At 35.7% G+C, this 254,370-nt stretch overlaps 2 protein-coding genes across 2 annotated transcripts; both read left to right on the top strand.

Moving 5' to 3' along the window:
* Positions 1–8,528: 8,528 nt before the first annotated feature.
* On the top strand, positions 8,529–20,228 carry LOC125178189 (luciferin sulfotransferase-like). The gene is made up of 9 exons (XM_047881368.1): positions 8,529–8,578; positions 10,403–10,593; positions 11,145–11,241; positions 11,847–11,916; positions 12,049–12,117; positions 13,079–13,199; positions 15,763–15,789; positions 16,179–16,330; positions 19,822–20,228. The coding sequence occupies exons 2-9, from the start codon at positions 10,503–10,505 to the stop codon at positions 19,930–19,932; spliced, it is 738 nt and encodes a 245-aa protein (XP_047737324.1). The 5' UTR covers positions 8,529–8,578; positions 10,403–10,502; the 3' UTR covers positions 19,933–20,228.
* A 117,785-nt stretch (positions 20,229–138,013) lies between these two features.
* On the top strand, positions 138,014–245,235 carry LOC108677033. Its single transcript, XM_047881377.1, has 18 exons — positions 138,014–138,607; positions 176,743–177,735; positions 195,813–195,836; positions 203,935–204,067; positions 218,693–218,895; positions 219,428–219,538; positions 224,147–224,350; positions 225,691–225,842; positions 227,973–228,117; positions 230,449–230,579; positions 233,917–234,076; positions 236,456–236,564; positions 239,821–240,008; positions 240,704–241,051; positions 241,440–241,691; positions 242,400–242,699; positions 242,974–243,116; positions 243,395–245,235. Exons 2-18 carry the CDS (start codon positions 177,063–177,065, stop codon positions 243,899–243,901), a joined length of 3,783 nt encoding a protein of 1,260 aa, XP_047737333.1. The 5' UTR covers positions 138,014–138,607; positions 176,743–177,062; the 3' UTR covers positions 243,902–245,235.
* Positions 245,236–254,370: the final 9,135 nt, after the last annotated feature.

The raw sequence follows: 254,370 nt of genomic DNA, 5'->3' as shown, positions 1-254,370 counted from the left end.
ATTTCTTCTATTACCTGAAATTTCTTCTATTACCTTGAATTTCTTCTATTACCTGGAATTTCTTCTATTACCTCGAATTTCTTCTATTACCTGGAACTTCTTCTATTACCTGAAATTTCTTCTGTTACCTGGAATTTCTTCTATTACCCGGAATTTCTTCTATTACCTGGAACTTCTTCTATTACTTGAAATTTCTTCTATTACCTGGAATTTCTTCTATTACCTGGAATTTCTTCTATTACCTGGAATTTCTTCTGTTACCCGGAATTTTTTCTATTACCTGGAATTTCATCTATTACCTTGAATTTCTTCTATTACCTGGAATTTCTTCTGTTACCTGGAATTTCTTATATTACCCGGAATTTCTTTTATTACCTGGAATTTCTTCTGTTACCTGGAATTTCATCTATTACATGGAATTTCTTCTATTACCTGGAATTTCTTCTGTTACCTGGAATTTTTTATATTACCTGGAATTTCTTCTATTACCTGGAATTTCTTCTCTTACCTGGAAATTCTTCTTATACCTGGAATTTCTTCTATTACCTGGAATTTCTTCCGTTACCTGGAATTTCATCTATTACATGGAATTTCTTCTATTACCTGGAATTTCTTCTATTACCTGGAATTTCTTCCGTTACCTGGAATTTCATCTATTACATGGAATTTCTTCTATTACCTGGAATTTCTTCTATTACCTGGAATTTCTTCTGTTACCTGGAATTTCATCTATTACATGGAATTTCTTCTATTACCTGGAATTTCTTCTGTTACCTGGAATTTCTTCTATTACCCGGAATTTCTTCTATTACCTGGAATGTCTTCTATTACCTTGAATTTCATCTATTACCTGGAATTTCTTCTTTTACCTGGAATTTCTTCCATTACCCGGAATTTCTTCTATTACCTGGAATTTCTTCGTTTACCCGGAATTTCTTCTATTACCTGGAATTTCTTCTATTACCTGGAATTTCTTCTATTACCAAATTTTCTTCTATAACCTAGAATTTCTTCTATTACCTGGAATTTCTTCTCGGAAAATAGGAGAGGATTCTATAACTGGGAGGAAAGGTTCGGATTATGTATTAAATTTTGCATCTCAAATTGTCATGTATACCTACGTAAATTTGATTATGAACACTCCAAAATTTTCTTCATATTTGGGAGCGAGAGTCAAGTTCTACTCGTATGTTGAACAGGTCTTTGAACAGGTCTTCTTTAATTATTCGTATGTTGAACAGGTCTTCTTTAATTAATCGTATGTTGAAAAAGGTCTTCTTCAATTAATCGTATGTAGAACAGGTCTTCTTTAATTAATCGTATGTTGAACAGGTCTTCTTTAATTAATCGTATGTCGAACAGGTCTTATTCAATTAATCGTATGTCGAACAGGTCTTCTTTAACTAATCGTATGTTGGACAGGTCTTCTTTAATTAATCGTATGTTGAACAGGTCTTCTTTAATTAATAGTATGCTGAACAGGCCTTCTTTAATTAATCGTTTATATTATATTATATTATACTATATTATATTGTATTAAGTTATATTATATGATATTATGCTTCTACATACTAACTGAGAGTGCTGTAGCGTGACGATAACAGTGACTCCGGGTGATATAACATCTTATATTTTCTTTCTTAGAGTGGGATTGTTTTAATTCTAACTCCTGACTTCTGGCTTCTAACTGGCTTGTTTTTATACAATTATAGCAAGATAACTTAGTAAATTCATTACATGATTAATACATTACTCGTTACAATTATTGGTAATATTTAAATATTATTATTATTTCATTGCTACGTTAAACTTGACAAATCACTTCACTGCATTACACTGCACCACACCTGCCTACACTTCACTACACTTCACCACACTTCACTACACTTCAATACACCTCACTATACTGCACTACGATGTATTGAGACCTCGTATTTAAAATGTCGGTGTGCACTGTAGCATATGGAGACGTGGTTGATCACACTTCAATACACCTCCTAACACTTCAATACACTTCACTATACTGCACTACGATGTATTAAGTATTTAAAATACTGCACTACCTCGTATTTAAAATGTTGTTGTGTACTGTAGGGTATGAAGACATGGTTGATCGGGATCATCGCTGCGATGTCTGCGCTGGTGATTATGATGGTCGGAGGGTTAGCTTTTTTCTTGGTCTGCAAGAGCTGTCAGGTTAGTCCCTAGCTATAAATTTGCTAGAAATTCTGTTTACTTACCTGAAAAATAATTTTATTTCTGATATTGAGTCCGCGTTTATAATATTAATCCTTTTCATTTTGTAAATAATGTCAGATACGAGTGGTGAATAATTATTTTCTGACAAGCCCGCTTAATATTTATTGGATTTTTCGCATTCAAATGCTAAATTACGACTGGTGGAGATAAAGGCTTGGACACGTGTCATTTCCTGCACACTACGCATTATGTTATTCCAAACCGAAATGGCATTACATAATATACAGGGTATATATAATATATATATAATGATAATAAATGATATGTATAATATATATATCATTTTCTTGTGAAGTTGTAGTGATATATTAATATCCATCACCCATGTAGTGTCACCCAATATTATGCGTAAAATTCAGTATAAGATTTTGTCCAGCGTGTCATACAATATTGCACACAGATTTTTGTACAATATGACTGGCAATGTGTTGTACACCATTGTACGTGATGTACAATGCCGTAGATGCATTCTTAGGGCCGTAGATTCAAAACTCGCTTTAGTACACGTATACCTGCCTAAGTACACATAGCGGCCAATTCATTGTTAATGATTGACGGCTTTAGCATGAACTAAGTATGAACTTCCAACTATTTTTAATATTACGGCTTCACTGGTTCGTCGAATGTATCGTATTTTCCTACAAAGAAGAAAGATGAGGCAGACGGCGCAGCTTCGGGAGAGAATAAAGAGCTGAGGAACACGAGATGCAGGAAGACGAACGCCAAGATGACGAACCGCAACCTTCGAAACCATTAAAGCCTCAGAGCAACGGGCCTTGCAGTCCATAATCATGGACAGCTTCCTTGAAGTCTACAATCCAGGGCCTATACTTTAAAAAAATTTAAGAGATCGTAAGTTCAGCAGCCAATCGTTGACGGCCTTTCAAGCAAAATCCACCAATCATAGACGAGAAAATAGAGCGTAAGTACTTACGTTCGCTTAGCGAGTTTTGAAAGTATGGCTTCTGGACAGCTTGGGGTCTTGAGGTCTTTGAATGCCGTGGCTCTTAATCCTAGGGCTTTAGCTCATGTGGACTTGAAGTCTTGGCTACAAGTGCCTGAGATCGCGAGGACTTTTGAGACTTTGACCTTGATGGATTTATTTTGGAATTGGACTCAAGATTACAGGCCTTAAAAGTCAAAGACTTCGGGCCCTTCAATTTAGGCTTTTGGTAATCAAAACTTCAGTTTATCAGCTTTTGGGAATTGTTTTTGTTGTCTTTCAAGTCCGGCTATTGCTGAAATTTCTCGTGATCTAAAATTGATTTCTGATAAGCTTATTTGCAGTCGTGTTCCTGATTTGATCTATTATATACAAATCTCTACTTTATTTCTAACGAGCTGTCCAAAAAGAGCCGTAAATGTGTTCCTAGTCATTATTAAATGAGTCGCATCGTAAGCTTAGGATTCATTATTGTCCAAGACCAAATTTTACTATTAATTTCATAAACTTAATTTCCTAAAGTAATTGTTTCTATAGAAAGAAAACACTTCAAAATGGTACGATCACAGTTTATTGAACAAATCATAGCTTTCAATTTCAGTTTAGTTTTAACGAATTGAACCCGCATTGAATATCGATAAAGCACAATGAAAACTATAACTAAATATCATTGACTTATCATCCCACATAAAAGTTTTACGTTTTTATATAAATATAAAAATAGTTATGCGAAGTTACGGCATGATTTGAAATTATGATTTAATTTCGTTCTTGTTCCTGTTAATACATTTTTAACAGACAAAAGCCCGTGTGTTTCATTAATCAATATCATTGACCTGAGCAATCTAGACTGGCGGATTGACAATCGCGACCAATCGCGATTCGCGACCGAATCGCATTGGATGCCATTCGGTCCATAAATGCGCGGGGAACATTTTTTAGAATAAAGCACAAGAAAATTTCCCGGAAAAAATGTTATTTCCCTAAAATTTCCTATCAACGATTTCATTATATTTGTTTATCACACACGTATATAGCTGCTTCCCAAGGCTTATCAGAAATTTGGATTTAGTCAACCAAGAGACCAAGTGAGATAACCGAGTGTTATCTCAGAGATAATCTATCTGCTGAAATTCTCAGTGCTGATCCGGGGAGTTGATGTTGTGCAACTTAATAGTTCATAATCTGGGGAATTCCTGTAAACTTGGAAAAATTTATGGGTTATGTTTTCCAAATTGTGACATACTTCCAGCACGTAGCACAGATAGGGTAACATGGGGCAGCGAGCCCACTGCGGGTCACGGGCCCATAGCGGGTTTACCACTAAGTATGGCAGATGTTGGTCCGTGTTCTCTACCGCCGGTCGACAGTTTCACTGGGATGAAGTGTACGGATTTACGTTTTGCTAAGTGTTTGCGTTATTAAGTTATTTGTGAATAACTGTTTTAGCCCAGATAAATTTTTTTTGCTGCTAAACAAAACTGTTTTTGATTACTGTAGATGAAGCTTTTGAAATTACTGTGAATTATATTTTGAAAGTAATATTAATAGGGATAATTTTGAGATCAAGTTTAGACTATTAGCTTTTAAAATAAAATGTTGACACGATATAAATTGAAATGATACCTAGTGGTGCAACGGGCCCACGCGTGTCACGGGGCAAAGCGCCCATGGTGAAGTCGTGTGTTATATATCATTAGATTTGTCTCAATGACCTTTTCAAAACTATGACTAGCTTTTGAATTACAAATTACACTTCATATTGCATGATTTTTTTATTTGCTGCCTCAAGGCAGCAGGTTTAGTTTCTTGTTATGCGTATTTATGACCCCTTATCGAGTTATTGACTCTTGCCTTGCCAAAAGTTGATTTCAGTCAACACCAATGAGCCAAAAGTTAATGAGTTTTTATGGTGTTGGCTGAAATCACGATTAGATACGAATTCTTTGCACATAATATCTGGATTATGGACGAAACTGGAACGAAGTTCTTTTCTGATCAACTATATATAATTTTTCTAGTCAAGGATACATTTTTTCATGTCAAGGACGAATTTTTTATCGCGAGGATATATTTTTCAAGTCAAGGATATATATTTTTATGTCAATGAAATATTTTTCTTCATGTCAGTGCAGATAGATTTTTTAAGCCAAGAGTATATTTTTTCAAGTTAAGGATAAGATTTTTTAAGTTGTTAATAAATGAATGAATGTCATATTTATATTAATTTTTTTATTTTTAACTTTAAAGTGTTGTTTATCATTTTTAAACGAAAAATATGCAATTGTGGTAAAGGGACTAAGGGTGGGCGCCTTGCCCCAAGCCCATGGGCCCATTGCCCCAGGGGTGGGGCAATGGGCCCATTTTGACATTTTTTACAAAATAGTGTTTCATTAAACATTGAATAACTCTATAGGCGTCCAATTTATATCATACATTCCTCATTAGTTGTACCTTTAAACAAAACAACGAACCACCTCGTATCAATTAAAACTTCATCAAAAATTTGGTTTAAAAAAAGGGGGGGGGGGCGCGCTGCCCCATGTTGCCCTACGCATTTTTGTGGTTCAGGATGATTCACAAAAGGAAAATATACAACGATATTTTGACAAAGTCTCACCCATTTTTCTAACATCCTTAAGTGTTAAGGAATTAAATTTACGGATAGTTGATTAATAGATTTAAGGTTTTAATAAGGCCTACGGCCATATTTAAGGCTCTTCGATGTTCAATGGCTTAAGCATGTTGAATTAAGCATTTAATTTTGGTAGTCATTTAAATTTATAGTGATTTGCTGCTTGAAATTATTTACAAATCACTTGTGGCGCGGGAAGTGTTTAGGAATTAAATTCACGGACAGCTGTTCATTTATAGATTATTTGCATAATTTTATGCAGAATCTTTTTTACGATCTCCACTTTGGCAAAAACCTCAACTTTAAATGCGTTAAATATCAGTTAACAGCATCTATATCAGTGTTTATATACACTGATTATATACATTTATATACACTGTTTATATACACGCCGTTTATACACTTTATGTCACTGTAAGGACTCTTGAAATTATCGTTTAGCGTTTTAATTCCCCTTTGACGTGACCTCGTTTAGATGCGCTCTATATTTCGTCATTATATGGGAATCCCACCACAGAGGTGCGTGTAGGTATTATGTCTAGTGATTCTTGTGATAGTCATGTATACATATATCCAGTGGTTTATATATAGGTGACTATGAATATCAATACTTGTATTATTCTGTTACTTATTTTCGCCAAGTATGCAATATATTCTGATTCGTTAGTGTCTGTAATTTGTTTATTTATGCATTTTCAGAAAGGCTCCGAAACGTGAGGCCGGAGTTAGAAGTGCTAAGGAAATGCACGGTTTATTCATTTGTATTCGCGTATCCGTCATTTCTTTATTATTATTATAGTTATTTATTAAAAGTTTGGGGAAACCGAAAGTTGGTTTGCTTATTTATCGAATAGTCCCCAACACCATATCTACCTTCCAACCACAACTTCACCTGGAGAATTAAGTATTCCAGGGCACAACTGAATACAGCAGAAACTATCTTCGGCCTCGTATCGTTAAGATTCGCCAGTCTTTAGAGTTCCTTCACTTGTGCTAGACGTCGCATCTGCCGTCACTTGTGGTAGACGTCGCATCTGCCGTCACTTGTGCTAGACGTCGCATCTGCCGTCACTTGTGCTTGCATCAGATGCAGCTGTACCCCGCATCAGATGCAGCTGTACCCCGCATCAGATGCCTATAGGCATTTATAATTTAGCCATTTAATTCATGCATGGTTTTACCATCTTTGATTTTACATCAAGTTTACCTATTTGTGTAGGTTTTTTTTCGTAGCCAGGCATATAACCTGGCCATGAAAACTTATTCTTAAAGAGATCAAGGGATCACATCAAAAATTCAAATTCGATTTTTAATTCCGTGTGTACATATTTACTTTAAAAATTTTTAAAGATTTTTTTATTCTTTATAAACATTTGTGAAATGATAGTGTTTCACTTTATATGTGTGAGGTAGTCTTAAACTGTCCTTCTTAATTATTATTTATTATTATTTGTTTTGTTTATTTACATATTTTCATTCATTTACTAACTGGTACATGATCACGGGATTTTAATTTTGCACGGATTATCGATCACGAGCTAACCTGCTATTAATTAATGAATACAATCATGTTGATTATTATGAAAGCCATGAAATGAACATTCTCAATATTCATAACTCTTTATTTAAACTTTTACGAGTAGTTGAACCGCATTGCTTGCTGCTGTCATCAAAATTAATTAAGTAATGAATTAATAAATCAAAATTAATTGTCATCATTAAACTGATGTCACCCTATCCTTCATTCCAGTCTTGGCACATCAGTACGATTCTCTAGCAAAAGACGTAGCTTTCTTATCATCATTGTTATCGTCGTTTGTTCCTTATCGTCCTTGTTATCGTCGTTTGTTCCTTATCGTCATTGTTTTCGTCGTTTGTTCCTTATCGTCATTGTTTTCGTCGTTTGTTCCTTATCGTCATTGTTTTCGTCGTTTGTTCCTTATCGTTATTGTTATCGTCGTTTGTTCCTTATCGTCATTGTTATCGTCGTTTGTTCCTTATCGTCATTGTTATCGTCGTTTTTCCTTATCGTCATTGTTATCAACGAGCGATGCCCCCACGATAAGATATCTATCATTAATAAGACCACGCGTTATTCGTTATTTATATACAGATTCGTTATTTTTGAATTTTGTAAATTCTTGCCGGTTAAGACACTTTAAACGAAATGCAATATTTCACATTCATTGTTAAAACGTCATGGTAAAATTTACGCTAGCTTTTAATTGATATATATGACGTGTTTGAGCTTCTTTATACTAGGTATGGTAGAAGAATAGGTAGTTAGATGGTGGTTGTGGCTGAAAAATTTACCAACATACTTGATAACGTATTCATATTGCTGCAAGTCTAATTAAATGTGACATTAATACAACAATGGGGCAGAGAATATGCAAATGGAGTTTGGGAATAGAAAATTGCAAGTGCGTGTTTTTCTTATTTGATGCTGGAATCAGTTGAAAATTAAAGCAAGTAATTACAGTGATGCTATAGTATGATTATAAAAGTATTTTGTATGTGTTACCGCGAGAGAAGAAAGTATTTGTACTTTTGAGGAGGACCTTCATACCGTATCTTGAGGCTGGCAATTCTCTATTCGTGTCTGAAAATCTTACTTCTCATTATAGTTGAACAACAGATTTTTTTAATTAACTAAATCATTTATAAGAAAAACAAACTTATTATTTCTCTTTCGACAAGATGGCTGAAACTGAGGATGAGAACTCGACTCCTGTTACCAAGTGAGTGCGTGGAAAGAAACATATTTCAAGAGTTTTTGTTATATTTTGAGTTTTAAATTTTAACTTTTGAATTTTGATTTGTCTCTTGAAATTTGTCGGTTGCTTTCGACGTTAAAATATTAAGTTGTGTGCTTCTTGAACAGCTAGCTTTGTATCGCCTGGCCCATTAACAAGTCAAATTGTTGTTGCTGTCCATGGTTATGAAGATGTCGTGAGGGATTATGTTGATTGTGGGTCTAGATAATTTATAAGTTTGTCGTGTCTCAAATAGTTAATTATATTTTAGAGGAGTCAAAATCTTTCATCGAAAGTTTCCGTCCGTGGTCTTTCTTTCTCAGCTTGTCTAAATGTACCATATGTTATATATGGGATGTCGGAGACTGGGTTGTTGTCTTTATAGCTTTTTAAAATCTAGTGGTATGGATTCGTCGTATCCTGGTATTGAAATAAGCGATTCTTTGTAATGTTTGTCCCCTATGTTCCTTTTTCTTGGGTCGCGGTCATCGTCATGGGTCTTGGTAGTTAAAGCTGAAGGATCGTTTTGTGGGTTTTCGTCGTCGATCTGCAGTTCCGCAGGTTCAGCAAGGACGGTCTTTTGTCATCGTCATCAATTAATTCAGTTTTTAGGTTGAATTCATTATAGTCTGTGTATGTTTCGTTGTGGTTGTAGAAATAATTGAATTTTTTTCGAGTTATGGTCAGGAAAGGTATAGCGTCGATATCATAATTGTCTTTCAGTAATTTGGTTAGCTATTTAGGCTTCCAATAATATTGCTGTCAGTTTGATTTGTGTGTGGTGTTGGTGAGAGCGAGGCTGTGTTGTGGGACGTTGATTTGTTGTTACATATTTTGTTATTTCAGCGAATCTTTGGTGTGTCGTCTGCGTTTCTTTGCCTAGTGTTTTTTTATGATTTATTGTTTCCTGTATGGGGAGTTAGCGGCAAATTTCCATTGATTTTGATGCCAGTTGTGGTATACTGTGCGTGTGTTGATGCACTGAGTGTACGTGTGGTCGTGGGATGCGCATTCAGAGCAGGAACGTGTAGTGGCGGTGCATAAAGGAAGTGGGGTGGTCTCTGAATTTGCAGCACTTATAGCAGTTAAGGATATGAGTTAAGTTTTCATGTTCGCACAGTCTGGGTCGATTATATTGTTGATTACGGAGAAGCCGTCTTTAGGGGTGCGTGGTGAAGTTGCCGTGTTCGTCGTTATGATTTTGTTATCGTGAGAATAGTTTTCGATCTTCATTGCGTCTTGAATATGGGTCAAGTTTTGAGTCTTGTTATTTCGTCTTTAATTTCTGTCGGGGTCTTCCTGACTATACAGTGGGGGGAAATAAATATTCGTACACTTGAAAAATCGTATTTTAATGTATGTAAGTACACAAACTTAACAGGAAAAGTGATTTAAATTATGTATAGAGACGCATAGTATTCAAAAATACTATCAAAAGAAATTAAATCTCAATGCAACAAAAATAATTTAAATCACTTTTCCTGTTAAGTTTGTGTACTTACATACATTAAAATACGATTTTTCAAGTGTACGAATATTTATTTCCCCCCACTGTATGTCTTTTTCAGGTACCTGAAAGAAAATGATGCATTTTGAGCGTAAGTTAGGTGGAATAATTGGTTGTGAGTTAATTTTGATGAATAATTCAGTAGCTTTTTTGATGTCAATTTGTCAAGTGCGCAGGCGTTGTCTGTTACTACCCAATATGGACAACAAGTCAAACCCTATTAAAGCATTGCAAACAATTTAACACTTAACAGTTTGAGTCTTTTGAGAATCACTCACATGGCTTCTCTGATTGCCTCCTAGAATGGAGTTTAAGGAGTACTCAGGACCGGAGTAGGAGTCTCTCCAGAAGTACCTACCCGTGTACCAGCAGCTGGTGGAGGTGGTACCAAGCAGTACCCTCATGCCAGCCACCTACAAGAAGTACCATGATCAGTACCAGAGATTCCAGTCGCGACCTACCGACGTTTGGATCGCATCATATCCTAAAGCAGGTTCCTCATCTACCGCATATTTAGGACGCTGTCTTGAATACCTTAATAACATCAGGATTCTCATGTTGTTTACTAGAATACCTAAAATGCCAAGATGCGACTGCATTATATTAAATAGAGCCATGCATTTATTGTAAACAAATAAGTACAATGAAATTGATATTCTATGCTAAATGTCGTTGTGCAATGAAGCCTGCATACAAAATCAAATTTCTAAACCTTGATGACCATGGAGCGTTTGGTCAATACTTAACAGATCAAGTGCTGCGAAGCCAATTTTATGGCATTAAGTAGAGATTTCCTGGTTTACTATAAACGTGCACTTTTAACCACATAACTGCGCATCACGTTTTTAGCGCATTTTCTCATTCATGGAAAAATGCACTATTATGCTCGCCATGTCCGTCCGTCTGTCCGTCTGTCTGTCCGTCCGTGACTTGGCGTTTTCGTCGACGAGAAAATGCGCTCTCTAGCTGTTACTCACTGCAGTGAGTACTGAGTTATATTTTTTAATATATTTTATTTCGATTGTAATTCATCATTATTACTAGGTACGACATGGACACAGGAGATGGTGTGGTGCTTGCTCTTCACTCTGCAGTCGCCTCGTCTTACAGAACTCCTGCCTGCCCGCTCACCGTTCTTCGAGTAGGTCCCTCTAGGTGCCTATAATAACATGGTTAACGTATTTTATAACATGGTATTATATTCCGGGTTTCAAAAAGGTTAAGAGATCGTAAGTTCATCAGCCAATCATTGACGATCTTTCAAGCAAAATCCACCAATCACAGACAAGAAAATAGAGCGTAAGTACTTACGTTAACTTAGCGAATTTAGAAAGTATGGCCCCTGCCTAGCGACGACTCGGAGACGGAGGACGACGAAGGCGAAGCATCAGCTTGACCGTGGACTACGGAGTCCTAAACTCATCACAAGATCACAAGATATATGTATTTTTAATACTTCACTTATGAATTAATGCCTGTAATCTGCATGGGAGAAATGAAATTTTTTTCGCATGTAATAACAATCCTAAAATATAATTTCTTATGTGAAATAATTTTATTTCACTAATGAAATTTGTACATTTGAACTTCTAATTTCTGTACGTATGAACTTCTTTTGAACGGACATGAGACTGTGGTATCATTAATTGAAACCATTTAAACGCAATTGAATCAATTTTTTTATCATCAATTGAATTGAAATTGAAACCATTTAAATGATATTCTAATTGTTATATTTCCAATAAGGTGGGACTCGCTCTTCCCGGACTGGCACTCCATGGAGCACCTGCCTGATGGTGACGTCAACAAGAAGGGCGTCATTAAATTAATTAAATTAATTTTTAATTTAATAAATTTAAATTAAAAATTATTAATTAATATTAATAATTTTTAACGACGACGACGTCATTAAATTAATTAATTAAATTAATTAATTAAATTAACATTCCCACGCAACATTAAGACTCACGTCCACTGGGCCCTGCTACCGCCCTCTGTACACGCCTCGAATGCCAAGGTAACTTGTTTTATTTTGTTGAAAAAAGTTTGTTTGACAAAAGTTATCACTTGATCATGATCATGCTTCTTGACAAAAGCTCGCACTCATGATCATGGTTTTATGACAAAAGTTCCAACTCATGATCATGGTTTTATGATAAAGGTTCTAACTCGTTATTATGGTTTTACGATAAAAGATCTAACTCATGATCATGGTTTTATGATAAAAGTTCTAACTCATGATCATGGTTTTTGAGAAAAGTTCTAACTCATGATCATGGTTTTACGAGAAAAATTCTAACTCGTCATCATGGTTTTATGACAAAGTTTTCACTCACGATCATGGTTTTTATGAGAAAAGTTCTAACTCGTGATCATGCTTTTATGATAAAAGTTCTAACTCATGATCATGGTTTGTGATAAAAGTTCTCACTCGTGGTCATGGTTTTATGACTTATGTTTTCACTTATGATCATAATTTAATGATAAAATTTCTCACTCATGATCATTCTTTCATGACAAAAGTTTACATGCACTAATGAAAAAGGCTTTCATGTCCTCTTGTCAGAAAAACCCATTCTCCCTTGCCAAAGAGTCATTTAAATGCTCTAATGAAAAAATACCAATGCCCCAAAATCCAAAGTACCGATCTGTTACCACAACAGATATTGTACGTATGTTGTGACTCCCGTGATCTTTTTCCTTCTCCCATGACAGATCGTGTACGTATTTTGTGACTTCCGTGACTTTTACTCTTCTTCCACGACAGATCGTGTACGTATGTTGTGAACTCCCGTGACTTTTGCTCTTCTCCCACGACAGATCGTGTACGTGTGTCGTGACCCCCGTGACTTTTGCTCTTCTCCCACGACAGATCGTGTACGTGTGTCGTGACCCCCGTGATCTTTTGCTCTTCTCCCACGAAAGATCGTGTACGTGTGTCGTGACCCCCGTGATCTTTTGCTCTTCTCCCACGACAGATCGTGTACATGTGTCGTGACCCCCGTGACCTCTGTGTCTCGTATTACTACCACCATATAAAACTCGAGGGCTACACCGGCGACTTCAACACCTTCGTCAAGATATTCCTTGCCGACGCACGTAAGTTTCTGCTCTATTATTTTCGTTGTTACTTTGACTTATCCCACACCGGGGAACTTATTATGTGAGTATATTTTTCTTTAATTTTATTGTCAAGATTCCGAATAATATCTTAAATGAAATGAACTTATTTGCCGGTTTGTTTTTGTATCTGACATCGCTTGTCACACGAAGGACATTTCAATGATATTTTTCATTTATTGTGTGCATATTTATTCCATCCTGCTATCCAAATAATGCAAGTTCAATAAGAACATTTCGAATTTTCTCCAAATCATTTGTAACTACAAAGTAAAACGTGCAAGATATAATCCTCTGATTGCTTTAATCCCCATAGAGTGAGCTACTTGGTTTATGTCACATAAAGAGGAATTTGGGGTCCAGTGGGCCATGGGATAGAGTGGAAATTGGGGTCCAGTGGGCCATGGGATAGAGTGGGATATTGGGGTCCAGTGGGCCATGGGATACAGTGGGAAATTGGGTTCCAGTGGGCCATGAGATAGAGTGGGTAATTGGGGTCCAGTGGGCCATGGGATAGAGTGGGATATTGGGTTCCAGTGGGCCATGAGATACAGTGGGATATTGGGGTCCAGTGGGCCATGGGATACAGTGGGAAATTGGGTTCCAGTGGGCCATGAGATACAGTGGAAAATTGGGTTCCAGTGGGCCATGAGATACAGTGAAAAATTGGGGTCTAGTGGGCCGTGGGATACAGTGGGAAATTGGGTTCCAGTGCGCCATGAGATACAGCGGGAAATTGGGGTCCAGTGGGCCATGAGATACTGTGGGAAATTGGGGTCCAGTGGGCCATGAGATACAGTGGGAAATTGGGGTCCAGTGGGCCATGAGATACAGTGGGAAATTGGGGTCCAGTGGGCCATGAGATACAGTGGGAAATTGGGCTCCAGTGGGCCATGAGATAGAGTGGGTAATTGGGGTCCACAGTGGGCCATGGGATACAGTGGGAAATTGGGTTCCAGTGGGCCATGAGATACAGTGGGAAATTGGGGTCCAGTGGGCCATGGGATGGTGTGGGAAATTGGGGTCCAGTGGGCCATGGGATACAGTGGGAAATTGGGTTCCAGTGGGCCATGGGATACAGTGGGAAATTGGGTTCCAGTGGTCCATGGGATGCAGTGGGAAATTGGGTTCCAGTGGGCCATGGGATACAGTGGAAAGTGTCATTTTTTTTAAATGAAACACCTCTCAGTGCTGCGCAGTAAATGACTTGCTTCTGTGACATCACTACCATTTAATATACAAAAAAATTGATGCACACAAAATAATTAATTAATGTAATATTAATACAATTAATTAATATAATTAATATACAAAATAATTGATATACAAAATAAATAGTATAGCACTTTCCCCTCAGTTTTTTTTATATTCAGTGCCCTGGGGTCCGTTCTGGGGCAACGTGCTGAGCTAATAAAATATTACAGTTCTACAACTTCCTCTCCACCAATTAGTTCAGTAATAGGAATTGCCATTTGTATGTTTAAATTGATTTTTTTTGTGTTTAATTCTTTACTAGGGTACGTTGTTGCTACGCAATCACAAAGCTCATACACTCAGAAAATTCAGTTAAACTTTGACCAAATAGCGATCCACTTTTTGCCATTAATTGTGCGGGTCATCCGAACCACATTTAGCCAGGCAAAAAGGCGCATCAGTGTTACCTGTTGAAAATGTGTCACTATTTAGACAGTATTTTACCCATTGATTTCTTCAGTGATATAGGATCCAAACGTTTGTCTCGGTTGTGTGATTTAGTGTTATGTTGGTATGGTTCCTATGCCAACCTATACATCTTTTTCGGTTCTCTAGAAAGCCTGTGGCTAGACTTACTCGAAAATATATATCTTTAATAAATGAGTTCGCTTCTGTTAATGTTGCACTGATTTTCGGCTTCTTGTCTCCTGCCGTGTACCTATCCTGATTTTTTTAAAACTGGTTGTTCAACTTTTATCTTCCTTCTTCACACATCCACAACTCTAATACTGCCTTATTCTGCCAACTTCTGACCTCTGGTAATTTAATAAAGTCGTTTTAATTTTTGAATCTTTATGAATTTCTGAAGCTGTAGTGAAATTTATGGCGACTCTGCTGTGACTCTCCACAGGAAATGATGATTGAGTTTTTAACTTGTAAAATTTCCTTTCCTTCAAACTTCAGTTGATTTTTTTCTAATAAATCCATAGCCCACCTTTTTTCACTATCGGTGAATTTGTAAAATATAGCAGTATATAAAGTTGGCCAAATGCTACTATAATAATTGAAAAAAAACACAATCTTTCGTCTAGTAAAAGAAATGTCAATTTTCCATTGTATTTAGCAGTGGAACGCAATATTGAGTGGATAGGGTAAATTTAACAAGTTGCAAATAAAATATTCTGTTTGCTTATATATAAAATTATTTAATATAATTTTTCAATTCATTTTATATATTATTTCATCTTATTTCATATTTTACCATGTATTTTATTTTCTTTTATTTCAATATATTATTCATTATTACTTTACTTCATCATTTTTGATTGTAAATAACCCCACGCTCTAGGACTTGCCCGGGACTCTGCTCCGACTTGCTGAGTTTCTGGGGCCATACTTTCAAAACTCGCTAAGTGACCGTAAGTACTTACGCTCTATTTTCTTGTCTATGATTGGTGGATTTTGCTTGAAAGGCCATCAATGATTGGCTGATGAACTTACGATCTCTTAACTTTTTGATCTTAACTTTTTTTCTAAAAATAAACTTGACTACGATCTCTTACCTTTTTTAATCTTAACTTTTTTATAAAAATAAACTTAACTACGATCTCTTAACTTTTTTTGAAAGTATGTGCCCTGGGCATCAAGCGAGGAGGGTCAGAGGGCGCCATAGGGCTTCAGAGCTGGCGGAGCTGACTGAGCACCTCTCCTGAGTGCACGATTATTTTTGAACATGTATCGGAAAAATGTATAAAATGTGTACAGATTGGAGCGGACATAAATCTAACTTACAATGCGATTGTTTTATCTCCTTCAGCAGCATGAGCACCAACCCGGCCACCAACAACGAGGTGCTCGCTGCGGGAGCCATCAACCCAACCATGGCAGGACAGGTCAAGTTTATGAGACAAGGCAAGGTAAGATGTTCTTAGAAGGCTTTGAAAACTTAAATTAGTAATTACGTTATTAATGAATAAAGAAGTTAGAAGTTAGGTAGGATATTACATGATGTTGCTCTATAGACTAAATCCATTTCAATATCGATGATGTAACAGTTCAACCTAGAACCTGGACATTGGACAGCCTTCTCTGCAGGCTTTTTGAGGAGAGTAATTTAGACATGGTTTGGGATCAGTTCCTTCTCGTTTAGCCTCAGCGTGAGAAAAATAGTCAATACTTCTGAAGTAATGAAGGTCAGGAGACACCATATCTTAGAGAAAAAGCCGATAGAATTTTCAAGTAAAATTTTATAGAATTTTTGCGGTAGAATTCCGTAGATAGATTCATTCATGTTGACCATCTGGATGCCTAGAATCTATTTTTCGGTGACCCTTGAATGGAGCTACACCTGGTAACGTAGCCCACGAATTTTCTGGAATTCATGAATGATCTATAGCTAGAGGTTTGAATACTATTCTGAGCGATGTGTAAATCGGCGGCGGGTTAGATTTGTCATATTCAACACAAATATTGCTATATAATTGAGAAACCAATAATATATTTCCTTAGGTACGGTATCTTGTGAGCTTGGTTTCCTCTTGATTTGATTGCTCCTTTGCCGAATCAAAATGGCAATTTGGGTACCTATAGTTTTTCTTGCCTCAAAATTTCTATGATAATTTTGTCTGGCCAGAAATGAGTTATGCAACTCTTTTTGGAACGCGTGGCTAAAAAATGTACCATTTAATTTACATTTAAGAAAATAATACTATTAATATTTTCCTGTCAGTGAATTGAAAGAATGGGCAAATCATCGAATTTATATTATTTAATTTCACTTTTTAATTATGAAAACAAATTTTACCATCCGTCGACATTTTATTCACAACAATCCGTGTTATTTTTTACATAAATATTGCTGACTCGAATTCACGTTGAATAAATTTTGAAGTAAACTCGATGAAAATTCAACTTGAGTATGAATTGCTTTCATTTTTACCGGTTGCAAATTTAAATAATATAAGAAATGCAGTTTTAAATTTTTAACAAACATAAATTTGTATTTCTAACAAGTGTATATTTACATTTTAAGGAAATGCGGATTTACATACTAAAATAAATTGATTGATTGATTGATTTTTATTTACAAAGGAGCTCTAGTTACAATTCAAAAGAAAAAAAGAAAAACATTTAGAAAATACTAGAGACATCCAAGTGAATGCCCATAAGCAGATAAGCTTCGCAGGCAACAGAGGTGATTTAAACCCTGTTCCAATGATAAGGCAAAGAAGTTGAGAGCAACGGAAAGTTTCTAAATTAAACACATACAAGGAAAAAAGCCTCAAGAAAACTAATAACGGGATGTCACTAAAATTAAGCGTAATAATGAAATGTCAATATAACAATGATTAAAGACGGGTAAAAACTTGATATATTGAGTCAAAAATATTCAGAATCTGCACGGCAAACGAAGTCAAATTAATACTGGTTAAGAATAAATTTATGGAATTTCATTTTAAAAAGTAATTTGGAACAATCTTTTTTAAAATTTTCATGCAATTCTTTAAAATAGTTGACGCAGTTAAAAACAGTACCGCTTTTTTTCTATTTCTAGACGATCAGTTGGCAAGTTAAATCTTACGCCCCTGGTATTATGGGAATGTTGAGGGACGAGAGAGGCGAAGGCAGACTCAAAAAGACGATCATCATGGAAAAGGGCCCAATGCATGAATTTTAAAAGCTCAAATTTATACATATCGTCAAGTTTCAAGATTTTAGACTGCTTATATAATACGCTAGTGCGAGTCAGAGGAATATTATTGACATCATACTTAACCCTAAGCATGGAACGCTATGTTTTATTAGCTAGCGTAATGACCCTCTTCTTTGTATTAAAAGGTACACCCCCCAGATTACCAAAGTGTTTGATAGTTTGGAAACAGACAATGCGTAGAAAAGCGTTTTTAACGAAGTAAAAGGTAGGACGCTCGATAATGCACGCAAAACTCCGTGGGCTTTACTCAGCCCCTGCATGACAGACGTAGTTGATGTGCTTATTGAAGGAAATCTTGTTGTCGAGGATTAAACCAAGATATCTAAATTTGTAGACCCATTGTAAAATTGTGCCATTAAAGGTTATATCACGTAGGACGGAAACGGGTCTAGGAGTAAGAAGCATCAACTTAATTTTGTCAGCGTGAGCTACTAGCTTGTTATCTAAAAGCCATCTGGACAAATGCACAGTCAGTTCCGATAAGTTATCGCACACTACGTCGAAGGAACTTCTCGAGACATAAAACACTGCGTCTTCGGCAAAAAGTTTGCAGTTCACATTAAGAGATGAAGCAATGTCATTAATAAAAATAGTAAAGAAAAGATGCCCCAGTACAGAGGCTTGTGGCACGCCTATATTGATTGGTTTTATGGGTGAATTGAACTCGTTTAACGCGAACTGTTCTCTATTAGAGAGGTAAGACTGAATAAGTGAGAGGAAGGTCCCTCTAATACCATAACGGTGTAGCTTCCCTAAAAGAATTCGGGGATTCACACAATCAAAAGCCTTCTGTAGGTCCAGAAAAAGAGCGACACAGTAATCTTTTGAATGATACGTCCTAAGAAGGTCTTGAACTAGATAAAATATAGCCATGGTTGTGTTGCTACCCTTACGGAAACCAAACTGGTTATCAGATATAATTGAAAGTTTATCGAAAAAAGAATTTTTTAAAAAAATCTTATTAAGATAAGACAGGGTTGATATAGGACGGTAATTAGAGACTTTGTAAGGGTCACCCGATTTAAAAATAGCTAAAACTCGAGCTCGTTCCAATGAATTAGGATACACTCCTGTGGACATACAGAGGTTAAAAATATGCGCTAAGACTGGCGCTACAGTGTCAGCTACAAGATACAATATTCTTGGCTGAAATTCATCGACCTGAAGTTTTTTGCCCTTGCACAGTCGTAAAATTTGCTTTATCTCAAATTCAGAAGTAGGAAAAAGGAAGCAGGAGGCCTCACAGGAGGGAATTTCATTAATCAAATTATCGTTCACTGGACCTGAATTTTTTGTGATATCGTTAGCAACAGAGATGAAATAATTGTTAAATTCAGTTGCTGCATCGGTACCAGAAATTATCTCATTATTTTTTAACAATTCAATTCTTTTTTTTACCAACATTTTTTACAAGCAAGTTGTTGGCAATTTTCCAAAGAACCTTTGAGTCATTCGACGCCTGCTCGATATTGGCTGCGTAGAATTGCTTCTTGACCGTCTTGATTAACGCATTTAGGACATTTCGATAAGTGGCATATGATCGACGAAGAATTACACCAGAGCGGGAGAGCTTCAGAAGCTTATGTTTCTTCTTGATAGCAGACTTAATTTCAGCTGTCACCCAAGGAGGCTTATGTTTTTTTATTGATACAAACTTTAAGGGAAATGATTCATAATGTATGTATTGTGCTCCAGGTTGACGACCACGCCAGTCACTTGAGCGCCCAACAACTCCAGCAGTTCAAGAAGTGGACGGAGGAGGCGTTGAAAGATTCAGACTTCCCATACTATCGCAATTACGAGTAACGTTTACTGAATAATTCTATTTTAACCATTTAATGTTAATGAGCAACCTTGTAGGCCGTATTGTCGTGTGTGGGTTGTGAGTAACTTTGCGACGTTTTCTCTTACTCATACAGCATTTGTAGGGTTCGTTGCTACTGTAAAGGTATATTTAAATTAATTGTTGATAAGGTAAAAGTATATTTGAATTCATGACTTATTATCAGCATGATAGAAAATGTAACTAAATTGCTATAAATATTATTTATTTAATTACTGCTATAATAAAGGTATATTTGAATTCATGACTTATTACTAGCATAACAGAAAATGTAACTAAAGATCTAAAAATATTATTTATATAATTACTGTGATAATAAAAGTATATTTGAATTCATGATTTATTAATAACTTGACACAAAATGTGACTCAGGGCTCATCTATTATGGTTGTTGATATTTCTTATAATGGAAACTATCAGCAAGTTTATCTTCGTTTCGAAATCTATCCATGTATTAATATAGAGATAGCAATGTGAAAAGGCAGAACTCGACACAGATTTGTAACCTTTGACACAAATTCTGGCTGTTTCTAAATGCAAATTTGGTACTTATTCACTCAGTGGGAAAATTTCGTACTAATTTATAACAATAGGAGCATTTCTATAATTAACAAAAATATCGAATGATTCTTTGTCTCAGAATTGCCGCTCTTATTCATTTTTTGCATTAATATGCTAACCCTGCTATTATTATATTATATAGTCTTATTATTACGTTATAAATCATTAAAATATAACGTATTACATTATAACGTGATGCCCTTAATATGTTATGCATAGTATTATTTAGTGTCATTATTACGTTATAAATCATTATGATATAACTTATAACATTATAACGCGCTGCCCTGAATCGTTTATGCGCTGATATCATATAGTGTTACTATTGCGTTATAAATCATTACAATACAACGTATTAAATTATAACGTGCTGCCCTTAATATGTTCTACGCTGATATCAGTTCAGCTGCACCACATTTCAGTCTCTGTAGTACGGGAAGCCGGAGTCTTTGAGACAAGTCTGCGTCCACACTTGGAACCTTTTGAGCTGGTCTACGGACAACACGTTCTTGTGATCCCCTACCTGTTAAAACCATCAATTATTCATCATTATCGAAGATTTGATTATGAGGGAATTGCTTAAATGAAAACTCATGCACGACAGAATGTTACAAATAGGATCAATGAAGCGTGTCTTTTTCTTTTAATACCTATACATTATAAAATGTTACGACTGTAAACAATAAGGTTGGGTTTTCCTGTGAAACACAATTCGTAGTGGTCAATAATGAGGTGTTGCAGTAGCAACTGCTTGCACCTCTCAGAAATGTGTTAAACAATGGTCAATGCATCACTACGATGAAAATAGCGTGATATACACTATTTTACGAAAAGTTTGATGAGGATACACTAACTATATAGTAAGGATATTCTCATCGTCGTTGTCAGCAAAATGTGGATGCAGTGTAAGCTTCAGAGTACCGCTCTGCGAGATCGCAATACTGATTGTTTTCCGGTAAAGTAGGGAGGTGGAATAGCGATTAGAGACTTTGAAATTCGAAATGGTTGATCCAATTTTTTAATTAAGAGATAAAAAATAATGTTTACATATGGTTAAATGTCATGTCCTGAAGTTATTTACATGTTTTCTGTAACGAGATTTTTTCGCGTTATGTGTTTTTATTTTCCGCAGTTCAATTTTAAAGTAAAAGGGAATAATTTTGACCCTCATGTACTCATTAGTCGCGATCAATATTTCTAGAAAGCCTTTAGCAAAATTGTCCTCATTAATCAATGATACGATACCGAATAAACAATTGATCTAACGCACCAGAAGTGTACATAAAATTCCGGTTACCAATAAATATAAAATTATAACAAATAACAACGCTTCTATACAGGGAAGCGTTGACCTATCCAACAGTACCAAAACCATCTCTGTACGTTGATTTATGCGTTCACTACAGATTCCGCAAGGGAGGGAGGCGGAGGAGTTCTTTCACATTTAACATAGGAAATAATTCCCGAATTGCACTATATATAGCTAGTCTACAGACACTCAGCTCCAGTAACCTTGCAGCAGTCGTACGGGGTGGTTCCCGCACCGTCGCTCTCACCATCCTTGACAGAAATTGAGCTTCAGTATCGTCTAGTCGCATTCCTTACAGACTTGAATGCCGATTTCGAGGAGCCCGTGACTTTGTCGGGCTCTACTGAGCATTCACACTTATTGTCACTGGAAACCTATCTCCTCCTAGAGTTTTGAAGCTACATCAATGAGACATATACCGTTCGATTCGAAAATAAAAGATCTACGAACGTAACTAGGGCTTTTTCAAGTTCATTGAAATTCGGATTTTATTTTGCAAAAAGGGGGGAGGGCGGAGGTAAATCGAAAAATTTCGGAAAAAATGCTCCCACACCCACAAAAATGAGAAATTAAAAAAAAGCCGAAGTTTCGTTTTTAGATTTGGTCTTCACGCATCGAATGATATGTGTCTCGATGTTGTAGCTTGAAAATCATAGTGTTGCGGGAGAGCTTACAACATATATATGCTACCCGTCAATATTGTGTACGTGATAGTGAAAATGAGAAACTTCAATTACTAAAGCTACATAGCTTTATTGAAAACTTACAAAAAACCTAAACCTCAGCTGGCCTAGAGTATCATACATTAGTCCCTATATACAAGACATGCTAAAAAGTGTACGACAAAAAAAGACCTAACTCAAAAAATACATAGATGCTAGGATGACGCACTGCGAAATAATTACACGACAAGCAAAAATTGGTTTGTACGTCAACTCGCGGCAAGCGGGAACTCCCGACTACACGAACTATAGGGTTCCTCCTCCAGTGAAGTTTATTCGTTTCAGGTTTTCCATTACAGTGGGAATTCCAAGGAACTTTACTCAAGTTCTCTGAACCTCGAGCCAGAAGGTAAATCCGGTGCCCACGTCCACCTGGAACATCCATCAAATACACACAAAATAGGTTTAATATAATAGTCAAACTAAGCTGTTCCACAAAATTACAATCGATCAGGGGATGTTTGCCAGTATTTATCCTGTGCATCGCCACATGTTAGAAATGTGCAAATAAACAGTGTAGAACTTTAACCCAAGGTAATCGTTAGGTCGTGTACCATATATTCACAAGATGCATAGGATTACCCGCCACTTAAAGAGATCATGAATGTCACCTCTGCTGTATTCTATTAACAATAGGAACAATTTTCGGTATTGAATCTTAATAAAATTACGGAATAATTGCCAAAGATTCACGCGACACGAGGTTGCAGTCACCACCCCACGCTGATCATTAAAAAGAGACAGGGCGAATGCAACGCATCCTACTCGTTGCCAGCGTGAACCTGGACAAACAAAAGACAGACGTATAGCGCAGCTACAATAGGACTGATTAACTTTCTACAGTATCCCCTTTTTGACCGTTTTCTAAGAATTTCACGTTTTCTGTCAATTTTTCGAAAAATTCACACGAAAAAAACAGAATTATGTTTTACATACGTGTACCAAATTTCGAATCGATCCGTCTAATGATATCCGAGATATTTTTTTACCCCAGACGCTCCCCTTAATTAAATTAATCGAGAGATGCCGTAATATAATATAATATTATATAAATTGTAATAATTGTAATAAAATATCAATTGATCAACGTATAGCTACGAGGAAGCAACTGTTATTTTGTCAACTAAGAGATTCTCAACTCTTCTTATAGACAGCAAAACGCGACAAATTTTTATGTTTCTGGAGAACTTATTGAAGTAAACGAAGTAACTTAGTGTGAAGAATTTTGGAATTTGGTTATTGAGATGATGGCAGTGAGAATTATTCATGAGGATAAAGATTTTAAATATATTAAATTGATAATGTCACATTCAGAAAAGAACAAAAATGTCTCGTTTCTTGAGATTTATTAAGCTCATAGAAAACAACTGAGAAACCGGCTGAAATTTTTCTGCGGGATGCCTCTACACGCACCCATATTTTGCAAACCAAATATGCAGGAAATTTTCTATATGCTTTCAACACCCTCTACTCTACTCCACATTATTCAACATTAACCATACGCACCGCATGCATGTCTTCGTATTTCAACACAAGGATGTTGTCGCTTTTTCTTCTATTCCAGAAGCTCAACACGTTGCTCCAGTACGGGCCGAATTCATCTACAATAAAAGGTTGTTATTCCATCGTAAAACATTTTCAGTTACTCGTTGTACGTTAAATACTTCTCACGTCCTGTCACCAGTCTGCTAGTTAGTTATTATTTTCTCTACATGGTTCGAGTAAATCATATTAGTACGATTACATTATAGGAAATATTTGTCATAAAAATTACGTTGACGCATTTTAATAATAATGTGCACTCTCACCTTTGCAAATAATTTTAGTGCTTAATCAAATGTACCACTTTTTTACAACACTTCTCTTTAACTTCACTTCTTGTTTGTCTGTCTGTCTGCTACAAATCTTGTAATCAAAATTTAACACACTTCTACTTATCCTATCGATCTGAAATTTTGCACACTTGTTTAAAGTTGGAGACAATGCATGAATCAAATGTCAAAATAAATGATTTTTAAAATTTTTTTTTCAATATTAAAAAATTGAAAAAATAATTTTGTCAGCTACAAATCTTATAACTGATATTTGACACACTTTTACCTGTCTAATTGATCTGAAATTTTGCACACTTGTGTGAAGTCAGAGGCAATGCATGAATCAATTAACAGAATAAATAATTTTGAAAAAAATCATATATTAAAAAAATTTATATATATTAAAAAAATTGAAAAATAACTTTTTTTAATTTTCGAAAATTAGATGAGAAATTCATTGTACATCTGTAAGATTGGAGATACTGGATTCTTTGGAAGTGTTGTCTTTAAAAAGTAATTTTTAAACGTATATTATTTATTTATTTGTTGCCGATTGATAATTATAACAATTCAAAAATGATCTGTTCTAAGACACTAAGCAATGATGCTCGCGTGCGGTAGTTTTCTTATATTCGCAGCAAAACATAACCTGATTATAGTTTGACTTTATGGCCTAATGATGTGTTTAGGACGTCGTAGTCCCCGGTCATGCTGATGCGCCGCCTTCGTCGTCCTCCGTCTCCGAGTCTTCGTCGGATGTAACGTTGGACGTGTTCCGTCTATTTGCCCTCCTTTGGGCCACCTGATGCAAGATGCTGTTGCTTGTCACTTGCTGATGGTAGTTTGTTATGCTCACGTTAAACAAAACGAAACACATTGATAAATAAGCCTTGTTATTGTAATAATTTCATTGATCCAGACCCACATTGGGCGCTAAGAAACATGTCGACGAAATGATCGAAGTCTCCTGTATAGCCAAGGAATTTGATGGTGTGGTGAAAGAGCGACACGCATATGTACGTACCACGTATATTATCGCGTACCACGTATATCGCGTATATTATCTACGATCGCGTACCACGTATATTATCTACGTAGAGTAATCAGCGTTTTAATTTTAGGTGACGTAAAAAAACTTAGGTGTTGAAGAAATGGTTCGTGGTGCCAAAAAACTCCTTATAATGGCATGGAGTTCTTTTTGCTTGGCTCATTATAAATGTGCAATGTTTTTATGTCTGCATTGAACTGGAGCGACGTTTTCATGAACTTGGCTGTTTATTTCTACAGCATCACATGCTAAAGGTATTCTCATTCCACCAAAGTTGGAATTGAAGAAGCGTGTCTCAATGAAGTGCTGCATGAATTATAAAGAGCAGAAGTCCGGGGGTTTAGACTTGCTCATCAAATATTGATTGAGTGATCTTTGCCTGACGTCTGCGAGACGATGAGAAAGTTGTCCGGCTGAAATTCTTCCCTGGATCTGAATGAAATAAAATTAATGATGACGTTATTCAGGGAAGTTAGGAAAGTAATAGACTTTAGGTAGTTTCGTAAGTGAACGCGATGCAATATATTGTTTTATTACATGTTAGGATGAAAGTACTTTATTATTTGAGGTCTAAGTCACCTCTGACATGACATAGTCCTCCTCATAGTCCTCCAATGACTCCTGCATAGGAGTCTTATGACTATGTCATAGGAGACTTAGTCCTCCTCCTGACATGACATAGTCCTAAGTCACCTCATAGTTTCATAGTCCTCCACGGAGGTGCGAGTTAGTTTGTTAGCATTTGGTCTGCTTTGTGATGATCGGTGTCGAAGCAGTGGTAATTTTTATAGGTGATCGCGGATATTATTATTACTATTATTTATATTATCTTGTTATTTAACTATGAAGTATTTCGTGTAATCTCCTATTTTGTTAGTTACAGGTCATTAATTTTTTTCTGTGTAATTTTAGTAAGGCTCCGCAGTTCAAAGCTTAGACAAGTCATGTTAATAAGTTTGCGTGGAAGGTATAGGCTATTAAAGATCGTTTTATTATACAGGTTTTCATTTATGATTTTAATCATGTTTTCATTTATGATTTTAATCATATTTTCCTTCATAATTTGAATTTTTCGTCATACGATCACTGGTTTAGAGTTCGGAGGGCAGTGACAACTTTTTTCTTATATTTATTTGTTGAATTGGCATCAAAAATACGAATTTGAGAGAGAGAAAAAATGGTGTTTTTGTCAGCCATTGCAGGAATGATGTTATATGACTCAATCCAATGATATGATATACCAAATAATTTTAAAGATATTCACAGAAGAGATATTAGTTCAAAGCATTTAAGAGACTAATAGAGTTTATGTAATTCATATTTTGGCTTACGAGTCGTTTAAAAAGTTGTTGAAATATATTTGAAAAATGTTGATTAACATATTAGGTTTCGGAAAATTTCTGTGGAGATGCTTTGTCTAGAAAGTTTCGAAATTATTTGATCTGCAGCGCCATTACATTCAAGACAAGCCTGAAGAAGATGTACGGAAGGAGAGAATGGGTCAACTTTAAAAGAGCATTGACCATACAATAAAGTGAAGAGATAGAAGCATCAAGTCGATTCTAGTTGTTTGAAACATAATATTTATGCAACAATAGAGATGAAAAACGTTTCGGATTGAGATGAAATGAAATATTTCTGAATAATTTAATTCTGTAGTCATTTTGATAATTGTTCGAGACTAACGAGTAGAGAGAATAAAATTTCAGAAATAGGCAGAATAATAAATGTTCCGTTTATCAACCTCCGCTAAAAAATTAGTTGCAAAATAATAAATGTTTTCTTCCAGACTTTAATAGTTTATAAAATAAAATAAAATTATTGAACGCAAAGAAGATGCCTACAAGTCTGAGTGCTGCACAAATGGTCAATGACAAGCAAAAGTATAGACGATCTCAATTCTGCTTCCTGGAAGTGACTTTTCTTCTCTCATGAGTTCAAATCCCTCATTGGACTCGCGGGCAATCGAGTTGTGGGAAGTTTTCTGAGGCGGAGAGTGCGCTTTGATAAGAGCATAGCAGACTTGCAGATGACTTCAGGGCGCTTCAGAGGACTTCAGAAAATTTTAAGGGACTTTATCAGCCGTCAAAAGTTGTCCGGAGTCTTCGTGAGAACCCCAAAAATCTAATAATTCACGTACGATTATATAAAGGGATCTGTAAATCAGGAAGCTGAAGGCTTTGAAAGAAGCTCCATGTGCTTTGAATTGTTTATATATTCTCAAAGTTCAGTAAACTTCGAGAGTTTTTGAAAGGCTATATTTATACAGTTTCGATTTAATTCCTTGAGGCTTCATAGTCTTTAATGAGATTTTAGAAGACTTAATGTTCTTGCAAAACACTTTTCTGATATTTTGCAAACGACTTCATGACAGCAAAGAGACTTTAATGAAAGCCTTTCATTATAGAGGCCTCTGATGAGACCTCGATACGAGGATTGCTTGAGGTCTGTTAGAAGACACAATTCCTTTGGGATTTTTTCTTTCATTGAAAAGTTTGCGCAATAAGAGGCAAATATTTCACTTATACGATGCCAATTATGAATGTGCAAACTACTCAAAGGTAATCAGTTTCTCCGATCTGAAAACTGCAAAAATTTCCCGGTATTAAATGCTTCGTCTCTCTTTCCGAAAATGGGTTGGAATTTCATCAATATTCTGACGAGACGAATTGCTTTCAGCAAGGTCAGACCGAATTGAATTCTATTCCCTTCTGTGAATTGTTTTCTGGATGTCTGCAGGCCATACGAAGTTTTAATTGGATGCAATACTCGCTATAGTTTCAAATGAAGAGCTGCTAGATTATACACGTAAAAGTCCCAGTTCGTCTTTGGCCGTTGAGTGGCCAGAAATCAAACAGCCATAAGACGGCTTTAATTTTAATCATGGAATTGGTCTGTAGTTGACAGGAGCAGAGTTTCTCCTGAAATTCTCCGCTGACTCCACAGACTTTGATGAACTTAAATAGAACCTTGGATCCCGAGTTGATATTTCGCAGCTTTCAAATATCATGAAAGCAAACAAACTTTCGCGAAATTGTATTGCGATCCGCAATTTGTCGAATATTTGTGAAAATAATGCACAATACACGTTGCTGATATGTGATTGAATTATGACGTAATCTTTGAACAATTTATGTACTCGAAGGTTGCATAACACAACACCGACTGCAAAATCACACCTTGAAGGCGGTGATCAAGGCGATTGCATTACGATTGAGCGACGCCATAGCAGAAAATAATGACACATCATCGAGTAATGCAGCCCTTGAAGAGGTGATGCCACATTTGATCGAAGGACTTATTGAGTCTTGTGGTGCTACGCTGGTGCGAAGTGCTGCATCAGCCGACTTTGACGATGCTTGAGATGTCGCACTCTCCGAACAATAAGTGCGTCATCTTGACCCACTTATTGTGTGGGTCATGTTAGCCTAGTTTCATGAGTCATCAGTGCTGCTGAGCGAACGTGTTACACTTTATGAACAATATGATCCAGTCGTTTTTTGAGTGCCGTTGACTAGACGATGCCACCCTCGACAACTTGACGCCACACTCGACAACCTGACGTCACCTGAAGCCACACTCGACAACCTGACGCCACCTGAAGCCACACTCGACAGCCTGACGCCACCTGAAGCCACACTCGACAGCCTGACGCCACCTGAAGCCACACTAACTCGACAGCCTGACGCCATCTGAAGCAACACTCGACAGCCTGACGCCACCTGAAGCCACACTCGACAGCCTGACGCCACCTGATGCCACACTCGACAGCCTGACGCCATCTGAAGCCACACTCGACAGCCTGACGCCACACATGACGCGGAGGCCGCGTACGTAGATCGGAGGCGCGTCAGGCCGTCAGGAAGCGTGCGGCCAAGAAGAGATCAGCCCGCCGGTCCTCCTTTGAATCGAGGCCTAAGCTCATTACTTCAGAAACACAGGATTAGGGACGCGCGAGGCCTCAACGTCCTTATGGCGTCCCTACAGTCCCTGCGGCATTAGGGACGCGCGAGGCCTCAACGTCCTTACGGCGTCCCCACAGTCCCTGCAGCATTAGGGACGCGCGGGGCCTCAGTGTCCTCATGTCGTCGAATTTTTTATCTCAATTCAAAATACACAAAATACAAATACACATAAACAAATTAATGCCTGCAGCATGAAGGGCGAGCGGGGTGTCCCTAATGACACCTCGACGTCCTTACGTCGTCCCCAAAGTCCCCGAGTTTTGCAAGGCGGGTCTGGTCCCGAGATTTGCGTAGGATTTACTGAGGATTTGAGACGCACGTTTGCAGCGCGTTAGACTGAGCTGCTGTTATTACATATCAGAGTTGGGATCATGTCCTCAGGGTTAGATTAGTTCCCGAGTTGAAGGAAGTTTGTTACTCGATTTTGGTGAAGTTTTTATGTAGGTGTAAAAATTAGTTAGCCATAAATTTATTTATGATGAATTAATTTAAATTAAACTTACTTATATATATTTAATTATATATATTATATAATTAAAATTATAGTAATTTTGCTATATTTTGTATAATTAAGGCTTTTACAATTTAGGTAGACCACCACTTCACACCTTGAGATCGATTTACTGAAGGGGTTGGAAAATAAACGAGGGCTTCGAGAAAAACATTTAAATACATTTAGATACATTAGATAGATGATAGATGATAGATAGATTAAATAGATACATTTTTATTTTTTTAATAAATAACAACAGCAAAAAAATTCATCGCATCATCTGTGACTATAAAAATTTCAGTAAAACTTTGATCACACAAAAGTAAAATTAAATGTGTTGAATTAAAGTGGGGATAAATAAACAGTTGATATGGCCGGAACATTTCAGGAGAGCATCCTGTATAGTGAATAGTTTATAGTTTATTATTCTTTATATATGTACACTTCCAGCTTTCTATTGTTAAGTCCTAGGCTAATCGGAAAGTTCAACAGTCTTCTAAAAAATGGTTGGACTTATTCGACTTATTCATTACTAAGGACTACGGACTTATTTCCTTGCAATAATACAATGAGAATTTATCACATGTTATAACATGAAATAAAGATGATTTTATCACGTTCAAATAAGAATTATTAGGTAGTAATGGAAAAAAGTTCCTTTATAGAAAATAGCAAAGTGACACAAATTTCAATACAGCATAATGGAGACTTACTCACATTAAAATTAAACCAAAAAACTCGGTTTCGCACAGACACAGATTGAATTGAGATCTCTTTACAATGAATTGATTATGTGAATAAATTGAGGAAGTGAATAAACGATCATGCAGTAAATAAAATAACACCGGTTGACGTCAGAGAAGCTGCGTGACCGTGCTAGGAGACTATCTCTGTTGCAACTCCAGCGCTGTCTTGCGGGTTAGTACTTAAAAAATATAACTCAGTACTCACTGCAGTGAGTGACAGAGAGTGCATTTTCTCGTCGATGAAAACGTGGTCACGGACGGACGGACGGACAGACAGACAGACAGAGGAAACTTACACAAAACTTTGTGAGAAATTAGCACAGGTATGGGTGCGTCATACCCCAAGAAAAACGGGTCCCAGAGTCCGCAGCATTCCGGGAGACCGACGAATCCTTATGAGAAAACGCACACGTTTGAATAAAAAAATAGCTGAGTCCACTAGTGATCTGAGGAGACAGAGACTAGTAGATTTGCACAATGAAATTGAACTCAGGTCGCAGGAATCGCATAGGGTAGAAGACCAAGCTGCCGAGGAACGAGTAGTGGAAGTAATCAGAGAAAACCCGAAGTACTTTTTCAAATACGCCCAGTCCAAGGCTAAAATAAAGACGCCAGTGGGTCCGCTGAAGGATAACGATGTCCTTGTAGGAGATGACAAGGGTATGTGTGAGTTACTGGGATTACAGTTTGAATCAGTCTTCAGTAACCCTCGCTACACAAGGGAGGAGAACGAAATCGAAGNACAGACAGACAGACAGACAGACAGACAGACAGACAGACAGACAGACAGACAGACAGACAGACAGACAGACAGACAGACAGACGCACAGACAGACGGACAGACATGACGAGCACAATAGCGCCTTTTTTCCATAAATGAGAAAATGCGCTAAAAAGACAGAGTTTTCACACATGTACTTCAAATACCGGTTATTCACAATAGCGTTGTGCCGTACAATCCACTCCAGCTAAAGTCTAAAAAATGAATGAATTGTATTCAGGAAATATTAAAACCTGAGTATGGAAAGCTCAAAACCAGAATGGAAAGATATTGTTGCGACAAAAAATGATAATTACCGATTTTTTACATCATTGCTATTCCATAAAAACAGCTTTTCAGCTGTTGGCTGAGGTTGGTCCGACATCATCAATTGTTGATTTGTTGCAAACAATTGATGCCCTCGAGATTGATGTTTCGTTCATCAAAAATACTGATATGAAATGAACCTAACGTTTATATTATTTAACACTCAACCAAGAAAGGCAGTATATTTCAATAAATTAATTTAACCCTACGGCAAGCTTGGTATCCATGATTTGATTAATTTAATAAGATTGGACAAAGGTATTATTATGTTGCACCGAAATATTACGTGAATATTATCTAAGTAATAAAAAGCATTTCATAAAAAGAAGTTGTTGAAATAATTAGCTTTCAGTGAACATAATTATTTGAATTTATTAGGACTCTTAATTTACCTTACTCATTGAAAGTGGAACAATTTTATTCATTACAAATATATCATTAAATCGCACATTCTTCTAGGAAAAAAATACATTTGTTAATGTCTAATTAAGATTGGTTAATGGCACTCAATTGGAACAGCAGTTGTGGACCTAATATTTACAGTATAATACAGTATATCACCTAATGACCTAATGACCTTATGATAAGTTTAGGACTTCTCAGTCCACGGTTACGCTGATGCGCCGCCTTCGTCGTCCTCCGTCTCCAAGTCGTCGCTAGGCAGGTCACCCCGCCCTCGGGTCCCGGATGTAACGTTGGCCGTGTTCCGTCTATTTGCCCTCCTTTGGGCCAGCTGATGCAAGATGCTGTTGCTTGTCACTTGCTGCGGGTGGTTTCCCATATATAGCTGGACGATTCGGGATTTTCTTCAGAAACTTATCCAGCTGTCTCTTGAATGTCACAAGGGTAAACTCCCCTCCTCTCAGCACCTTTGACAAGGCATTAAGCAGCCTCGGTCCCACCACGGACAGTGATCCCTCTCGAAGAGTCTGTACTCTGGCCGTGGCTCGGTTATTAAATGTGGGAATCCTGTAGAGTTTCCCCCCCTCCTTTCGTTTTAATATGTCATTACCTTGGAAGTCTCACTTTCAAAATTGAGAGCCAGTCCGGTTATCATCTTTCAAGTGTAAAGTATGATAATTGTCGTAGCCACCATCACCGGCGTTGGTCGGGCAGTCAGGTCACTTCGATCAATTTCACCTTTCACCTTTCATCCTATATTCTTTCACCTTCAGTATATCGTTGGCTGAATCCTCATAAGCCGGTAGCGGGTCTTTGAGAGGGATGTCATAGATTATATTCTAAAGAACTTATTTTCTGATGCAATATCGGATTTATTATGGAGTTAAACATCTTGTGGAAGCCCAGCACTGCAGATTGAGGCTATATAAGTGCGAGCTCAAGCACATACTGAATTTTGTGTCAGCTGCGTTGCTCTGGACCACTAGACATATTTTTCACCGAAATAGCTTTGATTTACCGTTGCGTCGACTTCCTTAATATGAGTTTAAAAATATTTTCCAGTTTTAGATTCTGAAATGCAAAAACAAATCAAACGACAGTGTAAGACGCCTCAATCAAACGACGCCTATGAAACTTTTTAGCTTATATGGGCATTCACATGGAAGCATTTTGTATTTTTTTCTCAAAATTTTCGATATTTTCTTGTTATGAATTATTTTGTATGCTCCTGCGTGAATAAAGAATAAAGAGTAGTGCAAACAGAGGACAACAATATTGTACACGTCTGGACGATTAGAAACAAACAAATGAACATATTTACGGTCATTCAGTAAGTCCAAAGCCACAAAAAGCGTCTATTGAAGAGGAAAAATGAAGAAAGGACAATTGAGGTGTTTATATCAAGCAACACAAGATAAATTCAGTGATGTTTAACATAAAATTCAGTTGCAAATACTGAAATTAAAAGATTGTTTAAAGGGAGACAAACGAGCTAGCGCATCAAATTCCATCCTTTAGCACTGTTCTGCACCATGACTAATATTTTTATTCGGTTGTTTGTTATACAATCTCATTAGCACTATAACCCCAATCCACGTCTTGGATGCTGCATTGTTTATCTAGAAATTCAGCTGTAAATTGTGAACAAATTAGATTTTTGAGAAATGAAAAATAATTTAAAAAACAGCAACACCTGAGCTTCAATTTCAAGTAAGCTATAGTATGAGCAAAATTAAGCTCTAGATGATGTCGCTGATTGAGTCCCTCCGCAATTATAAAAGAGGTAAAAGAGTTCACTGTTGAAAGAAATCAAGTGATGTAAACACACGTGTAATTCCATTCAGACGTAAATTGCAGTCATTTCCGCAGCGAGGCTTATAATGACTTGAGCTCTTTACTAGAAAATTACAAAGGAAATCTCATAAGATTTTGAGTTTAAAGAATCGAGAGATTGCTTGAATGTCAATAGAAAATTTATATTAAAAATAACGTTAAATCTTCGTTTGAAATGCACCTGCATTTTATCCATGTCTTTTCACTACATGTTTCTTGTCCGTTGAAAGACATAAATGACAAGAGATGCACCGGCTGGAAAACTATGGTCGCAGTTTCGTCGGCCTTCCTCCTGTTTTCTAAACGGATAATTGATGCACGTTGATTCTTCGTTAAAACAAACAAGCTAATAACCCAGGCCTCTTTCTTGTTTTTGTATTGGAAGAATTTACAAAGCTGCCTCGTGATGATTGATACTCGTAAATTTTTCCACCGTTCTTTTGGTATAAATAAAAAAATTATACCAAAATAATTTTTTGGTATAATTATTACATTTTGGTGTTTGAGATAAATTACATATGCTTCCGGAAAAATATGAGATTAACCTCAGTGAACGTCTATATTTGGCCACAAATAATCCAGCTAAGATTTTTGTTCGTGATACCGAGTGAAAATTCCTCGTAGCCGTAGAGGTTCACCGAGCGTTTCCTGTCACTGGAGTTTAAGCAGGACTGAGACTCGCTAGAATTTCAAAAGCAACTGAAAATTTAAAGGCCTACGGGGATCCCGCCAAAAGATTCACTTTTCAGCAAGTTTTCGGGACCCTACAGTATTTTCCAGCAAGCCGAGTGGCAGAATTGAGTCATTTAGAAACATGAGATCGATAATGAAGACATAAGGTCTGGCCCGTAGCGCTGGGCGAGCTCCTGCCCTGCAGTTACGAATGCCCGAATAAAGACGCCTTAGAGAACCTGACCAGTTTACTCCGTATTTATTAATCGTAAAGAGTAGCGCTTTAGAAACGTTTTACTAAACCTGACCTCTTTACCCTGTATTTATTAATCGTAAAGAGTAGCGCGTTATAAACGTTTTAATAATCCTGACCAGTTTACTCCGTATTTATTAATCGTAAAGAGTAGCGATTTAGAAACGTTTTACTAAACTTGACTTCTTTACCCGTATTTATTAATCGTAAAGAGTAGCGCTTTAGAAACGTTTTACTATACCTGAACTGTTTACCCCGCATTTATTGATCGTAAAGAGTAGCGCGTTAGAAACGTTTTACTAAACCTGACCTGTTTAACTCGTAATTATTAATCGTAAAGAGTAGCGCGTTAGAAACGTTTTAGATCGGGTTCCAAAGGCCGGATCCCTTGTGAATCAAGTCACGAAAAGTTCAAGAATCGGCAACAGGCCATGGGCCTATTTCTTCAACGCAGACACTTCTATTCTATTCTACTAAACCTGACCTGTTTACTCTGTATTTATTAATCGTAAAGATAAGCGCTTTAAACGTTTTACTAAACCTGACCTGTTTGGCCGCATTTAACAATCGTACAGAGTAGCGCGTAAATCGTAAAGAGTAGTAAACGTTTTACTAACCTGACCTGTTTACTCCGTATGTATTTATTAATCGATAAGACGAGCGCTTTAGAAGCGTTTTACTAAACCTGATCTGTTTAACTCGTATTTATTAATCGTTAAGAGTAGCGCTTTAGCAACGTTTTTACCAAACCTGACCAGTTTACTTCGTATTTATTAATCGTAAAGAGTAGCGCTTTAGAAACGTTTTACTCATGTATACTCATGTATACTCATGACTTATACAAGGTCCCAGAAGGATTACTAGAATTTGAAACAAGAACCAACACCAGGGGCCACGGCTATAAACTAAAAAAAAAGTATTTATTAATCGATAAGACGAGCGCTTTAGAAGCGTTTTACTAAACCTGATCTGTTTAACTCGTATTTATTAATCGTAAAGAGTAGCGCTTTAAAACGTTTTACTAAACCTGACCCGCTTACCTAGTATTTATTAATCATAAAGAGTAGCGCTTTAAAACGTTTCACTAATCCTGACCTGTTTACCCCGTATTTATTAATCATATTGGCGCTGCATTAGCGTTTTATTAAACGTGACTTGCTCACTCCCGTATTTATGTACATATAGTAAAAAGTGGCTCTCCAAAGTGCGTTTTAGTCAAACTGTCATTTACATCCCACATTTATTGATCGCAAAATATTGCATCTAGAGCCCATTTAGTTAACCTTACTTTTTTTATTCGTATATTGCGTGAAGAGTGTCGCTCAAAAAGCGTTTTAGTGGAACTTTACCTCCGTAAAGATTATATTAAGTGACCTTATATGCCGACCTGACCAGTTTAGCTACTTATATTTATAAATCAAATAAGTAGAGTGACGGTTTATATGAGCATTTTAGGAGGCATGACATATATAACCCTCTATTTATTAATCATACAGAGTGATGATTAGGATGCATTTTTGGAGTTCTAACCTGTTTAGCCCATATTAATTGATCGTATAGAGTGGCAACTTAGAAGCGTTTAAAGAGACCATTACGGTTAACCCTTCATTTTTATAAATTGTTAAGACTGGCGCTTTGGAAGAGTTTAAGTGTAGCTTAAAATCTACCTGCGTCTTTTTAACTACACGAAAATGACTTTTTTACCTTTATCCTGAGTTGCATTTTGGAGTTATCCTTCCTTTTAAACATCCTCCTTACTAAAAATAATTGCCGTGTCAGCTACAATTTAAAACTTCCCATTTATTGGATCACTATAAGTCGGCTGTTGTTCTTTACAACGTGATTTTTTTTCATAGTTTGTATGAAGCTTTCGTGGTGCTGCAATAAACCTGCTTTAATAAATACATTTGAATTTATTTCATCTGTATTATAGATAAATACCGAAACGAGGCCTAACTACTCAATTTCTTTATTGGTCCTCATAAATGATTTACTCATTATTTTCTCTTATTTTTCTAGCAATAGGCTTCCTTCCTGTTCGATAAATTCTGCACTGCCATCCACAGTAATATTTTTCAACCGGAAAAAACAAATGATTTTAAACGGGCGCAACATAAAATGAAAACAGCAAAAAAGCATAAAATACTCGACTGCTTAATTTCGGTTTAATTATCAGAGATCAGTGAAAATGAGAAACGTGCATTTTTACTTTTGTTCCTTATTTAATTGTAAGAATAAACGATCGATGACCTAATTCACATCGACGACAAAATGTAAAAAATGTGATATATGAACTAGTTTCGTTTTGATTTTAAGAAAAGTAGAAGGGATACGATCATGTTTTGTCTAGAAAACTATTTTCACTGGAAGATTGCCTGAAAATTCGAAATTTAAATTCTGAAATTGTATTAAACGAATGCAATTAAACAGCGCATTAAAAATATTACAATATGAAATTATTATTATGTCGTAGGCATGTACCCAGAAAATATTTCAGTTTCCTATAATCATACGAAGTCAAGTAATTATCGAGTGATTATTGAAGTAATTAATACCTCAATTAAACAATATTAACTTAATAAATAAATTCCACATGATATTTACGCTCCCCCTAGTCTCAAGTTTTGAACATACTATTAAATCTTCAACAAGTCAAGGTGTTAGTGAAATACATGATTTGGTATTTTTAATAATTACGAATTCTTTGTATTTGTTGTTTTAGTTTAGAAATGCGGTAATATAAATGCGATTTTTCCTCCGATAATTCATAATTCATTACTGTTCGTTAGAAAACATTACCAGATCCATTTTAATTCGGTTTGTTCCCTTGGTTTGTTGTGAAATAAAAATAATTACTTTAGTTGAATTCGCACGTGTTATATTCCCTTAAGTTAGGCTGGATTATCGGAGAAAAGTGTTTATTAAGTTCGATGATAGGTTGTTAGAGGATGTTTATTCCATTTTTTGTAGAGTTTGGAGCAGTGAATACAAGAGGTGAGATATGACTGGAGAACCTGGGAGATCTCAACAACGGTTGGTCTACAAGCGGCACTTGATTAGACCACGAATCACGGTTGGTCTGCTAGCAGCTCTTGATTAGACCTCAACAACGGTTGGTCTGCTAGCGTCTCCTGATTGGACAACAACACAATTCACCAATAATCCAGCACCAGGCCACGAGTCAACTGGGTTCCACAAGAAGCAGCTCTTTCATTGACATTCAGGAGGGACTATCCTTGTAATATTTATCGAATATTTTAAATAATTTGTTTCATGTCCCTTTATCTTTTGCTTATATTATTATCCGATTGTGTTTTCACATTATTTTTCCATTTATACATTCAATATTCTATTGAGTTTGCTTGAGAGTCACTCCAATATCGAGTGCTTGCCTCCGATCTGGTCTAACGAGCGACAGTCATGGTAAGCGCATTAGCATCGAACATCACAAATTCCCTATTAGTGTCACGGTGTAAGTCAGTGAAAAGCTTGAGAGTTTTGAATCATTTTAACAAATTTATGGCGAATAGGTAAATCCGGCTGTTTCGCAGTTTTTCTGTACTTTTAATTCAAAAGTACAGAATTAAGTACTTTTAATTCATAAGAAATCGCCTTCAAAATTGAAAGAAGTTAAGTAACCTTATTACTAATTAATGTAAGAAAATTCGAAATTTTCCTTATCATTGAAAAGTTAAAACATATTAAAGTTTGTAGATGCTTCAAAAAAAAGAATGAAAAATATTGTGTTTACTGCCTCACAGTCCAAATTTAGGATAGTTGTAATAGTTGCTGCAAATCATTGAGTAGAATTCATAGTTGATATCTTGAATGAAACTGTAGCAGACGTTGGATCAATAGTCGTGCTTGGCATTGTCAGTGCCAGCAACACGCACTTGATAGAAGGATGGAGGTGATGAAGCTATAACGTCTTACTATTTCTTCTGTACAATTATTTTAATATCTGGGCATGAAGATGTCACGTTGCCCGTACCTTATAATCAGATATTCAAAAAGTACAATCAGTGCTCCCACAAGAGTCTGAAATATATGTTCACTAATAGATTAGTTTTTCTTAAGTATTTCTGCGAGTCAAACAATCAAACAATAGTGTCCGTATTATATTAAGAGACTAAGATGTGATAAAGTGGACAAGCATCCTATAGTACTAATAGTATGAACTAAAGTATCGTTATTTGTCATGATGAGTTAGTTGAGAATCTACCTGTCATATTTATTCCGTTTATCATCCAGACACAAGTCTCGACATTCCTTTTCCTGTCTCCACCTCCACACTTGCTTCTAATATCTCTTTAAAATATCAATCATTAAATTCTCAATCTCTGTGCTCCCAATCTTTGCGTTCTCAATCACAACCACAGTTGCTCCCTCACTTGAACCTACGATCAATGCAATCTAATCCTTTACATTGGTTCTCACAACCCTTTCAATTGCTATCAATACCTCCAACAACCCGTCTATATACTGTAAGGCTACATACTGTAAGGCTACATACTGTAAGGCTACATACTGTAAGGCTACATACTGTAAGGCTACATACTGTAAGGCTACATACTGTAAGGCTACATGCTGTAAGGCTACATACTGTAAGGCTACATGCTGTAAGGCTACATGCTGTAAGGCTACATGCTGTTAGGCTACATGCTGTAAGGCTACATGCTGTAAGTCTAAATACTGTAAGGCTACATACTGTAAGACTACATACTGTAAGGCTACATACCGTAAGGCTACATACTGTAAGGCTACATGCTGTAAGGCTACATACTTTAATCTCATATTCAAAGCATGTATGTAGCGTCATTGATGCAAAAAGTTGTCTGCCTCTTACCGTGCCAATAAGTAACAAGTGAAAGATGCCAAGAAAGTTTAAATAAACTTGGCGCTCCTCCTGAAGTCGTAAACTTTGCCAAGAGTTCCTTAATATCTTCCGTTTAACTTAAAAGTCGGGCATGAAAGCTCCAGGCAGGCGCCCTCCTTTACCCTCGCGCGATAAGAACTAGAGGGGAGGGACTGCGCATCGTCGTGTATATACAAGTTAATATGTGCTTGAAAAATATACATATACTTAATATACATTTATACATACATATACATATATTTAATATTTAAATATAAAATATACATATATATACATACATATTAATACATAATATACAAAACTAAGATAGTATTGTGGACATTCCAGTGCAATGATTATTTATTTACTTTGAGCACGGAACAACTCATCTTGGTTCTACCAATCTTCGCTTATAAAGTTAAAGGGGAATTTCTTAACGTTTTTCTAATCAATACGAAAGTAAAATCAATTGCATACAATACTCAAAATTTAGATATTGAACCTTCAATAATCACGCTTCAATGTGACGGTAATTAAAATCAATCATGAAACTGAAACAAAAACTGTACCTTACTTTTCACTACCCACAGGAGCTGATATGTACGTGGTAAGTAATTACTAAGTGGTATCAATGTGGTTTAAAAAGGTTGTCTAACGTGAAAAGTACTTGCAAAAATATGTCACCTCCGCCGTATCATGTCAATATTATAGAAATCAGCTAAGAAATCACGTATAAGCACTTTACTATGAGATTTTTATACATAGTAATGGAAATCTGATTGCTTTGGTACTATTATTAATATTATAATATATAAAAATAAATAAATAAAATAATATGCTACTATTATCATGTAACAGATGTTCACCACTTTGTTCAGACACGACATTTGCCATGAGACATTTACCATAAAATTTATCGTTCAGTAAAATTTTTTGTTCATTTTCATCTATTCTTTAAAACATCGATTGTATTTTTGTAAAAAGTATTTAAAAAATCTTTACTATACCGGGGAAAGCAGTTTTGTAAGCCTTTACTATAGCTAAGAAATGAGCGTCTTTTAATAAAGAATATCTATCAAAAAATCGTCGATACTCATATAGCTGACGATTACGGATAAAACCTTCAAATCTATTGTTTTTAACATTATTGCAATAACATTATTTTTACATTATTGAGCTAATATTATTTTAGCATTATTGCGCTAACATTATTTTAACATTATTGCAATAACATTATTTTAACATTATTGAGCTAACATTATTTTAGCATTATTGCGCTAACATTATTTCAACATTATTGCAATAACATTATTTTAGCATTATTGCGCTAACATTATTTCAACATTATTGCTCTAAAATTATTTTAACATTATTGCGCTAAATTTTTTTTAAAATCATTGCGCTAACATTATTTTAACATTATTGCGCCAATATTATTTTAACATTATTGCGCTAACATTATTTTAGCATTATTGCACTAATATTATTTTAACATTATTGCGCTAACATTATTTCAACATTATTGCATTAATGGCGAAAGGCAACTAGTCCCTCAAAACTTGACTGTCAGGCATGCTTACATACTCGGAAGTTGAGATCTCCCTTGAGCACAAAATTCACCTTGAATTTTCTGGGAGACAATTAATTTTAGTACTGAACTTATATTATTTTAAAGCATTTTTTCTGGGGGTATTGGCAGTATGAAGTCTATCACTGAAAAATTGAAAGGATTTTTGTCAATTAAATAATTTAATTTTAGTCTTGAAGGTCCTGAAGTGTCCGGTATATTTCAACGAGGTGCTCGTTGAAGTCATTTAGTAGCAGTCCGAAAAAATTTCAGTCGTTCAGGGCCCAAAAGTTGTGATTAAATATCGGCTGCTTCTCGTGGGTATTGGATTATTGATTGAGAGCTTCGGGTCATAAGAGCCAAGTTGAAAATTTGCGTAATAGATTAGAAGCCCGGGCTAAAAAGTTATGGAATTTATTCAGAGAGAAAGTAGGTCACATTCAATAGGTGCGAATCCATGATAGTGATATTTATTGTGTTGATATTATGTGACATAAATAATTATTGATTGAAAGTTTGAAGAACGGACAGGAAACTCATCAAATAGTTTAACAACAAATGCGTTGAATTTGAAAAATTATATATTTCTTCATTATGAACATACACAGGTACGTCTATTTTCGTGGTAAGTTGAAAAAATAGAAAAACTTAGCTATGTTATTGAATGAAAAAATATAACTCAGTATACTCACTGCAGTGAGTGACAGAGAGCGCATTTTCTCGTCAAAGAAAACTTGAGGTCACGAACAGACGGACGGACAGACGGACAGACAGACGGACGGACGGACATGGCGAGCACAATAGTGCATTTTTTCCATAAATGAGAAAATGCGATAAAAATGACAATTTTGTTGTGCACATGGGCATCAGATTGGAAAGGTATAACCAGCATTGTTGTGTTCAAAAATCTACGCTGAACTGAAACGTGATTTTAAATATGAAAAAGACTGTTTTTGTTGTTTGAGTGCTTTTAAAATATTCTGAAGATTGTACAATCGTGTGTTTCTAAAATTAATCAAACAATGTTTGCGAAAATATTTAAAACCTGTAAATTTTTAGCTAGATATTATTTACGCTAAAAATTTTACGCAGGGCCCAACTGCATATACAAGCTGGAGTATATAATATAATTACATGAATATAAATGAATTACAAGACCTAAAGTCTTATCATAAGTGAAAAATATGTCAAAAAGGACTACAACCTCTACGCCGAAAAAACAAAGAAGTTTCCTAAGTAAACATTTTACTCTTTGCTATATAATTTTAAAGGCTCACTTACTCGGGTCTCGCTTTGTCGGATTGCGTTCTCCTTGTCGAATCTCGCGTTGTCGGGTCTCGCGTTGTCGAGTCTCGCGTTGTCGTGTCGCGCGTTGTCGGGTCTCGCGTTGTCGAGTCTCGCGTTGTCAAGTCTCGCTTTGTCGGGTCTCGCGTTGTCGAGTCTCGCGTTGTCGAGTCTCGCGTTGTCGAGTCTCGCGTTGTCAGTTGTTGAGTCTCGCGTTGTCGGGTCTCGCGTTGTCGGGTCTCGCGTTGTCGAGTCTCGCGTTGTCGAGTCTCGCGTTGTCGAGTCTCGCGTTGTCGAGTCTCGCGTTGTCGAGTCTCGCTTTTTGGTTCACAGGTTATCAGGTCATTTGGACGTTCACTGCAAATCGTTCTTTACTGGGGAATAGACAAATACATTTTCTAACCACTTATTAATGCAGTAGTACATAACAAAACAAACATAAAAGAAGTTTAAATAAATAGCCTAATAATGTAATTTGAGTAAGAAAAATTATCTTCAAGTCCTCAACAAAACATTTTAGTGTTCCTGTTTTTTTGTACGAGGCTGTCCTTGTGCGAATAAAATTAAATGTTTCATTACAATTTATCACAATTAATAATTAAAAATAATTTTTATTTAACAACTCATTGCAAGGCATATTTATTACATGTAATATTAAATGTAATGAATAAATATTACAAAGTACATGTAATAAAAACTCACATTGTAGCCTGGCACTAACAATTTCTTCACTCCGGCCTTAGAATTCGCTAAGACTTATCTTGCTTCCGCTCTTGTTTAGTTGGCATGAGCTCTGGGCTAATTATATTTGCTAAAAAATGAAAAGCAAAAAAATCTTAACCTAGTATACTGTACACTGTTTTATTCCATAACATAAAAACGTGCGTTAGATTTTTATCTCTTCAATCGAGAAAATGTAAACAAGTTTTTATAATTAACGTTTAAAAAGTAAATTACTTTTTAAAACATGCCAAGTGCTTTCTTATGCATTTTTAAATTTCCGGCTGAGTGCAAAATGTAAATTAACTGTGCTTTAAATGGAAAAAAACCTCGCTCACAATTCTGGAATTACCGACTGCAGACATTACAGGATTAAATATTTAAAGTTTACATTTTTAAAATTGAGAAATATAGTGTTATTTTTTACAAGAAACATAAACAACTATGCTGGTTTAGAAATAATATATAACCCGAGTTAATTTCCGTTATGATGTAACATATGCGAAGCCCCATGAAACGATATTTAGTGAGCCATAAAGGTTGGTGGTTTGTACCTAATTAAAAAAGATTTTGGATTTGGAAAATCTACGGAATTTTTTTACACAAATATGATAATTTTACGGTATTATTATTTTTAATTATAATACTTTAATATGATATTAATTTGATATAAAAACTTCTATATGAAGGTGAAGGAAACTTGTTTTTAGCTATTCTCCAGGAACTATAGATCCGCCTTTAAAAATGAAATTTCATAAGGTAATCGTGGCAGCTAGTGAAAGATAACAAGTGAACATATCAGTATGGGTAAATAAACTCTTACAAAATCTATATGAAATTCATTTGTAAGTAATCATCATTGAAAAAAAATAAAATAAGGGATAAATAACGCTCCTTCAATGAGTGCAAAATAAAAAGGTAATAATAGCATTCCGGAAATGCCAAGATGACCACGGAATAACCTTCATTCGAAGTCGCATTTCTCATCTATGATAAGACCCCAAGACCTATGATAAGACCCGAAGACTTATGATAAGATTTCGAAGTCTACGATAACACCGAGAAGTTCTGATGGATAACTTTTGCATTTTGAAGTCAGCGGCTTTCTTCTTGCGGCACTGATGGAGTTTTCCAGAAGCGATTGTGTTCAGAGAATTGAAAAAATATATTACATTATATGTATATTTATAAATTAGAATATACGATAATAATCACAAGTTAGTGGATAAAACTTTTTACATCTATAAAGCATATGTTTCTAATTAACTTTTTCATTCTAAGATCTAATTTCAAACTACCAAATCAATTTGACTTAATTTAATTGTATATAATATTGTCAACATGTCTTAATTGAGAATATAATAACTGGAATAGATCGCTTTGATATAACTTGCATTCGAAGCAAAGGTCGAGACTGTTTACAACAGCCATAATTATAACTCACGTACACTTTATAAAAATAAAGTGGATAAATAATAAGATGAATAATAATAAAATATTGTGACACAAAGACGTTAGCGATGAAGAATACGCCAATTCTGCCTGTCGCAGATTCGGAATGTCGCATAATTTTCACGGCTAGCTGGGCTTGAACCCGCAGCACAGTTCGAATCTTGGCGATCTCAACCACTCAAGCGAATAAGAGAAGCAACAATTTAAATTTACAGGCAAAAGTGTCCAAGTTATTTCCGTCACAATTCAATTTTTTCCTCATTCTAAGATGTAATATAGATTTCAAAGTTCGAACTTTTTATTTAGTTCTCGACAATAACTACGTTCTAACAAACAACGAAACGCATTGCGATGCTAGGCCTCCTCCAGACGTTGGCCAATAAAGTTTTTTTCGAGAAGGTTTCTATTGGAGTCTAAGAAAGTTCTCAAGAACTTTAAAACTCAAACACCAGTTTCTTAGCGGCTGGATTCGTTTCGGCGAAAAATTCATGGAGTGTCGTCTTTCAGCCGACGTGTTCTTTTGAAACCGCGGATATTGCTTCAAATTTAGTAAAAACTCAAAGAAATTAGTGGAATTTGTCCAGAATAGCGATGCACTTTTTAACATTGTATGGGTCATCCTGACTCAGTTAGGTACGGCATAAGGGCGTATGGTTACGTTCAGAAAGTGAGTCACTATTTGGACACTATAACCCATTCATTTTTATAAGTGAACGCTGATCTGATGCTTCATGAAGACTAATGAAAATATCTGCGCTGGTAACTCGAATAAGAGATACTTGATCGTCTAAAGTGTAATAAAGAGTTCAAAATGTTACTTTAGTGAAACTTGAACTCTGCATGCTTTATATTCTGATTTTTAAACATAATATATCTTAAGATTAACGATTGAGACTTGTCCAACAGCAAAGATTATTGAAAAGAAATATGAAAATATTGTTAATATCATGTCATCGTAATCATTGAAAAATACAAATTTCATCTCCCGTCTCAAATTTTAAAATCTTCTTGGCCACATTCTCTAAACGATTATTCTAGAATAACATCACGCTCAATTTTCGAAACAAATCACCATCGTCTTGCTTCAAAACTGTGCTTTGAATTTTCTTTATTCAAACATCAAGCTCAATTTTCGAAGCAAATCACCATCGTCTTGCTTCAGGTTACAAAAAACTATGCTCTGTATTTTAATTTTTTCAAATTCCGCTAAAGCATCGTATGGTTTTCCGGGCAAAGAACAAGTGGTCGTTTATCCCGGGAACATTCGTATAGCATCAGTTTGCCCGAGCACGAACAGTTCTCGGGATTTCCCTTTCGGGATATTCCAGAGTATGTCGCTCATAAAAGATTGCAAGGGCCAGTCGTAATGATGCAACCCACGACTTGGATGTCGAGCAAAGGTGATCTCGACATTCGTTTCCAAGAAATTCCATAACAGCTTTGAGAAGATTGCGTGCTTGCTGCTTGGTCTGGGGTCATTTAATCCGTGAAATACTCGGGTAACAACACTGAAATCGCGCTGATTTGGTCGTGTTTATCAGGGAAAGATGGGTTACTGAGGGCTTATTACAGGGTTTTGGATATGAAATTTGAGGAAATATGTTCACAATGCATTTAGCAATTGCTTCAAAGCATGGAATATGAGTGAATAGAAAATGAAACAATCAAAATGAAACTGAGCGGAATATATACGTTAAATGCCAAAAATAATCAGTATAGTACTAAAATAAAATCATTATCCAAGCTGCTGCATATCAATAGATGATCAACCCGAAGAAAGTTAAAACGATGGACTAACAATTCGATAACAATTTCGTTGCTGCCGAGGACAATAATTGAAATAAATGCACTGTAAAAAATTAACGATTAGAATATTAAAAAAATTAAAAATAAAATAAAATTAAATTAAATAAATTTAAATATATATTTGAATATTAAAAAAACCAGACGTTGAAATAAATGTATTTTTTCGACTTTTCCTGAGGTGTGGCGAGTTGGATTCAGCTATATAACATTTGTAATTTAATGATAACATTGATGCACCGATGCACCGTTCCATCGTCAGACGCACAAGTTCGAGCGACAGCCTGATATAAAACATAATTAATATATATTTACTAATTTAACTATTGTATAACCTTAGGTGGATATCATATTCCTTGACTGAAAAAGAGAACTCTAACGGAAAAATTGAGAAGAAATAAAAAATAAAAAGTAATACAAACAGACTTGCCGACAGCCTCGACTGAGTGGCAAACAAACGGCAGCCGACTGGCTTTGAGGCTCAGAAGCTTCAAGTGGAAAGTAAAGCGAAAGTTTTATATTACATTTATGGAGCTTCAATAAACTGCCATAGAAACAGCATCAACAGACCGACATATTTCTAACAGTCGAATATACAGCATTAATAAACTGACATAGTCTAGCAGACGAATATACAGCATTAATAAACTGACATAGTTCTAAATAGTTCTAACAGTCGAATATACAGCATTAATAAACTGACATAGTTCGAACAGACGAATAGACAGTATTAATAGTCTATCATGCAGTTTCAACAGACTAACAGACAGAGTAAACAGACAGTTGTCTGCAAGTTCCTTGAAGAGACAGTCACACCGAGAGTTAGGTGCGAGCTTCATCTCAGGGGGCCTCTGCTGTAGCCTTAAGAACCTTCGCGTGATGTGCAGAACTGCCACCGTTTGCAGAGCCCTAGCCGTGTGCAGAGCTCTCACCGTGCGTGGGGCTCTCGACAGGTACAGAGCTCTCACCGTGTGCAGAGCCCTCGCCGTGTGCAAAGCTTTCACCGTGTGCAGAGCACTTGTCGTGTGCTGAGCTCCTGATATGAGCAGACCATTCGCCGTGTGCAAAGCACTCGCTGTGTGCAGAGCACTCGCCGTGTGCAGAGCACTCGCCGTGTGCAGAGCACTTGCCGTGTGCAGAGCTCTCGTCATGTGCAGAGCACTCGCCGTGTGCAGAGCACTTGCCGTGTGCAGAGCACTCGCCGTGTGCAGAGCACTCGCCGTGTGCAGAGCACTTGCCGTGTGCAGAGCTCTCGTCACGTGCAGAGCACTCGCCGTGTGCAGAGCACTCGCCGTGTGCAGAGCACTCGCCGTATGCAGAGCACTCGCCGTGTGCAGAGCACTCGCCGTGTGCAGAGCACTCGCCGTGTGCAAATCGCTTGGCGTGTGCAGAGCTCGCGTCGAGTGCAGAAGAGCGATGCTCAGTTTATTCTATCGCCGCTCAGCAGTTGAGCGCTCACGCTTGAAGTTGCGAACTTCGTTGCCCCAAAAGTTGGCACTCGAGGGTTCTTGAGATGCAGTTTAGGGCAGGACTTTTGACAAGAACAGTATTTTTGACGCTTGCAGAAGAGAACGCGGGGCATCGTTGGTTTGTTTCCTAGCAGATATTGCAGCTTGGGAAAATCTTGCAAGGAAAATTCTGTAAGTTTGAGCGCATGGGGAAAATTCGTAAAGTTTCCATGCTACGTAGATCGTGGTCGTAACGCCGTGGCCATAACAACACTTTACCATAAACATCAGGTACCCTATTGAAAATAACAGCCGTGTTATAGCAAGCAGGCCAGACACGGGTGATTTATTGGCTACCACCTCAAATTAATACTTAGATGAGATATACAAACTCCCAAAGTCTGTGGTACTTGAATTGAGGCTGAAGAATGAAGCATCCAATTTGCCAGGACAATTATGCATTAGATAATATTTTTTGAGCATTTATATTAAAAAAACAGAGAGCATCCAGAATTAATGCCTATGTTTAGAATAAAGACTACTCAATATAAGGTGCGAAAAATTCTGTTTATTTTTGAAAAAAACATTCATTTATTAACTTCCATATTCCTTACCTTATCAAGCCACTTAAAAATTTCGTTCATCCACAGAACGAAGCTCGAGTAATAAGCTTTGAATTAATTAATAAATTGATTGATTTTCCAGTCGCTGTATCCTGATTCTAATGCAGAATCGATACGTAGCTCCGCTGATGATCGCAGCGATCGAACGCAGGTTTTTGTTCGCGATCTGCACGCCATTTATTGCCATGAAATGAAGATATGCGAGATATCATATCATTTATGCATGTAATGTCATTAATATAACATCACATGCATATAATAGCATTTATTGCCATGAAATGAAGATGAAATACGCCTCCGCCTCGCGATGACACGTTGCATCGCTTGTGACAGCGAGCGGGCGAAATTGAGTCTAAAAAATGACAAGTTTGCATATTTTAAGAATTGTTCTATCATCTTTTTATTAAAAAAAATAAGTCTAAGACACGGCCAATTTGTTTCTTTTCAGTTCTATGTATCTTGTTTCTAGCCCGAAATTAAATTAACACTCGAAAAAATTGCATCTTAATATTTCTTTTTATAACATTTTTAATTTGAAATTAATTAAAATCAATTTTCGCCCGAATAGTTTCCATCTTCCCAATTCTTTTAATCGTAATTTTGACCCAAAATAAATCAAAATCGAAGCACTAGGACGACACAGCTGTTGCACTTCATTAAATTCATTTTGTAAGTATTAACAATATTAAATAAAAAGAAATGAATGTGATTTGATTAGTAGACGGCGAAGTGTAAATACCCCATCCTGTAATGTTATTATGGATAATCTTTATAAGATTATAATATTATAGACACAATTCTAAAGATATCGTGGTTCTGTTGAATATTATTCTGAATTTGAATCCCGGAACATTCCATGTCCGATTCAAGAAAAATTTATCAAACAATTGTGAATTATTATTCAATCACGAGTATTGAATTAATAATTAGTAAATTATTCTCCCTGACTTCACATTCAAGGAATTTTCCGTGGGAATATTTGCTAAATAAGAAAAAATTGCAATCCATAAATTTACCCTGCGCGTTTTTTAACTTCTGAACTCGAGGTTACGTTTCGGGGAATTAACCGTAAGTAATTCGTGCATTGAGAATACCCTAAACAAGAGTTCATGCTTAGGGAATTCCCCTACAGAAGTTGCTAGGGTAACTTTTGTTCGCAGTCCCTGGCGTTTGCGATGTAGTTACGCAGCGCCTAAACTTTTGTCTCGCTTGTTTTGGCGTCGTGAACCTTGCCGACATTTTGTTAGCTTTCAGAGCAAGCATTTTTTCAGATCCGACCCTAATCTGATGATCGGCGGATTTGCACGGAACTGCCAATTCCGTAGAGCCATTCGTTCTTTTAACAACGCTGGGGCATGGATGCTTGAAATGCACTTGAATCCATCCATGTATATTGGAGGGCAAAGTGAATAGCGTACTGGTCTGCACAGAAAAAATTTTTAAGAAAAGTTTTTGGATTATTGCCTTCATGACAGGTATCTAAAAGATAAAAAAAATGTATAAAATAGGGGCGTCAACGAATGGCGTTTTCTTCTGTTTGCGTTTATTAAAAATGGTGCAAGAATATGCGTGTACAACGCAATAAGAGAGGTAAAATGATAAAACACATGCCATCTGTTAATTTTACTTTTTTTACCTAAAGAGTTCAATTTTTGTATTTACTTTCAGCCATTTATTTTATATCCAATTTTTGTCGAGACTTGGCAGTCTCGAAAAATTAAGCTACGACGAAACATTTCTCTTGACAATATTGCCCAACGTCTTGTTTCACTAGTCACTGGCGATACTCCTTCTGCCGAGCATTCTTTCTTTATTGGAACGTGACACGAGTATATTTTTAATGTTCGCTGTGGCATTGAAAAAGCGACCTGTAAAGCAGAAGTCATTTTTCTCTCAGGTAATCAAGACGCGATGGAGATGGACGTTGGCAACCGCCCGCAGCATAGCAATGCGGGGTTGCCAAACCGCAATTTTTATGTCTGTCGTGACTTGTATTGACACACCGAAAGACTATTAACCCCTAACTGCTGATCAAATAGTTTTTCGGTCCACGAAGTTATGGTCGACGAGGCTTAATAATAAAATGAGCATATCAGAAAACGAAATGTTAAAGCACGAACGACGTCAGGGCAGTGGTCAAGAAAAAGAACAGCAGTTAAAAAAAATTTTCTTCGAGAAAAATATTTTTTTGTTACAGTTTTAAGTATTTCACAAAATGGGCTATAAATTAAAAATATATTAATATAAATGGCATTACCTTTCTCTTGTGTATGAATACACAGGAAAAAGGTAATGTCAGGCTATGTTAATGGTAAAAAATTATCAGGGTAAATTATTACAACAAACGAATCTTTATTGATAATAATATTCCCAAACCTTGTTAAACATGTTATTTGTAAACGAAGAAATAAATTTTTTATTGAGCAAGATATTTGTGAGACCATTTATTTATATATTAATTTAACGGCTGTGATAACAATATTAAAATAAAATATCGTCTTTACTCTCTACGGTCAAGCAGCATTTGCCCAATTAGTGAGAACAGAACTAAGAAGACCAAAACATTAAATTCGGTTGGTTGACAATCAATACCCTAAGCTTACAAGCATTCGACACAAAAAAAAGTTGAAAAATCAAAGCAAACCGAAAGATGTCAAAGCCCTTGGAATAAAAACCCTAATATTTTCCTCCTGGATGAGAGTGATAAATGAATAAAATTCTAAATGTATAGATCAGGTCGGAAATCTGAAGTAAGTAATAATAACCATTTAATTAGATAATAAACGAGAGTAGAATAAGAAATATTATTAATATCCTTAATGTTCCTTAGATGCAAGAACGTTTAAGAACGTGAGGCTGCAAATACGGAATGCGGTAGTTTAGCCTGTGCCATCAGATTCCGACGCAAAGATCTTTGTGAGCAACAACACTCATTAGAAACTTTTTCTTGCCGACTTCTGTGAGGAAAACAAAAGGAGGCCAGATCGTCTGAGTCGTAAGCCGTAACTACGCATCCGGAAGAATTATTTTCGGGCCACCGTTGTAAATAAAAAGGCTATACAGTTTGATGTAGAACACTATGCAGTATTAAATATTAAAAGTACACCCCATGCCGTATTAAATATTAAAAAATTAATGTGTCACATTAGTGACTGAATATACATGGAACAGTTCATATTTTGTGCAATTTAGATCATCCAAAAACATGCCAATTATTCTAATTTTTCCGAGAATTTATCTCAAGACAACCAGGAAAAACCTAGTGTCGGAATATACACGGAACAGTTTAATTCTATACAATCCTAAAACATGCCAATCCTTTTAATACTTTTTAGATTTTATCTCAAGAGAACCTTTAGAAACCCTGACCAAATGTGACCCAAAATGACCAGAAGAAAACTCAGCTCAGTTCAATACAGACATGCTCGGCAACGTCGGCTGTAATAAATGATCCCTAACAAAATTTAGAGTCGCCCCAGCGTCTGGTAATCCAAATCAGAAGCTGCCGCGTCTGTAAATTTTCTCTGGGATAAAGCCAGGGCTGTGCGTGTAGCAACTGTGGGTATTTTGACCGGCGGCGTCGGCAAGTCTCCTTCATATTAGGTAATCTGTTGGCTAAATCTGCCCTGTCAGCACCGAGCTCAACGAAAGAATCACCAAAAAATATCAGGAATGGGAAAAATAACACTGTGATGGAGTTTTTAATAAAAAATGCTGCGTGATGGAGTAAAACTACTGTGTATTGTGGGAGCGATTACCATTAAAAACATGGAAAATGGAACAAATTGTACTACATAACAATATTTATTCATAATTAGTGAAGTATTGATAAACACATTGTCCTGATTGAGTTTTAAATTTATTTGTAATCTTACATCAATCAATAAGGGCGAATTTAACCATACTTAAAACTAATTAGCACGCAAGTTTCAGGTATGAAGGATATCAATCTATGAATTATTATTGATTGGCGTTCATGAATTTATGTAGCCAATTTCAGATCCTGTAGCGGAAATATTGGACGTTAAATATTTTCTATTTGGCACAGAACTTATGTCGACGGGTCAGGGCAGGAGGCCAGAGAGCGACCGGGTTTCAAATATCAAGGCTGGAGGAAAATTTAAGGCTTCATAAGGATCTGAAATACCTTGAATGTGGCCTACTTTTCTGTTATATCTTTTAATCTTGAATATCGAGAAGCCTGAAAATCACATGGCTTTAAACAATTTAGGGAATGTAATTTAATTTCACTGCAATGATGATGGGAAATATGATTCTAAAATAAATCTTATTCCATCTACATGTAATTCAAAGTGAAATTAGATTGTAAGATTCTTCGCAATTTTTAAATATGTTGACCCCGCAAATATGAGGCAAAAATAAATGAATTAATATTTAATGGCTGCCATTAAAGAAAGAAAAAATAACATGTATTCTTAGCTATTGTAAGGAACGCATTAGCCACTGTATGTACAACAAATTGTATTTGTCACTCAGATAATAATATGCGTTTAAAAATTTTTATTGAAGACGACACTTCTAAAGAATCCAGTGTCTCCCATGTTACATATGTAAATTAATCTATAATTGTATTTTCAAATATAAAAAATAAAATAATTTTTTAATTATAAAACATAGGTGTTTAAAATTATTTATTCTGTCAATTGATTAATGCATTGTCTCCGATTTTAAGCAGGTGTGCAAAATTTCAGATTGATTGGACAGGTAGAAGTGTGTTAAACATCGATTATAAGATTTGTAGCAAACACACAAACAAACAACATGGAGTGAAGTTAAAGAGAAGTCTTGTAATAATGATATGTGTCAAATCGTCCAGGGGCCATACTTTCAAAACTCGCTAAGTGAACGTAAGTACTTACGCTCTATTTTATTGTCTAATATTGGTGGATTTTGTTGAAAGGCCGTCAATGATTGGCTGATGAACTTACGATCTCTTAACTTTTTTTGAAAGTATAGGCCCTGATGCATAACTCACTTGTTTTATGCAGCACTGCAACGTCCTAGCCAGAACCAAAATGATTTCTAAACAAAGCAAAAGAGCATCGCTATTTGTACAATGTCACATTAACATCTCTGAGTGTGAAATGGGCGAGAGGAAAGAAGTAAGCGAGGACAAGTTTTACGATGGGGGACGAAGAGGAATAAATTATGAGTGGTTATAAAAAAATGAGAGAAAGAGAAATTATTCTTTGAGAATGGAACGGGGAAAGCGAGTGAAGGTGGGGTTAAAGAGAAGTAGCAGAGAAGACTGAAGGCGGAAGGGACGACAGAGGAAGGGAAAAGGACTTGCAGAAAGTGAGAGATTGAGTGGGAGTGGGAGAGACTGCGTGAGAGTGGGAGAGACTGCGTGGGAGTGGGAGAGACTGCGTGGGACTAGGAGAGACTGCGTTGGAGTGGGAAAGACTGAGTGGGAGTGGGAGAGACTGCGTGGGAGTGGGAGAGACTGCGTGGGAGTGAGAGAGATTGCGTGAGAGTGGGAGAGACTGCGTGGGAGTGAGAGAGACTGCGTTGGAGTGGGAGAGACTGCGTGGGAGTGAGAGAGACTGCGTGGGAGTGGGAAAGACTGAGTGGGAGTGAGAGAGACTGCGTTGGAGTGAGAGAGACTGCGTTGGAGTGGGAGAGATTGCGTGGGAGTGGGAGAGACTGCGTGGGAGTGGGAGAGAATGAGAAGAAGCGGCAGGGATTAAGTGGGATTTGTTAAGAAGTTATGCCGTGATAAAGATGGCCGCGCTAGCGCAACAGCAGCGTCGACCGCGTCGCCAACTTTGCTCATTGCTTCTGAGAAGTTAATTGAACTTTCGCGTGGGGTAATTTCGCTAGGGTAATTTGCCTCGCGCGCAACTTTAGGGCAAAATTGAAAAAGGCTCGAGTGACTTGCACAGCTGCGATATTATCCTCTCTTGCGCACTTGCATGCAAACTTTCCGGATTAAAAGCAGACTCGGAGATTCCACCTCGCTACACTTGTGACTCGGGGACAGCAATTTTTTTTAAAATATGAAGAGTGATTTGCTTGAAGGTTTGCTACACTTATTAAATAATTCAATGTAGTAATGCATCGAAACTGGTAAAAAAATCATGAGTAAAAAGATTTTTCCTTTTGCTTTTTAGCGCATTTTCTCATTTATGGAAAAAAGGCGCTATTGTACTCGTCATGTCCGTCCATCCCTGACTGTCCGTCCGTGACTTCACGTCACGGACGGACGAGAAAATACGCTCTCTGTCACTCACTGCAGTGAGTAGGTACTGATCTAATTTTTTAGCTTTAAACTCCATTTTTGTAGGCAATCCAGATTTGTATGCTTACAAAAATTGTATATTAAAGTCTTCTAACAGAAAATTTAAAATCAGTCGTATTGAGTAATTACACCAGGGGACGCTCATGGTGGCATCCTATAACGACCCTGTGCCCAACTACCCTTCCTATTCGCCTTGTTTACGTCTTTACATTATCTTGCAATGGCCCATCAAGTCTTGATGCCGGGCATAAACCAGCCCGCAAAATTCAACCTGCATAAGAAGGTGTGCAATCACCTGTGGCCGTTCGATGGAATCATGGCAATACTAAACAGCCAGGGAGAGTGCGAAGTGGTCGTCGAAATTGAACTGTAACTGGAAATGATCAATCTGAGGTGAACTCTTTTCGACTGTGCATTTCTCGATAGATCATTGGAATTGATTTGTGTTGGAGCTTTGAAAATTTTTATTTTTTACATTATTTTAGATATTTGTGTCCTTTGGCGTCAACAAACATATAGAACGCATGCAAATTGCGCCATTTCGGAGATGTTATTGCATGTGGCCTCACCAAGGTATTAAAACCTATAAGGGTCTGAAGAATGAAGGTAAAATTGATTACATATATAAAATAATGATGGTGCAGGCATTTGAGATTTCATTGTATTACATAAATAATTTGATTCACTAATTAAATCACGACTGATTGAAGTCTTGATTTGAAAATTTCATCAATAGTTGACGATTGGTCGAATGCAAATGTCAGGTATGAAGTGAACACATCGGCTTTCTGCCATGTTTGGGATGATCAATTAATTTACTTCATTTTTAAAATTAATCTTTGTTAAAAATACGCAAGCACACAATCGCACTTGTGAGATTATAAACAGGCGAGAAAAAATTTAGTCATTTAAATTAAATTGTTATCAAAATTTGCTAATTTTTTCTATCAGTTGAATGCAATTGAAAATAGAAGAGGTATTATAAGTGGCTTTTTGCCAAATAAATTATCAATACATCTGAGTATCATCAGCTATTTATATTTTGCGCGGCTAACAAACTTTTTGTCAGTCGTTTATTGGCCAAAATTTCAATACCCACGCTTCATGAATGATATTTAACCATTAAACGTGCGTAGTTCTGGTTCTTCAGTGCACGACTCAAAATTTCCACACATTTTTTTAACTTGTTTGCAAATAAAACGCATTAAACGCAAGGTGTCATCTATAAGTTCATACAATAAAGGTTCCATATAAATAAATGTAATTATATTATAAATGAATAATTACTAATTAGCTTGCCTCGTGTTGGTACTGGCGTGTAAACTGAAGAAAATTCGTGACCGTTTTGATGATGATAGTGTCACATATATCGTCTCGATATTAAACATAGAGTTAATTTTTGATATTAATTATTGGGCCCGTATAATCAGTAAAAGTTTTAATTATATATGAATAATTGAGGCCGCACAAATCCTGTGATAACTTTTACTCGATTTATTTAATGTTCTTCTGAATGGAACAGAGCAACAATAGCACGGCGGATAGCTTTTGAATTGCCGAAAATATGAGAATAACATAGGCTAGTATTAAAAAAATCAATGGACACTACCTAATAGGTTCGAATCAAGTTACATTTGTTCCCCCTGAAATATGGCGATTCAAACACATAGTATATCACCAAGTTGATGTCGATGTAACTCAAGGTCGTAAAAACGATAAATTCTTTCAGTTCAATTAACTCGATAAATTGATATGTGGCGTTAACAGCTGGCAATCAACAACAGTAATGTCGTTTTAGACCAACAAAAGCAGTTGTCTGAAAAACAGTCAATAGCCAAAAAAGTGTTTATACCGAAGCTATTAACGTCATATAAGCTATCATTCTCTATGTGTTTTGGTTCAAATGGCCATCTAAGAATAGGAGAAGAAAGGATAATATTTATAATTTAAATAAATATGTTCATTCGGGTCTCTCCATTGCAGTTGCCTTTTCACTGAACTTTGTCCGCTTTGATTACATGAGGCTAAATGGCTGACTTGAATATGTTCTCGCTGTAAAAAGGATTTCATTTTGATTGAAGTTGGCTTACAAAAAACAGAGTTTCTTTTGTTTATAAAGTATTTGCGCGCTAAGTTGCGAGGCGCGTGTTAAAGCGTTATTAGACAAAAGCCTGTAAAAGAAGGAAGTTCTGAGTCTTTAGGCCCATTTCAATTTGTTAAGACAAACTTTTTAGGCTCATTTCACAAAAGCACAAACAATTTTTATCATTAGTCGCGGATAAATTAATCTTATTTCACGGGCAGCTAAGAATCGTGACTGGAATCTGTGCCAAATTTTTTTCTGAAAATTTCCAGAGTTTGCAGAAATACAATAAAAAGTTTCAGTGATAATTATTATTTTTGTATCAATCAATTATAAAAATCTAGCAATAAAATTAAATTTATGTTTTTCAGTATCAGTATATGTTTTTTAGTAAATTTTTATTGTGATTCAGGGTAAATTATTTCAACTTTTAGGGTTAATTTAAGCACGTGTCACGCAAAATTCACGATTTCATTCCTTCACGCCCGTGTCACGATTTTCGTACAAAGCCTACTCACTTTGTCCTTTCATGGTCGTAACATTTAAGGCGAGTGCGTCCCTTATTGCTAAATTAAAATAATATTTTTGACCATCAATGACAATCACACGGGAGCCTCGATCGTAATATTTGGCGATGCCGGCAAGTTTTTAAAGCCCAATATGAAAGTGAGTGCAACGATTGGAACAAAGCATGTTCGGAGCCATTGATGCTTCTCATAAAACCATAAAGATCACGATAAAAGGGCCTTGTAAAAGCTTTTATTAAACTGCAAAATATGACGATACCGGAGAGTTTTGAAGGCGAGGCTATAGCTTTGTTCTCAGCGGGTCAAATATTTGAGGGCATTTCTGGAGTGTTTTCCTCTTGGCTTTTCAATTTAACAGTTTACGTTTCAGTGGCGAGCTGAGTTGGTAATTTCAAGGGAAGATGTTTACAGAAGTTGATGTTTAATAAAAGATAAGAGAGTCTTTGCCACTCTATATGTTTGCATAATTAGCCCCTGCATACATAAGTTGCCCTGAAAATAAAAATTTAATTTATAATTAGCCTTCTACCCCAATTCTAGGTTCTTTTCAAAAATTTTTGTAATAATTCCATTCCGCTTCCCTAGATACTTAGACCATACGAAAGGCCTATAAATTGGCTCAGCTCTATTTAATTGGAGAGAACAACATAAAAATATAATAAATAAACTCAAAACATCATTAGATGCTCTAAAAGTAACGCTTTCTTATTCTAATGCAAACGGAGAAATATATAGCTTAAATGTCGAGTAAAATTTGGACCTAGTTTCAGCGATTAAAATTATGAACCACTAAGTTTCATGTTATCTCCAGCAGAAAAAAAATGTTATCTTTCAATCTTAATCAAAACTTGTTAACTTTTACAGCACCGAAAAAGCTGAAAAATATTTTTTTAAATCTCTCACGTTGAACGAGGTTATAGCTTCCACGTGTGGGTTTAATAACGATTTTTTAGTGCATTTTCTAATTTATAGAAAAAGGCGCTATTGTGCTCGTCATGTCCGTCCGTCTGTCTGTCCGTCCGTCCGTGACCACGTTTTCGCCGACGAGAAAAGGCGCTCCCTGTCACTTACTGCAGTGAGTACTGAGTTTTGTTTTTTACTATTTCACTGAACACTAATCAGAGAGATATATCTTATTAAAAAGTGTGAGTAGCTTCACGGACTGCATCGTCAAAGCTGTGATTGCTGATACCGAGTCTCATTAGCCAATCATGGGAGTAATGAATCATAAATGAGCTAATCCTCCTCTCCAGTCTTCATTTAACTTCATTACCCAAATCACGTTAGGTTCTTGATCACCAATTCGGAAGCATCTGCGGCTAAAGTAGCTCGTTAAAACCACACGCGTGTTCTTTGAAATAATTTCGGTTTTAATTTTTTCGACTGATGAAGAAAAAGACGTTCAAGCATTCATGATTACGGAAATTTATTTACTAATGATGTTGAGACAAGTTTAGGAAAAATATAGTAAAATAATGGCACCGAAACGATTTTCTGAAGAAATACGTCTCATTTATAGAAGCGATTGCTTTTGTTGGTTATTGAGGTCGAATATAGAAGAATAATTTTCAGTTATTCTATGAAGTACCCAGTAAAATTATTATTAATGTTGCTCTCTTAATTAACTTAATTTGTGAAAGAGGATGTAATTTTTCGATTGGATGATAAACGGAAATAGATTTATTGAGTAAACAATTAATGCATTAAAATTAAAGGCGGATGTCATTTAAATGGTTGAAAGGCAATAAAAAGTTTTTATTGGGCAATTGGGCAATAAAAAGTTTTTTACAATTTATTATTATCCAATGTATTAATATAAATAAATATTTCGAGAAAACACTTTGGAAATCGATTAATTTTTGGTACATAATGAGAAAACATATATACCACTAATGAAACGAAAACTTACGATTGTGTGCTGAAAAATATGGAACTGATTATTGTAACTGAAATATTGGCTTTCTAATGATAATAGTATTAGATAACTGGAGCTTATTGAATTACCTCAATATATGGATGTAATAATCAAACTATTAAATTTTTTTCTCATTTATTTTCTTCAGCTTTAATACAGACATGTAGACTTATCACACATTTTTAATTACCCAGTTAAAATATTTTTTTCCGAATTTTTTTGGAAAAAATTAGTGGTGGGTCTCGAACCCCTAATTAGCTAATCCAATTATCTTATAATCACTCGGCTTATAATCACTTATAATCACTAGACTGCTCAATAAATAACTTGTGAAACTAACATTTTAATGAAAACTTTTCAATACAGGGAATTGTCGACCTTGTGAATGAAAGAATTTCAATATGCAATGAAATAAATGTCAGTACTACTCTGCACCAAATCATACTTCAAATGAAATAAATGTCAGTATTACTCTGCAGTAAATTTCTCCAGTGCACTTGTCGGTAAACATACAGAAATTTTGGGAGTTATTTCCGGAAGACTAAATTTCATTCGTGTGCTGTGAACGTCAAGCGTACCTATATCACATTTATCCATTTTTGCGGTGTGATATATGTGCATTGGTACATATATCAGCATTTTAATTATTATTTATCACTTTCAGTACTGTAATTATTATTTAATGAATGTTTTTGTAACATGTAGCAGCTCTCTGAAAAAGGATATTTTGGAGAATATGTACACAGTACTACATCATTACCGAACTCATTTAGTCTAATAATTACCATCTAATTCACATGGTACTAAAAACGGAAAACCATGCGTTTTTCACGACCAAAATTAAGTTTATCTTCAAGTGGAAAACAAGCAGGTCTTTTTTAGCCCACATCCATTTAAGGCATGGCTGGCTGGTTCAAAGTTACTAAGAGGTTAAACCTGCTTTCAGAAAGTGCTCACAGCCAAGTAAACGTAAGTTTTCTCAGTTTAATTTTAAAAGCCGTAATTCAGCGAAAAGTTTACCAGGGAAACAAGATGAGAGCATCGTGTTGGAAAACTTGCTGACTCTGCCCCATCCAGACAGGCAGCTTGGCTATTGAAAACCACCCTGAGAAACGACCGCGCACTGATAGATTCTTGCGAACAGTAGCCTGGGCACTCAGCCAAATGAATGGGTCATTCTGACGCACTTTTGGAGCGTAGCACTGATACGCCCTTTTGCAGAGTCAAACAAGATAAGGAATTCCATCTTTATTTGGAAAAAGTCTTAACAAATTGTTACAGTGCGAGGTTGTCTGTCTGACAACACAGTAGTAGCAGGATGAAGCGCGTGGTATGTGAAATTAATTGTTGTTAATTGTTAATTAATTAATGTTAATTAACTAATGTCAATTGTTTGTGAGAAAATTTATATGGCAGTTTGAATACACAACTTTCAATGCATAGATATCTGAAAGGCAACAGCAGTTTTAACTGCAGTAGAAAAAATGTGGCTACAGTTTTATAATAAGTAGTTTTATCTTCAATAAAGTCATAATTAATTTTTTATGAAACTAAGTAAGTTTAGATTACAATTCATTCCACATCAAAATCAATTCATTTTCTCATTTATAACAATTATATTTCCTGCCTTTACACGTGCCGAGTGTCATAAGAGCGTAAAATTCAGTCCAGAATTAAACTAAATGTAGAAAAGCATTGCGATTAGGCACGTCGTTTTTATACACCAACAATTACTTCCACGGGTAGAGCAAGTTATCCATTAAGAAAAATGAATAATTTCATGCTTGAAGACTTTGATAACTACTCTTCCAATTAGAAATAATAAATTAATTAATAAATGATAATTGCATGCATGAATACTATAATAACAACTCACAAAATAAGAATTAATTAATTGATAATTTCTTCTCACGCTTAAAGACTATGATATCAACTCACAAAACTAGAAATACTTAATTAACTAACAAATAATAATTTCACGATTGATGACGATGATAACATCTCAAAAATCAGAAAATATCATGCGAATCGAGTACCTAATCTAGAATATTTAATGATCCAGACGCTAAATATTCATCGACCGCATTAAGAGTTGTGAAGGCAATAGACCAGTGACTTTCATATCATATTTTAAAACTGGGAAAAATGCAACTGGAGCTGTGATTTGAATAATGTATAAACAGTTTTAAAAATGCTATGAATAATCTTATGAATTCACTGTGGGTTTCAGCAATGGTTTTAAAAACACTGACAGTCGCAAATAAAAGTTTACCTCCAAGACAGCTTGATTTAACTCGTAAAAACTACTGTTGCAAAACTCGGGCAAGATATTACCGAGCTGAATCCCTGTAGGCAAATCTTTGATGCTCGAGCAACCTTCTGTATTAGTAAAATAAATTCATGTAAACATTTATTATTCTGTTTATTTTACGCGTCTTTCTTGTGTGCTTTTAACTACAAAACTGCTGAGCGGGAGCGTTTTGTTAATATTGATTTTTTTTGTGTTATTCATAACTAATGTTTTAAATAAACGAAACTTTTCCGCAGCGAGTTGCAGTCTAGGTTGGAAAAATTTCCAATCCGGCTTCTTGACAAACGACCATTAAGAAGCAGTGCTTGCTCGTCTATATAAGACCGAGCCGCAGTTATCTTCGGCATTACATTACATTACATTACTTCACATTACATTACATTACATTACATTGCATTACATTACATAACATTACATTACATTGCAATACATTGCATTACATTCCATTACTTGAGAACTTAAGTCGCAGTACCTGCACTAGATTAAGCCTTAAAACTCGCGCCAGCTTAACAGTCTCTACTCCTGTTGTCCCATAGCTTCCATATTTTTTTTCTACTCTAATAACCTTGGTATTTTATTTGCTGTGCACAACCCTTGATAATTTATACTTTAATTTTGGGGGGCTTGCGTTATGCACCTCATTTGAACGCTTTGGCTCGCCCGCCAAACGTGAATGTTCGTTGCCCTAAACGAATTACAAATTAAAATTAATTCTCTTTAATATCTACTATGTTAAAAATTCTCACTATTTAAACGGTACATCTCTCCAGTATCTTTTGGAAACTTAATTCGTTTTGTGGGTCACACCTTATTCCTTAACTTTAACTTCTCTTATCCTAATTTCCAAAGTCTTCAAGCCTATATTTATTGTGACATTTAAATTGCGGAACTGTGGCGATTTTTAAACTATTAAACTATCGCGGGTTTCAAATGACTGAAATGTGGCCGCAATTGTTTACTGTTTATTATTTTTACTTGCAATCTCGCAGGTATGTCTTGCCTCTGAAAGCACTCCTTGATGATGTGCACTTATTTGTGGTTATATAAGGTGAGCAGCTTTCTAGAACTTAATTTGTTACATTTCCACAATTGAATGCTTGAGCAAAGATCGACCTGAAAGCGTTATTAATTAAGTAAATTTTTCGCTCAGTATATCTTCTTCTGGTCGGCTTCCGTCATGAGTGCCCGCCTGGACTTTCCAAGCGTTCTAATTTTCGATGACATGCGTGAAAATCTGGGATCTTCAATGTTGAAAAACTCCATGCAACGATTAAATCTGATTAAATCACTTGAATCATCTTTAATTTGTTTTGAACATTTTGAAAGTTTAGCAATTATTAATATCTAGAGAACGTTTACCTCTTGCGTTGAGAATAATTCCTAACCTAACAATGTATAGCTTTTTCTCGAGTCATCGGGGTAACCACTTTTCTTCAATAAAACCTCATTGTCATTGAACGAGATTTAAGCCACTATCATCATCAATATTATTTTAATTGTTCGGCATGTAAAATAACTATAGTTATGACTTACCTTGTTTTCCAATACGGTAAATAGAAACATAAATAATTATCTCTCACTTAGTTCATTCATACGGTAAGATCAAAGTATCGTCACTTATTACTTCCCTAGTTTGCTCAATGGTGAACAAAATCAACATTAATAATAACTAATGACCTTTTAATTTGTTTGAGTGCTAAATAAAAATGAAAACGATTTTGTCCTTATAGGTCCAAAAGAAAAAATATAGTTAATAATGAGCATTAACTGCGTTAATGGTCTAAACGTAAACTAGAGGAACCAATTATAAGCCAAATAATTGCTTGGCGAGGCGGTTATTAACATTGTTGATCACGCGAGACGAACGCATGGTATTTCACGTTAATTTTGAGAGCTTATAAAAAAGGTTAAGAACTTGAACGAGTTTTTGAGCACGCTTCAAATGAGAAGCGAAGGCGTCTATGTTTCTCTGGCGTTGAAAAAGTTCTTCAAAGAACAAGCAAGATGTGTATCTTTACCCTTCGGAGTGTGGATCGAGTGCTGGGATGGTGGGGGTAATTAGCGAAACTGGAAAGGGGGAAAGGTAAAGGAGGAAAGTAAGAGAGCAGAGAAAGGGATGAAAGGGCGGTGAGGGTACATGAAGCGCAAGAAGAGGGCGTCTCCGAAAGGGCGCTTCAAAGCCTTCATCAAAGCGGGAAGATTAAAAGGAATTTTCATTTGCACGGCGCAGCGCATCAGCTGAGTTGGTACTCAGCAGCAGTAGCGGCGGTGGCAGTCAGCAGCAGCACCAGCAGCAGCAGTAGTGGACTAGTGGTGGTGGCAATCAGCAGCAACAGCAGCAGTAGCGGTGGTGGTGGCAGGCAGCAGCAGCACCACCACCAGCAGCAGCAATAGTGGTGGTGGCAGACAGCGGCAGCGGCAGTGGTAGTGGCATTCAGCAGCAGCAGCAGCAGCAAACAGTATTATCGCAGCAGCAGATCCACCGGAAGCAACTGAAGTGTTCGCAGTAATACAATCTTATTGTTGAGCGACGAAAATATAGAATAAGTGCGAGGTTGGTGTGTGCGAGAAGTGAGGGAGGAGGGTCAGAAGTCAGGCAGAAGAGAGGCAGAAGAAAGGCAGAAGAGAGGCAGAAGAGAGGCAGATGAAAGGCAGCAAAGAGGCAGAAGAGAGGCAGAAGAGAGGCAGAAGAGAGGCAGAAGAGAGGCAGAAGAGAGGCAGAAGAAAGGCAGAAGAGAGGCAGAAGAGAGGCGCAGAAGAGAGGCAGAATTGAGGTAGGACTCTAACAATATTTTGATGAGTGCCCGACTCTGAAATAAGTGCCGCCTAAGACTCGGGGAGCACGTAAATCAGCTTCTCCAGCCCCGCGTCGGCTCTGGGTTTCGGGAGTAGCCTCAGTGCAGCTTGAAAGCTCGGTAAGACTCGGCTCGTCCAACTCTTCTCATACTCTCAGGCGATTATAAAGTTGAAAAGGATATTCTGACCAGAAATTGATTTCGATCGGTTGGTCAGGCAGACCCAGAATAATTTTGCGCTGAGTGTGGTGTAGCCGAAGTCTTGACGGTCATCAAATTTTGATAGGGGAGAGTGACAGAAGTGCAGAAAGCATAGACAGAATTGCTTGATCCTGAACGAGGTGATTCGGAAATCAGGCAAAGGGGAAACCAAAATGTGGTCGTAGTGAGATGAAAGTGTGACAGAAGTGAGGCGGAAATGAAAATAAATGAGGAAGAATTGAGGTAGAAATGAGACGGAATTCAGGCTCAGTAACCATGAGCGGCCTAAGAGGCGGCCGAGAGTGGCACTTGAACGGCCTAAGAGGTGGACGCTTAAGAGAAGGTCGTTAAGTCGCTAATTAATTAGGCATTCCTTACGCCGCGACAAAATTAGAGAAAACCTCTTCGGTCAATATCTTGGAAATCCAAGGCAATGCCGTTCAAAAGCTTCAAGTTTCTTAAATGTTATACGTTTCTGTTTGCTTCATTAACGGGAAACTTAAGCTTTCTGTAGAACAGCTGCGTTAACGAAATTTTACATCCGGACAATTTCCTAATTAAAAGAAGTTAACGAAATGGAAAAATTCAAATGTAATAATTCTGCTAATAAGATCTTGTAGCATATGGATTTGTAAAAACTAAGAATTCTTCATAACTCGCCGATAATTTCGACTTTTTCCAACTCCTTTCAGACGCATAAAATGTGTTCGCTTTTGGTGCGCATGGCTGTCTTCTTTTGTTGAGTAATTGGTTGAAGCTTAAGAAATAAATATAAATGCCCAGAGGCGTCAAAGCAAACATCTTTGAAGCGATGTTCTGATGCAGTCGACATCTACACATACTTGTTATAGATGTAAATTCTAAGTCAATAATAATAATAATAATATTTAAAATCATTGCATCATACCCATTCCAAACCCAAGTTAAAAATAATTTTATCATATTTCATGTTTAATTTACATTCGGATATACGTTTTTAAACATCTTCAAAAAATCCAACCATTTTACCATATCCGGTTTTGCTGTTGTGCTTTATGAAGAGGTCGTTTATGTCATTCTCACTTGAATAAATGTATAAAGCCTATATCGTTTATTTACTTCGCAAGATATATTGTTTGCTTTTGATGGCAGAATTTTTTAAATTGAATGCTTCATTCAAATACATATTAAAATGGACTTTTTAATGCATTATTGATTTAATCATCATCAAAGAGGAAAAATCACGTGGCGATGCGAATGAAGTTTCCATATGCAAACAATGCCATATACATCATTTTATCAGCAGAATTATTCGATTTGCATATTTTCATTTTGCTACGAGCACATCGTATGCTAGTGTAGAATTTTCACGAGGTAGAGTCATAAAATTATTCGTCGTCTGTCATTGTGCAGAATATGAGGTCCGGTATTGAGAGGCTGTTGAAAGAAGGGCTGTTGGTCAAAAAAATAATTTCGAAATTTGAGTGACATATTTTTTATGTAAAATAATATTGAAATCATTCTTAACATTTTAAAAATTTTGAATATTTCAATCTCAAAACCTACCCTCTCTCTATTTTCCATCGCATCGTCTTCCCTCTGCGCCTCACTCTTCTCGAGGGGCGTTAGCAAGACGAGCAATTCCCGCCATTAGAGGGTAGCTGTCCTCTTGAATTTCACGTGTCGTCATTTAATCTGAGGGAAATGTAGGCCACGATTTAAGGGAAATGTAGGCCATGATTTAAAGGGAAATGTAGGCCATGATTTAAAGGGAATGTAGGCCGAGATTTGAGGGAAATGTAGGCCATGATTTAAGGGAAATGTAGGCTACGATTTAAGGGAAATGTAGGCCACGATTTAAGGGAAATGTAGGCCATGATTTAAGGGAAATGTAGGCCACGATTTAAGGGAAATGTAGGCCATGATTTAAAGGAAATGTAGGCCATGATTTAAAGGAAATGTAGGCCGTGATTTGAGGAATATGGTGACCATTATTTATGGGAAATGTAGGCCACGATTTAAGAGAAATGTAGGCTACGATTTAAGGGAAATGTGGGCCATGATTTTAAGGGAAATGTAGGCCAAGATTTAAGGGAAATTTAGGCCACGATTAAAGGGAAATATAGGCCAAGATTTATGGCAAATTTAGGCCAAGATTTAAGGGAAATGTAGGCCACGATTTAAGGGAAATGTAGGCCATGATTTAAAGGAAATATAGGCCATGATTTAAGGGAAATGTATGCCACAATTTAGGGGAGATGTGTGGCCACGATTTAAGGGAAATGTATGGTGATGATATGGTGACAGGGGGAACAGATATTGTTATGGTGACTAGAGGGTGACGGGGATGCTTCATTTCTAAAGCGTTATGCATTGAGTAATAATACTCGAAGGAAAGATATTAACATAACTAATAATAAAGCAACATTTATGTCCAGAAATACCACAAAAAGTTATAAAATTTGGGTGATGGTATTTCTTGAGGAATGATTAGACTGGAATTTGATTTATTTTTTTTTAAATTGAGAAAGTTCCCATTTAAATTATAAAGATAGCATTATTAGTGATATATCACTAATTATTATATATGTCGTGCTCTCTGCTAATTATATATTGACACTTTCTTGCCCAAGAAGTCATGGGGTAGGCATTTCATAATTCAAATATTTTATCTGTATATATTTATATAATATATGTATCATAATATATGTTTTAAAAAGCTACTGCAACCAAGAGTCAGCAAAATTCATAGTTTGCAGCAAATTCGACCCTCCGATACGATGTAACTTAATTCTAATTTTCTCATCTGTGTATTAATATCTTCATTCGTTTGAGTGTGTAAACGTGACATAAATTTCGTGTGTTGCCTGAACGAATGAAGCGAATGATGAACATTTAAATATTATGATTTTATGATACATTATTATTTATTGCTATATTTGCAATGAATATAATTGAGTAAAGTATGAGGATGAAGCATACATATGTCAATGATGATCATGGCTATAGTTACTCTAACATTGGAGTGAAATACTTCTTATATATACTGACTTATTTTGCACTATATCAGTATTATTATGTTTTTTTGCACTATGAATAATTATTATAGGAAAAAGGATTAAATATGTAATGATTGTTGATAAAATAACGGAATAGAAACTGGATAAGAACACACCAACATTTTACTGTAACATATTCTCATGATGGAAAATCATTTATGAAGATTAATTGTCGCTAAATCCCGATCAAAATTGACAAAGTTTCGCAATCCTGGCCTTCGGCTAATTGGTGAATTTGAATTCAATTTAGAGTTGTGCAGCTCAATTAATAACGATTAAGGATACAAATTAAAGTTTACGAGCGAACGCCTAGCGCGAGCAGTTGAATTACTTAAATTTTACTGAGCAGGAAAATTGTAAGCTGTCTAATTTATCTCATTAATTTATCTAATTATTTAGTTTTCTAATCTCGTATTCAATCACTGAACGAAATTATTGAAATATGCATAATTTTTCGCTAGTGGATCAAATATTTGGCAAGGAAGAAAATTGTTGAATAGAAGATTACTTATACTTATGTTGAATAGAAGATAAGTTATTTAAACGATCATTCGGCAATAAATCGTAAGGAATTATCCCCTATCGTGGTTAGAAAAGTAAATACTTTTCATTATATTGAAATGAACAGTTTCATAGAAATCGTGATTTGCTTCACAATTTTTGTTCTTTAAAATATATTGCTATTCAACTCAAGTCTGCATTTGGATAATGAAACTATAATAATATAGTTATTATAATTATTATAATATATAATATAATATAGTTATTATAATATATTATATAACTATAATAATAATATAATAAATAAACTTTAAAATAATAACTATAATGAAAGTTTCTTGATAGTTATTTACCTCAATCTCAATTTCCGTCGATTCTAACTCTTCAATATTCGTGATGAGTATTATACTTCTGAATAACTCAAACAGTAATTCAACAGATATATACTTAGATATCAATTGTCTTTGATTAAAATTTAGCGATATTAATTGTTGGCGAATTTCGCCTTAACGATAACCTGTACAAATATTCTATCGATATTCACTAAATTCTGAATTATCTTCTATTGAAATGTTATGTGATTCCTGAAGAGTCTATTTGTACTGAGCACATGTAAACCTTGTTTAACTGATATTTACTTTAATTTCACTAGGGTATATGTGACTAATATTAACTGTTATCCCATTTCCATCGATTAAATTCCTCGGAAATTCATGCCAAGCCTAGAACAAGCAAAAGGTTCTAGGTGGCACCAGCAGACTGACAAAGATAATTTAATTGATATTTACTTTACTTTCACTAGGAAATATATGACTAATATTAACTGTTATCCCAGTTCCATCGATTAAATCCCTTGGAAATTCATGCCAAGCCTAGAACAAGCAAAAGGTTCTTGGCGGCACCAGCAGACTGACGTCTCGATATTTCAGACCACCACTCGCACGGGAATCTTCGATATTGGAGCCTCCAGTGTCTATACGATACCAATAATTGATTCCGTACATTTTCTGGGTTTAACAGCCAATGGCCAACGATGGTCAGCCATCGAGTTTATGCGAGAGTTTTTTGGTAGGATTTCTCCTGAAGGTTTTTCGCATTTCTTGTTTATACGACCATTTATTATTTAAATTTATTTGGCGATATTTATTTTTTTCTTCTGGTTTGCAGACGGAGGTTTTTGTCAGCACAAAAGTGGTGCTCAAGATGACTATAAGCATTGACAGTTTTTCTGCCTCTTGCAAAGTGCGATGACGGAGAAAAAATTCACTGATGTCCAAATGATCGATGACTTCCAAATGTTGCAATGACTTCCATGAAGTGCAATGATGTCTAAGAAGATGATGCTTTACAAAAAGTGTGATGACTGCCAAAAAGTTAGATGACATTAAAAAAAGCGTGAAGACGGCGAAAAAAGGAGATGATTACATTTTTTACCCGGTCAATATTCAACGTATTTTATTTTGACAGAAAACGTATGTGCAAGTTTTATCGCTGTTCCATATGAAAAAAACTGGCTAATGACAAGTTTCTATAGGTTTTATGGTGCTGTGCTGCCTAGTTTTGATAAAGATTTGCCTTAGAATTGTGTCGCGTTGTAATAGAACAATAAATTATGCCGCCTGCAAATCATCATAAGGACTAATTGCACCCGAGGGAAGTTTCCTCGGTGACTAATAGTTGTCAGAAGAAAATTAACTCGTTGAGCGAGCACAAAATCTGTCCAAGTTTTCTAAAGCCTTGATAAGTTAATAACGTCTTGGAGTCACAAAAGGCCCTGTAAATCTAAACGAATTTGATTCTAGAGTTCATCTGTGATGGACGTTTTAATCAACCTTGCCTCCAACTCGGATGAACAATAGACCAGTGAGCCTTCAATTTAAAGTTGAAGGCACCCGCCATGCCTTCAAGAAGAACAATCATACACGGCCGTAGAATGGCCGCCAGTCAGCAGGTGCAGATTCTTCGAGTATTCCGTCAACAATCCTGAACCTGCAAAAGATGTCCAGAATCAAGGCAATCTCTCTCAGCACTCCGTGTAAAATCCCTCTCTTAAGAGCGAAGTCCATCCCCTCTTCTGAATCTTATCTCTGAAAACTCCAAACTTCGTTCAGGATAACTTGAACTCTGCGCAAGACACACTAAATTAAATCCCAATGGAAGTTTTTGTTCACACAGAACGACGATAACCGTAAATTCACGATAATCACTCCTACATTGTACAAGAATTTTCGTTCATCGTTCTTAAAAAAATGTGACAATATCATAAATCTCGGAAAATAATTTATATAATATGTATATCCTCAGTGATGATTTGACGAATTGAGAAGTCCATAGGGAAAACTTCAATGCCTCTGATGTTGTTAAAATAAAATTTGCCGCTGCAGGCCTTCGATAAAAAATATAATTTATCAATTAAATGCTCGAGACAATAAAACAAAAATGCTGATTTGATGTGTTGAGATCTATAAATGTGATGGCTTCGTGTGTTGAATCGTGTCTTGAGTAAACAAAATTATAATTTACAATGATTATCAAATATTTGAGGAATTGTTACATTTCTGGAACGAGTGCAGGTGATGTTTAAAATTTTTACCAAAAGGGGTTTTGATTTCGGGGCCTGATTACAAGGTAGAAGGTAAGTTCAATCATAAAGATATGCTATATCGTACGATTTGATGAGATATTCTACACAAATTTTCTGCTCAATTTAATCCTGAAGTTTTAAATAATAGATTAGATTTTAGGATTGCGTGGATAATTTTTTCGAATTGAAGATCGGGTGGCGAGTTTCAAGGTTTAAATGTTCTGTAGTACGCACGAGTCAAAATTTTGTTGGTTGGTACTTAAATTAAAGGGATCATCGATTTCGAAATTGTAAATAAACGTTCGCTCATGCTTCCGTACAGCATAAAGCCTTGACCAAAGCGTCGGGTGGAGGGAGAGAAGTTTTGGGCTGCGCTAAAGTTGGGCTTCAATTAGGGCTTCAGAATTTTTAGAGAAGCCTATGGGTTGAGATTTCCGATAAGCTTTGCATTTTTTTTTGGCATTAGAAGTTCCGGATTGATGTATGTTGAAAATTGTGCGACACAGTTGCGGAAAATTCGGAGAATAGCGGAAAATTTTACAGTAATTGCTTTTGTTTTTCATCGATTTTACACAAAATAATTAATTATTCAATACCAGCAATAATTCTGCTAGATTTTAAAATTTTCTTGTATTTTCCGTTCATTGTTATTACCTCCAGGAAAATTTGACTGGAATTTAAAATGAAAAATGTAATATTAAAATAAAATTTATTGCCGCATAGATGCACGAAGTCCTATTTTTCTTTGATTTTTAAAAGTCTTAAAGTCCCCACACGTGGAAGACCACGAGAAGACCCCGTGGGGCTTGTCCGGTCCGACGAAGCGTGAGTCTGGGGAGGACAGCTGTCAGGACGATGCTTCTGGCCCCATGCCGGGGCTACTGATGAATCGGAGTGCTGGTCGCTTCCCCGGCCAATCATCGACCTTATAGAGGTATTTCTCTTCATAGAATCGCCTGAATTAATATATTAAACTGAAGTAGAAATATTGAATATTATTGAACTTGCTCGAAAGTTCAATAATAGTCAATGAGAAATATTGACTATTATTGAAATTGCTCGAAAAAAGTTTATGTTCAAATGCAATTCATTGGCCAAGTAAAGTAGAAAATACTCATTGAAGTAGAAATATGCATATGAAATGCCTTTTTATCTACCATGGTAACATCCTTAGTCCTAGTGCACTATGCAACACCTAAAGATTACGGCAGAACGTATTTGGAATACAAGAACGAATTGAAACAGAGACGATTTTTCGCTCAGCACAAAATTACATCATGAATAATACTAAATTTTTCTTTCGTAAACCCACGGACATCAAATTCTTAATTTTTTTTAAACGGAATATTTTGATTCAAGCGCCTCTTAAATTTTGCACATATTTATCTTAGTTCTAAATAATTGTGATTGCACGCTAACATAACCATATGTTTTCAATCGACTTAAAATTTGACATTGTCTATTATATAATTTATCCATTTTCTGCAGGTAGAAAATTTGGCCCCTACGGAGTTTGAGTTCCCAGACGCCACTTTCCACTCCCTTCTCCGCTAAGTTGTTTCGGAGATTAGCGGTGATTGCCACCCGGTCTTGGACGAGAATCCGAACTTTGTTGGGTTCGTTAAGCCCTCGGGCGCTGATTTTTTTTTTACTTTTTCGGGATTGGAATCGTTGCTGTTCATCTTCCTTGGAGCTCGAAGTCTTCGCAGCTATCTTGATTGTACAATGGTCATTTACTGTTCATGCTGTTCACAGTCGAGTCTGTTTTTTTTGTGTGCTGGTTAAAAGCTTTTCGCGCCACAGAACAGCTTCCGTATTTAATCTTTTCCCGTTAAATATTTAGACTTTGTCTCCTCTTGCATTTGTCCGTATAGAACTTTAGCGTACTTTGATAATCCTTCTCAATTTTCGCTTCTTCGTCGTTTTCTCATTTGTTCGGAAGTGCTGGGAGCTCGTAGCATCTACGCGGTTGAGTACTCCTCCACAGAGGGCCATAGCCACAGCTTTTTATGAAGACATCAATGGACTATTGTGCCGGGGAAGGGATTTGGGGCGATACTCCGAGGACTAGCCTGTGATGTTTGCCGCAACGAAATGCTTGTCAAAGCCTTCTTCTTCTTCCCGAGACTGCACGAAAATTCTCTCCGCCATCTTGATGAGATTAGTAATGAGGGAATCTCAGTCGCTCTTCCTTACAGGACCTGAGTGCGCCTACGGATTATTGTGACGATGAAACCGAAAGAGAATTGCAGTTTACGAACCTAAGGATACATTTTAGCAACTTGGAACATGCATCGTATATAATGAAGGATCAGTGGGATGAACAAGCAGCTTATTTTAATTAGGCAGTTTTTTTTATAAAACAAACAAAGAAGATTACAGTTTAAGTTTGAAACAAATTTCATGAGTGGTTTCTGAATGAATATAAGAACTAAAATTTTACGGAAAATGGATTGCATGTACACAGCCTAACAAATTTTCCGTCAGGAATACTTCAGACGGTGAAAAAATTTCATGGAATTTTTTATCTTTCTGTATTTCACTGTTCCAAAGTCACGTTTATACATTTAAAATTCTGGTATTCATAGAAAATGGAGACGATATGAGACATTCCTAGGAGCGAGGGTACACACAAAATATTATTCGAAAGAATGCGCCGTGCAAGTTCAGCAGTTTGAGCAGTTCTGAGGTCATTTCTGAGCGTTTGAACTTGAGCAGGAGCTTTCAAAATACAGAATTCAAAGTAAAGAGAGACTTGTTCACGAATGAAAATACTTGACTTTTGACGGCGAGTCTCTTTTTTTTTGTAGTAAGTCCGCAAAATGGAAAGACTACATCAGAATTTTGCGTGCCCCGGTGCTGCTTCCACTCGAAAAAGTCTTGCATCTTTTCTATTATTAATCCCGTTGTCCAACTGAACAAAGGTTAGTAATATGACAGCGAGATAAAGCCTGGATATAAAATTTAGTCTTTATATGTCGATTCTTATCATTAAAATAGTTGTCTAATTCTAAATTTTTGATAAATTCCCAAACATTTTTGATAAATTTCCAAACATTTGTCAAACGATTAAACCACTGAGCATTGATAACGAGAAGAAATGTTTTTCAAGCACAAAAATATTTGAAAATTAATTAAGCTTTTCTTCACTTGGCTTCTTATTTGCACAATTACTTTTGATAAAGACCAACGAAACTAAAAACTTTCTTAAAAGAAAACTCGGGCTAGTAGAAAATCTCACTATAATTAAACACGATTAAAATTATCTCATGTTAAATTATTGGCATGATTCCTGAATTATTGGCATGATTCTTTTAATTAGTTTAAGAAATTATGGCATGATTTTTACCAGAATCACGCAGTTATGGCATGAGAAGTAACTGATGCTACGCCAATAAGAAAGCGTTATTCAGAACTGCGCGCATAACATCGCGACCATCGATCAAATTTATTCATGAATTGCTGACAGTTCATCATCGTCTGTTGAGTAGCCACTTATAAAACGAGAAATATTACAAAAAGCTTGGGCTATATCATTATACTTTTCTACTCATTAATCTCCTTTTTAGCGCATTTTCTCATTTATGGAAAAAATGCACTATTGTGCTCGCCATGTCCGTCTGTCTGTCTGTCCGTCCGTCCGTCCGTCCGTCTGTCCGTGACCTCAAGTTTTCGTCGACGAGAAAATGCGCTCTCTGTCACTCACTGCAGTGAGTACTGAGTTATATTTTTTGTGTTCATGATTTTTCAGCAAACAATGAACGTTCCGGTAATATTATCAACAGTCAAACCTGTGAAAAATGCGAGCTACATCGTTAGGGGCGGGCCAGATGTTCATACACGTAATTATTGTTATCATCGCTGATGGTGATTACGAGAACAAACCAATAAATCCCTCTTCTGACACCGATGATGCTCTGATAGTTTTTAATGAGGTTGTGATGATGAGTTGGAGTTGGCCAAATGACTGAGTAATGGCTAATCAGTAGGGGGGATATGGCTCATAAATTGCGTTTCGACTGATCATGATGATATGGCTGTAATTTTGAATAAAATTACAGGTAAAATGGATGAGAATTAGAGTATAAAGAACAATGTAGAATAGTAAAAAGAACAATGTAGAATAGAAGAAATGACATTGGAACATCCGTCATTTTAAACATTCGTATAAGAAGGTTATGAGAATCAGAAATTTATTTAACGTGCATGCAGTTGCGAACAGATGCTTGAATTAAACAGATCGATTTAAATGGAAAAATAAAAGTGATAAAAATTTTGCAGCATGTATCATTTTGGGCACTTCGCTTCTATTAAAATATGTCATCAATAAACTGCATTTCCGGCCGGGATATGGCATCAATAATTTCCGTGTAATTAAGTAAAGAGCTTGAACTAAATTATTTACGAAGTTCTGTATATATTGTAACGTGTCAGTTTGGGTATAAAGTAAGTACAGAGAGACCGGGGCTCAGGATTTTAATTGAATAAATAAAGCGCTGTGAAATATGAACGACCAAAGGAGAAAAATTAGGAGATTCGTTAAATAAAAATGTGATTAAGATTCGCTATGTGATTCGCTAAGAAAATGTGCTTATTTAATCCGCAAAAAGCAAGGCTGGTAACATACGCACGTTTGCGGTAAAGAACACGTCTAATTAAAACAAAAATGATTGTTTTAATGATACGTATGAAAATAGTTTTGATGGTAACAACATCGTGCAGTAAAGAAATAAATTCTCAATATTCGGCAAATAAATCTAGCAGTGCAGTTGTTTGCAGCTGCAGTTTTTATATTTCTATGGCAATTGTAGTAAATAAATTAATAAAGAATTGTAGAATTACATGTGGACCTCCTATGTAGTAGAAGAATAATTTTACAGTCGAATTACAAAAGCCTTTGACAATATCAGTGTGTAGTAAATAAATTAATAAAAAATTGTAGAATTACATGTAGACCTCCTATGTAGTAGAAGATTAATTTTACAGTCAAATTACAAAAGCCTTTTACAATATCACCTTCCAGCTTCGTAAATTATTCAGGTAGGATTAACATGATAAATGCGATTGCAAGTTATTCGTGCCTGGCTAATTTCACACTCGAGCTCGCGGCTGCTAGTCGGTTGCATCCGAGCGAAATGAAGCGTCCGGTCACACAACGAAAAATTCGTTGGACCGAAAGTAGGAACTAATTAAATGCCAGGCAGGTCGTCAGGGCTTAGCAGGTCAACGACTATTATTATTTTGCAGGCCAAGGACTAAACTATTAATGGAATTTGGAATCACCAGTTCAGAAAATATTAATGGAATTAGGGATCAGAAGTTAAAGTGGTGCGGTTATATGATAACTAAGCCGTTAGTTTGAAATTGCGGAAGAAATGAGCGGTATGTTTTGGAGATATATTTTGGGTATTTTTTATTATATGATAGTTTTTAGAAGATTCCATTGGATTTTGGGAAAGTTTCAAAATAGTTACTAACCTAAACAATTTGTTATTTGAATTGACACCATTTATTATATGAAGTATTCATAGTTAAAATCCATGCATTACGATCGGATACAATGTAGTATAATTCAAGAATTGACAAGACATGTGAAGTGTTCTCTTCTGAAACTGCGACTAATAATCAGTCAAGAATTTATCGTTAATATTATCGTGAAGCAGGTAAGCATTTTGTTCACACTGTATTTTCTTGTACACCTAAATTCAATTATTACTTCCATATAAAATTGAATCAAAGTATCTTGATGCTTTGTCTTTGTCGGAGATTCAAAAGCTGATTAAAAGTTAATATCAAAGGGAATATAATTGCATAGCTAATGAGAAATTGAAAATTCAGGCCGAGCACAATAAGCTTGCAACATTAGGACTCAGGTTCTTTATATTGCTGTCGTCCATTAGCAGAATAATCGTTATGACCATGAATGGTGTCTTTATGAATAGAAAAATTATAAGGAAATAACCACAACCTGTTATCAGTGACGTCATATACTAATGACATAATATGCTATATACTAATATACAATATATAATATACTAGTGACGTAACATACTTATGAAGTAATATACTACTAGTGACGTAATATAAAAATTTGAAAATAGTCTTCGCAAATTCAAAATAAGAATTTTTATCTGAATCATTACACCCAATATAAATTTTTTATTAAAAATAATGTTAAAGGAAGCAAAAAACTGTGCAAACTATGACGGGTGAGCAATGCATTAAATTTCAAGTTTACTTAGTTCACAGAACAGCGCACTTATAGAAGATAAATTCTAGGGAACCCATCGTTAATTATTTAACTGATATTTATAACAATATTTAGACCTGATTTATTTATGCGATTCTTCGAAGCAATATGATCAAATTTAAACAACTAGTGACCATCACCAAAATATTACGTGGAAACATCTATAACGTAACATATAATGCTCACTCTATAGGTTCCCACACACCTTCGCTATTGGCAGTATTAAACTTCAAGTCGTTCTCGGAATCTGGTAGCCTTGAGAGAAGTGTTTCCGAAGTGTCAGGACAAAATACATTCTTTCCAAGAACCACGACCCAGGGCATTGAATTTTCTCAGGAATTTCTTAAGAATAAATGGCAAGGAGTTGAAGGGAGCAAGGACCTAACGCTAATGCGCTGAAGACGGGATCTAATTTGACAGGATTTGAATTAATACGAGAGAGCGTGGCGCAATATTCTCAAGTGCAAATTGCTCACGGGGCTTGATGAATTCTTGAATTCAAGTCCCGGCAAAGTTGATTGGACTTTAGGGCCAAGATGACTCGGGCTATGGACGACTCAAGGGTTATACTTCACGGTCTTCTTTGGTTAACTTCGGTTCAATTAATCCCAGGCATATTTGTACAGGAAGGGTTCTTAAATAAACGTGGATGTTTGAAAGAAAAAAGTGCGTTTGTCTATCTGATCTGAAATTAATAAATAAATTAATAGTGCAAGAACAAGTGAAATATAATTAGTCTGTTAAAGTATAGCGATATGATTAAAAAATCCCCGAATTTCTGAATGAAAAGACATAAAACTAAGGCAATGACCAATGAGTGAATATATTCAAATAGGAACATCATAGAAGGACCTCATTACTCCTACTGTCCAGGCTCAGCTCAGGTATCCTATATATACAAGCGTCACGTTTGTGAAGGATTTATACAGAGGATTTATATTATGCAAGCAAGACTGCGATTAATATAACATATATTAACAGACTACTGGTACATCCAGAAATATTTTGCTCGAAATGAACAAGGACAAGGGGGTGAGAATGGAAATGCCCTGACAACAAACAACCGAGTCAAAGTGAAAAATTTATCTGAATAAGTTATTAGTCGTGAGAATAATTGAGTCGCAGGATTTTTAAACTTATTTCGGAATATCATTAAACATTTTAAGAAATTCAGCTGCTGTGGTTCCATACTGAACGAACTAATCAATTTGTATGGGATACGAAAAAAGTCATGTCGTACGCGTATTTAATATCAATGATTAAACTTTCTAATACAAATTGATTTTTGGGAGGTATGGCGATATTTGGCTGCACATACTATTTGGCAGTCGCTTTAATAAGGTGACTTTGTAATGTATGGCTGAAAGACGAATTTGCAGTTAGGCCGTATTAAAATATAATGATCAGTCATAGTCTCTCAGAACGTATCATATTTGAACAGAAATTGTAAATCGCAAGTACTGTAATGACACATGGGGGCCCTTTGCGTCGAAACCTTAGAGCTTGCAAAGCATTCACTTGCCATCCTGAGACTTTCACTCGCTCAGTAAAAGAGGCTATAAGTAGATCCTGAATGGAAGCTAAATGACACACCCTTATTGCAACGCCCTGACCTCAAGAGAGACTCAAGTGAAGCTACGTGCATATCGAAATACATGCTTTTTAAAGACGCAAATTTAATGAAACAATTTTCGCATTGATCTTGAACATTCAGAAGGACTCGTTTTCAACCGTAAGTTAATAAAGGCCCATTAATGTACCATATTTACCTAGATTTCTTTCTGTCGGTGCACGACTTCCCTCAAGCTGGGCACTTCCATATTACCTATAATGTACCAGCAGTTCAAGGAAGAAGTGAATTATAGAAACACAAGCAAGTCTTTTGAGTTAAGAAACAGGAATTTCTGATTCTAACTTAGCGCTTAGAATGCGTAGAATTTTACAGTTTTTTTCGTCCTATGAATGAAGACGTCGATAATGTAGGCTAGTTTATCGGAAACAATCGGAGTGTTTTAACAAAATGGTTACGTAATAAAAATTCGATTGCCAATTACAGGCTGTTCATTAGCACGCGTGTAAACGTATGAACTGCAGGCTATAAATTGACGACGTTCTCTCCACCAATCGTAAAGACATCAACCACATCAACCATCAATTTGAACATATCAACCGCATAACAACACATCTTGGCTCCTCGTATGATCACAACTGCATTATGGAGCGAAGACACAGCATATTCTGAATCAAGACGCACAGGTTAGAGTAGAAGAATTTCCACTTTAACCTGTGCATAGTGGAACAAACCCTAATCAGTCCCAATACACAATAACAAACGAAAATACACAGCACAGAATTGACAACATGAGAAAAGTCACCTTTGTAATCTTGGGACAAATTCCGCTTACGCCAAGTAATACGTCTATACTTCACTTAAAATTTAGTATCCTAGTAGTAAATTTTCAACAATCCGAGCCTGCTTGTTGCACTTTTTTGTGTTTTTCAGTAAATTGAGGAGCTGAACCTCAACAATTGAACGTAGAGGCGATATCTGAAATCCACCCTCTGACCTGGAAATACTGAACTCCGGCAACGATCGAATAAGAAAATTAGCAATTAATGAATTGCGAAAAGCACGACATAATGAAGAATAGAATTATTCGAGTTCAATTTTTTGCCAAATAATGAACTTTGCATCCGCAAAAATAAGTAATGCAAAGATTTTATTCTGAAAATTTCAAAAATATGCCAAATTTGACATTTATAGCGGCGGTATCAACAATACCAAGGAGTACATAGCTCGAGTTTCAGAACAGTTCGAAAATTGACCGTGAAAATCTTGAATGCGAATTGAAGATCTATTCAAAAACATGGAAAGCCGAAAACCAACAAGTCAGGTTCTTCGAAACCTTGGACGTGCCCAGAGGAATTGGAGGCTTGGAACCTCATGTTGTGAAGAACCTTCCATGGCGACCTACGACGATAGTTGCGGCACAGAGGCAAGCAGCACCAGCAGTACGAATGACTGCTGCGAGTGCATGAAACAAAGTTGCTGCCAAACTGAAGATTCCTGCCAAGAAAGCACTTCTTCTTCGTCTTGTTCCAGTTCTCCAGATGATGAAAGCGAAATGACTCGGTCTTCTAACGTGTGCAGTGCTGCCTCTGGAAAAAGGAGATCTGAGACTAAGTCTTCAAGGAGCAGCTGCAAGAATCGAAGCTTGAAGTGTATTATTTCAATTGAGGATGAATCAGACGGTTGCTTAGCATCCAGCGAAAGCTCAGTTTGTGCAAGGTACCGTTGCTCTTCTAGGAAGCCTACCTCGGAAAAGTACAAAATTTGCTCAACCAAATCTGAAAACAAGTCGAGTCCAAGCTCAACGAGAAGCAAGAAAAGTTCAGAAAGCTCAACCTGCGCTCCTTCAAAAAGCGAATGCAGTTGCTTGTCCTAGACTAATTCAAGATCTTCTTCCGGCAGCAAAGCATGCACTTCAGAGTCTTAAACTAAGTCCAGCGTTTCGTCGGGCAACGGGCAATGTAAATCTTCAAGAAGCAAATCTACATCAATTTCGGAGAGTCCATGCAACTCGACTCGGTCTGAAGATAAAAGTTCTTCGACAGTTTGCAAGTCCACTTATGACCAGGGAACTAACTCAAGCACGGGAGCCTCTACAAATTGTAAATTAAGTTCGAAAAGTACCGTTTCCTCGAAATGCCAAAGCTAATCCTCTTCAGACTCCTGTGACAAATCAAAGAAACTGAATTCAGCATCATGCAACGGAAAAATCAGGAATAGATCTGAACGCTCAAAAAATCGAAGCTCTCGGCTGCATGAGTATTCCGAGTCTGACGATACGAAGAGTTCGGTGAAGCGCAGCTCATGCTCTTCTGAGACCAAAAAATCTTCGAGCTCTTGCAAGAAAGGAATCTACAGCGACTCGTCAGATAAACCGACTCGATCGACGACGGAAAATGGTTCGTCTCAAAGAACTGCTTCAAAATCGAGATCAGTTACAGGAACAACTTCAACATCAAGTAATTCATCGAGCAAGAGCAAGGCTGGTGACACAGATTCCACCTTTTCTTCCAGCAGTCAGACTACTACAGACCCGAGTTCAACGACAAGCCAGAGCTCGGGCACAGCCATTTCGACCTCAGAAACAAGCAACTCTGAATTTAGTTCAGCAACCGCAAGCCGAGGTTCCACGGACTACTGTACGTGTACAAAAACTGCAAGCACTTGTACCCAGAGCGACTCGGAGGAATCCTCCTGCAAAGCGAGCTCATCGAACACAACGACGTCCAAGGAGCTTGATTGTTAGTGCAGGAAGTTTAACTTCTTCACAATGAACGGCGCCACATACGGAGGAAAGTACTGATGAGCCGGGGAGCGTCCATAACCTTTGAGAGTAAATTTTTGATTTCAGGAAATGTGATTTGTGAGCGGATGTAGATTAGACTTCTTTTTGTTTGATCTGTAATAAAATTATGTAAAATGATTAATAAATTATTTTCCTTTTAAGAAGAATTCAAGCAACAAGTGACGTTACGTTTCTACTAATGCGTATGAAGTCTGTTTCTATTACATTATTAATGTTAATGGTATGATCCCGAAACTCGTTTAGGCTCACTCGTCTTGGAATGTGTCTCGAAATGCACCGGGACAAGACGAAAAATATCCCTGAAAAAAAAACGAGACAAAGGTTAAAAATTGCCCAAGAATAAAGTAATGTAACGGGATGATAATTGAGTCCCTGAATTTTAAACTTCAGTCCCGGATGTTATGAAGCGTTAATAGACCGATAGATAATTAACGAGACGTGTCGAACTCACAGATCAATAATTATTAAGCAGTTGAACGCATGATTTTAAATGGGCATTAGGCAGATTTGGTGACTTCAGGCTGCCAACATAACGGCGGTGACATAAATGGGCAGACTTGGCAATGTATGACTGACGGAGCTATTTTACTGTTAATTATTTCTCAAATAGCGTACCGTATTTGAAAAATTTTAAATAATCGGGTATCGTAGGAATTCGGTAAATTTAATAACATCAGCTATATCCAAAGTTGCTCGTTCACGGGTCCAATTGTGGCAGCCAGTATTGAATGAGTTCCACGACAAGCCATCATTAGTTTAGTGATTGATGCAAGTAGAAACTGAAAAATCGTCAAGACATAATTTTCTGAGGAATCTTGAACGATTCGGTTACGGATATGTTAACTGGTGTTAACACCGATACTAATAAGTCGTTAATATTGGTATTTAAAGACCGGAAATAAATTAGTTATTAATTCAGTGGACAGTTATGAATTCATTGTTATGAATTTAGTTAGTTCAGTTATGAATTCAGTGGACCACGAGTATTGTTATTATTATTTAGAATACTAATCTTAAACCAATATTATTTAGAAACTAATTATAGCTTGATATAAAACTGTAAATAACTTGATATAAAAATAAAAGCGAATGCGATATTAACAAATGACAATGGAAAAAAAATTATTTATTAGTTTTTCAGGTATCAAATTTCCCGCAAGTTAAGTTCAAGCCAACAGTTTTTTCTAATTGAATCTTAGCTATCTTAATTCTCAGCCAATCAGGCGGCCGTTAGTTGGTCACGTGACAAGCTTATGGCCGCCACTCGATAATCGCCTCTAACGCAGCCAGGACCACTCTACACGAGGCAACTATACCCGATAATTATTAGTGCATGTTATTTCGAGTCAGGCAAGTGGCTGCTACTACTGGCTTCGCGTAAACGAACCTTGCGACTCGGCAGCGTAAGAGACAGTGAAAAATTTAAAGCTCATATTTTGTCTAGGATTTCGTCTCGTCTAGCTATTGTTTAGGATTTCTAATGAAAGATGATAATTTGTCCCAATTTTTATTTTTAATCGGGACAAAGTTCCGTCTTGCCCAGTATCTAATAAACAATACCGAACGCTCGAATATATGATAGATGAAATTTCAACGAGGCAAGGCTAAATTAGAATCAACAACAGTTATTGAAGCTGTCCATTAAGATCAATTAGCAACCAGGGATTAAAGACTATTGGAATTTCAAACTTAATTGAAAAACAAGCATCTGAGGAGCCGTGCCTCGATCACACCAATTACAAGGCCATCAATGCTAATTAAATTAAGACTGTCGGTCTTTCCCAAACCGGCCAGTGAATTAATGTTATAAAATATAATGATATAATAAGATAGTGTGCGGGATAGAGAAGCTGTAGCTCCCTTGAGGTAAGTTGAATATTGATTTGATTTGATTTATTTATTTCACACAGGAGCTCACGTTACAATGGAATATAAAAGAAACGTGAAATAAAATATAAATTATCGGACAAGGAAATTATCAAAGGCATGATGGAACGGTGTGGTCTTGGGTTCAAAACGGCTTTGCTGCGCAATTAGTTGCTAAGGCATGAGCAGCGTGAGCTTGAATCGTATATATTCAGAAATAAGTTGGTCATTTTGTCCAAATAGTGACACACTTCCCTAAAGCACGGGCAGATAGTAAGCGTATAAGCCCGTTTGCTGGGTCAAACTGGGCCAGAATGACCCACACGAGGGCAAAAAGTGCATCGATATATGGACAAAGTCTCACGCATTTCTGTGAGAGTTAAAAGTTTATAGTTCTACTGGTAAAAGAACTCACTCTATATAAAAAAATGTTTTTAACGCTGAATTCTGGACTCATGAAATAGGAATGGAATGACTATATACTTTAAACATTCAGATTCTTCGAATACATGCTGGGTGATTCCGCATTGTTAGTCAATTTTATTACGAAGCGAATTTTACAGGTCCACTATTATTATTACTTTTAATTTTACACAAATTGAGTGGGAATTCTTTAAAAACGATCGAAATAACAAGAAAAATGTAATACGTTACACAATAATGCACGATATCCTGCGTAATAACACGGCTCTTCATCCAGCTCACAATTATGCAATGATTGCGTAGCTCGGCCTTCCGCTCAGGCAAATTGCAGCTCTGCGTAAGTGGCACGCAATGTGCCACGGCACCGTAATCAACGCTCAACTTCATGACCCTTTAAAAGCGCATTTTACGTTGCTTTATTGTGACTTTTTAAATCATCATATAAGTAGACTTTGTTAAATCTTCAGTCAAATTTTTTTATCGAGCTGGAACTGCAACATGCCCGAAACCAATGTAAGTAGAAGTAATTTAATTCTATGTTAAAGCAATGCTTTAACAATTACTAACAAGCAATGCTTGTTCATTTCTGGATCTTGACGTTGGGGCAAGACTAAAATAAAAACCTCGGCCTAACTCCCAGCGTAAAAATTAATGCCGATGTGAGTGGCAGTACCCAGTGTTACCACTGCACTATTGACGCCACAATAAAGGCCAGGCCTTCTCGTTACTGCCACAAAGGAAGTCATCTAAGAGTCTTGCGACAGGCACCTCTGAGACTCGCAGTAAATGCACCTCAAACGTGCATTTATAAACTGGCTTCCAGAATTGTGCAGCAAAAACGGCACTTGCAATGTGAGCTTCCGAGGAAGTTTTCCCTTTAACGTTCCTTCCCCAGCTACTGTAGATTGAAACCTAGGGAGGTCGGGCCTGGATTTTTGGTGAGTACGACGGAATAGTGAGAAATGTTGGTTGAATTATATAATTAATGGTTGAAATCTATAACTAATGGTTGAAATCTATAATTAATGGGTGAAATCTATAATTAATGGTTGAAATCTATAATTAATGGGTGAAATCTATAATTAATGATTGAAATGTATAATTATTGGTTGAAATCTATAATTAATGGGTGAAATCTATAATTAATGGTTAAAATCTATAAATAATGGTTGGAATCAATAATTAATAATTGAAATCTATAATTATTGGTTGAAATTTTAGGAAGATTTAACGAGAATATAAGGTTTACGGAGCTTATGAATGCTATGTTTCTACAGTATTTCACACAGTCTGGTGCTCAGTTCGCAGGTAAAAAAGGCATGTTTGGTGAGAACTCAGAAAATTTTTATTTATTATCTACAAAGCTCCATCAAAAATGAGAAAATTTGATAAAATCTTTTCAATTAAGTGAAGGGAGTTTACAATAAAATGTTTTCGTAAAAATATTTCAACGAACTTCGTTGTGTGAAATGGTAGTATCCCCTTGTGTCGGTGAGTATAACTTGTCATGCAGGAATTTTGTGAGATTTTTTTGTGTGTCAAGCAAGAAATATTTAAAATAATTTATATACTCCCCGAGAATTTTTTTCAGTATTTCCAGTTTTTTCCTATATCTAATTCAGATGACAGCACTAAAGAAGGAGAAAAGATGCAAAGGGGGATTATCTTTTAATCATACCGATTATTATTTCTGAATTAGTTTGCCGTATTTTAAAAAGCAACTGGAAAATGGCGCGCGGCTGCCATTTTTCAATCCATTTCCATTCATTTCTGATCTCATAACAAAATGATCTTTAATTCCTGACGGCAAAAACTGAAGCCAAACGACGCGAGCGCAGACTCCTTGATCAGATTTTTTCTCGTTAATACGAGACGGCTTGACACATCCGAGAAAATTCAATAAGATAGTGGCTTAATTACAACAAAATGAACTCAGCGAATTTTAAGAAATTCGTTTTATTTTTTTAGAAGCTAAGAAGTATCTTTTGAAGGCATAAGAACTTAATCATGGATAAGAGATCGCACCGATATCACACGGTAGCCCGAGAGAAGCGGGTAATAGGATTGACATAAAAAGCTACGTGACATGGAGGTCTTAGGGTTTTTCATGGAAGTCTTAGGGTATTTCTATGGAACCCTAACGGTTTTTTGAGGTCTCCAAGAGACAAAACAATATCCAGAAGATGGACAACTTTATTGCATTTTGATTGAGTCTCATTCCAATAAACGTATCCGTTAATGAATTATTTATTACTGATGAAAAATGCTTTCCCGCAAACAATTATCTAGATTTTCTTATCAGAAATCAGATGATGTAGAAAAGTTAAGGGGAGCGTCTGGGGTAAAATTTTGAATTTTGGCTTTTCCGGCTTTTAGTCTCATCTTAAAGCTGACATTCTGCTCTATCCAACGGTACCAAAATCATTCTCTGTACGTTGATTTATGTGTTCACGACAGCTTGGGAAAGGGGGGGGGGCGGGGGAGTTCTTTCACATTTTAGGCGGGCGATAATTCCCGGTAGCATGCATAAATAGCTAGTCCACATACGATGTGCTTCAGTAACCCGCCTGCAGTTGTACGGGAGGGGTTGCGTGTCGTCGCTCCCACCATCCTTGACTGGAATCAAGCTGCAGTAACGTTTAGTTTTGTATCGTTGCTACATTGAGTGTCTATTCCGATGCGCGCGGGACTTTGTCGCGCTTTCCTGAACATTCACACTTATTGTCACTGCAAACCTATCTACTCCTAGAGTTTTAAAGTTACAGCAATGAGACATATACCATTCGATTTGCAAAGAAAAGATCTTCAAACTGATATTGGGCTTTTTCCAAGTTCGTTATAGTTCGGATTTTATTTTGCAAAAAGGGGGGAAAATGAAGGTAAAATCGAGAATTTCGAAAAATTTCGGACAAAATACTCCCACACCCACAAAAATAAGAAATTCGAAAAACCTAACCATCAGTTTGTAGATATGGTTTTTACGCATCGAATGATATGTGTTTCGATGTTGTAGTTTGAAAATCCTAGGAGGAGACAGGTTTTCTAAAGTACTTTTTTTTGCCGTTTTCTAAGAATTTCACGTTTTCTTTCATTTTTTTCGAAAAATTGACATGAATAAAACCTGCGTTATTTTAAGGTTTACACATGTGTACCAAATTTCAAATCGATCCGTCTGTAAATAACCGAGATAAAATTTACCCCAGACGCTCCCCTTAAATGTTTTCCCATAACACCAATTCTCAAAGTGTATTTATGCAAAATATTTATGGGATGTATTCAACATTCCAACGTACAAGTTAAACGGCTAATAAAATTTTTCAATATCCATGAATATTTAATTGCATCGCTTTCAGGCATTTTCATATCTTTGAATGATTTTTGAACTCCAATGAATCAGTTTTTTATTCTGGTACTGTTGATCGATGAACCAGCAGATACATCACATTACAAAAACGCACCGCTCCTCTTACGACATACAATTAAAGTTTACTTATAACAAACCTATAAAATACCACAATGTTTTACCCATTTCAAATAGGAAATAAAGATTTTTTTTCCCTTAAAATTTCATATATAACCTATTAGTGGTTAAAATTGGAGTTATCTATCATTGATATTATTGATGTATCTACAATTATCCCTCTACCGCCATATGTCACTCTCCGGGAACATACAATTATACGTTAAATATTGAGTGTAGCAACCTGAAGACGTTTGTACGCAAGAGAGAACATTTAAGGTTGTCGTACGCGGTGTCAACCATCAGTGCAAGTCATTTTGCGCTCACTAGAACGTATCCTTTTTGGGAAGTAGGCTTGTGACAATATTGCTCCGGTTACTCATGTCAGGCGGTAGAGGGTTATATGGGAGCTCTCATATTGAAGATTTTGGTTTCAAAAATACAGCACTAGATACGTTCCCTGTATTCTAACTGTGGAAGATTTCTTGCGTGGGTCTCCAAGATGAGCTTATGGGTTTGGAAGCTGAAGTCTACGGAAGGATCCTCCCTTACTGAAGGATCCGTGGGATCGAGCTCAGGGATTACGAAGCGCTTGAGAGAGAAGCCCCATGCAGCGGGTCTGGTGGGGTCTGAGTTTGGAGTGAGTAGACCCCAGGTTATTGTGTCTACCCATCCAGACCGGCTATGGCGATGAAATATTTCGTCGAATTTGTTAAATCGATGACCTTCTCAACACGTTGACTCCGAAGTGGTATATATGCGTTCAACGAAGTTTATTTCTCCAGGTCGAAGAGATAAATAATTCAGGGTTGCCAGATAAACCAAAAACCGGCCATGTCGGAGAGCAAAAAAGGCCAAAAAAGGTCTTTAACTCAATATATACTAGTATGTTTGTAGGTTCCGGTGTAAAAAATTCCGTTTTTTTGTAGTTTTTTTAATTTAATTAGGAAGTACCGTTAACAAAATTTTTAGCCTGCCAACGCAATGGAAAAAGACTAAATCGTGAAATTTGTCCAGAATAAAAATAGCAACCCTTTTTCATAATAGTACAAAAAATGAAATAATAGGACAAGATGAAGCAATTGGCGTCAATGTGTTAAACATGTATTCCATTACAACACATTCATCATTGTTTATCAGATAGACACTTTAGTATATATTCTAACAACAACGTTCATCATCCAATATTAAATTTATTGTCGTTATTTCTCAACAAGCAATGAAAATGTTGTGACGACGACTCAAATCATGCTGTGTTAATCCTACCTTCCTTACCAAGTGAGTTATGTGATCGTTATTTCTTAACAAGCGATAAAACTTAATCTAATTGGAGATGGATGACTCAGTCAAGTGGACTAGTTAAGAAGATTGCTGTGCACTCAGCCGGCTTGGTAACGAGTTATTTCCTACTTGAAATAAACGTTTGAAACTTTACGTACGTTGACTGAAAAGTAAACATTTCGACAATTCTATGTCGACAATTCGAAGGAAAGTACGAAATAATTAGGTTAAGGCGAGCGAGAGAGAAAGAGAAATAGATAGAGAGAGCTGAGCGAATGAGAGAATATAGTACTGTAAAACACGCAAGAAACACTTTGGGATCAATCTGATCTGGGAAATATATTTCACAACAAGCAAATGAAAAAGAATTCATCAAAGACACAGTAAAGTATTTATCAAACAATATAAACGCAAACGCAGTTGAGCTTATTTACTTTTGAGAAAAGGCAAACTTCTTCTTTTCTTACTTATAATGATCTTTTGAGGCCACATAGGAGAATGAAAGCTTCTTAATGCCATTTTATGGAGCCATAAATTTAACAACTGAATGATAACCGCCTCCAATTTGAAGCTTTGTACCAAGAAGTTCTAGATACTGAGTAAGTCATGGGTCAAAGTGTGTCAAAAGTAAGGTAAAGTGAGTCAAGAGTAGGATCGAACTGTGTCAAGAGAGAAGTCAAAGTGTGGCAAGAGTAAAGTCAAAGTGAGTCAAGAGCAAAGTCAACGTGTGTTAGGAGTAAAGTCAAAGTGTGTCAGGAGTAAAGTCAAAGTGTGTCAGGAGTAAAGTCAAAGTGTGGCAAGAGTAAAGTCAAAATGTGTCATGAGTGAGCTCAAAGTGAGTCAGGAGTATGAATAAACTTGAGGTGAATCAGGCCATTGATGTTGGAAAATATTTTCTTGTCGAAAGAATGAATGTTTTAATTAAAGATCATCGGGAAAGAATTCCATGGAGCTAGTATTCTTTTCCTGGCTAACTATGCTTCAGCAATAAATTCTTATTTTAAAAAATACGTTAATTAGCAAGCCAGAGAACAAACACTAATATCATCAACAATGACACTTCTGAGCGTGGCTGTAACTAAGAATTTTTCACTAAAGACTAATCAAAGAATTACTATGATGAATGTTAGATGAAGACGGTTGTGGTATGTTACCAACATTTTGATTTTTAAAGTATTTACCTGCATCTGATTTCGTCTTTTTAATTTATTCACATTTCCATGTTGTTTATATCGAATATTTCTTCCCAGAGATCCTTAATGATGAAAAACAACAGTCTGATATGAAATGTGCGGGCACTGATCACTGACGTCATTCAACATTATTCATACTATCATCAACTACGGAATTGAACCTCAACATTCCTTTAACCCCCGTTATATACCACGAATAAACCAAAAAAACTCTTTGGGACTTTGTAGATAAAACTTTTGTGACTTTCGCATTTTAACGAGAAATCAACAGTTCTCTCACTGAGCTTGCAAGCCAAATAATTTTTTCCGTTTTTGGACTTATATCACTTCAGGTCGAAAAATATTCAAATTTTTCACTAAAAAGCACACGAATTTCGATTTATTTACTAACACAGTGATGTCAATAATTTATTTAGGTTGAATAATTAAACTATCTCGCTGTAAAATCTTGTTGTGAAAGCCTCTTGACAGAATTACGTAGCAGAATCATCACAGTCTGTAGTACAAAGTAACGCTCTGAAAATAAGCCAAAAATCAGACAAAAATATGAAGGCTGAAGTGCAGCAAATGCAGTCTCGTAGGAATACCATAAGTTACATACTCTGGATGTCTCGCATGCACCGAACACAAAGCAGAGACAGATGAGCGTGTAGTGTAGGGTGAGTAACTAAATACGAGGCTAGTAGACCGGTCCATTTACTCACAGAGATGAGGCCATTGCCAAAGAAGGCTTCGGCGGCTCCAGGGATTTATATTTTCGCACACTCGTCTCTGTGTTGCTGCACAAAGTCTCCGGGTCTCTGTGCTGCATCACACAGTGAATTAATGAGGGATATTGGCGTGAATAAATCCGAGAACTCTTGCGTAGTCTTCGTAGTAGCAGTTCCTATAGTGAATGGAAATAAAGGTGGAACTTTTATGGAGTTCTACGAAGAAATAAGCGTGGGTGAAATGAAAAATCTGAACATTTTTTGAAAAAATGAACAAAATGAATTGGGAAAAATCGTGATGTTATCCAAGCTAGAATGAGGATTGATAAGATATTAGGATAAACTAACATTATATAATAATTCTATATTTTGTTTAACAAATTTACTATATTTCTGAAAATATGTGTATTCGCAGCCTGGCCCCTTAAATATGTAAAGGCTATTTGTTAGTGTCTTCACAAAATTTAATGTGTTGGGATATTAGCAGAGAATAAAATATTATTATATTCGTTAATTATCAAGGCATTGAAGATAGAAAGGGAAGAACTTTTATCTTTTATTTGATGAATCCAAATTTTAGCCAAGAATAATAAATGCTGTTAACTTTTCGCAGGAGTTGAATGCAAGTTCCGTGATGAATATGGCGCTGAAAATGTTTTCATTCGATTATTTTACATACGTTCAAATATATTACATTAATTCGGGATGATGAGATTCGTGATAACGGGAATCGCATGGTTTGATTATGATATATCAGGGATTATTATCGCACGTAATAATGACAGAATACCTGCTAGTTACAGGCTCAATTTCAAGTAAAGTTTTAAAGTGGCTTCAGAGAGCACGGCTATAAATTACTGAAAGTAATTAAAAATATGAATGTTTCTAAGTTAAACAAATTATGATTAAAAAATGGGTGCAACGACTGCGCTAATCTTGTCATCCTTAGCCGTCACAAAGATGAAGATAAATGATTATGACCAACTTCTGGCATTAATCGTTAAATAACACTCTAATAAACAACAATCTAATACGATCACTAGGTATTGCATTTAATTGCTGACAACTTCAGACATTCAGTAGAGGAAGAGTTCTGACGCGGAAATCGTTCTCGCTCAAGTTTAGCAATTGCCATCATTAATTTGATTTGTTCCTTTAAGCAACAACGTGATTCAAGAAACATTGATTGGTTGATTGATTGATTGATTTTTATTCACAAAGGAGCTCTAGTTACAATTCAAAAGAGAAAAAGAAAAACATTTATAAAATAATAGAGACATCCAAGTGAATGCCCATAAGCAGATAAGCTCGCAGGCTTCGCAGGATAAAACACAGGCTCTGTTTTTTATTCATGGCCACCACGTTTCTAATCTATCAGGTTAAAAATACAATTGGAGTTACCATTATTCGTGGTGGAGATAATCACCAGTTATCGATGACCTCATTGTCTCGCATTTGATTGGAAATAATCACCAGTTATCGATGACCTGATTGTCTCGTATTGGAGATAATCACCAGTTATCGATGACCTCATTGTCTCGTATTGGAGATAATCACCAGTTATCGATGACCTGATTGTCTCGTATTGGAGATAATCACCAGTTATCGACGACCTCATTGTCTCGCGTTGGAGATAATCACCAGTTATCGATGACCTCATTGTCTCGTATTGGAGATAATCGCCAGTTATCGATGACCTGATTGTCTCGTATAGGAGAAAATCACCAGTTATCGATGACTTGATCGTCATCGTGACTCCAACAAGAAAAAGATGTTCAAAGTTTACAGAGTTAGGGCTAGGCAAGGCTAAGATATGATCTGTAATTCGTAGGTTGTTGATGGATTAATATTCAGCTTTGGAGTTTGGATTTAGTCTGCATTGTGATGAAGGCTTTGGAAACGATGTGTACATGGTATACCTGAAGTAGCCATTGCAGAAGACGGGAGAAGTCACTGTGATGAAGACTTGAATGAGAAGTAATGATTATAATGATTGTTTGGGTATTGATGATAAATAGTCATCATTATTAAGTTTATCTAATGTAAACTGAATTCATTTTAAAATAGTTCAGTCGTGGAATTTCGCTCACCGTACGAATTATCAAATATTATAATTAGTAAAATTGTCATTTATTAGAACAAGGAATAATTTGTACCGTAGTGTGAAATATAAAATACTTTCAATTAATCTTTCGTTTTGTTTAAGTTTTTTGCTTAGAAAAGTCTTCTGAAGTTTTTTGGCTGTAACAAATGTTTAAATCGAGACTCATAAAATATTAATCATAAAAATAGCTGTTTTTGATCAAAAGAAATCTCCAGAGAAATTAAATTTCCGTAATTGTGCTCCAATTTATCGGTAAGAAATTTAATAATAAACGTTAAATTAACATTTGTGTTGCAATTGAACTGTAAACCAACAGCATTAAATTAATTGAAGTAGTAGAAAGTTGAATTGCCAGTGCAAACAATTTCAAGAATCAAACGAAAACTATAGATTCAAGATTCAAACCTATAATTTTTCCAACAAATTAGATGTTCAAAGTACCATAAGATATATGATTGCAAGCACTGGAACCAATTTTTTCGGTGCCTACTACAAATTTAAAACCGATTGTAAAAAACGTCAACTTCAAATTCTGGAGATACACGAGAAATTCCACTGAATTTCTGCTGAATGCTTCAGAATAAGTTTTTGAATCCTCGCTCTGTATCATGCAGAATGGGTTAGGGTAGATGTCTTGCCAGTACGAACATTTCTCCAGGGAAATAAAACTTGGTATCTCAATGAGGCTTATTTTCACATAGACTTCATGTCTTGGGTTTTATGATACGTGAAAGGTGCTCGATCAGAGAGAACAGAATTGAATGGGAAGAGTCCAAAATTGGATCGAAATGAAATAGTTAAAGATTAGATAAAGTGTGACAGTATTAGTTGTATGTTTTGATATGCCTTTATTGAATATCGAACACATTTACCGAAAATCGAGAAAAAGAGGCCAAGGATTGTTGTTCGTTTGTTTACATGATCACGAATGATAAGCGAAGGCAAAACTTGCTATAAAATAAATTTTTAAAATTAATTCTGGTGATTCGTTTACCGCATTCAGAATTTCAGTATTTTAATGTTCAGCGCCTCTGTTATTTATATCGGAAATTCTTTTAATCAAATCCATTTGTTAAACGTATTCTTTTAAATCCTCTTTTTCTACATAGATAAAAATGATTATTTTTAAATGCGCTCAACAAAACTACTACCGCACTCCAATAAATTGGTGCTGTAAAGTTAATAAATATATTACCGTATTGATTATTCAGACAGCAACTTAGGTCCGCCTATAAACATCCAATACAATGTGTTATAGCTATCTCGTCAGCGTCAGGCAGATTACATTCTTTACTAGTACCTCAACCTATAAATGCATATTTCAGTTGTACTGTCAAGCAACCCAGTTCATCCGATCATTCAGAAAGTGACTGCTGTTTCCCACAACTTACTGATGTCTGTGGATTACGCTTATCTTGCATGAAAAATTGATTATAAGGTATAACGCTCAAACTCGTAAGTAACCTCCTTAATTTTGATTTTTTTTTTCGGAAACCTTTACGAAGTCAATAAAATAAAATTCTTATATCGAATCATCTCCTAACCCTCGCCCAAAGAGACCTGCGGTATTGCTAAAACTATTAATTACACCAATTTTTTGTACACTCTAATTCGCTTTATAATTTATCATTAATTAAAACATCTATGGCATTTTTACTGAAATGCTTTCCTAATTAATTGCACTCGTATAATTTTTGTGCCGCGTTCAAATTTATTGGTACAATCTTCACTAAATAGTATTGAAATTGAAAAGAATCGTTTTCAAGTATTCATTATTAGCACTAAAACGGAATTGAAAATTTCAAGCTACTTCAATGATTTCGTGGGCACAGAATCCACAACTCAATCTAAGAGCCCCGGAACGACATGATTCAAATGGCTAATTTTCTGCATAGCGCCAACCACTCCAAAGAATCTCCAAGTTTAACCAATTTGTCTTGCCACAAGTCATTAAACTGCAGCGACTTTGGAGAATACATTGCAACCTGCCCTCTATCTTCATTTGTCACCGAGGGGCTCGAGAAATCGGTCCACAGGCTGAATGTGTTCAGTGAAATTCTTGCTCAGGACAATTTCAAACATGCATTACGTCTTGTAGACTTTTAAGGTAATTTTTTTCTCATTTTCAGGGTAATTTCAAAGAAGCATTATGCTGGGTAGAATTCCTTTGGGCAATTTCAAAGACGCATTATGTGCACTGAAAAGTTTGCGTAGCGTCACTCAGTCGTAAAAAAGAAGTCTTATCGCGTACACTGAACCCAACTCAAAGGGAAAGATCTACTCTTGTGGGAATTGGATAGCTGGATTAAAGTTCTCCGAAAAACACAAAGAGAATAAAAATGTTTTTACTGCAGCTGTAAAAACAATTGATGAACTCTGTGGGCTAGAAAAAAAATCCATTTAATTCTGAGTTGGAAAAATGGCCTGTAAATTTCATTGATTGAGCTTCTATAGCAGCTCAGCCAATTAGTTGAAAAATTAAATGGAAAATGGTCATAAATGTTGAACAAAATGTTTTTTTTTTTGTACTAGACATTGACGAATTATAATTTAACTTACAGCAACACTGGAGGCTTTTCTAGGATAACGGCAATTTAATACGCTCACGCTTGAGTAAGAAAACAAATAATTAGATCACGAATTAATTCGTCTAAACCATTGAAGAAAAATTTTACTCATTCCTTGCTCGTACGTCGCCAGCTCACTCCTCGGAACCCTCGTGTCCGCATTCCTTCAGTATCATGTATACCTGTAATCGTTTTGTCTTCTATTCCTCCTTTACATTTTCAGTGATTTTTACCAGAGTTCTGTTGCTATACTTCTGATGGTATAAAATGCGGTACTTCTGTGGGTATAAATTGCGATAATTCTGTGGGTATAAATTGCGATACTTTTGTGTGTATAAATTGCGATACTTCTGTGGGTATAAATTGCGATACTTTTGTGGGTATAAATTGCGATACTTCTGTGGGTATAAAATGCGAAACTTTTGTGGGTATAAAATGCGATACTTCTGTGGGTATAAATTGCGATACTTCTGTGGGTATAAATTGCGATATTTCTGTGGGTATAAATTGCGATATTTCTGTGGGTATAAATTCGGTCCATTCATGCCGGAGTAAAACAGTCTATTTCATTTGAAACTAGACCGAGATTCAATGACATTCAAATTTGGTAAATAATAAACTGATTTGATTTTATATAATAAAAAAAATCATAATGTTCTTTTTCAGGGCTTGGCGCAATTTTTTCCTTTATTAGTGCAGTTAGGCACAAGTTCTTCATTTTTCCTTTATATGTACACTTAATGTTCGTCATTTTTAGTAAATTATAGTTTTTCTGATTAACTATTATAAATTAAAAATCCTAAATAAATTTGTGAATTTCATCTTAATACTGACTTCTCTTAGTTCAAAACAAAGTAAAAATTTTAAGTTATTCTTACGAGGCTTGCTCTACTGACCCTGAGCCAGAAGGTGAGAGCGCTAGTGTGTCAAAGAGACACACCCTTGTCGTTAAACTTTAATGGCTGAAGCGCTTCTGTAAATCGATGCAAAATTGTCCAGTCTTGAGGGAAATTCTAGCTTGTGGTGCTTCACGACTTTTCCAAATGGCAATGTTGCACAATTCATGAACGTTTTCTTACATTCAAGCATGAGCAATAAAATTTGAAATTGCTTGAATTACTTTTAGTGCCAAAGGCTGGATATAGACTTGACTAGAGCGAAGGGTGATACCAGAATAAATGGCAGCATTGCAGCTCTATGCATGGTATTGCTGGAATATTTTAATATGAATTACTTATTTAAAAATTGTTTTCAAAATTACTAAATACTTGAATGTACCGTCAGAATTAATTTGAATTTCAAGCCCTTGGACCTCAAGATACCTGTGTGAATAAAGAATAAAGAAAATTCAAAGATTATTTAAGAAAGGCTAATTTTCAAATTATCAGAGGAAACTGAATTTATTATAGAAAATAACGTATTTATGACTAATTTTGTAGTTACACAAGGTATTTGAATAGGAGACTACTGAGTAAATACGATATAACGTTTTGTTTAAATAAACTTTATAGACTTTGTTTGATCATTTGTTTGACCATGTTAACAAAAGTTTTTCGTGCCGCTCGATAATGGAATGGACGGTACGTCGAAGATCAAGTGACGTTATTTATAAATAGCGCGTTATTAGGATGAAAATATTGAGAAATATTTCACACAAAGTATTTAAATTGAGGTCACTCCTGAGGAGGATGTCACTTTCGTATTTGATAACTCAGATGTTTTCAAGTAGAATACGTTTGATCATGAATACGTCACATCATGAATACGTCATATCATGAATACGTCTTATCATGAATACGTCTTATCATGAATGCGTCTTATCATGAATACGTCTTATCATGAATGCGTCTTATCATGAATACGTCTTATCATGAATACGTCTTATCATGAATGCGTCATATCATGAATACGTGCTATCATGAATACGTCATATCATGAATACGTCTTATCGTGAATACGTCATATCATGAATGCGTCTTATCATGAATGCGTCCTATCATGAATACGTCTTGTCATGAATACGTCATATCATGAATACATCCTATCATGAATACGTACTATCATGAATACGTCTCATCGTGAATACTTCATATCATGAATGCGTCTTATCACGAATACGTCTTATCATGAATACGTCTTATCATAAATACTTCATATCAAGAATACGTCCTATCATGAATACGTCTTATCATGAATGCTTCATATCATGAAAACGTCATTTCATGAGTACGTCTTTTCATGAATACGTCTTTTCATGGATACGTCTTATCATGAATAGGCCATATCATGAATACTTCATATCATGAAAACGTCATTTCATGAATACATCTTTTCATGAATACGTCTTATCATGAATAGGCCCTATCATGAATACGTCTTATCATGAATACGTCTTATCATGAATACGTCTTATCATGAATACGTCTTATCATGAATACGTCTTATCATGAATACGTCTCATCATGAATACATCCTATCATGAATACGTCTCATCGTGAATACGTCTTATCACGAATACGTCTTATCATGAATAGGCCCTATCATGAATACGTCTTATCATGAATACGTCTTATCATGAATACGTCTTATCATGAATGCGTCTTATTATGAATACTTCTTATCATGTATACCTCTTATCATGAAAACGTCTTCTGGAGAATATGTATCTTTCAAATTGTTTTATTGACACCTCGTGGATTAAATACGTCAAATAAATTATTAGGAATTATACCATTGCCCCACAGGGTCATAAAAAAACATCGGTATATAAATCATTGCCCAATGGTTCACGACTATTTTATATTTTGTCATAAAACTTGAAGGAAACATCTCCATGGTAACGGAGTCCGCGTAAAAATCATGAACGATATGTTGTACACACCACCGGAGCAGTGGCGCTATATGTACACATGAATAAAACTTTCGTGTGGATATCAAACTCATAAATTGTTGGTGCTTATTATTTCTGTGATAGTAAAAACTTTCCAAGATTAACCCCATTGCCAAAAATAGCCATTCAAATACCATCAGCAAAATATTTGAATAAAAATTGCAATATCAGTGTTTTCATGAAAAAAACTTGACGAATTTTGTTGCACTTATAACTCATCGTCAAATTGCTATGATGCTGGAGAAAATACTTTTATGGTCTTAATAAAAGTAACACAGAAAGATAATTGCATGAAAGTTAGAAAATTTCTAGCACAAAAGTTTATTTAACAAAATCTTTTATTCTGCTAGGGTGACATCAATTTTTCTGTAGCTCTCCTCAGTCATGTTGATTCCTTCAGATAATCAATTAAATCAAGAAAGACTAATTTAGTGATGTTCGGTAGTTGAGATAATCAATCAAATTAAGAAAGACTAATTTAGTGATGTTCGGTAGGTGAGATAATCAATCAAATTAAGAAAGACTAATTTAGTGATGTTCGGTAGTTGAGATAATTAATCAAATTAAGAGACTAATTTAGTGATGTTCGGTAGTTGAGATAACCAATTAAATCAAGAAAGACTAATTTAGTGATGTTCGGTAGTTGAAATAATCAATTAAACTAAGTAAGACTACTTCAACGATTTTCGACGGAAAAGATAAACCGTAATGTTAGAGATGGGCTTAAATTTGGTGCTTAACAACTCCGAAAGATTTTTGAGACTGCCAACGATAGCAGAAAATGGGTCATCAGCAGCGATATGCGGGTACACTGAGAAAAATGACTGGGTAACTCTGCCCTTATATATATAAGTGACTCACTTTCTTACCCACAGCTCCAGCATAGAGCGAACTTAACACTAGTACACCTTTATTGCGAGCAAAACTAGGGTACGGATGACCAACAACAGCGCAAGAAGTGCGTCGACATTAGGATAAAGTCTCACTAATTTTACCAAAAGTAAATTACTAACTATTAGTAGTAATTCGCTAACTACTAACTAACTAATAACTAAAGTCTCACTAATTTAGTCTAGTTTCGTGAGCCCGGACGTCTTGAATGAAAACTGATTGCTTATTACAAGAGCTCCGAACATTAAAACAAATTTGTTAACTTTTAACAGAGAACAAAAACTCCAGTTTTACGAATTGGTTCGTCAGCGATATTTTATCAAACATCTAGCGAGCATTTTGGACGGCTGAAATTTAACTTTTATGTCGGAATTAAAGAGCTTAGGTTGATGCGCTTTGCGCTTTTAAAGAAAACTAAATGATGTTTATTCGTTCGTTGCACTGCTACGTAAATAATTTTTATATAAGGAGAGAGGGAGGTTTATGAGATATTTCTTCCTGTGGAAATCTAACTGGACAGAGGAGTCTTTATTCAATGCCTTAAGAACGTAGACATTTCATATTTATATTTTGTGCATGACTGACACAAATTTAGAGGATAACTTTAGCGAATAAAATGAACAATGCAATGACCTAATTATTTAAAAATACCTTGAATATGTAGCGCGGGCATATTTATTATTTAGATTGCTGACACTCATTGAAAAACAAGTCAAAAATCACAAGTCAAAACTCAAAACCAAATTATTGGAATTCAAAAAGTTTTTGCATCGGTACCCATCCGGCAAAGCCAATTCTCAAATAGCACAATTTTACCTGAGCATTTCCTCCTCATACTGAAGGATTTTTAATATAATGTTATCAGAAACTGTAGACAAACAGCGGGCTATCATGAAACAGCGTTTGATGTGATATTTCAGTTCAGAATATTTTGAAGTGAAGAACTGCAAACTTGTTCCTGTTTTGCTATCGCTTGACAAAACACAATTTTCTTCTCGATATTGCTTAGCCGACAATGTAATATTGAATATCTTGCTTATTTTCAATTGAATTTTATTTGACTCAGCGTATGTAAGAGAAGCCTTTTCAGTTTCATAACACATATTTCCCCCAGTTACATGATACGTTGAATGTCGTCAAACGTAAGCTTGTTTTGCCGAACAGTGTCCATGACGACAAAATTGGTACGGAGTTATTGTGACCAAAGAAAAGCGACGCACAGAAATGATTTCGAATAGCTATGTGCTTTTTGGCTTTCTGTGGGTCATCTGCAAGAAGAATGGAGAAAATATCGAAATACTGGGTCTTGACCCAGTTTTGCACGGCAATAAGGGTTTTCTGTGCTACGTCAGCTCTCAACTTGTGCTTTATATAAGAAAAATTATTTTTATTTGGTAGCTGATCATATGCTGTTAGGTATTGCAATAATCTTCAGCTCAATATTGATGTAGCTTTAAGTTTAAATTCCAGATTTTTCACTATTTTATCAAAGCAGTATTGTGTTAAATGAACTATGTCAATAGTGCATAAAATGTCATGATATAAAAATACTGAGCGAGTTTTCTAAAGTATACAAGAATGTACGAAAAAAAATCGCTCAGAGGTACATCGCAGCTAGTGAATGTTTTTCAAGAAAGTCCGTCAGTTGGTAATTAATATACTCGCTTCTTGATTAAATTTACGTGTGTACGGACGGATAATTGGCAAAATAATGTTTTATCGTCGGATTCAGCAATCAGATGAATAAAATTACACTTCTGATAAATAAAGAAAATTATTTATTAATGGTCACGGTTTTTTCATGTCACGGTTCGTTCGAATCACTTGGTATTCGTGTCACTGAACTCACGGATTTCGGATCGTTTGTAAACGGGACATTCGAGTCATGGGACGTTCGGTCCCGTGAACATTCGAGTCATGGGACCCTCGGTCCCATGGACATTCGGGTCGTGGGACCCTCGGTCCCATGGAAATTCGGGTCGTGGGACCCTCGGTCCCATGGACATTCGGGTCATGGGACATTCGGTCCCATGGACATTCGAGTAATGGGACGTTCGGTCCCGTGGACATTCGGATCATGGAACGTTCGGTCCCGTGGACATTCGGGTCATGGGACGTTCGGTCCCGTGAACATTCGGGTCATGGGACGTTCGGTCCCGTGAACATTCGGGTCATGGGACGTTCGGTCCCGTGGACATTCGAGTCATGGGACGTTCGGTCCCGTGAACATTCGGGTCATGGGATGTTCGGTCCCGTGGACATTCGGCTCATGGGACGTTCGGTCCCGTGAATATTCGGGTCATTGGACGTTCGGTCCCGTGGACATTCGGATCATGGGACGTTTGGTCCCGTGAACATTCGGGTCATGGGACGTTTGGTCCCGTGAACATTCGGGTCAGGGGACGTTCGGTCCCATGGATATTCGGGTCAGAGGGCGTTCGCGGGTTGCAGGCAGCGGGTCACGAGCAGTTGATCAGTATGCGGACCGGCCCTGCCAGGGGTCGTGTGTTATGTCCAGCGGGACTCCCTCATCTCGGCAGCCCTTGAATACTGATGTCCGCTGCTCCCTTTATTCTTGGTTCTAATACACTTAAATTCTGATCACTGGTAATCTGAATACTTATAGTGACATGAAGGGATTTTAAAGGCAATTGTGTCATAATATTTTTCAGACAACTATATTAAAATTACTTCAAGAGAACTAAATTATTACAATTTTCAGACAATCAATTTTTTAATCATTCGTCTCGATTATTTCTTTATCAACTATTGTGAATCTAAAAATTCATTCTCTCTTTTTTTCGCTTTATTCTCATAAACTTTCGTGCTGAGGTCGATTGATTTTCCTAATAATTTTTCATATACATAATATTACAGCATTTTAAATCTTATTTTACGGCCTGGTTTCTTACATAATTTCAAGTGAATAAAAACAAGAGCGGCATTTGAGCTCTTCTAGCTTTGCTTCCAAAAGTAGTATAGACATATTTTTATTTAAAAAGCACATGTAATTAATTGATTCAAGTACTCAATGACCTCGTATAATGTTAATATATGATAAATAATTTCTACAATAATTTTACATATAATAGCAGTGATGCGCATGCGCATACGTGCAAGGAAATATGAATGAGTGAAAGATATACTTTCCCAAATAATTATTTTCGGGAATTGTAGAGTCTATTCCTTGAATACAGAACAGAGAAGATTCTCCGTGAGCGAACTTAAATGAAGAAATGCCAGTTCACTAAAATTAATCCCTGAGCTTAAGACAAGTCTTCAACTTTGTTAAACAATTTAAGCAAATATATTCAATGTTTCCAAGTATAGCGGTGCAAGATTTGAACGAGATTCCAAGGCTTATGCGTGAATCAACTTAACACGGTACGAACAGTTGAAATTTTTAGTCGAGCTGCCACCCGTTGAAAGCAAGGATTACGTAGTGAGCTAGATAAAAGAGTATCTTCCGAAATTAATATATGAAAAAGATATAGATTTAAAACTTAAATACGTGCTATGTTAAAAGCAATTTCATTTTTTAGGCCGCCTACTCTAGAGTAAAAGCTTTCTCGTATCCGCCAACTCATTTATGACTCGTCTGTCAGCTGATAGTTTTTCATGTCATAGCTCCAGTAATTTAATAAGAACTCGTTCGTAATTTGTTTAAATAAGATTCATGATTCACTTATAGTTGGAATACGAATTAAGTTATTATTTAAATTTGTTCTTAATATGATTTTTTATATTGTTTCAGAAACCGGTAAATAAGTGCTAGCCCCTCGAAACCGTGTCTTCTATACTGTACCGTACGAACCAAAGGAATCAGCCACCAGGAATCTCTAGACGCTATATTAGGTCTATTTCAATCTATCAACATTTCGTTCAAGATGTCATTCAATTTTTACGGTAATACTAAATATATCTTTTACTAACCTTTTTAATTATTACCGCTGGCTCAACTTAGAAGTGGCATGAAAGATCTGGGGATAAAGACCTGTGATAAATGCTGAAATTGCACCAACTATTCAAGTAAATGAAGGAATGATCGGCACAACCCAGCCAAGGATAAAGCTCAGTTACGCCTTAGCCGTAACTGAGGATAAAGCTCAGTTACGCCTTAGCCATAACTGAGGTTAAAGCTCAGTTACGGTTAAGGTGGTTCACAGGCCGGCAATAGCTCCATTATTGTTTTGATGTTTTAAGAGGTGTTTTAAATACTGGCCCGGAGCAAAGAGGAGACGTAGCAAGCACTAAAATCGTGAAGGGCTCTTACCATGCATTAAATTCAGTAGTAAGAGGGTACTTGAAATTGTAAGAGAAAATTCGAGTGGTAACACGAAATTCGAGTGGTAAGAGGAAATTCGAGTGGTAAGAGGAAATTCGAGTGGTGAGAGGAAATTCGAGTAGTAAGAGAAAATTCGAGTAGTAAGAGGAAATTCGAGTAGTACGAGGAAATTCGAGAAGTAAGATGAAATTCGAGTAGTAAGAGGAAATTCGAGTAGTAAGAGGAAATTCGAGTAGTAAGAGGAAATTCGAGTGGTAAGAGGAAATTCGAGAAGAGGAAATTCGAGAAGTAAGAGGAAATTCGAGAAGTAAATGGAAATTCAAGTAGTAAGAGGAAATTCGAGTAGAAAGAGGAAATTCGAGTAGTAGGAGAAAATTCGAGTAGTAAGAGGAAATTCGAGAAGTAAGAGGAAATTCGATGAGTAAGAGGAAATTCGTGAAGTAAGAGGAATTTCGAGTAGTAAGAGGAAATTCGAGTAGTAGGAGGAAATTCGAGTAGTAAGAGGAAATTCGAGTAGTAAGAGGAAATTATAGTAGTAAGAGGATATTCGAGTAGTAAGAGGAAATTCGAGTGGTAAGAGGAAATTCGAGTGGTAAGAGAAAATTCGAGTAGTAAGAGGAAATTCGAGTAGTGAGAGGAAATTCGAGTTGAAGAAGGAAATTCGCGCAGTAAAAGGAAATTCGAGTTGTAAGAGGAAATTCGAGTGGTAAGAGGAAATTCGAGTAGTAAGAGGAAATTCGAGTGGAAAGAGGAAATTCGAGAAGTAAATGGAAATTCGAGTAGTAAGAGGAAATTCGAGTAGAAAGAGGAAATTCGAGTAGTAGGAGAAAATTCGAGTAGTAAGTGGAAATTCGAGAAGTAATAGGAAATTCGATAAGTAAGAGGAAATTCGTGAAGTAAGAGGAAATTCGAGAAGTAAGAGGAAGTTCGAAAGATAAAAGGAAATTCGAGAAGTAAGAGGAAGTTCGAGAAATAAGAGGAAATTCGAGTAGCAAGAGGAAATTCTTGCAGTAAGAGAAAATTCGAGTAATAAGAGGAAGTTCGAAAGATAAAAGGAAATTCGAGAAGTAGGAGGAAATTCGAGAAGTAAGATGAAATTCAAGTAGTAGGAGACTAAGAGGGAAATAAATTGCACTTATGATGCATTAGATAATACTGCAGCTATGAATATAGTTAAAGTCTGGTATAGACAAATTAGGTACAAAAATGACAACAACCCAATAGTTCATAGTTAACCTCCTTCGAATTTAACTCTCAATCAATACGTATTTTTTTTGGTCTCCGTTCCATTAAAACGAAACAAAATTTCTTATATGCGTTGCTTGTGTGAAGAACGGATGAAAGAATACTAACATCAATATAATTTATTGCTCGTCGTTAGTGGTAAATGCCTATTGTTCAAAAAATTTGACTCATGTATTTTCTGCATCGAAAATATTTTGTTTATTCCATATTTCTTGAGATCGAGTGGATAATTTCTAGAATTTTTATTTTCTCTCTTGCCGCTTTGGTCTCTTTAGCAAAATTTCGAACATTTCGCTCTCAGAAACAATATTTTCTTCGAAATTATCACATTAATGCTCAGTCAGTTGGAATCCTTGCATCCTCGTGCGCAAGAATTTTCTTTCAAACCAACTTTTTTTACGACTCAGCACAAAATTTCGCATTCATTTGCGCAAGAATGGCCAGTTTGGAGAAATACCGCATTTTCTCGTCTTTGTGCGGCCGAGAAAAAGGCGGTCCGCTCCGAAGAATGTTTTTATCCCTTCTGCTCCCTCCACGGCAAGGACAAACAATCATTAGGTCCGTGTCGGCAAAATAATTTAAGGTGTTTGGCTGCTCGGTCCCGGTCTGGCCGTCTTTGTTCGGCCAACACTCACCGAATATTACTGAGATTTTGTCCGAATAAAAATGTACCTTTTACAATTTGTACATCATCTTCATCCAGTTTGTATAGTATAGTATAGTATAGTATAGTATAGTATAGTATAGTATAGTATAGTATAGTATAGTATAGTATAGTATAGTATAGTATAGTATAGTAGTGTAGTAGTATTTTCGACATTGATGAATAGGCCTGGATATGCCTGCCGCCGATTCTTGTAGTTTTCTTGACTAGACTTGCCTTTTGATAAAATATTTTCAACGGAAAAAAAAGAAAGTATCAGTCCGGAAAAAGAAAGTATGAGTGCTACTCGCAGCAAGTGTGTCGTTATTTGGACAATTTGATCCATCTATTTGTCTGACTGGTCCTTCAGATACGTGGTGAATTCTTCAAGCAACTCATTTAGATCCATGGTTTACAAATCGTAATTTCAGATCCCATTTTTGGGAATGGTATGATCAGAATTCATTATTGCTTTTTGTTATTTATGAATCAAAAATGTCGGTGTTATTATCTAGAATTTAGTGTTTGCAGATGAATTCAAAGTAAATTAACACGCTCAAAAAGTTTAACTCTACTCGTTTGGGATATATTTTTTATAATAACGTTATGAATCTTGATCATATTATTGCTCGAGCATTCATGCGATGAGTGATGAAGATGACATTTCGTTTCATTTTACCTCCAGTGCCGAGAATCATCAACTAAGCACTTAAGCGGACAATCCATATTGTCAGCCTTCAGGCTCCCGATTTCGTTTCATTCATCCAAGACCCTTCGAAAAACTATGGCGGTCATGACCAGTTTTTGGGCCTTTCGAATCATGACTTATCTTATGTACATTCCTAAACGTATCGATTTTACTTTATGCTTGTGATTTGTCAAAATTTCGTTATGCTAATCCGTTAATTTGTAAATACATTAAGTTTTCTTTCTTGTGGGCAGGTTCACGTGAATTAAATGAATTCTGCTGAATTTTGCTCCTCGGCATTGTCACTAATTACCAGAAAATTTTTTGCCCTCACCGAAATTAGAGCAAGAAAATATAAAAAAATGCCAATTACCATTAAACAGCAACTTTGATAACAGTGGAGATTTATTGGTTCATTCATTAGCATATTTAAGTAATATAAAAATTCACATTTATTTCAAGCACGAGTAGCATAAATGCATATATTAGCATCCCTGGAATATAAATGCAAATAATCACTTAACCTTTACAAACTTTGAGAAATCATTATATATAAACGATATATGTCTGGAGAGCCATGTAATTCGGACATGTACACATTATGTTTTTTGTAATGTTTTCACTCAGCATCTTTTTACATGGCAGAATATACAGCAACATCAAGTGCACTCCAGCAGCTTGGTTTGTTTGGACAAGGGTTTTGCCCGGGGAATCTCCTTACTCTGTTTTTTTTTATTATCTATCGGTAAATCGTATGAACTCCGCCATAAGCTTGTTGTTTTTGTATGAAATGCGAACTGCATTTGGGTAACTTGGGAGCTCGTAGCATACAAATAACAGGTTTAACTCGAATATTCATAGCAGAGATATAGGTTCTTATATAGTGTTTGCGGAACAAATAAATAGAACTTTTAGGTTAAAATTGAGTTTTTGCTAGCACATTTACGTCGCGAATTGCAGCCAGTCGGGATTTGGGATTAAAAGTTGCGATTTATGTTGGAGAGTTGTTCAATTAGAATATATATGAATTAATTTTGCTTCAATTTTTCTATATTAATATTTTTAGATAACTGCAAAAAGATTGAATAATGTGTATAAGTGAAAAACTTATTTAATGGGATCATCAAGTTGAATTATAACTCGCTCAACAAATTTTAATTTTCATAAACGATATTCACTTTCATGGTGAATATGGTAGCAATGATGCTCGGAACGCGATAGAATATTTTTTATTAGTTCGCATCCAAGCGTTTTTAATTGTGTTCTTTAAAAGGATTTAAATATTTATATGCCCTTAAAATTTGCGATGAAGTTAAATATTTTAAACACACAATTTTCTTGGTGAAATCGGTCGTGATATGACGCAAACTATATTATACTAGGTTTAAAATGTTAGTTCTATGTAATGTAATAATTTTATGCTATGAAATCATTCACTAGTTCTCGCAAATGCAAAATAAAACACTGAAAATGTCGGAGAAGCAATATGTGAAGAGATTGAAAATCAATTAAGTAATTAAGTAATATCTCTTCTTCATGCATCTCTTAATTATTTAGTCTATAATATTTTCTTTTTCTTACTCAACATTTGTTAGCTATGGCATTTTGTACAGAATCTCTCATCAATCACTCAGTGGGTGATGATCAGTGATCAACTAAGCCGAAGTAATTCCGTTTCTAATCATATTTATCATTGGTTGATGTATAATCGTGCCACATGAGTGACATATCATTAAACATCCTGACAAATACGTCAAACCAACATCGATTGAGAACCTCCGACTGAATCTATTTAATTCTGAGCAGACAAAAGCCATCAAGAAGTCGGGATCCATTTTCTCGTAAATAATTGCATGCGTTGAGAAATCAATGGGTTGAATATACGATACGATCAGGAATAATATATAAGGCTAAGAACTTGGCAATTAATCGTGTTTTTATTTTCGATAAGTTATAAATCAATGGAATTATGAAGCAGTCATGTTATTTTAGTGATAGGAATGCAAGGAAATGCAACGAAAAATTCTGATCCAGCGTAGAAATGTCCACTACAAAAGTCTACGTAGATGAAAAACTTTGTTTGGATCGTAAAAACAAATTCAATCACATACAATAATTTTAAAATTTTCGAGTAATAAAAATTAATTTTGGTGAATATCCTGAGAGCATAGAAACCTCAACCAAACTGAGTTAATTTATAGTGAAGGCTTCTGAATAACTTTAGGCATACGATTATTCATCATTTTCTCGTTTAAATTATACACATATTGAATTGGCGGAATTTGGACGTCGGAGCTTCATTAAAAATTAAAAAAAGTTTCGAACAACGCTACCAATTATGCTTTTGCCAATAAGTAAGCAATATGCAGCAGCAGGATGTATAGGTTAATATTTAATAAATTATTTTGCACAATAAAACATTATAATATTAATTAGAGTCTTCTTATATAATATATAGGATACGTGAAGAGAACGTGGCGTTATTTGCCTCACGAACGTTTCAGTATTTTCAAATCAATTGCATATTATTTTTATGCAAAAAAAGGAAGCAGTACCCGTGTGCTAATTTGTTCATATATTATGACATCAAGATTGACTTTCTTTTTAACATCAATTAACATAATAAAATTTTTTTGACTGCATTTTGTATTACCGGTTGTATTGTGTTTTTGAGGATTTATGATAAATAAAAGTGGTGATTTCATCCATTTTTACTATGCAGTAACTGAGTAGTTTTTTTACATTGAACAATATTTAAACTACCAGACGTAAGTATTATTTAAAAATTATTTTCGAGTAATGCATTTTTAATTTAACACGTATGCTTGAAATCTCTCATTGACTATTGAATAACAATTATCAAGACGACATATATATATTAGTCGAGCATTTCATTCAGGACTATAACTGTATATTGAGTTTTAATTACTTGCTTTAATATTGATGTAATATTGCAATTAGTAGACTAAAATACATTTATGTCTTATCATCTTTTATTTTATTGCCTGATGGTGGCGATAAGTTTTGATTTGGGTAGCCCTGTCCCTCGCCTGCAGAGCAGCTCTGTCCCTAGCCTGCAGAGCAGCTCTGTCCCTCGTCTGCAGAGCAGCTCTGTCCCTCGCCTGCAGAGCAGCTCTGTCCCTCGCCTGCAGAGCAGCTCTGTCCCTCGTCTGCAGAGTAGCTCTGTTATCGGGAATTCGAATGCTCGCGCATTTGAGTCGCAGTCCCGCTGGCCTTGTTTTGATCTCAGATTTTTTCTAACAGGTTAGAAAAATATTCTTAATTGGGAAGCTATTTGAATGGACGAAAACAATTTAAATGCTTTTAAGTCATGTTTTTTCCCTCGATTGCTGGGCACCGAGCAATATTCGGAATTATTACTTTTGATTTAAATAGAAGCTATTGATGAGAGTTGGACACATCGAGAGAAAACTTTTGGAAAACAACTCGAAAATAATTGGTAATGAACAAAAAATAATAAATTGTTTATTAATGGTAAATAAATAACCTTGAATTGATTTGAATGGATGAAAAATTAATGGATGCAATTGATTCAATTTTGAATTGTAGTCCTTATCTTCTTTATTCATCGTCAAGTTTAAATTATCCGCAAGCTTTGTTAGAGTGCGAAAAATTTGTAAGATATCCATTCTCGTTCCTTTATGAAGCAGAATCGTAAGAACTTTAATAATAACAACTGTGAATACGTCAATAAATTGAAAATATAATTTAGATTACCAAAAATAAGGTACCGGCAATATTCATCTCTGAGTTTCTTACATTATTGTTATCTATTTTAATACATTATTGGGAAACAATAAAATTACGATAAATTGCCAAAAATTTTGTATTTATTAGAATATTTTGAGTGTAATTTCGGTCGTGCATTTGTAGGTTGTGTCGAGCTTCCATCTTATTTAATCTTCGCTTACGGACCAGTTATTAACTAAATCGTTACCATGAAAATAATTAATTGATAATAATTTAATTCGACAGTGTGTATATATATGCGACAGAATATATTCCTGTGATTAGTGACCATGGAATGCATTGATTTAAATTTTCAGGGAGCCATAAAATTCCTAAGATGGAACTGTTAGATCGACAAGCATGTTTTAGGGAGACCATTTAACCAAAATTCCAGTATTCAATGCTTTTTGTAATTTGAAAATGATTTATTTTTGATTTATAAACGTCGATAATAAACTAAGATTACTTCCTTAAACGTGCCTTACGATCTACCAACGTCATTTGAAGAATTGTGCGACTTCCTGATAATTTAAATCATTGCATTCTCTGGTCATTAATCGCAAGCATATAAACGAGTAAATTCTGTTATCTAATACTTACTTCAAGTATATATTCCTAATTTACATCATTGCATTCTCTGGTCATTAATCGCAAGCATATAAACGAGTAAATTCTGTTATCTAATACTTACTTCAAGTATATATTCCTAATTTACATCATTGCATTCTCTGGTCATTAATCGCAAGCATATAAACACGCAAATTCTGTTACGTAATACCTAATTCCAGTATATATTCCTAGACAAAGCTATCTTCTGATTCTATATCGGAGATTAGCGACGCTTTGACTTCTGCAAGACTGATAATAAAGTTTCATGTAATTCTGGCAATGAAGTTAATGTGATGTGGCAAGTTGGAGAACAAAGTTAGCAGTGATCAATATGTCAGCGGTGATCAATATGGCAGCGGTGATCAATATGTCAGTGGTGGTCAATATGGCGGCGGTGATCAATATGGCAGCGGTGATCAATATGTCAGCGGTTGTCAATATGGCGTCAATGATCAATATGGCAGCGATGATCAATGTGGCAGCGGTGATCAATATGTCAGCGGTGATCAATATGTCAGCGGTGATCAATATGTCAGCGGTGATCAATGTGTCAGCGGTGATCAATAGCAGTGATAATCTCTACTGCCGACAACATATTACTAACCAGCTAACATATACACGATATGTTGCTAAATATACAAAAGCCAGACAATATAAATGTAATATTGTATCAAACATCAATAATTGACATACGTACAGTTAACATAATACGTATACAGTTTTAGATACTGTACCAGCTATTTCAACTATTGGAATTGTGATAGTCTGTTTATTCTTTAATTTAGGAAGAATGTCAAAACGGCTGAATATTCCTAAAAAACCTACTGAATTATCCCTTATCATCGTAATGATGTAACTGCTTAAAATTATTTTGCTGGCAAGATTCAGCTGATATTTTTCAACGAGAAAAGTGCTTAACCTCTTCATATTTTTGCGATAAAAATTTTGGTAGAAAATTCCTTGAAAAGATTCACAAATTTTCAATATCTCTCCATAAGCAATAATAATTGATTTGCTTCGGATTAGTGAATTTATCAATTATTAAATTTTTCTCACAGTCCATTTGCATATATCATATTTCATTGTTGATCAGTGCTGATACATTAATTCGTTATTTTGGGTTCAACGAATTTGACTTAAATTACATGAAAGTTGTGTAACCTGTAATATTTTTCAAAATTACCACTAATATTTAGTGTGAAAATAAATTTCAAAACTTTAATTCAATCAACGGATACATTTGCTCTAAATAATAAATGGAATAACTGCGTGAAACATAATTATTTAATGTAATCGCTCAATCAATCTCAAGTTTTAAATTTCTACTAATTTGATGAAAAATATAATATAAAGATGTCCGTACAAATTATTTTGCAGTAAAAATTTATATGAATATTCTTCCCTTCAAAACATTAATTGCATAATGCTTTAAATAAACTTGTAATTCATCGTATTATACCATTAGCATCATGAACTCTCAGAATAATTCGTTCATTCCCAAGTCCAAATTTCAAAAGAAGAACAGATTTGCGATCTCTAATTTCATTATCCTGAAATAATTTTAATATCGTCACGTGCCAGTCGTCAGACGAAGAATTTCCCTAACAGTATTACCGGAAAAAATATGAAAATCTGGTGATGTTTATGGCTGGGCTTACGTCGCGCGTTCGATGCGCCGAATAAAACAAGTCCGTGATGATGATATCGAATTTTATTGGCCAGTAAAGTGGAAAAATATTTATTGCGTACGAGGACCCTTAAGAAGCGATGGCGTTCTTTATGGAAGGACGAATGATCTGCGGAAAATGCCCGGCTTCCCGTGAAATATGACGGAGAGCTTAAGTCGCTCCCTCGAAGACGGCCGATCCCCGTAATAAAAATGAGACTTACTTGGGGAAGTATATTTTTTGAGGTAGTGTCTATTTTATGGGGAAGTGTCCATTTTTAGCGCATTTTCTCATTTATAGAAAAAATGCACGATAGTGCTCGCTATGTCCGTCTGTCTGTCTGTCCGTCTGTCCGTACGTGACCTCAAGTTTTCGTTGACGAGAAAATGCGCTCTCTGTCACTCACTGCAGTGAGTACTGAGTTATATTTTTTGAGTAGTGTCTACTTTTAGGGGAAGTGCCAATTTTTTGGGGGGGGAAGGTAATTTTTTTTGAGGTAATTTTTATTTTTTGGGGGAATGTCTACTTTTTGGGGAAATGACCATTTTTGGGAGTAGTGTAAATTTTTTGGGGATAGTGTCTACTTTTTAGGGTAGTGTCCATTTTTTGGGGGAATATATATTTTTGTGGTAAGGTCTATTTTTTGGGGTAGGTGTCAATATTTCGGGATAGTGTTTTTTTTCGGGTGGAGTGTCTATTTTTTGGGGGGAGTTTCTATTTATTGGGGTAGTGTCTATTTTTGGGGAAATATCTATTTTCTTGGTGACTTTTTTTGGAGTACTGTATATTTTCCGGAGTAGTGTCTTTTTCCGGGTGGTACGTGTCCATTTTTTAGGGTGTATAGTTTTCCGACGGTGTTTATATATTTTTTTATACTTTTTTGGGGGTTAGAGTGTTTGTTTAGTTGCGTTTATTTATAGGGGAAGTATTCTTTTCGGGGTAGTATCTATTTTTGTGCAGTGTTTTCTTTTGGTGTAGCATCTATTTTTTGAGGCATAATTATTATGAGCGGTGGTAGTATTTATGTTTTTTATTATCATATTTCAATGTTTTTGGCACTGACGCCAAGTCCGCTCTCTACTCTTACTGTGGATAGGAGGTGGGTTACTATTGGATCAGTTTGACTCACTCATATTTCCGAGTACAACTAACAGAATGATACTCCTAATGGGATAGATATGTTTCAGAAATAAGAGAACAATGCGTTTCCAGAAGTAAATATAACCCAAATACAAACTACTTTAATGCAGGCAAAACATTTTTCTTAAAACATCGTTAAGGCAGAGTAAATCCTAACAAATATTCGTAAGGCTTTGCTTGTCCAAATGAAAAAGGGAGACACGAGAATCCCTTATCACGGGGCCATTTCATCTAGCTCTGTCTCATCCCACAGATTTCCTCAGGGCTTTAAATCCACCCCACAAAGCCGTTGTGTCTGTAGCAGTAACGAGCCTGGCTAAGTTTGCCCGATGTGTCTTCGCTACCGCGGCCTGAATTGGAGCCAATCTTTGACAAGGCTCGGACGGAGCATTTGAGCATTCTTCCTGCAATCAGCAAGTTCAATGGGTCGTGTGCCTAGCACCGCCGGTCAAGATAAGAATACTGGGGCTGTGATAAGATAAGATGTGAATTATCTTCCGAACATGCAGGGTCCGAATTCGAATTAAGTACCACACGAACCTAAATGAATTGCTGTGCCTCCAAAAGTTCCATGCTTAAATGTACGTGAGTTAACTAATTGTGCATCTGATAATGTTTGAACCTTTCTAGTAACGTAGTACTGATTATTTTGCAATCTAGATGCAAATATCGAAAGGATTAGTGAACGTCCAAGTTTTTGGTCTCGTGTAAAGACGAACAAGAGATCTAACAAGCCATGTTTCCTGGACCTTGCCTGTACAAGCGACACATTTTTCTCGTGATTCCGGCAAGTGCCAAATGAATTAGATGACAAAAGTAGCAGCAGCAGTCTAATTCTCTAAACAATTTATAGAATTAATGATGATCCATCGAACTCCAGGTCAGTGTAGACCCTGATGACAACGACGCAAGTGTTATTGCGTCATTTTAGCGTTTATTGGTCCAGTTTGGGACTATTATAGCTTTAGTGCTCCATGTTTATAGCAAATGGATGTCCCCAGTAAGTCCTAATAGCATTAAAGGTATCTTGCTTAACCCTCCACTGCCCGATTAATTCTAAATTCTGACAGGAATGGCTGCACAATGTAGGAGCCAACCGCTTATGCGGTGGAGGCTTTGCGTTTTAGATACGCATTACGAAGTTGTTACAGCTACCAGGCAGCGATAATTGATTGAAGTTTATTTAAGTTAAAACACGCGACTTGCGTGTATGCTTGATACAAATTTTTTATTCATATGCACAGTTTTGAAGGCTGCATTATTGTCTATTTTACTATAGAACTTCTAGGCCCAAGGCCTTGGGTAAATGAATTTTTTGGAACTTTATGACTTTTAAAATTAATTGACAGCAATAAATAGATATTGATAAATTTCCTGATAGTGCAAAGATTCTTTAATTTCCCACCAATTAAGTTTAAGAAAAATTAATTGGAAATAAATGCGATTGATGAGCAGAAGCTTTTATCTTTTGATAATGAAAATAGGAATGAAAATCGAAAACCTTTTTCCAAATCAAAACAAAACGCCACGTGTCTAACTCCCATTGAATGAAATACCTCTCGTTGAATCGTAAAAATTCGGACTACCACGTATATTTCTTGAGGCAAAGAATTAAACTTAAATATTTATCTGCATTTTTGAGATCTACGGTATCAGATTTAATTATATATAAAAATCGAATTATTTTAATATTAATTGAAACTAATTATTGATTAAAATTTTAGCGTGGAAACGGATGAATCTGTTCTTATTTCTGCAAGTCTAAAGATTTATTGCGAGTGATTCCCCCAGGACTTCGAAAAGCCAACAAAATAAATGACGTTCGCCCTCCAATAAAGTAGATGATTCTGAGAGATTGCAATCGGCGGAAATGAGGCGTCTTTCAGAGGAGGGCTTCTTTTCTCCAGGGTCGCTTAGTTGTCTTTCAGCAACGGTCTGAAATGATGGCTGTCTTTCAGCAATGGATCTGAAATGATGGTTGTCTTTCAGCAACGAGTCTGAAATGATGGCTGTCTTTCAGCAACGGGTCTGAAATGATGGCTGTCTTTCAGCAACGGGTCTGAAATGATGGTTGTACTTCGAGAACGGGTCTGAAATGATGGCTGTCTTTCAGCAACGGGTCTGAAATGATGGTCTTTCAGCAACGAGTCTGAAATGATGGCGGTCTTTCAGCAACGAGTCTGAAATGATTGCTGTCATTCAGCGATTAGCCCTGAAACGATGATGGTCTAACAGCAATGGGCGCTGAAGAAACGATCACATTACAGCGATGTGTGCTGAAGCGACGCTTGTCTTGCAGCGATCAGCCCTGAAATGATGATCGCCTTTCAGCCAAGAGCAATGTTGCTGAAGTTCTGCTAAGAAACTTCTCCAGCCATCTTTCCCCATCTTTTAATGACCGGTCAGGCTCATCTCATGATTGGTTGATTGAGCGGCCTTATCGCTATTGTCTATGAGCGACAATAGCGATTGTTGTTGCATAGTTTGCTCTGAAAAACTATTCATGTCCATTCAATGACCAATTGTAGACTTTAAATGTAGCTTTGAAACATAAATTACGAGTAATAATAGACCCTTGGGGGTGATTAATTCCATTTTTAAAATACCTTTGGTTTTTTATTTCGTTCTCGCAGGTCTTACTAAATTGAATTATTATTGTTGTTCACATGAATCCGATTGGTTGAAAAAATATATTGCAAAATGTAATATAATTAAGATTAATATTGATAACTGAGTTTCTTCTCTATCCAAAGTTTATGCATAATTTTGTATCGAACAACAACTTTTGAATTACTTCTACGCAAAATTTTTCTATGGAACTTGACTTATAAAAAAGCTGTCATCTGTAGAAAAAAACAGGCAAAATTCATGTAGCTCTCATGTTGAATATATTTTCGAATATCTAGACACATATGCTTTTAATCTGAATACATTCAACGTAGATTGATTGATTCCTACAATATGTCAGTAAATTCTACCTCTACGAGGAATTATTTTTTATATATTCGCTCTACAATCTATGGTTCCTCTTCAACAACGTAATTTTTCGCTCTCGTTAGCATTTGATTGTTGATTTTATTGTGAACTATAATTAAGGTTAACAAAAATGGATTCGAATAGATTTAAAGGCCAATAATCAATTCACTTCTATTATGACTTTACAATAAGTCCTGGAGGAGGATTAATGAAAATTCTATATACGAAGTTTCAATTTTAAATTTTCTATAAAATTCTATATTCTCGTATACATGTCATCTAATTCGTTATCATTATCTGAGTCTCGCATTACTATCATCACTATCCTCACCATCATAAGGACATTCCTACCTTATATGGTGACTGCACCATCACTCTCATCTCTATCATCACCATCATAAAGATATCCCTACCTTATATGGTAACTGCACCATCACTCTCATCACTATCATCACCATCATAAGGACATCCCTACCTTATATGGTAACTGCACCATCACTCTCATCTCTATCATCACCATCATAAGGGCATTCCTACCGTGTATGGTGACTGCACCATCTCTCTCATCACTCTCATCACTATCATCACTATCATCAAGGTGACTGCACCATCTCTCTCATCACTCTCATCACTTTCATCACCATCATAAGGGCATTCCTACCTTGTATGGTGACTGCACCATCACTCTCATCACTCTCATCACCATCATGACAGCATCCCTCGCTTAATTGGTCTCTTCACCATGCCGCTGACGCAGGAGTTGCAGGAGCGCTTGTGATTGCAATAAACTTGACGCAAACTTGAGTTTAATTATCCATCTCTTGACATCTCATTAGCGACACCGTAGGATTAATGCGTAGCTTCTACAAGCCTACGATGTTAAATTAAAAGCGTATTATCGGTGGCCAACTATACGCCGATCCTCTCTCTATATTGTTTGAGTAAGAACATGGACTAAAAAATCGATGCGCGTTCTAAAAGTTAATTGTGTAGTTACTATTAAATTAGTCTGTTAGGCATAGCTCGTACACATTTTTTTCAATTATGTCAGAAAATATTATAATAAATAGACAATTATTATAAACATCATCTCTGCCCTGAGTTATATGAAATCCGGCTACATACGAGAAGTTCATTCTGTTTTCATACAACCAACACGATACAGCAATGATGAACAATAAATTACAGTTTTCTCTTGGTCATTCATCAAAGTCATGTAATAGATTAGTGTGCGTGTGATAAATTGTGTCCCAATTAATGACATGATAAATTGCATTTAAGATAAATTTATCATATGACACGTGCGGCGATATATGTACCGGTATTGAACAGAGACGCGGTGGTATGTAAGAGACATAGGATATCTCTGGTATAAAGGAGCCCTAGGATATCTCTGGTGTAAAAGAGCCCTAGGATATATCTGGTGTACAAGAGCCCTAGGATATCTCTGGTGCAAAGGAGCCCTAGGATATTTCTGGTATACAAGAGCTCTAGGATATCTCTGGTGTAAAAGAGCCCTAGGATATATCTGGTATACAAGAGCCCTAGGATATCTCTGATGTAAAAGAACCTTAGGATATCTCTGGTGTAAAGGAGCCCTAGGATATATCTGGTGTACAAGAGCCCTAGGATATATCTGGTGTAAAGGAGCCCTAGGTTATCTCTGGTGTAAAAGAGCCCTAGGATATCTCTGGTGTAAAGGAGCCCTAGGATATATCTGGTGTAAAGGAGCCCTAGGATATTTCTGATGTAAAAGAACCCTAGGATATATCTGGTGTACAAGAGCCCTAGGATATCTCTGGTATACAAGAGCCCTAGGACATCTCTGGTGTGTAGGAGCCCTAGGATATTTCTGGTATACAAGAGCCCTAGGATATCTCTGGTGTAAAAGAGCCATAGGATATCTCTGGTGTAAAGGAGCCCTAGGATATCTCTGATGTAAAAGAACCCTAGGATATATCTGGTGTACAAGAGCCCTAGGATATCTCTGGTGTACACGAGCCATAGAATATATCTGGTGTACAAGAGCCCTAAGATATCTCTGGTGTAAAAGAGCCCTAGGATATCTCTGGTGTAAAAGAGCCCTAGTATATATCAGGTGTACAAGAGCCCTAGTATATCTCTGGAGTAAATGAGCCCTAGGATATCCCTGGTTTAGAAGAGAAATAGAATATCTCTGGTATATAAGAGCCATAGGATATATCTGGTGTACAAGAGCCCTAGGATATCTCTGGTGTAAAAGAGCCCTAGGATATCTCTGGTGTTAAAGAGCCCTAGAAAATCTCTGATGTAATAGAGCCCTAGGATATCTCTGTTGTAGAAGAGACATAGGATATCTCTGGCATATAAGAGCCATAGGATATCTCTGGTGTACAAGAGCCATAGGACATATCTTTCACACAGGTTTCATAGGATATCTCTGTTATACAAGAGACATAAAATATCTCTGATGTACAGGATCTATAGGACATATCTGGTGTACAAGAGCTATAGGACATCTCTTTCATACCGGAGTCATAGTTTATCCCAGGCTGTAAACTCTTCTTTACGGGTCATAGAGATGAGGCTCAGGTAGCAATTTCTCTTGCCACTTCAAAATGACTACGAAATTTCAGAGCCTACGGAAACGAGAGGTCGTGGGGTTCGTTGAACATGACTGCGTCACGTGTAGGAATGGACAGAAAAATTCAGGAAAAGATGAGTTAACTAAAATAGAGTATTGTTTATTGTTACAACGATGGATCAATGAATTTAAAATATAATTGTGGGAATCATATATGATTGAAAAAATTGGTATGAAATCTGATGGCAGCGTTTAAATTTGGAGGCAGAACAAATCAACATTGGACGAATATAAATTTAACTGGTAAATATTTTGTCCTGTAATATATTTTGCAATTGCTCTTTTAACTTTTAATCCGTATGTAATTGGTATTCCATATGTTTATTAATGCCTGAAAAAAAACAAGTACCCACTGGAATGATTAGAGGTTCCTGCGAAGTTGTTCACGGTTTATCCAAATGCAATTCTTTGTGTTGAATAATTTATTTAGTGTAGACAATAACATGCTTTAGATGTTACTTCCTTCCAATCACTTTAACATATATGTAAGAGGATTAGTTCCTTCATATAAATTTCCCATAAATTTAAACGTATTAGTCCCTTCATATAAATTTTGAATATATGTAAGAGCTTGCTGGGCCGATACCTTCAAAAAATGTTAAGAGATCGTAAGTTCATCAGCCAATCATTGACGGCCTTTCAAGCAAAATCCACCAATCATAGACAAGAAAATAGAGCGTAAGTACTTACGTTCACTTAGCGAGTTTTGAAAGTATAGGCCCTTGATCATTATTTTGTCTTTTGAACATGAATACGGATTCAGTTTCAAGTTTCTAATGCGGTACAAAATGTGTTAAAGGCTCAAAGAAGACGATAAGACTCTCTTTATTGTCCGGACGATGCATTAAATGCAATAACCTACAATGCTGGTTTCAAACGTGAAATTATTATTTCACATGGAGCATAAAATATCATAAGAAATGTCGGCTAGCATTGGCCATGCTCGTACAAAGAGGATATATAATTATGATATAATTCCATCAAATTAATATCGATGCTTATGGGAATAATGCGTTTTATAAATCGACAATAACATATATTTTCGATAATGGTGCTTTTTATAAATGCATGAACTATTTCAATTCATATTTAAATAAATAATAATGAAATTAGACGATCAATAGGTTTTAGATTAGATAATTTATGTCATGTATGATATAAATATCTGATCTAATATCTACTGATCATCTACTTTAATTATTATTTATTTATATATGAAACGAAATGGTTCACGCTTTTATAAAATGCACCATTGTCGAAAATATATATGTTATTGTCGATTTATAAAGCGCATTATTCCTATAAGCATCGATACTAATTTGATGGAAACCAGGCACTTGGCTAGCATGATTCCCGTCCATGAATGCTACGTCTCATTTAATGAAGCTCTTCGTTTCTCATTAACATGGATACAAACTGAGAAAAATACAGTTAAGCGAGCTGCAATTCACGCGTTTCGCAAAATATACAAAAAACTCAAAACATGTATGATTCTCGATACCAGCAATTTATATCGCGGGAAAGGTAAAACGTTTCTTTTGTGATAATAATTCAAACGTTTGTGCCTTTTCACAGTGAATCTTTTTCAATGTTTTGCTCATTACGCAGGCAGTGGAGCTAACGAGATTGCTTCTTTTCGAAGCAAAGTCTGAGCGTTGCAGATTTATAGCAGTAGAATAAACATGCAAGATTAGGCAGCAGCGCATTGAAAACTTCCTCCTATTTTAACAGGCTACGTAAGCTAACCTTTGAGTGTAGCTTCACATTTTAAAAGCTTTATACAAAGAAAATACGATGCGCAGGGAAATACATACAATATTTGTTTAAAATTGGAATATTTATGATCTAAAAAGAGTTTCTATTTGAGTTCTGACTCTGTATAAAGAGAGTAAAAAGATCGGCGCTTAGAAAATAGCGTCCAGATCACATTTTAATAAAGTTCTCTTTAGGCGAAACTTCCAATCGGTACTCAAAAAAGAATTCAACCGAAAAAATGGAATCAAATTAATCAGATTATTAATTTTAAGAAAAAGTTAATAAGTAAATAGTTCAAATTAATTTAAATATTCCGAAATTAATTGAGACATGTTTCATGCTAGGCTTCACAAAATTTAACAATTTTGTCATTTGCTTTCAATTAGAGTCAATATCTAAATAGTTGACTCCTGCGTAAAATATTGTTCTTTATCATTGATATTATCCTATACATATTCATATATGAATCTGATCCCCTCATATCCATATTTCCTTTTCACTCTTTGTATTTTTAACCCTTGCCTTCGGTAATTATTTTTGCAGTAATTGTTATTCTTAAGTTGTAGTATCTTACATCATTGTTACCTTTCCTTTTCATATTTGCCGCTTGGTATACACTCAGTAAAATGATTGGGTCATATTGCTTAAGGGGGATCGTCTCGGTCCCGGAAAAACTTCCACATTTATCAACCAATCTCCCTGAAATTTCACACATTCGAAACTTGTAAAGTAAAAAACATTTTGCTTGTATGAATTTTTCGGAAAAAATGGAAGTGAGTGAGTAATGGCACACTATCTTAACCACATCTCGAGCAAAGAACGGAGGACTTTGGTTTATTTTAGCCTAAACTCACACACTCTTTTACCGAGCCAAACTGTGTCAGGATGACCCACTCAAACGCAAAAAGTGCATCGATATTTGAACGAAGTATCACTAATTTCCATACGGCGGCGCTCCTCAACATCGCGACTGTTATGGCGTCTGGGTTAAAAACATGAACATTTAAACTCAGCAACGAATTATTTGGTCTGGGATAAAAGTAAACTTGTTATACAATTGCCCTAACATCAAACAAATAATACAATATCGAATTTGTGCAGAAATACAAATAAGATAACTTGCCGAGCCAACGGAAGATTACTGTTTAATTTGGTTTACATATATAAGCACACATAATTTAAATTTTCGGGTTCATACTAGTATTCTAGTAATGTACTATACTAATCTAATAATAATGTCAAAATAACTATCTTTGAACAATAATATACATAATTATAATAATATTCAATTGTCTAACGCAGTTCAAATTTCAACTTCGAATAACCTGGCTTGTGTAAATTAAAGATAAATATTTTGTAATTGAAATTTATAGGTAAAAACCATTTGCCGACGTAAAATAAAATTAATAATTTAAATTTAGAGCTGCTCCTCTGCATTAAAGATATCAAACAGTACTCGTTAAACAAGTTCCAGAAAATATTTTCGAACTCTCCAAGTTGAAAATATTTTTCAAATATTTTCAATTTTTCAAAGAGAGTTCCAAGTTGAGTTGAAACTATCTGAATTTCAACTAACAGACAGTGCTAATAGATAAAGAAAAATTTGTAATAGTTTCCAGTTCTGCTGCTCTTCATTAGATAACACATAACGATGTTTCAGCTGCTCTATCCTGTCCCGACAAACACATTAATCGTACTCTACGCACGTGGTTTTGAATCTACTAGGCAATCCCTCAGTTACTTATAACATTCACGGTGAACACATTTCTTATTTCCTGTGCACGTTGTTAGGATTCCACATAACAATCTTTCACATGCTTATAACCATCACAGCAAACACATTACTCATGTTCCTTTCATGTTGTTCGGATTCTATTTAACAATGCTTCAGTTGCTTTTACCGTTTAATTCGAACACTCAACTTATGTTCTTCGTTGCCCTTTCCTCGCCTGAGTTCTGATTCAATGCGTTTCTCCTTTTTTCCTGTTCGCGCGCCACCAATAATTTGGCGAGCAAACAAACGCTCTGTCAACGTCCATGAAGCAGACGCCGCGCTGCCGAAGCTGTGTTTACGGACTGTTTGCCGCCCAAGCTTCTATGGGCCCGCGTCACGGTACCGTGGCCCTTCTGTGGACCCACGTCACGGTGCCACGGCCCTTTTATGGCCCACACCAAGGTACCAATACGCTTCTATGGCCCCGCGTCGCGGTGCCACGGCCCACGTCGCAGTGTCACGACCCTTCTATGGGCCCACGTCGCAGTGCCACGACCCTTCTATGGGCCCACGTCGCAGTGCCACGACCCTTCTATGGGCCCACGTCGCAGTGCAACGTCCCTTCTATGGGCCCGCGTCGATGTTAATGTATTTCCCCTTGCGACTCGGACCGGCAATCAAATTTCCAGCGAATCCATCACTGCGTCGTCGTGGCTTCGTTCGTAAATGTTTTCGAAGCGTTGTGAATGGACTCGTGAATGTTTAGTAAATGTTTCAGTAAGTTTGAATGGAAACGTAGAAGTGAACTATAGTCGATAAAATTAATTGGAATTGCGGTTGCATATGTGAACGCGAGAAGCCAAAAAGAAATAAATGACTGCTTTCGAAAATATATTTTGATATTATATCAATATCAATAAATATATTGATAAATATTTTATATATTTATTTATAGTTTGTAAATGGGTTAATCGTATATTCATGAATGCTATCGCGTTCTTAAGTAATTAAATGTCCGCCAAATGTTATTCGCGCACATCGGCTTGACGGAATGGCTTAATATAAAGGTCTAAAGGACCTTAAAGGATTGTTTGTTATGAAAAGCAATTCGGAGCAATTGTTTGTTATGAAAAATGGGTTTAAAATTTGCTTTGGATGTTTTATGAAATCCACATTTGTATGGTGTGATACATCGATTGATTTGAAGCAAATGAACCTTTTAAAAAATTCAAATGGTTCTCTCTTAACGAGCTGGAATGCAAAGCAGAAAAAAACAAGTGCAAATAGAAAGATTTTAAATCAGTATTTTTTAAGTTCACAGGTATGAAGTGACGAAGAGTTTGAGTTTTACACATGGATTGGGATTTGTATGTAGTATTTATTCAGGGAAAAATTGTAATTATTTGGAAACGTGCAAGTATAGAAGCAACTGAGGGCATGTGAGTGGAGTTCAAGTTAAATCAATTTGCATGAATTGAATCCCATCTTTATAGCTCCAAAGAAAAAAATAAGTTTAGCGAAATTAATCTTGAAATTCCGGCATGTTAAATCAATTTTATTGTATTAATCATTTTACTTATATTTACTTATGAATAATTGGGTAATGTAGTTTCTATGTTAGCAAAAATTTGTGTAGTATCACTAATTTAAGACTTTCCATTCGTAAATTTTGAATTTAGCGGTCAAAAAAGCAAAGAAATTATCATGATTTTCTTAAGTTACAAGCAGAAATGTTACGTGGTCGAAGGTTTGTTGATTGTTCTCTTATCTCAATGAATTCATTGCAGTTTCTTGGAAAGAAAGTTGTTTTCCTGGTTGTTTGACACACAAAAATATTTATAAAAATAATTTTTGTTTTAGTTTGATTCAAGAAACCAGACTCTGCCGTTAAATCGGAGATCTAAGTTAGAAGTCAAAGTTTCATGACACCGTATCAAAAGTCAAAACAAGTCTTTCTGTGTCTTGCATTCTCCAGTGATTCTTTGGGGAACTTGATAAAATTTCGAATTTTTCTTTGAACTTCCGAACAATTTCTTTCTCTCGGCCCTCAGAGGTAACTCCAACCACCCAGTAAATTTCCATCAATTTTCTCCGAAGTGCACTCGATTTTTCATGGAGGAAATGCATCAGAGATCGAGGTCTCGTGGAATCCTACTCTGAATTTTAGATGCGAATCCACCACTGAAAAACTTCTGTGATGATCAAACCCATACGATAAAAAAATAGGTTGTCTACTAAATCAGCTGCATCAAATTTATTGAAAAATTTGAAAGAATATAAATAATGATATGAATATATTAAAGTTGTAATTATCTATCGAATTTAAGTGAATGTCGGTATTAATAATATATTATATAGAAAATATGTATCTCGTACGACTATGTGACTAAACTGAAGGCTAAGTAACTATTGTGAAACCTTTATAATACTATCATCATATGTAATACCATGCATGGCAACAAAGACATATTGCGGGAATAACATATCGTTTAATTGTCCGTTTCACCAGAATGTTTTTCTTCTTATATATGATAGTTTTTGATTTGTTAGAGAATATATATATATATAATTTATAATTTACGATACTAGAAATTATATCGTAAATAGCTATAGCCTTAGGGATCTTACACGCCAGTCTAACTTCCAGGCCAAGCAATTTTAGTCCCAGTTGACAGTTTGATTAAGTTTTTAACTCTAGACCCATTAAATGAGCGTATCGCCATATATCCTACTACTAGGTACGTGTGAATGAAACTTTTTGATTGGTGATAATGAGACACTACACTCGGTGTTTATTGCACGCTACACTCGGTGCCTATTGCACGCTACACTCGGTGCCTATTGTACGCTACACTCGGTGCCTATTGCACGCTACACTCGGTGCCTATTGTACGCTACACTCAGTGCCTATTGCACGCTACACTCTGTGCCTATTGCACGCTACACTCTGTGCCTATTGCACGCTACACTCGGTGCCTATTGCACGCTACACTCGGTGCCGCCATGCATGTCCGACGACAAACTGACAATTTATTTCTAGCCGACAAATCAATTCACTTGTTCCTACATGAAACTTTCCATTGATGCCTACAGGCCGTTTTAATTAGAGCTTGTGAAATATTTGGCCGCGTGTAGCGTGTGGTATAAGAGTGGACCAGCAGTTCTCTTCAGGCAGCGTGTAGCGTGTGGTGTCAGAGTGGTCCAGCAGTTCTCTACAGGCAGCGTGTAGCGTGTGATGTCAGAGTGGTCCAGCAGTTCTCTACAGGCAGCGTGTAGCGTGTGATGTCAGAGTGGACCGGCAGTTCTCTACAGGCAGCGTGTAGCGTGTGATGTCAGAGTGGACCGGCAGTTCTCTACAGGCCGCGTGTAGCGTGTGGTGTCAGAGTGGACCGGCAGTTCTCTTTGCGTGGTGTGACATCCACTTTAAGCAACACGACAGCACCGCGAGTGCAGCGGCCTACCGCGCATAACATCTCGTGTTGGCAATGCAGCCTGCATGCTCCAGGCTGCATTCTTCAGAAAATGTATACTTGAATTCGAAGAATATTCAGGCGAGTCTCGATAACTAAGATCATCAGATGATCTACGGAAGCAGGTGATTATGCAATGATTATTATCTCTGTGATGGTCAGATGTTATTTCTGTAAGAAAATTCTTAATGTGAGGTTCAACATGATATTAAATTTATTTCAATATTATTTGCGTTAATAAAATTTATTACCCTGACGAGTGACACGGGATTTCCTTTAATAATTAGACGTGAAGAGAGCTTGAAAAGATATCATTATTCAATGGTTCAAGCTAGTAACATCAGTAATTAGCTGCACTTTGTAATGCTAGAGCTTAACATCTCCACTATCCTTAACGAAATATCAAACTATCTCACGAAATTGTAAACAAGTAAATTAATTTCAAGGAAACCAAAGAAAAGCGTCTCCCATAATAAATGGAATTCGAATTTATTAATTTAAAACGTTATTAAATTAAAGAAATGTGAACAAACTAAAAAAGCGATGAATATGTTGAGCAGCCTACGAATGTTGAAATTGTTACTCAAGATGCTTCATGATATTGCAAAATTTCGATAAAACAGAAGCATTGGGTCCCCGGCACAATTGAAATTGAAAAATTATTTGAAAATAGAATAGGGCTCCCGCATCCAACAGAAAAAGGTTAAGAAACGAGTCTAAAATGTGAAGCGTGTCCTTCATTTGTTTTGAAAATTTTTAAGCTAACACAGGTTTCATGTAAATATTTATAAATTAGAAAGACAAAGATGATAAAAAGAAGAAAAATAATCGAAAAATCATTATATTAATACTCGTGCTGTTTCTCGAATCTTCCAAAAAAACTAAAGCTCACATGAAAGTTCCTCTAGAATATTAGGGTGCTAAACGATTTTATATATCTCAATTAATCGGGAAATTCGTTCGGAAACAAATTAAAATCGAGAAAGACTACAAATGTAAAATAATAGAAAAATAAGCATCCATATTTAACACTGAGAAGAAAATTTTCCAGGAATGAAATCAAATAAAAAATCACATCTCAAACCGCATTCGGAGATAAAAAATCTGAAAAACTATTCCACAAATGAGAAAACTTCGCGAAACCATTTAAAATAAATTCAAACTTAACATTTTTGACAGAAGTAAAACTAGTTCAAATAAACCAATGAGAAATAGAGCTAGATTGAATAAAAAGCTCGGTAATACAAAAGGTTCCAAATGCTGGACAGAAAAAAGTCTCAGAATTACCTCGCCTCGTCCAGAAACGGCGCTCTGATGAAAAACGTGGGCATTGTTGCTGAAGGATATTTGGATCAACTGGCGCCTTAATGGAAAACGTAGGAAAACTGCATCACTTGTGGCCTCCTGCTGGGGCCATACTTTCAAAATTCGCTATGTGAACGTAAGTACTTACGCTCTATTTTCTTGTCTATGATTGGTGGATTTTGCTTGCGTGGCCGTCAATGATTGGCTGATGAACTTACGATCTCTTAACTTTTTTTGAAAGTATGGGCCCTGAGCGTCATTATGATCCGAAAACTTACAGCCGACAACATTAGAAAAATTGTAGCGAACTGATAGAAGGAAACGAACAACACATTAAGCTTGTTTGATGACAAAGCATTGGACGTACACGATACAATGTCACCATAGCAGATTTTGTTCAGTTATATCACAGGATATTGAAGAGAAGATCCTATATGGTTACATGCACAAACTTTATACTAGCGAATCGATGGGCAACAGGAAAACGATAAACAGTTACCTTAAATAAAAAAATTCAGCTTGAACTTAACTCTGGGATGATAACAGGTATGAAAACTATCCAGCAATTCCACCTGTACCGTATTGCTCTGTAATAATGTTGTATTATAAAGCCTACTGCAGTGGGACTACATTTCTATCCCTATATGCCTATGCTCTCTAAATCACTGTGATGCAAGTTCAGTTAGTATGGAAAAGCACAGAGTTTTGATACTTTTATTGTGTGAACGGCTAAATAGAGTTGCTTGCGGCAGTTTCAGTCCTGACCGGTATGAAACTTGAACATGGATAAATCCCAGATGTATTCACAACCTTAAGTACGGATGTCTCTAAAACAAATGTAAAAATTACTATTACTATAATATGATTTCTGACGATGCATTACAATTCGTACTATTCCCTAACAATACTATAACTGTTTTTAATATGTATAATTTCATGGCACAATGAAACCAACTTTTACTTGCAATGCAATACAATGTTCAGAAACTCCTATGCTAAGATCAGCTGCACGAAAATCATGTTGGATGTTGAGGCTATGCAAAGGACACTTGGTCATCCATCTTATTCCTGTCAGGTTCACACAAAAGTGGGAAGCCCAGGCAATAAACGAGATTTTTTTCTCTCATCGAAGGGTCGAAACTTCACTCGGCCGACTGACGTCTTCGAGCTGAAAAAAATTCAGTCCCATCAACGAGGCTTGTTCGGGATGTAGGAATTATGTCCAGCCTTTCAACCAAATTTTCATGGGAAAATTTTTTTGAAACACGTATAAGAATTGTTGATTACAAATTGAATTAAAGTCTCAACTGAATTTATTGTTTCCGATAAATGCAAATCAGAAAATTTGCTTATTTCATGCATAAAAGAATTGTGGGGGGATTTATTTGCAAGTCTGAAAGTATATTATATATTGTCCAGTACCCTCAAATTCACACTGAATAATTTATGATTGACGGCAAAATTCATTCTAATATCGAGAATACCAAAATTAATGTTACGAGTAATGTAATTAATCTCGCAATTTTAAAAACCCTTAACTTCTTGCCTAGCTTTAAAATTTAATATCAAGCTATCGCAACCCGATAACTGAATTGCCCTTAAAACATTCTTAAGGTGGTGCGCATTTTTCTTTAGGTTTATAAGGCTGTTAGTCAATTTTTAATAGATGTTGGTGGCTCGTTAAGTCAGCCCAGTGTTGGGCTGGTAGGCTTGGCAGGCTTATTAGCATGGTTACGAGCAAAAAAGCCCGTCTAATGAGATGAAGGAGCAGGCAAAACCGATGCGCTTTTTAGCTCTTCAGGTCGCTCTCAGCCTGACGTGTGTTCGGCTAATAACTCCCGTGACAAAATATTTCTATAGCCATGCAACATCAAGCAAAAAAAGTCAAAGTTGTTCCTTTTATAAAGCGGAAGGATGACTCCCGAAAATAGGCAACCCTATTTTTAAACCGGTATTAGGTTTACTTATCTGATTGATATTATCCAGAAATAGGAAGTGATTAAATGCGTGTAATGTTATTTTTACAAATATATTTATGGCTGATATGTGTTGAGTGTGTCAATATACATATATCACAAATGTTCAACATGCATTCGTTGATTAGCTAGTGTCTATTTTTATGCTGTTTGACCTTGTTAGAGAATAGCATCAATTTAAGCACAAATCGGTAATTTTTATTCTTACTATAATAATCTTTGCATTTTGATTGAGATCTTCCCGTACATTAGGTTTCGCAAACATGCGGGATTTATTCATCCATGCTTTACATTCTAGCTGGAGAGGACTACACTACACAACGCATTGTATATACCCGTTCCTGAAATATATGTATGAAAACTCAGTACGTGCTTCTATATGAACTGAACCTGTATGAGTAATTTAGTGAGCTCGAGACCCACAGCAAATTCAAAGATCAAAACATGACCGCTTTAACTAGGATGTTAGAAAAATATGCGTTTCCTTTTATCCCTTTGGTCTCGTTCATCATTCTCCATCAACTTATTCAACTTTTACCCATGTCCCCACTGCAAGGATTATGCAGGATTCCACTCCCGGTAACTAAAATGAGTACAATTAGTGTCATTTTTATCTAGAAACAATCGACAAGAACATTGCTGATGTTTGAATATCGCCCATTATTTACGTTCAAATGAAGAATGGTCGTGTGGAAGTGAATGAAGAAACCGCGCCAGTGTACCGATCTCATTTAGAACTGGGGAATATTTTTTCTAGTTCTGAAATCCGAATAAAAACCCGTAAATGTTTTTAATTTCTGGATTACATCAAGATATTACATTAGTAACTCAGAATTTATTTTCGTTCAAAATTATAACTTTAAAACTAAATGGTCGCTAAAAAAACATTCAAGTCTTTATCTTTGAGACTTTGTAGGCGTTTACGTTCGTCATATAAATCGCCGCCGTTGCCCGGCATCGGCAGCTTTGGATTGCAGTGAAGCAGTCGGTAGAACCTTCGTATTTTTAGGCCTAGACTTTGATGCAAATGGAAGTGCCTTCAGATCAGTTACACCAGCGCCTATTCCACTGATTGCCGCCTACACAAACACATAGCAAAAATTTCAGGTGCTGTAATTTTTCTTATGAAATACAGGCACTTGTTAGCGAAATGGAGAAATGGTCTATTTAAAGTGAGGGATAATTTCGATTTTAAAATTGTGAAAATAATTTTTTGCTAGATGTATCTGAATTTTTAGTCTCGATAAATTCATGTTAGATATGAATATCATTATAAGAAGAAAAATTAAACGCAAAATGTGTTAATAATGGAACGAGAGAAATCGAATAATTATTTCATTACTTACGAATATTTGATACTGAATATACTGGGTATCAGCTAATATGTTTAAAATTCATTACTATTCGCCGCATAATTTGTGATGACTCCATTAGGTGATTGTGGGAAACTAAAGAGCACATCTTAATTTATGGGCCGTGAAAATAAAAGCCTGAGTTATATGCCGGCTAGGAAGATTAAAACTTGTGTTTAAGTGGCCACGGTTTTAATACCTTTAATCATAAAGGCCTAAGGCATCATGTTATAGGGCAACTGCCTTAATCTCTCTTACAGGCATATACGCATAAAATTACATCTCAAAATTTTGTTATTTCACACGAAATTTATTACCAAAATTTTAGTATCATGCGTCTGTTGTTGTGCCAATTTGCACGATGGTGCATCATTAATAAGAGAAAATTTTCTACATTGAAACAGAAATTGAATTAAAGTTCTTCGTAAGAAGGAGTAGAAGCTAGCCCAGCATCTCAACGCAGCAATATGATTAAAGCTTCTAGTTTATAGTTTCTCTAAATATGATCTAATATATATGATGAAATAATCAGATGATCGTCTTATTTAATGTTTACAAATTATTCTCTCCTAATGACCGTGTAGAAATGCCGGCTAATGCAATTTTGTTTATTGGCGTTATGTGCTCTCAGGTTTCTTCGTTTACTTCTACGGCAGAACATTTTCTTCAACATCTACACGGGAACCTTATTTTATTTTTTCAAAACCGAAGCTTCCTTAGAAATGTTCATCTATTTGAATATCCACTACCTCTTAAGGAGTATTAATAATTATTCATCATGCTAAATATTAGTGGTTAATTCACGCAAATAATAAACGTCTTTAAAATTAACTGAAAGTGCTCCTAAACAATGAGTTGGCATAACGTTTTTAAGTGTTTCATTCATCGCTGCCAAACAAAAGCAAAATTTCCAAGCGAAGAGGCACCTGCGTCAACTTATGAGCTGACACCAAAGACGCCACTTTAATGAAGAGCGTAGAGCAGGAAGCTTTACGAAGGCTTGCTGAAAATCCGTTAGCTGCTGAAAATAAAAACGGGATCTGTTCAGAGACCAATTTCTCCAGAGCTCTTGACGCATGTCTCAGGTCGTGCGTATTCAGAGTTACAAGCGTTCTGATTTTTCCCAGAATTGAATTATTTTTTTTTATTAAAATCTCATGCCAGTTAAGACGAATATCACCAAAATTTCATGCCAGTTGAGAAGTATGGAATTGAACTCAGCAAACTTTACGAAACCGATTGCTTTTACTAAATTTTTTATTACGCTTGAAATTTGTAATGAAACTTTTTTCGTCTCAAATACTTGCTCATACATCGGTGCTGGATTATGGACACATTAATTGTTTTTGCTCATGAACATTGATATTTATTTAGATTAAGTTGTCTTTTGTTGTTTTAGGACAGCAGTAAATAATTTTGTTATAACAACCAATTAAAGATAACGATAGTTGTTACACAAGCCAGTTGATCGGCTTCTGTCGTCGAAGCGTTTCGGCTCAGAGCGTTCCGAGGAGCCTTAAGAATTAGATTTATTGAGCGGTCGTTAATCGTGCAAAGAAGACGCGATTGTCAGAACACGAGTCCTACTAATTAAAGACAAACATTAATTCGTGTAATTCCACCTGCAGGATCATTGTTAAAGAACTTAAGTATTTTTTGAGACATGTCGCCTTCATATTTATTTTCCTTTTTTTTTTTTTTTGTAGCTTCATTATCACAGATCGCATAAAATGCACGCAGACGATCACTTTCTTACTATAGATCAACTACTTGTAATTAGTAAATTAAATATGCAGCATATTACTTGTTTATTATATACAAATAAATAATGAAATGAGCATTTTTATACGATTTTTGTTAGTGAATATATCAGCGAAAAATTAATTTCAACGACATGTTTATTTTATGGCTACGGAAATAACATTTTTAGCAATAATTTCAACCCTTAACTACATTCACGTATGGAGAATAACAGCCACGTCATAAATGACGTTGAAACAATGTTCAATTAAAGGTAATTCAGCGAAAAATTGTTCTATTCAACTTTTATTCAACTAAACAATGCTCAATTCAGCGTTACTTCGATTGAACAACGTTCGATTCAACGTTAGTTCGACGCAACAAAGTCCATTCAGGGTTGGTTCAATTGAACGATGTTTCAAAGTCAGATGTCTGAGGTGAAGATCGTTGGCGTTAACAGTCAAATATCTAATAAGGGATGATCAACTAAATATTTAATAGAATTGGGATGATAGACGAATTTTATATTCAGCAAGAATTTTTTAGGAATAATTTTTGTGTATTTTCTAAGGGTAAGGCCACGCAGACGAACCCCTCTATTTTACAGCTCCCCTCGAGTGGTGAGAGGGCAAGTCATGACTGAAATATTAATCTTGCTGAGGCAGAGGGTAGAATATTTATTAGATTTTAATTCAAAGTATGCAAAATTTTTGAAATTATATTCGATGTTAAGTTTAAAAAATTATTTATAACGAAAAAATACAGAAATATGTATGTTTGTAAGAAATTATTAGTAGGATAATTTTTCAGGAAAAGTGTTTTCTCAACAATATTTTCATTGATATTATTCGTGAATATTAATTAATTGATAATCGTGTGGTCATGATTGCTTTCCAGACAAATAAGTTCATTTTATGGCATAATTTGTCAAATCACAAAATAAAAATCAACATCATGCTGAGTATCTGCCATGAAATTTATGTCTTGAATATCAGTGAGCCAGTCGGTCTTCATTAATTGCAGTCTCCTACGAATGTTCTCCTAATTAACGGGATTAAAGTCAGGTTCAAGTTTGGGGGCAACTTGTAGCGGCTAATTTGTTTGTGGCTTTGCACCAGGTTCGTCGAGACATCGGTTGTCTGCGATACCGGGAGAGGCAGCATTCAACAACACTGTGTTTCAGTGAATTAATTCAAAGATTTAATTTATTTGCGACTATCATGTCCGCTGAATTAATTACAATAAATTTATTATCTTGTTCTTAGTTAATATGAATTTTTTACAATAACATTGTTGTCAAGTTCCTGGTGTGAATGAATATTGCCCAAATAATTTAACAATACTTTCCCGAATCAGCTAAATTTATTGCAAATAATCGAATGTTCATTCAAATATGATAAAATAAATTAATAGGTAACAAAGTAATCATCAATTTACTGGAATGGAGACATTGAGGCTTTATTCGTTGAATATATAATATGAGTAAGGTATAATTTAGATGTTTCATAGAAAAAAAATAACCCTGTTATAATTCATGTATTTATTAAACTCACGCTCGCTAGCAGCGCTAAACGTCAAGTGTGGAGATTTTTCGAGAATGGTTTTCCTTCTGTTCAATATTTGGCAGACGCATTTGTTTCGCTTATTTTCATGGTTTAATATTCCTGACTGATTATAAGGGTTAGTAGATTTTAATTTATGAAGGTGAACGAGACAGACATTACATTCAATTACGATGAATTTTAGACCAAACGATTAAAAAATTCATTGAGTTTAAAAACTTATCAAATTAAGGAAACTCTATTAAATAAATTCTTAAGTCCATGGCGTTCAGTAATCAAGAATTTCACACAGTTTTTCGCCGGTTTTTTAAGTCGCCTTGCAACGCTGGACGAGACGTGATGCTTGAATTTGTATGCCACAAAGGCGACAGTCACACGAACTTTTTTGATGCGGCACCAGCCTCTGTATGTCGCACAGCCACATGAATAGTGACGCTTAACTTTGTGTGCCACAGAGGCGGCTGCCAAACGAATAGTCGAAGTGGTGCTTGGCTTTTCGTGTCACACTTGCGTCAGCCACACGAATAGTTCGAAGTGGTGCTTGGCTTTTTGTGCCACACTTGCGTCAGCCACACGAATAGTTCGAAGTGGTGCTTGGCTTTTTGTGTCACACTTGCGTCAGCCACACGAATAGTTTGAAGTGGTGCTTGGCTTTTTGTGTCACACTTGCGTCAGCCACACGAATAAAGCAACAACTCAGTCTCATACCTGGCTAATGCTTTTCAAATGAAGAATGTGGAAATTTTGGTCCAAAAAGAGGTTTATTGTTTGCATTTTGTGCTTAAAATGCCCTTATTCTATCGAGGCAAGTTTAACCATTTCTGGAAAAATGTTTCGTAATTTTACGGTTCTGTTGTTTTCCTGAAATATGCTTCGGAGAAAGATCTTTGCGAGGATGTCGGTTTCATATTTTAACAAGTCGGCTATGCTCCTGAAAAGTGGCGTTTGTCTCAAAAACATTTCCCGTTTCTTGAAAGTTGGTCTCGAGTTTTGAAAATTCAGTTGATCTTGAGTTTTTGTGTTCCTATACGATGTGTTTATTGGATGGTTTGTATTCCTTTCAGAGACGCTAGTTTCGTATTCGTACGGACAGATCACATTACTAATAATTGTTTTGTGAATATATTTTTTCATGATTCATTTACTACTCGTAAATTTACGACCCGTATGCCTGTGTCGTATTTTTGCATAGTAGAATACCTGGCAACTTTAATTGGTGAAATTTGTAAATTTCATTCAGAAAAAAGCAAATATGCCTCCTCTTGTAAAGCACACTTCATATTTTTGAAAAATCCGAAAGAAAGTCATTATATTATTATTCATAGTGTCACTTTTGTTAGGATTATGCAGTATTATTGCGCTGGTAACAGTTTTAATAGACTTACAGAATCATTCCTCCAGAAACTCAGGATTTTCAACATTATATAACAGGCGGAATCTGACCGAATTAGTCGCAAAATTATATACTTGATATTGAAATTTTTTATTTTGCGCGTCAAGCAGTATAAGCTAAATGCTGACAATTAAAGTTTTGGAAAATGCGTCACACTTTCACATATAGTTTTTAACGCTCAGTACACTAGATGGCATCACAGGGGTTTAATGCCCTGTGTTCCCGAAACACATAATCTGAACTCCTCCTGAGTCGAGCTGGTCTCACCATTTCGAACTTTTCGAGTAAATTTTTGAGAAGAATAACCCAAGAAGTTGGTAAGCGAGCCATTCATTGCCAGCAAGGCTGACTAGGAGCACGAAGAAATGGCCATCGCTAGCAGGGCATAACTAGGAGCACGAAGAAATGGCCATCGCTAGCAGGGCATAACTAGGAGCACGAAGCAATGGCCATTGCTAGCAGGGCATAACTAGAAGCACGAAGAAATGGCCATAGCTAGCAGGGCATAACTAGGAGCACGAAGAAATTGCCATCGCTAGCAGGGCATAACTAGGAGCACGAAGCAATGGCCATAGCTAGCAGGGCATAACTAGGAGCACGAAGAAATTGCCATCGCTAGAAGGGCATAACTAGGAGCACGAAGCAATGGCCATCGCTAGCAGGGCATAACTGGGAGCACGAAGAAATGGCCCAGCACATCCAAAGTTCAAGTCTTCAATTTAACTTTAATTTTGATACTAATTTAATTTAACGTTCAACGCATTGTATATAATTTTCATTCCTCTCTAATGCATCACTTAAATTTAAATGCCTTTACCCTACTTAAAAAGGAAGAGTTCAATAAATTCCATATCTAGTCTCAGATGTTGCTTGCTCACCTATATTATATTTTCGGCCAACATAATATTTCCGAATATATACGAGGACTTATTGTTGCTGCAAAGGTGTTATCATGTATGTCTATCATTTTGGCTGGGTTTATTAATCACAACAAGCGTCATTCTCATTCAAAATATTTATGCATGATAAGAGTGGATTGCGTTTTCCTTTGATTTTATCCCTATCCTTTACCTTGTTTTCAGGCATCGTGTCTGATAGAACTAAGGCTGGCATGGAGATGCCTGCTTGATGCATGACTTTCTCAAATATTTGCCATTCGGAATCGGTTGTTGGAGTAAAAGTTGAAATCCCTATTTTAGTCACGCGTGCAGGCAATAAGTCCAAGAGATGCTTTCGAATTGCTTACCGCAACCACGCATACGAATTCTCTTCAATTGCCGATACACCAAAAGCTAATCGAAAAGCTCTTCGTTGGTCTTTATTGGCACTAGCCTTCCTTGGCATGAAGGCAGGTGCCGTGAAGGCTCCTCAAGTCTTCACTTTATTTCCTGACTGAATGTCAGATATTGCGTCCAGGATGTCTTGGAAATTCTAAATTAAAGTATTTCCGAACGAATGGAAGTATTTTCGGAAGAACGGTGAAGCCAGAAGCAATAAGTGTATGTTATATTTTTGACACTTGTTGTGGTAATTATATGTTTTTTTACAGTTTTCCTTCCAATAACACTTCCCTATGTTATTTTAATTTAGTGTATACACTAAATTTGGGAATAATTTTTAATTAGAAATTTCACTTATTAATAATTGTTATTATTGTGAATTTTATAGACTAACTAATTTGCACATTCTCCCGTTTCATCAAAGACAAGTGAATGAAGTCATAGCACGTAATGCACAGCCATTGCATATAAAATATAATCGTTTAAGTCTTCAATACGTTGGAGGAGCGAACAATGACCAATCAAGATAAGGTAATTCTCTCCGAAAAGAAATAAGTCATCCTCCCAAGTGCTTCTAGTTCATGCCATGGAATTAATTAAGTCCTTTCATGCCATAGAATTAACTTTGATTAACATTCGGATTTCGTTTCTAAACATGTCACATTTTTATGAATGTTATTAATATTGTGACATGCCATTGGAGAAATTGTAAACAAAATTTTTCTAGTCTCTCTGATCATCCTCCTGTTTTATAACACTGACGCTTCAAAGCATATAAAAGCATGAAGTGCGAATGATATTTCACACTTCGTTTTATACATTGAAGGCATATGTGCAAGCCGTTCCTCAACCAAGTCTCCAGGAAGCTGGATTACGATTTTCTGTGAGTAAAACTTCTGTTCTGCTTTCTCAGCTGGAAATTTTTAAACCAACAGTGATGAAAAATATACAAATTTGCTTTACATTAGCGTGCATTTCCTAATCGCATGATAGCATGTACTGGAATTCATCAGGATAATAATTGTATCATCGATTTCCATAATATTGAGCCTATTATAAAATTAGTGGCTAGTGTGAAAGAAATTTTGCACCAAATATTTATTTTCACTCAAATCTAGACGAAATCTTTTTCTAGTGATACGCAATCGAGCTTTACAGTTAGAGTTTAATTTAAATATGCGTTAAGACTTTCTAGATGAAGGTAACTATAAGAATTTTAAGATGGAGAAGATGGAACATAAATAAAGTTAAGAGAGTTTCAATGAAAGATACCACTAACCTCTGTGCAGCATGTAGAAAATTAAGTAAGGTAGAAAATTCCATTAGTAATATCCGTAGCAGCAGCAGCAGCGTATATTTTAGCTGACGATGAATGTGGGTAGAACAAGTCTACGGAGATGAAGTCCAGGATTTAACTATCTCGGTCTTATCTCGGTAAATGTTAACTGTTGTATGAAATAGGTTTAATACAGTTGCATTTAAAAACATTGTTTTTCGACCTGTACAAAAATAATGGTTTAACTAACTGTTTAATTTTTTCTTGGCTATCAAATTGTTAATTGCTAAATATCTGGACACTTACGAAGTTTTTCAACATTTTAATGGGTGCTGGTCCATTAAATGGGTGCTTTTTCCATTTATCGTACTTAAACAGCAACTTGAATTCTTTAAATTATTTTACATGATAAGTTGAGCCTCCACTTCAGCTCTCCAAAATAATCTCATGAGAAAGTTAGAGTATTCGCAACAATAGCAGTGCATTTGAGATGGGGACGCTTCTCCCTCTTTTCACCCTGTAAGCATCGCTCCCTCGCGCTGGTGGCCGAGGGAAGCTCAGTTGCACCTCGGACGCGGTGGTGGTCGGTGTGACGCTCGTGCTCATGAACATTATTCTTGCGGGGACTAAATGTCGCACGTCGATAATCCTGTTAAATGAAAGAACTGTAATGCATTACATGAATTTAGATTAAATTTCACTATAAACGAATTTTTTATTCAGCGTGTAATTTTTTTAAACAGCTCATTATAAGAAATTGTGACTAAATTTCTCGCTATTCTTTAATAGCTTGTGAGCTCAGAAGCGTATAGTAATTAATAGTCGTATTTTACAAGCAAGACGACTTATCAATCATAATTAATAAGAATTATCTGCATTTTATGATTAAAAACTTAGTAAGAAGCATTTGCAGGTGTCTTTACAATACGGAGCTTCCAGGTTTAGATGTTACTTGGCTAACGCATAAAAAAACTGAGAGGTTCTTTTGGAATTGGTACCTTACCAATCCTATGTATGGAAAAACATTTATTTTGTAAATACAGAAAAATAGTAGATCTGGAAACCACTCTAATAGAGAAGTGAACTTATACATCACTCATACAGAAGTGAGACTTAGACATCAATCATTCAGAAGTGAAACTTATGCATTAATCATTTAGAAGTGAGACATACCTCATTCATACATTAGTGAGACTTATACCTATATCATTGGATATCAAATATTTTCGAACGGCTTGAATGGCCGAACTTCCGCCAGCTCTGGCTTACCCTTGTTCCATGAACGGTTAGCTTCCGGACAAATCCAGGTGAGTAAAGAATTAAAAATTACGATTTTGCCTTTATTCATTTCAACATGAGCGGTTATTACCTATTTATTAGGTTAATATACTCATGAACAATATACTCATTTAAATTTCCTATAATCTAATTTGATTCGATTCTACCAAATGAAGAGGAAATGTCAAAATCATGTTAAACTTTAAAAGTTGTTAAAAGTTTTCCCCCGTTCACGTTTCTGTAGATTTTCGTTCCCGAGCTAAAAAATTTGCCCATGTCTCGAAGTCTTTCAGTTATTCAGAGCGTAAGAAACCATCGAAGGCTAAGCTTTGATGTGAACTTGCCTCGCCGAATGTTATTGCACGCTACACTTTTAACTTTTTACACATAAATAATTGGTACATAAAAATTTTACGCGTCGAATTTCTTCATTTACATAATTTTTGAATATTCAAGAATATCTTCCGTAGTTGCAGTTAAAAATGGAAAAAAATCATGGAAATTGGAAATGAAAAAACAATATTAAGGTTCATAGAATTTATGCAGCATTTCATTGACCCTCAGCATTTATGCTGCGGTCATTTATTTATTTATGCAGCATTTATCATTGACCCTCATGCAGCATTGGCTGCGATTATAAAGTTTAGGGGACATCTTTTTGTTCTTATTTATGTAATTGTTTTATATTACGAGGCTTTGCTCGTGTATTGCATGGAAAATTAATCGATGCGAGAGAAAATTTTGCAGAATGCAAATTATTTTCTTATTGAGCTAACAATAAATGATTTATTGGAAGTAAAAACCGTTGGGGTGTTGAGATTTTATAAATAATTCAATCATTCAAATCTGCAACATCCTTTAGTTGCCAAATAATATTTACTTGGACCTCATCTCTTTATATAGTTATAGAAATAAGAAAAATAGCATATGAAATTAATTTTTGCCCAATAATCGTGTTTTTATCTTTAAATTTCTTTGCACCCATGCAGTACGGCTTCAAATCGTCAGCATCTCATATACTTAAGAGTCAATTAGTAAATAGAAACTTTCGAAAATAATAAATTACTTCAATTTAAATTTATCAAAATACAGGTAACATAAAATCCATAGGATCTTAGAACAAAAATTTTTTCCCATGAGAAAAATTGCATGTTTTTGCTCATCAGTCCGAGTTCCGTTAGTCAAGGCTAGACAAAGCGAAGTCTTTTCGGTCCTTCTGGCCATTTGAGCTCCGAGCGATGTCCCTCCAAAGCGAGGCGAATTAATTCATCTAATGAAGTCCCTGAGAAGTGTTAGCTCTACGAAAGGGTTTCATGTGAGTATTAATGGGCAGAGGGATAAGTTTCCTAGAGGTAGAATCTTCCTCGTCTGCATTCAAAATGATGCTATTCGGGCAAATGATGATAGAACAATGATTAATGAACGTATCTTTCATGTCAGATTTTTGTTGGGTTACTGCAATATTAATTGCCACACTCACATAGGTAAATCAACTATTATGACTCATGCAGACAGCTTCGGTGTTTTTTTCAATTCAAATTCTCACATAAGTTGTGTTCATCAGTATTTTTATTCGAAGCAAAGATACGATTAGTTTGATGTCATTTAAACAATAATTAATAAAAAAATTCATATATTTACATGCATATTTGAATCATTTAAATATTGAAGTTTGTGCTTAAAATTCAAACAATCTATGAACGCGATTGGAAACGATGTGTAAGAAGCTATATTTTTTTATTTGTTAACGCTTATATGACGATGAACATATGTTAAAACCATATTAGTGTATGTAAATAGGTTGACAATGTTGTGTAGTAATGATGTTAGGAATATGCTACAATTAAAGTTTTTTTATGCAAGTATTGAGCTCCAGTACACGATTTAGAAAACATTATTGCTCTACTTAAACCGCTGAAAAATATTAAATTTCTAGTGATTTGTCGACTATTGTAAGTCATTATAGTATTACTGAACGTCATTCAAGCGTTCTCGTTTGAAACGGCATGTAAGTTTCTGTACAAAAAAATTGCGAATAACTTATAATTTATTATTTATTTACATCCGATTTGACCAAATATGGCAAAATTATGGAATTGTAAGTAAATAAGTATTAGATTTGATCTATGAACCAACGAGGTGAACCGACCATTGTATGCGTTCACGTTTCAGCGAATGTTTGGAACTGCAAGCCTGATGCCCTTACAAGGATAACTCATGTAATTCATTACTATTATTTAGATTATGATTAATCTATTTACGATTTTCAATAATTTCCGTCATTCACAAGCTAATCAATCCTCGCCAGACTGCACAATTTCGCAGTTAGGATCGTAAATCATGTAACAATGCAGTCCGAAAAAGGGTAAAGTTGTGAAACATTCATTTTTATTTTATCTCGTTTTTTGAGAAGCTAAAATTATCTGAAGAATCACAGAAAATAATCTCGCAATTGTCTTTATATTGGAGTTGCTATGTGACATAACAGACCTTTTCTTTGAGGTAGCTGGCGAACAGTTTCCATTTTCTAAATAATGTTGATTTTTACAGGATGATAATGCTTGCCTTGTTTATGATGAAATGGAACTGGCAGCAATCCCCTACCGATGATCCCGCCGTTATGTCCTGCAGAAATTTTTTAATCTGTTAAATTCTAAAAGCTAAAGCTAAAGTCTTTCCCCCTCCGTTGTGTTCTGGGATTTTACTCAAAAAATACTATTGAGCTGAGGAGACATTTCATTTTACCGAATGTTCTATTCGAGTTTATTTGGAAAACGGTATCGAAATAATATTGAAACATTCTCATGGATGTGCTTCTATTAAACGACTACAAATGGCAAATATATGTGACGGGTTTTCCGAGGTGAATTTTAGTGTTTCGTTGCAATTTTGAACTCCTCTAACAATTTTAGGGAAAACTGACAGTAAACAATTTGATGGTCTAGAATATTTTTGATTGTCATTCGATCGTTGACACACGATGGTTTTTTTATGCGAGGGGACAGTAATTTTTTTCGTGCTCGACTATAAAGTTTCCGCCATCTTTGCATGGAAGTTGCTGCTGGCTTTGGCTGAGAATATCCATGATTTTGCGATTCATCGACGGGTAAAGGAAAATATCCCACACGCTACGGAACTTTTTGGGGAACGAAATTTTTAGCAGAAAATTGTTACTTGCAGATAATGTATAATAAATTTTCAGCATGAATGCCCTGCGATGAATCACGGAAGACTGGGTAATTGAATTGTGCTCTGCTTTCATGAATTTCAAGGAAATCATTGAATAATTTTGCTAAAAATTAGTTTTTAACTTGATTTAATGCTATTCCTACCAATAAGCCAAATCGATTTGACTGCTAAGGATTACAGAAGTTCGAAAGACAGGCTTTTAGATTGAGCGATTTGAAGTGAAGAAAAGCCATTATCGGCATAATTATTCGTTGTCACGCTAGCCTCAGCTCGTGAGTTAAGCTTCTGATTTCATCGCCCTTATTCCATCCAACGGATCTTAATCTATAAAAAATATTATGTTTCATCCAACTTTCATCCGATAAATTAAAAAATGAAATCCCTTAATGTTTCAAGCACATCACTCTGCAGTGCCCCATCTTCTTTAACTGAAGCATGAAAAACGCACGTATTTTAGGGCAATTTGGTATGCAATTATCCTAGTTAACTTCCTATGTAAAATCATGACAACCTAAATTTACTCCGATTAGAAATTTTACGACGACAGAAGACAATCAATTTAACTCACTCAGACTAAACCCGGCTGCACTGTTCAATGTATGGGATTCAAGACGAGCTCATTTTAAATAATTTAAAAGGAAGTCAATCACTGATTTCGTTTAAAAATTCAAGAATTAATTAACACGTGTCCCCTAATTGAGATCAATAATGCAAAATCATCGGGAGTTTTAATGCCAAAAGGCAGCCACGTGTAATTGCAGAATGAATTTTTTGAGAAGTCTTAATCAAAAAACTTAATGTGTTTTTTGAAGCCGAGACTTAATCTGAGCTTTTTTGATTCGCTAACATTCCACAAATTCTTCATGCAAAACATTACAATTTCGAAAGTGACAGCGATTGTAAAGGAACGCTTTAGGGTAAGTTGCAATTTTTCGTTTTGTTTCAAGACATCATTGAAGGAAATACTTCTTCCTTATCATTGTGTCTAATTCTTGTACCACAGAGGTACTGCTATTTTTTTACCCACGCTGTCTTTTGTCTAATTTATTTCATTTCAGTCATACCTATGTCGTTCTGTAGTGTTATAAGTGATTGTAAAAACTCTTGCTAATATTAATTATTATTTATCTAATGCATTCCGAAACATAATATACTTTCTTTGTTTTTTGGAGTCACTTCTCTGGATTTGTGTAGGTTTATGTTTGCTGAAAGGCTCCGAAATGAGGACTTAGAATGACTCGTTGAAAAGTTTCACCTATGATAGTTAAAAGATAACAAACGCACGGTTTAATTTTTTTTTTCATTTCTGTACCTACAGTCAGGATTATATAAAGTTTTTTGTTCATTTATTTAATTTTCATGGTAATTCTTTTTGATGACAAGAAAAGTTTCCATTTAAAATGTATATATATGACTATTTTTCATATTATTCATTAAAAGGCTACTACTGGGTGAATGAATCGCGTCGAAGTAAATTAAGTAGCATACATAAAGCAGCTTTCATTCGGTATAATAAAATTGTAGGTGTGACTCGTCAGAGGTGTGACATGTCATATGTGAAAAGTGACATGTCAAAAGTGAAAATGGACATGTAAAATTTACTTTTATTAATTATATTATATAATATAGGTAAATTAAATTTGCATAAGTATGTGAAATCACAAAACATAAAAGCTGAAAATTATTTGATAACATCCATGAAATGTATACAAATAAGTTGAATTTGAGGGAAATATCACGAAATGAAGTATGGTTTCAGGTTTTCTTTTTCTCTTCCACGTAAAATTCGCTACAAACCCAAGAATTTCTTCAACTTTTATAAGAATTTTAGGAGCTGCCTCATACCAAGAAAACAAATTATTAACGTTGATGCAATGAGTTTATAAAGCATAATTAAGGAGGCAAGTACCCATACCAGCAGCTACTTCTGCCATTCTTTTGCTGCGTAAAATCGATGAAGCTTTTGTCTGGGGTCCTTTGGTAGCTCCGGAGCTGTCCTCCACCGCGCTAAAGTAATCAAAAATATAACTCAGTACTCACTGCAGTGAGTGACAGAGAGCGCATTTTCTCGTCGACGAAAACGTGAATACACGGACGGACGGACAGACGGATGGACAGACGGACGGACAGACGGACGGACAGACGGACGGACGGACAGACGGACAGACAGACGGACGGACAGACGGACATGGCGAGCACAATAGTGCATTTTTTCCATAAATGAGAAAATGCGCTTAAAAAGTAAAAGTTTTGTGCAGGTTTTGCATCTGCAAAGCCTACGGGGGAGAAGGGGGTCTGCTGGCTAAAAAAAAATCAAAGCATCAACATGTTTATTTATTGTAGTGCATTTTGAAAAATTTTTAACGCATATTATTAAATGGGAAAAGAGTTTTTTATGCGAAGTTATTGTTGGTTGAGTTAACGATACAGACCATCAGGTATTTTGAAACGACGAGAAATCGAGTGAAAATTTTTGGTTAAGAAAATTTCGTTTTCACATTTCATTTATGTCTGTTTTTAAATAAGATCAATAAGCGATGCTAATTGCATATTTAACCATGAACATTATGGCTTGGCCAACTTTATATTTGAAGTGCCGATCGAAGTTTTTATTCAATTTCATCGGTGCACATGAAAGACTAATTCGTATTGTTATAACTATAGCCGCTTGTATATTGGCCCATCTTGTTTAATTGAATGAACTGAGCATTGAAATACTTTGTAATTAACTACCATGAACAACATTTTAAGTTGGCGTTCATTTGAATGAATAACCTGTATGCGAAAATATTATAGGATGGCGTTGTCTTCGAGGGAAACTCGTCCCGCGTCACTAGTAGAAATATTTTGTAATTTAAGTAATTAGTTATAGTAAAAATTAATTTCTAATCTTAAAAGCCACTTTGGTTCCGTGAAAATTGTTACGAAAGATGAAATTTCGTTTGAGAAGTCCGTCTTTCTGTTGAACAGACGTGTCAGACAATCAGATAACTTTCTCTATTTCAAGCGGTCTTATAGAAAAATCATGACATTAGATTCAAGTGAAATATAAAATGTTGAATCAATTGAGTTTCCGACTGAGAATGAAATAATGACATTCCAAGTTTGAATGAATATGAAGTTTATGGCATGAATTAATCAGCTTTACTGTTGAAAAATGGTGAATAATTTGTCCCTACTTTTCTTCGAATTATGGTTTTCTCAAAACTTGTTGTTTGGTAATAGAAAGCGAACAAATTCGACTATTTAAATTTACCAAAAATAAAAATAACTAACAATCAAACAGTCCACGCGCCTACAGCCTTCTTTGTAAGGAAGGCAAATTAAATAAGTCGATTGTCTGAATGAATGGCAGATTGTGTGGTGGGATTGATTGCCGTAGCCTTGCGCGGTCTTTGTCTTTGGTAGCGAATCACTGAAAAATTTACAGCTTCTGAATGTGGGGCGGGTTTTTATCAATCGCCTTCTTCGTATTCAAATCTAAACAAGGAGCTGGCAAACTTTTTAGCTCTCACGTGGAATTGCTAACTTGATACGCGCCACTGTGAGCTATTTCTTATTTCAATTTAATTAGTTATTTCGGGGGAATAAGTGATTGCGTAATATTTGACATTCACCGGCCGCCGATGATCCACCGATCATTTTTGGAAGTAAAAAGACTCGTAGATTGCAGACTTTGTCAGATTCGCCAATAATAATAATAAAAATGATAATATTATTACTTTAATGCCATTATTATTATCTTCATTATTTCCAAATTATGTTATTATTTATTCAATACTATTATATAATAATGTTATTGGCTGTTTTTTTATTACTGAATAGTAATTGCAAATTTTGATTAAACCACTAGTAATTCTAGTGACAACTGAATGACTTTCTTGATACATCATCTTATCATTGTGGATCAATGCAATCACATCACAATAAAATAAAAAATTCAGACACTACAACCTTAGTCTTTCTTCATTTCTAATGACTTGTTCATGTAAATATCATGCATTTACGTATAATTGTTCCTATAATTCGTCATGCACTACAATATGATTCATCACGCTTATTGTGCTTCATGCTTCATGATTCTTGAGAGCGGCTGAATGAGTGACGTCATTCCCATTCCTGAAGTCCAGAACGTCTGTAACTCAACGCCACTTGCAGCGCATTGAGCCTCCTTCAGTAGCATGCAATTGCCTTCTGAAGTTGACAGCTATAAATGAACCGGCGCAGTTCAATCTCGCCGCCCTTCACACGCTCACTAATGCAGCCCTTTTATATGCCGTGCGTTCATTCAAAATTAAGGTTGTATTTTCGTCGGCCATCCCTAATCCTGATTTTTATATGCCCCTGCATCTTTTTCAAATTCAAGCTTTATACTTTCGTCGGAAATCACTAATCTCGTCCTTTTATACGTCAAATATCCTTTCAAAATCAAAGGTTGTATATTCGTTGGCCATCACTAATCCTGATTTTTCTATGCCCCCTGCACCTTTTTAAAATCAAGGTTTATATTTTCGTCGCAATTACTAATCAAGGATTTTTATACGTCATATATCCTATCAAAATCAAGGGTTTAAATTCGCCGACCGAGCCTCGGCAATCACTTTTCTGTGTCTCAGGCCGTGATGTTTTGCATGATATTCCCGGAAGAACATCAAGTGAGATCCATAAGAACTTTGACGAACGTTTATCGGTTATTGGACGTGCGCATTCGGTTTGAAATGTGATATGCAGTGAGGTTTTGCCACGAATATTTTAGTGAGGCTTCTGTTATAAATAGTTGATTTGTTCGATGTGTACGTGATGAAGAATTTTTTGCAATTAATCGATGATAAATTTATGGACAGGTCTGAGTGCTGTGTTTTTAAATTTAAAATGCAATTATAAATCATCAATATTGTCTTTCTGCATCAAATGAATGGAAGTTTTCAATATTTGGAATGCAGTAAATAACGTGGGAGATAGTCTCTCTCAGCACAATGTTAACAAAATAACGTGTCGGTAATTTTAATTTGAGATTCATAATCCGCGTCTTTTTGTCATTCAAGTAATTTTATTAATTATTTTGCCCAGAGATATATAAGCATTACTTTATGCTAAATTTCATAACTGATCTATTGTAATTGTAATGATTGCTTAGTGAAAACTAAGGACAATTTGACGCTCTGCAAAACTGGCACCTGCAAAAATTCTAAAATACACGTTCACTTTCAGCAACGACTTCACTTTCAGCTAATGTAATTAAAAAGGCTTGATTTTCAATTCGGAGTATTAGTTCGATTAAAAAGCATGGCGATCATTGGTCGTATGTTAATCGTTTGTCGTACAATGACCATTGGTATTATGACGATCGTTGGTTGTACTATAAATGTATGCGAAACTTCGCAAATATTCGTTCCGTTGCAACTGCGTTTTGTCGAAAAATTCTGTTTCGAGTTAAAAACTTTGTAGCGTGAAATATCGCACTCATTAGTGAAATTCCGCTGTGAATAATGGCCAAAAAAGGAGCGGCGGGAAAGCATAAAACGGGGAGCCCCTCCCTCTTCCCATTTTATGTTGAATACGGTTGAGTAGAGTAAGGGTCCCGAACGGATTGGGAACTGGTTAGGAGCGGGTCGGGATTGGGTCGCGAACGGGTCGGGAACGTATTGGGAACGGGTCGGGAACGGGTCGGGAACGGGTCGGGAACGGGTCGGGAACGGGTCGGTAACGGGTCGGGAAAGGGCCGGGATAGGGTCGGGAACGGGTCGGGAACGGGTAAGGAACGGTTCGGGAACGGGTAAGGAACGGTTCGGGAACGGGTTCGGAACGGGTCGGGAACGGATCGGAAACGGGTCGGGAACGGATCTGGAACGGGTCGGGAAGAGGTCGAGAACGGGTCGGACACTGGTACGTGCGAGGTACATATCGGGTCCGTGTCGGGTACAGGTCGGGAAAGAGTCGGATCCGGATTTTGTCGGGACCTGGTCGGGTACGGGTAGGGAATATAAGGGCCGTGGTAGGGTCGTGTAAGATCGGGTAAAGTCGAGAACGAGTTGGGGACGGTATGGGTCGAGTACGTGTGTGGAAAGAGGTCAAGAGCTACAGACTGTCAAGAGCTACTTTCTCTACCAGTTACCGGGAGAGAAAGAGGTCAAAAACTAAAGACTGTCTAGAGATACTTTCTCTGTCTAGAGCTACTTTCTCTACCGGGTACCGGAAGATAAAGAGGTCTAGAACTACAGACTGTCTAGAGCTACTTTCCTTGTCAAGAGCTACTTTCTCTACCGGGAACCGGTAGAGAAAGAGGTCTAGAACTACAGACTGTCTAGAGCTACTTTCTCTGTCAAGAGCTACTTTCTCTACCGGGTACCGGTAGAGAAAGTGGTCGAAAACGGGTAAGGGTACTGGTAGGGTACGGGGGTCGGGAAAGGGTCGGGTATTGGTACGAGTTCGTTCAGCGAAAGATTACCGAACGCTCTGGCTTCTGCGGTTTTTTGTCTGCAGCTTTGCACGTGTTTGCTGAATACAGAAAATATAAAAGAAATAACTGTCAGTAAATCGAAGCTTTCAGCTAGCTATTGTGATTGGTCGCTCCCTGTATTTTAACAATTTATTTGTAAATACGTATTCTATGAAGGTTTAAAATATATCCTGCTACATCAAAACAGTGGAGGTTTCTTTATCAAAAGAAACATGACTCCTCGCTTCTCGAAAAGCACGATAAATAAATTTTATTATAGTGTTTTTAAAGGTATTGGTAATTTTGAGTGGTATATTTTGAATGGTCTTTACTGTTTTATTTTAACCCTGAAAATAGTCGATTCGTTCTTTTAAAGAGGAAAGTGCTAATCGATTTCATTCGTTTCTAAGTTGTTATGAATTTTTCAGACCAAACACCATCTCTGCTGAACATTGTGGTAAAGATGTAGATACAGTGTCGAGGTTATCATTATCGATGAGATGAAAACAGCTATGGACAATGTTCTCGATGATTCGAATTCAGTATCATCGAAAAAAGGTTCCGGCCAACCGGCCATTGCATCGGCAATACAGTTTCTTTGAATCCAAGAAATCAAACAGTTAAATATCTCTTTTTGAAATCACAACAATTTGAAATAAATGAATAGTACTATGGGGCACGTCCAACGGCTTCCATCGTGAACTGCAGGGGAAGACTTTGTGGTGAGAAGAACGGGTTCTTGAAAATGTCAAGTTGCAATAGACAGCCCCAGTGATGAATGATTGACTAACTTGAAGGTTAAGAAGAGGATAAAAAGTTGGAGTGTTTAATGTTATTTGGAGTAAAACGCAAATCAGGTAAATTCAACAAAGCAAAAAGTGAATCTCATGATGATCCATACTGGGTAATAATTTTTACCAAAATTGTATCCATAATTTTTGGGAAAATCAATGAAGAAGTACTCGGATGTTTCTTTCGAAAATTTTCTTTGAAAACCACGAAACCTTTTCTTTTCTTTGGAAACCGAATTCTATTTACTATATTGTTCGGATCCTCACACATTTCCGATTTTGTGTTCTCGACATAAGCAATGAAACACATCTTATTTCCGATTTAAAATGCTTTCATTTACTGGCACTGCATTTCACGGCATAATTTTTTTTTTGAGGGAACGTCAATAAGAAGAAACTTGAATGTGGCTAATTAACTTATACTCAGAAGTAATAATTTGTTGAAAGTCAAAATGAATGGTAATGAATATAAATTTTTTTTAATTTTTTTATTCGATGCCATTTTTTAACTCTGTTATTTTTTCGTAAAAAATTGCTGCGTGAAAACTAAATTTGATTTTTCACATAGTTCAGGGTGCTAAACTAGACACAATTTCTTCTTTTATATATCATCTTTTCATCTTCCGTGTTTTAAAACATTTCTCCCCAACGAGACTACTTATTTTTCTGTTTACTTTACCATTGTTTTTTTTCTAGTCCTGTATGCTATTGTGCAGGACTGGAATCTGTAATTTTTTTAAATATTTAAACTCCATAATCTGATTTTACTCTTCATTCTGCAAAATTTATTCTAGTGATTTTCCTGACGGACGGAGCTTGGTTCAGAGCCCTTCACTCTCCTGCCTCTTGGCAATCCCTTGTAAAGTCCGCCGTAAAACAAACGAGTCTTCCTCAATCTTTCTTGCTTCCTGGCTTTAAAATCTAAGATTTTCTTTCCCTAGAGTCCCAACTTTTATCGAAAATCGCGCCGTACGAAATGAAAATATGATGAAGACTCGATATGTCGAAGGCGTGAATTTTAGGTGGTTTACATGAAAACGGCAAGCGTTGACTAGTAAATATTTCAAAATATGACCGGCCGTCGATCTGCCATCCAAAATAGAATACGTGTTGTGTTGTTTTGCTGCACATGCTAAATTCTGCCAATATTCGTTGAGATGCTTATGCAGTGTATCAAAAAATCTTCGGTGAAGCCAAAATCCGATTGCCAGAGACGATGCAAGTCGACTGCCGACGCTTCGTTTGAACTTGATCGTATTAGGGCGAGGCGGATTGTGTTGCCAATCCTTTTTGCTCAAAATATATATTGTGTTCACTAGCGCCTTCATCTAAATACCTACTATGTAGCTAAAATATTACTTTTGCTGTATTTTCATTTTACTTGTACACAAACTCAAGACACCTATCGACACGTAAATATAGCAGAAAATGTTCCATGGAAGATTTTCATCCAATCTTCTTATATTAACACGACCTTTGCGTCCCACAAATCACCTTACTAGCTCTACACTTTTCGGCCGGCATTGCATTTAATCTGGCGACGCTTCAAAGGCAGCCCAACGCGTGATATTGCGACTGATTCTGGCAAATAGCTGAAGTGAGGCAATCTAAGCCAGATAACAAGGTTTGGGCTTCACTGCTACTCGACGTCCTGCCAGGCCACTTAGAACTGAGATTAACCGGACTGCCTGGCCTGCACCAGTCTAGACATGAACGTAGCTTCCTATGCTTCGCTATTTGCTCTTCATCTCGCTAGGATAGAACGACAACTTCCGTATAACTATTTTATCTGGGTGTTCTACAAATTTACTCAATAGTTTGTATTTCTATGAATGAAAAAGAAAATAATGAATCATTTTTTTCGTGTGGATCACTTCTAAGTCTGGACTTCTGCATTCTAACTTTTTTATTTATATTTAGAAGAATTTAGATTTGAATTTTATAATTGGCTAATGCACTTAGATTTTATTGACGGCTTCGATGTCAGCCAGATATTTCGAACATTCCTGAATTCGATGTTATAAATTTTACTGAAAAAACAATAGATATCTTTTTCGCTTATTGTACTTTTGAAAGATTATCTCAAGGCAATTGTTAATCTTTGTTTGCAATTGGCTAACGTTCAGAAGTTGGCAAAACTTTACGATTTGCCTGTACATTTTATTACTTATTTATTGCACAGGCAATCGACGTGATTGCCAGTTACAGGAACATGTCTGTCATGTCAATCCAACTTCAGTTCTGTTGTCGCTTGTCACGGAAGGCTAAGCCATTTTTTTCATATGCGATATGTCCCGCAATTGTGATATGTTCGATACAAAGTTTTTTAGAGCATCAATTGACTTAGTGGATCCACACCCAAAGCATGAATTTTTCAGCAAATTCTGTTTTCTTTTATATACTCACATATTACGTTTCTTTCAGAAATCGCGTGCTATATTCATGTTGCACTTGTAAATGACATATTTTGTGGCAAATGCTCATTATATTAGTCATGTACATATACACATATACAAAATTTTTTCTCTCTCATGATATGCTCGTTATGTTACAGTTGTACACACAAACAACTTGTTTATTTCACCTATGTAAATTTTGTGTAAATCAATGATTTTTCCGTAATCGCCAGTTCAAAATTGATTTCTAAAATTTTCTAAAAATTTCGGTTAATTTTCTGTGACAGTTAAGTCCCTATGGATATTCTATAAAAAATAAATGTAAAAATATTAATTGCCTGCGATTGAAATGTTCCAAAATATGCTCAAGATTGAATATTTTGTTCAGTTTTTAACAGTTATTCACAAAAATCTACTGTATTAGGATAGGAGTGAAGAATGTCTCACATAATTTGAGTAAAACGAATCATATATATCCCAATGGATATTGTTTTAATCATAATAATCACAACACAGAAAATTGATGATTTCAAAAGTATATGAAATTTAAGTAATTACTTTTCGTCAATATTTGATTAAACACCCAACCCAAGCCGACCTCCATGAACGGGTCGCCTACCGAAGACCACCACTGCCCTAAATATAATGGACCATCATGATTCCTGCCTTCCGGAACGTAGCCTTCAACACTTCAAGCCTTCTGTATCTAGGCCGTGGGTCGAACCAGCCCTCGGTCGAACGGCCACTTGTCGAAGGACGATAAATTTTGGAACAGAACTGTGCTATCTGAAACCTAACCTTCAGATGCGGTGAACGTAAAAACACCCCCTCAAAGAAAATTATTAACGTTGAAAACACTGGAAAAATTTTTTACTGAAACGTATTCAAATAATTAAGAATTTGAAAAAACCAACCAGAATTTCACCAACTTAAAAAATTTCTCATTTGGTTTCATATTATAAGTTTGTATGCGAAGCAATATTCAGTTAGGTCAACAACCCTGTCTGGGCGTGCGTGGTCTACATTTACTGACAGCAATTTGCTAATGCTGGAGCTGAGGTCTGCTCAGTAGATCACATCGTCTAGCGGTCGCTAACTTAGCAAACTTATTCACATGGAAGGCTCGCATGATGTCTTAATACGATGCAAATATATAAAATTATTACGGAAGTAAGCAGTAATTTATTGAAGGTAATTCTACACACTCGTGCTCTGATCAAAGGAGCCAAGTAATTCATTTATTATCTTTACTTGAAGTAACGGTCCTTGGGTATAGGTTTAAATCCTCGAATTAAAGAACTCGACTTACTTTTATCAGTACGTCATTTGTTATATTAATTGATAGTTTTTTTGCCGTCGTATTGCTTTGCTTCCTTCGTTTCTATATTCCTGCTTCTCCGTCTGCTTGTTCACGTTCGCTCTATACATAGTACATGATCCTACACTTAATTGTTTGTTCACTTCCTACGTACACGCACTTGATCAGATCTTACACGTTTACATGGGTTTAATTTACGTTTAGGCGGGTTTAATTTATGTTTAAGTGAGTTAAATTTACGCTTAACCCAAAACAGTTATTTGAATAATTATTTATTTAATTAGGTAAATTATTTATGTGTATTTCAAATTTGATTATTTAATTAATTTAATTTTACGTTTACTTGGGTTGTTCAAATCATATGTGCGCATGCTCTTTTTTATCCTTGTTCTAACAACATGTACGTTTTCTTGCGCGTGTTTTTTCAAATAAAAATATCTCAGCAAATATATTTTTTAAAAGTTTTTGGTCAGTTTTTTGCATGGGCTAACGTGTTGTTCGGTCAATACATACACGTCGCAACTTCAGCTTCAATAATTCAGGTATAAACAACACTAAACATAAGCATGAGTCGGCCTACGTGAGCAGGCTCGACATTAATGGCGATGCATTACCGAGTGAAAGGCGCTCATTCAACCTTTCAATCGCCCTCAAGCACCGAAAAATATCGTATTTAACGATCAAATTTGCCCGTTGACTTTAGGGTCTTGAATTTATAGCCTTCCTATTAGTCATAAGCACTGAGCTATTAGACTGAACAGAGAGCGCCTACAAACTCGTCATTCTTCGACTGATATTTAGTCTTCCGCCCACAGACTGTCCGCCCGTCCACTAATTCAATTCGAGAGCATATTTTAAAAATTACATGTACTTATATCGTTACTGCCAGTGCGCATCAGTATTTTGACTCAGAATTTAAAAGCAAAGAAAACGCTATGTTCACCATATCTCCATATATCTTGTTCTGATTAGCTTAAATTTTGGATTTATCGATGAAATTCTTCATAAAAAATATTTTTTTACCTGTGAGGCAGTCTACGTAGCATATCTCATTCTGTTTTCAACACACGAATTCATGAACATTAGTAGTCAATTTAGATTTACCGTAGTAAATACACGTTTTTTGTTGAAATTAGTGGGCTTACGTAATTATTTTTTGCTCTCTCAGGGTTCAGGGGCTTTCAGTGATCCAATTTATTTTGGAAATATCACGGATTTTGGTGAACGCATCAGAACTCACTCTTGAAGATGGAATATTTAATCGTCGAAAAGAGAAATACTTTTTTGTTACTCTTTTTGAAACAACAAACGCGATAGCCGCGTGACACCAAGATGGTAACGAGCACCGATTGCTGTCATTATTTGAAGCTTGGTCACATTAAATCACGCATTGAGTTCCCATTACCATTCCCTTCTGGAATAATTCATAGGTTGCCACGATTTATTTTTACATTTGTTGCGATTTTTTTAGCGTATCTGTTTTATGCCACAGGCAATTCGGAATCCTGATTTTTTTTGTTTTTTAACCGAATTGCATTTCTTGTCGTTTTTGTTAGGAAGTTTTATAGTTTGACTAATATTTGCAACCTCTTCTTAAAAATAAGTTGTATCTCAAGTGATGTTCTCTATCTAATTCAATCGAGTCAGTTTTCTTCCATAAAAACTATGTAGTATTGTCCAGAGTGATTTTTTCCCAGTTAAAACAAATTTCTGCTATCAAAAATAAAAATAAATAAATTCTGCTATCGCCGAAAACAGAGATATAGCCCCCAGCCAGGCGACCCCGAACTTCCTTAACAAAGTTGCAATACCATGAATATAAAGCCTTTCCTGAGGGAAAACCGCCATTGTTGCGACCCTCGTCTTCGAATTTATATTTTTCTGTAAAATTATAAATGTTGTCAACGAACAATATAGTTCTCCATTGCCTAGCAAATATTCACGAAACTGTCCCAATATTTTTTTTAAGAAGAAACTAAACGTGGCCATTTTTCGTTGTCAGTGACAGCTGTAGCCGTGGATTGTTTTAATTTAGCGTAGATGCTTTTTATGTACACAATAGTGAAAATTTTATGTTATAAATATTAATACGTCTTTTATTTTTTATTGATTTTTGTTATTGATTAATTCATTATAATTTTGTTTAATAACTTTTATATTTAAAATTTAACATTACTTTGGAAGAGGAGACTAGTGAAATGGAGACAAAGTTTTTGAGGAATTGCTTGAGTCCAAAGATGAATGACGAGTTCCTCTGAAAGCAGATGAAAAATTCTAATTGACTTAGATAAAATCATTTATTGAAACATATGAGAGGCATGATTGTATATGAATGCTTAGTTTCTTTTTAATGTTTCTTTGATAACTTCGAAAACATTCTCGAATTCAGTCAAAAGACTTTCAAACATTTATTGCTTACCGGCATTCTGACCTGGACATGGCATCATTAATAATCTAGCATTCAATTATAGATTTTAACTGTTATGGACGTTTCATCGATTTCCTCAGAGGCAAAGCATTCGGTTTAATCGGGTTCGGCAAATTGAGTTTTAATTCACAATAAAGATAATCACCGAATTTTCAATACAATCCTGTTGAACCAACAATAATCTTATGTCAATAAAGTTCGGGTCGCTCCCGTTTTTTAGGTCAACTATAACCATCACTGAATTTTATTGGAGTTTATTTCAAAAGAAATTTTTCAGATCTAGTGACTCCTATCACAACTTGTGTGATTTATTTGCTAGAAAAATAGAGACAAAATTTAGTTCTTGGAAAGGAAAGTAAAGGAAAGCAAACCATAAAAATCATCTGTAATCCTGCAATTTTTGGGGCTCGGATAGGATTTGTTCTTTTTGGCGACGAAATTCTCTCTGAATTGGTGAGAAAAAGTTTCCAGATAACAATAAAGTTGGTAGATCACGGCGCGTAAAAAAAACTCTTGCAAGATACAGCAGAAATTTTGTCCCGTAAATCCGTTTTTTTTTTCTGTCAATATATACTCGCTCAACCTCTTATCTACAGACGGGAACTTTACTTAGTAATCTTGAAGATACGAGAAAAATAGGCGACGATCAACGTAACCTCAAACGAAAGGTTGAATCTTCGTCTACTGAGACCAGACAAATTAAAACGAATATTATTGGTATGGGTTATAGAAACTGCAGATAGAAGGTTAAGATTTGCTTGAAGTCTTGAAGTAAATGCATGTGCTGGAAACAACTCTATGGATATTTTTTCAATATAAATGTTTGGAAATCGCTTCCCTTTATTCTCCATCCATATCGTGCGTGCACCATGAAAAGTTAGGGTGACCTGTAAGGATTTTCTCTACTAGTGCATTGACGGTTGGCCTCCATTTAGAAGTATTGAAAACTTCTTGTGTATAGAAATCATAATAGAATCTGGACATGCACCTCATGTTCCTCTCAAACTCGGACCAAGTTTAATTTTGTAAGCCGATGCAACACGCGAACTTCAACTCACTTGGAAATCGTTCTCCAACTTGAACACGTCTTGGCAGCTCTGATGAAGAAAGTTATGATTGATTTGCGAGCACCCAATTCATAGCGAGATTTGAACCCTCCAATTTCTGGACGATGTTACAGGCTAACTCGATCTCAGCATGTATGCGGTGGACGTGGAAAGTCTCTGTCAGTAATTGAAGGGGACTTTCAGTTTGAGTAGACGGCCTAAATATCGGTATTCTTATAAGGCTAACAAACTGCAAAAATTAAGCTATCAGGAGTGATTTGTATTTCCGAGTTTATTTGATTTCAAGGTAAAAAACCTACTATGTTGAAATAAAGTGTAAACCTCATATTCAAGAAGCATTACAATATATATTACACAATATTGTGAGAAATAAAATACATAATAATGTGTAATTCTATAAAGACAGCTTTCATTTCTTGTAAAATTCACAACACAAACTTTTACATCCTCTGTCTTAAAGAATTCACAACATTTATGCTCTTATTTATTTACGAAGAAGTAAGTATCAACTTACTCATCAAGATAACCTGACCAAAAGAGATAAACAGGTGTGGTCAAGTAGGTCATTCCGTTGAGGTACTTAGAGCTGAACATAGAGCTGAACATAACGCTTAGTATCACACTTCAGCACAGCGCTGTTGGCTGCTATTACATGCAAGTAGAGGTGCTTTGCGTAGTGAAAGTTTTAAAGAGTGATGACGTATGGGTCTTAATGCTTATAGTATTTAAGTTGCTGCAAACAGCGTGGCAAGTTTAAAATCTTTGAACAATTTAAATTCTTTCTGCCTACTTTTTTTCATCCAAACGGATTTTTTCTACTATTACATAGAAAGAGCGTGGTCAGGGCATGTGGATTAAAAGTAGATGACTGTTAATTCTGTTTCTCGTTTGCTGCTGAAATAGGATTAGTTTTATAAAATTATTTACAAATTGTGATTGCGAACGAAAAATTATTAGGCAAGCAGTATTAACGAGTATTGCAAACTAGGAATCGATTCATCGACAAAAATTTGGAAATTTTTTATGACCAACAATTCACGAAATAACCTAACAGGGCCAACGGCGGAGTAACTTTCAACCACAGTTTAACTTAACTTAACCTGGGGTTATTCTTTCATACGATGGCGAGACGAGGAGACATTACGAGGTTCAATCAACCCTTAACTTTCGCGGGCGAGTAATTTTACAAAAATATTCCAACTCGTAAGGAAGTATTAAGAAAATAAAGAGACCCGAACCCGCATGGAAAATTTGTAATATTTTGTTAAAAATTTGAAATATTTTTACAGCTGAGTTTTATTTCTATCATAGCGGTTGATGTTCAATATATGCCACTGGCAGCTTTGAAGAGAAAATGAATATATTGTACAGAGTTCATTGGCAATAAAAACATAGGTATTCGAGTGTTGTAGAAATGAGGATATTGATACTACAATGAATTTAAGTGGTATATTGATGCCTCAATTGATATATGTGGTATATTAATGCGTGTGGACTTGGAGACATAAAATACACTTGAGGTAGCAGATACAGATTAAAGTTTTCGAGGCATTGTCTTGTTGAAAGTTTCGCCTTATGTTATTCACAATAAAACTTTGCAATCAATAAATGGTTCGATTGAAATATGAATAAATATCATGTTATATAGTAATATTTATACGCACAAATTTTTTGAGTTCAACATTTGTGTTGAATTTAAAGTTTTTAGGCGTACATTTTTAGCGAATTTTCTTATTTATAAAAAAATGCACTATTGTGCTCGCCATGTCCGCCTGTCCGTCCGTCCGTCTGTTCGTCAGTCTGTCCGTCCATCCGTGACTTCACGTTTTCGTCGACGAGAAACTGCGCTCTCTGTCACTCACTACAGTGAGTACTGAGTTATATTTTTTATTAAATCGTATTTTTGGTGCGTTTATGTCGTAAGCAACTTTGTTATAGTCGACTTTAATCAATGCCCTTAGTTTTAGTTCAATGCTGGCTCTCGACATGCCAGGTTGAAGGGAGTATTGGTAGCTGTTTAATAAGTAATCAGGTTCTGAATATTTACAAACGATTTTAGATCTTGTGCTTTCGTGTTTGAATCAATGTATTTTACTCGTTTACTCTTGTGCAATACTATTTTAATCCGCAATTAGTTTACTATTGATGTTTGTTTCAAAAAAAGCAATTTTGATAAGAAGTTACGAGAAACTCGTGTATTCAAACTCGCGAATTCATGGCGAATAAAAACTTAACATGTTGATTTGACTCTACTGGAATAGTGGATTATGATAAAAAAAACGTTTGTTGTACTTTTTTATGAGTCACAGCAAACATAAAAAAGATGTTTATTGTGTTATGTTTAATTCAATTATTCCGAGAGCGTGAATATGAATTATAAGAAAAGTGATTATGTTCAATTGCAATAAAAGTGATTACGTGGTTGTGAAGAATATGAGTGAATAACCCTGGACACTGGTCTTAGTCGTTAAAATTATTGTTTCTATTATTATGGCAGGATGTAGCAGAAAGAACATACGCAGATTATACTGAGTGTAAAGACCAATTTACTCCAGTTTCAATGGTTCCAAATACTGAAAACCTTAACGTGGAAAACTTTAACCTTAACGTTCAAGTTTTTATTGTTGAAATGATTTATTTGGCCAAGGATAGAAATGCATAGCGTCGTACTTAATTATACGTATGCGACTATAATAATAATAACGATGATAATGTGTGAATAATAAGCGACACGCGTCTAATCGGTGACGCTAGTCGCGTCTACTGAGGGGACTAGCACGTGATTAGATCGTCCCATATAGTGACGCCTAAGGATTATAGGATTAGTTTCATATTATTGTAAGATTACCGGTCCTGAAATTGGGTGTCCCGAAGTAGGGTGGTGAACCAAGAGTTGCCACGAAATAGGGCGACAGGTTCACGCAAGAAACAAGTATAAATTGGGTTGACAATTTGGTGGAATATTTATTTGAATTATATGCAGATGTTTGACTTGCTTGTAATTGAGGGTTAGATTCACGAAAAATTTTTAGGAATATGCATTTTCAAATCAAGCTAATTATTCTGGCAGAAGTTGGTCGAAAATTTTTTTTGCAGACTGGGTAGAAGAAGATTTGGCGAAAATTGGATATGTGCTTTCTTAAAACTTAATTTGTAATTACTGCTTAATTTCAAATTATGTTAATTGTTAGTACAATAATTGGACAAGAACTTTAATAATCTTCATTTCAAAATATAGTTTTTCATTAGTGTGTGAAATATTTGCACGAAAACTAGACACGACCTTCGAAAAGCGATATTTCCAAAGACACTTTTAATTTAAATATTTGAGAGTTATTTCTGCAAAAATTGACACAACCATAATTTAGCTCCATACAAACGACGTTTTTCTTGTAAAACTGGTAAGTATTTATCCTAAAATTGATTAAAAGTTTCATTTAAAATAAATTTTGCAGTGAATATAGCATTGACACAAGATCTTCTATCAACCAGCAGGCATTGCAGAACTATTTCACCTCGCCTTTTGACTTATTTGAGAGTGTATTTTGGTATTGCCGAACTGGAATCCCGTAATATGCTTTGCATTGTCAAATATTTTTCAAAAACTCTTTATTATTGCGGAATATATTGTATCAACTTTCCATTCTACTGCTAAAATTTGCATTTACTTGCCATTACAACTTAATATTTTTTCTCTTGCAATAACTTGACATTTGCAATATTGGCGTGCCAAAACTCCTGTCATATTTTTCATTGACGTGCCAGCACTTATGCCATATTTTGCATAGACTTGCCAGCACTTATAACATATTCTGGCATAGACTAGCCAGCACTTATGCCATATTTTGCATAGACTTGCCAGCACTTATGCCATATTTTGCATAGACTTGCCGGCACTTATGACATATCTTGCTTAGACTTGCCAGCACTTATTCCATATTTTGCATAGACTTGCCAGCACTTATGCCATATTTTGCATAGACTTGCCAGCACTTATGCCATATTTTGCATAGACTTGCCAGCACTTATAACATATTCTGGCATAGACTAGCCAGCACTTATGACATATTTTGCATAGACTAGCCAGCATTTATGACATATTTTGCATAGACTTGCCAGCACTTATGCCATATTCTGCATTTACCTGCTAGCGAGGCCGTCATATTTTGCATTGACTTTTATCACGGTAAAGTTCAAATGAGTTTGCCAAAACTTTTGCATTGACATGAAAAGCAGGCCCACATATCGAGAGGCCTGCCAAAAATTCCGTCATTCCATTCGTTCCCAATTCTGCCGTCGTTATTCTAGCGTTGGAAAGTTTGAAGTGTTCTATGTAATGAAGCAAGAGCCTGCTATTTTCTGCATACTTTGTCTGCATGTGTAGTGTGTGCATTGAACGCCACGTAGTGACATTTTTTACCATAAACTTAAGAGATTTAGATATATAGTAACATATGAAAAGTACTTAAAAGAAATAAATTGGAAAATTTCGGAAGAATTTTGCACATAAGCTCGATTGTATTTGTCAAGTTTCGACTAATCATAGAAACATAAAGCGAACATATATTAAATACGTCCACTGCATTCTGCTTCCACTTCACTTGCTACAAATAAAAACACGAAGTGAATGCATTGACATCTAATCTTGATGATTAATTTGATTATTGCTCGTAATCAATACGGTCTCATTTCATCCTGGCGACCGAAGCATTCCTTTATTCGTAGCTCACGTTTGAATCAGAACATACTTGTCAACCGTATACTTCATCAATGTCAAGTCTATTGATTAACAGGTGGTCAAAAATTAATTATTAATCAATTAATGATCTATATAAGAGTAGCTAGCAAAAGGAGCCTATCGTCACACTTTCCATAAACAGCTTAAATCATAGGTTACCACAATCATTTACCCCGAATCTTACCCAACAAAATTAACCAATTATCCCTTAGTAAAACCTCATACAAAATCATTTCAAATCTTGCCCAACAAAATTAACCAATTATCCCTTAGTAAAACCTCATACAAAATCATTTCAAATCTTACCCAACAAAATTATCCAATTACCCCTTAGTAAAACCTCATACAATATCATTTCAAATCTTACCCAACAAAGTTAACCAATTACCTTCAATATTATTACGAACAATTACCCCCGAATCTGCATGAACAGCTTAACAGTCTACTGATCATGAATCTTACCCAACAAAATTAACCAATTACTCCCGAATCACGAGTTAACGACCATTTACTCCGATTTTACTGCACTCTTTAACCGAAAATAACCTAGAGCGATTGCCTGAAAAATACTTCTGTGGAATATATATTTTTACTAAGGGATAATTGGTTAATTTTGTTGGGCAAGATTTGAAATGATTTTGTATGAGGTTTTACTAAGGGATAATTGGTTAATTTTGTTGGGTAAGATTCGGGGTAAATGATTGTGGTAACCTATGATTTAAGCTGTTTATGGAAAGTGTGACGATAGGCTCCTTTTGCTAGCTACTTATAAGAATTGATTCACGGTTTATATTTTATTAACAATTTATTTACTTATATATTTTTAGATAACAATGTCCATCACACATTTTAAATCCGTTAAAAATGTACAAACTTTTTTCTGCAATTAACAGTTTTTATTTATTTACCAATTTGAGTATTTTCAAATTATTAATTAACTATGCTTTATAGTAGCATTTATATCCTCTAAATATGCACCAACGTTTTACTATTTCACGTTTAATATTTTATAAGCTGATTCATTTACCTTCATACTTTTACTTAACAATCTTCTAAAATATTTTGCATGACTTCGAAAGGAGGACAACTTATTAACTAACAAAAATGTAATTAATACCTTTAATATAACCACGTTTACACGTAAGGTCATTACGACAAACTATTCTTCATTGTATGTCATTTCCGATAACTAGATATAGCCTTTACCACCAATGTTATAGTAATATTACTTGCATATTACCTGCCTATGAGAGCGTGGAAATTCTACAGAACTTTTCATGGTTATTATTGAGTTAACAAGCGAGGGAGCCATCACAATCAAGCCATCGCTCAACTGTCATGCCACACGGCATGACGACGTCTAGAAGTCGTCATGCCACGGCATAACGGCGGCTGGAAGTCGTTATGCCACGGCATGACGGCGGCTGGAATTTAAGTCGTCATGCTTAAGAAGTTTCATGAGCTACTTTAATTAATGCTGGAACATGCGCGAGAAAGTTATATATGTGGCTTGAATTAATGGTGAAACATGCACGAGAAAGTTATATATGTGGCTTCAATTAATGCTGAAACATGCGCGAGAAAGTTATATATTTTGCTTGAATAAATGCTGAAACATGCGCGAGAAAGTTATATATTTTGCTTAAATAAATGGTGAAACATGCGCGAGAAAGCTATATATTTTGCTTGGATAAATGCTGAAACATGCGCAAGAAAGTTATATATGTGGCTTGAATTAATGCTGAAACATGCGCGAGAAAGTTATATATGTGGCTTGAATTAATGCTGAAACATGCGCGAGAAAGTTATATATTTTGCTTGAATAAATGCTGAAACATGCGCGAGAAAGTTATATATGTGGCTTGAATAAATGATGAAACATGCGCGAGAAAGTTATATATGTGGCTTGAATTAATGCTGAAACATGCGCGAGAAAGTTATATATGTGGCTTGAATAAATGCTGAAACATGCGCGAGAAAGCTATAAATGTGGCTTGAATAAATGATGAAACATGCGCGAGAAAGCTATAAATGTGGCTTGAATAAATGCTGAAACATGCGCGAGAAAGTTTTACGTGTGACTTGAATTCATCCTGCTAAATGTTACATAAAGTAATGTGCATGACTTGGATTCGTGCTGAAACATGCGTCAGAAATTATTTAAATGATTTGGAATAATTCTGAAACATGCACTAGGCACATAAGGTTGGTACTAGTTTTTATATGTGACACAAATCAATGCTGAAACTTGCGCAGGAAAGTTTTAATAATAATCAAGCAATAAATGTATGAATGGTGGAAAATGCGCAAGAAAATTGAATGCGTTATTTCAATTAATGCAGACTCACGCACAAGAAAATTAAATGCGTGACTAAAACAATTTAGAGGCAATGACCAGGGTCCATACTTTCAAAAAAAGTTAAGAGATCGTAAGTTCATCAGCCAATCAATGACGGCCTTTCAAGCAAAATCCACCAATCATAGACAAGAAAATAGAGCGTAAGTACTTACGTTCACTTAGCGAGTTTTGAAAGTATGGCCCCAGCTCTCATCCCTCTACCTGCCAAGAGGGATAACCGAGTTAAACTGTTACAATTTTACAGCTTCATGAATTGTTAAACCTTTCAGTGTATTAAATAGCAAATTGATCCATTTGCTGTAATTTTATTGAGACTTGCATGGAAGTTAGTTTAGCAGTTAAGCATCAATTGAAGTGTTGAGCGAAACTATTATTCATGAAGATGAACAACTGGTAAAATAGAATGCAATTAGTTATGATTTGTTGGCATTATTTTGAAATTTATTTCTTTATTCTTAACAAGAATTCTGTATAATAATTCGCCAATACATTTTGAAAATACGTCATCCATGATAAATATACGCTTTATTTTATTGCAATTATGATTACTCACGAATAATTACGGTCATTCATTAGCTAATAATGTATGCTTGAGCGATCCTTAATTTTAGTGAAACTAATTTACATCCTTAACCTCAGTAATATCGATCAACTGCTTATACATATATGTGTTTTTAGCGCATTTTCTCATTTATGGAAAAAATGCACTATTGTGCTCGCCATGTCCGTCTGTCTGTCTGTCTGTCCGTCTGTCCGTCCGCGACCTCAAGTTTTCGACGACGAGAAAATGTGCTCTCTGTCACTCACTGCAGTGAGTACTGAGTTATATTACTTAATTTTCCAGTTCAAGATAGAATGCACTTTTTTATAAAGGTTTGCGGTGAACCTTCCCATCGCGGTCACTTATTCTACATCATCAAAGTCAAGTAAAGTAAGTTGTGATGGCGTGACTGCTTATCTCTACAGTACGGAAGCTTACATATAATTCATAGTTGGAATGGTCATTGCGTCCATTGCACTTTACCATTAAAACTTTTCGATAAATGAGCGTTCGTCAACGTTCCTGACTTATCATGACAATATCTTATTTCTTCACGTGGATAAGCTTTCAAGTTTTTGATTTGGGAATTTTGGTATTCCCATGTTAAAGCCTGCATGTTAAATTTGCATGATAACTGTGATTTTGATGATATTCTGATTTCACTTAATTTTTGAGATTCGTTGAAATATCGCTTTTCGGGTTTTTAATTCGTAAATTAATTGAATTTACTATTCATTGGAGACTTTGCATGCTATTTCTTAAATAAAATAATTTATCAATTACGTTATTTGAGCCTGCAAAATTACGTACAGAATTTCGGAGATCTCATTACATAATATTCGAATATATTTTCTATTATCCATATTTTAGGGAGTAATCAATAATTTTGGACATAAAATTACTTAAACCCATGATATACCATTTCAGTTTCACGGGTTTAATTAAATCTTTAACGCCGGCAAACATCTCACTTGCTTTGCTCCGTTAATTATCTATCCATAGTACAAATTTAAAGCTATATTGACACCCAATTTCAAGAATGTCACCTAGAAATCCCAACAAATGCCAGGAAAGTTAGTTTCATAGCCTCATTTGTTCAGACGGCGATCGAAACTTGTGCGGTAGCTGTCACGACATCCATTCTAAAGCATCGCGTATTGCATCGTAAATTTTTTCGTAATGATCGCGTGTAATATTTGCCTGGCTTCAGCAGGTCACGAAGCTCCTGGAAATCAATTCCACCGAAATTATTCAAAGAATTTCTGTGATTGTGGAAGTTAAGTGCGATTTATTTTTCATCATTTGGCGTTGTTAGATTCCAAGACTTTCATAGGTTGAGAGAACAGTGACATGTTCTTCCATTAACTAAAGAGTTAGAATGTTTTGAGCATCGTAATCTTTTAATTAGAAAACTTACTTCGCTTAATCAAGAATTTAGCAAAATTTATCTGATTGCCGGTACATATTTAAAAATTATAAAATGAATATTAAAATTAATGGATGGACTAAAATACCACAACTTGAATGTAGGCTAAAAGCAGCATTTTATTTTTTTTGCAGTCATAGTAGGCATGAAGGCAAGAAAATATAAAATAAATCTAAAACAAAGAGGTATATCTTATCAAAAAGAGAATTAAGTAGTTAAAAGCTTAAACTAAAGCTTGATTGAAGGCAGAGATTCAGCAAAACAAATCACAATTAAAAGGGACACATTTTCATATTGAAGTTTCATTAAAACTAAAAATTTGACATACCAACGCAAACTACAACATTCCTGCCAAGATCGCAAAGCTCGAAGTGAAAGTTAAGTCCTGACGAGCATATGAGTGTTTCTGGCTTGTAATTCCTCGGAAGCCTCATATTTAGCAGCCATCCCCTCATCATCATGCATCTTCCTTCACTAGATTCCAGCTCTGACATGTTAGATTAATTCACGTCTTCTATCAGCCGCTATAATCTTCTTCGTCAGAGCTGCAACCTTCAGTTATGTTCCTTGGAATTGTACGAGGAATTTGCTGCTACTTATTGTCTGCATTTGTCTTCTGTATTTGCTGCTACTTATTGTCTGAATTTGTCATCTAAATTTCCTGACACTTATTGACTGCCTTTGTCTTCAAACTTTGCTGCTAACGATTGTTTGTCTTTGTCTCCAAACTTCGCTGCTTTTGATTGTCTGCATTGGTTTTCTGTATACATATGTTGTTACTTATTGAGTGTATTTGACTCCTCAATTTACATTAAAGCCTTACTCTGGTTAGCGGATAAAGTTTAGAGATTTTTAAATTGATTTTAAGTCATGTAGTAGCTGAGTGAAGACTGGCTCTGCTGGTTTTCGATAAGCTTAAAATATAACATAATAAATATAATATAAAATAAAATAATATAATACAATTATATAATATAATATAATATACGTAATATATAGTATAATATAATATTTCAAATATTTTATCTGCGTTTCTAAATTACACGTTTTGAACATAGACAATTCCTAAGCCTGCAGCATTTTGATTTCAATAATGATGCGTTTCTTGGGCTCCGTATTGAGGAACTTTCTTTAGTACTTGTAAGTGTGGCAATAAAGCTAACTTAAAATAAAGGTAATATTTAACTTAAATAAAGTAAAATACTTAAATACTTAAATAAAGCTAATATTTTTATGCCTAATAGAAGTCGCGATCGAAAACATGGTGACCGATGACACTATCTTTATTGACCTGAGTTTCATATAATGATAAGAAATTTTGAATTTAATCTGTAAAAACTGCATGTAATATTATCATACGCCTCCGACCATTATTTTTTTGGATGGGACAAGTGGTCAAAAAAGAATTCTTAACATCGAAATGATGCTGCATTTGCAATTTTTTTCGTTGCTATTTCGATTCTACATCAAGTATTTACACCGCAATATCCATAAGGAGACCACCATCACGACAGCAGCCAGGAAACTGCCTCGCTGACACAATATACAGTCTTGATGCTCCACCTAATGACACTCGCGCTAAAAGCTAACGCAGTTCTCGCCACTATTTCCCTCTGGCATTCCCCTCATTTTCGCTGGACTCCCCTCATTTTCGCGGCACTCCCCTCATTCCCGTTGCACTCCCGCATTCTCGAGGTGAAATTGCTCGTAACACCCTTCTTGCTCCACATAAACGAGGTGTTGGTGCATTTAAATGCACTTGAATTCTCCAGAACTTACTCCTAACTACTTGAATAATCTTTCTAGTAAAGATTTTTAATGATGTGGCGTCTTACGACGTGTTTGATGGAACAAAAAAAAAATAAAAATGACTGGGTGATAAAAGCATGTAAATTTTAAATTTATTAAATTGGTATTCAGGTACCCTGGATGAAGGTAGCGTTAATTAAAGGGTAGCTTAGTTACACGATTTTATTTCAGTAATGTACCAATTCAACCCTTGACAGGCAGGATTATGTCAGATTCACTGACCAGTTCATGATCATTGATTAATGACTAGATAATTAGCAATTAAAAGACATTCAACTTTAGAAGCACAAATAAATGAACTGAATAAGTATAAAAAACATGTTTCAATCATTTCGGGATACGCCAAACAATCCGTCGTCTGCGGTCAAACTTTCGGATTCACCTTCAATTCCAACTTTGAGGCTAGAAATTCGGGTGGTCAACAACATGAACAAATAATTGCCAAAACTTCAAGTACGAAGTTATATGAAAAAAATTCAAGGTAAGGTACTCAATTTAATCAAAATTGTTCCCTTCTTCTAGTCTCAAACTTTAACTATGTCAACAGACTTTGTATTTTACCACAATGTACTTGCGCCATGACAGCAACAACTTTTATCTCGAGAAATAAGTTCTCATGATGCCACTCCGCGTTTCAATATCAGTAAAATATAAACTTTAATGAACTTAAGAAAATCCAACTGTGGCCTACAAATTATTATCATATGAAAATATCTCAACTAATTCAGACAATAGCTTGAATTGTTAGGAATCTACTTCTGTCCCTACGACTTGGCTGTTTTCGTCCGTAGACCTTGTGAAAAAAGTCATTTGTAAATTGGAAAATCTAATTTGAAATGATTACATGGTTCCATTACGTCATCGCGGTAGAGAGCATGGAACGTTATCAAATGTCATGAAAAATGGGTGAATATTTTACATCGTTTTCGTAACTCCTTGCGAAAGAAACTAACACTAACCATCACATGGTCGCCTAGCTATCGATCAAATGACTAAAAATTTTGGCATTGGAAGCCTGGGGGTAATCATTCCTATGATATCTTTACTCTTTATTTCTATTAGAAGCATTATATAAAAAGTTAATATAAAAAACGTGTGACAGCAATGACACCATTACTGTCAATAATTACTCGCCCATAAGTTCCAATGTGGAAGAAATAACAGATTATAAATACAAACAAGAACTCGAGTTGGAATGTCCACCGTAAACCCTGCCATAATTTCCAACATGGGTTCGAGACTTACAAACAGAAGCTGAGTTGCCAATTAGCGCTCAGTGTACGAGCTACAAAATACTTCACTTCAAAGAGACTTCATGCTGGGCAGCGACTACAATTACATACATTATGAGTATACGCGCCTTGTGCTTGGTCAAAGCTTCATTTAAATATTCATAAAGAGCGGCCGCAGAGGCAAGGTTCTGCTTCATTCGATGCTTCATCGCTGAAATTAAGGTGAATTGCCTATGTCATTGTTATCAAGAAATTTATTCGTATTTCTCGGTCTCAAGGTGAAGTAAAAATATAAGAGCATGATATGTTTTGTTTTTAAAAGGAATTGTATGACTTTAAAGCATTAATGGTTCAATTTGATATCCGTTATAATATTAGGTTTTATTTGTATCCAGCATGGCTATGAACTTATGAGGTAAAGACTGTGAAAGATTTATGGTCGATACTAAATTTATTTAATTATCTGAATGTCATAAAATTTCGCAGTAATGTGCATTATTATAATGAGAATGGAGCGAAGCGTTATTCCTGAGTACTTTGGGGGGCTCGGCAATATTTCTTTGCTCAATTTTACCTTGTAAAAATATTGATTAGCACCAAACATTGAATCAAAAAACAATGGAATCATGAAACATTGCTTCAACAAACACTGCATCAACAAACATTGCGCCAACAAACATTGCATTAACAAACATATCATCAAGAAGCATTGCATCAACAAACATTTCATTAACAAGCATTGCATCAACAAACATTCCATCGACAAACATTTCGTCAACTCGACGCTATAAATTACCGTACGTTTTGGTTATTTAGGGAGAAGACGTCGCTGCGTGGCTTGCATTCTGCGTGACTGGAACATCGGATCAAACACTGGCTCTGACAGCGTGTTAAAAAAAGTTTTTTTCTCACGCCTTATGGATCATATTCATGCAATTGGTACTTTGATGTGCGTGTGACCTTCTATTTATAAATAATATGAAGCACTAAAATCCCCCCCGTATCCCATTGTACTCTTTTTAAGAACGAAGATCTTTATTCCCCAATGGCTTTCAAATTTATTTTTTAAAACAAAAATTTCTAATATAATGTGATCATAATTAAATTAATTTATTTCGCAATTGATGTAAATTTGATACTTATATAAAATTCTTTAACAAAATACCATCATAATCTACTAATTATAGGCATTATTAACAATGAAGCACCCAGCCTCATATTCTAGGTATCATTCTAGGTATTATTGCCACTAAAGCACCCAGCCTCATAAAGTAGACATGGGGCCGAGTGTAGCGGCCTGGTACGGTCCGTTAACAAGACACCTGCAAACAAACAAGATGTATTGATCTCGCCGACACTGAACCTCCTAGTCAACCTCCACTTCCGCCATGACCGCAACGCCTAAATTGCGTACAATGTTGGTGCTGGACAGGGTGGAAAAATGACGCAGCTTGTCGTTAATATAATTGTCGAAAAAATTACCTAGGGCGCTGATATTAAACGTGAGGAGACAATGACGGCGGTTGATAGTATAATACATGGGGGAAAAATAACATGGCTAGCCAGCAATATAGTAGGTAAAAAATGATTTTGCTTGTGTGTTATATACCATGGGGAAAATGACTTATCTTGCCCTACTAGGCGAAAAAATGACTTGGGTTTTTCAGTAATTTGCTTTATGGAAAAATGACTTAGCCTGCCGGTAATAAGGTAATAACTTATGGGAATATTGACTTAGCTCGCAGGTAACACAGTTAAAAATAAAAAATTATTATTTCGATACGAATGAATTTCTATAGGTAAATAACTAACGCTGTTCACCGCTACCATTCATGGCCAGAAAATTACGTGATAACTTTGTGCGTGGCAAAACAGCGCTGTACAATTACGGAGGCGCCCGTTAATAACGAATGTCATGATAGGTCGCTACCATGACACGTTAGCACCAAACTATGATGCTACCATGATACACCAACAACAAAATAATTAATCTAAGATACACCAACACCAGTATCTTAAAAAAATATAACTCAGTACTCACTGCAGTGAGTGACAGAGTGCGCATTTTCTCGTTGCCGAGTTTCATGGACACTCAGCAACGTAAAGTCACAGACAGACAGACGGACGGACGGACGGACATGACGAGCACATTAGCGCCTTTTTTCATAAATGAGAAAATGCGCTAAAAAGAGACAAAGAAATATTTTCACGCGTCAGTAATGAAGTTTAAAAAAAATGCCGGTTTTAAAGTCGACAGCTGAACAGGCAGAAAATCAGGCGCTTTTGCCAATCAGCCACTGATTGGCCAATGATAAAGTTCATGTGACTTCAAAGAAGGGCCCCAGGGAACATCAATTGACGATAAAACGAACCAGTTTGTTTGGTCGGGTTGAGTTTCAAACTCAGCTGCTTGTTTGGCTTCTGATTTGCCTCTCAGTCACTCAAAACTTCAAATGGCTTATTAGTATTTTTTCATAACGCTATTTCTACCTGAAATGTATATTTTAGAGTGGAATTCTCAGAAATTTGAACTTGGTCTACTAACCTCTTTTGTAGTCAAAGTTATCCTTAGTAGGACCAAATAGCTGCATTTCTGTTAACTCGTCTTGATGAAGAAATTGACGGCGGATTGAAAAATCTGGAAGTGCGTGTTAGTAGAATGGATTCTCATGTATTAATGATGCAGCTACACGAACAGATATATTAATTTTTCATTGATTTAGCGTGTAAAGTCAAAGAATTACAAATAAATACCGCATTCACAATTATAATATTACGCATATTAGAAAGTCACATTCATTCACAGACTATTTATCATTCAACGGGTCAAACGAAAAAGTTGATTGTCACTTAAGTCACCCTGGAATCAAGCAGTAATTTAAGAGTCCAGAAACTTTGCAACGTACACTTATAATGAGTACAGAACTTCAAGCTCTGGTAGAAATCTCAAAGGCTTGATACAAATGGCCGATGGTCTGTCGGTGTTGATGAAGCAAGTTGTATAATTTGGACTTGGCTGAATGAAAGTTTGGATTAACTGTGAAATAACCTCATGCGATGCATATGTATAATTTTCATGAGACTTATATCAGTGGAAGGTGAGGCCAAAACTACAGTGAATGTAGTAGTCAACTAACGATTTTGGGTGTCACCTATGCTTGTCATTACAAGGTGATTAATTTTGGTTGTCGCATGACTAGGTGATGTGGGGATGTGGTTAAAGTTTTGTGTAAGTTGCTCATATGGAAGAACGGCGTACAGGATATTTCTACATTTTGGAATTATAATATCACCGACAATTTTTTATACGACAGCTGAAAACACTTGAATAATATTAGACAGCAGAGAATGCAGTGTAGTTTCAATGGTAATGATGCTATATACCTATGTTGCATCAATACAGAAAATGTAGTTATGCTCCAATGCTTCCAAAATTAACTGAAGGAATAAATCGGACGTTTCCATAAGAAGCAATGATTATTTAAATTTACGTCAACACATAGAATAACCGAAACACTTGTAGTCAAAGACAAGTATTCCTTGTCTTTGTGTATTCTCCGATACATTTCAACAACCATTCAAGTCAAGCTCACGAGTAAACCATCAGACTAATTACAATGATTTAAATCCCTGCCAGACTGGGAATTATATCTTATAATACTCCTTAATATGTATCTCTGAACTTAGCTTCCTTCAAAGCTACTAGAGAAAAATATATACTCAGAAATAGCCCCACAATTAAATGTAAAAAAATATAGAAATCCAGAGGCAAATTTGTTTCGAAAATTCCCGTGTAGGCCCAAGGTAGCTAGAAGTATTTCGTGTTTTATGGTGACGAAGTTTGGTTGTTGCTCCCGAGACGCCTTCTAGAGTCCCACTCAGAAGTTTGGGAGCAGTAAACCTTTGTCCAAGTGATAGGATTAGTGGGAACACCTTGAGAATGACGCAGCTCTTGCACAGTGATAGCAGATGCTTTGTTTACATTTGGTTTTAAATACGGCGCAGTGTTTTATTGCATTAGTGCTTAATACGGAGAGTGACGCAGTGCCGTATAGCGATAGTGATTAATACGGAGAGTGTCGCAGTGTTTAATTGCGATAGTGATTGATACGGAGAATGGCACAGCACAGTATATATAGCGGTAGTGATTAACACGGAGAGTGGCACAGCATATATAGCGATAGTGATTGATACGGAGAATGGCGCAGGATAAATAGCGATGGTGATTAATAGAGGGCGCAGTATTATATTGCGATAGTGGTTAATACGGAGTATGACTCAACATGTTAACAGCATTTTTTTTATACGAAAATTATTCATTGAGTTTACAGCAAACTTAGTTGATACAAAGAATGGCGCTTTAATTGTAATCTGAACTTGGTTGATTACTGAGAATTGCCACAAATAATGTCGATCGGCATACCAAATACACAATTAATGCTAATACATCGCGACCATGGACTTTGTAAATAGGCAACGAATGTCGGCATAATACGACGATTGACGTTGTAATGTCGCAACAAATGTCGATATAACGCGTAGATTTGCGTTGTAAATACCCAACGCAACGTATTGGGTATAAGAAAAAGAAAAATCATATAGTACGTTTCCAGCTCACGTGATCCTGGCCGTAGAAGTTATTTTCCATCCTACGATGCATAAAACCTTCGCGTGCTCTATTCGTGGAAGTTTATAGCTACGAAGTTCTTACTAAGAAATAAAATAAGACACTATAAGAAAAGAGATGAAATTTGCGAAAGTACCTGTAGAATGGCGGCACTCGTACAGGCACGGACATTACAGCAGCGTATGTGGCTGGCTGTCGCATCCATAAAAAATATAGGCTGATCGTTAAATTTTCTACATAGGAAACATATTTATGAATTCTCTGGTGCACTACCCCAGATTTTTTTATTTACTGTGGGCTTGTGGCCTGGTATTGTGTGCGCCATCTGGACAAGTCCAGTGGGCAAACTTATTCCCCTTTTTATGTCCCTATAGAAAACTGGACAGAAAGAAGAATGGACGGAAAAAAACATGAACTGCAGACCAGAGATTGCGACAGAGCTCGGGATTTGGCTCCAGGTTCTTGGAGCACTCGTAGGAATGTGAGGCATAGACACAAATAACGACACACTTTTTCGTCTTCTTGACCCAGTTTGGCCCGGAGAAAGGCGTATCAACGCTACGTGAAGGAAATGTGTCACTATTCGGACAATGTGACCCAAGCCTTTTTCTGAGTGAAAGGCTCCATCTTACTCGGTAAATAAAGAGGTTCTCAGGACCCTAAAGATAACGGCAGCGCGCACGAGTTATGCGCTTGCTGGCTAAAGGATGAACGTTGGCTCACGGCTGGAATTACCTTGACTGGTCTATTTATTGGATTAGACAATAGTATGATAGTATGAGGTATGTGCTATTTTAGGATATGTTGGTCGCAGATAAGATAGTGATTGTAAGTGGCGAGTTTATGGTTTTGGTTTATGGCGTGCAGTTCTGCTAGCAACCAAAAAAAGTTATTAAATTTATCAGAAGACCTTTTTTTACACCTAAAAGAACGTATCAGTGCAATGTCGCTCATCAGTTCAAGTGTATCACTGTTTGAATATTGGCACACTGTTTGAAATATATTCATTTTTCTGACTGATGGCACATGTCATACCATTTTTGACTGAATTGTTTTGTTGAGGAGTAATAATAAAACAATTAATTTTTTTATCTAAGTAAACTCATGTATTTCCATAAAACAGAATTTCGAAACCATTGTATTAATTAATACGCAAAAAATGAACGACCGTTTTGTGTTGAACCGAAAAATTCCATGAACATTTAAAATTTGTAGTTCGTTATGTACATTAACTGAAAAAAAAAATTTTTAGAGAGTCAGTAAGATGTTGGATGAGATTTCACTAATGATCGTCTTAGTTCAATTGGAAAATAATTTGAAAATTGGGGTCATCTCAAATGATTTCGTTTAGAATTTCCATACGGCTCCGTCTTTTGAAAAAGACGACTAATTGGTGCTGGATTACATATTTTGTTATTTACCTAAATTCTTCACTAAACCGATACAACTTCGACCATAAAACTTCGATCATATTATAGAGTAATATCCATCATGTTCCATATTTTTTTATAGTTTTTCATTCTCCAAACCCACAGGTTGAATTTGTTTAGATTTATTTCCACGTGTTAGTTGGTAAAAAATTGAATGAATCATTTTTATGTTATCATTCGTTATCTGGGTTTGGCGGCTGCCTCAAACATGATAAATTATTTATCTATGACTTACAAATTTTGTTTATTATATTTTGTAAATCTAATTTTTTATTGCATATCTACATTACTCACAAGGTCAATTTTCAATACGATGTTTTGGAATTTTCACGGGCTAATTATATCTGGCGTAGAAAATATATCTTCTGCAAGGAGGCTAGTGTTAAACGTAAAAAAATAAGTGTTAAAAATAAATCCTTACGAAAACCACCGCCGTCCTCTGGAAAATAAACTTTGAAGTTTCCCAGAATCCATAACAAATTTTCTTGGACCATCCCTCGCCCAACAATAATATTCTGTTCTTGGAAAATTTGCGACTTTGAGTGCAATCATAATATATTATATTTTATACAGCAAAATATTTCTACCTACTAATAATCAGCGGATGACACGAATGGTGGATAACTCCTTCATTATGAACATTGTGTTATTCAACGATGCCGTTTACGGTGACGTCAAGATCTACAGAAGCAGTACGTTATTTTCGGTCAAGTTAAAGACATCCGTATAAAGACGCTCTCGAAATCATCGATACGGCACCAACATGTTTCTACTTTGAAACGTTCTCAATTTGTAGTTAAGTTCATTAACTATATTTGTTGCAGTTAGATTTATATTTTTAAGATGTGTCTTTTGTCCCTAATTTCAACAAATATATGATCATTTCACAAATATTTCCCCGAATTACCTCTTTACGTAATGAAACGTACTCTAATTGTATGCACATTTTAGTATCACATCTTTTCACATAGAATTTTATTATTAGAATTGTATAACGAAATGAGAAAGCGACCAAATGTTATGATCATATCACAATAACCTCGCATCAACGGTTCCTAAAATGTAAACATGCTGTGATGAACAAGTCGGGAAAAATGAGTGCCTTATATACAGTCATTTTTAGCGCATTTTCTCATTTATGGAAAAAATGCACTATTTTGCTCGCCATGTCCGTCCGTCCATCCGTCCGTCTGTCCGTTCGTGACTTCAAGTTTTCGTCGACGAGAAAATGCGCTCTCTGTCACTCACTGCAGTGAGTACTGAGTTATATTTTTTGTAATTTTTCGATCTGAAAAATCAGATTCCTCTCGGCACAATTAAGCGCCTTCAAGTCCGCAGGACCAAATCCATAAAGTCAAACAGACATGAGTGTCGTGCTCTATATTTTGATTACATTGATTTTTACTTTTGACTTATCATGAATTGTATTTTTCTATTTTCTTATTATACCTATAATATTTAGCCGCGGTCATGCGAATGGTTTTCGCTTCCTTTTGAACTCCTCTTACGTAGTTCAAAATAACTGCATCTCCCATTTTTTTAACTGGGGACTTGACATTAAGCGTGGACCTTTTAACTTGGACTTGATGTTTGAATGACGCAGATTTAATACAAATTTTATTCATGTAACGAGTAGAAAGGCTCCTAATCAACCATTATTCATATCTTTAACAACGAAAACACTCATTTATTACATTTAATATATTTAGCATTACATAAGCATGCAGTAATGCTGTAGCTGGCGAACAAATTCTTCAGACGAATCCAGCTTCAGATTCGAAACCTTCGCGCGTAGATGGAAATGTTTTTGAAGTGCTCAGGCACCTGAGATGCACCAAAGGCAAAATACTCATCAGTATGCCAGGCATCACAACATCACAGACACTCATCAGTATGCTAGGCATCACGGCAATTGGCTCAGCAGTCTTTGCAGAAGGTTCTTAACATGCAGCCGCGCACCAGAGCGCCTTGAGATGAAGTGCCTAGAGCAAGCCTCCAGTATGAACTCACTTTACGATATTTTATCCAAATCTCTGTAATAGGTTATGGCTTAGTCCGCGTCTTATTTTATTCATGGTTAGTTTAATTCTTAGTGTAATAATCTCGAGGTAATCTCGGTTTGATCGAGAGCGTTAGAGAATACATGCCTTCATTGTCAAACCAAATGCTATGTATTATAGGAATTTGCCTGTGAATTCGTGAAAGGAATTCTTGCAAGTATTGATACAATTTTCATAGATGACTTGTTGATCACGATAATCTTGATATCAGCTTATGACAACCATATGTGTGAATTTCTTTCAATTTTTCATTCAAGTGTTTCATTATTATTATTATAAGTAAATTAATGTGTTTTCTTTCTCTCTCTTTCCAGAACTGATGCAGTCGTCTCGCTGAGAGATTAGACTGCAGTCGTTCACAGAGATGTTGCTTAAATCTGCCTGTACATCCTATAGTCCAAGATAGATCAAAATATCCACGTAGTTTCGGAAAAAATTCAGACTACATACATACAGAACCTACTTTGAATCTTGTATCTTCATCTTATTAATTTCTACAAAACTTAAGCTCAAATTTCACTCTCACAAAAAATATTACTTTTTTCGCGCTGAGAAAAATGTTCTGAGTAACATTGATGATTGTAGCTTTCTCGCATAAAATCCGGACTAATAAAATCAGGTAAGGCTTCCAGCAATGAATATAAAGTATAAGGTGAACATCAATCGTCTGAGAAAGCTCTTCGGATTCTCGGAAAATGTCAGATCCACAGCGCTTCTGCAGCTTGAGTGGCTACCTCCAACTCGGAGAAAAAAACACAAGATGAAGCCACTCCAGAATAAGTCAGAACCGCTCATGATGGATCATCTGAGGAAGGGAGGGAAGCTTTTAACGCAAAGAATGTTTGTCATCACTTTTTTAATATTAACTACAAATTCTCTAGCGTACGGCTTCGAAAGCTCGTTCAACAGCATGGGTTTAGGTCACGAAGACACATTCGAACCAAGTTTCCAAACGAGCTTTTTAGGGGAAGTTGATAACGTATACTTGAAAGAGATAGATAAAACTTACGAATCAAACTTAGACAGCTTAGACTCCAACGCCTTCGAAAACGACTTGCCCGACAAAAGTGACTACCCGTTGCAAAAATACCAAGCAAATATGGCATCGCACTCTGGAGATGATTTCACTGCACATCACAATAAACATAACCACAAAGCTCACTGGCAACACAAGAAGAAAATGACGAAGCTGCAGCAGAACAGGGATTCTCTTTATGAATTCTCCAAGACTGAAGATGAGGTCTTAACCGATGACGTAGGAGTGACAGCAGAAGACATCAAGACTCCAGTCAACGGCCTCGAGAACAGTGAGTATCACTTGTCACAATACGCGCGCCAGAGACGTAATTCCAATACTAATTGCGAGATCCCAAAACCAGGTTCCTATTTGCACTTCTGTTTCTGATTCAGTTTGCCGATCGTGAACGGAAGACCATGTGATGCTATAATAACTATCGTTGAACTTCAGATGATTAGCGATAATAGTTACTGTTGTACGTAAAATAATCAAAAATAATAATAATAATAATTATATAATAATAAATTATAATTTTAATTATAAAAAAAACTAAGATCACAGGGATTTTTTCAAAGATTTTGCGCTATATTTAAACAAGGATCGAAGAATAAGTTCTACATTCCTATTTCTGATCATTGATTACTTTGACTTATTAAAAGTTATTAATTTTTTTGATTCCATGTTTTACGATATCGCAGTTGTAATTGGAATTACCGTCTCTGACAGAGCTGTCAGCAACGCAGCTTTAAAAGCTGTATTCGAGAATGCTTTGAATAATTGTTGAGCTTTATGCAATGATTAATGGATAATAATGATTAAAAATTTTAATTTTAGATATTGTTAGGATGGTCATGAATTGCCCACAACAAATTAGTCTTCATCATTTAAACCAGTCATTTTATAACGCTCCTACTTGCTGACGGATAAAACGCTCGCGAGTTGTCATAAAAAGGATATGTTTGAGTGGTAAGTGGCACTCTATCATGTATTAATTTTATATTGTATCACTTAATTTAATTACTTTTATGTGCGGCGGTCCACAGTCCTTAATTTTGAATATTCGTTCATTTCAAGAACATTCGAAAACGGTATTATTTTGAAAACAGGAGTTTAATTTTTCACGTGCCTGTACCGCAACATTCGTACCTAAAACAAACTTTAATTTAGACATCAAAGTATATCCTAAATTTGTTTAGAAATTAATTCGTTCTGAACGTTACTGCGCTTAGGAATAGCCTAAATTTAATTGGTATTGAAGCTCGAGGCTTTAATCTAAGTCTGTGTGATCCCACAGAAAGCTGGCTCAAAAAAATGACGGTTATAGAAATATAGTTTGCAATAGATATTTTTTCAAAATATTTTGACCTGAAATGTCCTTGCGGTCGTCACCATAGTCGCAAATGCGTACGCATTTCTAGTTGACTTCAATGCCGGCATAATTTGAATAGAACATTTTTTTACATTTACAAGGCTAGGAATATTGCTGTCATTAATCTGTTAATAAAATAATTCCTCAACCAAATTGCGTGAGGCCAACCCAATCAAAAGTCAGATACGATCGACCATCGGCCGCTGATTGGCCGTTGATAATCCGGCGCTGAATTTCAATGGTGTTCCACTCCCAACATGAACACGTCCTAAATATTCCTGGATTTTTTCATACTCCAAGAATTCAGAATTTAATCTTCATGCCTCCTACTCCGAGGCTTGCCAGCAGGAAGCGCTTACATTCTGACACAAATTTTCTTTTTAGACGAGTAATACGCGGCCAACGAATGGCCGATGCTCGGCCGATGATAACGCTTATCTTATTTTTTTCTAACAGAGAATGACAATCTTGTAAAAATATGAACTCATTGGGGGCACCGAGGCTGTGCCACTTTTGCTGGAGCTGAGATTGCCGATGAGGAAAACTCGTAAATTGCTTGGCGCTCCTCATATTTTTGTGATTATTCGGCGCGCCGGAGACAACAGCGAGGCGGATTTTTGTTCCCTTCTTAGAACGTCACTTCATGAGTGAGTGATTTATACCTAGGAAATAATTAGTTAAGAATCGTGCACTGACCTTCAATTTAATGCATCAACACTTTTTTAATCGTTAATTTTCTGCTAAAATATTCAATTTGAATCCGTCAGAAATCTGAGTTTTACTGATTTTGGAAATGCAGGATAAAATTTACTGAACTACATAGAAAGGACTGTTGTAAATTCTTGTCAAACCACTCGAGATTGGCTCAGATTTACCCTTAATTTTCCTGCACCTTAATAATTTTCAGCGTATAACGTATGGCAGGCCAATCCATGTTACGACGAACACTGAGTTGGCTTTATCTTTTGGCTAGCCGTCTACTGGCCACCGATAATCACTGTATAATTTTTATGCATTAAATAATTGATCTGTTTCGTGGGCTCAGAAGTTTTCCGTAGATAATTGAAAATAATGGATGGATAACAGACTTTTTTCCGGTGGCCATTTTCAAACCTACTTGTAATTGACTTATGAATCTTTAAAGCGATAATTCACGTATAAATTTTCAAAACTATAAATCAGTTATTAATTTAGACGAGGAAAGAATCTTTTGAATCGACTAACAATTTATGATCATGGCTTATTGCCAAGTTGCTGTCAAGGAATTTATTATCTGCCCAAATGTTTTGAAAAACCATGATAATTAAATTACCCGTTCAGAATTGATGTTTCTTTACATTTTTATGAGTTTCTCCTTGAAATTTAAGAAAAATTTTGCAGCTTATCCCGAAAGCATTTTTCCCTTTATGTCAATAAATTCCCTCGACGTGCGTTTTACGGAGCCATTAGCTAATTAATGACCAGCTGATGTACACAGGCAACTAATAATCTATTATTAATTTTCAATCGAATTCTTATTTACGAATTCGATCGAAATTGCTACTAAAATTGCAAACGCAACTCCAAGGAAATTATAGAAACGAGAAGACAGATTCATTTCAGACTTTTTCAAGGCTTTTCATTAATCAGGAGAACTTGTCCTGCTCCAAGTCCCCTCATTGTCGTGTTCAAGTTGAGACTCAAAAGTTCGAGTCCCATACGTATAGTTTCTCGAAGAATCGTTGCTGAAGTTGGCCCGAGTGGCGACTTTTTGAGAATCAAAGCGAACTACACGAGCTTCATTACTGCCGAGTTTTTTGTGTGCATATCTCGACATGGATGACTAGACGATTGTTGGGAGCTCGGCATGGATGATTAGACGATTGCTGGAAGCTTGACATGGATGATTAGACGATTGTTGGGAGCTTGACATGGTTGATTAGACGATTGTTGGAAGCATTTGGGAGCACGACATGGATGATTAGACGATTGTTGGGAGCATGACATGGATGATTAGACGATTGTTGGGAGCACGACATGGATGATTAGACGACTGTTGGGAGCATGGCATGGATGATTAGGCGATTGTTGGGAGCACGACATGGATGATTAGACGATTGTTGGGAGCTGGACATGGATGATTAGGCGATTGTAAGAAACTTGGCTCAGATTATTAGATAAATGTTAGTAATCCCACGCGGTTTTCGTTATGGTCAACATTCGTCGTCGACGATTCAATTCGTCGACTATTTCATATTCACAGCCTAGAATAGTGGTGGGGCTGTCTGAATATAATTCTCTTTTCATCTAAAAAAATTTCGACATAAAAGAAGAGAACCCACCCACGATTGGTTCGTTGTCAAACTTTCCTTTATTCTTTTCTTCACTCCCTTAATATTCAACGTCATCTACTTCCTAAAATGTAATATTACATAGGACGTTGGACTCACATATTAGCACGTACTATTTTATACTGATTTCGTCTGCATATGAGTTCTTATGTGTATATTATGACTTGGTATTTGGAGTAACTGAAGCTGGCACGGTAAATTCTCTCTTTTAAGTCAGCTAAGAAGTGGTGCGGGACGTAGCAATTTAATACTCATTCTATCATTTATGTCACCCAGACACTATTTTATAATCATATTATTATTTAATTCGCATTATTACATTTCAAAAGCACATATTACATATTACATTTTCAAAAGCTAGAAGAGTTGGGAAGAACGACCGGATTTTAAGCGAAGTTTTTATCAACAGCTATCAAGTGTGCTTCAAACAAAAAGATTATTATCAACTGTTGGAACTCAGTCCTGTTGGAGCTCTGCGGGACTTGGGTTATCCTATTTATTCATTTCACAGTGTAGCAATTCACTTGGAAAATATTTAGGTAAAACGTTCAGTAAGTTATTTGTTAAAAAAAATTCATGTCTCTCTTCATCAAACGCAAGTCTCAGAGTAAAAATTTCCGCCAAAAGGTTATTACCCCAGGCGCATTATCCGCCACGCTGGTGAAATTTATCTTGTTCTCAATTTAGTGCTGTTTAATTAAATTTCAATATGAATTTTCAAATTTTTAAACGTAGTACAAGGATAATGGTTGAACCTTCTTTTTCCTACATCAGAATAATAAGTTACGAAATGGCTTAGCACGATGAAATTCCCAGATCTGTATGCGTGAAATGCCAATATAAATACAACATAGTTTGAAATAGATACCACACTAACCTATATAATGGTTTATTTGAGAAGCTAAGAGAGTGAAAACTGCGAGGGGGCAAACAATAAAATATTTATAACAAACAAAAAAAAGTATCCTAACAAGCCAAAAATAATCCTAACAATTAATAAAAGCATCCTAACAAACATAAGAGAATCCTTACAAACAATAAGATAATCCTAACAAGCAATTAATAAATAATCCTTACAAATATAAAAGAATCCTAACAAACAATAAAAGGATCCCAACAAAAAATGAAAGAATCCCAACAAACAAACATTAACCGAATCCCAACAAACAATTAAAGAATCCTAACAAACAATAAAATAATTCTAACAAACAATAAAATAATCCTAACAAACAATAAAAGAATCAAAACAAACAAGAAAATATTCCTAACAAACAATATAAGAATCCTAACTAACAAGAAAATAATAATAACAAACAATGAAAGAATCCTAACAAACAAGAAAATAATAATAACAAACAATGAAAGAATCCTAACAAACAAGAAAAGATTCCTAACAAGCAATATAAGAATCCTAACAAACAAGAAAAGAATAATAACAAACAATGAAAGAATCCTAACAAACAAGAAAATAATAATAACAAACAATGAACTAACAAACAAGAAAAGATTCCTAACAAGCAATATAAGAATCCTAACAAACAAGAAAAGAATAATAACAAACAATGAAAGAATCCTAACAAACAATGAAAGAATCCTAACAAACAATTAAAGAATCTTCACAAACATAAAAGAATCCTAAAAAACAATAAAAGAATCTTAACAAACATAAAAGAATCCTAACAAAAAATAAAAGAATCCTAACAAACAATAAAAGAATCCTAACAAACATAAAAAAATCCTAACAAACATAAAAGAAACCCAACAAACAACAAATGAATCCTAACACAATACACACCAACACGAGCATCACAATGCAACTAAAATCTCGGATCTAACAATCAACACGTCATCTCGGGCCAAACACAGCTGTAATTCATCAAGGTTACTGAAGAAGCCGAAATAAAATGCATTTTTAGGAGCGTTTCGGGACCTGGTCCATTCTTCACGGCATATTTGCGTGCTTTAATCTCGAGGATGTGGAACTTGTCAGATCCATCATCATTTCCTGACGCGCTCGAGGACACAGGCGGCGCCTTGAAAAGTTACCCGCGACAACCAGTTTAAAAACTTTTATTTTACAAGACGACATATTTTCTACTTATTGTCTATTGTTTACCTATTGTATTGTGTACCTATAGTCTATTTTTCGCCTATTGTCTATTTTCTACTCATTGTCTATTGCCAACCAATTGTTTACTTATTGTCTACTTAGTGTATTTTTCTACCATTGCCTGTTGTCAACATACAGTATTTGTAGATTGTGTATCACTTGTCTCCCTACTATATATAGTATCCAGCTGTGGTTTTGTCAACCTATCCTACGTTGAAGTATTTCAACACTAACCTGTAAATGATTACTTATTTAAATTGCTCTGATATTTCATGATTCAAATCTTACGAGGGTTGAGAATTAACTCCCTTTACTGCAGAAATGTCCATACCAGCAAAAACATATGTTACATTCCAATTACAGACAAACTATGGACAAATTAACACGAGATGTGCAAAAGCTACTAATAACTGAAACTGAAATCAACACAGTGGCTCTAGTATAATAAAATTGAACCTCGCATAAGTAACCTGATTTGTGCCTAAATAAAAATGTATCTCTCTACTAGCCCTGCGATGCACTCATTCTTTCGTATAATGTTTTTATTTAAATTTTAAATTTATTGCATCCATTACTTGCACTTGTCAGGGGAGACAAATTCATACATATATTGCGGGGTCTGAGGACAAATAATAGCCTTGCCGTATCATTCATGCGTATTATTTATCACTGCCGTATTATTTAGACATTTTTACGCTCTTATAGAACCATAATTCATCAGCAGAATTTTAACTTATTCTAGTAATTAGTTCCATCTAAGACTAGAACTTGTTCTAGTTCCAACAAATTCAACATATGAATCCCTAATTATTATGAGACCACAATATTTACAGCATAAAATTACCGTGTCGGAATAATAATGAATAATATTTTAGAATAGGGGATTCATTTTTGTTGAATTAATAGCGTTTTGCCATAAATCGTTGACTTCACCGCACGATTGACATTTTAATAATTTGAAGACGAATTTTTCTTGTTTAACGAGCAAAAATATATTTCGATTAATGGAATATCATCACTTACATTTAATGAGAGGAAAGACAAAGACATAAATTCATATACAAACTTAAATTCCTGATGATAAATGAATTCATTATTTCTACAGAGACTAAACATTTGAATAGAACGCGCATATCGTTCTGTTTTGGTCGATAACTATATTATGTAAACGGCTCCTAGACACAGGTATCCTCTAACAAAGTCCTAACAATCTACAAACACACTAACTTTATTCCCAATCAGACGTAGGGATTAGTACACACGTTTGCAGTTCGTTACCGACTAACGAACTAAGCTAGGCCTATAAATGTATGGACTATCATTTATTATAGTCTGCGCTCATACGAGGCGGATCCCTAAGAAACACCCATGCTTCTCAACTTTGTCTTATGTCTTTTAATATTTTGTGGCTACATTTCTGAAAATTTCAGACGATTTATAGGCGGCCATTTAGTTGTGCAGGGGGCTAGCTTGGACTTTCAAAGCACTGAATTTTAGTTGTAAGCCCAAAATAGTTGTGTTTGACTTTTTGAATGGTTTAAAGATTTATCAACCTGAGTAAAATACAGTGACGTATCTATGACTTGAAAACTTGAAATGTCTACTGGTTTTGCATGATTTTCTAGCATGCTTGCACTGTATATAACTTGAAAGTGAAAACACATAGCCAAAGTATTCTAAAGGATTGTTCCATTTGTTTTTTTAGTGTTTGTTTCGGTTTAAAAGTTCAATTCGGTTTATGCATTTTTCAACTACCCTGATGTGTGGCCCATTAAAACTGTCATAATGATCCACTCTAAAGTGTGCTTTAAGAGACATGGATCATGAATATTAAATTTGACTTAATTAAAAAACTTTGATTTTACATCAAAACTTAATCCAAAATCCACCGAAAATCGCTCTCCTGTTCAGAGGACATATTTACAAACAATCTGTTCATCGGAGTGCTTAGGACGTCACCCTCGCAATGGGGCACATTTCTTGAGAATAAAAGCTTTCAAATATTTCCAATTTGATAATTATACTTTTTTGGAAATAAAAATTTAAAATATGGCAAAATTTGTCCTTTTTATCGTTGAATTAGCACCTTCTCAATAATTAATTTCATTGACTAGGACACATTGCTTAATATTACAATCCTTTCGTATCATTCACGCCAAATGATCAACTGTGATTACCCACAATAATTTTTGTTAAAATTAGGAAGATTTAATCATTATTGTAATAAAACCAATATATTATTTTACAATTTAGTTTAGCGTCATAAAATCAAACTTTCCATTGTTTTGTATTGCAGGAGAAAGAAATACAGTTTGGGTGTTCATATATATGCACACCTAAATCTATATTTATTTGGGTGTGAATATTTAAATATATATATTTAAAAAATAAATATATATACATGTACATCAAAATAAATTATAACCTATTTAATTCCCAATAATTTGCGGAATAAGTTTCAAGTTATCTTATTACCCAATATATTCCATGCTAACGTGCAAATCAAACAAGTTTGACCTTCAGACTGATGTCGATATTATATTTTTCAACCTACTGATCTAAACAATGATTACTTGGCCAGTTATTTTGTTAAAAATAAACGCAAAGAAACCATATCCTCCATGTTTGTCTGTCTAAGAGAAACTCGTCATAATATGAGCGTGCTCACATATCAAAATATGAATCAATAGATCGGCATTCGTGCTGACATTGTTAATGCATTGTTCAGCTTTTGAAATCTGCTAGTGTATCGAAGCTTGCGTGTTCCTGAAACAACAGTATCAAGCAGCGCTGAATAATAGGAGATCTCCCATAAAATATTCAGCGGTCTTCAATGAGTCGGATAGGAATTTTACAGAAGGAAGAACATGCTTCGCATCGTTAATATCGTAATGGATTTGAGATATCCAGTCTTCCGGGAAGTGGTTTATTCGATTTTAAAACTGGGTTATTGGTGAAAATTTAAATGAGCTTATCAATAAATAACGAATGCTTTGCTGAACTATGGTTACAGAGGTAAAAAATAACAGTCTATGTACTGTACCTAGTAGAATGTAAACAAATTCAGAATTTGTTTTGTATAAACAGATTGTCAAAATAAAGTAATTTAGATTTCACTGCAATAATTCTTGGCAGTGTGGTATAGTAATATCAATAATGAAAGTTTCGAGAAAGGAATTCGTAATCACGGGAAATTCCTATAAATTTGAATACCTTGAATATCCTGCAGAATTCTGCGTCGACGCATTCTTTTCTGAACGTTAAATTCCGAAAATTGTTTGACTTGATTTATCACGCAATTGATCACAAACGATAATGGCGGGCGTGTTTGTCGAGCGAAGTGATCTATTGCTGCCATTATCTATCCTAGAGTTCGCTGCTTGCCGTAGTTACCGTCACAAAGCTTCACTAAATTTGCACGTATGGATAAAGGAACTGAAAAAATAATTTTATTTCAGCAAATTGGAACGTAACGTTCATAGTCTTATCATATTCTCCGAAAATGTATCATATCAGTTGCATTAAAGATCAATTGAACGATACATGAAGTTCATTTCTCGAATCCGTAACTTCGTTACTATCTTTGATCATACATTCCTTTAATAAATTATCGATGAAAGTTTCAGGTACAATAATGAATATATCAAATAGGCACGAAACGAAATTTATTTGAATTCGATTATTAAATGATTTCTTCAGTGAAATTCTATCATTTATAATATTGTTGCTGATGGTTTTTTTTATATTTCTCTATTAATCAGAATTTATTTGCGAGCATATATTTTTTTCTTATAAAAATTATAATTTCGCAAAATTAAACAAATTCAAGAATTATTATTAAACTATTCAAACTATTAAATTAATTTCACCTCTGCGTTACAGAACAATTACGCATAGAATTCCGATTTCGGTGTTTGGTTCATGGCAGAATAAGTTTTTTTACTTTAGGTAAAGATTTATACGCTGATTCTTTAAACGAAGCGTGGATTAGACACTCGCTATCTCGTTTGAATGATCCATAAAATTTGGTCTTGAACCAGAACCACAAATTGGATTTGATGGTAGTCGTTCCCCATCCACTGAGGTCATCCATCGTCCAAAAGAGCTCTCATCCACGGCGATCAAACTAATGGTTTCGCTCTCAAGCCGTCATAGACTTCAGAGCTTCACCAGTTCCCGACCATAGCAATTCCCTTCTGGTTAAATAAGAGAGATTATTGGGTGGCCCTGAGTCGGCCAGTCAGTGACTCATGTTATTTTGGATATAGGGTAAGATATAGGAATATTTTTTACTATAATTATTGGAATTGATGGCGTATATGTATACAATCGCCTAGCAAATCCGACTATTCCGGCTTCCGACTAATTACATATAATTTTTGCAGGACGTCTCTTCTATTCGAGATTGTTAATTCTGAAAGCAATCAGATATGATTCACCTTCAGCCACAAAATGCCAGCTGTATTTCTTAGATAGGCCTCAATTCAGTGTTTAATTGTAGTATGCAGAAACTAATCAGTAGCGGTATACCATCGTACTGAAAGTTATTGTTATTATGATCGTGGTTACTGCTTCTCATTTATTGTGGTGGCTACAATTTCAAACGTGCGAGCTACACGGAAGAGCACTTGGCCGACTGCCCTAAATTTAACCGCGATTCCCCATAAGCCGTCTCAACTTTAGTCAGTTCTGACACTTCGGGGTCATCGCTTGCGAACTCAACTTGCCTGTGAAGCGAAGGCTTTTGAAGGAAGTTTCGGAGAGCGGCTCCACTTCGGGATGAGTTATGACTGGCGTTGCTATGACTGACGATTAGAATGGACTTAAATTTTCATAGGTCATATTTCAATGCGAGTTAAATCATTTTTTATGGGGGAAGGAAAAATCTTTTATCTTTTTGTCGAATCATGCATGTGTAGTTGTAGCATGTCACCATAAAAATTTATGGGAGCTATAGGAGAACACATCTTCCTTACGTGTCAAGCCATAACTTGAACTTTATTATCTCGAACGACACTTTCTTCATCTGCTAATATTCACAAAAATAAAATAAAATCTGTAGCCGCAGCTTATTAACTTTAGAGATTTTTTATTTTTGAGATTCCCGCATGACAACATCAGCTGGAATAAACAGGTTGCGAACACGTATCTCCGCCGACCACTTTTCTAGTGTCTTTGACCAGTGTCGCTTTACTTGGTCAGTGTTCCTAGTTCATATTTTTTGCATTTCATTGATTATCTGATATCTATTTGTCACAACCTTTTCATCGTTTCTATTATCTATTCATTTTGTATGTGTTGTGAAGATTTATTAAATAATTTCAACTGGCCTGTTCCTTCACTATTAAACCGACGAAGCGAACTTGGTATACAATTATTGAAACTCCTCTTTAGCTTAATTGAAGCTCAGCACGTCAGGAGGTAGAACTGGTGCTGAACCGTTCTAGACGTATCGTCCTTTGAGAAAGGCGTGCCAATTTCCTTCTGTATAAAATGGAAGGCGAAAAATAATTTCCTTCAACAATCGCATTTTACTTGAATATTTCATCATATAAATATTCGTGGACAGTAAATTTGATTTTTATGTTATTATTTTTTGTCAAAATGTGCTTATTATTACAAACAACTACATGTAATAGCTTACGTGTAACTACCAACCCCCTGAATTCTCTTTACTGACCACTAACCAGAAGTCAGGTGTCTCACGAGTCAGGTGTCTCACGAGTCAGGTGTCTCACGAGCCAGGTGTCTCACACGAGTCAGGTGTCTCACGAGTCAGGTGTCTCACACGAGTCAGGTGTCTCACACGAGTCAGGTGTCTCACGCGAGTCAGGTGTCTCACACGAGTCAGGAGTCTCACACGAGTCAGGTGTCAATTATTCGAGTCAGGTGTCTCACACGAGTCAGGTGTCTCTCATGAGTCAGGTGTCTCACACGAGTTAGGTGTCTCACACGAGCCAGGTGTCTCTCACGAGTCAGGTGTCTCACACGAGTCAGGTGTCTCACACGAGTCAGGTGTCTCTCATGAGTCAGGTGTCTCACACGAGTTAGGTGTCTCACGCGGGTCAGGTGTCTCACATAAGTCAGGTGTCTCACACGGGTCAGGTGTCTCACACGAGTCAGGTGTCGCACACGAGTCAGGTGTCTCACACCTGTCAGGTGTCTCACACGAGTCAGGTGTCTCTCACGAGTCAGGTGTCTCACACGGGTCAGGTGTCTCACACGAGTCAGATTTTCAGTCTCATCCACCGTTATCATTTCTGATGTGCTTGCGTTCAGGATATTCGGTAGCCTAAGCTGTTTGTTCAAGGACTCCAGTGTGACTGTTAGTTGCTGGGACCTGGAACGTGCGAACGTCTTCTATTGGGAGATATTGACTCAAAGTGATTGGCCTGACAACATTCAGAAATTATTTTTTACGAAATGGAGAGTTAATTTTTCATAAATTTGCGAGGTATATTATTGAATATATATTGAATAAATAAATTTCAAAAAAATCTCTATAAATATAGCGAATATTTGTTCGGATATATATTACTGTAATTCATTTTCGATGCTTTGTTGGATGGCATAAAATGAATAGTGAACTAAACCTAGTGACAGCCAAAATTAGGCTTATATATAAACTCCGTTTAATGAAGTTAGAAAAATGAACTGCGAAATAATTTACTGAAATTCAGTTAAAAAATTTAGCTTTGATTGGCCGGATGAATGCAAGTTTCTTTGGAACTCACCGTTTCCACGCGTTCTCAATGTGGGGATTTGTCGTTCAGAAGGCATTTATTTACATAAAAATTGCACGTTCAGTGCAAAGTATGAGTATCTACATTCCAAGGGCTTCGAAGTCAATACGTATATTTTAAAAATAAAATAATAGGCAGTAATTTTGAAAATAAAGCTGCAACTTCCAAAACATTTTTCACTTTTTTACATTAGTAATCAATACTTAGATATTATTTATATGCATCATTCATGCATTGTCATCACTATATCACAATGCGAAAGAAACTTCGCCATAGTTTGCCTTCGACTAAACACATAAGGCGAAATAAATTGGCGACAAGTTTCATTTATCTTCATGAAAGACGTTAAAACAAATCGGTTTAATTTATTGGCAAGCATTTTCTCAGTGCAAAGTCCACCAATTCAATAAATCCCAGCTAATTTATATGAATAACATTTTCGTAATAACTTGGGCCCGAATTCCGAATAAATTTCCACACCGACTGCCTAGTCAGTTAAAGCTTTGCCCGTAATTACCACCAGGGCCACTATAGGGCCCAGAGTAAGTGTCATTTAAGGCCATTTTCCCCTGGAAACTTTCCTTATCTCCAATTTCCCGGTAATGGATGCCTTAAATTATCATTGAGATTATCGAGGCCTGAGCACATGGCCGGCTCCCTCATTTCTTTTGGTCCTTCAAAGGAAGAAAATCTCGAGGCCTGGCTTGCATTTAAAGAATTTTTGCAGTCGACAGCCAGAATTGTATGGAGAAATGAAAAGAAGGCTTTTGTTCAAAAGGAATGCTCACGTTTATGAGGAATGCTCTAGTTTATAAGGTAATATTTCATTAAGGATTGTGAGAGATTCTGTCAATTCGTACTTTTTTCTTCTAAATGTATTAAGCCGAAATTCCACGACCAAATGGAAATGACATTTTTGCAAAATTGGAAAGTATCGTTTAATAATTTATTACCAAAGAAAAAATTACTCAATTCTGTAGGCAATGTTTCTTGTACTAAATCAAGTTCTTCCGTTAATTCACAAGTCCATACATAAGTTCAATTAAGCCCATTAATAGCACTTGAAGCTTCTCGCTACGATCAATTACACCAGAAAGTTCAGGCGCCTCATACGAAAAAATTTACGACTTTTGAAAATGTAACAAGCCAGCGACGCTGATTGATGGCTGGCCTAAATCGCGTAGAAATGATTTACTCCGGCGAGTGGAGCCTGAAACTGGAGTTTTCCAGGAATTATCGAGCAATGTAGAGCGGTCATTGAAAGGTTGCTCTGATATCTTCATTTTGTTTAGCGAGAAAAGATTCTGTTATAGATTGCTGGGAAATTTCCTCACAATTCAAGATTAACAAGCAAATGAATGTTTTTTTTTTTTTGCAAACTAGTAAATAAAAGAGGATTTTTCATACATTTACGTGAATATATTTTTTAGTTTCAATCATGACTAGATGTATCAGGAGTAATAATAAGCATATATTATAGACGCCTGGTTACTCGCAAGTTACTCGCACTTTCTTGTTTGAAGACAACATAAATTGGCATTCAGATAATAAAGATGCAATTTTTATTGTCATTCCCAAACCGCAGACATTTAATAAACGATCGAGACTAATTCGTCTCACAGGCTAATTTGACTTGCGAACATAACAAGCTCACAAAGCAGCCACATCGGATATCATGGTAGGTAGATAAATCAATTCCACTGTGGTTTTATAAATATCAGTCTCATGTTTTGACATTGTATCGAACCTTAACCCGAGTAAAACAATTCCTGGTAACTAAATGATGACAGTAGGAGGTGCAGAAATCAATTGGCTTTGGATATTTTTTATCTTGTAACAATACAAATGCAAAATACGAATGACAAATTTTCATTATGTGTAATAATGAGGTTGATGAAAAAAAGGCTAATATAAATATGATGTTTGTTTAAATGTTATAATTCGATGTGTACATTATACTACCTTTTGACCTTTCCGCCAGCGCCATTTTCAGCAGTATTTTTTTGTACCTTCATTCACAATAAAAAAATCAAATAAAAAACTTCAGTAATTCACCATACATTTTCAGGCAACACTGATAGGCCATTAATTTTTTTATGAGAATGTTGCTGAAATGTATTGCTGCACGGAATGAGTTGCATTTTTTAATCCAAATCCAAGGTCACATGAAAGTACAAAATTGAATTATGAACTGCAATTTCAAAACAAAGTACACGCATACAAAGAAGATTTTCCTGAAATCTCTTACTTTTAGGCAATTTTGTTTAGTAATAAATTTAAAATATTGAACAGAATTTTTGCTAAACTTCCAAAAAAATGCTCAGCTGTAGAAATGCATTAGGCCTAAAACTCAAACCAAAGGCAGTAAAACATTCACACGCATTCTTGCTATGAAATTCCAAGCATTTTAAAATTCTGTTTCTTCTCATTACTTCCCGCTGGGAATTTCTTTTGGCGCGACAGACCGTGCCGTGGAGAGACCAGTATCATGATACACACTGAGAATAGAATACCTTTGCTTCTTGCATGAATAATTCAGTTGAGAACGAAATTTCCCCAACAACTGCCTCGCGGGGTGGCGCTTTGCGAAAATCTTTGCATGTTTCGTCAGCGGCGCCTCCAATAACCGATGTCGCGCAGTCGTAAATAAGGAGCTAAAAAACTGCAAGAAAAACTTTCTGCCATCGAATGCCTGATTATGCAGAACTCCCATGGTCGAACACAAGTAATTTATGCTCTGTTTGCTTCTGAATAAATATGGATTATAGAACGTAACATTTTACGTGTTTATTAATGAGCCACCGCAACGAAATCTTTCATTTGCGATTCTGCTTTTTTTACATTTCAGTGCGCATGCTTGAGATGATTAACTAGCAATTATAATTCATAATTTTTCCAGATTAATCGTAAAATATTCCTTACGCTTCGAATTATAATATTTTCATCAGGTAATGTATGAAATAAAATCTAAAGTTTTAATTGGACCGTTTTATTTCATCCGATTTTAAAATACATTCTTATTTTATCCCATTTATCGTTCAAAACGATACCTTAACCTGATGAAATTTTCTCTTTTATATAAATAGACAGTGAAATTGGCTGTTCTTCGGCCGTCATTAACACGGATAATTATTAAAATATTTTTGGAGGTCCGAAAAAATAAGGATGCACGGGCAGATCTAGAAACAGAAATCTCTCAAATTTGATGAATTTTGCCGGCCATTACGATAATAGAAAATTGTACAAGAGATTGAATAATCTTTTTTAATTGTACTGAGTTCACCAGATATTTAATATAATTGTCTATCTAATTTATTTTATTTATATGAATGCATTTCAACCATGTATGTTGTTCAGGGAAAAATTTCGTGTTTAATGTTGAAATTCAACCAACCACGTTGATTTTCCCTCGTGAAAAATGAACAGAGATTAATATGTGCACATCTTAAGAAGTGAAATAATCTTTCATTGCCAGATTGTTTCTCAAAGTTGATGGCATTGGCAACGCTCGTTATAGTTACCCTGCAGATGGCAAGAAGAAATCACTTAAGCTCTTTCAAAATTTTTGAGAAATATCTTCCATAATTTATATCTCTGATCAAAGTGTAATTTTTCATAATGTAAACTTTGATTTCGTCATTATATCACCTTCAGAAAAACGAAAGCGCAATTTTCTAAATAGTGATACATTTTCTTCCCCACCGCACTAGTAGAGAACGAACGTAGCTCTGATACTAACTTTTTCCGGTCCAAACTGGGTCAGGATGACCCACATAGCTTCAATAAGTGCATCGCTATTTGGAAAAAGACTCACCAATTTCTTTGAGCGGCACCGACAAACGCAGAAACATCGTAACAACATTGCTTAATGTTTGGTATATGAGAACCTGCGTTGGCTGTTTCATCTTGCATGTTGTGAACGTTTTACTCGCAGATTTTCTACAACAGTTAATGCTTTCGTCCCTTTTTACCTTTTTTCATTTGAGCAATTTTTCGCGAGCAGTGTGGAGCAGGCGCAAAAGAGCGGAGAGATGATCCAATAAAGCTGGAGATTGGATAGGATTGCATCTTGGAGGAACCTTTAGGGGAGGAAAAATTCCTCGCTTAGGTGCTGGATACGTTCAGGATAGTTTCAGGTTTGTTAGGTTCAAGTTTGGTTCAGGTTAGGTGCGGGTTAGGTGCGGGTTAGGTGCGGGTTAGGTGCGGGTTAGGTGCGGCTTAGGTGCGGGTTAGGTGCGGGTTAGGTGCAGGTTAGGTTCAGGTTAGGTACGGTTAGATTCACGTTAGGTGCGGGTTAGATTCACGTTAGGTTCGGGTTAGGTTCAGGTTAGGTTCAGGATAGTTTCCGGATAGGTTCAGGTTAGGTTCAGGTTAGGTTCAGGTTAGGTGCGGGTTAGGTGAGCATCAAGTTTACTCAAAAGCGAGCAAACTTTTTGTGTTCGAAATTAATTAAGGTCTTCCTTTCCCTGAATAGTTTGTAAGAACGCAGCACCGGTAGGAAAAGCATTATAAATCAGCGGCCAAAATTCATTTTGCGCAGCAAAAAAAATCCCAGCATCGTGAAAATAACCAAATAAATAATGTATACTTGTAGTTAATTTCTTGGATTATTAACAAAAAGTTTGTATTTAATTCAGGGATAATTAATTTGATTATTAATGAACATTTCCGCCGCATTGAATGTTACTGGCGAACATGTGGAGCAAGTTGCTTTTTGGTTATTATTTAAGAGAAAACTTAAAAGTTGAAACTATTTTTTTAATGATCTTGGATGTTTTGGGAATCTTTGAAGAAATAAATTCGGGATTTGAATCGCCCATGAAAATTCAGGTATAAAAAAGTATGCGAATTGCTTGGGTTCAAATATTATTTTTTTGGTAATATGCAATACTGAGAAAAAGAAAAATACTATTTTGATAATCAATTTAACCTAAAATTTTCTTTCTAATCTGGAAAAAATTACAGGAACGACTACAAAATTATAAAAAATTAAAAATTATGAAAATGAACTAATCTATCGTAGGCTTTAATGGACGATATTTCGGTTAATTTCTATTAAAAATTCCAGGATATTAACCCATTTACTTTTTTACAGTTTGTACTTATGAATGATCAAGAATTTATGTTCAAAAGTCTAAAGGGTCATAATTAGAATAAAAAATTGTATCTGAAAGATTTCAAATTTTTTTAGTTTAAAACCATGTAATTTCTTTTTTCAATATATTTCTTAGTAAATGACATGAATTTAAGTTCATTTGAGTGTGTTTTTACATCCTTAATATTCGGACACATCGATAGGGTTCACATCAATCGGACACACATTAATAAGGGACAGCGAAGAACGTAGAACTTCTGATGTTCTGTTTTTTCAACTAATGAATTCAATGAATTAATATATTCGGTTTAAATTCATTTCTTTACAAGTGCCACAATGTTTTCACAAATTTAAGTTTACATTAAAAATTACCCTCATCATACGATTTGTTATGCTCTTCCTGACTTTCAATGTGAATTAAATTTGAATTTTACAAATATTACAAATAAATTTACTTATATTAACCTTTATCAAGACTTTCGATTGGTATTAAAAGTATCTCTTAATCTTAATATTTTCTTTTCGTGTATTTTTGCGAAAAGATGACATCTGATTCAATTATCTAATTAATTTGGAGATTTAAAAATATTTATCAGATCATACATGATTATTATTAGGTAGGTAAAGTACATATATTTCTAATTAACTTTTGCCATGCAATTTCTTGACAATACTGGCACAGTTCAAATTTTTTCACTGGCTTTTTTCGCTCTTTTCAGGCGCGAAACGGGCGCGGTACATAGGTAAAGATGAGACACAAAGATGACACACTTAGCCAAGCAGTCTGTCCCCTATGGTTCCTTGGAACGGAAGTCTGTCAGTCTGTCTGCCAGTCTGTCAGCCTGTCTGAATGTCTGTCTGCCAGCCTGGCCGACCTCCATTCCGCCCCTCCTCAGTCTACATCTCACAGACCAAGTCAGTCAGTTTAGCTTTCCAATTTTTCATCGAAAAGCCTGATGATGCACTGGGAGAAATGGATGATTGGATTGTTTCGGCAGGTTTTTCTGAAGATTGTCTGATAGGTTTAGCGAAAAAAATTTCATCATTTTTCATTTTCATGTAGTTTACGGGAGGTTTTGCAAATTTTTATATAAAAGATTTTCGTTCACCTGTAGTTTCATCAGGAATCGACAGAGAAGTTTTTTTATAACCTTACATAACTTCGAATAGCCTCTTTTCGTAGCAACGTATATCTCTATATTTATCCGTATTTATTATACCTAAACTAGTTTAAGTTTTCTCGAACTACTTCTTTTTATCAGAAACGAAACCAAGGGATTAAATTTTTCAAAAATGTCATATTTTACAGCCAATCTCAAAAATTCAAGCAACATGTTCTTTAATACCCAGAACGGCATTGGAATATAATAGCTGTGTTGGGACCGAGCCGGTGTCATGTTTAGCGTTGTCATGCATTTGCATGACGGATCACACGCTTATTATCCATACTATAATTATGGTTACACCATTAATAGCGCAATAATTAATTAGAGGAGCGTTAATTACATATAAATTGTTGCGCATGTTTATTTTTCAAGCCAGTTGAGCTCATGGGATTTCATTCGAGTCTAGTTGAAATCTTAATACGGGGTGCAAAAAATATGTACAATATTATGCGTTGTCTTCGGTGTAGAGTAGACCATTTGAACTCTAAAATATTGAAATGAAATGAAATAGTGATAAATAATGATGATGTTAGAAGCGCAGTAAAATAACTCAATTAGCTAAATTGTCAAGAGCGTGTGGTTTACTGGTATAAAGCGAATGATAGAATGATAATCATATTTAATTCCTTTACTCCCCGTGAATAACCGTTGTATTTAATTAGTCCACTCCGCAGGAATGGAAGTTTTATTTAACTCGATCATTTCTCATGAATAACCATTATATTTAACTCGTTGACTTTATATGAACAACTTAGATCCGCAGGTTGGAAAACACACACATGGAAAAATATTATATTCTGATCTGATGTTAATTCTTTCGCTACTTTGTTATATAGAAAGTATTTAATAAACTTTTCGCAGCAATCACACAGCTTGCAAATTATGACATCTGTTTAAAGATTAGGCTCCAAAAAGCGCTGAAAATTAACTCAATTTCAAACTTTAAGGAGAGAATAACTCATCATATTAATGCTAATAAATATTGGCAAAAACTTTTATGTCGAGTAAATATATTTCATTGACTGACTTTTCTGACTGATGACTCATTTCAGTCGTTAAAAATGAAAAAACCGTATCAGCGGAATATTTAGACTTATTTATTGTCTTCTATAATAATTCGTAAATTTCGATGCTTAATATCCAGGGCAACCTAGGGGAACATACTTTATTGAGAGTTGGTTGCATTGGTTGCTAGAAAAAAAGGCTCCCAGTAGAAATACGTGCAATAAAGTATGTTCCCCTAGGTTGCCCTGGATATAACTGTTATAAAACTATTATATAATCACTAAGAAACTTATTTATAACAGTTATATTTAGGGCAACCTAGGGGAACATACTTTTAATTTACGAGCAATATTAATGGAATTTGTAGTAATTGCCAATTGAACTTGACAATGCTACCAAATTTTGGCTAAATTTTATTCAATATTTCCAGTCCCTGAATGTTACTAATGAACATTGATATTATACTCTATTTAGGGCTTGTGCTTTTTAACGCAATAGCAAAATATTTTAAAAGCTGCTCGTAAACAAGGAATTCGGTCGGCATCTTAGGATTTTTTTAACGACTGGATTCTCTGAATTTTTAGAGAAGTTCAGCGAGCAGCAGGCTCAAGGTTTTTTTGGCTACTAAATCTTCTGCTTGCTAAATTAAATAGATTTCATAGGTAAATTCAGATTTTGCTTTATATTTTAAGAGATAGAAGCTCATCGACGATAGTGCTGGAGGAAACGTCTGTTGTAACTCGAACGCCTTCTTGCAAGTTTAGTACGCATAAAAGACACAGAGTTTTCACACATGTATTTTTTAAACATGAATGACTTATATTCAGGATGTATGCAAAACCTAAATTGTGGAAATCTCTTAATAAACCAAAACGCAAAAAATTGTATTACTGGAACATGATTTAAATTAGTACTATCCCCAACAACAGTTTCTACAAAAAACTTTGGTAAATAATAAAAACTTAGTCACGAAATACGGGCGATATATTATCTAGTATAGTTTACAAACAATTCCGGCATACGTACGTTTCTAAATCCTAATTTAATTTGTACGCAGTTACGATTTTGAAGTTCGTTCTAAAAACTGTTATGAAACTTTTGAAAACTTTTATATGACACCAAATTTAATTACAAAAATTTGTTATAACTTGAATTCATTTAGCTTGCCGATATAAGCGGAAATAGTTACAAAAGATAATCATTGATGATCTAAACCATAACTGCTACAGCACTGGGCCTGTACTTTCAAAAAAAGTTAAGAGATCGTAAGTTCATCAGATAATCATTGACGGCCTTTCAAGCAAAATCCACCAATCATAGACAAGAAAATAGTGCATAAGTACTTACGTTCACTTGGCGAATTTTGAAAGTATGGCCCCTGGAGTGCAACGAGTCGTGATATCAACACCAGCAGGTAAACCGAGGCATTAAAAATTCAAGTTTATTATTACTGCTGAAGCCACTTTTTATAATTGGAATGTATTGAGAAATATAAAATCATTCAAATATTGGAAAGAACTTTAGGTAAAAGCTTCTAATTTATTGTATTCGACATTTTTTAATTTTCGAACTTTCGACGCAGCTGATTTCCGAAACGTTCCCGTTCGAAATGAGGAAATGGTCATAATTTCAATATATCAAACCAAAATCAAAATGGGTCAGGTTACAATTATGCCACTTGTACCTATTATCCTCCAAAAATTATATTCATCACTACATTACTCAGAAAGAACAAATGAGCATCAAATGCTTTATAGAAACCGATTCGAGTAAAAACTATTTTCTCTTTCTCACTCGCCATTTCACTGCATTTTCGCGCGCCACTCCAGCCGTGCGTCACGAGCACAGACAAATGTCACGTCATCTCGAAGTGTTCTCCTTGAACGACGCGTATTTATCATGAAATGTGTCCTAGGAAAGGCCGTGGTCCGAAAACGGCAATCGTGGTAATGGACTCCCGTAGCACGACACCTGCACGTGTTCTGACGACCAATGAGCTTCGTCCGCAGGATTTTTTTTCGTTAAGAATATCAATCGCTGGATTTTTTCGCTATGAATATCAAATTCGAGATTTTTTCGCTAAGAGTATCAATCGCTGGATTTTTCGCTAAGAATATAAATCGTAGTTGTTTTTTTTTTTAAGAATATCAATCACTGGATTTTTTGCTAAGAATATTAATCGCTAGATTTTTTTCGCTATGAATATCAATTTCGAGATTTTTTTCGCTAAAAATATCAATCGCTGGATTTTTTTCGTTAAGAATATCAATCGCGGGATTTTTTCGCTAAGAATATCAGTCGATGGATTTTTTGCGAAGAATATCAATCGCTAGATTTTTTTCGCTATGAATATCAATTTCGACATTTTTTTCGCTAAAAATATCAATCGCTGGGTTTTTTTCGCTAAGAATATCAATTTCTGAATTTTTTTGCTGAGAATATCAATCGCTGGATTTTTCTCGCTAAGAATTTCAATCGCTGGACTTTTTTTCGCTAAGAATATCAATTCTAAATTTTTTTTCGCTGCGAATATCAATCGCTGGATTTTTCTGACTATTCACTAGCATGGACGTGGATTTAACTTCGGTAACAACGTTAACTGGACATATTTTGGATAATGATGCAAGATATTGATGCTAAAATCATCAGAATTTTAACCAAAAATTTGCAAGGAAAGTTGTATTTTGCTCGATATGAGACCCTAACGCCGTTCAATTTTCAAATATACACAACTAAAAGAGAAAGTTTGATACTTTGAAAATTATGTATTCTTTTCTGAGCGAGAGCATAGTTGGTTCAATATAGTATAGTTCTCGTTTCAATAATAAAATATAGTATGTATTTAGGCTGACCTATTAATTCTGATGTGCGAGCCATTATTTATTATTATTATTAAAATTTCATGTCGGGCTTCTTTGCTTACAATATTGTCGTCAAAATTTCTGCAACATAATTTCTAAGTTTTTTTCAATTATTCAAACATTTTTATCAATATTTTTCATTATGGATGAAAATGTTTAAGAACTTTATGAATTTACTGCCGAGTGAATCCAAAGTAATTGTTCATAAATATCCGTTACGCTTATTTCGATCTGGTAATATTTATATCAGGTGATCATATTTCATTTCTTAATTGTAAGATATTATATATTGAAGCCAGATTCTCCCACGACCGAGTTATTTTTGGAAACTAGAGCAAAAAAGTATTTTAAATGTAAATTGATTACACATAAATTGTATGCAAGGAAATAGGTTGTAAGGAAATTGCTGTAAAGTTCTTCTCGATCTCGTGAAATGCGCGTCAAGCGAGACCGAAGGGCTCTGGAAAATTGAAATTGTGGTACAATTAAAAAGATCTGAGAAAACTCTCATCAAAGACACTAGGTAATCGAATAATATATTTGCTTGTATCATGCCTGCACGTTTTTTTTTGCAATGAATTTTATGTTCATTACTGCTAACCATTTAAAAAACTGAACAACTTCACAAGTATTCAATATCAAAAATCTGTCACGAAAAATCGGCGCTGGCAAACATAGTTAATGACTTTCAGACATTTATTTCGTTAAAGAGAAAAAATTCAGCTTTATTTGATTAGGTTTTGATGTCAAATAAAAAATCTGCCCGATAACCAAATAATTAGCCCGTTAATAATCGCAGCCTTCGTATATGGGTTGGGTATGGGGGACCAACGATTGGCCAGCGTTTGTGTGCCACACACAGTAATTGGCTCGATTATTCGTTTTTTGAGACAAGTTAACCACAAATTAAAATTAGAATAGAAATTAATCACCTTCAGTTTTCCAACTATTTGCATTCACTGATACGAAAAACTTTGTAGCTTACTTCTGGTGTGACACTCTGAAGAAGACCTAAATCTTTCTTTTTCTGCAATTTTAATCGAATATTCAGCTTCCTACTGAGAACAATTCAGTGGCCAGCCATTCACCAACCATTATTTCCAAACGGGGTTCGTGTTAAAAAAATAATCCTGGATTACCCCAGAAGTCGGCAGGATTTACTGCGCGAATTTAATCCAGGACAATATGGCTCACCTCGACGTGCAGAGTTTCTGTCTTATTCATTTTCTGTATTGATTCCTTGTGTGAAATTAGACTGAAATCCTAGTTCTGAGGTGCAGGGTATGTACGCCTTCGTTAGGCTTAGTCCTGTTATGTTGAACGTATCACGGGTAATTGTTAGGACCTCATTGTGAGCCTCATTGTGACCTCATTGGGACCTCATTGTGAGCCTCATTGTACGTGACCTCATTGAGATCTCATTGTACGTTACGTCACTGGGACCTCATTGTGACCTCACTGTACGTGACGTCATTGTGACCTCATTGTACGTGACGTCATTGTGACCTCGTTGTACGTGACCTCATTGTGACCTCGTTGTGACCTCGTTGTACGTGACCTCATTGTGACCTCGTTGTGACCTCGTTGTACAGGGTGCGGCGTGGGAACTTACTCTTTTAAAAAAATCACAAAGTAAAAAGTATTAAAGATAGCGTTTTAATTCTTTCTTTTTTACAAAGAGCTACATTTAAAGTTTCGTTGGGTTTACTTACAAGTTTAATTCTTGAATATTACATCTTGTAGGTGACCTCCATTGTGACCTCGTTGTGACCTCGTTGTACGTGACCTCATTGGGACCTCATTGTGACCTCATTGTGACCTCATTGTGACCTCGTTGTGACCTCGTTGTGACCTCGTTGTGACCTCGTTGTACGTGACCTCATTGTGACCTCATTGTACGTGATCTCATTGGGACCTCATTGTACGTGACCTCATTGGGACCTCATTGTGACCTCATTGGACCTCATTGTGAGCACATATTTATGAGCACATATTTATGAACACATGGCTATAAGCACATGGCTGTGAGCACATGGCTGTGAGCACATGGCTGTGAGCATGAAGTTGGGAGCACATAGCTGTGAGCACATCGCTGCTCATCATTGTGAGCACATAATTGGGAGCACATGGCTGCGAGCACATCTTTGTGAGCCCATCGCTCTTAACACATATTTATTTGCAGACCTTTGCAGGTTATTCATTTCGAACACATCGCTGCTGGCGCATCACTGTTATCTCTGTTGAATGTCCATATCATTTTCCATTTATGCCCCAATCTGTACTCTTCAGTTCACTGCTTGCCATTCATGGAACTTCGCGTATTTCTACTGACTTGAAATAATAATAATTAGTGGAATTTAATGGCCAACCTGAACGACTACAGATAAAACTAAAATATTTTATGAGAATATTTACAGCATAAACTTGCAATGCTGATAGACATAGAATCAAATGAAAAGCATCGTTGCAACCACATTATTACATACCTTCTCTTATTTCCATCGAAACTAAATTTCGTTTCTTTTCGAAATTCTTCGGTCATCTTTAATATAATTAGTGTAGGTAAAAATCACAGTTATCTCGGTCTGTCAGCAAAGCATCAACAGAGATCTAAAAGCAAATTTTATTTCTGCTTGAGTTAATCATGATTGCAGCGAGCAGTAAGCAAATTGTTTAAAGATAACATCGATAAAATCTCCACCAAAGGGTTGCCAACAAACGATCTGAAGATAAACTGAATGCAGACGCGAGCAAAAGATCTCTTGAAGACGATGAAAAAATATCGCTAGCAAAAATAGCACAAAATGTCTTCAGATATCAGCTATAAAATCCCCTCCAGGGAGCTCTACTATAACAACAGATAAAAATGTTCCTGGAGATGTTGTACGGAAGGAACACTTTTTTCTTTAGCCTGTTGCTGTGAATGCCATTTTACTGAGATTCTTAACCGTTTAGGGAGATCTCGTCTTCTTTCACTGCGCTTTCTAATTTTAAAACAGTATAAAGATGGTTGACCCTCGAAAAATATGTAAATTCTGTAAATTCGATAATTGGAACTAAAAACTATAATCAATCAAAAATTATCTACGGACTTTAAACCAACTTAAAATTATATTAAACAAACATACAATTGCTATAAGAATCCGACATTATTTATGTATTGACTTGAGTAAACATGAATGATTTGTTATGAATGTATCAGAAATCTGGTGCGCATTAGATATGGATGGTGATTCAGAAGATGGTCGCTGAATATTTCGCAAAATCAAAATCAATATAGTTCCATCAAATCATGAGAGTGGGACCTTGATTTAGCCATATGTATCCTTAACTACCTCTCCATTACGATTTATATGACTTGAAGAACCCAAATACCTGACGCCCGTGAACTAGATTTCACGATGCCTACATTTATTTATTCTTTTCCTGTTTTCCTTACGATTTATATGACTTGAAGAACCAAAATACGTGACCCCCGTGAACCAAATTTCACGATACCAATACTTATCTCTTCTTTTCCTGTTTTCTTTACGATTTAAATGATTTGAAGTATCCATATACTTGACGCCGAAAAAAAATAAATTTCACGATGCCAGTATTTATTTATTCTTTTCCTGTTTTCCTTACGATTTCTTTGACTTGAAGAACCCAAACACGTGACGATGCCTATATTTATTGGTTCACGACGATGGTTCACGATGCCTATATATATATATTTTTTTCTTGAATTACCTACATAGAGGCTACATTAATTTTTTTCCTGGAATTTAGACCAGGTCTCAAAGGCCCCATTTCACCCGCTCTGTCAGGTCCGCTGTCGGAGGTCACGGCCGTGGCGGGAGAGCGCGCCGTGCTGCCGTGCGACGTCCGGCCGACCATACCCGGCGACACGACCATCATCGTCCTCTTCTACCACGGCGCCGTGGGCACGCCCGTCTACAGGTACGTCGGGCACGCCCGTGTACAGGTACGTCGGGCACGCCCGTCTACAGGTACGTCGGGCACGCCCGTGTACAGGTACGTCGGGCACGCCCGTCTACAGGTACGTCGGGCACCCCCGTCTATAGGTACGTCGGGCACCCCCGTCTACAGGTACGTCGGGCACCCCCGTCTACAGATACTTCGGGCACGCCCGTCTACGGGTACGTCGGGCACGCCCGTCTACATGTACGTCGGGCGCTCCCGTCTACAGGTACGTCGGGCACCCCCGTCAACAGGTACGTCGGGCACGCCCGTCTACAGATACTTCGGGCACGCCCGTCTACGGGTACGTCGGGCACGCCCGTCTACGGGTACGTCGGGCACGCCCGTCTACAGGTACGTTAGACCACAAATTAATTATTAATGGAGGATAGAACCAAAAATATAATGGGTCGTATCAAAACTTGCATTTAATGTGTGCTGGGCTAAGAAATGACTGAGCTTTGTAAAATGCGACGTTAGTGACATCAAAAAGTTCGGTCAGGACTAGAAAATAATTTCTTAATTAAGAGTCTATTACGTTATAGATCGAACCACAACCCAACATAAGATTGTTTAAAAAGTAATATTATTCCACTTCATATTTAAGGAAAACATTTCGGGATAAATTGTCTTAAATTCAATAAGGATGGCATGGTCTGGAAAATTGCAGCAAAGTAAAAATATGATTATGTCTAATCCAGCCTTCTTATCAAGCCGAAAACGAATAAAAAGGCAACGACCAGCACAAATTTTTCAATTAATTCAAGCAAATCAAATGTAAGATGTATACCATCTCACACTTAAAAACTAGTTGACCAATAAAAATATATTCGTGAAGCTGAATCAATTGATTAGATACATTTTAACATATGTCTCTTAGCGATTAATTTCTTTTGCTTGAAGTCTGCTCGTTTTAGTGAATCTTGATCGACATATTTGTTATGCATCCGTCGCTGAGAGTAACAGGGTAAACAGACGGCACAAATTAACTTGGGGCTCTATTGCCGGTGTTGCTATCCGTATAGCCTGTGTTGTGGCGGTTGATGAAGATTGAATAAATGACAAAATTAATTGTTAAATGACGAATTAATTGAATAAATTACGAATTAATTGTACCAACTTCTTGAAGTCGGCGAAAGTTAAGAAAAAGTTTATTAAGAAAGAGATAGACATGGCAAGTAAACAATACTCGGATAAGAGAGGGAGCTTGATTGCGTTGTGGATAAAATGCCCTCTTGATATTGATTGCCAGAGACAGGTAGGTTGGACCGAACTAAACTGCTATATACAGGCTACGGGCTCAGGCAGTATGTTACTGTCGGACAAATTGAGGTTCCCGACATGTGTTGCAATAACGCATCAGATCATCTATGGTCTCTAAAAAATAAATATTATCATATCGTCGCGTTTTAGAGCTGGTAAGTCCAATCACGGAGTACCCATGCAGTTAGGTTGTATCACAGGTATTATTTCATTCTACGGAGGTACTGTTGGGCCAGTCACGATTGTTATTTTGAATAGAAGATTTGAATTATAGCGTCAGGTTTGATAACAGAGCTGCCGCGCAAAATGCATTGAGAGGTTGAAAAGATTTTCACGTAAATTTAAGCCTTTGCTGCTACCATTCAATGTTATTGAAGTTATTACAGTTATGCGCCGCTGTTGTTCGGCATTTGTTTTCATAGATGCTAGTTTTATTTCAACATGAAATATTTGGCACATGATTCATTAAAATAACATTGATTTGTTATTACGCGATTTCTGCGTTCCAAGATCATGGTGACAAGTTGATATATTTTATGAGCAATACTAGTAAATCTTTTATTGGATAGACACAAATCGTTTCTAACTACCTAGAATAGACTCTAGCCGTGTCTAGCTACTTAGACTAGACACGAACTGTGTTTAGCTACACTCACTAGACACTATGGTGAGTCTATCTACCTAGACTAGGCACTAGCTGTGTCTAGCTACCGAGACGAGCCACTAGCTAGATGTGCCTAGATATCGATACAAATCGTGCCGAATAGAAACGAAGCCGTGTCTAGCTACCTAGGCTTGACATTAGCCGTATCTAGCTCCCAAGGCTAGAGGCTATATATAGGCGGATCTAGCTACCTATATGTTTCACTAGCCGTGTCATATTTGCCACTCACCACCCAAGTTCTAAATGAGATCATTGAGCATCTAAATGAGATCTATGCATTGGGCATCGCCAAAAAAAGCTCTTCCTGCCTAATATCGAAGTAATGGCTTCCCGAAAGAGCATTCCTATCTGAACATGCAAATTATCGCTATAAGTTGCACAGTCATATCATGTATAATTCTCTCAAACTACTGTCAAGTTGTTATTAATGAACGATTAAAGCTGAATAATTAGGATACAGGCAGTGTTCTGTATCTAGTTAAATGTTTAGGGAATTATTACATCCTCGAACATTTGTAACTGAACTTCATTTATTCCATTAAAGTTCAGCTCTAATGTTTGCCAATTTGTACTGTATTTGAATTTATGTTGAGTTGTATTATTCTTCCCTAGTTCTATCGAGCTCGAATCTCTCGAAATGTTTTATAAGATAAGAATTATTCATAGATATGCAAATGGAATAAGTTTAAATTTATTACGTTTTTTTAATATAATACGTGATTGCTCCAGGTATTTATTGGCTGCGATAATCAACAACGTATACTTGAATAAATATCATAAAATGCTTGAAACATTCCTCGTAATTACCTCCAATGATTCAAAGAGTGAATTAACAGAGGTGCTAAACTATAGCAAAATATAAACCACTATTAACTATATGGCTTAGGAAATCAAAATTGCTTAAAAAATGTTTTATCTAAAAAAAAACACATATGAGAATATTTGTAGATTGGAATTCAAAGTTAAAAGTCTAAATTAATTTCGCGTGATACTGTACAAATAATGAATTTAGAGCACAAATAATAACATGTGTAACCTGCATACATTAAAAAAATTAATGTGAAATTGCCTCTGCCGTGCAATGCTTGAATGAAAAAGCAATGACCGTCGATTACTGTAGTGATGATGTCATAATGATAAAGAAAGACGAGGTCTCTTATAACTGTTAGGAGTCGTAATCCAACTTTAAATTCATCATTGCTACCACCACGTAACAAATACATGTGGGCGTAAATTGAACGCATCTAGATGATCGAATAGAAAATTTCAAGAGGTTTAACATTCTTCAATTCGCACATTTTAGAAGTAGCAAAATCTTTCGCTCAATTTAACGGATTTTTGTTGAGCCAGTGCCGAGATACAGGATTCAGGAAGCTTTCTAAGCGCAAAATTTACAATTTTGAATCACTAGTTGCTAATAAGCTGTTAAGCAAAACAGAAATGAATAGAGTTATGAAATTTCTGTCATTACTTCCGTCTTTGGATACCAATTTCAGAGAAATTGCAGGCATGTAACTTAAATTAAGTGAATTTAGAAAAACCTAAATTTCTTACTTATGAAGCTTTCTTCTTGCCGCACCTGAAGCAAATGAAATTTTCTCGTTCATTAACAGTACTTGCATAATTACGCAATTTGATAGTAACAAAAACCATGGCTCACGATTTACAAAATTTAAAAGCACTGTTCTCCCTTTGCCGTGTTCAGTCCTGCCAAATAAACATTTTAATCTTATTTAATAGCCCACGTCTGGCCTCCGATCCTCTCAGATTAGTCCTATTGAGGCCCTTAATTTAGATGAAATTCCTAAACAGCAAAGGAAAATAATTAACGACGTCTATTTAACTCATTTATTCCGTTTAGTCTGCTTCTAAGCAACATATTATTACAAATTTACAGTTTTGCAAGCGATAGTAAATTTTGTTACTGTTTATTTGAAAATTAATTGTATTAGTAATTTCACGCTTAAACCAGTAGTTGTAAATGCATTAAATTGTTTAAAATAAAAAAAGTATACCAGGTTTATCAGTGCTTATCCACGTTGAAAAATACTCTACAAAAGCTTCATCACAATATATCCAATGAAGACATTATCATTGATTTCTCAAAAATTTTGAAACGGCCGTAAAATCGTATATTATGCACCATTACCAAACTATCTCAAATATTCAGATGAAAAATCGATTTTGGCCGGTCTTCCTTCTTCCAATAATTATCGGCGTTTATAAGAGAGCACTGAATCTGTGGCTACGGATTATGTATAATTAATATTACTGAATGGTTCAAAAGGTGCCTCTAATTCTTAGGGTAACGAAGCGTTTGTTGATTTATGTCCTTTCAGTCGGCATATTCATTATCGCGGAAATTTTTTATTTCGATGTAGAAATATGACCAACATTTAACGGGATTTTTACACAAGATTTATTGTCCGTTAAACGATTATAAAAAATCAGAAAAGAAACAAGCTTGGCCGTAAGTTAGACTGTAGTCGCATTTATTGTATTGTACGTTTAATTAAAAAGACCCTTTGATAAATTACCATAATTGTCTAATTGAACCATTAACTGCTTGATAAAATAATTTTCGTCTCTGATTGTGTCTCTGGGCAGATTGAGTCTCTGGTTTCTTATGACCACCTTCGCACCGCCTATAATTTCCACATAGAAAATGTCAGGAATATTTTCAGATTCTGTGATACGATAATGCGGGCCGTTAATAGACCGCGTAGGTGTCGTTACCTGGTAATTTCAGCAATAAAAACCTGAGTGGAGGTCCGAGATGGCGCTCATTGTCTTCTGTCACGCGTTCAAACTCTGTTATAAGACTGAATTAAATTTCTTATCTTCAATAATCATTAATAGTTAGATTCAGTGAAAAAATGATAGGAAAATTTGACGTAAATTTTATTATATACACATGTTTTTACCTAACGGCGATTCCAGATGTTAGTCAAAATTAAATATTAATCTTCAATACCCATTTATAGTGTGATTTTAAGTGAATTTTATCAAGTAAATTTGCTGTAACCTCATTTTTTTCAATCCAATTAGCTTCAACAAGAATATATCGTGATTTAGTAGAGAAGCGTTTATTCTAATTCAAATTTGGTAGTTGGGACCTTACTAGTTTTCACTCCGCAAATGAAATTTAAATTAACTGTTTACATGACCTTCTTCTCTAAAACTAGCAACACACATTCCATTTAATCATGCATTAACTATTAACAACATATTTAATCATTTAATTTAATCATTTAATTTTGCACTACTCGTCGCTTAGATCCATGATTATAAATTTGGCTGAGTTACCTTTCGCCATTTTATGGCCGAATGTTGGTCATGGAAATTCCATTCATTATTTAAAGCTCGGGAAATCCGTTCTATGAAATTCTTAATCCAGATGATAATTTTTTCGCGATCCGTAAGTTGAATTTCATGCTGTGAAGAGTTACGTCATGAAAAATTCATTGCAGTTGCTTTTTAAGTGACCGTGAAAAGAACATTTTGAGTAGACTTTTGTACTTCTGGAGACTGGATCAAACGAAATTTTTTGGTATTTTATGATGAGCTAAGACGATACACTCACTTTTTGTGCCGTGGCTTTAGTCACATTATTACTGACGAAGAAGGTGGAAAATTATTACATTAAAGACCAAATATGATCAGAAATTTCCCAGATTATTTTTTCACATTTTTACCAATTGATTCCACACTCAATTGCCACTCTAATTCCTAGGCAGTCAACGCCTAATTATTGGACGCCGGTTAAATCAATCATGAGCTCCGAAATATTAACAATTTAAATTAATTTAATAAGATTTGGATATCCTTTAATGATTATCGAATAATCCTGGTAAGCATTCAATTAGTAGTCATATTGAAATAAGTAGCTCGTCACTGTGACAAGACTTTGCAATAATTATTGCGTGCTCGTTATATATGAATTCTCGCATTTCAAAACTCTCTCATCGGTCCCTAGGAGCCAATAAATTCTGCATGCCGGAACTATCTCGTGATTATCAGGAGGACAATATTAAATGCAATGGTGGTATTCTATACAATGTAAATGTCAAGGATAAAATGCAGATATAACAAATCACTTATCATGCGTATTAACAACTGCCATAGGACATTGAAGTCATGATATCAAATGAAGATAAATTTTTTTGTTGTATAAATTGATTCACTCGCCTCAAAACAATAAGGAAGAAATCCAACTTATTGCTTCTGGCCGTTGGCTTCTCTACAAAAAAATATTTTAGCTGGTAAATGTTTTGTGCACAACTGGTAGTGCTATAAAAAATTGTTGTATACACGAAGTGTAAATAAATTTTTACAACGCAATCATTCCGTAGCTCAAAATTCATTTGATGTAAACTATCACTTGCAAATTTCATAACTCGAGTATCCCTTTCGAGTATTCGAACAGCCTGTCAAAGATTGCTTGAATGTTGTTAATAGGATGCTAAACTTGGATCATTAAGACAAATATTCACAAGCGAGAAAATATTATATTATATTTTCTTTGCAGTTTCTTATCGAATAGATCCGTTTTTTCCGAGTGATTTGTTGTACAAATTAATACGCTAAACTTGTTTAAACTTATTTCTGATTTTGGGACTTGAAGGCTGCTTTGATTCGATGATTGCAATATGTCATGGAACAATGAAAGCATCGCTCAACGTTTATAAATGAATAATTACATATTACTGTTAAGCTAAAGTGATAATAACCCATGAGTTCTTTGTCTCATACCAAGCTGAATGATATGCTCACTACGTGCGTAGATTATGACGTGGTTTTCATGTTCAAAAGCCAGAAGAAATTCTCTTCAACATTCATGCACATGGATTATTCGTTGCAGTCCTTAATTGCAACGCTGTCGATTGACTGACGTTGAACTGAATTAGTTACGAACTTCCTGCGCTGACTGTACTTTGAATAATAATTAAAATTTAACGGCTTGGTTTTTAACGGAGAAAACTGTAAATTATGCGGGACGATTAAATGCAGGTAGTTAGTTTTCTATTTGTGAGTTTGACATTGAGTTATTTGTTCATTATAAATGAATTTATTTATAATTTTCCTAAGTACTTTCCACTATCGTGAAATCTCTGGTATCCATTATATAATGTAAACAAAAGTGCACGGCTTTGACAAATGACATATCAAACAAAGCAACTCTTTTGGTCAGACCTCGATGTCTTCATGGCACGCGATGCCTGGGCTATGGCGTGGCAAAAATGTCTATAATCTATAAAAATTCATTTTTTAATATTATTGCACTTGAATAAAAAATTCTGAGATTAATTATGATAACAATAATACATAAAATAACAAAAAAATGTTAAAGATATATTCTAGCAAGACTTTAGGCTATGAGAATCTATTGAAGATTGTTTGGTCGTTGATTATGCCAAGAATTGAGAGCAAAACCGACAGTTGTTTTTATTCACATTTTTTACTTACCAAGCAAATTATGTACTCTCTAGATTTATTAGATACGTATTAGTATTATAGTTTATAACTATTCATTCCTTTATGCTAGACTAGAGTTTTGAGTGCACAGCTAAGGAGTTTCATGCTCTCATTCTTAGATGACATAAGACTATTCAAATAATTAATTTCTTTGTCTAAGAACCAAGGCTTTGTGTAAGCATGGAAATTTACGAAGAAAACTCTGTGTGCTCAATTCTCACTGTTAAGTAAACATCTTCAAAACAAGCAGGTTTAAGATACCGAAGTAGCTACTTTAATCTGAAAAATCTAAGATTCACTTCAAACGGGTTCAATTATATTCAGCTGATTGATTGACTTCATGATGCTTTTTAGCTCAAACCTGGGCTTAGTGTTCATTATTTTTTGTCTTAAGTGTTTTTGATATTAGTTGAGGTACCTGCTTCACGGTTATCAAACCAAAAGTGAGGAAGAGATGTGAATGAAAAGATTTTTAGAAAGGTGCATTGCACTTGGAAAATCAAAGTATTTGAAACTTGGGATAACAGAAAATACATTTTAATAAATCAATTTGATCTGAATGATGAAATAAATTCTGATTTATTTTGTTATTTACACTGTTCGAGGAGTTCCATTGTCAGTCTACGGAGAATGGAACAGACATTCAAATTACGATTGCTTTCACCTCCTTTTGCCACTCTTTCGTCTTGCTGCTTTTTCGTATTTTTCTGCTTTTTAAACTATTTTTTTAAGGCAATTTTGTAGGACCTTTTTTAACGTTTCCTCCACATAACGTTACATCGACCATGTCCGTTGCCAAAAATATTCGAATTCATATTTAACAGATAATACCCTTAAATATTGAATTATTTAAAATGGATATAGTTAAATTAATCAAATTCCAAGGTCGATGGTAAGTAGCTAGCAATATATAAACCCGGAATGCTCCCTTTCCAGAAACACGGATCTGTAGATCGTCTTCAGTAGGCGATATTTTGGGTGAAAATGTCGTCCGAAATCCAGCGAATGCTCTTTGGTGTCGCACTTTAAACACTTTTTGTGGGATTCATTCTCCAATCCGCACTGCAATTCTCCAGTGCTTTGTGAGAATGTACTTTAGGTGAAAGTTTTATTTGGAGCTTCAATGACACTCCCTACACTAGGATATGTGTGGCTATTCTTTGTAGAAAGACCTACATTGATCGCAACAACGGTCCAAAGTTGAGCCTGAGTCACGACAGGCTGAATCGGAAGTACAACAAACTTTCTATCTGCCAATATGCTCGAAACTTGAGACACCTAATTCCAACTATTCCGATAGAAAGTGAGGCGAACAATATATTTTTATCATTGAACTTCCGGTAGCAGCATTTATCGCAAATGATTGGACAGTGCGCAAACTTTAGTGCGCTGAATGTTGAGTGTTTTTTAGTGATGTTACACTCCATAGTGATGATGGATTGTGGGGAAAAAGGGTCACAGTGCCAGTTTGGATGATGTTGAATGTAAGTTTGACATTGTAAATGGGTTTCTAGAGTATTACAAATAAACTCGTTCGATGACATTCTATATAAAAATTAACCGTGAAGAATTTCGCAAGCAAACTCATTACTTGCTTGAATTTCGTTAATTAGTTTATTAGTTGTCGTTAATTCTTTTTTTTAACAACCACTCATCCAGTGCACATTAAATCAAATACCTTATAATCCAGTACTCATTCATATTCATCATCAATATTATTGCAAAGCGCAGCAGTGAGCACTAGTTTAATCACCCACAACACAGCTGTGCCCGCTAGTTTAATCACCCACAACACAGCTGTGCCCGCTAGTTTAATCACCCACAACACAGCTGCGCGCACTAGTTTAATCCCCCGCAACACAGCTGTGTGCGCTAGTTTAATCACCCACAACACAGCTGTGCCTGCTAGTTTAATCATCCACAACACAGCTGCTCGTTTAATCACCCACAGCACAGCTGTGCTCGCTCGTATTATCACCCACAACACAGCTGTGCCCGCTCGTATAATCACCCACAACACAGCTGTGTACCGCCTCCTCTAAATGTCCGTATTGCGTGGTGTTGGTCATGATTATCACGGGTAGCATAATGCGGGGTGACGGCCGACATGATGACGAAGCGTTGCGTGCTGCCTGTCTATTTAAAGTATGAGTGGGTGGTCGCAGGCCGGCTATAAGCCGCCCTTCATTCATCAAGGACTTGTAACAGGATATATCGTGAGCCGCACGACTACATGCAATTCGGGTCATAAACCCCTTCATAGTCCGTCACAGTCCAGAGGAACCTTACAGTCACAACAGTTCGTTACAGTTCCGAGAGACTGCGTCATTTAGTCACAATAGTTTGTTACAGTTCTGAGGGACGGCGTCATACAGTCACAACAGTTCGTTACAGTCCGCAGACTGCGTCATACAGTCATAATAGTCCGTTACAGTCCCGAGAGACGTCGTACAGTCACAATAGTCCGTTACAGTCCAGACAGACTGCGTCATACAGTCATAATAGTCCGTTACAGTCCCGAGAGACGTCGTACAGTCACAACAGTTCGTTACAGTTCTGAGGGACGGCGTCACATAGTCACAACAGTTCGTTACAGTCCCGAGAGACTGCGTCATACAATCATAATAGTCCGTTACAGTCCCGAGAGACGTCATACAGTCACAACAGTTCGTTACAGTCCCGAGAGACTGCGTCATACAGTCATAATAGTCCGTTACAGTCCCGAGAGACGTCGTACAGTCACAATAGTCCATAACAGTCCCGAGAGACTGCGTCGTACAGTCAAAACAGTTCGTTACAGTCCCGAGAGACTGCGTCATACAGTCACAATAGTCCGTTACAGTCCCGAGAGACGTCGTACAGTCACAATAGTTCCCATTATAGTCCCGAGGGATGGCGTCATATGCTGATTGTGAGTCTCCAAAAACGTGCAAATAATTCTTTGATCTGTGAACACATTGAAAATTTACAGCATTATCATAATGAATATAAGTTCATTTGATTCTTTTAGTGTTATTAAATAACAATAACAGGAGAACTACATACATCATCAAAGAATAGCTTATATCTAATTACGAATAAGATTTTTGTTGAGTGAACAACTTCCTCAATGTTACTTTTTATCGTTTTGTATAAATTTTAACTTTATCTCTTATCAAAATATTTGGGGTGCTGTGGAAGTATCGTAAATTTAAAGACTGCAATTTACCGGCAAACTAATTAATTTATTTTTCTTGGGTTAAAACTTGCAGCAAACTATTCGAAAGTTTCCATCAGGTGCTTGCCGAAAATTTTCAAACATTTCATTTTTGATGGAAGGCACGTGTCTTACCAGAAATATATAATATTTCTAACATTCTTGAATGGTTACGAAATAGTAACCATTAATAAATTGAACTCTCTTTCAAAACAAGCTCGGATGATGTGACATGATATTTCTGTAAAATAAATTCAATACCTTTCAACTCTGATGGAAAATATCCCCCGTCAAAACGTGTAAAAAATGTTGATCTTTGAAGCGAGAAAATTAATGAGGTCTATCGAAAATAAATATTTGGTCATAAAATACGGTAGAGAAGAGAACCAATAAAAATTTTGTCCAAAATTTTCAAAAATGATGTTGGCAAATGAAAGCATGGCAAAAAATCATTGGAATGTCTCCAAGTATTGTCTATTCATGTGAATACATATAATAAATTCCTAAAACTTTACTGAATGGATATTACCTGCAAGTTTGCTCACTCGAATTAAGCGTGTAATCGCATGAGATAATTTCTTCAAATTTCGTTAAATTGACAATATTATTAGTTGTCTGATTCTACAAACGGTGATTTTGTTAACTGAATTATTGCAAACGCAATTATTGAATTAACGCTGCAATGTTCGTTGCACTAGAAAATGAAGGGAAATTTTGTCCTAAAGTGCTTAACACTTTCTTTACGCGGCACTGATATGTCAAACTGAGTCTGGATGACCCCCAAAAGAGGTGAAAATGTGCGTCGCTTTTGGGACAAATCTCTCTTATTTCTCTGCCCGTTCATTGGCCATTGCTACGCTAGACTTCAGTCTTAGTTCGCAGCGACCGGATGAGCGGGACTCTACTACAAGCGCTAGGCAGGTCGTCCATTAGAGCGCTGTAATGGACGAGCTACCATTTCCAAAGATAGCAGCTCACCGTATCTTATTATGTTTTCGCTTCTATTCTTATTTTAAACACGATCTAACAAAAGCTTACTTATACACATTCTAAGAAAAGCTAACACATTCTAACACAAGCTTACATGTACAAATTCTATCAAAAGATTACATGTACACATTCTAACAAGAGCTTACATGTATACAAACTCCTAGATAAAATCTTGCAGATGGCAGCATTAATATTATCATTGACCTTTTTGTTATGTTTCTAATTTTTTACTTTCTTCAAGTTTATTCGAGTTGATGAATTTCATACTTACTTGAAGCTCCACCAAATTCCGACTATTTACGTTTTAATTTTTTAAGAATCCCTTACTTTCGGATCTAAGGTTTTCATTTTTACTTTAAGTTTTTGAGTTCTGATTTTATTATCTATTAAAAGCATTAAAGCTGACACAGTTTCGCCGGGCAAAAGGGCATTTCAGTGCTACCTCCGCTCTCTGCTAGTGCTGTGGTTGATAAGTTGTGTCAAAATTTGGATAATATTCATTTTTCTGAACAATGTGTGGGGTCTTGATGTGAACTTGCGCGCATTTCAGATGGCTATTTTCTACATGTCACATTTTAAATAGTATTTTTCAAGTTTTCTAATTTAATTTTTCAAGTTTTCTAAATTGCTACCAATAAAAAAATTGACCATTAACTGGAGGTGCATATAAATTCATTCAATGCATTTAAATTCATTCAAATAAAAGTTAGAGTTAAGTATATTCAGCGGTGCAGCAATTATGTACATTTTTCAAATAATTAACAAGCGGTAATTTCTTGTGGATTGCAGTGTATTTTAACAGTGTTTATTTTACCAAAATCAAAAATGAAAATTAATTGGCTAGTACCAATAAAAGTTGTATTTATGTTGATGATACCAAGAGAACTTTTGACAAAATATCACTGAGATCAGAAGATTAAGTATTATTTAAAGTTAGATGACATGCATATTGCAAGAAGTCTCAGCGTTAAAAGGCCTTTATGGCACGAAACTAACATCGCACAAGAAGCATTGTCTGGTGGACTCTCATAACCGAATTTGAATATACCTCGGGGGACCTTAAATATGTATATTCCTTATAATATACCTCGGGGAACATACCCCGAACGGTCGTTACAGTTAAATCGAGTGCATTAACGCATGCCATGCTCGTAGGAATTTTACGAAGAGACTTGTACGCCATTTGAGTCTACTCCAGAAGCGCCCCCATCGGAGTCATTATCCGCAGTTCCGGAGCGCAGAATCGAGTTTATGCGCCAAAATTGAAATGGCTCTCTATTTCCAAGGCCGGCGAATGCATTTATAGATGTGCAATGTTATTGTACATTTTTAACTTTGTTTATTGTTGTGCATTTTAATAATGATGAAAATGATGAAATGTGAACGGTGTATTGAAATTTGCCATAAAACGATTTAGGCCCATTTCCGAAAAATCATTCGGCTGCACATGGAGAAAGTTCAATCCAGTTGATAATTTAATTAATTGAATATAGTTAGTCGGTAATAAAATTAACATTACACGAATAATCAATGCAGTAGCTGAAGGTTTGTCGATTCGTTGTTTTTTATTGGTGGGATTGCGACAGCTAGAACAAAATTTCCAATATTCATAATTAATTGATTGCTGCATGAGAAAACTTTAGTGCCAGCGACATTTAACTCTGAAGGTTTCAGATGCATAAACCAATAACTGGGGTGAGAATTATACATGAATCAATATGTCAGCTTATGTAATGTAACGTAATGTAATGTAATTCAATGCAATGTAATACAATGTGATGTAATGTAATGCAATGTAATGCAATGCAATGTAATACAATGCAATGCAATGTAATGCAGTGCAATGTAATGTAATGTAATGCAATGCAATGCAATGTAATGTAATGTGATGTAATGAAATGTAATGTATTGTAATGCAATGCAATTCAATGTAATGTAATTTACTGAAAGGTAATGTAATGTAATGCATTTAGCACAACGCATACGAGTCTCCCTCACAACACTTCCATTCCCCCTACGCATACGAGTCTCCCTCACAACACTTCCATTCCCCCTACGCATACGAGTCTCCCTCACAACACTTCCATTCCCTCTACGCATACGAGTCTCCCTCACAACACTTCTGTTCCCCTTACGCATACTAGTCTCCCTCACAACACTTCCATTCCCTCTACGCATACGAGTCTCCCTCACAACACTTCTGTTCCCCTTACGCATACGAGTCTCCCTCACAACACTTCCATTCCCTCTACGCATACGAGTCTCCCCAACACTTCCATTCCCCCTACGCACACGAGTCTCCCTCACAACACTTCCATTCCCCCTACGTGTTGTTATCAAAACACAACGCCTTTATTAAAGACGCTGTTGAGATACGCTCGCTCATTAACTCTGAGTCTTTCATGGCAGAGTGTGCTCATTAAATTTACACTCTGTCAGCTCATTAAGATCTATGCCGCGTCAAATTTTGTATATTTTCAATTCAATGAACTCTGTCAACTCAAGAAATTCCGTCAGGGCTCTGTTGTGTGTTCAATCATTTGCACTTATTGATTTTTATTATTGTTTGCATGTGTATTATTTGAAATAATGATTTAGTTGTTCTAATGTATTTAAAATAATAGAATTTTTTTAATGAGAGACATAACGCCGAGGTTTATATTTGGATTATGATTTAAATGATAGCCAGAAGTTATTTCACTGAGATTCATTGATTTCAACAACGATAGGACTTGAGATAAATCGATACGTATTTTCTCTATGATAATACGCATACATATGCTGAAAAGCGAACATTCGTTTCAATTATACACATATTCAATTTTTATTCTTCCCGTTTGATTCTGCTACCAGAATCTATAATCAAAAAGCAAAAAAAAAACATGCTGAAAAGCGAACATTCGTTTCATTTATACACATATACAATTTTTATTTTTCCTGTGCGATAATTCTACCAGAAAATATAATTTAAAAATGAAATAATTGATATATTTAAATTTATTTTTCTCCTCTACAGTCTGGATGCTCGCGACAGTTCGGTTTACGAACCATGGAGCGACGAAAACACGCTTGGCACTCGCGCAAAATTCGACCTGAATTTAGAGCCCCCGGGACTCGTAATCGACCCCGCGCTGCCGAGTGATGAGAACCTGTACCGCTGCCGCGTCGACTTCAGGTCCTCTCCTACCAGGAACTCGAGGGTTCGGCTTACCGTCATCGGTGAGGGCAATGAGACTTCATTTACTTGAAATTTGGGTCAAGGAAAAATTTGTGGGTTCGAGTGTGGGGGCAAATGTGTCATGACAAATTTCTATTTAAAAGATATTTCAGTTCGTACTGTATTTTTGTGGATTGAATATACAGAATTGAAACGAGATGAAATTCGTGGTGGCGAGATTTTCTAGTCGATAAAATATTCTGAATCTCATATTAAATGCGTGTTTGCCTTGCAAATCAGCCAAATTTAAATCTGGCGTCGTGATACAGACGCAAAATTTTCAGTTCAATTTCAATTTTTATATTTTGCTAACATAATTAATTAGAATATCAAAAATTTAGCGTAACAATTGCGAGCTGGTTGATTTAGTGCTTGGTTACATGAAGTGATGAATCTTAAGGATTACTACAACAACTTTTCTTTTCTTTTATTTATCATTATTATTTATTTATTTTATTTTTTATTATATTATTTATAACTTTTTCTTTTATTTTATTCATGATTCCTTATTTTGCACTCAACAATCTCCCACAGAGCCGCCGGAGCGCGTGACTGTACTGAACGAACAGGGGCTGGAAGCGTCGGGAGTGATCGGTCCCTACGCCGTGGGCGAGAGAGTCAGGCTGCGGTGCGACGTGCTGGGAGGTAAGCTTTATTACTTCTCGTTCTTTCCAGGGCCCATACTTTCAAAGAAGTTAAGAGATCGTAAGTTCATCAGCCAATCATTGACGGCCTTTCAAGCAAAATCTACCAATCATAGACAAGAAAATAGAGCGTAAGTACTTACGTTCAATTAGCGAGTTTTGAAAGTATGGCACCTGTTCATGAACGTTGACTTTATTTAACGGGGAATTTATTTCGCAAACAAATATTAGTTGATAAGCTCTAACAATACGGAGTGGGGAAGAAGCTTTATTACTTTTCGTTCTTTTTTATTCTTAAACTTTGAATTTATCTAACGGGGAATTTATTTCGCCAACAAATATTAGTTGTTAAGTTTGACTATATGGAATGGGAAAATTATTTCTAAAATTGTCATAGCGGTGCGACTTGCTGGGAGGTAAGCTTCATTAAGTATCGTTCTTTTCTATTCCTAAACTTGGACTTTATTTAACGGGGAATTTATTTCATAAACAAATATTAGTTGTTAAATTTTAACTATATGGAGTGATAAAATTATTTCTACAGCATCATTTTCGTTGTTAAAAGTTGAAGTTTATAAAACGGAAAAATTATTTATGAAGGATGATTTTCTTGTATTAAGATCGAACTTTATTTAACGGGAGAATTGTTAAATCGGGGTCTTTTCCATTTGTTATAGCTGAATGTTATTTAGCGGTAAGTTGGTTCCAAAAAAGGCAGAATTTGTTAGTGATCGCAAGAGAATTTTACGCGACAAATATCACAGAGACATTCTCAAAATAAAACGAAAGCACTGCCTTTATTAAATTTTTACCATTATACTGAAACTGATTTTTCCCTTTGCCAACTGCTCCGAGAATTTGATGACTATTCATTATTTTAATGCTTAAACCTAAATTTATTTTCAAGTAATTTATGTAAGCTGGTCATCTTTAGCCGAAAGCTTCGTTGCCATAGTTTAATCGGTTTCGAAATCCTTTAAATTATGATATCTTGACAATGCAGGTTGATTCACGGAAACGAGCTACATGTAATTTGAATGCTCAGTTAAAAAAGAACCGTTAAAGATATAATTATATTATAATTTTATTGAACAAGATATTACCTAAATTTTTGTATCACTTAGTTTTAAAGATGAAATCGGACAAACGACAGCCCCATTGTCAATGCACTCAGTTAGTCGATTTTCGAAGTTACGTTCAACTCTCTGGAGCATATTGACGGGTATGTTGGCGATGGCTTGGAGTATGCTGTTTTTTAAATTAGGTAGGGTCCTTGGATAGTCATTGTAAACAATTTATTTAAGGTAACCCTATGAAAAATTGCAAAAAATTCACCCTGTTGGAATCAGACATACCTGACATTCATTTCAGTCAATTATTCGTTCTCCTCCAGGAAATAAATGCCTATTATGCCGAATTTCGTCAGCGCACGCCGCACAGTTATGCGTTCACATAGAAGTTTTCGGTTGTTGTGGCAGTCCGCTGACCTTCAGATACTTTTGCATTCGCACTTTCACTTGCCGTAAATCAGGAACCCCAACCTGAAGGACGATTACGGAACCTGTTACGAAATGCTCGCTGAGTAGAGAAAATGGAATGGCCATTAGAAAGCTATGCCTTGACAGCAAACGTACGCTGCTCACTTGTCCAATGCATAATGGCAACTGACTAGGCGAGACACAAAACCGCATGACCTTGCCTGTCTTATGAAATACCCCCATCCCTTTTCCTACGACATCTGGCTGCTTGGCGAGGAATACAAAACAGGAAGTTTCCTTTCAGCAGATAACTAAATGTTTAAAAACAGCCTTACTGATGAAAAAAATATGAAACTGACATTAAAACCTTATTCCACCGAGTATAAGCTAATAAACGACTCCTATTAAATTTTTCGGGGCCTATTTAGTGAAAAGACATGAAAAATCGTTGCAAAAATCTAATCCATATAACTTGATTTTCGTGAACCTTGATAAACCATAACTTTTTCCTTGAACGCTATGGCTTTCAGTTGAAAAAGTATTGTCTTTTGCACATAAATACAGTGCTCTAATAATGATGATATACTATACTATTTAATCATATATTAAACAATTACCAGTGAGTAATTAAAAATTACGAATAAAAATCATCGAATTCTCACGCACAAAACATTTTATTATAAACGTACGACTCATACTGAATCTTCCCCTCGATTTACATTTTTTCCCAATGACTCTTTTCCCAACTGAATATTTTCCCTGTTACATAATGAAATTTTTTCCCTGCATCATATTAAAAACGTTCAACTCATGATGAAAAAATACTATGATTGACGAAATTAGCTTCAGTTTGAAGATAAATCAGGCGCAAAGTGATTAGTAATGAATCTACAAATTGCATCTATTTTTTAAAATTTTGATAATTTTTTGGCTGTATCGCGGCGCATCGGAAAGCGAAAATTTATCATGGATTTTTGTTGAAATTTAAAAATTTTCTGATGTTATGGAATCAAGAGAAGTATGAAAATCTCTCTCTTTAAATTGAAATTTCTACCACCTTCCATATTCCTTTTTCCTCGCATTCGTGTTTTTAACGTTTTGACGCCATCTTTGCTATCTGGAAAAGTCTCCGGACAATTTCCGCCGGATTTTCACGGTCCCTTTTCGTCATCTGAGTACAAGTGAAGCCATCTGGTGCGTGAGAAGCGCAAATACTTTTCAAAATACTCGAGAAAATTCTCTGGTGAAAATTTGACTGTCAACACGGTATGGCGACGAGCGTTTCGAGGACGCTGATATCGGACGAACGACTTTTAGCGACGTAACATCTTTTCGTCAAGTGAAAGAAAGAGCGGTGCGAATGAACAACAAGCATTGACTGAAGCAGAAAATTTTTACCTGCGATGACGTTTTGGAAGTGAGATAGTCGGTTGCAAAGAGGTAGTTCACTTAAATGATTTTACAGTGTTTTGAAACGTGTGTAATGCGTGATTGCGGAATTTTTCCATTGCATTTGCTTGCTTTTTTTCTGCAGCATGAATTTCGTACGTGCAGTTCTCTTTTATTCATAATCGTACTGCTAAAACATCGTGGTGATTCACCTAACGTTAACGCCGTTTAACATTTGCTAGTGATATTCCCAAAAAAAATTTTTTGGGCACCACATTTATCTCGAAGTGTCATTTTTCAGCCAAGATTCTCGCGCATCCAATAACAACTTGGAATTGTCCTATGAGATTTATACAGACATTCTTCCCTCGTGAATCGTTCGGAATGACAGCCACGACTCCTAGTATATATATTGAACATATTTTATAAAGCTGAGACGGCCCCTGAAATAAATTGGTTTTGAAACTTCTCATTCGTGAAAAAAACTCGAGGTTCGCAATCTTTACCAATACTTAGTTGTTACCAGAACAGTTTTATTTAGAACTTGGTTTAGAATTTTCTTCATTTTCATAAGGAACTAGGTCAGGCTTTTTAAACTTACATATTTTAGGACGATTTGCTTGAAATATCTGGATCATTATACTTACACTCTTGTCTCTTATTTATTAAAAATTTATCAATAATATGACTAAAAGAATTGTTGGTCTCCTGTTCTTATTTTTAAGCCACTTCCGCGTCATTTTAGGGAAAACCTTTTCATTTTCAATATATGGACAAATATCTGAGCATTGTAAAATTTGTGAAAATTACAAATTGAGTTGAACAGCTCCTTGGGTATACAAGCGAAAACTGTATAATTAAAATGAATATATGCATAATAAAGGCAAACTAACTTGGTATACTATGATCTTTGCAAGCAGTGCATTATTTCGAAAAAGAAAAAAATATATAAAGATAATTTTAAATCTTTAGGTACTTAGTGAACATTCATAATAATTAATGTTTAAGAAATGATTTCACACGCCCAACCATAATTGTTTAACCAATAAATTAAGAACTCAAGTAATTGTGTTAGTTATTTACGTCTTTTTAAATTTCACACGTCCATGTAGTATATGCAGCAATATTAAGTCATCATTTTATAATTAATTCGCAGATAACAGCATTATCAACACCATAACAATTCTATCAGCATTTAGCTGTTAAATATGATGTCGTGTAAAAATATTTAGTGCATCTACTGGCTGCATATGACTACGTATATAAATATTAAATATATTTAACTATTCGTGTATTGGTGTGTATGACTGCAAGTAGCAGGCCGTCCTCACCCCATTGTGTCCGGGGGGCTTCATAAATACCATATTAATCCTATCATTATTTTACCGTTAATTATGACAGCATGAATAATTACTAAATATTTTAAACCGTCGTTGCGTATGTATGCATATTGTCGCGTATTTTTACAACACTTCTCATTAACTTCATTCAAAAGAAATTCATTGTATATTGGTAACAACGGAGACACTGGCCTCTTTCTTTAGAAATCTGGGCCTATACTTTCAAAAAAAGCTAAGAGATCGTAAGTTCACCAACCAATCATTAACTGCCTTTCAAGCAAAATCCATTAATCATAGAAAAGAAAATAGAGCGTAAGTACTTATACCTTCACTTAGCGAGTTTTAAAAGTATGGCCCCTTGTCTCTAAAAAGTAATTTTTAAACTCATATTTTAACTGTCAGGTCGGCCTCGCCCAACTGTGTCCTGGTGGCACGAAGATGTTGCACTGGACAGCGAAAGCGAACAACAGAGCGCAGAAGTGACAAGCAACACGCTTATCTTGCCACCTCTGCAGCGCTCCGACCTCTACAAGATCCTTACTTGCCAAGGATCTAATAACAATCTTACCATTCCTGAGGCCACCACCGTCACTCTTGATGTCATTTGTGAGTCTAATTAATTAATAATTCGCCAAGTGCCAATATAAGTTTATGCTCCCAGAAATGAGGGAGAATTGGTCTAAATGTCAACATTTATTGTTCTTGAATAAGTCAGCCTGAGCCAGTTTGGACCGACATGAGAGCGTATCAGGGCAATGACTGCTTTCTACTCGTGCTGTGGTAGAAAAGTGTCACAATCTGGACAATATGACCCTTTCATTTTTCTGAGTGTAATTGTGAAAGTTTATATTTTATATCATGACAATGCGCAGAAATCAATTTGAACTTGCCAACGAGAATTATTGGTTCCTACGATGTCCCATATGCATTTTGAACAGCCAAATGATAAACTATTTTTTGTAACTCAGTTTCATAGGTAAAATGTATACTGATAACTTGAATTGCTTGATTAGGGATTTGTGGAAATATCTTTCGCGAAGAGGTTACAACTGAAAAAATATCTCAATATCAACCTCATCCTTTCATGCTATATAGGGTGCTTTTTCAAACGCTAAATTTTGCATATACATCATATTCATAATTTTATTATTTAATCGTCTATTTGTCCCAAAAAATGTTATGAAGATAAAGCCGATTAGTAATTCGGTATGTTTAATTCAGTCTTTAAATCGTTTCACAATCCTGAAAATATTTCTATTTCGGTTCGAGTCAGAGGCAGACATTTAGCTCGGACTTAATTTTTTCCTGATATTACAAATACAAATTCAAGCAGTAGAAATATTAAACAAAATACATACATACATACATACATATACTACACTTGTACATATATGTATATATGTACAAGTGTAGGATGGTAAAGTTTGTACTTTAGGGCATGTTTGATTGAATACCTGAGAATTGATTTTATTGACAATAATTTTGTCTTCTTAGTTTAAAGATAGGTTGAATAATATTTTTCGATTTGCCAACGCCAACGAAAAATATTTTTCTGGGCCTATTGACCAAACTAATAAGAATATCATCAATAAAACTCATTTTCTGATCTTCGTCAAACCTGTTTAAAAGAAGAAATCCGCCATCCAATACAAACACATCGTCCTATGAAAAATCATACAATAAAATTGTATACAAACATATATTTTTCAATAAAATTTGATTAAAGACAAGAGAATTTATTGCATTGACAACATTTTATTAGTTTTTAGCGCATTTTCTCATTTATGAAAAAAATGCACTATTGTGCTCGCCATGTCCGTCCGTCCGTCCGTCCGTCTGTCCGTCCGTGACTTCACGTTTTAGTCGACGAAAAAATGCGCTCTCTGTCACTCACTGCAGTGAGTACTGAGTTATATTTTTTTCAATATATCGAACATTTTCGGCAGTCCCGCCGTACTCGGTGCAGCTGTCGGGGCTGGAAGAGCCGCTGGTGGAGGGCAGCCACTACGAGGTCTCCTGTGAAGCTCGGGGCTCCCGCCCCCCCGCCATCCTTACCTGGTGGAGGGGGGACGCGCAGATCCAGCCTGTCGACGACCAGGTTAGTATTGTCGATTTAATTAATTAAATTACCTAAAATTACAAATTTAAATTCGTAATTTGATTAATTTAAATTACGAATTTAAGTTAGTAATTTAATTAATTTAAATTACGAATTTAAGTTTGTAATTCAATTAACTTAAATTACGAATTATAAGTCGTAAACCTTCAAATTTATAATGTAAGGAAGAGAGCCTTGCTTGAAATTCGAGATCTGTAGATCTGGGCAATTCACGAGTTGACAGGTCTGCGTCTGCAACTCCTTCCCAGTGAAAATTTATTGACGCGTCAGCTTCTGATTTGGATTACCAGAAGCTGGGGCGACTCTAAATTTTGTTAGGGTTATTATTTATCAAGGTTGAAATATGGGAGTTTCTTGAACATCATTATACGGATTTCCAGCCCACCGACGACATGGTCTGTAAGTAATTTTTATAAGAAAGGAATTAAGTAATTATATTATAAATTTTATATATAATATATAATATATAGTATATTATATGTTATATAATATATGTCATATAATATGTATTATATATTTATATTATGTATTATGCAAAGAAGTATATTCCTTGACTTTTTCATAACTTATTTTTTGTGTATTTGCGCCGTAGGCTCATTTCTATCGGGCTGTCGTTGCCAACTTTAGTTTTATATCGCTTTACCAAATAAGATTTTCGATTGCTCGTGTTCTTATATGATTATTCGCGACCAGCCTAGCCTATTAATACATTAATTTTGTATTGATAAGCCCTTGAAATGATATAAATGTACAAAACTAGTCATTTCAGCACATTATTTATTACGCCCAGAGATATCTTGTGCAACCTCAAATTTTAATACAGCCCTTTTCCATCAAACTTAACTTCAAAACCAGTCAGTCATTTTAGAACCACAATTATGCCCCAATATATAAGTTCAACCGAACCAAATTACAAGAGTTTTCACCCTCATAGGCTTTCAAATTTCATTTCGTTTTAATTCTCAGCACGATCCGACCTTGTTGAAGTTTCCAAGATGGTGGGCCGTAATAATGTTATTTGATACTTGTTAAGAAATCAGTTGGCGAAGCCAATAAATTACAATCAATTTTTCCAGGATATATTGCCGCTTTCAATTCCCGAATTTGTTGCCTCAAAAGAGACTTGGTTGCTAACTCAAAACGATAGCTCGCCATCGGTAGCAAACATGTAGTAAAATGGCCTATGGTAAAGACATTTCTGACTGAGATTTACGAGTTTGCAATGAAGTTTACACCTCATTTCGATATTGCATCAAAATAATGAACGGATACATAAAAGAATTATTGACGCCACGGTAAAGACGGTACGAAATTTTATGCTAAGACATCATGGACTCACACTCTACTTCGAAGAGAAAGCACTGTCTTATGTTTTCATTAAGACCTGAATTAACTTGCGTCGAAAATTTGAACTTCACAAGTGGCGTAATTAAAGCAAATTAGATGGCGCCCAAAGTTTCTGATTGGCATCCTTGGTGCTCTAATCAAATACAAAGTCAGCGCACTTGAGGGGAAAGACATCGAACGGTAATTAAATGAGGGCTCGGTGTCTTGAATATTTACCGGGTAAAGAGTGATGGCCGTGTTAAGCAACTAGTGTTGTTGCTACAAAGAACTTCGATTGCTAGCGGTATTTCCTGATTTAATAAGAATAAGAATTTAGGAAGTATCAACTTAGCGATATGTGGTAAAACGTATTATTTAAAATAATACTGCTCAGGTCAACCTATATTTGAAAAATGTGAGTGATTTTTAGGGAAACACTGCTACTGGAAGAAATCCTCAGCAAAAACCTACAACAATAAGAATATTTATCGATTAAATAAATATAATGTTATGCTTTGAATGGGAAGCAGAAGTATAAGTATTATTACCTTTATAAACTCTTATCTGACAATAAATATTTCAAACGCACCCGGAATCACTTTTGAAGGATTGACGAAAAAAATATTGATCCTACAATTGGGCATATATAAATTTTTACTGAAATAAATTACTTTTTTAAATCTAATTTTGTAATATTAAGTCTGAAAATAAATATATATCCTAAAAAATTATAATATTTAAATTAATGTTTTAACCACGACCAAATTATTGTCTGTGCAACAGATCCTGGTTGAGAACAACGTGAGTCGCTCACGTCTGCGTCTGGAGGCTCGCGTAGAGGACCAAGGATCAAGTCTGACGTGTCGCGCTGAGAACCCGCAGATCCCCAACTCTGTCCTGCAGGATAAAGTCCCCCTCGAAATACACTGTGAGTTAACTCGGCAATCTTGTTCATGTTCTTTCATGTCATTATGTTATTTAATCATGTTTCATGTTATTATGTTTCGATAATCATTTTCATGTTATTTTTTTAGGTAATGAAATATGAGTAGGTAATGAAATATGAGTAGGTAATGAAATATGAGTAGGTAATGAAATATGAGGAGGTAATGAAATATGAGGAGGTAATGAAATATGAGGAGGTAATGAAATATGAGGAGGTAATGAAATATGAGGAGGTAATGAAATATGAGGAGGTAATGAAATATGAGGAGGTAATGAAATATGAGCCGGCAATGAAATATGAGGAGGTAATGAAATATGAGGAGGTAATGGAATATGAATAGGTTATGAAATATCATTCCAACCGTAATGACATTTCATGCGTATTATTTTTTTGTGAGAGTTCAGGGTATTGGATGATTCATAAATAATTATCAAAGAGAATTTCAATATGGTATTTTTAGTTTCATTTGTGATTTAGGTTAGAGATTTTTCAATTCTAACGATTTTAGGTTCCAAATTTATTATTCATCATGGTTTTAAGTTCAAGATTACAAAAGTTTTACTAGTAGCTATTGATTTCGCTTGCAGCAAATAGGAACTTCGTCAGTGAAAATTTATTACTTATTTTTAAAGTTAAAATCTTAAATTAAATAGCCGGAAAATTGATGCTCTTTCGATAACATTATTAAATATTATTGGATTATACAGGCTTGGTATATATAATTATAACTAACTCCATTGTTATTCAAAATATATCGCAAAAGTATTCCGCTTAAATAGAATAATTGCACGAATTTTGTCATACTACAGTACGCTCACTTAACCCTACTAAGAATTAAACGGTTTTGAGCATTTTTTATAGATCTTCTGCATCTCAAAATACATATATATTTTTGTGAAAATTGGAAACGACTTTGAGTCGCCTAGACTCCGAATTTTTCGCAAATTATTACATGAAAAGAAACTTTTCCACTGAGGATGCGCGTGTGATCTCCAATAAATGCCGAAGTGTAGTCATGAAAAGGCTTCTCCTTTTTCACAGAAAGATGGAACACTGGAAATACGAACACGTCGTATTGAACTGGGAGATAGGGTACATTTCGTTCTGAACTGGGAGATACGGTACACGCCGTATTGTGCTGGGAGATACGGTACACGGTGTATTGAACTTGGAGATACGGTACACGTCGTATTGAACTAGGAGATACGGTACACGTCGTATCGAACTGGGAGATATTTTACACGTCGTATTGAACTGGGAGATACGGTACTTGTAATCGTGAACTGAAAAATCGTGAAAAAACATTACACGTAGTATTGAACCGAGAAATGTGCTTCTCCATGTACCATCGATCTTTTTATTGAGAAGGAAATGCGACACTCTGGCTTATAGGTTTCATACGACAATAGCTTTGATCTTAGCGAGTCTTTGAAAGTCTGATGGCGATGATGCATGTGAAAGACGAAGTGATATCGCGCTGCCTAATGCGATAGACGTGTAGCGCTCTATCTTTTGGCGCCATGGGTAGCTCAGTGCCCTGTCGAAGTTCAATACTCATCTTTCTTACAGTGAGTAACTTGGGAATACACAGCATTGCAGTGAGCATTTATGTTTAGCAATGCGAATTCAGTTAAAAAGTTCACTGTAATGCAATAGTCTTGTAGTGAGGTGTCTTCGTGTTTCAGGGTTAGCTCGGAACATAGGAAAAAGGCTTGCAGCATAGAAAAGAGGCTTGGATCATAGTAAAAAGCTTGGAGCATAGAAAATGCTTGCTGTTTGGCAAAAATAGTCAGAATTTTTCGAAAACGGTAAAAGTTTGGAGGTTGTTACGGCTGAAGTGATCAAGATGCTAAGACAAGCTTGTTAGCTAATGAGGTTGCTGAAAACATTGCTAAATGTTAATGGCTTTAGCTTTTAATTAAATAGAATTTTTATGCAACATTTTCTATCTATCCGGAACACGAAGAACTGAGAAGCTCAGCATATGACAACAAGTTTTCCGTAGGTCTTCAGAATGCTCATAAAATACAGCATTTTTCTCTCGTTGCCGTCTCGTCTCTAACTGTTTACGTGCTTACTACGAATTCCCCATCTCATAAAATAAATGGGTCATATATTGTCCAAATTTCGACACATTCTTTAATCAACCACCGATTTTAACCACCAGCACTGAAATCCCGGTTTGCAGGCGAAACGAAGTCTGATGACCCATACAAGGGCAGAAATATATCGCTATTAGGACGAAGTAATATATTTCTTTGAGTGTAGAAAATTTTCGTGACCATATATATAATTGAATTATTCCCGCCACAGTCAGCCCACGCCTCCACCTGGCAGCGGGTGTCAGCCTGAACATGAACAACATCAGGGAAGGTGCTGACGCTTACTTCGAGTGCAGCATTAAGGCCAATCCTAAGGTCTTCAAGGTCCAATGGAGTCACAATGTGAGTATTAACCCTCTACCACCGCATGTCAGTCTCCAGGAACATAACTTTCAACTTAAATTATACGTAAACTATTGAGTGTAGCAACCTGAGGACGTTTGTACGCAAGAGAGAACATTTTAAAGTTGTCGTACGCTGCGGCAACCATCAGTGCAAGTCATTTTACGATCACCAGAACGTATCCTTTTTGGGAAGTATATAGGCTTTTGGAAGTATATAGGCTCATGTCAGGCGGTAGAGGGGCTAAATAATATGTTAACTAAAGCCCATTAATTATCAATCATGGCTGCACTCTTATGGAAAACAAAGAAGCGACGTTCGCTTGGAAGTTAAGCAGTAATAGAAGAGCGTGATTCTATGTTACGTACTTTGAGAATTAATTTCAGTAACATGATACAAATGTTTTAATGAATCTATAAATATTGCATTACAAACTTACAAACTAAGAATTTTTATATGCATCATGAAAATCAAAAGAGATAAATTGCAATGCTTCAAAATTAAGTTAAAGCAATCTATTCTTATTTTTTATTATTAGATACATTTTGGCCGCGTAAATATTGAAAATTGAGAAGAAAATTACTGTCGCTTAGAGGAACGCACGAGCTAGTTTTTCATTTATTATTCTTCACGAACAAGTTCTATTCTTCCTTGTTTATACATTCTACATCAATCTATGATGATTAAATTTGAATTTGTGTTTAAATTTTACAGCCTAAATTAGACGGCTTGGTCCCGACGCTTGTGTTTGCAGTGATCTAATTGAATAATTTTTCGTGTTATTCACTACGGTTTTCATGCAATTATGTATGTTAATGAGACTCAGGATCAGAGCTCTCGAGTAATTGTTCGTAACTCGTATTTAGTCTTCAATATTTTTTTTTCTCTACAGAATTGGACATTTTTCGAAATCAAAGGGTGGAAACGTTTAAGATTTATATTACTTAATTTTAAATTTCTATATGAATTTAGGCGTGAAAGTTAAAGCGTGTTATATTTCATGCGAAGGAAATAAGGTTTTGCTTACTATAGAGAATAAAATTAACACTTAAATAATAATAAATAAATAATTTATTTCCCACACTTTCGTACCGATTAAAAGCTGACCTATAAAAAAGTCGCTAATAATATAATATAATAATATAACAAAAATAATAGGTTAAGTAATATCATAAAAGTCGCTGGCCTATAATAAGAAGTCGCCAATAAATTCATTTACACCTGACATAGTTAGGTAATTCCTTGAAGTCAATATATTTAAGAGGCAGTAAAATATTCGTGTCATGAAGTTAAATAATGACTGCTGCTAGAAAACAATAATGATGCATAGAAGTAGAATAAAGTAATATTTACATACGAGTCTTTCATGATGGGATGACTCAGCATTTACATCGCGAGGTCGGAAAACTAGATCAGCGCAGAGGATTAAGCCATGATTAATAATTAAAAATAATTATTAGAAATTAGTAACTATAATAATGGTAAATTATACGCAATGTAAATTCACCATATCTTCATGAATTTATTTACCGTGTTCTGTTTGCTTCGGCTTCTAATGAACTTTAGCTTCTACTTCACCAAATATTAGTTTTTAGTAACAATGATTTTATATTTTAGCAAGCTAATAATGTCAATGATATAATCAGAAAATACATTAATGGGTCAATGGAGTGCTGATATAGTCTCGAATCTGATGGCGGCTCCTGAGTTCAATTTTAAATTGTGGACTTGAGAAGGAGAACAAGTTGCGTGGAGGGAGGCATGTGGCCGGGCTGTGGACTTGATAAGGAGAATAAGTTGCGTGGAGGGAGGCATGTGGCCGGGCTGTGGACTTGATAAGGGGAATAAGTTGCGTGGAGTGAGGCATGTGGCCGGGCTGTGGACTTGATAAGGAGAAAAAGTTGCGTGGAGTGAGGCATGTGGCCGGGCTGTGGACTTGATAAGGAGAAAAAGTTGCGTGGAGTGAGGCATGTGGCCGGGCTGTGGACTTGATAAGGAGAAAAAGTTGCGTGGAGTGAGGCATGTGGCCGGGCTGTGGACTTGATAAGGAGAAAAAGTTGCGTGGAGTGAGGCATGTGGCCGGGCTGTGGACTTGATAAGGAGAAAAAGTTGCGTGGAGTGAGGCATGTGGCCGGGCTGTGGACTTGATNAGTGGAGTGGAGGAGTTGTAGTGGAGTGGAGGAGTTGTAGTGGAGTGGTGGAGTTGTGGTGGAGTGGTGGAGTTGTGGTGGAGTGAATGTGTTGAATAAGAAAAATAGGAAAATAAAAAATATTAGTCAAATTATTAATATTTATTCGTCAAATTATAAATTAGATCCAAATATTTCGATATCCCATGACGTAACTCAACGAGGCTCGATGCAAGGTATCAATATCTTAACGTTCGCTATTATCATTTAACCTTCAGTAAATTCTAAGCGAAAATTAAAAAAAATCATAAAAATCCCTACATGTTTTCTATCCCTTATAAAATAATATAAAAAAATATATGAACTGCGATTACTTATAGTTGTGTAAAGCTGTAAGCTTCTTCTCACATAGACCTTCTAAGCAACGGTTTAATATAATAAACATGGGAACCAGTTAACATGTTACAAATTCCTCTTACTGAAGTGCACACAAAGCGCTGAGCTGCATAATGCCTAAAGCATTTCCCTAAAAATGCTAAGAGTGACCGTAGAATTTCATGAATAATGAGCATAACACATGAATATTTCAAAATGGATACGGGCGTCTTGTATACGGGACGAAGAGCTGCTGCTTCTTTTTAAATAATACTTGGACCAACTTACAATTTTTTTATCATCATTATTATAATGCACCACACTTAGCCATTAATTCACAGTTTTTTGTTGTGGCATGTAAACGGGCGTCTTACATACGGGATGAAGAGCTGCTGCTTCATCTTAAATAAAACTTAGGCCAGATTACAGTTTCTAAGCATCATTGTTATAATGCATAACACTTATAGCCATTAATTCAAAGTTCTTACGTTATGGCAGGGCATTGAGCTACACCACAACGTGTCAGCAGGCATCATCCTTAGCAACCAGTCCCTGGTGCTGCAGAAAGTTCTTAAATAAAACATACGCTAGCTTACAATTTCTAAGCATCATTGTTATAATGCATAACACTTATAGCCATTAATTCATATTGTTTACGTTATGGCAGGGCGTCGAGCTACACCACAACGTGTCAGCAGGCATCATCCTTAGCAACCAGTCCCTGGTGCTGCAGAAAGTTTTCAAATAAAACATACGCCTGCTTTCAATTTTTATCATCATTATTATAATGCATCACACCTAGCCAATAATTTACAGTTTTTACGTTATGACAGGGCGTCGAGCTACACCACAACGTGTCAGCAGGCATCATCCTTAGCAACCAGTCCCTTGTGCTGCAGAAAGTTAGCCGGTCCTCTAGTGGCGCCTACGTCTGTTCGGCCACCAACGCCCGGGGTGATGGTGTCTCTGAACCTCTGGAGCTCAACGTCAAATGTGAGATTATATTAATTTATTATATTATATTAATTTATTATATTATAATAATTTATTATATCTTTGCCTTTGTTTGCTGTCACGGGGGAATTTAGAATTTAGCTGCGTAGGAGAATGCCTGTCACGGAACAATGACGCTCAACGTTCAAAGCGAGGGTGTTGTGATTATTTGTCACGGCCATAAAAAGTAAATATTTTAATCCTGGCATTAATGTGCAGGGAACACCACACTACTGAAATAATTTAGCTTTGAAATAATAAGAAAATATTTAATTATCTCTGCATTGTTGCCTCAAATTAGTGAATTGTGATCGTTTAATGGAAAATGACGAACATGGTTGAGTGTTAATTGAGAATAATAGTTATTAGTGGGATGAATGCGCAAAACTTACCGAGCCTGAATTCAGCATTGAGGAAAATGTTAAAATTTTAAAAATATTCAGTTGAGCCGTGATACGATTTGCAAATATTTATTGTGTTAGCGAACACGGGTACTATGTATGGGATAGCATTCAGAGCGAAATGAATCATGAGCAAAATTATTAAAAGCTTACTTAAGTAGAACTCATCGACCGCTTAACCGTCGTTTCATAATAGATACTAGCATTTTTTTAATTAAAAATTCGCAATTCAAGCTTTTATGATTTCAACTCATTTTGTACTCGTAACATAACGGTTTAACCGCTGTCTGTCGTTTCAACATTCGCTTATAGTAGTTGATAATTGTTCGTACAAAATTAGCGCATATACGTATGCACTAATTACTATAGTAATCTAAACATGGCTCGAAAAACTTTATTTTATGTTAATTGCAGGAAAATTTCAGTTACTAACGCTCCTCCTCAATTCAAATCAAAGTTTATTGAAATAAAGATATTATAATGTCGGTTCCAATTCGCTGTAAAAGTTGCATCAGCGGCATGAACGGCCTTGCTGTGATCGATGGTCGGAAATGCCATTCGTCATTCTACGAACTTCCACCATCGGCCATTTATTTTGATAGCGCAGCTCGCAATTTTTCACCAAGAGCTTGAAGAATATTAGGTTCTTATTGAAGCTCGGGGGAAAGTGATATACCATCTTAAAATTAAAGCTTGCTGATGAAATCCAATATAATATCTAGAAAGTGATATCTTGCTTATATATGAATGCTAATATACTGTGATTAATTTCATACTTGAGTATGCAAGCGAATTTAATTCTTGAAATTAATAATTGCTTATAAAATCAAATTAAAAACTTGAAATTAATACTTGCCTATTAAAGCTGAGATATTTTTTCTAAATTATTGCTTGTGCGTCTAAAAGCATTGCATTTACGATAGCTTTCTTTCAGACTTTTATTTTCTATTGCATACAATTATTCATGACCTCTTGATGGAAAAAAAAAATTTTTCTAGGGTTAAAATGAATAAATAAATTATCTGTTCATGTTTTATCTCAATTATTCATAAAATAATAAATGTAGTTTCAATGGTTTGGAATGAGCTACAACCAACATCGAGTCGCTCCCCCCCCCAAAAAAAAAAGTTTTATTCGATCATCTAATTTTAGACTCTGATAAATATTATTATCAACATTTTTTTGCTTTACTTGGATTCATATCAGATAATTTTGAGCAATTTTTTTTCAAACATAATCGGAGAAAGTTAAGGGCTTGTAAATTCAACGATTAAATTATGAATTATATAACAAGTGCATGCTCAGTTTCAGTACTCATCTAGTTTTCAAAATCATGTTATCCGGATTTGACGATTTATTAAGTTGGCGTTCGAAATATTTTATACATATTCCAAATAAATATGAGTAAAGAATTCAGTGGTATTATTTTAAATAACAATATTTTCGTAACTTGTCCAGGTAGAATTGTATAACTAACGTTTGGTTTTTAATTACAAATATTAATGCTTAACACAAACTATTATATTTTGCTTAGTATTTTCGCTAAAATCCTGCTAATATTCTTTCGCACTTATATCATTAATCTGATTAAATCGCAAGTTCGCAAAGAATTTAGAAGCAAATCACTCGACAAGCGAATACAATATAATATATGAATATAATATAATATGATATGATATAATATAGTATATTATAATGTAATACAATATAATATAATACAAGGTTAAAATAAATAAAGAAATTATCTGTTACTGTTATATTTCGATTATTCATATAAAAATAATAAATGTAGTTTCAATGGTTTGAAAAAGCTATAAGCAACATTGAGTCGGCCCCAACATATTGACTCGGTCCCAAAAAAGTATTATTCGATCATCTAACTTTGGACTCTGATAAATATAATTATTAACATATTTCACGTATATGCAAATACTTACAACCTAATAGATAACATTGGTGTATTTATTTCTGTTAACAGTTGCCCCGGTGTGCCGAGATCTCCAGCAGGCCGTGTACGGAGGCGGTAAGAACGAACACCTGAACGTAAGCTGCGCTGTACATGCTCATCCACCACCTTCATCGTTCAGGTTAGAGACAAATATGTAGAATTTTGGATTTAGCATATAAAATTAGAATTTAGAATTTGGTATATATAATTTAACTCATTATATGATGGCTTAATTTGTTTAGATATCTTAAAGTATTACTAGTTAACTCGAGATAGAAAATGCATGTAATTGTTTAAAATATTTCAAAGAATATGATGTCGCGTAAGTTAAGAATAAAATATTGAATTCAAGCATTACGTAAATGAATAATTTGCATAAAGTTTCCGATATCTGTTTTCTGTTAATTCAAGTTAAAAATAAGCAATTAATTATTTTGAAAATTTGAATGAACAGTCATTATTCAGCGAAAGAAGGATTTTCCGATTTTCACCTTAATCTTGTAAGTGTGTGGTAAATACTTGAAAAAGTCATAAAGTATGCGATCGAGAATGAAAATACGGATGCAAATTTTCTGATTAAATTTCCATTTAATTAAACATTATTTCTTATCGAGACAATAAATCGTTAATATTTCACTAAATTTCATCATTTCAGTCAAATGTGAAACGGACGATGAATAATTCACAGGTGATTCAGACACCATCTGTTACATGGAATAAAGAAATGACAGCCGACATTTTACGGCTCGGCGCCCAGGGGATTTTACTGCCAATTTTTAATTTTCAATCAAGATATGTGTGTCTAAATTTGGACAGAGATCAAAACTGGTACGGAAAAAATCAAGACTGTAATTGAAGAAGCATCGGAGGAATTTGTGTAGTATATGAATTTTTTTATGCAAAGATTAGTAATATTAAATTTTTTAACTTTTTTTATGCACAGATTTTAGTAATCAGAATTTTGATTTCCTTAGTAAAAGGTTTAATATTGAAAGTTAATTATTATTATTATTTGAATTGATTTGGAAATTTATTTAAAAATTATCTAAACGCCATGCGGATGGATAGCTTTTATGCTCGCGTCATTAAAAATTTCACAAACAGGAAAGGTTTCTTTCACTCGATGCACTGGATAAACAGCGTTCGAATAATAACTTTAATTTCCATATAGAATATGTAGAAGTTTGAAAACCATCCATAGAATTGCAGCAAAATTGTAACTTTTGAATCTTTTGTAAACATCAAGATCCTTTCCCGATGTGATAGAATAAATAAATTGGTTTGGCATCTCTTTGCTCGAAGACTCTTAATTGATCGTAAATAAGAAAAGTGATATTAATTGCATTAATTTTGCGAATTGAGCTTTTTCTGTAATCGTCATTTGTACTCTGCACTGGACAAAACTCCAAAATACTGCTGCATTTAGAAACTTGAATATCAGTTAATATAATATACCAAGAAAATGTTATGAAATGGTTTATAAGGCTAAAGACATCATGTGCAGAAGTACACCATACCACGTTATATTAGCCAATAGTTCTTCATTGTGCGTACCAATTAATTAGGCCTAAATAAGGGTACAAAATAAGAAATTGATCAAAAATCAGTATTACGCTAAGTATTTTACTTATTTAACAACTCCGTGTCATTCTATCGAGTCATATTCTATTGAATGCTTAAATTTTTCCACTGTCATCGAAATAGAGGCTTTAGGATGCATCAGAAGTAGAGCATATAAAACCAATAACACCGAAAACCGATTAATTTTAGCCCGCTAAAAACTAAACATTCTAGTCTCTCATTCAATGGGGCGTGTAAAAACTGGCCAGAAGAGCTCAGGCGATAGAACGCGGTCTATTGACTCCACCAGTTTCATGGCCTAGCACAGCGTTTCTACCAGCTGTACAGTGTACAGCCTATAGTAAAGCGTTTCTACCAGCTGCCAGTGTACAGCCTATAGTACAGCGTTTCTACGAGCTGCACAGTATACAGCCTATATAGTACGGCATTTCCACCAGCTGCATGGACTAGCACAGAGTTTCTACCAGCTGCACAGTATGCTGACTATAGTACAGCATTTAAACCAGCTGCACAGAGAAAGCGTTTCTACCAGTTGCACAGTGTACAGCCTATAGTGCAGCATTTCTCCACCAGCTGCATGGCCTAGCACAGCGCTTCTACCAACTGCACAGTATACAGCCTATAGTACAGCGTTTCTACCAACTGCACAGTATACAGCCTATAGTACAGCGTTTCTACCATCTGCACAGTCTAGTACCTGTCTCTTATACACATCTAGATGTGTATAAGAGACAGGGCCAAGCCAGTCGCCGGACTTAAATCCGATTGAAAATTTGTGGCGGTATTTGAAGATTCAAATTAAGAAAAGGTCCCCAACAAACATTGAGAATCTTAAGGTGGTGTGCCAAGAAGAATGGTATAAAATACCAGTCAGCATCTGCAAATCATTAGTCGAGACGTATAGAAATAGACTGGTGTCTGTTGAGCTGAATAAAGGGTATTCAACCAAGTATTAAATTAAAATAATGCGGATTTATTGTTTTGTACGAATACTTTTTTCACCCCGAAAAGTGAACATGTTGCATTGTTTTTTGTTGCATTGAGATTTAATTTCTTTTGATAGTATTTTTGAATAATATGCGTCTCTATACATAATTTAAATCACTTTTCCTGTTAAGTTTGTGTACTTACATACATTAAAATACGATTTTTCAAGTGTACGAATATTTATTTCCCCCACACTGTATAATAAAACCAAATATCAATTAAGCACCGTTGTTTGATCGGTTAAGTAGGCGTTCAACCGTCAGTCTGAGAGATCCAAATTGAGAATAATAAGTATTAAAACAGAATATTAACTTTTAACTGTTTTTTTAGATGGGCATTCAACAGTTCGTCTGAAAAGAAAAATTGAGAACAATAAGTAATAAAACTGAATATTAACTGATTAAATTTTTTTCTTTCAGCAGCTCGCCTGAAAAGAACCAAATTGAGAATAAAAATTAATAAAACGGAATACTGACTCATTAACTTTTTTTTCTTCTAGATGGGCATTAAACAGTTCGTCTTAGAGGAACCAAATTGAGAATAATAAGTAATAAAACAGAATATTAACTCATTAACTATTTTTCCTTTAGATAGTCATTCAACAGTTCGTCTGAGAAGAAGCAAATTGAGAACAATATAAATCAGTACTCACTGCAGCACTGCAGTAAGTGACAGAGAGCGCATTTTCTCGTCGACGAGAACGTAAAGTCACTGACGGACAGACGGACGTAGCGAGCACAGTAGTGCATTTTTTCCATAAATGAGAAAATGCTCTAATAATAAGTAATAAAACTGAATATTAACTCATTAACTATTTTATCTTTTAGATGGGCATTCAACAGTTCGTCTGAAGTAAACGACATCGAGCACAAGCGGTATAGCGTGGTAGGGGAAGGTGTGAGTCAGGTCTGGTACACTCCTCGCTCCCACCTGGACTACGGTTCCCTGCTCTGCTGGGCCACCAATGATGTCGGTACACAACTCGAGCCTTGTGTCTTCCATATCATCCATGCGTGTGAGTATAATGATATCACTTCATCCATGCATGTGAGCATATCATACACTCTTGTGAGCATGATGATAACACTTCATCCATGTATGTGAGCATTATGATACTACATCATCCATGCATGTGAGTATAATGATAATACTTCACCCATGCCTATGAGCATGTCATCCACGCTTGTGAGCATAATGATAACACTTCATCCATACATATAAGCATAATGATACTACATCATGTACGCTTGTAAATATAATGATGCTACATCATGTATATCCGTGAGAATCATGATATCACTTTATACATGCCTGTGAAGATAATGACATTTAATTAATCATCCAAGCCTGAGAACACAATGTTTCCACATCATCTATGCCTGTGATCCCGATGATACTACATCATCTATGTTTATGGCCATAATGATACCACTTTATCCACGCTGTGAGCGCAATGATATCATATCACCCACGCCAATGAGCACTGAGATGATTTTTTCGTTCTTCTTCATTATTTTGGCCATTTTTTCTGGCATTTTTTGTTTGTTTGCACAATTTATTTCAGCATGCGACCTCAAAATTTTTTTCATTAAAACCAGTTTGCCTAACCCGGTATCAACGACGTGCATTCATCCAAATTTCCTACTCCCGTGTTGCTCATGCCTCCAACAAACAGGCACAGATTAAATACCACTTTGTCTTCATTTCCAGCGAGCCCAGAGCCTGTCCACAACTGCTCTGTGTCGGACGTGGGCAGATCCTCGGCCTCAGTGCGATGTCACGCAGGCTGGGACGGCGGCCTGCCACAAACCTTTACTCTATCAGTGAGTCAAGGCGAGCGTTCTGCCACCGCTGCCACCAACAGCAGTCGCAAGGGAGACCCAAGAGTTCTGGCGAACACTTCCAGTTCACCCAAGCCAGAGTTCGCGGTTACTGGCTTGGAGTCTGGAACGCAATACGTGCTTACCATCACAGCTGTCAACAGCAGGGGACAGAGCTTTCCTGTTAGCTTGGCAATCCAGACAGCGGAGGACAAGGCCATGAAGCACACCAGTCCAGGTGGAGATTGAATTAAATTATAATTATATTGTTCATGAGAGAAGGCCGTGTTATTGCTGTTCGCATTTATATCGATCATTGAACATGGCAGTTCTGGTAAACATGATATATGTATATTTAACTAGCAAGATTTACGGTCCAAATCCAAAATCCAAAAGAAAAAATAATCAAAAATTATATTTATGAATTGAAATTTGATTGATAACAATGAACGTTATTTAACACTGATATCTAAACTTTGTAGCTTTAAGATTGACGCCTCAAATAACATATATAAATTGATGCTTACAAGACTATGGAAAACATCCAGAATGCAGTTAAATAAGAAAATATCAATTATCATTCATTGATAATTAAAATTTTAATATTATCCATAATTTTTTTGCAGTGATAGGAACGATGATGCCGTTCCCTCCGATCCTGGCTGTGGTGCTGGGGGTCACGGTATCCTTATTATTTATGTGCATCATCCTGGTTGTCGTGGTGCGATCCCGACGATCAGTCGGCAGGAATGAAGTAAAAATGACAGTTTATCCTATCGGTAAAGAGGCTGAGTCTCCAACACTCCATGCTATTGAAAATAAGGTAATAACTGAATTCGATTCCACTGCGGAAAGAAGCCCGGATTTGATTCCCGACGGTGAGTTTATCTGGAATTTGGGTTGAAATTCGTGCTGAAATTCATGTTGCTGCGATGCCGGTTTAATTATACGAGGCTCAGGATGAATATTCTGTCTCGATATATTTTGGCCCGTAACTGGCAAAAATAATTGTGATATATTTTTGTAAGATTTACACTGTTTGTTTGCTCTGTTTGTGTTGAATGATTTTCGTTGGATTTTGAAATGAAATCGTTTATCTGAGCTTATAGAATTACTTGAGGAGCCTGTTAAGACTTGAAGGCTTGACTAAAATATTTTACTGGTTGTATAACCAAAATAAAACAAATAGTTGCAAAAGAATTCTGATTTGAAATGTTGAAGAAAAAGTTGCTCTATCAGTAGCATATGATAAAAATTGGCATAACTTTTGAGGCACATCTGTTCACGATTTTAGCGTTTTAATTACCAAAAGCTTAAAAATACACTCATGATTATTAATTCAGCATTTTCTTCCGACGGCTTTCTTTAGAAAACTGTGTAGGGCATTTTTCCAGTTTTGGAATTTGATGGCAAATCTTTCGAATAACGGAACAAATGTTTTTGTTATTTCCAAGCGCAAACGTTCAATTCACTTCCTCTATCCGCTGATGGTCCTAATGGAACAATGGAAATATGAAGAAATATTGAAAATGTCTCCCTACGATTCCTCTGTTTGATGTTCCATGCGTGCATTTTTCGATTTTCAGACCGTCCCGGAAGAGGAGCGAAAGTTCAGTGCTACGCTGGCCACGATATCAAGTCTTCAGCAATGACAGCCTCGACAGCCAGCACGGTATCTAGCAGCACTCGCAGACGTCGTGGTAGTTCAGATAGCAATTCCAGCACCGGGGAAATAGCCGCGGACGCTCATTTAAATTCGCTGCTTCAAGTGAAGCAATCGCATAACATCGACGTTTCTTACGAGATGGACCGCGTGGCGTATGATGACGACGCAACTAAAGTACTATTGCATGGAGAGTATCGTCAACACAATTCTATTGATCCTGGTGAGTGTTTCTGAGGAAGTATTGATTTATATAGTTGTAGAGGCAACTACTTCGGATAAATTAAAATAAATGTTATATATGTTAAATGTATTTATTACTTTAATTATACTATGCCATAAATTGGAATAGTAATAAAGAAAAATTTTACAAATTGACAAATATAAAATGGAATATTCATATTTTTCAAGATAATCTAAGCTTTATATTTATTGCGTAAAAATAGTGATAATTGATACACTTTTTACATTAACATCATGGTGACTTGATCCGCTAGATACGACAATCTTCGATACTGCAGATCGTCCTGCCTATCACTGTAATTCATTCGACGTCAAGAAACCGTTCCCGCAAAATTCTTCATCGAAGTTATTGGAAGACGACGTGACGCCGTTGGGGCTGACCGAGCCAAAGAAACAGGTAAACTCTTTCAATCAAAACGTCCCAAATATCAATAGGAATCCATGATACAATCAATTCTGAATAGAATTCTGATCAGTGAATGTTTGATCCATGAATTTCATTTAAGTTTTAGAGTACATTCATCTGGATGAATTTGTTTTTTCCATGTCTTCTACGCGTTGACTTTCATTTTCAATTTCTGTGCAGCTGATTTGAATGATTTAAAACGTGAAACATAAGAAATTTCTGGTTCAAAACCAAATAATTAAAATAATATTTGCAATTGTTCTTCTTAGTTGCTGGGTAGTGGAGAACCCATTGGCCTAACTTCAGACCCGCGCAGCAAGCAGCTGCAGAATCAATCATCACGGCCGCCGTACTCCATTTCTCCGACGCCTTCGTCTAATATATTCCCACACCCAAGAAGCTCGTTGGTGGCATCCACTCCCGAGACCAAATTGTCTTCAGATCCGACCGGGTCCCTGCAACAACGGTCCCAACATCCTCATTTCCCGGCTCCGGGATGCATACCTCTCTACAGGTCATCCCACAACAATACCCAATCCATGTCACCACCTCCGATTCCCACTGTTACAACTCCCCCTACTCCATCTTCATCTATTTACCATAGTTTGCCGCGTGGCAATCGCTATACGGGACGGAATGGCCCTAGGAATCTGGAAACTACCCCGTATCCATCCAATTCGAGTGCTTTTTCCACCATAGTACGGACGAAATCACCCAACTTGGGCACTATCTCCACTCGAGGCTCGGACGCATGCAACAGGGAGAGTTCTGTTTAGTATATACGCCGCGTATGATGGAAGACTCAGAACTGTATTGAGTCTCTAGCTAGGAAGGAACTTGCATGACCGAAAAAATTCTGTTGCACACTCTCATCAGTGGCAGTTTTTTTCGGATCACGCATCAAGTACCGGTCTTTGCGCTCAGTTTTGTCCACCAAATGTTTTTTTTGTCCACGTCTCTTCATAAAGCGCGACAGGATGAGCTTCGTTTTAACCAATCAGTCGATGCTGTTTGCTGAGTGTTATTATAACAGCTAAATTAAATAACTTACCTCAAATTATAAAACTGCCAATTTCAAAGTAAGATGTTAATCGAGCATGAGATAAACTGTAGAACACAAGGGAAGAAGAAAATTGTTGAATATCCATATCAAGATTGAATTATCATCAGTTCTGCTCAAATTAAATTACGTACATAAGCACATATCTAGTACGAGCTTACATATCATTAATCACTGAAATAACTAACTTGTAATAATGAGATCATATTGCAAATCGCTTCTGAAAATCTTTAATCACTCGAATGGTGCTGTAATATTGATTTTATGAGGAATAGTTCACCCTTTTATGTCACTTTCAAAATAAAAATAAAAGAATCCTAGGGTATATTTACAAAATTTTACAACCATCCTCTACTATACAGCATATATTTAACATTTACCACAGTTTAAAACAATTGATCACAGGTCATGTAATTTAAATTTTTCCTATCATATAAAACAGCAAAAATATACTTTAACATTTGGCTCCGTAACATTACATTTGTGACTTAGGCGTATTGGAAAATTGTCGTGAAATTGTGATGGGTTAATTATAATTCTCATAATTACTTATAAGTTTCTTCTTATATTTAGAAAATTGGAGAAAATGTGTTATAGCGGGTATTGTTAAAATAATATATTTTTAATGTAAATCGCGATTCGAGCTAGACTCAGTTTACAACTATTTTTTATAACCTTACATAATAACATTCACGAAGGCACGATATCATATTAAGATATGAAAATATCACATTTTTTGTAAGATTTGTATAACAAAATGCAATGGTTTTAACTTAAGTCCAGAGCTTAAGTAGATTTTTTTCGTATTGTACAAGTTTCAAGTAATCTTGAAACGAATCTTGAGTCGTTATCTTGAATCTTGAGTCTTTGTATATAAGTGTGAATATTATTTTTATGGGAACTATTTTACGTCTATGATTCTTAGGAGGTTTGTAAATAATTATAAAAAAATATATATGGATAGATATGTTTTAAACCCCCAACGTATCGCATAAGGTGAATTGGTTGAAGTGTGAATGAATGTTTTTATCGGCAATAAAGATATAACGCGATTTTGTCTCATTTGAAAAACCTTGCTATTTGGTAAATATTTTGTGGCTTGCAGTAATAAATATTTCGCAATAAATTTACGTCTGAATGATATGTCAGAAAATGCCAGTTAAAAATGCCAGGTGTATATCAACGCTCCATACAAAAAAGTTATATAAATAATAATATACCAGCATATTGATGGCAATGAAATTAACGTGGAATCGCGTCGTACAATAAAAAACAAGGAGCTTTGGCAAGACGGCCATATTCGAAAAAAATTTTGACGCCTGTAAAACTGAATTTAAAAATTTTTCTGAAAATATGTTGCAGGCAGGGTGATGGTAACGAGCCTCAAAATGAAATCGCGTCACCCAATAAAAAATATTTACAACAAATTTTCTCGCAGAATGGCCGCGTCTACCAAGAAAAAATATGTGCCTAGCAACATGTTGTTCCATGAACTTTACGAGCAACACGTATCTTGTTAGGTATAGCCTCGTGCATCTATTGTAGCCCAGTCCTAATTCAGCCTCGCTTAGGACATTAATCTTGACAATGAGGTCGTAAAGTGGAGGAACGTTCCAGGTGAAGATATACGATGGGTCCCAGGTTCATGTTAGTAAATCTTAAGGCTAATCAAGGTTACAGATTTGTGCACAATGTGTACGAAGACTCGGTCTCATTAGCCTTTATTTTTTGCTAATATAAATCAGCCAAGCAAGAAAATGAGTGCGCCTATTTACGTCTAAATCGATGCTTCCGCACCATGAACACGATAATGAAGATGTCAGTTTCCGAATATATCATATTTTGGTGCACTGTTTGGCTTCACTTATGGTTAATTCTATTTCTGACAGATGAATCTATTTTCTGTGAAAAACAGCATTTTTTCCTGTGAAAGAACAGCATTTTGGTTTTACAAGTGCTATGCATTAACTAGGGTTGACCATCGATCAATTTAATGGACCAGTGCTTTTCATTAGAAACAGGTTTTTCAACGCTATTTTTTTAATTTTTTAACTCTTGCAAATAAAATTGAGCACCAATTGAAGATCTGGTGGCATCGGAAAGTGAGTTGTACTCATATTGTTGAAAACAGATGGACTCATTAGAAAGAAACTCATTAGTGAACAAATTAAGTTGGATGCAGTCAATGAACATGAAGGTCAGTACATTTTTACTACAGACAACGTTTTGCGTTAGTGTATTATATGAAATGATACGGATAGTGAATTGTATGAAACATTTCTTAAAGTGAATTGTATGAAACAAATTCTCAAATTGAATTGTTTGAAACAATATTCTAGCATTTAATTGCATGAAACAATTCTGAGCAGCAGCTATATTTCAAAAAATCTATCTGAACGCTAAAAACTATAGATATTTTTCTTATTACTTGGTTTGGCGAAACGAGCTCATTGTTTAATTTCTTACTTTGGCATCTTAAAAGAATTCATTCATTGTACTGGTGAAGTGTATCACTTACCTTATAGTGAGCTCATTAAAAGGCGACAAAAGGCACTTAATGAAGAACTTATTACGATTGCTTTGAAGCACTTGATTGTGAATATTCAATATTCATTTTCCAGCATCAACAAAAAGTCGTTTTTTATCAAGAAGCTCGAATAGTGAACCTCGCTCTAACATCCTCTATCTTTCCCAACACGGTACACAAGTGAGAAGTTATTTTGAAAGGCTTGCTTTACACGAAAGTTTTTGTATTTTACAATGCAACAAATAGGTAAGAAGTTATTTTTGTGAGGCTTGCACTTCACAAAAGAAAGTTTATATTCTAACACGGTAGAGAAGTGAGAAGTTATTTTGTGATGCGTGCGCTGCACAAAAGTAAGTTTTTTTCCAACACGGTAGAGAAGTGAGAAGTTGTTTTGTGCAGCTAGCACTGCACAAAAGTATAGGTTATTTTCAAACACGGTGGAGAAATGAGAAGTTATTTTGTGAGGCTTATGCAACACAAAAGTAATTCTTTTTTTCCAACACGGTAGAGAAGTGAGAAGTTATTTTGGAGGCTTGCACTGCACGAAAGTAAGCCTTTCTTCCAACACGGTAGAGAAGTGAGAAGTTATTTTGTGATGCTTACGCAGCACAAAAGTAAGCCCTTTTTTAACACTGTAGAGAAGTGAGAAGCTGTTTGAGAGGCTTACTCTACATGAAAGTAAGCCTTTTTCCAACACGGTGGAGAAGTGAGAAGTTACATATATTGTGATGCTTGTGCAGCTCAGAAGTAAGCCTTTCTTCCAACACGGTGGAGAAGTGAGAAGCTGTTTGAGAGGCTTGCTCTACATGAAAGTGGGCTCATCCTGGAACATGTCAAGGGAGGCAAGGCAATTATACGGAACGATGGACTGGGCAAACTTCACTAACGAGGGCGTCTAAAAAATCTCTTGAGCTGCGCGAGGCTTGGTAAAAACTGCCAAGCGGACTTGTTCCAAAATGAAGTCCATAAGAATTAATTTCTAATGGGAATCTTGTTACTTGATTCGTAAATTCGTATTTATTCCGATACGTAATTTATTTTTTGAAGTGAACTATTACAATTTCCTTTTCACGCTCCTATAACTTCACAACAAGTGAACATCCAACCGAAGTGTAGAAATTTTGAAAATGATATCACCATTTTAAAATATTAAAACAAATTCAACAGTAATTATTATGGAACATCGAAGATACATGAATTGTTTTTCAACTATATTTCTCCCATTTTCTCTTCATAAACATGTAATAAAAATATATCATGTACAAAAACTTGAACCATCAATTAAATGCCTACCTTAATTATTGCATCTTTCCTACTTGCGTATTCTCATTACAGTTTCTAGACCCCGGAAAAGTGCAAATTAAAATGAGGCCAACACGAGATTGTAGTCGGGACTTAATAAAGGCTTTGATGCAGTGCGATGGCTTTAGCAGGGCATGTACTTTGAATATTTCTTATATTTTCCAGCGTGTCGAAGTAAAAGGGATAATTAAATAGTTTTGAACTCATTTTGGCCTCTATTTAATTAATACGAAATATTAAATTTCAATTCAAACGAAACATCATACCAGAATTTTTACAATTAAAACTTATTTTGCGTAATAGAAATGTTGGGGTAAAATATGAATTAATACATTTTGAAATAATGAGTATTATCTTTTTTGTCTGTCACTAATACCTCATTTTATTGCACATGGATATCTGGCACATTTAGGTGAAACACATGGGGACTAAATCATGATTCGGTTGAAGCAATTTTACCACTTGCGAGTTTTTCGTTATTTAGATCCTGGGCAATGAAAGCGTTGATGATATCTGAATATATGAAGCAACCGTTTGCAGGAATCTCCAGCAGCAATCAATAATATTTTATTAATGATTATATAATGTTCATAAACCTACTTCTCAGTTCATCGCTGATAAATCTTCTTTAAAAACACTCGGCATTTCATGGCATGCCCACGCAGTCTCATAGCTCCCTTTTTGGTTATACGTTCAGCGCTTTTGGTTGTAAGTTCAAAGCTCCCTTTGGTTGCCACTGTATGTTCAGTCACTCTCTGAAGTTCGCCGTAGAAACTGACAACGAAAATTTGTGTTATATTTGCTCTAGCGTGTACACCGTAACTACCATTTGCTGTTTTTGAAAGAGGATTTGAAGTCACCACAGAAAAATAAATTTTTTTTACTGTAGGATGCGTTACTTCTTTTTGGTAATTCAAACTTTTTTATTTCGAAATTTCATACATAATAAAGTGATTTCTCCTAATTTCTTTCTCATTTCCCAATTTATAAAAAAAATTTCCCTGATATATGTTGCTTTCAGTTTTTTTTTTTTCAATGCACTCAGAACCAATTTACCTGATACGACATTCATGTTAAAATCTTCTTTTATATAACAGATATCCATGACGATAACAACCAGAGAAAGGCCAGTGTCCTGCAACTGATCTAGAGTAATTCGATTACAAGGTGGCATCACATGGCGAGCGCTTGCATCACATGGTGATCGCTTTAATGCCCTGGATCTCGATCCATTATTTCGGCAATTACCTGCAACAGCAGCGTACGAGCAATGAGATGCAGGCAATTATTGTCCCAACCACCCTCGTAAACAGGGACATTCCGCTCATCCGGCCAGCTCCACGACTGAGCGCAGTCAACTGAATTTTGCCCCGAAATTCGGTCGAAAATATCGTACAAAAACACTGGTTACGTATACGCTTACAGCGATGCTGTTCGCGGATAAATTGCAGATTTTGCGTTTCAATAAAGCTACGAAATCATTGATCAAAATTGAGACACATAACAAACAGAAGATTTTTAAAAGCTTGAATTTATCTCAAACATAAATAAAGTAACATAAATTAAACATAAATTATTTGAAATGCCTATCGATTGTGAAATTGTGTGGGTCAAATGCCTCGATTCCAAAGCAGACTGCTGCAGTAGCTGTTATGGAGCCATTTCGGCGTTGATTGAGAGAGAATTGAACGATGATTTCTGATCGAGTTGCTCATTTCAAAAGGCATTTATCAGGCTAGTTGACCTGATCCCAGAGCTGCTCGTCATCATAACAGGATGATTTGCTCAGAAATGCTACATCAAAAAAAATTGTCTGGTTCGAAATTGGAAGTGTTGATTTAGCTGATCGACAATCGCATAATGAGGTGACAGTTTGTTGACAGTTAATGAGACGACTTCTGGTGATTACTTATGTTGATAGTTAATGAGATGACATCAGGAGATAACTTATGCTGATACTTAATGATATGACTTCTGGAGATAACTTATCTTGATACCCATTGAGATTGAGATGATTTCTGGAGATAACTTATGTTGATGGTTAATGAGGTAATTCTTGGACATGACTAATATCGATAGGTTATCAGGTGACTTTTAGAGATAATTGATATCGACTTTATTGAGAGTGCTTCTTGAAAAAATACCTAATAGGCTAACACCAATGGTCAATATGAGCTTGCCAAAAATAAACTAATAACATATCGTCACAAATTTCTTAAGTTCTTCAATCCTTTTCTCATGAGCCTCCATATTCATGTAGTAATATCTCTATGAAGAGGTTGGCGTTTCTGTCACCTCATTTTGTATGCCTGTCTTACATCAAATTTCCCTTGCGAGTTCCGTAACCTATTTATGAGACCGCCTCAAGTGTGACGAGCCTACGTCGAGAGCCACGCTAGGGGGTGTCGACATATTTTTGCTAGTAAAAGAATCGCCCCAAGACCTTTTATGGCCGCTGAAGTTCGAAGAATCACTTCAGAACTTGTATTGCCGTTGAAGTTAAAAGAATCACCACCAGACCTTTGATGGTCTTCAAAGTCCGAAGAATCATCCCAGAACTTTGAAGGACGGTTAGGCAAAAAAGTTCTTAGAATCATATCTCATAACTTTGATAGCCAATGAAGGCGTAAGAATAACCCTGAGACATTTAGCAGCAGCTAAAAATGAAGAATCACGCCCAGAACTTTGTTGGTTGCTTAAGTTTGAAGAATCACCCCCAAATCTTTGATGGCAGCTAAACTTGGAAGAAGCCATAACTTTATGGTTCCTGAATTAGAACCTTAGCGAGGTGAAGTTAATCGATTGATTGATGAACAAATGAGAGCTCCGAGAAAAACACTTTGAGAATGGAAGCCCAAAAGGTAGGAACGACTTTTGCACCTAAAAATATGATTTAGTATCGATATTAATAACTTAGAATTTGACTGGGTGGTGGTTACCCTTATGTATACAGATTGTTTTAAATCAATAACGAATAAACAGAGTAATTTAAATTTCGGTTTCTTTGTTGGTTGTATGGGCATCAAACGGAATGAAGAATGTAGGCCAGACTTTATTCTCTCTTCATTACGTTTGAGTCATTCGACAAATATTTATTGGAAAGCATTCGAAAAATGTTTACTCGCAGATTGTGAGTACACTTTTTCGGAAGGTTATATTAATGTTAGCTACGGTAATAATAATAATTTAAGTATCATTTGAGCTCTTTTGTTAGTATTATCAATGGTAAGATGATGTTGAAGTTCATATTTGTTGGCGTTTATTTGAGTATATTTTTCTTTCAAGAGTTATTTTAGTGACCGTAATTGTTCCGTCCTTGTATATGGGCAATTTCTACAATTATATTGGACGTAATAATGCAGAAACTTCGAGCTGGCTCATGCCTTGAAAGAATTCTGATTTTGAAAGACAGCCGTTTTCTCGGAATTCATATTCTCCTAATTTGCATACCTCCAAATTTTGGGTTACAAATAATTGAAAATTTGATTAATATTTTTTTGCTCGTGAGACATCGTAAGCTTTAATCGTATATTGTACAAATTCCGCTAACGATCGTAGGCATAACAATAAAATGATGGGTAAACAATTATTCATAATAAAAAGATTGATGGAAATTCAGGAACTGGCGGGAGGAATTGCAGGTTACATATGGAGAAACTTAATAATAAAACGGCACCCGTACCCACTAAGCATTATATATGCTTACAACAAGAAAATAATATAAAATTAATACTACGAGGCATAAACGTGGAGCATCCTTCACAAATTTGGTTAAAGTGATGACTACCAATAACAGGCAAGATAAATACCCATGAATTCTATCCCTAAACCGATAGATTCCCAGTAACTCATATAATTATTTGGTCACTATTTATAACGTTACATTCATATGAAACAAAAACGTATGATGAGCTATGAAATATTGTAATAACTGTAAGAAACCTTGAGAAATTAGCAAAGAAGCCAACGGATCACTCCAGACGTGCCCAGCACCTCAGTTTCAGAGTCATACATGTAATTAACATGTAAGATAATTGAGGCAATAAATGGCATTGAGATCTATTACTTTTGCTCGTGACCCTCAGAATTGACTAAGTTAATATGTGCTGCAACTAAGATCGTTTATGCAGCTATTTATTAACTACGTTTCCTGTTGTATTTATGCAGATTTACGATAGAACTATTCGAACAATTCTACGCTGAAACACGATTCAATGACAATTAAATACATTTATTACCTATTGGTCTCAAAACTCACAGATTTTTGCTTAAATATGACCGGAAATATGAGCTAAATAAGCTAAGATATCTACATACATCCAAAATTATCCTACAAGATAATTTGGCAGTACAATTATTCACTTGTGTTGAATATTTTTAATAGTCTTGCATTCACGTTACAAAATGAACAAAAGTTTTACCCCTTACAGCGGAATATTACCACTCAATAGATTTTGAAACATAGATACCAATAAGTCTACAATAGAACAATTATGCAATTATTTATCGTTTCGTTAAATATCATGTTATCCAAAAATTTAAAAGCAAAGGAATTTGCACTAAACTTAACTTTAAAATGTTTTCTTTCCTAGCGTTTCATCAAACGCTATGGTAAATTCACCTGCAATTGAAAATTGAGTGATTTATTTTCAATTAGATAAAAGTTTCTTTCAAGAAAGGCAAAGCGGTATTTTTTCTAAAATTCATATATACATCGCATGTTTCGGATTTTTCCAATTGATAACCCACGACTTCTTTCAAGTTCTAGAAGAAGTAACATCGCAAGCAGTAACTTGTTTGACGCTTGTGTTATTTATTTAGAAATGAACGTACAAAATTTGAATTTTCACCAGCATTCAAATCGCCAGCTCTTTGCTGAGTTGAACTCATATATAATAGATTATCTGGATTGTCTAAATTCAGGCTCACCTGTGACGAATGCCTTTTCCTTCAGTAAATTATTTTGTGCGCACAGTCAATTGAGTTAAAAAAAAACAGAATATAATCCGGTGCTGTTACTGAGCTCAAGATCATAATACTGATAGTTTAAAAATACGTAACGTTAGTCGTGATATTTTAGTCAGAACTGCCCAATAAAGAACTCCTACACTTGCATGTGCACCCTCGAATGCAGTAAAGAATAAGTCAGCGCTGTTTTATCTATCGTTTCGTTCCATTAATTAAGCGTTTTTGTCTAGGGTTGTTTGAGTACCATTTGTCTCTCTAATTTAGAGCTTCACTAAAACGACCGACGGCAAATTGAGTGCTGGAATTCAACTGGCATTTGAATTAACCTCAATGAGGATAAATATCGATACAAAATCAACGAACAGAAGGGTAATAAATATGGCAACGAGCGCGAATGAAAATTATTCAATGGCATTATTGAATGCAAAACAAATTTACTTGAAGATTAACTAATTTTGTGATAATAAATATTGAAAACTTGATTATCCCAAGTTCAGCCACTTTTAAAGACTAAAATATCGCAAATTAAATTGCATTATTGAATTACATATCATGTGTCTAATTATCAGCATCAATTGCATTTGTTGGCTCGTGCAATATGTGGACACCTGTTAACATTTGCAATAAGAACTTTTAGGAAGCAAGTTTTTTAACGACTAAAAAATTTTATGGTTTTTTCAATTTCGAGATTAAAAATTGAAAAAAAACAGCATGAATTGAGCAGGACAATCTTCATGCATCATTTTCTGTATTAGATATCATAAAACAAATATATAAGCATATATGTTATAATGAACAAATGCATATGACATAACTGACATATGTAAATGCATACATAATAACTGCACTGCAGTCACTCACTGCAGTAAGTACTGAGTTAAATTTTTTGTTGATCTATTTTATATTAGGATCAAAATTTTTATTAAATCTATTACTATTATGATCAAAATTATTAAACGCTTGCTGACTGATCGAGTGGGTCCAACACTCTTGAGAAAAGCCTCGCTGTTAACAAAAATTGCCCGTAATTCCCATTACAATTGTACCCCGAAACTGTGTAAAATTCAAGCATAGACTATATATAAAGTATCAGACGCTTTAGAACTGATGTTCTCATTTAATTATTCAGAGGTATTGGATAAAACAGGTCCAAGTTTCTGAGACTTGCTGTACATTTCTTGTTTATTTTCAGACCGGAGAGAAGGGAATCAATTAAAATTTAATGCTTATTCGATTTTATTTTATATACACTATGCTTCATACACAAGACACTCATCACAAAATTCACAGGTCTTTTATTTTCTCGACCAACGCCACAAAATTTAAAGCCTCCTCGTTTAGAGCGAAAATCTGTGAGTTTGAGTTCTCTCGTAACGCGCAAGTCTCGA

Source organism: Hyalella azteca, unplaced genomic scaffold (assembly GCF_000764305.2).
Source record: "Hyalella azteca isolate HAZT.00-mixed unplaced genomic scaffold, Hazt_2.0.2 contig7741, whole genome shotgun sequence".
Classification (NCBI taxonomy): Eukaryota; Metazoa; Arthropoda; class Malacostraca; order Amphipoda; family Hyalellidae; genus Hyalella; species Hyalella azteca.
Note: the sequence above shows the minus strand (reverse complement) of the source record. Positions and strands in the feature narration are given on the sequence as shown.

Coding starts and splice junctions, on each gene's coding strand:
- LOC108677033 (XM_047881377.1), top strand. CDS start 177,063: ATGAATATAAAGTATAAGGTGAACATCAATCGTCTGAGAAAGCTCTTC. Junction 219,539..224,146: donor GCGGTGCGACGTGCTGGGAG/GTAAGCTTTATT, acceptor TTTAACTGTCAG/GTCGGCCTCGCCCAACTGTG. Junction 224,351..225,690: donor CGTCACTCTTGATGTCATTT/GTGAGTCTAATT, acceptor CATTTTCGGCAG/TCCCGCCGTACTCGGTGCAG.
- LOC125178189 (XM_047881368.1), top strand. CDS start 10,503: ATGCCAGCCACCTACAAGAAGTACCATGATCAGTACCAGAGATTCCAG. Junction 12,118..13,078: donor TACACGCCTCGAATGCCAAG/GTAACTTGTTTT, acceptor CTCCCACGACAG/ATCGTGTACATGTGTCGTGA. Junction 13,200..15,762: donor GATATTCCTTGCCGACGCAC/GTAAGTTTCTGC, acceptor CCCACGCTCTAG/GACTTGCCCGGGACTCTGCT.